Source organism: Phyllostomus hastatus, unplaced genomic scaffold (genome assembly GCF_019186645.2).
Source record: "Phyllostomus hastatus isolate PE091 unplaced genomic scaffold, TTU_PhHast_1.1 phas_contig_86, whole genome shotgun sequence".
Lineage (NCBI taxonomy): Eukaryota > Metazoa > Chordata > Mammalia > Chiroptera > Phyllostomidae > Phyllostomus > Phyllostomus hastatus.
This window is the reverse complement of record NW_025333977.1, coordinates 6,657,743-6,946,100: the sequence shown is the minus strand read 5'-3', so window position 1 is coordinate 6,946,100 and position 288,358 is coordinate 6,657,743. Positions and strand designations below refer to the sequence as shown.

Here is a 288,358-nt window from a genome sequence, read left to right as displayed (position 1 = left end):
TGAGTTTTGTATATTTTCAACAATACATATTACATACATCACAACTTTCTTCAAATATAAATCTTACTTTTGTGTATAATGCTTCCACTCTGCTGGTTAACAGGTGGTAAAAACATTGTTATGGATTTTACAGATAAAGTTCATTTAGTTCTTTCATGGAAGGATATAGTAACCTGTTTACACGAATCTATTTCAAAAATGGTTTAACTGCATTACGGAACAATATGACTGAGTATTCAGCTGCTGGCAGACCTTAAAGTTTCTACTTCTCAAACCATTAATAGTAAATTAACAGAAACATGGTGTAATAATATATGTAATGCTGATTGAAAAGCAACTTTTAGAAAGTCCTCTAATTAGTTAGAAACTTTGCTATGGCTTCAGTATAATTTCTGTCACAGTGTGATTAGCAGTGACTACTAGATGACACACAGTTTGTCATTTGAAATCATGGTAAATCTTTTTCAGAACAGAAATAGCAGTTGGAAAAATGAAACCTTTCCTACCCCCCCACTCTTCTTATTTTAAAAGAGTTGGCATTATGAAGTGCAAGAGCTTTAGACTTCAGGTGGGGATTAAAGAGAAAAGCTATAGAGAAAATGAACTGAAAGAGTTAGGTCACAGGGATGAAATTATAGCGTAGGGGATATAGTCAATAATATTGCAATAACTATGCATGGGGCCAGGTGGGCACCTGAAATATCGGGGGACCACTGTGTCTAACCACTGTGCTGTACACCTGAAACTGATAGAGAATAATGCTGGATGTCAACTGTAATTGAGAAATGAAACAATTTGTAAAAAATGTTAGAAGTTATGCTGAATGGAAGAATTTCAGTAAGATTGGAGTTTGGATGGTTGTAAGTTATTTAAGTGAGTACTTTTAAAACTGAAAGTATGGTCCCAACTTTGTGTATGCCTAGTAATATTATTATTGCAGATATTTTAAAAAATAGAAGAAATATATACTTAAGGTAAAAAAACAGATACGAATAAAAATCCACATGGTAAATTTTTGTTTTACTGACTGTGCCGGCAGTGATGTGAGTTATAACCTTGCAAATGGAATTCCATCTGCTTGATACAGGAAGGGTGACAATCTGCCTCCTCCCACAGGAGTGGAGAAACTCTTACCTATAAAAGTTTTATTTTTCATTTAATGGTCTTTTGTGATTTTCAAACTATGTTATATTGAAGTTCATTATAATAGCATTTGAAAAATGTTGGTGTCTCTCTGTATTATGATGTCACATTTATTATTAAAGATTATGTATTGATATATAAAAGCTAAACTTTAGTGAGACTTTTATGAGTGTATAATCTCTTTAGTGACAATAACATGAGATAAGGAATTACTTTGGGGACAGGAACCCTTATAAACCATCACAATGCAGCCTTGTGACACTTACTGCACTTACTGTGACTTTAGTCTCTGTGGATAATGAAGTAGCTATTATTAATGTCACTACATTGGAAAACTTTTGAGACAGATGAAACATTAGTGACTTTGATCTAGAATATAAGGTTATCACTCATGTAAAGGTTTTTAAAGTAAAAATGCAGTGAAAATTTGAGAGTAATGCCAACTAATCAATTTTAAAAATGACATCCATAAGATGAATAAAAAACTTAGGAGAAGGTGAAATTGGTTATATTTTCAATTAGTTTCAAGTTGTAGTTTTACCTTAATAAATGCATCACTTGCCGTCTTCTTGAGTGATTATCTGTAATCATCATTCATCACTTGCATCAGTAATATATGGCAAAGGATGAAGCCTTTTTGTACTTCTAGTGATTGTATTAAATTGATGTAAACTTTCAGTAAGATTCTATTTGTCTCCTCTAAATTATTTACCTTAAACCAGTAAACAATTTCCATTTGTTTCATCTTTTACTATATGAGTTCTAATGATTATTCAAGCAACATTATTTACCTGAATTTAAAAGTATAATATTCATATTAAGATTTCAACTCATTTCTTTCAAAATATAATTTTTTAGGGAAGAAAAAATGGCTAAGGATGAAAAAATGTTTTTTTCTCTTCTTGAGGATATATTTCCCTTGGTTTACCTCCTAAAGTCAGACACCCCCAAATATGGTTATTAGTGGTTTGTTATATTTGTTTGATTATTCAATTCACTCACATAATATTACTATATCATATATTATATTATTTGCATATTAGATAAAATTATATTATCTTGATACAATTTATTAAAGTGATGACATTTATTTTTATAGTATCAGGAGTTAAATTTCATAGCATTTAGTTTGTAATAGAAGACAATTTTTTTCTTATGACAAAATTTTAATTTTGTATCACTTAGATATGGAATTAATCTCATGTGTGAACTTAAATATTGAAAAGAATACTTTGATTATTTCAGTTCTTGAGACAAATGAATCTAACAGATTACTGCTGAATGAATTGCTGAGCTATTGACCAGTATAATGGCTGGTAGAATTGATTATATAGGAAATAGCCACTGTCTCCAGATGATTGTCTGATGAGAAAGCTCTCATTTTCAAGTCAGCCTTTATAGAATCATTTCTAGAAAGAAATCTTAACTGTCTATTAGTACAATGAAATATAATTGCTAAATAACTTCTGACTTAGACACAAGTCACTAGCCACATGAGCAAAACTTAATAATATTGAAGATTTTAAGCAGTAATCATTTTAATATTGGAGCAATCTTCAAGAATTTCTAAAATTTTTATGACTTGCTTGTCTGAGGAATGTTATATAGCCTTTATGTAAGTTTCTTTTTAAGATAAAGAAGGAATGTGTATGAGATAATATGTACATATGGAGACACTGTTATATTTATTCTTTAGTAGATAAGATGGAAATACATAAATGTGCTTTTAAAAAGTTAAAAAATTTTCATTTGACTAATTGTTTCAAGTACTTGAGGAAGAAAAGAAGATGCCTAACTTGTGGTAGGATGTACTTTTTGAAATACTATTCATAATTTCCTGTGAAATTTCCTTCTTTTTTTTGTTTCTTCTACACCCATTATTAGAGTTTCTATGTTTATTGCCTAAGGAAAGAAAAGAATGTAGAGAAAAATTAATCTACTCCTGGCCAAGGCAAGGATATGAACATCTCCATGATGATTCACAGGAGGAATTACTATTAAAAGTCTAGATGAAAAATACTGTTGATTGCAGGGGGGGAGAAGAGGAGGAGAGAGACTTGAGCCTTACAGAAAGAATAGAGAGTTTAAGCATCTGCAGGGACCAAGGACTGGGGACAAGATGTGATGGAGGATGTCTGTGCCTGGGCCACCTCTGATATGTAGAGGTATGATGCTGATGGAATGTTCCTGAACCAGTTCCTTAAACTTAGATGGAACCCCAAGGAGAAGTGGGCACCAGATTGGTTGAATTTGAAACATTAAGAAGTCTTTCTTGCCTATATGAGTTTGTGAACTGATATTCATAGTGGCTTCCAATTCAAATGACAACTTCTACTGTCATAGATTGAATGTTTGAGTTGTTCCAAAATTCCTATGTTGAAACCTGATCCCCAGTGCAATAGTATTTGAAGGTGGGGCATTGGGGGTGATAATTTGGTGATGAGGGCAGAGCTTTTATGAATGGGATTGCTGCCCTTATTAAGGAGACCCTGAAGAACTCCCTTATCCTTCTCATCACATACTCATAAAGACACACCAAAAAGATGGCTGTTTATCAACTAGGAATCTGGCTTTCATCAGAGGCCAGACTTGACAGCGCCTTGCTCTTGGACTTCCCGGCCCCTAGTACTATGAGAAATGCATTTCTGCTATTTCTAAGTGACCCAGTCTGTGGAATTTATTATGGTGTCTTAAACAGACTAAGACATTTACCATCTATCTACTCAAAGAAGGCAGGGAATTCATTCTCTGGTTGTAACCACATAGTTCCCAGCCACAGGATTGGAAACATGCTCTTCTCTCTATGCTCACGTTTTCTGGGTTCACATCACTTCCAAGAAGATGGGCTGAAAGTTATAGTATGTTATGCCTTGCCAAGCTCTGAAAACCCACGATATTCATGTCTGTGGTTTTAGGCAGAGAATATTGCAGTACAGAAATTCTAGAAAAAGAATAAATTAGAAGGATTGCTCCACAAGTTTCAAAACAAATTCCAAGAAATCCCTCTTCTTATGTTTACCATACAAGCCACTAGGATCATAACCCAAACTATAAAGTCAAGCACATTTGTCTTGGTCTTTCGTCTGACCAATTATTACATGTGGAAACTTGGGCAAGGTAATTAACTTCCTTGGATCTCAGTTTCATTATTATTATTATTTTTAAAGATTTTATTTATTTTTTAGAGAGAGGGGAAGGGAGGAGAAAGAGAGGGAGAGAAATATTGATATGAAAAACATCAATTGCTCTCCTCTCATAGGAGCCCCGATGGGGTCTGACCCGCAACCAAGGTGTATGCCCTGACTGGGAATTGAACCGATGACCTTTCACTTTGTGGGACAACACCCAGTCAACTGAACCACACAAGTCAGGGCTCACTTTCATTATTATTTAAAAAACATTTCATTATTATTCTATTGCAGTTGTCCCCATTTTCCCCCTTTGCCCTCCTCCACCCAGCCCACCCACTGCTTCCTCAGTCAGTCACCACTCTGTTGTCCATGCCCATTGTTCATTCATTTGTGTTCCTTGACTAGTCCTTTCTGCTTCTTTCCACCCTTATTCCCCTCTCCCTTTCCCTCTGTCACTTTCAGTCTGCTCCGTGTTTCCATGCCTCTGGTTCTATTTTGCTCATTTGATTGTCTGGTTCATTAGGTCCCTCTTATAGGTGAGATCATATGGTATTTGTCTTTCACTGCCTGGCTTATTTCACTTAGCATAATATTCTCCAGTTTCATCCATGCTGTCATGAAAGGTAGGAGTTCCTTCTTTCTTTCTGCTGCATAGTATTCCATTGTGTAAATGTGCCATAGTTTTTTGACCCACTCATGTACTGATGGGCACTTAGTCTGTTTCCAGCACTTGACTATTATAAATAATGCTGCTATGAACATAGGGGAAGAAAAGTTCTTTTGAATTGGTGTTTTGGGATTCTTAGGGTATATTCCCAGCAGTGAAATTTCTGGATCAAAAGGCAGTTCCATTTTTAGTTTTTTGAGGAAATGCCATACTGTTTTCCATAGTGGCTTCACCAGTCTTCATTCTCACTAACGGTGCAGTAGGGTTCCCTTTTCTCTGCATCCTCTTCAGCACTTAACTGATTTGTAAATGATCACCATCTGACTGGTGTGAGGTGAAATCTCATTGTGGTTTTAATTTGCATCTCTCTGATGGTTAGTGATGTTGAGCATCTTTTCATATGTCTATGGGTAATCTTTATGTCCTCCTTGGAAAAGTGTCTATTTAGGTCCTTTGCCCATTTTTTAGTTGGATTGTTTGTCTTATTTGTATTGAATTGTATGAGTTCTTTATATATTTTGGTGATCAAACCCTTGTCTGAAGTATCATTGGCAAATATATTATCCCATATGGTTGGTTACCTTTCATTTTGATGATGGTTTCTTTAGCTGTGCGGAAGGTTTTTAATTTAATGTAATCCCATTTGTTTATTTTTTCCTTTATTTCCCTTGCTCTAGGAGACATATTGTTGAAAATATTGCTGTGTGGAATATCTAAAATTTTACTGCCCATGTTTTCCTCTGGGACTTTTATGGTGTCATGACTCATAATTAAGTCTTTTATCCATTTTGAGTTTATTCTGGTGTGTGGTGAAAGTTAGTGGTCTAGTTTCATTTTTTGTATGTGCCAGTCCTTTTTTCCCAACACCATGTATTACAGAGGCTATTTTTATTCCATTTTATGCTCCTTCTCCCTTTGTCAAATACAAATCGATCATAGGGACATGAGTTTATTTCTGGGCTCTGTATTCTCATCCATTGATCTATGTGTCTGTTCTTATTCCAGTTTTTAATAAAAACCAGCCTGTTTTGATTACTGTGGCCTTGTAGTATAGTTTGATATGAGGTATTGTGATCCCTCCTGCTTTGTTCTTCTTTCTCAAGATTACTGAGGTATTCTGGGTCTTTCTGTTTCATGTAAGTTTTTGAAATATTTGTTCTAGATCTGTAAAATATGCCATTGGTACGTTAATAGGGATTGTGTTGAATTTATAGATTGATTTGGGTAGTATGGACATTTTAAGAATGTTAATTCTTCCTACCCATGGGTAGGAAGCATATATACTGAACACAGTATATGCTTCCATTTATTTTATCTTTCTTAATTTCTTTCTTCACTGTTGTGTAGTTTTCTGACTATAGATCTTTTACCTCTATGGTTAAGTTCATCCCTAGGTACTTAATTTTTCTTGTTGCTGCAGTAAATGGGATTTTCCCCCTAGTTTCTGTTACTGATATTTCATTAGTTAGTATTCTGTATATTTCAAATACAGAAATGCCCTTGATTTCTGAATATGGACTTTGTATCCCTCTATTTTGCCAAATTCAGGTATTAGGTCGAGTAGTTTTTTGTTGGGGACTATAGAGTTTTCTATGTATACTGTGTATCTATGTATCTATGTATCTATGTATTTCTATGTATACTATGTATCATGTGGTCTGTGAATAATGACAGTTTTACTTCCTCCTTTCCAATTTGGATGCTTTTTATTTCTTTTTCTTGTCTGATAACTGTGGCTAGAACTTCTAGTACTGTGTTGAGTGATGAAGGCGGACACCCTTGTCTTGTTTTTGATCTTAGTGGGTAAGCTTTTAGTTTTTGCCCATTGTGTATGATGTTGGCTGTAGGTTTCTTGAATATGGCCTTTATTATGTTGAGGTATGTTTTCTCTATTCCCACTTTGCTGAGTGTTTTTATCATAAATGGGTGTTGGAGTTTATCAAATTTTTTTTAAGATGAGGACTATTGTTTGTAGGTAAGAACAAATGGAAAAATGGTACAAGGTACTTAATCAACAGCAGCTGTGATGATGATGATGATGATGATGAGTGCTACTGACCACGCCCTCCCACATTGGTCACTCTCACCCTCTGCCTGCTGACAGGCCCTCTTTTGTTTTGTGCCCATGATCATCTGTACACGATCCCTGTGTCTGCCTTCATTTCAATCATCTATGTTCATCTTCCCCCTTTTCCCCACTCTCACCACGAATGCACTTTGCCACATGTTATGCAAAAGGTGGAGAGAGTTAAAAGTTCTCCCAGTGCAGTGTGTAAGTAGGAGCATGGACTCTGGAGTCAGACTATTGGGTTTCTAATCCTGCCCTTGCCATTTTCCTGTTGTCTCTCTCTCTCTGGATAAGTGGTTTAGGCTTTCTGTGCCTAGAATTCCTCAGTTGTATAATGGAAGTAATATGTACCTTGCAGAGTGGTTGTGAGTATTAAATGAATTTATATGTACATAGCTTCTAGAATATTAAATCTATTAAATAATAAGTATTCAGTAGTCTTATTATGATTGAAATAGTTTGAAGACTTTTGAATTATTAATAACCTTTCTGTTGTTAGCTAGAATTTATTATATTTCTGCTTATTTTTTTTAACAGTCAATATTCTTTTTTGTTACTTTATTAAAATACTGGATTTATTTAACATGTATATTTTTGTCTCCCTACCATTTCCATTTGTCTGACCACCACCACTACTATGTCCTATTATAACACTCTGTACATACTTAAAACCAAGCAAAGGGTAGAGTTCCATCTTTAAAAACTAAACAGGCATTTTGGACAACACATTATTGGCAATGGAACCTGGGCAACATTTATCAGACACTGTAGGGAAAGTTCTCACTCTGCATTATAAAAAGGACAGCCAGATATCAACTGTTACAGAAGTGAAATAAGACAGAAAATTTTAACAAACTGTTTAAACTATTTTCTTAAAGAGACTTCCTCCAGTGCCAGAGATCTTGAATAGCTTCCTGCTCAGTCATCTGGAAGCAGTTGTTCACAAAATTGTTGAATTTGACTTCTACTTTGGGAAGTGAACCACCTTTTTCTATACTTGCTTGCATTTCGGCTTTAAGGTCTTCTGTAGAACGAGGTCCTTTTGTTGTATGAGGAGTTTTTTTTTCCTGTTTTTTGAAGGATTGTTGACCTTTTGATCTTGGTGTTGACGGTTTTGAGTTTTTTCAATTCTGGTATGATGTTTGTGCATTTTTGGCTGGAGTATCTCATGTAGATTTCTTTACTGGAGTTTTTCTTCAGCTTCTTCATCCTCAAAATCATCATCATCATCTTCATCTTTATTATCATCATTGCTCTCATCATCATCTTCATCAGCAGCACATTTTACTTTTTTTCTGTGAAACTTGCTACCACTTCCCAGGGCAGAACTCTTCCCAGACATACTTAGGAGTTTCACATCCTCCTCCTCTTCATCTCCTGACTCTGCATCTTCCTCTGCAGCTACTAAGCACTGTCCAGTAATATGTACAGGCCCTGAACTACACTTCAACCATAAGACCACAGGTGGAATTATTTCAAAGGCACCAGTGACAGCCATTGGCTGTACAGACATTTTCAAAGTTGCCAGTGTTACTTTAATTGGACTGCCTTCATAATTCATTGCCTCTGCTTCAACAATGTACAATTCATCCTCTTTACCAGCTCCTAAACTGTTTGTAAACATAATTGGCGCTCATTTCCATCATTATCCACCTTAAAGTGATAATCTTTATCAGCTTTGAGTTCACATCTGAAAAGATAGTTCTGGGGCCTCAGAAGGCTCATATCCATGTGCATCGAACTTTCTATGGGGTGGTAGCACACACTTAGGTGGGAAAGAAGGCAGACAGAGATAAACAACGTCTGTTTTGCAGAACAGACATGCAGGGCAGAATTGCACTAGGGGTATTCTTTTCTGATAATGAATTTCTCAAAGATGAGAGTATCTTATTCATACCAAAAAATCATCATGCTTTTTCACTCTCCTTCACCATACATTACTTGCTCCATGCTACTTTGCTGCATTTATTATGTCCTTTCTATGTGTCAGGAACCTTGTGAATATTGTGGCATTTTATTCTCAAAGAGCCTAGAGAGATAGATAATATTTCCCATAACTGAAGAATCATCAGCTCAAAAATGTCAGGTAACTTGCCTGTGGTCACATAGCTACTACTATGGATCAAACTTAGAAACATCAACCAAAACATCTTTTCTCATCAAACTGTTAAGCAAATGTACATATATCTCATGCAATTCAGAAAACTTACTTCTCCACACCATTTCTTTGATAGTTACTTGGGGATGTGCTCAAATAAAGTGAGGGAGTAAACTATGAAAGGATACATAAGACCCAAAACTTTAATTCAGATCCAACTCTGAAGAGCAATGGCATGAAATGCCCAGATGATGTCAGTGAAGCAAGATTAGAATAAGTTTTACCTGATTAGAACAGGAGAATGGGGGGCTCCAGAAGATAGCCAAATAAAAATATGTTTTGCCTAGTCCTGGTATTTGGTAGAATGTGGATAAACCTAAGGATATGAGAAAGGCAGAGTATAAAAGAAACAGTAACCACAATTAGAAATTCTAGGAAGAGTTAAAAAAATTTAGTTGTACAGGAAAGGGCTCTAATAATAAAATCCTATGTAAATTTAAGTGAAAAATATTTATGTAGTCTGAATAATGTAAAGGCTGTTTTTTCATGTGTAAGATATTGAATAAACTATAGATAAAATGTGGAAAGACACATTAATTATCAACCTTAAAAGTCTAGAAAGGAAAGGCAGACTTAATAAGAGTTGAAGGTGGAAGGCAAACAGAAGTGAAGGAATGGACAGAAGTGTTAATATCATCATAAAAATAGAGTGATAATAGCTTATGTGTGGTTGGTAGAGTACATACGAGAGGAACATAAATATAATAAAGAAACTAAAAGCAGAAATATAACTGTACCAGAAGATTCACATAGGGCATGGAAGGGAGCAGATGGTGGGTGTTTGGCTTGTAAAAGAGCTAAAACATCTTACTGTATAGTAGGAATTGAATATACAATGCTTAATGTTGATAAATAAATATTATTTAGTATATTATTTAAAAGTACAAGGATACCTGGAAAACTGATCATAGAAACAGTTTGAATGTGTTGATTCTCTGGAGGAATGGAGTTGGTTGGGTAGGAGAGGATATAAATCACATAACGTTTTAATCTTGTGCATGTATTGCGTTGATAAGCACAAAAAAGTAAAATGAAACAAACTGAAAAGAGTCAGCCAGGACTTTATTAAGATTTTGCCAAAGCTTGCTGAGTATGTGTACATATGAATTATCTGTGGCAGTACCTAGACACTGCATTTGAGAAACTCCGTCTGTCTTGGGAATTCCATTTTACATAGAGATAGTGTTTTTAAGGTTTTTTACTAACTTTAGGCAAGTTTGTAAGTGTTTAAGATCTAGGTTTATTGAGTAGTGAATTCAGGCACTGGACCAGAGGTGGAGTTATGCATATAGTGTGGGTTTAAAACAATACAGTTTTTATTCTAGTTTTAACAGTGCTTGTTTTTCTTAATTAGAACCTCTATGATGTGTTAGTCTTCCATTTATGTTTCTATTTTTCTATTCCTATCCTTTAGTCATTTTAAGATTTTTAAAGTACTAAATATGTAGTGATTTTTTTAATATCCAAGGAGCTGGAAGGTAGATATTTGAATATTTTATTGTGAAAAAGAGATGTCTGACCTGCATTTCAAAACATCATAACAATTGAAAATATGTCAATACTGAAAAACAGAAACATCTGTGAAGCCAGTAGCTACATTTTCAACACATCTATTCCCATTTACCACAATTTTTTTTAGGCTGATGCCTGTACTTGTGAGTATATAAGAAAGTTTCTCATCCATGGTAAGGAGCATTAATGAAATTACTGTGTAGCACTTTGAAAAATGAAAGAAATCCACATTTGGTTTCCATTACGAAATCTATATTTGCTTGGTTATGGTCCAAATTGGTTTTGAAAAGTATATATTGAACTGAGGCAGACAAAGTGGTCCAAAACTTAATAAATATAAAAAAAGGAAAATTAAAAGAGAAAATTTACAATTAAAGATGACTAACTGTTGATTACTCAGGTCTAAGAATTGATACTAACGAATGTTACATAATTTAGTGGACCTTGGCAGGTTAAAAAGATGTTTGAGTATAAGCTCAACATCACGGGAGACAGCTGCTTTGCAACATGTATTTTATATCTGCCCTCATTTCCCTCATCTACTCCTTTTGGGTAGAATTTCACTTTTAGGGAGATTTTTCTGTACAACTTCTGGGTTTTCATCCTTGTCACTCACACAAATAAGGCCCAACACTTCCTTTTACCATTTAAGAATTCTGCCTTATGTGCCTTTACTTAAATATTTTCTATACCTGTCTGCACAGTCAGTTACTACTGAGGACTGCACACTGTGCATTTGTAAATTTTGGCTGGATTTTAACTGTACAAGGAGACTAAATATACTTGTTCATTACATCAATATCATGAGACAGGATTTGAGGAGGAAATAGGCAACATCTATTCCATCCATCATCTGTATGAAAAAAAGTATAAATGAAAGCCTATTTTTATTCTGGTTTATTTAAAATATATTCTTTTGCTCAGTTTTGAAAAAGTGTTAAAGCAATTAATGATAACTTTAACTTTTAAAAAAATCACTGAAAAAAAACCTCACTGAAAACAGTGAGAGGTAGATTGTGAAACTCTAAAGAAATACCTATTGCTCTTTAGAATTGTCTAGCTCATTTATTGATTTCATAGTTTTTAGACAAGTAGGACCAGCCATAAAAATGAACATGAGAGAAGAGCCAGGGTCTAAAAGAATTACCAGGAAGAGACACATAATGTTTTAATTTAAAGGATAGAACTTAATGTTAATATCAATGCCCACTGCCATCAGCTACATCACTTTAACATTTGAGGAGGCTAATGAACATTTTGCTGATAGAAATGCTTTCTGGATTTCTCTGCTGAGTAGCAAGATGGAACGATGTAGTGCAGGCAGGAGCAACTGTGGTAAATGGGATACTATAAAACTTAAAATATGAATTGGAACTGAAAGTAGCAATATTAATTTCTTTGGCATGACTTTCTGCTTTCTCATCCTAAAGTTTTATTTTGGCATGAAGATAGCAATAACATAGTGCCTTCCACTGAGATCAAAACTTAAGATAGATTATTTTGTCTGTAAAAATTATATTATAAAGGACTAAGCATAGAATAGATAAAACAGTATTTTAATTTAATGTGAGAGTGTACATTTTGGAGTCAGAGAACCTAGATTGGAGATGCGGTTTTATTTGTAGCCTCTTCTTTTATAAAATAGAAATAATAGTATTTATTTTAACAAATGGTTGTAAGAATTAAGTAAATTATGAGAAAGTGAAATATTTTTAAGCTATAATCTTTTATACAAAAATCGTGTATTAAACATGATATTTTGTTAATGTAAAAATGGTTTTAAAATATAAATATCCTAGACTCTCACTGGAGGCGCTATGAAATTATAGGCCGCGCTGTTAAAACAATCTGAATTGGACTCCTTATTTGAGCACAAGTTGTCTCAAGGAACCAATCAGTTTATTTAATGTCTTTTTTGGTTATCTGTTGTTGTGCAAAACACTGCACAGGAACCAAGTGGCTTAAAACAACAGCCATTTTATTATATCTTGTGATTTTGTGGCTCAGGAATTCGAGTGGGCACAGCTGGTGCTTCTTCAGCTCCATGTGGTGTTGGCTGTCCCTTGGTGGTGTGCAGGTGGCGGATGGGTGACTATGGGGGTGCACAACGTGACTTGTCACGTATGTCTGGCACCATATCGGAGATGGCTGAAAGGCCGGGCTCTGGCAAGGCTGTGGAACACCATGCTAATGCCTGTGGCTGACAGCTCCAGCATGTCAGTCTCAGGAGAGCTGAAGTCCTTATAGGGAAGCTGGCTTTTCCCAGAGTGAGCATTGCAGAGGGCCCATGCAAAAGCCTCAAGGCTTTGTGTGGCTTAGCCTTAGAAGTTCCAAAACATCTGGTCTGTCGTGTTCTTTTCACCCAGGGAGACACAAAGTCCAGCAAAAATTCAACAAGTAGGAGATGAGACATCATGTCTTAATCTATTGCAATACCTCAGAGCCTTGGCTTTCTCTTTCTGTAAAACCCAGCCCCAAAGAATTGTTGTGAAGGTCCAATGAGTTAATGCCTTTCTAGTACCTCTCATAGACCCCTATGAATGAAAATTTTCCTTTCTTCTTTTTCCTGCATCTGGAGGTCATATTTGCCCACGTCACTAGGATACCTGGGAAACCCTGAAGTAAGCACAGCTGCTCCCCGAGCATTCAAAACAGCAGTCAAGTGAGTTTTGTATTTCAACCACAGAAAATACTGAAGGCTCAGACACCTTGAACTTAGTGTAGGCCAATTCTCAGGGTTGCTTGTTTTTCCAGCCTACAGCAAATTAGGAAGAAAAAATTAGAAGAGAGCTAAATGGCTAAAAAGAGACACAATGGAAGAGCCTGGAAGGCAAGGGGCCAAAATGTGTAGAGCACAGGGCTTTAGAACTCAAGTATTCTGGGACATTCTGATGGAATAAGAGAAAGCTATAAACATCTCTCAGTAACTATGGTTTCATACCCTGAGACACTAATTACTGTTCCTAATGACTCAAGTAACACAAGTTTAAGATTTGTTTTGTGTCTTCTGTAGGTGTAAGACAATGTGTAATACATTTTAGAAAGATTTCTAACCATGCTGATTAACATTAAATGTGTAAAGTCATCCATTTTAAGATTTCTTACTCATGGAGTTTTTCTTTCTCTATGGTGCTTTATATTATAACTGATGTGATTCAGTATATTGTCAGGACATGATATGGGAAACATCTGTTAGTTTGTGACTACCTAGTGCTGAGCCCTCTTTTTGTTTTTTTGGAGTATTTTACTTTGAGTTCTGGTGAGACTCAGAGACTACCTCCCAATAAGAAGTTGGAAAGGGTAGATATTCCCTCTCTCAGCTCTCTTGGCAACTAGGGGTCAACCCATGACCTAGGTTTAATTAGTCACAGCCTCTTCATATGAGGGATCACGATTTAGTGATATAAAGAATCAGGGCCTTGGAAAATCCAAGGGGGAGACCAGTGGTCACAGCTGCATGGCAGTGTGAAGCAGCAGCCCCTAGCACTCTTGGCCAGCTGGAGCAGGGCAGCTGTGGTGTGCTCACCAGACTTGTTCTGTTGCAGGATTTTACTCTAATTCTAACTGACGCCTGCCCTCATTATTTGTGCCTTTTTCCAAGCCAGGTTCTGCAGTGTTCCTGGCAATTCTGTGACCTACTCAACATCATTTGACTCTATATCTTTCCTTAAATCAGAGTTGGAGTCTGTTTCTTGAATTAAGGATACTGATCATTATGGAACTTAATTATCCAGAGTTTTTGCAGGTCACAGACCCACAGGGAAATGCTAGCTGTGGTTCTCTATTCTGGCTCTACATTAGAATCCTCTAGAATGTTTGGAAAATAACAGTGCCTCATGCCAACCCAGACCAATCACATTGATTATCCAGGGGTAGGGTCCAGGTATTGATACTTACAAAAAAAAAGATCTTTAGGTGATTCTAATCTGAGAATTAATACAGAAAGAGAAATTCAATGACTGGTGGGGATGTTGAAGTGGATTCATTATGCATAACCTGTTCACCCATCCCCAAATTATGTCCACTAAGGAGTTCCAGATTATACTTCTTTACCAAGGCTTTGGGTGACTGGCATTCTTGAAAATCACTCTTGAAGCTGCTCTCTCTAAACTGGGTAGCATTTGCCAACTAGCAATACCTAATTACCAGGATCAAAGGAGGGCTCTGTGACTGTAATAGCTTGCAGGTCCTGCCCAATGATCACAATATTGGTCCAATTGGGATTTTTGGTATTGCCAGATTAACCATGTGTTTTAGGACTAAAGTGGATGTGAAGTCTACATAGTTCTCATTTGATTTGTATAAATGGAAAATTTCCAAGAATGGCAAATGGAAGTCTGACTTAGTTCATCTTTTTTTTTTCTAAATTGAATTTATTGGAGTGATATTGGTTCACAAAACCATACAGGTTTTAAGTGTACAACTCAATAAAACTTCGTCTGCACACTGCATTGCTCACCCGTCCCCCCACACAAAGTCTCCTTCTGTTCCCCTTTCCATTCCCCCTTTGCCCACCCCACCTTCTTCCCATCCGCCTTTCCTTCTGGCTATCACCACACTGTTAGCTGTGTCTATGTGTTTCATATATATTGGCAGAATCTACTCTTTTATTTCCTGCCCTAGAGAGTAAGAACTATTATGATAAAAAGGACTAAGTGGAAACCTCCGAAGTTCCCTCTCCCTAATAAATAGTACACGGAAGGGAAATACGAATATCAGTGACATTTTTGGTCTTGAAAGAAACAGGGTAATGGGTTTTTCACATTTCCTTTTAATCTGCCAGCTTTCCTATTACTTACAGAGGTTGGCTATGAGCTTTGAGTATGCTAGTGCATTGCTGGAAGCTAAATTGGACGGTTGCTCCTATAGCAGCTGCAGTTTCCAGATGTGATCTCTTAAACGGGAGAAAGGCAATAGAGCAGCTAGCTCCTGGTATGCACCTCTAGGTCTGGCTAAACTTTTTTACTCTACCCCAAAAGCAGAGACTATCAGATGAATTCTGTTTTCACCTTGAAAAGACACAGGCCTGTCAAAGAGGAAGGGCAAATATCAAAAAAATAAAGGACTTGTGAACTTGGTATGAACAGTACTAGGACATAGCAGGCCCTCCAGGCACATACTGTGCAATGTGTCTGTTTTGCCACAATGCCACCTTTCCCTCAACTTGTGTCTTACACCTCAGGAAGAGTTGTTAGGGAAGCTGGGTCTAGCATGATTGGAAGTGCACTGTTGCAGCGTGATGACTGACTTCAGGGTTTGCTTTGATGGGAAATGGAACAGAGGGAATCTCCCCATTGGCCCATGTGGTCTGGACAGAGAAATGGCCTGAACTGAGCAGCTACATTGCTTTCTGGACCATGGCTAATAGTTTGTAGATGTCACTGTTGCAGCTCCTGCTCCACCAAGGAATGGCCCTGACCCTGAGAAACTGGGCAAGCATCAGCGACTCCTATCAGAACCAGCAGAAACACCGCCTGCACCTCCTGTTCCCAGATATCAGCGGTAAAACTGTGGATGGAGCAATGAAACTACATGATGAAGGACATAGGGGACAGCAACCAAAGCAGATCTGAGAAACCAAACCAGATCTGAGCAACCAAAGCAGATCTGAGAAACTGCTTATCACCAGAAACCCCTTCATTCCCCTTTATGAACTGACCAGGACACCTGAGATGCTAACATGGGCTTTGAGAGGAGAATTCCCATCTTCCAGGTTCCTGGCACCTGAGTAAAACCATTTTCCTGTATCAGCACCTGCCACTTGAGTACTGGCTTTTGAAGCAGCAGGCAGCCAGACCTACGTTTGGTTACAGTATTTTCCAGATGCTTATCAATAGTTCTCCATAATGGGCCTTCTGATGAGCTTTCATAAGAGAATCAAACAGTTTTATATCCAGACACATATTCATTATACATTATACTTCTTTTATAATTTTACCTTTAATTTCCTTAATTTCACCAGCAAACTATTAGCCATGGCCCAGAAAGCAATGTAGCTGCTCAGCTCATGCCATTTCTCTGTCCAGACCACATGGGCCAATGGGGAGATTTCTTCTTTTCCATTTCCCTTCAAAGCAAACCCTGAAGTCTGTCATCACGCTGCAACAGCGCACTTCAATCACGCTAGACCCAGCTTCCCTAACAACTCTTCCTGAGGTGTAAGACACAAGTTGAGGGAAAGATGGCATTGTGGCAAAACAGACACATTGCACAGTATGTGCCTGGAGGGCCTGCTATGGCCGAGTACTGTTCATATCAAGTACTAGGAAACTTTTAATACATGAATATTTTATGAGTTTGTTAGTGCAGCCTATTCTGTAATTACCACCTGATTAGTACATTGTGTGTACTTCAGTCACTTAAATATTAGTATATTGTGTTCATTTTACAAACTTCAGGTTGAAGGTTGATTTTATTAGATGCTTCTACTGTATAGAATAGATTGTTATTCTGCACTGGGATTTGCTTGTCTTGCTTTTCACTCATTTGACAATCTGTATACATACTGATTTCCTTTTATACCAACCTAAGGTTTGCACACAATCTTGTTCCTGACCAAGAAATTCACTCAGATTCATTGATTTTAGCTTATACTCCATGATCTAGTAGCTGTTGGCCTCTTGCAATAGTACAATGGTTAAACAATTATCATGGCTACTATGAGGTCACAGTTTCATGCTTAGGATATTGCCTCTAGGATGCATTACATACTCTTACTCAGCAATTAATATAGGGTGTTTGTCACTCACTAATTGATACAATTGGGAATGACATAGTCTTGATGACAACTGATTGTGTGCCTAAAACACTATGCTGTACCGTGTTGAGGGGTTTGTCTCAAGGGAGAAATGTTTCCATCAAGGCACACAGTGAATTCTATGTTGAATCAGATGATAGGACTTTACTAGCCATTTTGGACTCTCCAAGCTGTTAAATTATCAATCAAAAACAAGGACTATGATGCTGGCTCCAATGACTGATCTTGACAGCCAAGGGTAATAATATAGGTGATATACATTAAAGGATGGGAAGTATATGAATAGAACCCACCTGATATCTTGGCTGCCACAATGTACTACATTGTAAAATGATTTCCTTTTATTTTGGCAGGACCCGTTACAAATTAGAAGTTGGTCACTCCACTGGGAAAAATCTAACCAGCTAGCCGTTGGGAAATAAATCATGAGAAGGAAGAAAGAGGAAGGGAGTCATAAGAGCAAAAGCAGATTTATGAAAAAACTAGGTACAAGATTGTAGTTCCTTCCTACTTTTTCTTCTTCTTTTGGTATGTGTGTGTGTGTGTGTGTGTGTGTGTGTGTGTGTGTATGTATGTATGTATGCGTATGTACATGTTTATCTCTTCTTATTTCTTTTTTCTTTTTTCACTTTTCTTTTTTTTCACTTTTCTTTATGAGGTAGTTTGTTGGTGGTTAAATTTATAGTTTAGTACTCATATCGCAGAACATTGAAATAGGATCATGGCAAACCTATAGTTGTAAGGGATTCATGGCTTATAGCAGAATGTTGATTAAAATTAAAATTTGCCTCATCCCTCCTTAATACAAAGGCATAGGTGTTTTCAGCATATAGGTAATACTTATTGCATTAATTATGTAACAGAATATTTAAACCTTTAAAATTTGAGAAAGGTTGTATGTGAATATTGCATAGTTAAAAAGATGAATTTTATTAATTATTTGGTTTTCTTGTCCCTGAAAATCATCTCAACCTCCTTTTCCTATATTTGGGAATTGCCTGCCTCATCACTCATGAAGGAAGGCCGAGATCATATCTTTCCTGTACAGAATCTGGAGAGCAGATACTTAGTGCCCTCGTCTTTCCTCCGGCTAGAATGGTAACATGTGACATAGGCTTGGGCTGTTGGATGCAGTCACCATGAGACTGCATGGGTAATTAATGACTCAAGCAAACAAAGGCAATAGAGACTCCATTTTGGTAGTAATGAGCTGTAGCAGCAGCAACAGCAAAATCAAGTTTCCAGGAGCAGCTCTGGCAGTTGTCCAGGAATGGCATCAAGTGTCCAAGTTTGGCACTCCGTTTACGCGGGACTCACTTTTTGGCATGACTTCAGCTAAGGTCCTGGCTGCTGTTTCACGTTTTTCATTCCTGTCTTTTCTCACACATGTTTTCCCCCCACCTTTCTAAAGTTCAGGGCATTTTTTTAGATGTTTTGGGCTGCAACATATGCTTTAAATAATTTTTAAATATACAGGGTCCAGCAGAGGTAATGCCTGCTTGAGTGTGGTTGGTAGGGTATGTGAATGTCTCACACGAGATGGAGAGCAATTTGAATATTTCAGCTAAAATGTCACACAGTGTGCTTGAGTCTGATATTGTTATATTACAGAATTACATGCTTATGATTTTGTAATAAAAGATTTGGTATAGATGGTCAGCTCAAAAAAAGGGGGGCTTTTTTTGTGCTGGACCCTGTATTTGAGTCAGCAAGAGTTTTTTTGTATTTATTTATTTATTTAGTTAGTTAGTTATTTGTTATTTATTTATTTATCTCTTGCATGCAACCACAATTTTGACTGGTGGAGAAGGGAGGAAAGGCAGGAAGCAGGAGGTGAATGAGCACTTGTTTTCTCTAGGTGACCCAAGGTGGCGTACCTAGAGAGAGCTCTAAACACTAGCCATGAAAGGCTAGAGGAACCAGGACACATTTCATACACAAGGTAGTTTCCTCACTTGATCAGGAAGTCGAGTTAATGCACTCTCTTCAGGTATTGCATGAAAGGATGGATGGAGACCATAGGTAACTGCAAAGTCAGAAAAGAAAAACAAATGTAAGGTGCTTTGCTGACAGGTTTTGGGCTGACAGTACGGTGCCGAGGATGAGCACAGATATATGTGATGGGCTCTAGGGATGTTATGCATACTTATTTGAACATTTTGAATAAAGCAAGTGACTCTAAATGTGTGTTAGTAGTAGCTTTGCTATTATTTCAATTCTCCCAGGCTTTACTAGCCACAGGTAAGTTTACAACAGTACTAATAATCCAGTTCCACTGACTTTTGCTTCCATTTTCTCATGTAAGTTCTCTCATGTATTTCCAGGACTCTCTGGAGGTGTCTGCCATTGTGGCCAAGTGAAGATGGACACGAACTCTTTGTCACACTTCCCATTGAGAGGTTATTCTGTTCCCTCCCCCTTGATTCCAAGTTGGCTCTGTGACTTGTTTTCAGCAGCAGAATGCTGCAGAAGTGGTGTTGTGGAGTGGCTGAGGCGGGCTTAAAGAGATCTGCAATTTCTGCCTTCACCTCTTGGCGTGCTCCCTTTCGGGGCCCAGCTGTCATGCGTGGAAGAAGCCATGTGGAGAGAGTGGGGCCCAGCTATCCCGCTCACTTCAGCCAGCAGCCAGGGCTGAGCTCTGCCAGGCAACACCACTAAAGCCTGAGGACACAAAAGCTATAAAATAAGTTGTAATTTTTGTACCATGTTTTAAAATGGATGTGAGGGAAACAGTGTTATTTGTTCACCAGTATTTGGAATAACTTAAAACTCCTCATTTCATAGGTATAAAGCATGAGTCACAGTGCAGGGGTCATGGAACACATTCAAGTAATGGAAACTCCAGGTGCTCAAGATTCTCCCTCACTTTCAATGACCAAGGATTATGGTTTTTATAGTTTTTCTCTATTGATATAAACTCACTGCGTGGCTTCTTCCTTTCATAGGATTTGTATTTCTGCAGAAGCCTACTCAGTAGCGCTGTGAATAGAGTTCTCTTTTTCTGCCTGACAAGTTTTCTGGACACATTCATGAAAGAAAGGTCTGCATCCATTTAGATTCAAGCTAGGACAGAGCCATGCTAGGTGGGTATTTAAGTATAGTGCAAATTAGAATTACAGACCAATATTGAACTTTCACTCCCCTGCACTCTCCATGTGTGAGAAATATATCAAGTGAGTGAATTGATACATAAGTCACAACTGAGCTCCTATAGTGTCTTTATAGTAACTCATATAATATTTCCATTTGTGGAATGGGACTTGCACATCTCAGACTGGCCCCATATAACACCATGAATTCATTTCTCATGTGTCAATGGGTAAGCGAGGGGTCATCTGTTTGAGGCTGGGTTTGGCTGAGGCAGCTGCTTCATGAATCTCTCTTCCTCCTTGTTAAACTGACAGCCTAGCTCAGAAATCTCCTCATGGCGATGGAAGAAGCACCAGCTGTCTGGCTGGCAGGGCCTTGCTCTCTGGTGTTTGGCATGAGGCAGCACTTACTTCACTCGGGATGTAGCAGTTGAGCCTGGTCCCGGGATGTGCGTGTCTCTGAGAAGCACAGCTCACTTCCATGATGGTGCCTTCTTGTGCCTTTGGGCATTTTGGCATTCTCCAGTGTCTCTGCCCACTGCAGGAGTCAAATGGCAGGCCCCAGATGGGACTCAGGGTGGGCAAGGATGGGGAGGCTGCCACCATTGCAGTCAGGACACTGGTACAAGTCATTGCTACCTCCAGGCCTACCAGGGTCCTCAGCACATGAGCAAATCAGCTCAACAATCCTCAGCTGTCAGAATATGTGCATGCTGATGGCTGAAAGGGACTCTGGAAGCCTAGCAGGCAGAAAAGTCCTATTTCTTCATTGCATGTTTCTTCTGCTGCCCCAACAGAAGACTGATCCTACTGTGAGAACACCCCTCCTGTAAGTCTCTCAAATACAGGCTGTTTCATCTTTAATAGCCCATGAGTCTTAGAATTAGGAGACGAAGGCTGTGCCTTTTTAAAAAATCACTCCACTCTAACTGTTCTTGAAAGATAATCAATGACAAGCTAGTTGAATTCAGTGGACAATTTCAGTGGTATTGGACCTTTTGTACCACTTTCTTAGAAATGTTCTTTTCCTTCGGGTTCCTTAACATTCCTATTACCTTTCTAATTTTTCCTTTTAGGACTGTTTTGTATATCTTCTGGCCATTTGTTAAATTTTGGTGTTATTTAGGAGTGCCTGCAAAGTACTGTCTTTTTATGTCATTTATAAAACTTTCTTGAGTGGCTTCAATGGCCAACTCCGTCCATGCCTTAAATGAAGCAAAGTCTCCTCCTGAGATCTGACCCATATGGTAACTTCATGAAGCCTTTCCAAATTTAAGTTAGAGTCAACAAGTTCTTTAAGTGTATTTCTTGTTTTTTTTTCTCCCCTCATCTCAATTAGAAATACCCAAATCCAACAGAGTTGGCTAAATCAAAAGCTGGCTTCCACACTTCTGCCCCCACTCAATCTCAAATCCTGTTGAACTTTTCTTCTACGTATTTCTGTGAGCTCTCTACTTATCTTTACATTACCACCATTGTAGTTCTGGTCAATACTGTCTAATTTCTAGATTAAGTCAAAGATTGGGCTCTTTTCCTTTTTTAAAAATCTATTAGAACTGAAAGAGAGATGCATCTGTTAGACTAAGTGTTCCCTATCCAAGGCCAGGCTTTCATGAAAAGGTAGTTGGGGAGTGGTGTCTGAGAGCAACACCAGGTGCTGGGTCACTGGCGGGGGAGAGACCTGATCCAGGGCGCTGTCTGGGTACCACCACCCTACTGAAGTGGGGGCTTATCACAGAAAAAAGTGCAGTTGAATCAAAAGGTAGAAGCTGAAGAATTTAGGGCTCAGGAAATTTTGTTTACGACACCCCTGAATGAGTGACAGCAAAGGATCATCCTTCTACTCATGTTAGGGAATCACTGTGGCCCAGGTGCCTGAGCAAGGAAATGAACAGAAAGTGGAGCACAGGGAAAACCAGGACAGTACCTCCACTGGGCTCACATTTCTGTAGCAGCCAGAGCGTCAGCATGTAGCAACACTAACACCAATTTCCTGACAGGGTCAGACAGCAGGACACTAGAAAGCCAAAAGGAGTGAATACCTGGTCAGGCTATAAATGAAACCTATCATATGCTATAAATGAAGCAATGATCAACAGCAAAGCAATGGTGGTGTAGGTGCTGCTCTCTGGGCCATAACAGTAGAAGCGTAGAGGCTGAGCTTCCCAGCTTGTGGCAAAAGTTCGCTGATGGGTTTTTGAGCCCCTCAGCCCTTGGGTGGGCTGCTCAGGGTTTGTGCAGCTGGAGCTCTTGGGACTGTTGCATTGGATCGTATATCCTAACGTTTATAGCAGCATTATTTTCCTTAGTGCAATGATGAGATAAATATTGGGAAGTTCTATGATCTAAGGAATCTCTAATCGTTGGGTAGATGAAGTGACATTTCTGTTCCCTCTGTATTACGTATTGACTGATGCCTCATGTAAAACAAAGGCTCATAGCTCGAAGGTTCCTCCTGCTACCTCAGTTGTTAGCTTCATGTATACGATATAGTCAGTTGTGTCTATTTCCAGTCCTGCTTGTATTTTACACCTTCACACAAAAATGAATGAATGAAATTGCCCCACCCAGAAAGAGGTTAAATTTTGTATCTTCATGTAGCTTGTATTTTAGTGGGGAGACAAACAATAAACACATGAGTTATTGTGGCTTTAATTAAATATCCAATAAAACAATGAACTATGAAATGTAAAAGGAAGAGTACTGTTATGAAATGAAATTTAATTTGGAAAACCTGATGAAGGAGAATTGTTTAAAAATTGTAGTTGAATTAGCTTTAAGCAAGAATCCTTACAAAGTTATGGGAAATTCTAATTCTAATTGTATATTTGGCTTGCTGCATAGAAATCTTTGTTTTCACTCTACATTAAAGAAAGTGAAACTGTGATGTATGACATGCATTATGGTGGTTTATAATAGTACATAAAATATAAGGGACCTCATTGGAGTGCTGTTAACCAGATCTCAAGTTTGCATTAAAAACTTGGGGGACTATGTGTGCACTTACATGTTTTCAATTAAAATACAATGTTTGAAACACATGTATGTTTTATTTTAATGATTTTGCAATCACTAAAAATTACTTAAGATTTTTTATTAATTGACAAACTTTATTAATTGCTTGGATAAGAGGCCTTTTATCCCAGTCCATTCAATCAATATTTATTGAGCATCAACTCTTTCAAAGCTCTATTTAGAGTACTGTGGGGATACAAAAAGGGACAAGAATCTCATTCTTAATGAGCTACTAGTTTGAATGAGATGAATGCAAATCATTCAAAGTAGAGAGTAATAAAAGAGACAATGGCTTTCAATGACCTGCCGCTCTTTAAAAACACTAATAAACATTGTCAAATATTTCTCAAAAACCATATTTTTAAAGATTTTATCTAAAAGTTATGAAAATCTGTATATTGTCTGAATTTGACTTGTCCACCGTTATTGCAAATCAATCTATCAGTAAAAATATAAATAATAGGCAGTACTAGAATGATTCTAAGATGTTAACAAATAAAACTTAATTGGGTCTTATATTTCATCTAATTAACTTGACACTTAGTCTATATGGAACTGACAATTCTTTTCTAAGTAATTAACCCAGGAAGAAATGACGCCGCTTCTAGTAACACTGAAATGAGATATTTGGGGTGGCCCATTTCCCTTGTGGTAGACCTGGAGCTAGGATCCAAGCCTCCTGATTCCGAATTTGAAAGACTTTTTCTCAAATAATTAATATTACTATAGATAATGACTAAATATACCAGGACCTGCTAAAATTAACTGCTGTGATTGGCAGTGAAATACAGAAGTTCCAAAGTCCTGAAACTGTGCTTGCAGAATTTTTTCCTTAGTGATGAGGAGAAAGTATTTTCTAGTAGCTGTTGAGTAGTCCTACAACCACTGGAGAAAGGAAAATACGTGTTTGTAGGCCTTTGGGAATAAGAATTGTTTTACATTGTGCTATTGTATTATTAAAAGTATGAATTATAGAGCTATTTCCAGGATGAGGTTATTTTCTCACTTGTCTCAGAGCCAGACTTACTGTGTTTGGGGTAGAAAATGGAGTGACAGTATTAATATTGGCTGGGTCAATTTGTCTCCTATGGCTATTTGTCCTCTACATTCTCTTTACTTCCAATCAAACTCGTGGATCTCTGAATTGAAACTATCGAGGGAGCCGATTCTATTGCTTTTCCTTCTCCCGCTTCAGGTTAGATTTGTCCCTTTCCTCACAATAGGTCAAACTGACTCATGTGAAACACTTACTGGAAACCCAAATGAACCTGTTTGTTTGTACCATCTTGTTAACAAATATGTACATGTGTTTGTGTGTGTGTATGTGTCTTTGTGATTCTGTATGTCTATCCATCCATCTGTACCCACATGTATATTTTTAAAATGTTTTACTACCCTGTCCATAGCTAATTACATTTCCTTTTTACTTTGGTCTGATCAATTTTGGAAAAGGTCTCTGTGAATAACCTCATAATATAATAGCCTTCGTTCTTAACTATCCTTCTATTTTAGTCCTATTAACATGTAGAAAAACTATATTTCTGTATGCAAATTGCATTTATTTTCCATATGTCATCACACTCCAATACGATCTTCATCAGGAGAAACACAGTGACTATCTCATTTTTTTTGAGCCTGAGGAATTAGACATGATAAACAACCAGTTGTCTTTCAGATATCTTTGATTATAAGGTAAGGGTTGCATTTATGAAACATTAAAACTTTTCCAAGTTTCCCAAATTATCTTATTTTTTATCCTAATTCACTGGCCATTCTCTTTTTTTTGTGGCAAAAAGATGGCTTACTAGTATGGATGTCTACCCCTGGGGTTCCAATTCCCCATCTCCCTCTGTCCTGCCATGGAAGAAGTCCAACTGTGTCCTCAGCAAGGTCAAAGCAAAGGAGAGTCTAGAATTTCTGCTTCATATTAAAGTTTAGTTCTGGAGCCCATGAGGTCTGCCACAGGTTTCAGTAGCTGTGAGATCCACATGGTCACATGCTCCCAGATGAGACAGGACATGCAAATGCACGGGGCAAGTGCAGGTTCCTGAGAGAGAGGGGGGAAGAGAGAGAGAGCGAGCTTCTTTGTTCTCCTGGGATTACATTAGTTTGGGTTTTTAATGGTCTACATGCTTTTTCAAAACGTCTAATTGACTCCCCAAGTTTTCATGGGCTTTTGATAAGTTTCCACCCCTTAGGTAGACTGACAGGCCTTTTTGGGTAAACACCTTCCTCTGCGTCCCCCAACAATCCACTACCAGAGGGGAGAAGGGAGGAGTGTTAATCCCCTTGGTGGAGAAATGCTATAATCCCCTGGGGTGTGAAGCTGTAGCTTCCTGGTTGATGTGGACCCTGGCCTTCGGGGTCCATGTGTTGTGGTTGCAACAAACAAATTCACACGGACTACAGAAGTCCCATGGAGAAAAAGGGATGGCATTACCACTCTCTAAAAGAGAGAGAGAGAGGGCCCTGACCCCTGCCTGGACAAGATTTTATTGCTTTTCTGGGTATATTACATGAAGGATGGTCCTCATTTACTATGCACAGGCTCGCTGTAGGTGATCACGTTTTACAGATACCAGAGGAAAGAATGTTGCTATTTACTTTAAGGAGAAGAATGTTTCAGATCAAGGGGAAAAGTGGTTGAACTGGTTACACTCCATATTTGGGAAGTTATTTTAGAGATATGCAATAAATATTTGCTGCCTTAATCCAGGGGGAGGGATTTTTAGCAAAAGCAAGTCTCATAGCAGCCCAGGTACAGTGCAGGCCTGATTCCCCATGGGAAAACCTATCCATAGGCTTGGGTCCTGTGTGTTGACTCACCCCCCACTGGCCTTTCCCAGTAGGGCTGGGCTACATTCCCCATACCACGTGGAACAGTTCCCTATACCTGGTAAAGAAAACAGGCTCATGCTCCCCAGTTTGTTAAGCTCGATGTCTAATTCTCTTTGCTTTCTTTCTTTTTTCATTTATTATTATTATTATTCAGGTACTGTTTTCTCCATCTTACCACCACCACTCCTTTTCCCCTAACCCATCCCCACTCCCATCCCTCATCATATCTCCCTTTGGCTTTGTCCATGTGTCCTTTACACAGCTTCCTTGATGACCCTTCCCCTTTTTCCCCCTGTTGTCCCCTCCCTGTCTGGTTATTGCCAGTTTGTTCTTAATTTCAATGTCTATGGTTATATTTTGCTTGCTTTGTTTTGTTGGTTAGGTTTCACTTATTGGTAAGATCATATGGTATTTGTCTTTCACCACCTGGCATAATTTCATGCTTATTTCATTAGCATAATGCTCTTCAGATGCATCATTGTGTTACGAAGGGTAGGAACTCCTTCTTTCTTTCTGCTGTGTAGTATTCCATTGTGCAAATGTACCACACTTTTTTGATCCATTCATTTACTGATGGGCGCTTAGGCTGCTTCCAGCACTTGGCTATTGTAAATTGTGCTGGGTATATTACATGAAGGATGGTCCTCATTTACTCTGCACAGGCTCACTGTAGGTGATCACGTTTTACAGATACCAGAGGAAAGAATGTTGCTATTTACTTTAAGGAGAAGAATGTTTCAGATCAAGGGGAAAAGTGGTTGAACTGGTTACACTCCATATTTGGGAAGTTATTTTAGAGAAATGCAATAAATATTTGCTGCCTTAATCCAGGGGGAGGGATTTTTAGCAAAAGCAAGTCTCATAGCAGCCCAGGTACAGTACAGGCCTGATTGAACATTGAGGTGCATAGGTTCTTCTGATTTGGTGTTTCAGGATTCTTAAGGTATATTCCCTATACCCTAAATGGAATTGCTGGGTCAAAAGGCACTTCCGTTTTCAGTTTTCTGAGAATATTCCATACTGTTTTCCAGAGTGGCTGCACCAGTCTGCATTCCCACCAACAGTGTATCAGGGTTCCCTTTACTCCACAACCTCGCCAGCACTTGTTTGTTGATTTGGTTATGATGGACATTCTGAACTGTGTGAAGTGGTATCTCATTGTGGTTTTAATTTGTATCTCTCTGATGGCTAGTGATGCTGAGCATCCTTTCATATGTCTCTGGGCCCTCTGTATGTCCTCCTTGGAGAAGTGTCTGTTCAGGTCCTTTGCCCATTTTTTTAAATTGGCTTGTTTGTCTTCATGGAGTGGAGTCATGTGAGTTCTTTATCTATTTTGGAGATCAAACCTTTGTCCAAGGTATCATTTGCAAATATATTTTCCAATATAGTTGGTTCCCTTTTCATTTTGCTGATGTTTTTTTAGCCATGCAGTAGCTTTTTATTTTGATGAAGTCCCATTTGTTTGTTTTTTTCCTTTTGTCCCTTGATCTAGGGGCCATATCAATGAAAATACTGCTGCGTGGAATATCTGAGATTTTCCAGCTTATATTTTCCTTTAGGAATTTGATGGTATAATAATGACTTATATTTAAGTATTTTATCAATTTTGAGTTTATTTTTATGTATGGTATAAGTTGGTAGTTGAGTTTCATTCTTTTTGTGTGTGTTTAGCTGTCCAGATCTCCCAACACCATTTGTTGAAGAGGCTATTTTTAGTCCATTTTATGCTCATGCCCCCTTTGTTGAATATTAATTGAACATAGTGACATGGGTTTGTTTCTGGGTGCTGTATTCTGTTCCATTGGTCTATGTGTCTATTCTTATGCCAGTACCAGACTGTTTCGATTGCTGTGGCCTTGTAATATTGATATCAGGTATTGTGATCCCTCCTACTTCGTTCTTCTTTCTCAGAATTGCTGTGGCTATATTTGGGGTAATTTATGGTTCCATATAAATTTTTGAAATATTTGTCCTATTTCTGTGAAACATGTCATTGGAATTTTAATAGGGGTTGCATTGAATCTATAAATTGCTTTGCGTGTATAGATATTTTGATGATGTTAATTCTTCCAGTCCATGAACACAGTAAATGCTTCTATTTGTTTGTGTCTTCCTTAATTTCTTCCATGTTGTGTAGTTTCTGAGTATAGGTCTTTTACCTCCTTGGTTAGGTTTATTCCTAGGAACTTTATTTTTCTTATTGCTATATATCAAATGGGATTTTTCCCCTGGTTTCTGTTTCTGATATTTTGTTGTTTGTGTACAGAAATGCCTTTGATTTCTAAATATTGACTTTGTACCCTGCTGGTCTGTCAAATTCACTTATTAGGTTGAGTGGTTTTTTGGTGGAGTCTATAGAAGTTTCTATGGACACTATCATGTCATCTACAAACAATGACAATTTTTTCTTTCTAATTTGGATGCCTTTTATTCTTATTTGCTTTCTTTATTAATAATTAGTTAAATACCAATGGTAACCCCCCCCCCCCAAAGACCTTAAACCTTAAGATCATACAAAGGTAAATGGGTGGAAGTCTAATTTTCTGTATCTGCTTCTTGCTGTCAAAGGAGGTAGTCCTGCCTATCCCCAGACTCAGAATTTCTTCCGATCTTCTAAAGGAAGAGAGGAGCAAAAAGGGAAAGAAAGTGTTCATGCAGGGAAAAGGGATTTTGCTAAGTCAGGTCAGTTGGCTCTCCCTGGGAGGTGGTATACCCAATGTCTAGAGGATGATGTTGTCTAAGGGATGGCACTGTTGGAGAAGTTGGCATCTTTGCTGTATTCAAGGGGTGACAAATTTGACAAGAAGGTTAAACAGCATAGTTAAAAAATGAGGAGAATTATAGCAAGTCAAAGTCTGGTGATAGGTAGGAACTAGGTGAAAGAGGAAGGGACTAACTTGATGTGTCCCAGATTAAGTTACTGGAGTGGCTTCCCCGAGTAAGGTGTATCACACCTGTATGAAGTCCTTCTATTTACCATGCTTAACCCAAATTAGGCTGAGGGGAATATTTTAAGATTTTCTCTCCTGAAGAACTGTGGGCCTTTTCTGTCTGAACCATTAGGGTAGAAAAAGAAAAGCAGTTTCAAGCAAAGCCGATTGGCAGCTCCATATTTCATAGACTCAACCATCTGTCTTTGCTGATTGTTCCTTCTCTCAAAGGCTTTTAAAGTTCCCAGGTCCATGTCCACGACTCATCCTGTACATCCTGCTGGTGATCTCATTTATCTCCATGGTTTTGAATGTCATCTTTAAGATTTTTTTAATTGAATTTATTGGGGTGACATTGGTTCCTATCCCTACTCTATCTAGAATTCTAGACTGATATAACCAACTGGTTACTCAACATTTCTACCTAATATCGAAGAGGCATCTCAAACTTGACTTGGCTCAAGCTCTTATCTCACTTTCCTGTTCCCCCAACCCTGCTCCTCACTCATCTTTCTCATTTCAGTAAATACCGTGCTGCATGTCTCTTCTAAGTGACTTAAGTTAAAAACTCAAGTTATTTTTGATCCTTCTCTTTTCCTCATCATCATTATCTGATCATTTGGACACAATTTCCTTGCTGGTGATCTTGTTTTGGCACTTGCAACCCTACCATCCTTTCTCTGTGTTGATTCAGAGTGATCATGTCACACTTGTTTTCAAATCTCTTAGTTAAAATTCACTCCTTATCCTGATTTATCAAGCTTACTTAGATCCTGCCTATTCTTTATTCCTTTGATTAATTTCATGCTGCTTTCTTTATTGCACACCATACTTTAACCACAGTAGACTTAATATTTAAACCAATTTCTGCTGTACAGCCATCATACAAGAGTGGTGTTCTTCTTGATATTTATGCCTGTTTCTGATATTCAGATCTAAGCATAAATATCACTTTTCAAAGTATCACTCCCAAACTAAATAAAGTAGAGCACCCTTTAGCATTGTCTAATTTAAATAATTGCATAGTGCAAGTCAATAGTTAATACTTTTTCTCATTGACTGTTTCTTTCACCCATGCTTCAAAGTTTATATATCTCATGGGTGTAGATATTTGTCATCAGTGTCAGGGGCTTAGTAAATATTCTATCTATCTATCTATTTATCTATCTATCATCTATCTATATTATCAATAAATAAATGAAAGGTGTGTTGATCCAGGTGAATTACAACCTTTAAGGAACATCTATCATTTTACATTTTCTAAAAATGGTAACTTTCTTTTAGTCTCCATTTGTGAAGAATTTAATTTTATGATTCATAAAATAACTGTAAAGTTATGAATGTCTAAAGTATTTCAATTTAAGTAATCCAATTTTGTCATTTTATTGATTTGTTTTGTTAGAAAAATACACACAAAGTAATACATCTAAGATAAAATACATTTAAAATTACCACTGGACCCAGGTTCCTTTAAAAATCTTTTAATATTTTACACTTTTTTATAGTTACTGGACAGAGTCCACATATTGCATTATATTTTTGTAAAATATGGTTTTTTACTGAAGAAGCATAATTAATTTGAGTAGTTTAAATAGAAAGTTAGCATATTGTTTTTCATTTTCTGGAATAATTCCTCTGTGAGCTTGAGTGGCTAATTAAAAGACTGTGCCAAAGTTTAGCAACTGAATAACTATCAAAAACACCCACCAACACATTTCTGCTCTTTTTTTGTGTGTGTGTATTTTAACAGGCTCTTTCAATGACAAAGAAATCTGTATTAATGTGTATGTAGAAGTAACATTAACGAAGAATAGAATAACATTGAAAATAGCCTTACCTAAGAATAAGGGTGGTTTACAAAAGAGATTATAGATGCAGATTAGAAATATAACACTCTTAAAGCTAATGGCTGGATACTTACAAAATACATTCATCAAATGAATGTACATTTCCGGTCGTCTCTAACAGTGATGCTTCCATTAGAAGCGTATTCATTTACCAAGTTTAAGGTGTCACTAATCACTTTATATTTATCATTTGATATAAAGCAACCTATTCTCTCCCCATAGTCATGTTCATTTAATTGTAAATTTATGCATATACAAGTTTAATCAATTGTGTTTGGATGATTTTGGTTTCTGTATGAGATTACTGACACAAGCAATTGGCTTTTCATGTGGAAGTTTTAGGGCTCAACCACTATGATATCTGACTAAGCAACAGAGTGAGAGCCCAAACACTTTCATGCACAGACTGTGTATATGGGTATAATCACAGGCAGAGCGGACTTACACAAAAGGTGAGCTGAAGATCTCCATCAGGATCTTTTGCATGTGTTCTTCCCCTCCAGGTGCCCATCCTCACTGGACACTCTGGTTCAAGGTCTAAAGTGAGAGTCCAATATTATGTATGGTCTTGATACCTGGTGAAATTGGGAGGACTCATTTGGCTTACCTCCAAGTTCCCACCTTACTCTGCTCTTATTGAATGAGGTCCTCTAGCCAAGCAGATCTCCTCATTAAGGAAACCGGGCAAAGTTCCTGCTTATCCATGAGTAGTAGGTTTCAGTTCCCTACCAGCCTGTGAAATCATTCAAACAAGCCAATCACATCCTTCCACAGGAACTGGGGGCACCATGCTCTCTTGATACTGCAGAGCCTACCTCCCACAACCCCTCTTCTTTACTCTGTCCCTGGGTGCTGTCCTGTGTGGCCCTCCATGGCATGCAGTGTCTTCCTCCCTCTGTGCTGTGACTAGTAAACTGCTTTCCACCTCAACTGTCCAGTGTCAGGAGGCATGTGTTTAACCATACCCATTGCCCTAAGGCAGGGGGTGAATTGGAGGTGTTCAGAACAGATGATGCTCCCTTGACCCACACCCTAGTTGTTCTCTTTGACCCTTCCCAAATGTGTTGCTGTCCAGCGTCCTTGGACATCTTGCTATGTCACTGCTAACCTAGCACTGTACTTGGAGATAGGCCCTTCTTGTATCTGTCCCTGAGGATCACACAATGGCATGTGGCTGGTAACACAGACTCATCTGGTTTCATATGCACCAATGTACTTTAACTGACTTTCTCTAAGTGCAATGATCACAGATTAAAAACAAAACCAAACAAATCCCAAGGCATTAAATAAGTTGGGCAGGGCTAGAAAGTGGTAGAGATACGGTTAGAGCTTATATATCTGTCTAAATCCAGATCTGGGATCTTGAAAAGCACCCGCCCTGCAGTTCATGTTCATGTACATGCATGTGTGAATGTTCACACTAGTCAAGCGTGGCACACTGACGTGCAGCCCCACCGCTTTCTGGTGTGCAGTCTTGCACCAACTACCTGGTCTCTCTTGTGTTCTTTTTAGAGGTTTGTTATAAGGATTTAATATATTTAATAAGCAAATCTGTTTTACATTTTATTGTATTTTGTTCGCATCAGTTGCTATATATTCCACAGCAATAATTTTCATGAAAACAGTTTCCTTAATGATACAAAGAGGAAACATTGGGGGTTTATTTTAATAAAATTATATCTTATAAAAGATTTTAAGAAAAATAACTATTATCTTAAGAATATTTGATCTCTTATTAACACTCACCAAAAACCTGACAAAGGATGGATTCCCGCCCCCCACCACACACTTTGCATCATTACTTGATGGACTTGCTCTGGTTTATCGCTCTGTTATTCCAACACCAAGCTGACATTTTCTATGACAAGCCTTATTAATTTCCAGAATTATTCATTCTGGCAGCATACGTTAAGAATGCATCGTGTTAGAAAGGGGCATGGGGTGGGATGGAGGAAAACGGAAGTGGATTGCATATTTTAACAGATTAAAGTGGAAAACATTATGCAACAGCACCAGAGGAAACCTCATGAATTTGAATAATAAATGGGAAAGGTTCTTGAGATCTTCAGAATATTAGCTTCTCTGTAATAGGGCTTGAGACTTGGAAGGGACCCTAACAGGTCATTTGGCATTGCCTTCTCTTCAACAGAGCCTCAACTAAAGCAGTTCAGACAGAAGTAAAAATACATTTAAAATTCTCTGTAGGAGGACATTCATCAAACTGTTCTTATGGGACACTTATCCTTGGGGATGTCATGTGCGGAAGTCAAGTTTCTGATGCTACCGAAATAGTGTGGTGTTCCTGGAATGTGGCTGATGAATGCCTGTTAGATACAAAGCAAAAAAAGGTCTGGTAATAAATGCAACTCTGGTATTTTCTGTGTGTGTGTTGTATGTGTGTGTGTACACATGCCTGATCCTAATAGAGCCTGTATCTCTAAGACAGAGATCTTCTTATTTTATTTAAATTTTTTCTATTTATTGACCCTCCCCAACACACACACGAGTTGTTCTACTTATGCACTAATTGTTGTTTCTTGTGTGCCCTCACCAGAGATCCCTTAACTCAGGTGGATTAGCAGACCAGAATGACGCTCCAACTGACAGAGAACCCAGTCAGGGTGACAGAGATCTTCTTAAACAAACATATTTTGGAAATCCAAGGATTTTCTTTCTACACATAGATTTTCATGGCGGCAAAGATATGACATAGACCGCAAATTACTGTTTGTGTCTTAACCAGTTCCCCTCCCCTGTGGCTTTTTGTAAAAAATGTAATCATGTCTACAATGGTTAGTAAATAATACCGATAGTTATTTAAATTCTTTTGACTTCGGTTTCCTCATTTGTAAAGTGGTGATAATAACAGTATCTCTTTTTATCAGAGGGTTATTTTAATGATTAAATTAGATAATTGTCATAAAATACTTATTACTGATACCATACCTGGCACCTAAGAAGTGCTCAATAAACATTAGTTACTGTTTTTATTATTATTCTGAGTGTTCGAAGTCTGGATGGCCCAGAAGACTGGTAAGGTGAATCCCATCTTTTCTCTATCTTTGTGTGGAAGCAGAGCAGCCCTTAGCTAGTGGAATGGGTGTTACAACAGCCGGAGATGTTTCTGTACATACTTTAAGCAGGGTATACCGTGTATACACTTGAGAAAGTCAGCCCAGGAGCTGAGGGCTGACAAGCCTGGTTCTTGGGGACTTACACACTGCCTTCAAGTCAAAATGAAATCATTCATTTGTTCAACATTCAGCAGAGTGTAGCATGAGAAGCCCTAATGAATTGGCCATAGTAACAGGCATTAACTGATCTGTTTGAAATAAATCTATTCTGCAATATAACTGCAGGGAGCACAAGATCAAGTTGTAAAAGGATATATGATATTTTTTCAAATATTTCAGCTTGGCAAGTGCTTTTTCCATTCTTTGAGACAGACAGATATAGTTTGGTTCCCAAAGGAGAGTGTTATTTATTCATTTATTTACACACTTACTGAATCTTCTCAAAACTCAAACACTTTGAAGGTTTTTTTTTTTTTTTTTGGTCTACCATGTCTATACTCCTTAATTTTCTTTTTTTTTTTTTAAGATTTTATTTATTTATTTTTAGAGAGGGAAGGGAGGGAGATAGAGAGAGAGAGATAGAGAAACATCAATGTGCGGTTGCTGGGGGTTATGGCCTGCAACCCAGGCATGTACCCTGGCTGGGAATCGAACCTGGGACACTTTGGTTCCCAGCCCGTGCTCAATCCACTGAGCTACACCAGCCAGGGCTTAATTTTCTTAACAAATATGTTTTAGTTAACCCAGGCTGCCATAACAAAATACCAGAGACGGAATGGTTTACACAACAGAAATTTACTTTCTCACAGTTCTGGATGCTGATGTTCGATCAGAGTGCCAGCATGGTCAAGTTCTGGTGGGGGCTCGTTTCCCGGCCGGTACGCTTCCATTTTTTTGCTGTGTCCTCCCATGATGGGGCAAGCTGTCTGCGACCTTTTTTATAAGGGTGCTAATCTCATCAGACCAGGGTCTTGCCCTCCTGTCTTAAATACTTTCCAAAGGCCCCATCTCCAAATATGATAACACGCTGGAGGCAAGGACCTTAATATATGAATTTTTGCTAAACACAGACAGACATTCAGCTTGTACCAGTATCTTTTTTATTTTTAATTCTCACCCAAGGAACTGCTTACTGATTTTCGAGAAAAAGAAAGGGAAGGAAAGAGAAAGGGAGTGAATATCAATGTGAGAAACATCAACTGGTTGCGTCTCATACGTGCCCCAATCGGGACCAAACCCACAACCCAGGCATGTGCCTTGTCTGGGAATGAAACCCATGACCTTTCAGTTACTGGACGACATTCCAACCAACTAAGCCACACCAGCCAGGGCCTACCAATATCTTCATATAATGAGATAGAAACATGTGTTTCATAAATAGGCAATACCACAAGCAATTGGAAACAGTCCAGTATAAATCTATTCGTGTACTTTTGTTATATATTACAGTTTATAACCCTTTTTATTGTGACAATAAATTAGAATGTTGAAAGTGCTACTATATTGGCTTTGGGTAAACAGTTTAAGTTTTCCACAAGGAAAATTTACCATCAGTAACAATTTGCCAGTGACTTCCATCCTTTAATTTGAATATCTAATATTCAATCTTCCTTTCATCTTCATTTCTAAAATTATATTAGATGCTGCTTCCTTAATAATAGTGAAAGTTAAAGCACCACAGGTCCCACGCCATTACTGAACATGCCTCCTAACAGTCTCTTGTTATTTTTTGTGTAGATGACAGCAAGCAAGCAAGCGTGTTGTACCTGGTGTTTCTGGTCTTTCTCCAGCCTAGTACCAACACAGCAGCTAAATCTCCCTCCCTCCTTCCCTTCCTTTTTCTCTTTTTTCATTTCCTTTTTCCTTCTTTATTTTATTCTTTCATCATTGAAAAAAATAACTTTTTGTTTTTCTTAAAAGTGACATGTAATGTTATTTTATTAATGTTCCTAATGGTTTTTCTCACCATCCCTGAAAATAGAGTACACAACCTGTCTCACTGATCTTGTGGTCATCGCTTTGGCCAATGAAATGTAAGGGAAAGGGATCTACGCCAGGCCTCTTCTGAACATTTAAGGGCCATTCTGTGGTTTTCTGAGTATTTTTTTCTTTGTCATGTGGAGCATATATTGTAGGTAGCTGATTTTTTTTTTCAGTTTATGTTCTGGAATTTGGAAAAGAACCGTAGTAAACCCAGCCTAACTAAATTAGAAATAAAGGTTTATTGTTGTTATGTACTGATAATTTGGGATTCTTTGTAACCTCAGCATCACCTAGAGAAACTGACTAACACATACCCAAGTGATCTATGAATTTGCTTTGTTTATGTAGGGGGCAAATGATACAGACAATGGAAACAAGATATAAAAGCCTTTTGCCTGCACTCCCTTCTTATTCCCTCCATGGGCATCTACTGCCAGCTGCTTGAAGTCCATTATTTCTGGCCTCCTTTCCATGCCTGTGTGCACAGTGACACATAATTATACAACTTGAATAGTCCACTTCTGTTTCATCTAGGATGCTTTTGCTATATGTAACAAAAAAAATCTTTTGAGACTTTACATAAAATTAATGTCCACGTGGATAAAAGAACTAAACATTAAAAATTATGAAGTAAGTAGAAATTCACATACACATGTATACAATTCACCACATGTCTTTTTCATTTCTGCATTTTTCTGTATCAGTTTTTATTCTGGACATTCTTTACAGGCAGTTTGTATAGCAACCAATGTCCCTTGGGGTTGAAAATAGGTAAGTTTTCTGTCTAGGAAAATAAAGGCAATATCTCTTCCAGTACAAATATTGGGCAAGTTTGCTTGCAGCCTTCCTTATAAGATGGGAGATTTACAAGATCGGAAATGCTCAGGGATGCTCCACTGTATGTGTAGCATTCATCTAGGCACTGAGCCAATGAGAACCCACGAGAACATGAAGCCTGTTGCCTCCGATGCTGTGAGTAATAAAGTCCTCTGTCTCTGATCCAGGAGTCTCATGTCTTCTGCCAGCAATAATGAAACTGTGTCAGAATACATTACTTTTCCGGTAGGTTAAAGTCTCAGACTCTTCACAGCTCTGGAATATATCTATATCTACTACTATATTATCAATATCAATGACCTATGCATCAATCAATCAACTTATGTGTACCTAGAAATACAACTGAGCAATTGGCTTTGGCAGTGGAGATAAGCTTTCTAAGTCAGATACACATTTCATATGGAGAAAGAGGCCATGTAATGCTCTCATGCACCTTTTTATATACACATGCCCATGTTTGTCTACATGAATTCTTCAGTGGTTCTCCAGCACCTTCATGATGATGATAAGGTTTTTTTGTTGTTGTTGTTTTGTAGTAACATACATAAGCATGTGTTTCTTTTCCTGATCTTGGTGCTTTTTAGCACTTGGTTGACCTATTCTTCCACTGTTGGCTTATGGATCTCTCAACTGCTGTTGATAAATAGTGGTGACTTCACTCTATAGTTCATCCAGGGAAGGGCGGAGGTGGCTTGGTGGAGCTGACACCACTTCTGTAGTAGTACCTCTAAGTCTGTCATCACTTCCTCGGGCCACCTTGCCTTATTCTTTTCCTTCAGACTGAACACACTGGATGACCCTATAGGTAATACAGAGCCTGCAACCAATGGCCACAAAGCTCTCAGAATGTTAGTACGTCAGCTGAGGAGCAAAGATAGACACAGTATAGACTTGGTAGTCTTCTGTATTATGAAAGTGAAAATTTTTTAGACTGAAGTCTAAGACTCTTTTACCAATTTTTCCTTCTTCAGCCATTCATTTAAATCCATCATGCTGGGGCTCTCATTTCCTCCCTCAGGTACTTCACTTCTCTCACAAGAGGAAGAGATTACATCTTAAGTCTTGCAAATTTGGGTGACACTTTAAGATTCAGCCAAATGCTAATGGATCTTTCCCTTGATCAAGCCCTAAAGGGTGTAGGATGGTGTCTTAGTCCTTTCATGCTGTTATAACAAAAATAGTTAAGCCTGGGTGGCTAATAACAGAAATTTATTCCTTGCAGTTCCGGAGGCTGGGGAGTCCATGGTGCCTGGTCATGGCCTTCTTCCTCATTCACAGGTGGCTGGCTATCTGTTTGCTGTGTCCTCACCTGTCAGAAGGAGGCAAGGGAGCCCTCTGGGGTCTCTCATAACAGCACTGATCCCATTTGTGAGGTTTTGCCCTCATGAACTAATCACCTCCCAATAAACCACCTCTTAATAACATAACACTGAGTGAGGGAGGAGATAGTCAGGAAGGAGGAAACTCTGGGGATGCCCCAGGGCTAAGATAAAGGACAACAATACCATACAGGACCGAGACCCTTTCTGGAAAAGCGCTGAATCATGGTGAATAATGAATGCACCTGCTCAGAGGATGCTACATGACCCCTGCTTCATTATAATAGCATTATAATAAATTAACATTGTGTGACCCCCTTCCCTGGTGGCCAATCAAGGAAAATCATGGGAGACCACATGCACAGTAGCTGTAAAGTAATATAACTACTTGTACATGCACAATAAAACTCTGCCAAAACTAGCCAGGAAATATCCTCCCTAGAAGAACAAAATCCCTCCAGCCCCTGAGGTCAGTCTCTGATCGGAGTTGGCCCACTCCTGCATTCTGTGGAGTGTACCATTGCTTAATAAACCTGCTCTCTCTCTGCTATAATCTCTCTGTGTGTTTGGTTCAATTCTTTGTCCGTGATCACCAAGAACCTGGTTATCTGTGCCCACCTGTGACATGAAGGTTAAGATTTCAACACATAAATTCAGGGGAGACACGAACATTCAGACTATAGGAAATGGGAAGTGGCATTAACACCAGTTCTATGTGCCTCTAGAGAGTGATAGTCTTTATTGGGTTACCTAAGATGCACACATAGCACATCAAGGTGAAAGTTCACAAGGGAAAAAAATTAAGAAAAATTTGTTTTTTCTTACTAGCCTGGCTTTGATGTTTTCCTGTTTGGAACAATAGATTTTACCATTATTCAGATTAAGAAGAATTTTGCTTTTCCTTGACCCATACAAGCCATGCTTGCATTATCAGAAACCATACTTACTGTAAGTAAATGTCCCTTTCGCTCTGTCTTTTTTTTTCTATTGAGGTGTGATGGTGCCAGTTCTCATTAGAGTCTTTTATTCTTATATAAGATAAAAGTTCCACTTCATCCTATTGCACTTAGGTTCTTATTTAATCAAGTTTACAATTTGTCCTTTGACAACCCTGTTAATTTAATTTTCTGCCATTTTTATACAGGCCCTCTCAAGTTCCAGCTATTTGGAACTCCTAAAAGTTCCTTACTGTAAGCTCTTGATCTTCTTCATTTTCTTGAAGATCCACTCAAATAAAATCTTGGAAGACATTTAAAAATAAACAGATGAAAACAGAGTTGCTTTTGTGGAAACAAGGAGTGACCCCAGCACTTTATGTAGCTATTTTCTTCCATACCCAATTCATAGGCTGTCACGTTCCTACTGAACTTTGTCTGTGTATCTCCCACTCCTTCATACAGCCAGAGCCTTGGCTCACATCAACGTTTTCATTATTGTGGGCCTTTTCTAACCTGCATCTTCTCTGCAATGTCACAGCGGTCCAATGGTGATCTACCATAGTACATCATGCTGTTCTATGAGAGCGGGTTATCTTTCACTAATGCATCATCAGATACTGCTTGCATGCAGAAATTACTTATTTTGTTTTCCTTGGGCCTAGTATAGTACTTGAGACATGGTAGGCATAAATAAATATTGAATGAATTAGTGGATAATAAGAGTTTTTAAAATACCACTTTATGCCTTAAAACATATGTCCTTTGTGTGTTAGCTTTACTCTACAAATACAATCAACTCTTGATTCTCCAACATCATGGAAGAAGAGGAATACAGTGCATAGCATTAAGGTACTTTGATTTGGAATTAGGATTCACTCCTATTCTTAGTGAGTAATTATCTTTGATTTTTCTGGACAGTTGCAATATTTTGTCCAAAGTACTTGGCAACTCAGAAAGAACTTGTACACTGTCTAGGTGTGCTGTTTGTATCCTCTTTAAAACAAGTCATCTCTGAGTATTTTGCCTGGACTCTGACAATTTTCCCAGAGAAATAATCATTTGTTACAAGTTATATTTTCACTTAGTAGTGTATCCTGTGTTTGTGTGCAATTGTGTGTGTTTGTGCTCAATTACAGTCTGGGGCAGAAAGTATGTATGGTTTAAGCTGTGTAGACTATTTACAGAGCAAATTTACAGAGAAATAGATATGCTCAATAAAGAATTTGCATGTATACCCATACATGTTTCTATATATGAATATGCATATATAATATATATGTATACAGGGTAGGGCAAAAGTAGGTCAATTGTTGTTTGGAAAACAATATAATTATTAAATAATAACACAAGAATAAACTCTTGTACACTCACAATTGTAAATCTACTTTCATCTCACCTGTATTTAATGTACATAATGTATAAGTAATTTTTGTTATGAGGCACTGCTGTTGATTAAATCGGTACTCCCGATTCATTTGTTGAGGCCCTAGCCCTCAATGCAATGGTATTTGGAGGTGGAGCCTTTGGGAGCGGGTTAGGTTTAGATGAGGTCCTGATGGTGCAGCCCTCATGATCACTTTCATGTTTTTATAAGAAGAGACATCAGAGAGCAGTCTCTCTCTATGTCTCTCTGTCTCTCTGTCTCTCTCTCTCTCTCTGCTATGTGAAGAGGCAGCAAGAAGACAGCCATGTGCAAGTCAGGAAAAAAGCCTTCACCACAACCAGACCATGCTTGCACTCTGATCTTGAGCTTCCCAGTTTCCAGAGCTATGAGAAGTAAATGTTGTTTCAGCCACCCAGGTATTTTCGTATGATAGCCGGGCTAAGACAGGCACATTGTCTACTCAGTCTCCGTGTGATAACCCAACCAGTTGTGCCTAATTTGAACTCCAAATGCCACTTACTATGATATTTGAAACAAAAATTATTTTCTGCTAATCTCATTTCACATTTGCATCACACTAAACGATCAGCTTTTATAACCTAGCAATGGCTTGTGCTTGATATCTGTAGTACTAAGGATGAATGAGAGTTGTCTTGGGTATCCCGACCAGCACCCAGTCCTCTCATATCCACTTAAGAGGAGATAAATGGGCTGTCCGTACACGGCGTGAAACCAGCCCTCTCTTCACTATTTCTCTTCGTCAAAGAAGAATTTATGTTGTCTCGCCACCTCTGATTCTCAGTTCTTTCTCTCACTGCATTGTTTATCTATTCACATTGCTTCTGTGATTGCTGTTTTCTCTCCACCCAAATTTGTCTTTGTTATTTCCATCCTACAAAGAAATCAGCTAAAAATGACCGTCATTATTGGTATGTTTAAATTGAGAGGTTCAGGGTAACGGATGAGGATTACAACACAGCCAATGACATCTACCTGGATATGGTAAATACCTCATGTTGCTTCATGTCTTTCTGCTTAGTGCACTTTCAACAGGGGCCCTTCTCTAACAATCCACCCCAATTGTCGAGGTCTTTCTTTCTAACTTCTGCCAAGGTACCTCTCTCAAACCCCACATTTTTTATTCTTCAGAATAAGTTTACTTTCGATCTTTATGTTATATTAGACCCTGAGATTAACTTTGTAAATTGAAGACGATCCATTAATAACCTTCCAAAATAAAGTTGTCTTCCACCTCTGAAATAAATGCTGCTTTTACCTGGAGTGTAAGCACAATGTATTAAAACAATGACAGTGATAGATAGGTTCCTGAAACCACAGATAGTACCAAACCCTATATATACTGCACCATTTTTTTCTTATAAAAACATACCTTTTCTTTTTTATATGAAAAATGGAGGCATTTATTGAAGAAAATACAAGATACAAGAAACATTGTACATAGGACCATGATGCCTCAGCTCTCATTAAAGTAGGCGCCTTGGGACCTCACATAGTTCTCCCAGTCATCATCAGCTGCCCCGTCATATTTTCCTGAATCTCACTGAAGTTCTGAAATCTCTTCCCTTTCACAGGTGATTTAGCTTTGAGAAAAGCCAGCAGTCAGGGCTCATGCCTGCATTGCGGGCCAGGTGTCTGCTGGGAGGCACACAAGAGGCAACCACACATCGATGTTCCTCTCTTTCTCAATCCCTTCCTCTCTCTCTAAAAATAAATAAAATGAAATCATACCTTTTCACTTGAAGCACTTTATGGCTGCTGTTTGGGATATTCAAATTGCCAGCATCACTACTCAAGTGCTCTGGGGCCTTTATTAAGTAAAATTAGGGTTATTTGAACACAAGCCCTGTGATACCATGACAGTCCACCTAGTAAAAACCAAGATGGTTACTAAGTGACTAAGTGGCAGGTAGTATATACAGCATGGATATGCTGGAAAAAAGGATGATGCAGGCCCAGGATGAGAGACAGTAGGATGGCATGAGATTTCATCGTGCTATTCAGAATAGCACACAATTTAAAACTATGAATGGTTTATTTCTGGAATGTTCCATTTAATATTTTTGGACCATGGTTAACTCTAGATAACTCAAACCTTGGAAAGTGAAACTGTGGATAAGGGAGGACTGACTCTCTTTATAGATAGGCGTGTGTGTGTATTTCTTTCTTGCATATGTGGAGGTTCTGGCCTTTCTAGGAGAAATGTTCATTCAGGTAATAACCATTTCTTTATAATTTTCTGACTTGTGTGTATGCACGTCTATTTATTATTCACACATATAAAGATATGTATGTTAATGTTTATCCACAGTAAGAACGTTTTTCAAGCTGAATAAAATATCAAAAACTCAATGTGTACCAGGGAATTTAATAGAAAAACTCTAAGAAATAATAATTTTGCTTGAAGAATTACACACAAATTAAAAGATATATTGTCATGCTCAATTTTGCCTTTCCTATGAAAAAGCATTTTTATACAAATGCATTACTAAGATAGATGATTTTCCTGTGTGTCCAATTTATATCTGAATTATCTGTTTTAATTTACACAATAGTTCCAGAATTATAACTAATTGAAGCAAGTGGCCCTATTCTATTTTATACTGCAAAATAATCATTTATTCAATTTATTCCATGTATATATGTTTGGAAATTGATCATGTATAAATCCAAATTAAAGAAATAATTTGACACATCTTTAACTTAAAATATGGAAACCTAAAAAGCTTTAAATAAATTTTAATTAATGTAATATTTAGCTAATTATCTTTTTTTAAATTTTACTATATTTTATTATTTATTTATTTGGTTGTTTATTTATTAATATGTTATTTATTTATTTTTAGAGAGGGAAGGGAGGGAGAAAGAGAGAGAGAGAGAGAAACATCAATGTGCAGTTGCTGGGGGTTGTGGCCTGCAACCCAGGCATGTACCCTGACTGGGAATCGAACCTGCGACACTTTGGTTCCCAACTCATTCTCAATCCACTGAGCTACGCCAGCCAGACCTTATTTTTTATTTTTCTTTAATTACAGTTGTCCCACATTTTCCCCCATTGTTCTCTCCTGTCCTGCACTCCCTCTCTGCTCCCATAGTCTGTTATTATCTTTATAGTAATTATTTTCCTGGAGTAAAATTGAATCAGTGATAGAATTACCCATCCATCCTTTCCTCTCTCCTGCCCAAGTTTTTTAGTTTAAATAACTATCAGTTAAAACATGACAACTTTTTCTGTTATTATATTTATAGTCCTATTGATGGAGATTCATTTTATTTACAGAATCACATTGATTTTGCAAGTTCCTAAAAGGCTGTTGGAAAGAACGGTAATGGAATGGATGGATGTGTTGTCTTGTAGATCAATCAGTGAGAATTTCATGGATTGTAAAGTGAGGACAAATGTACCGAGGTCAGCATTTTTGTTCCTGCTGCTCTTTCTGGAACGGCAGCCAACGACTTATTAGTACTAGTTACAGACTTTCTGGAATAGAAAGCGAACAGGAGCACAATGCAGCTGAGTTTTCTTGGCAGGGAGTTGCCCTCTCTTAACTGCTTTAATTCTGGTGATTGCATTAGGTGCAGTTCATCTCTGATGAAATGCTCTCAGCCAAGACCTAGGAATATATCAAACAGGAGCTGATACCTCATTTTTTTAAGCAGGGCTCTCAATTGCAGATATAGGCATGGATAGGTTTAAGTGTAGTTGCAGTGGAAATGAGAAAGCTAACATATAGCTTTGGTAATATTTTACTGTATTTCCTTTAATGTTATTTCATGGAAAATAATAATGCTACAACATGTCTGTGTCTGTGTGTGTGTGTGTGTTGTTACAACAAGGCTGGTGTGTGTATGTGTTGTTTATACCAGAAAAAACTATAAAAGTCACTTGACAGTTATCTCTATACAGTCATGAGCCATGCAATGATGTTTTGGTCAATGCCAGACTGTATATACAATGGTGGTTCTGTCTATGATTATAATGGAGCTGAAAGATTCTATCATCTAGTGAAGCTGTAGCCATTGTAATATAGTGTAATGCATTACTCAGGTTTGTGGTGACCCTGTTGTAAACAAACCTATTGTGCTGTTTGTATAAAAGTACATTACAAACCACTGTGTATAGCACATAAAACTTGATGATAACAATAAACAACTATGTTACTCATTTATGTTTTTCCATACTATACTCTTTATTATTATAGTGTACTCTTGCTACTTATAAAAAGCTTTGCTGCAAAACAGTGCGTTGCAGTCTCACACATCTCCTTCTAGCTGCATCTCTTGTGCTTGACTCAATCTCATGTAATCCTGTAAATTTAGTGTAGCTGAAGTGCACAGTGTTTATAAAGTCTGCAATAGTGTACAGTAATATCCTGGCCCTTTACATTCACTGTTCACTCACTGACTGCTCACTCACTGCTCACTCACTGACTCATCTACAGCAACTTCTAGTCCTGCAAGATCCATTCATGGTTTAAGTGCCCTATATAGGTGTTCCACTTTTTATCTTCCATACCATATTTTTTCTGTGCCCCTTCTATGTTTAAATATGTTTAGAGAGACAAACATTTACCATTGTGTTACAATTGCCTGCAGTATTCAGTACAGCAACATGCTGTGTAGGCTTATAAAATAGGAGCAATAGGCTGTACCAGATAGTCTGTGTGTGTGGTAGGCAATAACATCAAGCCTCTTGATGATGTTCACACAATTACAGAATTGCCAGATGATGCATTTTTCAGAATATATTTCTGTTAAGTGGTGCATGACTGTATAAACATAGTTGCATCTGGTGTTCAGTAGTGTAGGTAGGAATTTCTATAGTCTTTTGAAAATACAAGCATAATAAGACTGTGATGTAGGGAGGGGATATAAAGAGGGTCAAAACAATGGCTGGCCGAGTAAGGTGAAGGGCCATTGAAGAACCTATAGCAGAGTAAATTGACTTTATGGCCAAGAAGAAAAAGAAATTGAGAAAACAAATGGCAACCATCAATGAAAGTGATATAGTTCCCTTCCTTTGGGGGTGATGTTATGGAGTTATGTGGTATAAAATTTATTATTGGAATTTGAGACATGAAAGTTCATAGCCCAAATAATCTGGGAGCATAGCCAGAGCCAATGGAAAGGCAATATAATAGTTAATGGCTCATCCTAGGCAGAGCTGACCATGACCTCCTGGCTGCATCCAAGATTTACTATGTGCAATGGAATTCTGGGGAACTTGGGAGGCTAAATTCTGGTACCCTGAGGATATGTAGGCCGACACAATGGCAGTGATTTCTATAGCTAAAAACATCCAAGAAATTTCAATGTGTGTTTGAGTCTATAAGTTTAATATTTGTTTCATGTATTATATAGTATTTTCTCTTAATTATATTTATTAATTACTTTTTAAAGAATCTGATATATGAATGTCTGGAATTGATAAGAAAAAAAGATGGGGGCAGGACTGGGAAATTGTACCAATATTTAATGACTGTAAGAACTTGAGAAGAACTAAGGAGACATCACGTGGATCGTGGTGCTACAAAGGGCTCCGTTATCGAAATTGGATTGTTTGTCCCAACCTCTTGTGTGCTTCTTATCTCTTTTCACAGTTCCTTCCTCTGCCACTTAAACTCACAGAAATGAAATGTTAGTGAATGTCTCCTTTTCCCATGACTTCCCAGACTAATTTAATACAAATAGCTAGACTTCTAGGAAGAGAGCATCTTTTTTGGAGCACATTGTCTCAGAACACTCTTCTAGGATCTGAGGGTAAATGCAGAGATGAATAAGGAAATGAAAAATCTGAAGATGTGGATAATTAGCTTCTTGGCTTTTGGACAATTTAATTAACCTCCTTACACTTCAATCACTTCCTTACAAAATTGGATTAGTTGGTAATCCCTTAAGTTTAAAGGGCTTATAATATTCAGAGTGGACAGTGGTAAACCCAGGATTGCTGGTAAACCCTTTCTATATGCTTAGAATTTTAAATGTGGCAAACATATTTGACTTGTGAATATTTCCTTTTCCCTAGAGCTCATTACATTACAATGTGGTCACAGTACAATTAGGGGAGATCACCCTTGAAAAATGGTAGAAAGGAAAAAATAGTAACGTGATATCAGGGAAAAAAAACTCATACATTTATAGATCAATAGGAGAAATACAGAGTGGTGAAGAAAGGGTGAGAATGAAGAAGCATTTCAAAAAACTACATGGACTCTTACTAGCCTCCATGGAACCTTTGGCTGTAGCTATCCAGGTGTTAGTGATCTACTTTGAATTGACCTGGGCTTTACTTAAATCGTGATTTCTCCAACCTTACATGTCAATCAGATAATATAATGAGGATGACAGATGAGGGTTTTAAGGAGGTGCCTCCAAAGAACTTGGAGATAACAGAAGCATATTCGCTCTTTGAGAGTAAAACAAAACAAAACAAAACAAAAAATTGAAATAGAAGTCATAGTCTGCAGATTTATTAGAAAAATGTAGTTAAAAACAAATAAATTGTACAGAGGAAGTTCTTTTAGAGAGGAAATGTTAGACTTTCACCTCCAAAACTGTCCAGGAGGAAAGGTGTGATTCAGCTCTTGGGGAATTCAGCTCCTTTATGAGCAAAGTGTATTCTGGGCAGAAATATTTATGGGCAAAATGTGCTGTGGGCAGAAATATTCCTTTAGAACTCATCATGCCTTAAGTCCAGTATGCCTCATGTCAATCCTTAGGTGTTGCCTTAATTATGTGACATCAAACCAGCCTACTGACCCAATTATTGGCCATAAATATAGGAGCAAATGTGGACATTAGAAGTGGTACCCTCCAGTATGAATTAATAAGTTGGTATTCTTAATTATACTTCTTTTTTTGTGGGAATTTACTTAATTTTTATCACTTATTTCTGGTTACAGCATCAAGTGCCAGTTTCTAGCCTTGAGAAACTTAAGATCATGGGTCATATTCCCAGTGAGGTCTTTTTGCATCTACTTCTTTTGGAATTCCCTTATTTTTCAACTTTCCACCACCCATTTTCTATTCAAAGAACTTCCAAGTCTGGAATGCCCTGGTGTTCAAGTGCTCTTTTCTTATTGCAGTGTGTGCAGATCTTCGAGAAGAACCATTGGGAGCTATATGATATTTTGTGACAAATATATGCAGACAATAGTTGGCTGAATGCCTGGGTCACTATGTGGTAAGCAAAGCTGTCTGATGGACAAGGATCTGCTTTGCATTTGATGGTTGCAGAATGCTTAAGTGCTTCATATATTTCTATGTTAGGGTTGTTTAAAGATAGAAATTCCTGAGGTTTTAGATACACAGCATAAATACACTTCAGAACAGGAGAAGCACAACTGAGTTGAAGTCAAGTCCACTAAAACCAGAAGATTCAGTGACTCAGACAGCCCAGTTAATTGGTCCATTTTCCCATTCCATATTTGTGTTCTCTTTCAGTGGTTAGAACTGATTGACGTCTAGTAAACCCCAGGGAAAAACTCTTTATAAATGAATTGATAGTTACATAAGTACAACATTCGTCAAAGCACTAAGTGCTAGGAGCACATTCTCCAGGTTAAGCACTTCCAAGTCACTCCATACGTATTGAGAAATCAGGGGGGAGGAACACATAGCCATGCACATATTTAGCTGAAATGCTTGTGTCCATTGATCCCTTTTCACTTTTCTCCAGTCTCCAATATCTACATGTCTAACGTCTTCAACATTGTAAGAAGTAGAAAAGTCTCCTGATTTTAATTTGTATGGCTAGTAATGATTTTTTATACAGAGAGATGGATTCCCTTATCTATTTCTGTCAATGGGTACTACTGCAAATAAATTATTATTTTTTAATTTATGGTTAAGGCCATGAATTCTGGAGCAAGATATCCTGAGTTTGAATTCTTGTTTTTCCAAATATTAGCTGTGTGACTTTCAGCAAGATATTAAACTCCATGTGCCTCAGTTTCTTTATGCATAAAATGGGAATAAAAATAGCTTCTACTCTGTAGTGTTGTGTTGAGATAAAATGGTATATCAATTATTTGGTGTGATATTCAGAACATGATAAATGTTCTTTGAAGATTGGCCATTATTAATCAATGTTATTTATTTGGGTGTTCAGACAATTTACAGAAATGTTTCCAAATAATAATCTTAATTTATTTCTCCCTCCTTATGGATATTAATAGACTAGCCTTTTATAAAATTATATATTCAACATTTATTTAACATAATTGACTATTTCTTCCTCCCTCTTTTTATATTGGGGTCTCATAGTTTCATTAACTTTTCTAACAAAACCTAAATGATTATATTGAAATTTTAACATAACCAAGATTTTTAGGACTTTTAGAATTGGTCTAGTCATTTGCTAGCTACCCAGATTTATCTGAAAGATGCTTGTAGTTAGTTGGAATACTTGAGTCTGGTCAATCACATTATCTCTGAATGAACAATAGTTCCTGAGGCTAAGTATATGTTTTTACATTACCTTTTCCTTTAAATTCCCACAATCACTCATAGTAAACATGAGTCACCCCATAGTTATTTGTTATCTGAGAAGATAGTTCTTCATGTTTGAGAATTATTATATTGCACCATGTCACTTATAGAAATATTTTCTGTTTACCTCTTAGCTTAAGGAACTGAAATGCTTTGGAGAATATTGTATTAATGTAAAACAATAGAGGAATTTAGTTCTACGATTAAGAAAATCAGTGCAGCTTGCTCCAGTTATCACTCCTCATTTTACACATACAACTCCCCTCAGGACCACGTTTACATGGAGACTGGCCCACTTCGAACCTGTGTTCCTGCCACTTGCAATGATTTCTCGTCGGCATCATACAAAGCAATTTCAGTAAGTGCTTAACTGAAAGTGATTTACAATCACAGACAGTTCACAGGGATCCCACTTACATTTTCCATAATGCTTTCTCATAACTATTTCTCTAGAAAATGCATTGTAGATATCTGCATTAGTGTTAGTCAAAGTGTTTTAATCTTTTCACCTCTTCCTTTTCTCGAGGTTAGCAAGAAAATGTAACTTTTTTCTCCAGTGTATGAACATGTTTTCTATTTTTATTTTTTGCGCTATTATTGAATTCAGGGTGGGCAGGACAAACAAGTTTAGGAACAGATAAATTCTGAAACACAGAGGAGTTCTCTAACAGAAAAGACAAAACACCTAACCGAAAGCAGATTATATTCAGAATCACATTAACAAAGTGAAAGTTCAAAACACCATGGTTAGTAAGAAAAATTGTAACTTCAAACCTTTGAAGATAAATTACTTGTATATCAGTTATGATTAATTTCATTTAAATCCAGTTATTCTTTGCAGTAACAAGAACTTAGAAAAGTGATCATTATCTTGTTGAAAAGCTACTTCTATTTACTATGGATACATTTTGTGCATTAAAGGACCATATTTAAGTGAGTGAAGCAGAACACTTCTAAAATACTGTTCATTAGAAAGCAGCAGACAGTATAGCTCGCCTCGAACCTATATGTGAAAAAGATTGAACAACCACCAAAAGCTGTTTTCTCTTAAAGCTTGTTTCTACAGCACACAATGGAGGGGAACTGTTTTAATGCAGAAATAAGTTATTCATTTATGTTGATGTGTTCAAAAAAGAGAGCCTGGGTGCCACCAATACCATTGTTTTATATCAAGTTTTATATCATTTATATCATTGTGTTTCTAAGGCTTTATAAAGGATCTCAGAAACTTCCAGTCTGGAGCCTGAGAGTCTGGTTTGAGTGTGTTTATTTATTGAAGAAACCAGATGATGAGTAATTTTCCTTTACTTTGAGGTGATTCTGTTGACAATTTAGAAAGAGTTGTACACACACGCACACGTAGGCTCTCTCGCGCCTCGGACTCAGAACTCAGAGCTGCGTCTGTGTGAGTCACAGTGACCGTGTACATCACGAAAGTTTTTAAAAATGGGGGATAAAATTTCACTAGTGTACTTTACCATCATTTGTTTACATCTCTGATCTCTTTTACACCAAGAAAAGCAATTAATCTGAGTCTCTTAGTATTAACTTCTATTAAATATTTTAAAGAAGACTGTTTTGGAATCCACCGTTTTTACTGACTCCATCGAAATTATTTCCAGCTTGTTGGCTTTTCTAGCATTTCTGAATAATGTTATTTTGATCAAACTTGAAATGTCTACCTTCTTCCTCTCTGATTGCTAGTGCTTGGGGATCTTGGAAGAGGGAGAAAAGTGACTCATTATTTGTTCTCATTCTTTTCTGATCCTTCTAGCTTTACCTCCTTGGCCTTATGTACTCTACTTGGCAAAGGGAAAGGAGCCTCATGTTCTGACCACTGGAAACAGTTTTGATATGTTTTAAATATGTTACAATCCTCTGGGGCTATCTCGTTAGACAGGATTTTACAACATTTATTTGAATTCTTATGCCTGTATTTGAGTTTAAAAGTCACTTGGAAGAGTCCACTTTGTTAATGTTTTGGTTTGCTTACAGGGTACAGAGAAGAGGCATGATCTGTACTGTAGACACAGCAAGCTATTCTCTGAAAGACCCTCAGTGGTCTTAAAAGTAGCTAGGGAAAGCACCCCTCCCCATTCCAAATGCTGGTTGCTCTCAGGCTGTTCTTCCCTATTTCAATTGCATTCCCAATTCTGTTAAATAACTGCCTAACAATGGGCTGAGTCTGCTAAATAAAAAGACAAGATTCTAAAGCAGTAGTTTTTCTATGGTTGACCGACAGACATAATCTTAGCTATTTTATTATTATAGTAGGGAGTTCTAGGGCTTTTTGATCTTTGCATGTAAATCATGGAAGATACTATTGATTGCCTTGTCTCCAGGATTGGCACCTTTCTCTCTGCGAAGGGCCAGGTAGTGAATATGTTAGGTTTTGTAGGCCACGCAACCTGTCACATCTACTCAACTGTGCTGTTGTCATGGGAAAGGAGCCATGATCTGTATACAAATAAATCATTGTGGCTCTAGTTTGGTAACATGTGATCTAGTGAATAGCTTCTCCATTCTTTCTTGCCGAAACCCTGGCTTTTTAGTATAAGTTGGTGGCACATACTCACAGAAACAGGCTCCTCTCTTGGCTTTGGTGATGAATTGAGATTGATTTCAACCAGCGAGGATCTGCTTTGTGCTCTGATTGGTTTAGAGGTAGGCATCATTTCCCACTTCTCTGATAACTATTTTGCAGGCAAAGACCGTGCAAGAAAAGCAGATTCCTTAGATATCTACAGTATGAAGATATGACTATTTCACATCTAATGTCACATAATGATAACCATAGTGGTGATTTGGGATAACTTCAAGTGACTAATCATTACATCCTCAAATTTGTGCACATGCTGGTACCATGTTTTTGGTAGAGATATTTTAAAAATGAAGAATGGGTATTTTTAATTTGTTTCAGAAGCAACCAAACTCACAGCAAAGGTAAAGTTTAAGTTTCCAGAAACCTAATTAAAACTTTTATGAAAAGCATATGTATCTTAAAAAGCTATCTTTTTAAAGATATTGAAAAATAATAATTTTTTCAAGATGTTGAGGCAATGTAACATTACCACTTAATGCAATTTTTATGTGTATAGTAGAATATTTTATGAGATTTAAGAGAATTGATAGGAAAAATTTAATTAAAAAGTTAGGGATTTTTGCAGAAAATTTATAGATTTTATAGAGATCTATTACAGAAGTTTATATACTTATGTACATACACACAATATTCCTTAACTGGAAATTGAATACAGTGCATCTCATAGAGTTATTTATGAGGTGAGAAGCCACATAAGCCAGCATCCAAATATTCATACTTGTGTGAATTATTTTCTTCTCCATGATTCCTTCCTTTTCCAGGAAGTATTACAATAAATTTATGCTGTACGTATTTCATTACATCTTAAAACTCCATACAATTGAACAGTTTAGTTGCTGACATTGAAAAGCTTTCTCTGAACCACTCCCTCCCCCCAAATATCTTTGTTTTTCTACTTAGTGTCAACATTCAAATGGAAATTTATTTTAAATACATCTTAGGTTTAAATCTTAATTCAAAATTTGGGCTTTCTAAGAAAAAATATTTAGATGGAACCCCCTTTCCCACTTGTTAATCATGTGATAAGGGCACCAATTTATTTTAAAAGCAGATTTTTTTTTTTTGGCCTGGAGTGATACTTTTGCTGTTAATCACAGGGCTTTCTGTTTTCTAATTAGAGAACTTATTTTTTCCTTGCTGAACCTTCAGTTTGAATTTGTTTCCTTGTCCTGTTTAATTTCTTCCTGATTTATAAAGTAAAGCATAACCATGAGAGTCAGATTTAGGATTCGGCCTTAATGACATTTGAAGGGAAAAGCAAGTGAAGGAAAGCAGTGCTCTTCAGACAAATTGTTCTCTCGCCTCTTTCTTTGCTATTCCATCCAGCAGTAATGCAGTCACGGCCAGTCTCCGGAAAAGGGGTCTCACACTGAATGGACCATCCTCATCTGTATACTCATATGATATTTTTGAGAAGATAGTTTTCTAAGATACATATGTTTTTCATGAGGTTTTTAATTAGGTTTCTGGAGACCTAATTATGCATGTATACTCCTGACACCAAAAGACTGTCTGGAGATACATGCATGACTGCTTTGTGGCACTGGTGTTCCAGCCAATAGATGTTATAGGGTCCTCAAACCATATCTGTCAAACATCTATAGAAATTTGAAGTGATATTGAAGAAAAAGAATCTCATAGGTTTGTCCACATGAAGATTCTCCTTTTGCTTATGGACAACATGTAAGATCTAGTCTTTCAACCATCCTGAGCGATTTTAATCCTGTGAATGTAAATAGACATAGGGAGTCTCAAACTTCTAGGTGACAATTTACATCTTGATGAGAATATTGAATCAGTTACATATATTCAAACATTGAAGGTTCCTTGAGAGGAATTTCACCTGCTTTGTAAAAGTTAATACCACCAGTGTCCTAAGTGGCTCTCCATTAAGTTAAGTTGCTCTTTGTTGGAAAGCTGGCTGTCTGGGATGAGATGTGTATGTGAATGTGTACGTATAACTTATCAGTCTCATACTGTAGTGAACATTTTGATGAAGTTGATAGAGTTTATAGAATGGTTTGCAATACATGCATCATCCATTCCACAGATAACAACATGGAAGCACAAAACCAAAACCTGGCTTTTAGTTGCAACTCTGCAACTTAATAGTGGTTTTGCCTCTGAAGGGTAAAAGCATTGTCTGTAAAATAGACATCCTTTCATATGTCTCTGGGCCCTCTGTATGTCCTCCTTGGAGAAGTGTCTGTTCAGGTCCTCTGCCCATTTTTTAATTGTATTGTTTGTCTTTCTGTTGTATGAGTTGTATGAGTTCTTTATGTATATAGCAGATGAAACCTTTGCCCTAGGAGACATATTAGTAAAAATGTTGCTGAGAGGGATATCTGAAATTTTACTGCCTGTGTTTTTCTCTAGGACTTTTATTATGTAAGAACTTATAATTAAGTCTTTTATCCATTTTGAGTTTATTCTGGTGTGTGGTGCAAATTGGTGCTCTAGTTTCATTTTTTTTTGCATGTATCAGTCCAGTTTTCCCAGCACCATTTATTGAAGAGTCTATTTTTATGCCATTTTGTGCTCCTTCCCCATTTGTCAAATATTAGTTGACCATAGAGGCATGGGTTTATTTCTGGGCTCTCCATTCTGCTCCATTGATCTATGTGTCTGTTCTTATGCTGGTATCAGACTGTTTTGATTACTGTGGCCTTGTAGTATAGTTTCATATCAGGTATCGTGATCCCTACTACTTTGTACATTTTTCTCAAGGTTATTGAGGTATTCTGGGTCTTTTTGTTTCATATGAATTCTTGAAATATTTGTTCTAGATCCATAAAATATGCCACTGGTATTTTAATAGGGATTACATTGAATCTATAGGTTGCTTTGGGTGGTATGAACATTTTTAAGATGTTAATTCTTCCAATTCATGAACAAAGTAAGAGCTTCCATTTACTTTTATTTTCCTTAATTTCTTTCTTCACTATTCTGTAGTTTCTCGAGTACAAATCTTTTACCTCTTTGGTTAAGTTTATTCCTAAGTACTTTATTTTTCTCATTGCTATAGTAAATGGGAATTTTTTTCTTAGTTTCTGTTACTGATATTTCATTGCTGGTGTACAGAAATGCCTTTGATTTCTGGATATTGACTTTGTATCCCATTGTTTTGCCAAATTCATTTATTAGGTTGAGTAGTTTTTTTGGTGGGGACTATAGGGTTTTCTGTGTATACTATCATGTGATCTACAAGCAACAACAGTTTACGCTCTCCATTCCAATTTGAATGCCTTGCATTTCTTTTTTTTTTTTGTCTGATAGCTGTGGCTAGAACTTCCAGTACTATGTTGAATGAGAGTGGCGAAAGCAGACACCCTTGTCTTGTTCCTGATCTTAAGGGGAAAGCTTTTATTTTTTGCCCATTGTGTATGATGTTGGCTATAGGTTTCTCATAAATGGCCTTTATTAGGTTGAGGTATGCACCCTCTATTCCCACTTTGCTGAATGTTTTCATCATAAATGGGTGCTGGGTTTTATTAAATGCTTTTCCAGCATCTATTGATATGATCATGTGATTTTTGTCTTTCATTTTGTTTATGTAGTATATTGATATGTGAATTTTGTACCATCCTTGCAACCCTGGGATGAATCTCACTTGATCATGGTGTATGATCTTTTTAATATATTGCTGGATACTTACTGCCAATATTTTGTTGAGGATTTTAGCATCTATGTTCATCAGAGATATTGGCCTATAGTTTTCTCTTTGTTGTGTCTTTACCTGGTTTGGAATTAAGATAATAGTAGCCTTGTAAGAAGAATTTGGGAGTCTTCCTTGTTACTGAATTTTTTGGAATAATTCGAGAAGGATAGGAGTTAGTTCTTCCTGAAATGTTTGGTAAAATTTACCTGTGTAGCCATCTGGTCCAGGGCTTTTGTGTGCTAGAAGTTTTTTGATTTTTGCTTCAACTTCACTAGTTGTTACTGGTTTATTCAGGCTTTCTGCTTCTTCTTGATTTAGTTTGGAAGATTGTATATTTCTAGAAATTTGTCCATTTCACCCAGGTGGCCAATTTCTTGGCATATAGTTGTTCATAGTAATTTCTTACAATCTGTCATATTTCTGTAGCATCAGTTGTTACTTCTCTTTTGTTTCTGATTGTATTTATGTTGGTCCTCTCTATTTTTTTCTTGATGAATCTCGTTAAAGGTGTGTCAATTTTGTTTATCTTTTCAAAGAACCAGCTCCTGGATTCATTGATCTTTTAGATATTGTTTTGTTTTTGTTTCTCTAGTTCTTACAAATGTAAGGTTCGGTTGTTTATTTGAGATTTTTCTATCTTCTTTAGGTAGGCCTGCATTGCTATGAACTTCCCTCTCAGGACTGCTTTTGCTGTGTCCCATAGGTTTTGGATTGTTTTGTGTTTATTTTCTTTTATTTGCAGATAGTTTTTGATTTCTTTCTTGGTCTCATCATTAACCCATTCATTATTTAATAACTTGTTACTCAGTCTTCATGTATTTGAATATGTTTGAATTTTTCCTTGAGGTTTGTTTCTAGCTTCAAGATACTGTGATTTGAGAAGATGCTTGATATAATTTCAATTTTCTTCAAGTTGTCAGGGTTTGTTTTATGTACTACCATGTGGTCAATCTTTGAAAATAATCCATATGCATTTGATAAGAATGTATATTTTGCTTCTTTGGAGTAAAAGGTTCTGTATATATCATTTAAGTCTATTTGATCTAGAGTGTCATTCAATGCCTCAATTTTGTTGTTGATTCCTTGTTTGGAAGATCTATCTGTTGTTGACAGTGGGGTGTCATCCCCTGTGATGACTGTGTTGCTGTCAATATCTTTTGTGAAGTTTACTAAGATTTTTTAATATATTCAGGTGCACCTGTGTTGGGTACATGTATGTTTACAAGGGCTATATCCACGAATCTATTTCTGAGCTCATTTAGAATGTTGGCAGATTTCTGTTCTAAATGACTACAGGACTGAGGAACCTCTTTCCTTGTTGGCTGTTGGCTGGGAGTCATTCTCAGCTTCTGATAGCTTCTGAAGCAAGCTTCTGAAGCAAGGTACCTTGCTTCATGGCTACCTTCCTCTATTTTCAATCCACAATAGTGGGATGAGTCATTCTCATGCTTTAAATCTACTTTTATGTCATCTATTTCCCTCTTCTGCTATCTATCTATGACTGTCTTTTTGGCTTGCATTGTCTGCTTTAGAGACTCATGTGATTATATTAGATCTACTTGTGCAAATCCAAGATAATTTCATATTTTAAAGTTAGCTGATTGTTAACTTTAATTTTATCTATAGTCCTTTCATAGCAGTAGTTAGATTAGTGTTTAACTGAATGATGAAGGAATGGGAAACTTGGGGGAGAATTTTTAGAATTCTGCCCACCATATCTTTCACATGTGAATTAATTAACAAATGCTCACTATATGCCTTCAATGCTTAATACTCTGTTTTGAATATGGGGAAAAAGTCAAGTCCATATAAGAAATGGTGTGATGGTGATATGCAGAGACTACATTTGGGAGGGACGTGATAAGCAGACTTGGATGATAATGGTGGGCAGGCCCACGGGCATCACCATATATAGGGCAACCTAAAGGACAACCTTGAATTAATGCTAGGGAAGGAGGGAATTGAAAGGGGCATAGAGAATAGACTGGTGTATTTATTGTCTGGTGTGTGTTGATGCTAGAAGGCACTATTTATAATACCCTGTTCCCAACCAGAATATGGAATCAAATTAGGGATAAAATAAAAGCCAAGTGGAGCAGATAAAAAATATCACTGATAATTGATAAACCTGATATAAGAGAACATGCTAATAAGTCAGACTTACCCTGTCCCAGTCCCCAAGTTTGCCAAGTGTCCAGTCTTCCCTTGGGAGAACCTGTCCTTGTATTCCCAATGGCATGGAGAAACCCGGAATTCATGTGCCTTGTGAATATATTGACTGCCCTCAATTTTTTACATATTCCCCTCTAGGTGGGAATGACGGACAGGATGGAGCAAGAGACTAGAGGTGTTATTTCAGTGAAACATGAGCCAAAACAGAAGAGTTCCTTCCCCATTCATTCTGCAAACTTTTGTCCTTAACTGGAGATAAATAGTATGTACTCTCAACATATCCTCCAGGAATAATTTTAATTTAAATACAGTACAATAAAATGCAAGGGAAGAACTTTGAGGTTTTTGAGGAACCTTGTGGTATAAATACAAAACCACTAAGTTTAGCTAAATCATGTTAACCATGGAACACTCCAGTCAGTCAGTAAGTTATTAAGCGGTCCTCTGCCGTTGGCTCCCACTCAGGTTATCAGCGGTGGAAAGAGAGCCATGGAAACAATGATCTTGACTACAATTGTTCTTTCAAATTGAGCCTTTAGGCTTCAGTGTTTCAGTCTTAGAGGAGGCTTCTACTGATTCAATTCTAGTTCTTTTGAACCTAGCTTAAATTGTTAAGCAACGCCAGATGAAGGCCACTTTTATTAAATAGCTTTAAAGTCTCAGGGGTCATCAACCCACTAAAAGGAAATCCTGGAACCAAGTAATTTAAAGGCAATATGAACATGGAGTACTTTTAAATGCATGTCAGAGGCCAAGTGCCACTGCTGCTGGACTGTCGATGGTGCTGGGTGCAGCTGGGAGAAGAATGCTCTGATGGAATACGGCCCAACACATTTCTTTGATGGCAGACTCTAGGGGGAAACCAAAGTTACTCACTCCACCTAGGCCCTTTGGTGAAAAGTTTGTATGAGTAAAAAGACTTTAAAAAGCAAATTATTTTCAGTTAATTTATCTTTGAAAGAAAAATAAATTGCTGCAATTAAAAATTAGCAATGACTACAAAGTCAGGGGTTTACAATTTTTGTGACATTTTATTATTTTATTTTTCAAAAATAAAAATTACAATCCATATAACTCATAAAGCCAAATTTGTAGGGATGTGATTTTAAAGTCTACTTTCCAAGTCAATGTAGCATCAATGGAGTTTAATACTACCCATGAACTTGTTATTCTTGTTAATTTAGTATAGGCAGAATATTAAAATGTTTGCTTGTGGTTCGCTTACTTGTTCTAGCAGTTATTGCTGTGAAACAAGGCAGTCCCAATCTAGGGGTATAAAACAGAGCTCATGGCTTCTGTGGGTCAGGAATTTCTAAAGGCCACATTGGGGTTGACCTATTTCTGCTTCACAATTTCTGGGTCCTCACCTAGAAGACTCAGCAGTTGGGAAGGGGGATGTAACTTGGTGGCTGAGGCTTAGTCATCTGATGGCTCGTTCACTCATGTGTATCTTCTGGGAGGGCAGGATTCAAAGTCTAGGATGGCTGTCAGGAGTGCCTATCCTTGGCATCACTGGATGGCTTGACTTCTTCATAGCATGGTAGCTTAGCTGTAAGTTCAAAGTTCTACGTGCAAGTGTTTCAGTGACCAAGGTAGAAGCTGCCTTAAAAACCATATGGTGCCACTTCCATGACTGCTACCACCTCTATTGGCCACAAACTAGTCAAACACCTGCTCACATTCAAGGGGAGTGGATATAGGTGCCATGACTCAGTTGGAGGAGGGCCAAGGTCATATTGTAGAAGCAAGTGTGTGTGAGATGAAAGATGTGTTGAGGCTGTTTTTGAAAGTGCAATCTGTTGCAATGTTTATGGTGCACATTTATTATCCATTTGAGGATATCTTTCTAGCTACAGTCTGTCTTGCTTACCTATTATTATACATTTGGGAACTATTTAGAAAACATATATACTTGTGGTCAAAAAGAAAGTAAATTACATATTTTAATAATAGTGATGAGAAGAAAAAATGTTAAATTGAACAATGCAATGATATCTTTATTTTTCAGTTTACTAGTAACATTGTAGATATATTCTATTAAAAATCCATTTGTACATATCTCTACTAAGACTTTATTTCTCTTTATTCAGGCAAGTGTGTCAGCCAAACAACAGATGGCCTGCCCATAATGCATTTGGGCAGGTGTTCTCATTTGGGCCATAACATGAACAAAATATGTGAATAAAAAACTATCTCATTAACTGCAGTAATTATTGGATAAAGTCCAATGTGTACACAAGTCTTTTACAGCTGTGTGTTATATTGGCTAGACCTAGTCCTGGAGTTTGGGTCTGTAGTAACACTATTTTGCTAAGTTTTAGATTGGATCATTTCATTCTCTTCAATTCGATATTATCAAATGGCCATAATCCATATACTTTTCAGTAGATAAAAATTAGGTATGAGTTTAACACAATTACTTTATTAAATCTGACTTTCTGGTCAGATTTAATAAAGCTTATATTTTTAAAGCTTATATTGCCAAAAATATATGCCATTATTGTATCATGGAATAGATTAGAAAACTTAAAATAAATATGTTACAGAAAAGAAGTGGGAAAAAGTCAATAATACATTGGAAAACTAGTAGAAATATTAAGATGATTTTACAGTGTGTTTTATTTGAGGATTCATTTCAATCACATAACATTCCAAGAAGTTTAAAAAAAAACTCACATGTTTGTGATTTGTAGAATCTAGAGATACTGTAACTAAGCTGTTTTTAGTGGTGGGAGTGAAAATGGAAGACGATCTCTCCTTTTCATGACTGAAGACACATTCAGGGTCTGACAGGCAGTAGGTTTTATGTAGATCATTTTCTTTCTTTCAATCTTGAATACTTTTCAATCACTCTTACTGTCTGTATCCGCCTCCACTGTTTCATGAGGTGGCCCCATATAGCATTTGCCTGGAACTTTAAAAGGGGCAACAGAAGGTGCTGCATATAAAAAAGTCCTCATTGCTGTTGCTTTGCTAGGTATGCGACTGAAGTACAGATAATTCAAAAGACTTAATTAGAAGACAGATGCTCTCGTGTTACTTCGCACCTGCATCTTCCATTTACTTTTCCTATTCACCTACATACTCAGGCAACACTGCTGAGAAAAATGACATTTCAAAAAAGCGAGCATCACAATATATATTTACTCTTTAACTTTATTAGTGCATTGTGCATCTAAGCAAATGGCATGTAGCATATTTCACAAGTCGATTCATTTTTTACAAACATTTTGGCAGTGTGTTCTGGCTTTTGTTTTCGGTGCTATTTCTTAAATGTGATTCTATTAACTAGAGAGCTTATATATTTTAGTTCAAAGCAGTGGTTCTCAACTGCAGGCAGTTTTGATCCCCAGGGGACATTTGGCAATATTCAAGACATGTCTGCTTGTCACAGTGGGGTGGGGGGAGGGTGCCAGTGACATCTAGTGGGTAAAGGTCACAGAGGCTGCTGCACGTATATGCCAGTTAAGTCTCTGCCAAACATTTGTGTTTACACATGCTCTCATGGTTTTCTTGCTGTGTGCTAGGGTTTCTCACCATGGCACTATTGACATTTTGTGCTGGATAATTCTTTTTCGGGAGGGAGTTGCGCTTTCCTGTCCTGTGTGGGACTGGCCTATAAGGTTGGGAATGGTGAGGATGTAGTATGGGGACTATTTTGTTTTCTTCCACCACCATTTGATGTCTGCTATTTTGAGATCATTGTTTTTTAAAAGAAGCCTTATCAGACATTGCAACTCTTGGTTTTGTGGGACAACTTAAAATATTATTAGAGTGAATTGTCCATACCAAAGACTTGATTGTTAACTATGACATGGTTGGTTTTCTTTTAAAACACAGTATGTCAATCATATTTCAATAAAACTGAAAAAAAAATGAAAAAAAACAAGAGACTTTAAAAATCAGATGACTTTTGAAAACCTCTTATATTTGGGCATTGTGTTCAGTATTGGGATAAGCACAGTAACACCCCTCCACAAGGTGTGCATGTCCTCACTCTCAGGCCTGTGAATATGTTACTTTAAAGGGTAAAAGGGGCTTTGTGTGTGCAATTGTGTTAAGGACCTTGAGGTGGGAGTTATCCAGGTGGGCCCAGTCTAATTACATGAAACCTTAAAAATGGGGCATCTTTCTCAGCTACGGTCAGACTGCCAGCCAGATGGTGGTGTGAGAAGGACATGACATTCCTGGCTAGTTCTCAAGAAAGAGGAAGGGGCCCATAAGTATCCAAAGAGTAAGAATAGCTTCTAGAAGCTGGAAAAGGTAAGAAAATGGATTCTTCCCTGGAGTTTCTAGGAAGGAATATGTCCCTACTGACACCCTGCTTTTAGTCCATTGAAACTCTTATAAGACTTTATTTCTATAGAGCTGAAAGACAACAAAATGTGTTTACTGAAGGCATTAAGTTTGTGGGGAACTCTTACAGTAGCATTAGGAAATGAATACTTTGTTTGTACATCATTTAGTTATTCAAGAACCCTAGGAGAAAGGAGTTAATATTTTCTCTAAGTCACAGATGGGGAGGCGAACACCTTGACAGATCCACACAGGGCCACCTGGCTGGGAGACTGGGGAACAAGTTCTCAAAAGCAGGTGCATCTCACTTTACAACTAATGCTCTTAGAACTTACCTCTAAATTATTTTGTAGATGGAAGTATGTTATTTATTTTTAAAAGTATGACATATACTATCCCATCTTTACTCCCAGTTCTCTTTATAAAGTGTGATATCTACCCTGTGATTAGCTTGAACAAAGAATCCCTTTTTGGAATTTGCATAGGTCATTTTCCTCTTGCAAATGCAAAAGTATATGTTCATGAATTTATATAGGTTATTTTCTAAATTTGAATAAATAATACTTAAAACGATATGCTTTCCAATTAATTGTAGTCATGCCCACGATGCTTTACAGCTTTTCCAAAAGTCCTCTGTTTTCTACTTGTTGCTCAATTCTCCTTGCTTCCCTCACAGACCCTACCGCTTCCACTCTGTGTTTTAGCCACATGGCCCTCCTTTGACTTCCTTAAATGGGTCATGTGCTCTCTCACTAATGTTTGCTTTTCCTTTTTAGTTGTTTTCTTTATTCTTTCACATGCGGTTGGTGCTAAAATATATTTTCAACTCCTTCACCTGACTAGGTGATACTCATTCTTCAAGTCCCAGCTTTCTGCCATTGAATTCCTTGGGGAAGTCCCTCACTGGACTCCCCCAAGCCCCAAAGATTCAGTGTGCTTTTCTGCACTCTCACTGAATCCTTCATCAGAAGTTATTTGCCTACTCTAATTTGCCTTTGCCTTGTCTGCAACTGGTTCTAGACCGAACGTTCCTGTACACCAGTGAATATTTCTTTAAAAAATCAGTTACTGAAGTGTAACCTACACCTGAAATGTGTACGAATCCCAAGTGCACAGCTAGTTGAACTTTCACGAAATGACACACACTTAACCATCACGCAGATGAAGATATTGTCAGCGCCTCAGAAGCACATCACTTTTCTTCTCCCAACTTCTCTGAGTTTACTATCCCCTCCCATCACTCCAGTCTCCCCTCGTGACAATCATCACCCTGACTTCTAACGAATGCCACAAATCAGTTTTGCTCGCTCTATTAGTTTGCTAGGGCTACTGTTACAAAATACTACAAACTGGGTGGCTTAAACAAAGATTCTGGAGACTAGAAGTCTAAGATCAAGCTGCCTGCAGTGTTACTTCCCCTGAAGACTGTGAGGGGGAACCTGCCCATGGCTCTGTCCTAGATTCTGGGGGTTTGATGGCAATATTTGGCATTCTTGGGCTTGCAGAAACTTCACTGGGATCTCTGCCTTCATCTTCACATGGTGTCCTCCCAGCGTGTATGTCTCTGTGTCCAAATTTTCCCTTTTGTAAGAGTGCTAATTGTATGAGATTAGGGGTGTGCACTATTCCAGTAGGACCTCATCTTAATTAATTAGATCTGCAAGGACCCTATTTACAAATAAGATTACATTCTGAGGTACTGGAGGTTAGGACTTTGAGGTATGAATGGGGAGAGGCATGATTCTACCCATAACACCTTGTTTTTGAACTTTAAGTAAATAAAATCTTATACTATGTATTCCTTATCTTTATTGACTCAAAATTATTTTCATGTGATTTGCCCATATTGTCACGTGTATCAGTTATTCATTTTCACTGCTGTACTGTGTTCCATTGAATGCCTGTACCAAGTGTATTTATCCATTCTACTGCTGAAGGATACTGAGATGTTTAGCATTTTGGGCCATTAAAAATTAGTGCAGCTATGGGTACTTTTATGTATGACTTTTGTGCATACATGTAACTAAATATTTATTGAATACATGAGTTATTATAAAGCAACCCAAAGTACTTTACTCTGACTTTAATAGCATTACTAAATGAACAAATGTCAAAGTTTGGGGGAAGAAGTCAAGTAGTTTCTCTGAACATGTTTTTTAAAAATATTAGTTCTCAAGGATCTTAATGGGTGTCACTTTTTAAAAGAGTTTCATAGCTTGAAAATATTAAATTGAACAAAGGGAAGTATTTTGCTTTTTGTTCTTAGTTATGCTGTAGGATTTTTTTCCAGAGATTTAACATTCTAATGTGAATTCTGTTTTTACTAGAGAGTGGATGTGAAAGGTACCATTTTTCAAATTTGTTTGACAAGGAAACCTTTTTGTTGTTTTGAGTGGGATATAGCGAGGGATCAAAATTCCATTAGGCTCTATACTTTCTTACTAAATAGGCACTGGATTATTTGTATAGTAAAATATTATGATCTCTGTTGGTAAATTACAGAAATCTAAGAGTCTCAGGAGGATGAAAATATGGTTTGCACCATAGTCCCTTTACTAACTTAAACCCTCATGCTGAGTTTTTGTTTGCTTGTTTGGGGAATAGCTTAAACTCCTTCAAGTGTTGTTTATACTTCAACGATAAAGTATATTTCATGCAGTTCTTCTCCATAAACATGGGTTCGCTGTAAGAAAAGTGCTGTCTCTCTAAAAGAGAAGCCTCAAAACTCAGCAAGATTGGTGATTAATTAATTAGTCAGGGCTAAGCACGTGCTGTCATTTTACCGATCTGGGTGTAATTAATGCTTTAAAAGGAGGAGCAACTTCATTTCAATTCCATTTTCAACTTTATTCTCAGCAGCACAATGGATTAAATGCTTGCAATAGGAGTTGGTTCTGTTGTACATCTTAAAAGAATTAAATTTTAATTACCAAATGCATTAAACCTGTATATTAATTAAGTGGCTTTGGGTTGCAGTGGTTCAGGCATCAGCACTCTCCCTGATGTCTCGTTTTGCTGACTTCAGTCTGAAGGAAGCTCGTCCCAGACAGAGGCAGCAGGACCGGGGCTGCCAAGCGGTGCGGGGGGCCAAACAAAAGGGCTTGGACCCCAATTAAGTTAAAAGTCTCTGAGCTGCTTCCGCATTCCAGATGGCAAGTAAATTCAAATCTATGGGAGAGATTTAATTAAGATACTTTGATTTCAAGCATGAAGCCAGGAATTCAATCTAAAGCAAGCACAAAAATACAGTGGCACTTAAAAATTACTGTAATATAAATAGGAATCTAGACTTCTGACAAAAATCTGGGATCTGATACCCGATAATACTCTTCATTCTCCACTTTTTGTTATCTAGGCAACATAGATGTCTGCTTGTTTTGGCTGGTACAGTCACTGCAGGTTTTGATTTTGGTGGGTGAAAGCAAAGGTTTTAGAATTAGGCACGTCTGGTTTCAAATATTGGACTTGGAAATAACTAAGTCAATGATAACTTCTCCCTGAGCCTCCAGTTCCTAAAGTGTTGGGTCAGAGTGACATGTACATCATAAGGCTGTTGTGAGGACCGAAGGAGAAATATTCTAACGATTCCATGTGTATAGCATTAGTTCCGGTCTTTTCATAGCTCCAAACTTGTCTATCCAACTTCTTAATTGCCATCTCTACTTGGATTTGTAATGGGCATCTCAAACTTTGTCTAAAAAATAGCTCTTGATTATTTCAAAGACAGAAATCTTTGTCCTTCAGTTCTCCCCATCTTAGTGATGATTTCACCATCCATCCAGCTACTGAGGCCAAGAATCCAGGACTTACCATGGCTCCTTTTTTGGATCATCTCACACAAGCAGTTCTTTTAATCCTACCTCTGATAGGTACTTTGGAAATGTGCACTTATTTCCAGTTCTATTGCCATTACATCAGTCCTATGTTTCGCAAGTTTAGTACTATTGATGTTTTGGGCCAGATAAGTCTACATTGTGGAGGATTGTCCTGTGCATTATAATATGTTTAGCCTCATTCCTGGCCTGTACCCACTGGACGCCAGCAGCACTTTCCAAATCGTGAAGCCACAATGTCTCCAGACATTGACAATTGTCCTTTGGGGGGAAAGTCAACCCCTGTTAAGAACTAATGTACTTGTAGAAGTTGTTATTATTATTACTATCTCTTGGCCCAGAACATGAACCATCACAATGCCCATTTAAGGTATTTTATATTTTATTTTAGTTTAGTCCATCTATTTAGGTCTTTGTTATGTAATGATACAATTCACAATTTCAAATAAAGACAATTCTGCTTCTTTTCACTCTTTAAAAATTGTTATCTTCTTTTTATTATTTATTCTGGTGTCTTTTGCTGCATTAAAAAGTAACTTAAAATTTAATTGTTTAAACCAGCCATGACACTTATTTTGCTCACATATCTGCAATTTGGGCAGTACTTGGCAAGGACACCTCATCTCTTCTCTACTTTTAGCAACAGAAGTGGTAGAAGTCTGGACAATAGGCTTCTTTGCAACACGGAGGCTGGCTTCCAAGAGTGAGTGTCCTAAGAGGGAGAGAACTAGGTGAAAGCCAAACTGCCTTATAAGGACCTAACTCATAATTCATAGAGTGTCACTTCTATAGTTTTCATCAAGGGTGTTACAAAAATCACCCTGGCTGGTGAGTCTCAGTTGGTTGAGTGCCCTCACACAAGGCCAAAATTCTCCGGTTCAGTTCCCAGTCAGGGCATGTGCTTGGGTTTCAGGCCTGGTCCCCGGTTGGTGGTGTGCGAGACGCAACTCCATCAGTGTTTCTCTCCCACATCGGTGTTTCCCAGCCGTTCTCTCTCCCTTCCCCCTCTCTAAAAATAAAGTGAAGAAAATCTTCATTTATTTTTTTTAAAAAAGAGTGTCACAAAAATCTACCAAATTTCAAGGACAAGGAAAATAATTTCTACCTCTTGATGAAAGAATGAGAAGTTCTAGAAGAGTGTATAGATTAAAATTAGTATTATTTTTGGGAGAACATGACCTGCCACACTACTTCAAGATGACTAGTAAATTGAAAGTTAAGTTGGAAGGTTTTGTTTTGTTAACTTCAATGAGAATATGTATTGGTTTTCTATTCAGTATTATAAGTTATCACAATTTTAGGGCTTGAACAACAAAAATTTTCCTTATGGTATCTGCACATTAGGAACTGGACTTAGCTGGAATCTCTACTCAGAATTTCATAAGGCTAAAATTAACTTATTAGCCAGGCTGCTTAATTTTGGAATTTTCTATCTTATGTTTTAAGTGGCTTCATTTCTTTCTGCTCTAATCTTTATTATTTCCTCACTGTTGCTTAGTTTTGGTTTGGTTGGTTGTGTCTTTTGGTTGATTGGTTGGGTTTTTCACTTCTAGAATTTCTATTTGATTCTTTTTATTTTATTAATATTCTGTATTTCATGAGGCATTCTCATCCTTTCCTTTGGTTTTAAGACATGGTTTCCTTTGGTTTTAAGACATGGTTTCCTTTTTAGGTCTTTCAACACATTTATCATAGATGCTTTAAAATCTTCATGTAGTAGCTCCAATGTCTGGGTTTCCTCAGGAGACAGTGTCTGTGGATTGATTTTTTTCCCAGTCTATCCAACTGTTTCTTTCCATGTCTTGAAATTTCTAGTTTAGAAATTGGACATTTAATTTTATTGAAGATTAAAAAAATTCAATTATAGTTGACAAAAATTTTATATTAGTTTCAGGTATACAACATTGTGATTAAACATTTATATAAATTATGAAGTGATCACTCTGATAAGTCTGATACCCATCTGATACCATACATAGTTATTTTAATATTATTGACTATATTCCCTGTGTTGTCCTTTACATCCGTGTGCCTGTTTTTATAACTGTCAATTTGTATTTCTTCATCCCTTCTTTTTTTACCCATCCCCTAGGAAATTGGACATTTTAAATAATGTGACATCTAAAGATTAGACCTCCTTCTCTAAGTTCTTTCTTTTGTTTGCTGTTGATGCTTCTGGTTTGTATTCTTTGCCATGTGTAGCCTCTGACCACTGCTCAGTTACTGATCAGCTTATTATGGACAGAGTTTTTCTTAAATATCTTGAAAGTGTAAGTTTCTGGCCCTTCCCTAAGAGACTCTATGAATACTAGGACACACTTTAAATTGCTCCATCAGTTTATAACTTACATTAGTCTTTACTTCTTGCTTATGCAGATCCTTGAGGTAAGCTACAGATGAGAGATTAGGGGTTTCTCAGGCATGACCATATTTTCACGATCTTCCAGACTCCCAGGAATATTTCTGAGTTTTTAAAATCTCCTTACAGGCTTCATCCCACAGCTTTGTCTTTTAAGTTCTCCCCACCCCACATTAAGCCTCTTTATGTTTTGATTCTTATTTCTGATTTAAGCAGGTGTGGTGTTAGACAATTGTAACTGATTTTTTTTTCCTCACCAAAAGTACCTAGAAGAAAGGCTGTACTACTAGAGTTCTAAATCTATACTTCCTGTGAGTGTAAATTTCCAGGGAATAGGCAGATAGGCCAAATAATGACAATTCTCTGTGAATGGGGCTCTTTGGTTCAAAACAGTTCTGAACCCTCTTTTGCCCCATCCAGTGGTTGCTAGGTTACCAGTTTTCATAGCTATCTTAGTTATAATACTGTTGATTTTCAAGGTTACTACAGAGCTGGGGAGAAGGTGATTGGATAATGTAAGTTAAAACACAAGAACAACTGTTCTTACCAAGATTCAGCTGTTTCTGGAATAAACTCTAATAAGATTGGTGCACGTGTTTGGTTATTTCCAGAGTTCTGTAAGTTGATTTTGAGAATTTTTGTTAGTTCTCTTATTGTTCTATAGAGGTATATATTTCCAGAAGTCCCATCTTCTGCTGTATTAGTTTTTTCTGCTATATAACAATGACAAATACCATAGCTTAAAACATTTACTGTGTCATCATTTTGGAGGTCTGAAGTTTGAGCATGGCTCAACAGGGTCCTCTGTTCAGTCTCTCGAGGCTGAAATCAAAATACCATCTCAGACTGGAGAGCACAGCATTCTCTCCAAGCTCATTCAGATTGTCTACAGAGTTCAGTACCTTGTAGTTGTAAGACTGAGGTTCTCAAATCCTGGAGGCCACCCCTCTCCATAGGCAGTTCATGACGTGACAGCTTGCTCCTTCAACACCAGCAGTTGAGTATTTTTTGGAGTTGGTACAGCTCTAAACTCTAGATCTACTGTTAAAGGGCTGAAGGGGGAGAAATGGGGCAACTGTAATAGCATAATCAATAAAATATATATATTTTTTAAAAAGACTGTATCTGCTATGCAGTCCCACCCAAGATAATTTCCTCTTTGACTGACATTCACATTTGGACAACAGAATCTTTTTTTTTAAATGCAACATTTAGATATGGTGATTGTATTTGAAAATTATATGTATGTAACACACAAAGGACTTATTTCTTGCAATTCATATTTTTATACTAGGTTAAGTGCTATTCCAAGAATTGGATTCAATATCTCCTAGTTTTCCTTGAATCTCAATGCTGAAGTTATAATTAAGTGAAATTTTTATGGCATCAATAATTCTAAAATATTTTAAGCTCCACATTGGGTTATGAAACACAGTTGCTCTTAGCCATTAACTTTCATACTTAAGGCCAAGCTTATAAGCTTTTCTTACTTTGTCATTTTTCTGAAGATGGAGTTTTGCTGACAGAGCTTTTGAAGCTAAGTAATGGATGAATGTATGATTGTGCAGAAAATGTTCAAAATGATAAAAATGGCATATTCTGATTAGAAAGAACTGGACCAATCAGGTTCCACTTAAGTCAATGATGGAAAAATACATTGTCATTCTCATCTGGCAGAGTTAGCTTGTCAGTCCTGGGTGGGGACATGGTAATGCTTCACCTTCTACCACGGATGTAGTCTGTAGTATTGCACTTTGCTTCCTTTTCTTTTTTCAAATTAAACTATATTTAAAGTACTAAGAGAGATGCCTAGACATAGAGGCATTTTGGCAAAATTCCTGTGGTTTAGCGTGCAGACTCTGAAGTCGGACTGCCTGTGCTCAAATTCTAGATTTTCTGCTTTCAACTGTGAGACTTTGGGCAAGACTTGAAGTTCCCTTCAGTTTCTTTATCTGTAAAATGCACATAAGATTAGTTGCTATTCCATAAGTTTGTAGGGAAGATTAAGTTGTTGTATCTGTGAAATGCTTAAACCAAAGTGAATATGGTATGGAATACTTATCTTTTATTAAAATAATTACTTCCTAATTGAATTTTCTGCCTGTGTATATTGAGGTTTCCTAAATTACAGCACAGATGCAATTCAAAAGTAGTAAGGACTTCCCATTTACAATGCTATCTATATATAGTCTTCTAGTGTTTTTTTTTCCTTTTGCATCTCTTTATTCAGTTAGCAAATATTTTCAAAAATATTACTATTACCATGTACTATGCAAGACACTGGGGTAATATTATTGAACAAGAAAGATCTGATCCTTGCCCCCATAGAACCTATAATCAGATCATGGATACAGACAAAAAGCAATTGAAAAGTGACATATTACAACAAATTCTGTGAAATAGATACAGAAATTCCAGAAAATAGAAATATTGTAACTAATCTTGTGAAATAGAGTGCTGAGAGAATATGAAAGAAGCCACTTCATTTTGCTGAGTCATCAGGAAAGGCCTCTTTGAGGAGGTGACATTGAAACTAACCTTGAATGTTGAGAAAGAACCAGAGAGAGGCTGGCAGAGCGTTCTGGACATGTGAAAGATTGTTAAGGTATGGAAGACTGGCTTGTAGAGAAATTATAGGAGATGTCATAGTGGTAGTGGGGGAAGCACTCTTCATGGTAGAAGGGGAAGTCAGTTTGGATATGTTAATTTTGTTACTTTTTTTAGGCATCTATGCAGAGATGTCTAGTCGGTAGTTGCATGCATAAATTTGGAGCTCAGAAGAGCCTGAGCACAGAGAAAATTGGGAAATAACAGTATATGGGTTATAGTTAAATCATATGAATGAATGAGATCCCCTTTCCCAAGAACAAATATAATAGAATGGATCATTGCCTCCTCTGTGGTGGCAAAAATAATTCCCTCTAAGTAGCTTAAGTTTTTGTGTGAGTTTTTAAGGGCTCTTTATCTGATGCCGTCTATTATCATTGAGATCAAGCAAACTCGGTATTATTTCCAAAGATTAGTAACCATTTTAGATGTGCACTTGAAACAAATGAGTTTTTAAAGTAAGGCTAAACAGATTAAAGTTTATCAATACAAAAATCATTTATTGAAATGGAGGAATGTTTTGATAAAAGTTGTGACAGAGAAAAATTACTTTTGGGGCAGCATGAAGGTGGGAAAGAAGAGAGATTAAAGAAAATAGGAGTGTTGCCTATTTTCCTGTTTAATTAGGAGGGAGGTCAAGATGTGATGTGACCTACAAGACAGGCAACATGAGGAAGGCAAAATGAGGGAAATAGATGCATCATTCACTGCAGAAAGGAAACAAAAATACCTTAGGTCGTGAAAGGGGTAAGAGATTAGAAGGAATCAATTATTTCCAGAGTTTGGCTATAAGATGTATAGTAACTCACAAACACAGTAGAGAAAATAGGTTTGGAGAGTGGGGAAGTTGGGTTCCACTTGAGTCAAATAAGATTTGTGTTCATTAGAGGTTCTGGAAAGTATTAATAGAAGGGCATTAATTACCCAACAGGAGCCCAGAGGCAATCTTACCACGTAAACAGCTGTGAATAAACCATAGAGCAGCATTGATTTAATTTGTGAAACAAGTGTCTTTTGAATCACAATCCCTGAATTGTTTTCCTGTTTATTCCTCTCCAAGTTCATTTCACATTGAGCAGTTTGCAGAATTTTGCCATTCTTTATAGTGTTTATTGTGATTCTCAGATTCATCTTTCTAGTTTGTTGCTGGAACAATTTATTTCTTGAAATTTCATTTTAATCTGTCACATATTTCATATTATCATAGAAAAGCTATAACTGTAACAACTATGCATTCTCCTGGCATGCTGAAACTCTCTAGCACATCAGGTCAACACCTGTACCCTACACTAGATTGTAAGCCCCTGAAGTAGACACTATTTTTTGGTCTCCACTGAGCATTAATACAGTGTTTGGGGCACAGTACCAAACTTATTTTAAATTACTGGGGAAAAGTAAAATTTTATTTATTAGTAAATGTGAAAATATGTTATATTAAAATATGTGCATGGTAATATTCCATGGTACTGATGATAAAAGGGTATTGTAAAGTTTAAAGAAAGCCAAAAAGAAATAAAATTAAGAGCAGAGTTAGAGTTGGGGGAAGATTCAATACCTACTGAATAGAAAAAAATTAGATGTTAGTAACAAAATACTATCTAAATTAGATTAAGACAAAAAGTTTTAAATGAAGAGTACGCCACAATATCTGATTTATTCCAAGAGTCTAAAGTGTGACAAAAAAGATACACTTAACAACATTTGCATGAGAAGAAATTTCTACAGCTTTCATTCTGTGCTAAATGCCACACTAAGGGAGATATTATATATATATATATATATATATATATATATATACACACACACACACACACACACACACACACACACACACACATATACATATATATACATATACATATATATTATATATACATATATATTATATATATACACACACTTTACACATATATAACTTTATATATGTGTAAAGCATATATGTATATATAAAATTGTAAATCTTCCTAACAAGCTTGAAAAGCCAGTAATATTAAACCTACTTTTCTATTTAATAAACTGAGGTTGAAAGGGTGTAAACTGTTTAAAATTCTGAAACAGTGGAACAGTTGAAGAGCTGAGATTTAAATCTCAGCCCTTCTCATGCTACAGTCTAGCTCCGGATATTGTGCAGACATTTATCATTTGCTTCTTCTGTTTTTGCTGTATGTATTTCAGCATAATTCTTGACATAAAGTCTTACAAAATTATATTTTGACCTTATCTCAATGAAACCCATGAAGGTGCGGCACATTGGAAACTGAGTGTTAATCTATTTTACAAAGGGAATTATTTTTTGACTCAAAGCTCGCATGCTCAGACACTTCATAGATACCTCGTAATGCCAGAAAATGTGCCAGCATTTATAAATGAAAAGATACCAGTATAGTCAATAGATAATAACTAATTACTAAAATTTTGCTGATTTCAAAATGTATTTAAAATTATACTAATTATCTATTATAGCATTAGTAAATTGTTTACAATACATTTTCAATAAAAGTGAATTGAGTTTATTCAGTTGGTTTAGGGTGCCATGTCATCATTAAGTTATTTATAATATACTCTCAGGAAAAGCTAATTGAGTTTAATTGGTTTAGAATGTCACTCGATAAACAGATCTGCTAATCTTTGAAAAAAGCCATGTGCTTGGGTCTTAATGAAAATATTTATTTTCAATAAGAGCTCTGAAGTGATGTATTGCAACACTTTCATTCCCTATCTAGTTCCCATAACAGCGATAAACCTTGAGAAAACAACTGGGGTTAGCTCTCAGTCCTCGGGCTCGCAGTTGGTAATAACATATTTAGAGATCATTTAGCCAATTCTTTAACTGTAAAGACATATTTTTATAATATAATTTTATAATTCAAATTATATGTTGTCTTATACATTTCATAACTATATACTGCATAAAAGTTCCTTTTTTTTCACAAGGCTATTAAATAACCTGAACTCTACTGCATTCTTATACTATCATCTGTGCGTTTTACTAACACAAGAAGGTGATAGTGGAAAGCCACTACAGGTTGTATTTTATGGTGTGCAGTAGTTTGCTTTATACTTATTCTTTTTCCCTTTTCATTTCCCCAAATTTATGAGCCTTAATTTCAGATTATCACCAATTCATATCACACTGATTACTGTAGTTTCAAAGAATATGTTAGGAATTACCATGATTATATTATTTTTGTTACTACTGAGCCTCAGCTTTAAGATACATAGTGTTGACGGGAGAGACCTGGTTCTTCTTGCTGACGCATATAAAGAATTACATATCAGCAAATCTCGTAGTATGTAATCAGTTTATTAGTGGTCTTCTTCCATGGAAGAGAATAAGACTGGGTAGAGTAGGGGGTGAAAGGGGAAGTTTCAGAGCAAAGCAAGGTGAGAAAAGCAAGAGTGGCTGAAGACCAGGGTGGCAAGCGCCTGGGCAGCCTGAGGCCAGGTGGCCAGAGGCCCTGTGGCCTGAGAGCCAAGAGCTCCCTGAGCCCCAGAGAGAGAGCATCCTGAGCCCCTGAGAGAGAGAGCAAGTCCTTTGTTCTCAGGACTTACATAGTTGGTGGGATAGGAGGGAAAAAGTTACGTATTGATTAATGGGTAAATGTGGTGCCAGCTTTCCTGGGAGGATGTGACTACCCAAACTTAGGTATGTGTGAAGGTCTGTTAGCCTGAATCCTTATCTTCCTCCAGACTCTATTTGGTCATCTTGTTGTAAAACAAATACGTGACAGGAGGCAGTTAATTAAAATTGGAGGCAATATCCAAAGTTATTTATGGGCTTTTTCTGTAAGCATCAGGGACTTCCTCCTAAAACAGATAGTGACCAGAGGTAGGCAATTAACCAAAGTTGTTTTATGGGCTCTTTGGGCACTGTGGACCCTCTCCCACATTCAGGCCTTGGGATGAAAGCACAGTTTCAAAGCTTTCTTTCCCAGATAGTGGAAATGTTACATAGAATTTCAAGGGCTTTTCTTTTTTCTTGCTAATATTGTGTTTCTTGTGATATTGGAACACCTGGCAATATTATGAGACCAAGCTTAGAACTGCTGAGTTAGCATGTGAGACATGTCTCTTTCCTCCTCCCTGCCTCGGTTTACTATTTATTCTGCCTAATTGGTAAAAGGCATTTGTTGGCAACCAGGGTGTTAAATGCTGGCCAGTGACAGTATTGCAGTCTCAAGAGTTCTTCCTGTGCTGTCTCCTGCTTCAGTAGCACATTAGTTTACTTTGGAATTATACCAGACTTTGGGGATAAAGTAATGTCTTCATTCTTGCTAGTCTTCCAAAACCTTGTTCTTTTTTTTTTTAAAGAATACTGTTCAAAAGAAAGGTAAAAACAATATAAATGAACAAACAAAACAAAAACAGAGTCATAGAAATAGAGAATGTTTTGATGGTTGCCAGACGGGAAAGGGGTGGTGGCTGAGTGAAAAGGGGGAGGGATTTAGAAGTGCAAATTGGTAGTTACAGAATAGTCGTGGGGTTATAAGGTCAGCATAGGGGATATAGTCAATAATATTATAATAACTAAGTGTGTGCCATGGGTACTCGAAATATCAGGGGGACCACTTTGTAAAGTATATGATTGTCTAACCACTATGTTGCACACCTAAAACTATATAATATATATAAAAAAGAAAAAGGCTGACCACCACTGAACACACAGATTCCATCCTTAGATACTGCTTGTAAACAATTGAAACCTCAACAAATTCAAGATCTTGAGTTGAAAACGGCCACTTGTTGGGTTTCAAGGTGGTGCAGGAGCACCCAGGGGCTTGGCTAACATCTCAGCCAGGTGTATATGCTTTGCTCTCCATGTGTTCTACTTGCCATTTGACCCATTTTTGTCCCATTGCTGCTTCTTATAGGGGACCTATCTGAGTGGCATGGTGAATGGAGCCCAGCCCCTGACATGGAAAACCAGTGGGGAGTAAGTTGGCACACAGGACCCAAGCCCATGGATAGTTTTTCCCATGGGGAATCAGGCCTGCATTGTACCTAGGCTGCTTTGAGACTTGCTTTTTGCTAAAACTCCTTTATGCTGAATTGAGGCAGCATATGTTTACTGCATATCTTTAAAGTAACTTCCTAAAATCTATGCTAAACCTCCTAAGGATGAAGTGTAACCAGTCAACCACTTTTTCCTTTGCATTTGCAAATATCCTTTTTCTTTGTAGTAATTAGCAACTTTCTCTCCTTTGTTATCTATAAAAGGTAACCACCTAAAGCAAATCTGTGAATAGTAAATGAGGACCATCCTTAATGTAATGTGCCCAGAAAAGCAATAAAAGCTTGTCCTGGTGGGGGTCTGGACCCTCTCTCACTCAGAGAGTGGCCGTGCCGTCCCTTTTCTCCACAGGACTTCCGCAGTCCGTGTGAATTTGCTGGTCACACCCACAACACATGGGCCCCGTGGTCCAGGGTCTGCATCAGCTTCAGTCCTAACTCTTTGATTCTTCCTCTGTTCATTGATTTGTCTTTATTACTTTGGTTTCCAGAATCCCACCTTGAAATCATGTTGGCCTTTATCCTCACCATTTTGAAATGATTCAATTGTGCTTCTTGGTTTATAGGTTTGGATTTATAAGGGCCAACACAGGCCAGTTTTATGTCCTTTGTTTCAGAATTTCTCAGTAGCCTACTCCAAACCCATATACACTTATCTGTGGCTCTTGTTCCTACCCATGTACAGTTGGCCAATTTTACCCTTAAATTTAGCCTAAGAACTGCATTTTGGGATTAATAAATCAAGAGGCCTTCACTTTAACTTGACTGACTTGTTTCTGTTACTATGTAGGGATCAATTATGTGTGATAATAGCATTTCTTTCCCCTCTACTCTCCTTTTCCTTCTCCTTCTATAGAGACTTATGAAATTACTAAAAGCAGATTCTTTATGGTAGCAATATCAGAAGATATTTTAATATATGTGTAGCAAATATGTCAAAATCTGAAAATATTTCCATTTATTTTCTGAAATGTCTGTCTCAACAATAATTTTAAAATTATTTTCTTAGTATATAACCTTCTTGTATATGGATATCATGCTAACATTATTTAATGTTACATGAAACGCAATGATTCTTATTAAATGAAACTAAATTTAAGCATATGAAGTCACTGTACAGTAGTGGTTAAGAGTATGGGTTGTGAGCTAAACTGCCTAATATTCCGACTTAAGTATTTCCCCTGCCCTATATTCCACAATTGTAAAAAAAAGTGAATAATAACAGTACCTGGTTTGCAGTGTTGGTTTAGGATTAAATTAGATGATATATTTAAAGCACCTATACCTAGGTTATAGTTAGCATTTTCATGAGTGATAACTTCTATTATTATCAGCAATATGTGAAGATACAGCTCTACTTTGTGAGATGCATCTTTCCTGCTACAATTTTTTAAAAAATACACAGTTCAAGATAGAAGTAACCTTGTATTCTCTTCTGAAAGTGCTTTAATATATAATTATTAATTTATCTACATGATATTGTGAAGACTCCTGCAGTGGTGCTAAGACATTGTGCATCACTCAAAACCCCAGAGGTTACTCAGTTGGTGCTCTGTAATGGATGCACAATTAGACCTCATTATTATCATTGTGAAGGGGTGCTGTTAAGTCTGTTGATACTGAATGGTTTGTACCAACTGAAACTGATGATTAACAGAATACATATCATTACATTATTGAACTCAGAAAGTAATTGAATGTTCTCTCAAAGTATCTCAGGGGTGCTGAAAATCTACCAAAGATATAGCATTGTACATTCTGGTTTACATGACAAATTCACCTAAAATACTAGGGAAAATTTTAAAGGCATGATCAAGCAAGGTGTTTTATATCAAATACACCTATCATCAGGTTTATTGCAGGGAGGCTGCTTATGACTTTGGCCCAAGGAATTAGCTACAATGGGTTTATCTGCTCTGATATTTATTAAACTTATAAATTGGTGCAATTAATCAAAACTTTCTTAGGTCCAACTTCTTCATGTATTAAATGGATTAATAACACTTACCTCTCATATGATTATTATGAATATTAATTAATGAATACAAAATGCTTAGCCTAGTGCCAGGTACATAGTAATGATAAATATAATTAATAACAATCAATTTTTACTAATAGTATCACTAGTCAATATTACTAATATTATTTAAGGTATTTTTCATTTTATTTCTGTTTATTTTAAGGTAGGATAAAGGGATGTAAATAGAGATATCAAGGGAGGGTTTACATATAGAATTTAGACTAGAGCAAATGAATCATGAATTCATTGTATATGTTTATACCATATCACTTTTTAAAATAATATCATTGAATTATAATTTATATACCATAAATGTTACCCATTTAAAGTGTACAATTTAATGGTTTTTAGTATATTCATAGAATTGTGCAATCACCATTACACTGTAATCTTAGGATATTTCATCGCATCAAAAAAATCTCTATACCTATTAACCGTCAACCATTCCCATCTTCCCCCAGCCCTAGGCAACTACTAATCTATATTCTGTCTTTATAGATTTGCTTATTCTCGACAGTCCATCTAAGTAGAATCATACAATATATGTTTTTTTTGTGACTGGCTTCTTTCACTTAGGTTTATATTTTTAAGATTCATCCATGTTGTAGCGTAGATCAATGCTTCATTCATTTTTAATGGGGAGTAATATGCATTGAATGAATTTATCACATTCTGTTCATTCATTCACCCACTGGTAGGCATGTTGGTTGTTTCCCCTTTTGACTATTATTAATTACACTGCTACCAACATTTATAAGTACACTTTAGTGTAGAAGTGTGTTTTCAATTTTCTTGGGTACATATCCTAGCAGTAGAATTGCTGTGTTGTACATTAGCTGCATTTTACTTTTAGGAAGGGCCTAGAATGTTTTCCAAAGCAGCTGTACCATTTTACTTCCCCATTACTAGCACACAAGTACGAATTTTAATTCACATGCACATTGCTGAGAACACTACTTTTTATTTAATTTTTAATCTTTATTGTATTATTTGTTCCATTACCATTTATCCCCCTCCCTCAAGCACTCACCACACTGTTGTCCGTGTCCATGAGTCCTTTTTCCTTTTCACTCAATCCCTCCACCCCCTAACCTCCTCCCCACTCTCTGTCATTCTGCTCTCTCTATGAGTCTGTCCCCATTTTCCTTGTTAGTTCATGGAAACATTACTTAGAACACTAATTTTTAAATTCATAATGAATAAAGGAACTGACATTCAGGTAATTTAAGGATATCACCATGGCTATGTCAAAAGGGTAAGATGAAGACACACATCAGGATTTAAGTCCAGGTCGAGCTGGCTTCAAGGCCTTAGCTCTTTCTCTGTGGCCATAACAAGTCCTCAAGGGACACTCCGAGTGGATGAGTTTCATTAAGTAGCTGTTGATTCTAAAGTTTCTGTTTCAAATACATCTTGCTTTACATGATTTATGTCTTATATCTTAATAGAGCCTAACAAGAAATACACTTAAGGAAAGACATAAGAAATTCAATTTTAATATCTCTTGTATCTAAATGGAAAAAGAAAATCACACACTTTCAAACAATTACAATTTTATGTAAATCGTCTCCAAAGAAAGGCAATTGTACTGATCTTTGTGAGTGCTGCCTTATTCCTTTTGTATTAATACAAGGCAACAATCCCTTGTCACCTATTGTCATTTCATTCTGTGGACTGAGTCAAGACAAAGTTTTCTGGGTGCTGCCTCTGCCTTCCACCCACTCTCTCCACATTTGTGCTATAAAATTAGTTTTAGTTGAAGGTCTTTGGGGTACAAGAGGAGAGCTTTCTGCTACTGCATTTCTGAAGTCGCAACACCTGTATCTCACATGGTCTTCAGGGCAGGAAAAAAAGATGAACTGTCATCCTGATGAAACACAAAAACTTTTTTCCAAAGGTTTTTGAAGAGAGAACAACCACTAAAAACTTCCAATTTTAAAGGTTTTTAAATACATTTTTAAAAAGGTGGAGTAGATACCATCTAGGGTTTCCGGCCCCAAGAATGAACTTCATTCTTGCCCACTGCTGTCTGTAAAGGTTTTTAGGACTCTCCTTAAAATACCTATTTATTTTATATTTGTTTATATTATCCTAGTTAACTTAGGATTTTAACATCGGATCCAAGGGATTCCAGACATAATTTGGGATAAATTGTACTAATTAAGAATTGTGGTGTAACCATCTTCCGGGGAGTGGGGAGAGAAAAAAAGAGAAGGGTATTAAGATTCTAGTCCTTGAGAAGCCCACCCTAACATCTGCCTCTGATGGTCATGAGACATCCCTGGTTCTTCCTAATAACTTTATCCCTGTGTTTTTTCCTAAGCTAGCTTGAGCTCCGTTATTTACAATAAAAGAACACTAATGGACACATAAAGAAGGAAGCAAAGCTTTTTCTCTTTATCCTGCATTTGTAGATAGGCCTACGCCTATTTGTACACATCAATGGTCATAATTCTATAAACTTTAATGTAACATAAAAAAATCCTTTAGAAAGGTTGCACCTTTGGTTTATATTATGCAAACAGGACAAGTGACTACAGAATAGGCCAGAGACCCCATGTTCAACATTAGGGATTTAAAAACAGAAACAAGAACAAAACACATTTTATTTAGACGTTGTTGTAATTTGTGTCATCTGCGTTTTCTTTTCGAAAGCCTGATTAATTTTTTTTTGTCCAGAAAAACATGTTCCCCATGACTTATAAAAGAGTTATTAAAAGTATCCTGGACTGCATTTCCCACATCATGTGACAATCCTACTTCCATTAACACCCAGTCCAAATGCTTCCCCCTCTTTTAAAGCCTGGCACTTTTTATTGGATTTGATCTTTTACTCTGATGACACTCTAGCATTTTAGGTTATCTCTCATGGCACGTATCACATTATTTTTGTGTTATAATTGTTGTGATATTATAGTTTACTCTTATCTTTCTTCTTCTCCCAATCCACTCAGACCTCCTACAGAAATCCTTCTCTTAGCTCACAATCTTGTCTCAAATTTTCAGTGAGAAAATAGAAGCTGACACAAGTTCCCTTTTGCTCCCACCACAAAAGGACCCTCTGTGCTCTTTACCTTTCCTTCCATCACCTGAAGTGAAGTGGTCGCTGTTCTGTTGTGAATCTCATTCCCCCATGACCTATTAAGGGATCTGGTTGTGAAGTCATCCCTGCTGTCCTTACCTCATTGGGTTCTTGTCTGTTTGTTTCATTTCCACCAGCCTAAAACATCCTTTGCTATCTGCTCTCGTAAATAAAGACACCTCCTTGACTTGTCTCATTTTTTCCACTTCCTTAGCATACAGGCTCACATCAGTGGAGAGACCCCAACACTACGCTGAGATTGCTCTCATCAGGGTTGCCCGTGCTTCTAAATCCAATGAACACCTTTTCTCTTTCTTGATGTTTAGCAGCATTGTTAAAACTGACCATTGTCTCCTTTTTGAAACACATTTTTATCTTCGATTTCACATTAATATCTTAACCTATCATTCTCATTAGCCATTGCATCTAAGTCTACTTTGTTCCTTGTTCTCATTTCATCCTTAAAATATTATAACACCAGGGTTTTAATCCTTAGACTTCTTTGTTATTTCTTTCATTCTCATGCTTATAAATATAAATATATAATCAGCTCTCACATACACTCTAATGCCTGGCTTGCAAATCCATTTGCCTCTTTGATATCTCTCCATGGTTGTTTAGTAGGCTTTTCAAACTTAACAAGACCAAACTAAAATGTTGTGTTTCCTCTTACATGATCACAAATGGCTAAATTGTTAATCTGACTCAAACAAAATACGCATTGAACTCAAAACCGATCTTTATTGATGATTAAGAATGAATAGAAGAAAGAAGCAGTACTAGATGCACATTGATATCTGGAAGGCCTCACACAATCATAAGCAGCTTTCTAAGTACTCTTTTCTGAGCCAAATATATTCTGGTTTTGGAGCAACTGATGAGCACTCTCTGCATAATTAACACACCATTTAAGGGGGTCATTGGTTTATGGATACTCAGCTTTTATACTGGCTGGTGTGACTAACCTTTATCCTCAGTGCAGCTGCCTCCCATAAGTCCAGAAATTCAGGTTTATAAAAGGGTTTCTAAGATAATTTAAAGCCTTGTGTCTTAACTGGGGTTTCACAGAAACTTAGGATTCTACAGAGAAGTGAAATTGAAATAATTGCCTTTTGATTTGAGCATGCCATATGATGTCTGTGCTCACAGTGATGGACACGAACAAGTTTATCCGTGATCTTTGAGTCCCATATGTCAGTACACAGTAGGACCATTTGCAGTTAATTCAGACTATTCTGAGTCTTTGACACAAGTCAGGGAGGCTATGTATAACTGGTAAGTGCTGACTTGTATGGAGAGGGTAAACTGATGACGTCAGCTTGTCACTCACACATTGCTTTGCCCAACCCACCCTTAGGCAGTGTAGACTGACTGACAAGAGTGAACTTTTGCATGTGATAGAAAATTGGGAACACTTTTTATTCTAAAGAAGGATTCATGGGTTTGCTGTGCCCTTCACCACTTGGTTGTTGTTAGAAACATTGCAAAACGGGGATTATACAAGTTAGAAATTGTGTTGTGAAATGTTTATATATTTGTCAATTTTTCATTACTTATTTATTATGCTTTTCTGTCTTGTACTTAATAGCTTCTGTATTTTACAAACATGTTTAGTGGTCCAGTGTGGTGACTTTTAAAAATAAGGTGTGAAGAGATCAATTCTAAGCCTAGGCATACATTGAATCCTATGAATCATTTCGCTGTGCTAGTGCAACAAGAGACACAACAAGTTCTTCATGATAAAAGCTGCTATCAATTTTTTTTATTGTTTGGTAATCCAAATTATCCTATTCCATTGTGCTTTGTGGCAAAAATTGACAAATGTAGCAATGGCTTCTGTGAAATTGAAGAGACACCTCACTACAAGTAAAAGTGCTGATTATTTTAAATGGTTATTAGAATCTCAACGTTTTCATTTTAAATAGTCTCAGTAAAAAGGCTCAGGAAGCATGATATTTGGCAGCAGAAGTAAAACTTATTTCTTATAAAAGGAAAAGTCATGTTATCAGTGAGAACTTACTAACTTGCTTGGTTTTCTGAGAAGGGAATTTGATAGTCAGACCTACTGATTAAGCTTTTCTTCCTTGCCTTAGAAAGCTGCTGCTTAGCTTCTCCTTCACTCTCCTGCTACCATTATGTAGAGCAAATTGAACCAACCTGGTGAATTAAAGATAGGCTATCTTATCTCCATCTCTACTACCCTGTGCAAACCATGAATATCTCTTGCTATGATTATCCAAATAGCCACCTAAGTGTCCCTGCTTTCACCACTGCCCTCTGCCTGTTCATTCTTCTTACTAAAGAAGCTGAAAAATTGTCAAAATCTCGAATTAGATGATTCTTTTTGTCTCCCTACTCTCTTCCTCATATTAAGATTATTCAGTGGTTTTCCATGATATTTAAAATAAAGTAGATTTCTTATCCCTGAACCCTGTATGGTCAGCCTCCTATCCACACTGATGACTTCATCTCATGTGATCCCCATGACTTTTAGTCCCCAGGCTCCCGCCACCTTGGCCTTCCTCCTGTTCTGTAGGAGAGCCAAGATCAGCCCCAGCATAGCATCTTTGTACTACCTGTTTTGTTTGTCCTGGCAATAGCTCCTTCCTCCTTTTCTTATGGCTGGTTTCTCCTTGCTGTTCAAGTCATATCTCAGTATCTCAAGTCACCTTTCAGAAAGTCTGTCCTTGATTCCCAACTTAAAGTAACCTCAAGTCATTCTTTATCATATCCATTTTAATTCTCTTCATGGCACTGATTTTTAGATTATTTATTGTATTGCGGATTATAAAATTATATCTACCATCTATAATTATATAATACAGTATTTACTGTATGATTCTGATTTACATATAATTTATTTATTTACTTTGGGTTTCTTCCTAGTGAAGGCAAACTTAATGTAAATTAGGGATATAATCTATCGTGTGTGTTGTTCACCACTGTGGCCCCACCTAATAGTAGTACCTGGCACAAACAAAGTACTTAAAGAATAAAGAAGGAAACTTTATCAATGACCGCCCACACACACATGCAGATCTGCTGCGACTGGAATGTCATCTTTCCTCCGGCTAGGTTCCGAGGAGAGGGTCAGAAGCATGTGTGACCTTTCTCAGCATGGTAAATATTGTGTGATGTATGCACATCCTGTGCATGTCCTTGTCACCTCAGTTTCTTTGTGTAATATGAGGTTGTTGGACTAGAACATTGTTCAAGGCCCTGTTCAGCTGTCCAATTATGCTTTCAATAATGCATTAAGGTAGGCTGTATTTTAGGCTGCCAGTAGCTTAATTACTACATATCTATATCAATCTCAACTTTAAACTTGAAGATGGAAAATTAACAGTAACAGCAAAGACAGCATGCCTGTTATCAATACTAATCCTTGGTGCCTGAGATTTTCTAATCAGCTCAAATTATATTCCCTTATAACAAGGTTTATTACAAACTGTACCCAAATGACTCTTGCTATGGCTATATAATTTTCCATGTGAAACTTTTATTAAGATGAAATAAAGAGAGAATACCACTTTAATCTTAGGATACTTTCTTTTTTTATTGATGTGAAAGACTTTTGTGAAATGTATTTTCTATCTTCTACCAGAAATGTTTATTTCCATTTCCTACACGCATTGTTATGTTACAATTAGCTGTTAAGTGCTGACTGGGGTGTGTGACTGACAGAAACACATTATTTGGGGGGAGGAAAAAGGCATTTACTAAATCAATATCAATCCATTTGGGAACGTGGAGTTGTTTAGGGAAATATAAGTATCTTCATTCAGTTTTTGGACATTTACTGAAAACACAGTGTGAAAGTAAAAGTGAAAAAGCAATGTTCTTCTAAACATCTGCACATGAAATATTGTGTCATGTAAAAACATGATTTTATGTTTATCACAAATCGTTTCCTCCAATTCAATAATTTTTTCATTTTTGTGTGACTATATAAGTTTCAGGAGGGTTTCCTTAAAGAGAATTTATAGAATTTTCTAGAATCTTAAAGATATTCCTTTAATATGCTAAATATATACTATTAAGTATTCCTTTATTTACATCAAAACATATATTAAATCTTACATTAACCAGAATATCTTTGCATTTTTGTATCTTAATATTAGTCTTTATATTTCCTCAGAACAAAAAACAATACTCCTTTGTACAATAACAGCTGGTTTATGAAGCTAGTCAGCAAAACAAATAAATCTCCCACCATATCGGCAACAGAAAGACAAATGAAAGGTTAATTTCTACACAACACTATAAAAGTAATTTCCATAATTTCTTCTAAAGATCTGTGTCATTGTTTTTTCTTTATGTTAGAAACCTAGTTTGCTTTTATCCTTTCAATTATCATAGACACTCATGTGGCTAAAAGATATGCCTATAATCAAAAGCTTAATTCTGTATTGCCAAATGTCTACCAAATTGTTCCCTTGGGAACTCCAGTACTGCTTCAATCTCAGCATATGCCTAAAGAGAAGTAAACATTCTCAGTCCCCAAAGCAGCTTCCATCGTCAGTGCCCCCAATTCCTGCTAGTGATATTACTCTCCTCCTCATCTTCATGAATAATTTTAGGAAGTATAAACACTTAACAATGTGTTAAGACCCACCCTAAACTCTGGGAATACAAAGAGCACGTTCCCCGCTATGGCAATGTTCATAAGCTACTGGATGTTCACACTAGTATTAGTCCGCGGCATCTCAGAGTGGTCAGAGGCGAAGAGGGCTAAGTGCCAGTATTATGGAGCACATAGAAAGAACACCTGGATTGCGTTTAGGTATTCTGAAGGACATCTAACGACATCTGAAGGTTAAGTGGAGCTGCAGGGGATTAGTAGGAGTAGTGAGATGAAGGAAGAAGTGAAGGTGTTGGGGTAGTATTTCAGCTTGTGTAATCTTGTGCTTGTGGCCCACTAATAAGATGCTAGCAACACAGGACTGTGACACATTTGAATGTTCACTCATCAGTGTCTTGGGAAAAATGAATATTCAAATGTTAATTCCCTTTGCAAGTGAAAGTCCATTGGCTGAGGGATTGAAATCCGAATTTGAGTTCTCTTACTTTGTGAGGGAAAAGTCCAGAGGCTTGTCCACTGTCTTTCCCTGTGGGGTGTCAACCACAGACATTCCCAGTGCAGGGAGAGTGCTGGGCTTCCTCAGCAGCTGCAGGGGGATCTCTGCTCACCCGGAGTGGGTTCCGTTACAGAGGGGCTTCCGCATTTGCAGAGCCAGCTTTCTGACATACCTGGCTTTTTAAAGAGACCAAAGACTTCATGCCACAAAAGATTATCATAGCACTTGCCTCAATCACACTAACTTTAGAAAACAAGCACATTTCCATTTTCTTGAGCATTAGGCTTCCAGATCATTTTGCTCGAGGCCAATTTACGCTGCCAGAACCTGGTAGCTTTTGCTAAAGATGATAACAAAAACTCGGTGGTATCTGAGGATACCTTTTCAGTGTTCTTTCTGGTGGGATGACAATGATCTGTAATATACTTGAATATAAATGGGAACTCTCCTGGGAGAAGCCCATTTTGGGACTGTGGGTTGAATTTTAGCCCATTAGGCACACTCCCTCCTCTCTCAGAGAAGAGCATTTGAAAAAATGTCTTCTTGGAAAGTTTAAAATGTTCAGTGTTGGAAACCACCATCACAGGTCTCGTTTGGGGTTCTTTGTTTCCAATTCAGCGTATTTTAAAAATCTCTAATTTAAATGTTTTGTTTAAACCCCTTGTTTCTGGTAGTCGGTACTGAACTGAGTGTGGGTTGTATCTAACAATAAAGCTTCGGGCAGCCCTCACGAGCAGACATTCAGCCCTGTGACACGCCGGCTGTCTCTATTACCCGTTTCTGAGGAATCACTTAATGCTGACAAAGCTGTAACCTCGGGGAGTCCACTTCTTTACGTACACTAAAACTCTTCAGAAATAAAGTGAGACCATGTGGTAGAGTGATCTTCGAGCTTATGGACAAGCAATAGGAATCAGAATTCAGACCTCCAAAGTTTATTCCTTGGCCCTAAAGATTGATAGTTCAAGACAACACAAAGGAATGATTTAACTGGGGAACTGTAATTATACTGCCCATTTAAACCTGACACTATTGAGTTCCTACAACCACTGTCTCTTTCTCCTGTAATCTCTGCCTCAGCCATGCTTGCTGAGCACAGCTAGATCTCTGTGTTGTTGACGTTGCAGTAGCCTGCACCTGGGGCTGCCTCTGCTCACCAAAAGTCCATGCCCTTGCCAAAGAGTCTTGGGGAAAATACACAATTTTGCAGCACACTCGGTGCAATATAGAATGTCACAGTGGGATCCTGGGGAAGCCAATGAGATGGTGATGGAGGCAAAAAAGCACCTGGGCAAACAACTGTAAAATGTGAGAAAGATAAAGCAATTATAAAAGCAGAAAGGGGAGCTTTTTATACTTCACTTATTCACATGAGTATATAATTTGCAAATGCAAGAAAATAAATATTTCATGAAAGTTCAAACTTACCTAAGCATTTTGGGTCACCATTAAGAAAAGAGACACACAGTCGAGTTGACAATCACAGGACATTTAGTTAATAAAAAGCCATTATTATGAGTGGACTTTATTATTTATTTGAAAGTAGCAAGCTGCAAGTTCTATATAGGTCAGCAAATCACATAAACAATTGTAAAGTTATCTACAGGTCAGCAAATCACATAGACAATTGAAATGTTATCTACAGGTCAGCAAATAACATAGACATTTGAAAGCATGTAGGTTCTTTTAGCATCTGCAGTTCTGCTCAATTCGATTTTTCAGTTAGAGGCTATGCAGCACATTATACAAAGAACCCCCATACTCCCTAGGTAGAGATAATAGTTTATGGAGGCTTTACATTCTGTTAATCTTGGGGTAAAGGGAAATCAACACAAAGATCATATAGCTCATTCCACAAAAGATCATGTGAATGTTGCAACCAGGTTAAAATAGGCCGCATTTTAACAAATTATTCATACTATTTCCTCCTTTATATTTCAAGTGCTAACCTATAAATTGTGAAGTAATGTAATTATAAAATAAACATCTTTAAAAATAGCAGAAGCCTACATCATACTTATACAAATAAAAAATAATATAACTTCATAGAAAACCATAATAAATTTAGTTCATATGATTTGGCAGTGTTCCTTGGCATAGTTTATCCCCATACAAATCAAAATGAAGTCTCCAAACTAAAAAGACAGGTTTTTCTCAAAGTTTTGCACTTTCAAAAGTTTGGTGGTATTTTTGGTAGTGTTATAGTAAGGTAAAAAACATATTTTTGAGAGAAATATGTTTGTTTCTCTGTGTTTACATTCAGTGAATTCAAGGAGCGCTCTGTATATTAATGTAATGAATTCTACACAAACATGGAAACCTTAAACAAACAAAAAAAGACAGTATGAACATGATCGAAAGGAAAAGGCACATTCTGTAGCACTGGGCAGCTCTGCCCTAATGGATACCCAAGGAAGACAGAGGAAATGAAAACTTAAACACATACGAGAGTATTGATGCTGTCATTTAACAGAGGTAATTTTTCTTGGACATAAACTATTATAAAATTAATAGGAAGTGGTATTTTTCAAAATGAAATTTTAAGTCTCTGTCATATACCATTGTAAAGAGATGGAGAGAGATCCTACAGGCAAAGGAATTAAAATAAATTGGTTGAGTAATTTCCTGTTGGACAGAAAATCTAAAATGCTAATAAGTTTATATTCAGAGATTTAGCTCTCAAAGAAGGGACTTGATTTACTGGCTGGCTTTTGGATGTCATTGTTAGAGAGCTCCAGAAAACACAGGGAAGGGGACAATAGAACTCTTGCCATACACCTGCCGTCACACGTCAGGTGGGACATCCTAGGTAACTCTCAAGGGCTGCATTGTTTCATTCAAAGTTGGGGTAGGCTAAAAAGAAACGGAACTTTATTATTATTTTTATTTATGAATAGACTAATTGTTAGGACAGTTGTAGATTTGCAGAAAATGAGGAAGAGAGAGTTTATTTCCCACATGTCCCTTCTCCCCAGTGACCCCTATTTATCAACTTGATTAATGTGGAACAACTGTTATCATTGATAAACAAATATCAATACATTATTGTTAACTAAATTCCATTGTTTACATTAAGGTTCAGTCTGTATTGTGAAGTTCTGTGGTTTTGGCAAGTGTGCAATGTCACATATTCACCGTTACAGTATCATACACAATAGTTTCATTGCCTTAAAAATCCCCTGTACCTCACCTTTTCATCCATCTCTTCCTACTCTGAATCTTGATGATTATTGATTTTTTACTGTCAACATGATTTTGCTTTTTTCTATGCTTTCTTAAATTTGAAACTATATAGTATGCAGCCTCTTCCAATTGGCTTCTTTCACTTAGCAATATCCTTTTAAGTGTCCCTTCAAGTCTTTTTGTGGCTCGAAAGCTCATTTGTTTTTATTGCTGGATAATATTCCACTGCATGGAATATGGTACCAGAATTCGATGATCTGTTCACCTTTTGAAGGATATCTTGGTTGCTTCCAGTTTTGGTCAGTTATGAACAAAACTTCCAAAGTCATTCATGTGTGTGTTTTTATGTGGACATAAGTCTTCAACTCATTTGGGTAAGGATGTAGAAGTGGGGTTACTGGATCTTATGGTAAGAAACTTTTTTAAGACATAGCCAAACTCTCTTGCAAAGTGGTTTTACCATTTTTCATCCCCACCAGCAATGTGTGAGAGTCCCTGCTGTTCTACATCCTTGCCAACATTCTGTCTTGCCAGTATTTTTGGATTTCACTGTTAGAAAGTTTGGCTTAGTGTTGATTATTTAGGGTATTTAAAAGATATTGTTTTAATCTACATAGTCATAATACTGTTAAGACAATAAAGTTTATTGACTTAACAAATGATAAATGGTAGATGCAATTATCTAATGATTTATACTGACAAAGTATGTAAAATCAGAAATATAAATGAATTTAATAATCGAATTGAACTTTCAAATAAGCTGTTTACCTGAAGATAAGAACTTAAAGTAGAATATTTCTATCGGTTCCTTTTGTTTCTTTCGCAAGGAAAATACATTTGTCAGTGGGGGTCAGATATTTTTCTCTCTTTATCTTATTAGAAATATACCAAATTTCAGAGAGAGAGAGAGAGAGAGAGAGAGAGAGAGCAAGCATGAATATAGGAAGTAATTATAAACAAAGATAACTAATTTTCTCTTTGCATATCTTCATCTCATTTCTTCCATATCTTGGACATTTTATACATTTAGCAAGATTTTAAGAATTCTTAGAATAGAAAAAGAATGAGTTCAACTTTTATTCTAACTACTTCATTAGCACATGCAGTGGCTTATATGTGTATCCCTAAAAGATATGTTGAAATCCTAAATGCCAGCACCTATGAATGCGATCTTATTTGAAAAGAAGGTCTTTGTAGAGTTAATTAAGAAGGATCTCAGAGTAGTTCCTAAATCCAATGACTGGTGTTCTTATAGGAGAGGAGAGGACACACACAGAAGGCCATGTGAAAACAGATGCGAAGATTGAAGTGATGCAGCTACAAGCCAAGGAATGCCAAGGATAGCTGGGAGCCACCAGAAATTAGGAAGAAGGAAGGGAAGAACTCTTCCTTGGAGCTTTCAGAGGGGGCATGGTCCCATCTACAATTTGACATGAAACTCTTAGTTTCCAGAACTGTGAGTTAATAACATTTCTATTGTTTTAAGTCACCTAGTATGTGGCAATTTATTTTGGCAGCCCTAGTAAACAAATACAGAATATTTTAGACATCTGAATAATATTTGATTAATATCTCATTCTCAGTAACACAATGATATAAAGAACCAAGCTAACAGTTTAATGAAGCTGAATTTAGAAATTAACTGTAAATAAGGTCACTGATCTTTTTATTATTGACAATCTTTTATTTCACTATTGTAAGCATGTTAATGCCTAAACATTGTGATGCTTAGTTTTTTTAATAAATAAAATCTATATTATTAATTTTTTATTTTATAATTTTTTATTGTTGTTCAAGCACAGTTGTCTCCATTTTTCCCCCACTATACCCTCTCCCACCCTCAAACTTACCCCCTTTGGCTTTGTTCATGTGTCCTTTATACATGTGTGTTCCTTGATGGCCCTTCCCCTATTTTTCCCCATTCCCTCTCCCTCCACCAGAGTGATGGTCAGTTTTAATAAATAAAGAATTATTAAGATGTCTATATACATTTTTATTTTAATAAACACTTATGGTACAAAATAATTTTCTTGCTTTGAAAAAGGTCATCAAAATTTGGCCTAATGACATTTGAACCTACTTCCCAGATGTATAATTTGCTTATGATATTGATGTTAATTTAATTAGGAAAGACTTCTAGTCTGAAGGTCCGAAGACAAGCTGACTTAGTGAACTTCCTTAGCTAAGGAAATAAACAACCAAGCATTTCATAGACACTGATTTTGCAAACCGTTTTCTTTCCTTGACTAAACTAGGACAGGAACCATTTCTAATTCAACAGTGAACAACTGACATAATGCACTGTTTGACTTAATCCATATTCTAAAAGCTCTGTTCTTTAAAGGAAGAGAACCATTTGAATTTTAGAGACTGTGTCCTAAAAAGATTTGAATTGTATATTGTGACTCCTCTTTTATATACCAGAGAAAGGCAGAAGCACATTTGGATGAAGCTTATATTTGTGAACAATTTTTATTAAAGATCAAAAAGCTGCTATGAGAATTTATTTTGACTGTTAAAAACTTACTTTTTAAATTCTAATAATTTCTAAAAAAATGGAAGTTTAGTTAGATTTTGAACTAGTTTGTTTAATACGTTTTAAGTTAAAAGAATTCACTGATAATACTATATTTGAAAAATGGAAAGTATGCAACCACAGAGTCAGTCCCTAATTGAATGCTTCATGTTCCTTAGTAATTTTACATAAATCTTTTTACTTTTAACAGATGGACTGATGCTAAGAGAAAAGTCAGTTGGCTTTCAATATAGTGAGATCAGATTTTCATCTTTGTCCATCTTAGTTCTTAAGCATATGATACACTGTATAATTTAACACAGGCAGTAAATATTCTGCATGTGTCTACATCTACCAAAGTTAGCTTATCATTCAATGTCAGAGATTAGCTTGAATAATTTAAAAGGAAAGTTCATTTTCAAAATCATTGTTAGAGAATGTAATTTGGTATATATCAAAAATAAAATCTTATATTATACAGATTAATTCAATTACTAAATAAAACTATTTAAAATTCAGTGGATTTTGGATTTATAAATCAAATAAATTTTAAAACTATCAAAGTTATTCACTTATTTAGTGATCTTGGGTTTACAAGCATCCTGGCTCTGATTTGTATTTTGTGATCATGTGCAAAATAGCGGAGATAGAAGAAAAGTTAAGAGTCATTTGAGTATTTATGGCTTTCTGTTTTTAAAACATGTTTATTTATTACATTTTATTTTTATTTTAAAATTATAATTCATGTAAAATACTATATTAGTTTCAGTATCTAGGGGATTTTGACATATGAGGGGAAAAGTCAGCTAAGAGGGCTGATTAATATACCTTTTCACAATCAAAGTTTGAATGAAGTTTTGCTATTGCAAAACTCTCTTGCCAGAAACTATTACGGAATCATTATGGATATGTGACTCTAAATAATACCATGTTCCTATAAGCTTGTTTTCAAATGAGCACTGCAGTTATCTGGGGAATAGGTAAATGAACAGTAGTAATGATGCTCATACTTCCAATCTCAACTGATTACCAAAAATGTATAAGTAACAATGTGTGCATATATAAAAATTAAGTATGCAGTTTATTTAAAAATTTTCAACATTCTTCCTTATAAGTTACATTTAAGTTGCTATGAAAAACATCACTATGGGTTTATAATTTCAAGTTTTATTTCCAGCTACACACTTTATTTCTTTGTTATAAGTGAAATTATAAAGAACTTTTAATTATATGAATTTTAATTAAATTCTCAAATTTTCCATTTAAGGGCCTTTTTAAATTACTTCCTCTCATCTAACACATATTTTGGAAGGGTATGATCACCAAATAAACAGTATTTAGAAAATAATGCATAACTAACTTTATAGTAATTGTAAGTATACACTACTCTGCTCAGCATGAGATATTCAATTTAACCAGTAAGTAGATATAATTTCAGTGGTCTTACTTATCATATTGTAACCCTTTCCTCTTTGTTTCAGGTAGAATAACCCCCTTGAGTATTTTCTGCAGTGTAGGTTTTCTGGTGATAAATGCCCTCAGCTTCTCTTTGTAAAGTCTTCATTTTTCCTGCATATTGAAAGGATAACTTCGTTGGAAATATTATTCTTGGCTAGTAATTTCCCTCTTTCAGTAGTTTGAATATTTGGTTCCACTCTCTTTTGGCTGGTAGAGTTTCTGCTGAGAAGTCCAATGATAACCTGATGGACCTTCCTTTGCAGGTCACTTCCTTTTTGTCTTTGTATTGAGAATTTTTCTTTGTCATTAATTTTTGACAGTTTTAATACAATGTGTCTTAGAGAGGGTCTCTTTGGATTAAGGAAACTAAGGTGTTCCCTTTGCTTCTTGGATTTGAATATCTAGTTTTTCTGTAATTTGGGAAGTTCTCACCCGCTATTTGTTTGAATTAATTTTAGTTCAAAGGAAAGCAGTCTAGTATTTGTGACAAATTAAGTAGCTTGATTCACAGCTAAGGTACAAGTGATTGATCTTTATGAAATATTAACTTGTGGATTCCATTGTTATCTTCACAGATTTCCTCATGGAAAAATACCATCTTTAAGACAACTGATATAAATCTTAGAATATATGCCAAAATAACCCTGATATAAATCTTAGAATATACGCCAAAATAGCCTGTCATACTGTCCCCTGTTATTTAGCATCTCATTTTTACTCAAAACCTGCTATAATATTTGGGAAATAGATTCAACAAAAATATTTCAATTAAAGTAGCAAATTAATAAACTCTACTATTACACATTTTAAAACTCTTAAAGGCAATAAATTGAAGTCAGTGACTGAAAAATGTTTAAAAAATATATCAGCTGATTGAAAAAATGTTAAAACCCTGCATGTTTTTTTGTGTATTCTATTAATTTTTAAAACTTTAGGATAAAATCTCAAGGCATCCCCATGGTTTACCAATTAAGACTCTGTATACTTTAAAAAACACTGTAACTATTTAAATGGTAAATAAACTCATAGAGACTGGCATCTTACCAGAAACTATTAAGGGATCATTATGGATATGTGCCTCTAAATCATACCATATTCCTATAAGCTTGTTTTCAAATGAGCACTGCAGTTATCTGGGGAATAGGTAAATGAACAGTAGTAATGATACTCATACTTCCACAAACATATTGCGACTACATTAAATGTCATATTCTGTCATTTTATGAGAGTTCATGTGTTTTTAATACAGACTTAGGGCATTTATTTTCCCATTGCAGTTTCTTATTTCTATCTGAGACAATGTATCCAAAAAAACACTTGACACCCCTTAGTGAATTTCAAAACACAGAACATTAGAATTTGGATTGCTTTATGTAATAACACAGATAACATTTTCTTTTCATGATTATATATGTCTGTATATATATATTTTTTTCCCACCTTCACTGACACAAACAAAGCAACTATTGGAAACTACTGTTCCTGTGAACATAATGAGACTCTAACTTCTAGATACTAAACAGCCTGGTTACTTCTGTTTACATCTTCACAAAAAACCCTGAGTAAGGTCTCCTTTGAAAAAAATCACATTGCTTAGTTGGAAGCAAGACTTAAATTTTCTACAGAGGGTTTAGTTTACTTAATAGGTGTCACTTTTTAAACATATACTTTCAAAAGAATAATTTCTTCAGGCTGCAGATGATAGGACTAAATACAGTCGATGCAGAGTTGATAAGTATGCATAATTCTGAACCTTCCAGAAGCCCTGTGAGCATATGGGGAGAGGGACGGAATGAAGAACAGGGAGCAAGTCTGCTGTCCTAAGAGTTCCTTTGTTGTCTCAATACCTCAGGTGGTGATAATAGAAACACCTCAGTTTTTGGAATGGTAACAGTATATGTCCCAGGACAACAGCTTTTCCACCTTACTGAAAGTTAAGTTTTCATCAATATAATCTTTATATGCTAAAAAATGTGATAAAATGTTTATATGCTAATCTGTAGTTCCAGCCCTTCTTTTGAACTTCAGAATTTGTAAAATGAATGACTACATACAGATATTCAGAAATATCTCCAATCAAACAAATTCAAAGTTTAGCTCCTGATTTTCTCTCCCCAAATAACCACTTTCCACTTTCCTACATCTCAGTAAATAATGCTTCATTTGTTCAGGTTAAAATCTTGACTTGTCTTTCTCACATCTATGGTGGATCCATTCAGTCCATCCAGTCCCTTAGCTGTATCTTAAAACCATATCTAGAAATCAATTACTTCTTGACACATCTGTAGTTACCACCTTGATTTAAGCTACTGTCATTTCTTACTTGGGCTATTGCAGGCTCCTAACCTTGAACTCCTAAATCAGACACCTCTGCTCTGCCCTTAATCCCTAGCAGTCTCACCTCAACACAGTGGTCAGAATGGCAGAGTAACCCAAGGTTTCCCCATATCATTCCGAATGAAAGTTAAAGTCTTTAAAATAGCCTTCAAAGTCTACACTCCCTAGACCTTATTACTTCTCTGATCTGCTTCGTATTATTCTTCTACTATTGCATTCTGTTTCAGCTATGTGGCTCTTTTGCCTGCCTCAAAACAATGAGGGTCACTTCTGCCTCAAAGACTTCCACTCCCCATCCCATTCTTAGCCCTGCCTGATGTGCTCTTTCCACATGGCTTGCTCTCTTGCATTGTGAACATGAACTCACACACACACACACACTTTCTACCTTTATTTTTGCTTTATTTTCTTCCATAACACTTCTCGTTCACTACCATGTGAGGTATTTTAGTCATGTAGTTTGTTCATTTTCTATATCCCCTACTGTAAGCTCTAGGAGGCAGGGATTTTGGTCTGTTTTGTGTTGATCTATACTCCAGTGCCTAGGACACTGAACAGCATAAGGTAATACTCAATAACTGTTTTTTTGAATGAATGAATGAGTGACTTAACCTATAGTAAAGTAAGTTAAAAGGAATCAATAGCCAAGCAATGAGTCTGAAGGGGAAAAGCTAGCATTAGGATCTAAACAGGTCAGGGAGTGTTGTGGTGGCATGACACATGTTCTTGATGGTGAATGAACCTATTATTACATGCTAGAAGTTCATGCCTGAGACCTGCTTTCAAGGTGAATAAACACTAGTAAGGGTCACTGTCTTTTAGTGGCCAACTCTGCTGGCCATGACACTCTCGTATTAAATTTCCCTTTTTTTTTCGGGGGGAGAGAGGGTTTACATCTCTTTGCTTTATTTGAGCTGATTTTTGCTTTGGGGTTTAGTAATTCATTTTTGCTTCTATATCAGTTGATTCTTGTTCTGAGGTTCAGTGATTGATTTCTGCTTCTACTTCAGTTGATTTTTGCTCTGGGTCTCAGTAACAAATCATAAGAGCAAAAGTCTTCAATTCTGGGGTCTTCATATCTGGTTGTCTTGCTCTTTACGTATTAGGGGGTCTTTATCAATATACACTTGACTATGACCGGTGTCTCATAGCTATAGGAAGATCTTTGGCTTAATTCCACTTCAGACTTCTGATTTTCTGACAACATTCTAGAAACAGAATTAATTACCTATGCTTTTGAAAGATTGCCAAAGTTTATTCTTCGAAGAAGCTTTAGAAATGTGCAGGCTGGTACAGTAGCCACTGATTAGGTATCTGTTCGTATTTTGATTTAGCTTCTTTAAAACTGACTAAAATTTAAAAATCAGTGGCAATAGCCACATTTCAGGTCTGCAGTTGTCACATGTGGTTAGTGACTCCTGTATTGGACAGCACTGGTCTGGAACATTTCAGTTGTCACACGGTGTTATTGAACATGCCTCTCTTGACATGTTTTTCTGGTTGAAACTTATTTGTCCATCATAAGTTCATTCATTTGAAAATACATATTCTCTGAAAAATATTTAAGAACCTCTTTGTTAAGTGTGCCACTGGAATTTAAGGAACGTTGAAATCGTGTACAAAAGAAACCATATCAGGCAGCAAGTGTTCCATTTGAGGCACACGCGTGTGCTACAGGAACATACATAAAACACTCATTAATTTGCCACAGGTACGGAGTTGGTCATGCAACACACATTTTGAATCTGTCCTTTTGCTAGTGCCATACCTGTCAGAAAAGGAATAGTTGATAAACACTGGTGTCATGTAAGTTACATTTATTGTTGAAAAGGGTCAATAAATATCAGTCTGAATGTTAGCACGGCTTTGCCACTGCCCCAACAATATTGTGGTTAATAGTGATTTTAATGTCTGAAACCACCATAATTGACCTCAGAAATCAATACATCAATAAAAAACTTTGGTTCCAGATATAAGCATTGACCTATATTTCACATTTCGAAAATGTTATTTTTGATCATGACAACACAGTCACAGTTGAAAACTAAATACAGAAAAGAAAATTCTTATTTTTGAAGTCTGTAAATTTAGACTTAAAGCAGTATAAACATGCATGTACAATTTTGTTATATACCATTTAAATGTAATGAGCCTTTGCTTGATTTCACTGGAAATACCAAAGTGTTATATTAAAAAAACTCATAAATAATGCCACAGCTAAATGATAGTGTTCTAAATACATTTACAATGTATGCAAACTATAGTTGTGATTTTTCAAAATGTCCTGAGGTAAATAGTTTAGAATTTAATAAGACATATGACCAGGAAACAAATTTATAAAAAACTTTCTGTAAGTAGTCTCTTGAATTGAGAATAATTTTCTCCAGTCTCTCTGTTATTTCTAGCTTTATACATACATTATATGCTGCAATTCCTATGACAATAATACATTTTAAAAATTTTGTCTCAGTACAGGAGTTGCTAATGATGCTGCCACGAGACGTGTAAATGCTGCGCTTGTTTTAGCTGACACACAAACAGAGATGGGTGCGAGAGGCCTAAGACCATCATGTTATTGGGAGGAAGTGTTGGTATTACTTAAAGAGCAATCACATATATTGATTGCATTCAGCATTCAGGACACACTAATAGAGGTGCAATGGTTTATTTGTTTTCTAACGTGTCAGATGTCAAGCAAATTATCTGGGTCTAATCTCTGATATATGAAAAAACTTCAATTCCAGTGTTACTGGAATTGTGAGTAATGATCTGATCGAACGTACATCTTCTGAGACACTCTTACAATTTAGCCAGACTTGGTACTTTAGATTGCTCTTTGGATATTTTCAACCTTTCATGTCTGTAAAGCTTGTACCTGTATAGACCACTTAATGTTTATGAAATGGCTGTTGGCAAGATCGATACGACTATAATTTCAGAGAAGCTGGAAAACAATCTATTCTGATCTGGAATCCAAACAAAATATCCCAGAGTGATTGATCATTTTGCCTGACTTAGTATTTACCAACCAAGCAACAGAATGTTATTAATGCCCAGTTCACCCTTCTGTCTGTGTTGGAACACAAAGAACACTTCTCTGTTACTGCAACCAAGAGGGTTTACGTAATTTAACAAGGTACCCGTCATTTGGTGGGCCCAACTAGAGGAAGAGGAGATTAGTAGAAAGATAGAAGAAATGAAAATGCTGGGTAGGCTTGGGTGTGAAGGGAGCCCAGCTGAGATTAAGTATACATTTGAATAGGAGTGGGACAAATGTGACCAGATTCAAAGAACTCAAGGCATCTACTCTAATTGTAGGAATGTATCTTAAAAGCCACCTAGCATAGACCATGGAGATTTCAATTTGCATTGTGTCAGTTCAGGGATTTTTAGTTATAACATCAAGGTACTGGAATAGAAATGGTGCAGTTGGTCTTCACCAGCATGATTTCAGGTACGATCAGAACTGCAAGCATTTGTTCCACGTAAAGAGAAACGTCTAACAGTTGGCCCAAGCAGAGCAGAGGAATACATACAGTAGCATGGTCTTGAGATATTTTGAATCCCTTCATTTAGCCATGCTCAAATTTAGTTCAATTCCCTGACTTCTAAATTACATTGGGCTACTATAGTCTCTTTTGCTTTAAGCTACTTTGAATTATGAGCATAAGTGTGTGTGTGTGTGTGTGTGTGTAATGTAGAATATAAATGTTTTAACGTATTCAATTTTCCAGGCCCCAAGTCATCCATGATTCAGAAGTCAATTTAATTCTTGACTTTGCCACTCGGTTTAGATTTCTTCCAGAAGTCAAATACACAAGGATTTCACGGTTTTGGAGTCTTGGAGCCTTTACTATGATCAATAACTGGTTTGCCAGGAATCCTCTGGATCAAGACTAAAACAAAGTTCAGTAAGGTGCCCTGGGAATCATCTGAAAGAAAAAACTTCTGAAGCAGCATGGGTCTCACTCATAATAACTATTTTTACTCTATGTATACCCTCAAGCATCACATGAAGTCTCAACTAAATTGGTCTTTCTGCACTGGGAGGACGGAGCAATATTTTCTCTGGGTGAAGTTATTATTAAGTGTTATTTAACTTTGGAAATGGAGTCAAATAATGCATTTTGAATATAATTAGGGAAGATAAAACTTCTAAGAACACCTTAACTACAGGTGTTTTTAGTGGTGTGAAGAGAGACCCACTGCCAGTACAATTTTATATTAGTGATATAAAGCTAATATTTTATTTGAAAGGGAATTAAATAGAAAAATGTTTAAAAAATAAAGTCAATAATTATAAGGTATATGACTACATAAGTAGGAGAAAATGCTTGGAAATTGCAGAGTGGTAACCAGTAAAAGTCATGTAAGATTATAACCAAAGCTCTTGGTTAGAATAGCTCAATCAGTACTTTTTCTAAACTATTCTGTCTCTACCATCTATAAAGTGCTGCCTTGGCACTTTAGAAAATCATAGGAGATTTTTTTCTTGCATTACAAAATTAAATTAAAGTACACTAAAATATTTTTAAGAAGGTCATGTTCACACTGGAATATCACAGTATTCCCTACCAGAAATGAAATTTGTATAAGGACTTGGAGTTGTCCCAGAGAAATGGTCAATGAAATTTGAGACTCACAATTGGAGGACCAGAGTGATAAGATCAATTCTCCAGGACAGGGAACAGTAACAGGGACATGTCTGACTTCTAAAAAGTAAGCTTGTGTTAGGCAGCTAGGGCTCACCAAGTACCCATGCATGCCACTGTGTTTCTCAGCTTCCTCTGCGGTTAGGACTTCCAGTCTGAGCAATTCTCAGTAGGTGTCCTTCTTCCATTCCTCTATCCATTATCCCACCATAGCCAGATGGGATGACTAGAAGATCCATAAAATCTACTTTACCCACTTAAGATTCTTTAATCATAAAACAAATGTTTGTTGTCTAAAATATTGAAATATAATATACATACTTACGTGTGTATATTATTATTAACATAATAATATAACAAGGCTGGAAAGAATATATATCTGTAAGCCAAGTTAGAATAATTCCTCTGTGGCGAGGACCACAAAAATAAAAGAAGCCCAGTGTTAGAGATTGACTACGAGAACCCCAGCTGCTAGAGAAAAACGTGCCTCAATTTTGGAGGCTGTCCGTTGTAATCCTCTAGATCTTCTTATGTTTTCTGTCATTTATGATTAAACAAATAAGCAAATTCATACATTACAAGTACCTGTATAAAGTTGATTTTAAAACAGTAAAACTTTTGTATTTATTTAGAGAGAGAGACAGAGACAGAGAGAAAGATATAAAAATAGCTTATGGTTACCATCTCTAAAGGAAAGTTCAGCTCTTTTATATTAAAAGATTCTAAAAAATTCTTAGATTAGCTTGTCTTATTTATCTGCATCTTCCTGTCAAACAGATTTTGAGGAGAATAATTGACTTAAATAGTAGAGAATTTTCTAATTGTGTCCTGTCAAAATAAATAATTTCCATATAAAAATCAGATTCTTAACATGAAAATTGTCAAGATTTGCTGAGTCTGATATTTACATTTTTAAAGCCTGGTTTAAAATTGTGCACCCGTATTTACTGTAAGTCATGGGTATTTAGCTTTTGTCCTGTCAATGTAATACTCATAGGAAGAGGGAAAAGCACAATAAGTTAACTAGTAAATAAAAGCACCTAGTGGCAAGTGAATCTGATTTGGATGAGGGAATACAGGTTCCAGGCTGGACTCCTCTAGTGACCAGCTATTGCTGGGGTGGGAGGACAGGGACATGTTTCTCTCCACATCTTATGTGTCTCATGTTAAGCACAAATGATGGTATCTATTGTAACACATGGAATGGTGAATAGATCAAATATGAAATTGTATAAGAACATTTTCTGAATTTTAACACCCATGAAATGTTGTTACCGACTTGCTTATGGGATAGATTAACTGGAAAATTTACAAGCCTCCCCATCATGCTTTGCTGGGTAGCTATATCCGTAAAGCAGAAGATAGTGAATAGTAATATCTGAATGAAACTATTGCTTTGTGATAAAAGTAGATGATAGTTTTCCAAGCTCCAACTTTTTTAGAACATGAAGACTTTTGCATTGTCACTGTGATGGGTATCGCTAATATATAACCACTCAGAATAACAAGCTGGCTATGGTTGGACCACACAAATTTTTCACTTTTGTGTCTTTTCATTCCAAGGAAACAAGCTTTGGTATTCTTTATGGTAGTAACATTTTTCACAATTTTAAAGAACTATTCTCATTAATTTGATCGACTTTCCTCAAGGTGTCTTGTACCTAATATCAACATTTCATGATAATAACAACTTCATTTGATGGCTTTCTAATGGAAAATAGTTGGATTTTTCAAGGAGCTGAGGTCATCATGTAAATGTGGGTGGTGCAGCACAAGACAGCACTGCGACAGTTTCACGTTTATGAATCTGTGGAGTCATTAGGGCGTGTCCCCATACCCAAAACCACCCTATGTGGATTGCTTTCCATACATGCTTTCTTTTCTTTAATGCACATCTATAGTAACAAGATGGTGAATGAATAAACCAACAGATGGTTTTATCTCAATGGTTGCATCATGGATGCATCGTTAGTTTCATGTTTGTGCTACACGAGGAATGCTGGTTTTACTGTGGGCATCTGGCTGGCAGCTCCCTGGGGGGTTGTCACAAACATAATCCAAGAATCCCAGCTGTGTTTGCAGTTCCCTAGTGTCTACTCTGGCGTGGAAATGTTCTTAGGAGCTAATCGAATTCCCTTGTTACTTTTCTGAACAGCTAGGACTCTTAAATCCTAAATCTCAAATATCCACCCTGACTTATCTCTTTTGTTCAAATTGGTTGATTTGCAAAGATTTTTTTCTGTAGCTTTGTCAGAGAAATTTGTAAAACAGAAGATGCTTTATTTCAGCTAAATATATTGATATAATGAGATAAAACATATATAGGGTAATCAAATAATGAAGCCACTACTAGATGCAGTTAAAGAGATTTTGTTTTGTGTTTTAGCTTACCAAATACAGTAGAGACTAAAGCACATTTTTTAGCAACACCTTCCTAATTTACCATACAAAGACAAATCCTTTCAGATTAAATGTCTATAACATATACTTGGGGAAATAGTAAGGTTGACCTTGTAAAGATTCTATATAAATCTTCAGGGGAAATCAGGTCATATATAACTTTTGCTTTTTCTTGAGGATAGATTGATAATTTGAAATTTATTATTATGGAATTGTATGTTAGAAAGCTTTTTTATTATAGTTTGCATAACAAGCAACCCTGATACTTCAATAGCTTACATCAAAAAGCATTTATTCTGTACCTATAGGTCTGCATGATGGCTGAGTATCTCTGCTATGGGCTTTAGGTGCATTTAGGTGTGTTCAATATATCTGTCACTCTGAGATGCAAGCTGAATGAACACTAGGTTATTTCTTCTCGTGCCAAAAGGGAATAGGTAAGAGGCCAAACCAAAACACACAAGCACATTTAAAGCCTCTTTCAGGACAGGTTGTATGCCATATCCCATGATATTCTTTTGGTCAAGGCAAACCACACAATCGAGGCAGACATCATCAGGGTGGAAACGTATACTTCCTCACTGGTGAGGTGGGGAGAATGGATATGGGTATTTGTGGTATAATTATGCAACCTACTCATAATTTGTTCTTTGGATAGCAAACATTAACTTTTCTTTCTTATACCCACCCACAAAATATATTTACCCAACGTCAGTGAAGATTCCTTCCTCCCCTCAAAGTTTTATGCTTTTGTGGCCTCAAGAGTTGAAGTTAAAAATCTTGTAATAATCTCTACATCATCTGCCTCTCCTCCCCAACCAACATTCAATGGTGGAAAAAGACAGAATAATTTCCAAAAACATGTGATTTTGTGGTTACCCGCATCTGGCCCCAAAGCCACTGTCATACATTTTATATTTTCCTTTAGGCACTCCCCACTCCTGGTATCTAGTTTTGCATTAGTTTGCTTTTACTGTACCAGTGTTCCAAAACAGCAGACGGAAACTTGCCAGTAATTTACAGCAATGCACTATTAATCCCTGCAAATGGTCCTGTGGATTGGTTATGGGGTCTCTTCCCTAGATAATGTGGGGATCGGGTTGGGTCATTTCTGTTATCCTGTGACCTAGGCTGAGGGAGTAATGTTTACCTGGGTAACTTTCTTTTGTGGAGACATCAAAAATACAAAAGAACAAGACAAAGCACCCATGTGCATTTTACGCTTTTCCTCGGATGCTACCTATGTCATGTTCTCTCACATTCTGTTGACCACAGTAAGTCTTGCGGCCAAAATCAAAATCAGCAAAGCAGGGGATTTTACTTTTCCCATAGAAGGTTTGAGAGGAGAGTAAATATTTGTGAGCAAAATACAATCGACCTCAAATGATTAAGTGGTTGTAGCCAAATAAAATGTAGTTGTGGAATTCAGGGGTGGAGGGAAGTGTTTGAAGTTCCCCAAAGAGGAAACTATTACCATTAAAATATCCTCCTTTGTTTCCTTGGATGATTTTCTCAAAGCCATTTAGGGTCCTCACAGTTCTAATCGTACACAATTTTTGCTTTACTAGAAAATTCCTCGTAGAGAAAAGCTCTGTGAAGAAGTGAAACAATACAGTATAAATCACTGATATGGTAGGCCAGAGATAGTTGTTCTTTTGTTATATTGAAAAGATTATTTTCAAGAGGCAATCAGGCAATTCAGGATTACAAAATTAACATTGTTAGTTCCTTGTTGTGAAATTGTGACCTTTTAAATTAAATAGCTTTACATTTATGTGATTACTAGAAAATGGAAGGGGAAATAACAAGTAAACAGAATTTCAAGTATTTAGGCCCATTATTACTTGGATTTTACTAGCTGTAATGCTCATTGATGTCATATAATGTGGTTTTATAATTTATTATAAAATGTCTAAAACCGAAGTGGGTGAAATACTCATGAATGCAAAGAAATTAACATAACAGAAAGTTTGTCTCTAGTATTATTTTAAAAATAAAAAGCCTGTTTAACAAAGATTGTCTAGAGTAAAAAGTGGGTTAATAAGCCTCTTAATAACAGCATTATGCATTGAAATGCCAATCAAGAAGGTAAAATATGTGACTATGAGTCATTGAGTTATAATAATTTTGGCATAATTTTGGTCAATAATGACCAAAATTATGTTTATGATAATAACTCCTAAAAGATGGCTATAAAAGCACATGAATACAAATTTATAGAAATACAAAGGCTTTTTTACTTTATGATTTTTCTTTCACTTACCCTTAGAGGTTCCTCATTTATTCTTGCACAGGTGTTTCAGCCTTTATAATGACTTGGATTCAACTCAACAAGCATTTATATAGCCCCATCCGTGGGCAAGACACCATGAGGATATGAAGACAAAAATGGCCTTTTAATTGGTAATATTATAATTCACTGGGGAGAATACGTATGTTGTTCTTTGTGGCTGAGAACAACTTGATCCAGCTTTTAAATGAAAAAACAACAACAACTAATCATTGTTACAATAAAGTAGGAGTACTTCTAGTAAAGATTTTGACAAGGTAACTGGCAGCTCTTCCTCCTGCCAGCCCACTAAAGCACTCAGAACCTTGGGTTCCAACATTTCACCATGAAATGACACTACTTAGTGCCCTGGGGTAGCCTATATATTTTATAACCTATTCAGCAAAAATTGTTTCCATGGCTGCCGGCCACTGGGCATGTGCAAATTCTAAGACTTGGCACAGTCATGCTTTCTTCCATTTGATGTAATTTAAGCATTTTCTCTGGCTATAGCTTCTAGCGAATGCCAAGCCTTTCCGAAAAAGGTACTAGAAAAAGCTTTGAACTGGCCATTTGAATATATAGGTTGTAGCTCTAGGGACATGACCATGTAGCTCTGTCTTTAGTTTTTAATCGATTAGAGTGGGGGAAGGGTTGTCAGGAACATGTATAAAGGACACATGGACAAAGCCAAAGGGGGTTAGGGTGGGAGGGGGTGGGGATGGCTGGGGTGGGGGGGAGCTGTGGGGGGAAATGGAGACAATGGTTCTTGAACAACAATAAAAAAATCAATAAAAAATGAGGATTTTAAAGAAGTCTTTTCAAGGTCACTTTTTGTTTTATTTCATCCTCTATGTATTTCTTCCCTTCTTAAGTCTCCACTGCAATGTCAAGGAGAGGTTGTCCATCTTCAGAATCACAGAAGCTTGCCTACACCTACTTGCTTTGTGAGTTTTGGTTTTTCTGTTTATAACTGAGGGACAGCGATGCCTTCATCTCAGAATAACTCAGAATAACTCAGAAGAGTGAACTAGCTACTCAGTGCGGCGACTCAGTCACTGCTTGGTACGGAGCAGTTGTCTTCCCTTTCAGTTCCCTGAGTGTCACAATTCCCTGCTCCTTTCCATCTGCACTCACATTTACCCACGTGCTCCTTGGGAGGTCCTGATTAGGCGTTCAGAAGATATGAAAGACATGAGACCTGCAGGACTCCAAGGGAGACTTCTGCTGAATAATGGTGATGGTGGCCTTGGTGACCCTGTGATGTTGTGACAGGAGAGAACTTGAAGTTTTATACAAGAAGATGGTGGGGAAGTCTAGCTAGACTGTGACATAGCTAGAATAACTCTGTCTTAGCTTAGTGGACACACCCTGGGGTTGGTCCGTCTGGAAATTTAGCTCTCAGAGAAAGGCACTTTTGTGGTTTAATGTTCACCAAACTCCAAACTTTCCTCCCCATTTGTTTACTAGCAGTCCTATTATTTACCTATTTTTTCTTGTAAATGACCTAAATTATTCACTATTTTAGTCAACCTTAATCTAGCCATATTGTAAGATCATGGTTTTGATGTGTTAATTTTACTGATTTCTTAAACATATCAAAGTATATGTGTGTGTGTGTGTGTATATATATATATATATATATATATATACACACACACTTTGTACATGTATATATATATATAAACATTTAAAAAATCTGTATTTCAGCTCTAACCATCTCAATAATATTTGAGAAATACTGGTTTAGGTTTGGTTAGAATTGGTGAACTGTTGTGTGATAGGGGTGGGATTAGGTATGTGGAGTGGGAAAACAAATACGTCTGGGGAAACAGTGGTTCGTGGAGGCTCCAGTTTTCCCAAATCTGTTGCACAGGAAGGCATTTTCTTGGGAGGTGGTTTGATGTTGTGTTAGCAGCACAGATTCTAAGACTTGACTGCTAGCATTGAAATGACAGCTGTCATCTTTTACCCACGTGTTACCTTGGGCAACTTACTTAGCATCCTCATGCCTCAGTTTCCTTCCCTTTAAAACTGGGGATGACCGAAAAATTTGAAAGCATTAATTTATAAAGATACAAGTGCCTCTATGTTCATGGCAGCACTACTCACAGTGGCCAAGATATGGAAACAACTGAGCTGTCCTTCGGTGGGTGATTGGGTAAAAAAGATGTAGCACATGCACACAATGGAACACCGCTCAGCCGCAGGAAAAGATGAAATGCTGCCATTTGTGACAACATGGATGGACCTTGAGAATATCAAACTACGTGAAATAAATCAGACAGAAAAAGTCAGGAACCATATGATTTCACTCATATATGGGGTATAAAACAGAAAGCAAAAAATGAAACATAAAGACAAACAAACAAACCCTTACACACACACATAACAATATAGTGGTTACCAGAGGGGCAGGAAAGTGAGGGGGGGTAGTAAAGGGTAAAGGGGCCAAATACATGGTGATGGAAGAAGACTTGACTTTGCACTACAATATACATATTATGTGTTACAGGATTGTATACACTTGAAACCTATATAATTTTATTAACCAATGTCACCCTAATAAATTCAATTAAATGCATTCAACTGAAAATAAAATCAATATTAACCATTTAAAACACTAAGACAGTAAATATAGAGATAAAAGTGTGATAAGACTTTTGTGAGGATGAAATGAGTTAACATAATCTTTCAAAACAGTGCCAGCACATTGTAACTATAAGCTGACATTATTATTATTATTATCATTATCATTATTATTATCATTATCATTATCATTCTCTTCCTTCTCCTAAGGAAGTGAGGATCAAATCCATCTCAGAGTCTCCAATAAGACTATCCAGTGTGAAGACCTGAGTTTGGCTTTGATAGCCCAGCTAATATTTTACTAAAACATCAAGTCAAAATTTTGAATCTTTTTTTAAATAGGATAATTTGGCCTTAGTTCATAATGGTTAGACTACTTCTGGTAAGACTTTATGCATTCCATTTTCTGCTCCTCTGAAGTGCCAATGAAAAGATTTCATATTCAAAACTGTATAATTTATTACTCTACACTGTGACTTAAAATCTATCAAGGTTTAAAAACTTAAGTCAATAAAATACTGTCTATATCCCAACCACAATTTTCAAAAGACAGATCATGCAGAATGCATGCTATCTTAATTCTTCAGCAATATATTGAAAAATGATATTCCAAATTGTGTTATTCACACAATGAATCAATAGAGATGAGCTTTTTAAAATGCTGGAATAAAGACAGAAATTTGCCATGCCCACAGCCCTTGGTTAATTGTGTGCATTAATGTAAGTGCAAGAAAGCAAGTCACACCTTAGTTTTTAAAGGCAATAAATGACATACTTTGTGAGAAAACAAGTATGTGTCCTCCTCGTTCAAGTGCTCTCCCTTTACTCCGTGTTGCTGTCAGGGTTGCCCTGTGGGTGGGAAGTGGGTGTCTGCCAGATGCAACAGGGACTGTTTCCCACAGAGGGTTGCTTGCTCAGGTAATCATGGTTTGGAAGGATGTCAGGTGACTTCCTTTGGTGGATAGGAAAGGAAGCAAGATTATAAAATATTTTCTTTTCCCTGGCTTGTTGTGAAACCTCAAGCTGGCATGGCTGGTGGTTAAGCAGAAAAAAAGAAACACCTGTTTCTGGTATTGCCTCCTGGCCTCTTATTCCCTCTTGCAACTTTTGTATGTACAATTTGAGTGTATACTAAGGTCTCTTTTGATGGGTAACTCATGAAGTAAGTGGCTGTTTGTAACTGTTTATGCAACATCTAGTATAAAGATAATACAACTAAAAGAAGTGACTGGGAGCAGTACATCCTTTCATCTTTCATCCCCCCAAACGTTCCCACATGTCTGAGGATGTATGGATACAAAGGAAGTTATCAACCTGTGTCGCATGACTTCCACTCCCAAGGCTCTTTTGTTAAGTAAAATAGACAATATTGGCATTGGGTTGAAAAAAATAGGATACCGGCCATAGTTCTGATTCTGAATGAATTCACCTTCTGGCTGACAAGGTAAAACATACGCATATAAGCAGTAATTTGTGAGAATTGAGAGTGTGAAAACTTCTACAACAGGTGGCAAACACAAGGCCCATGGGCCGAATCCAGCCCTCCACCTTGTTTTATCCAGCCGGCACCTTGTTTTTATCCAGAGCAGAGTCGAGCTCTCACTTAACTGTTAAGGCACAGTTACACTTATACAGTCCCAAAGTTACATTCGGCCATTTGAAGGCAACCTCGAGGTTGATGTGGCCCCTGGTGAAAATGAGTTTGACACCCTTGTTCTACAAGGTAGATTTTATTCAAAGACCATATGAGCAAGTTCTATCCATTTGATCCATTTGGGGAAGACATGAGATAGAGGTTTGAGATGGCTTTTTTTTTTTTTTAGGAAAGAAGAGCCAGTATGTAGGACAGGTCTAGCAATACAGACCAGAATGGAAAGATGAAGGAAATGGCAGGAGCACACACAGAGTTCAGAAAGCATGAGGAAAGGTTGTTGCTCACCTGGCTGGTTGTGCTGGCTGATTGTTTATGAGCATCAGAAGTATATGTCAATCTAGAGAGATATAGACCGTGAGATTTTGGAGGGCTTTGAAAGCAAGACAAAAGAATTCAAAATTTATTCTATCAGCCATAAAGAATAAATTAAAAGCTTTTGAGCAGTAGAATATGTAAAAACCTGTGCATTCTTTTATAATAGGAGCTTTTGGTGGTGGCAGTATGCAAAAATTTTCCTGCTAATTTTTGTATTACATTTTCTACAAGTACTAATAGTGGGAGCAAATTAAGAAATTAAAATAATGAATCTATGAGAAATCTGTATTTCAGGCAAAAAAAATTGCTGCTGGTATATAGGGTAATTTTGATGTATGGCTGAGGGAAGCTAAAATCTAAATCCCATGTAAGTCTTTGGATTGACTTGAGGCATGTCTGTCTTGAAGTTATTCCTGATATTTTCTATGAACTTCAAGAGTTATTTTATGTCATCAGACAAATGAGAAGTAGTAGTCAGATCAAAAATTTGAAAAATCTGTCATACATGCAACCGACTGAATGTATTCTACTTATAATAAATTAGTTTTCCAAAACAGGTTTCCTAGCAAAACTTATTGAAAAGAGAGTTCTGTTGCTATGACAACCTTGAACAACAATTGGAAATTAAAACATTAAAGGTGGGACAGAAAAAACAGATAGTTCATATTCAGCTAGATGGTATTCCTTTTCAATTTTTATAAATCTAGAGAGGAATTTGAATTCTCATCATGTTAAAAAATGAATGATTTTTTTTCCTCTAAAATCAACAATGGTGTTACATTTGCATCCTTTGTCGGTTATTAAGTAAAATAAATGACTTCTCCTCCACTCTTTTCTGAATCTCAAAGCCTTTATCATCTATTTGAGCTTTGATTGCTTTTGGTAGATTCTGAACATTTTAGCCTGTAGCTCAGGATATTATAGCTATTTATTGATAGAAGTTATGGTTTTCAAAGTGTGTTTTATGAATCTTAATAGTTCCACAGAATATCTCTATGGTTTCTTTGGATGGAGGTATGGTCATTATGGTGACTTGACTTAGGTATTTTCTATTTCTTTTAAGATTCACCTCAATGCTACACTAGGAATTACAATTGTGGAACCCAGCAAAAGAGCAGAGTTTCATAACTCAAAAGGTTTGGAGCAATTTGATAAAAAATTACAAAAATACTTTAAATCCTAATAATTTGTAATATGAATTTCAGATAACCATTTGAATAACAAATGACTCATTTTTATTTTTATAAGATATCCTCAATAAAAATGTGCTCATTTTAGAATTCATAAATGTAAAATTTTATTCTGTAATTGTAATTTGTGGGCTTTAAAAGAATGGAAAGATGAACATTTTGGATATTTAAGATCAAGGGATGCATTGTTTCCTGTCTCTTCTTTTCATTACATTGTCTTTATCTCAGATGTTACATAAATGGTTACAACAACCACTTACTTTCATTAAAGTCTACATTTATTGAATCTTTAATGCTAGGCATTCAAATACAGGATATTTTATAACATGGTATCTGCCTTAAAGCAGATTGATGTTTGCACATGAAGAGACCTAATTTACCCAACTAACAACTGAAGAAAAAAATACAGTGTGATATTAAAAAAATAAATTAAAAGAAGAAGTATTTTTTTCTGCCAGTTGAAAAATGAACTTCAGCCCTGGCTGGTGTGGCTCAATGGACTGAGTGCCCTCCTATGAATCAAAGGGTTGCCAGTTTGATTCCCATTCAGGGCACATGCCTGGGTTGAAGGCCAGGTCCCCAGTTGGGGGGTATGTGAGAGGCAACCACACATTGATGTTTCTTTCCTTTCTTTCTACCTTCCTTCCCCTCTCTCTGAAAACAAATAAATTAAAAAATAAAACAACAACAACAAAAACCAAGTAGAAAACAAATAAACTTCACGTAGGAGGTGATAGCCACACAGAATATGTCAAGGTATGAATGGGTGTTGTTCTGGGCAGATAAAGACTTTGTCAGAGAGACAGGAAGAACGTGTTCTCATCATATTCATGGAAGATGTTGCTTATGGTGGGATACATCCATGTGGAGGTAGAAAAACAAAATTTAGACTCTCTAACATTATCTTCTAGGAATGTACATCTGAATTTTGGATTCCTGTTCTCTCACTCTCACACATAGAAAAAAATGCCTACAGCTAAAGTGAGGGCGATGCTGCAGCTTTGGCACACTAGGAGTGGGGTGTTTAACTGAAGATTCTACAATGCAAGCTTCACGGATTACACTGGAAAACCTCCTTCTTTGCAAACCTGATACCCTTCAGCAGAGGCAAGTAAGATTTTGGAGGGTTGTTTGGAATTGTCACAGGAGTAAGGAAGTATAAAAAAGATGAGATTGTCCTTCCCGTGCTGGATGTAGTTATGGGAGGTGCCTCTCCCCCTCCACTCCCATTCTTGTGCACAGAAAAGGACAGAGAGAATTTCCAAAAGTTAGCTGCAGGTGAAGGTAAAAAGCTGAATTCAGAGATTCCTTCATTCTTTCTTTTATTTACTTGATATATATTTATCAGGTACCTAGTGATGGGGAATAAAACCAACTCAGAATTCATAATCTAGTGGAGAGAGACAAACATTGAACAAGTAAATAAGCAGACACTTTTAACCAAATAGGTGCAATATGTGCTCAGTAACTGTTTGTTGAGTGAATAACAAGCAGAAGCAGTCACAGACAAAATTGGGGAGGGATAAGCAGGAGTCAGTTTGGATTATGTGGTCAGGGAAGGTCTTTCTGTAGATCTAGGCAGATACAGAAGGCCAGTCAGCGTCTTTACTTCTTTTATGATCATCATAAAGAGCTTCTTAGCACCCTGAACTATTATCTTGGTTTTGGGAAAGAAAATGTAGAGTCTGGGAGAGGATCCCAAGGTCCTAGTGGCCTCCAGCATGTTAGAATAAGCCATGTGGAATACTGTATTTAGGGAGGGGTTGATGTAGATGGGTGGGGGATTGATGAGGGGATTAAAATATTGAGGCCCTTCTCTGACTTCCATTTTATTCTAAAAGTATTTTTTTTCAAATCATTAGAGTTACATCCTAATGAGCCCCAGAGGAGATGAACCTGAATCCACAATGATTATTCCAATCTTGTATTAAGAACTTTATAACTTTTTTGGTAATAGTTGTAATATTTAACTTCATAAATATTAAAATATCTAAACCATTATTCTTGATTTTTCAGTCTCAGATTAAATGACTCCTATCCATTAGAAGAGAGAAGGCACTTAGCTAATATATTCATGGTGATTTCTTGCCCCTCAAATATCTTGAAAGCTCTTGAAAATTAAGTCTGTTTATGAATCCTTGTGTCTACTCTTTGGAGAGAAATATTATGGCACCAACGCCTTATGTAACATGGCTAACTTATTTATTTTTTGATATAAATGATTTGAATATAGAAATGAATGTACTTACTTTTTAAAATATCTACAAGTTACCTGTCAGTGTGTTCCTCACCATTCCCAAGAGTTCCACTTTGCTAGACTGTGATATACACATGCAGTTGCCACATGAGCCCTTCATGCTCAGAAAGTGCCTGAACAGATAGTGAAGTGACAATTATTTTTCAGAAGGATATTTAATTGATTTTTGGGGTCCTGATAATTTTCCCCCCCAAATTCCCTCTAACTTTATATATCATGTCACATACCCTAGTTTATTGCTATTATGGCTGCTTTGGCATTATTGTTTTCTTGTCACTTCATATATTTGAAGAAACAGTAAATATTTGCAAAAACTATAAAAGCTTGTTTTATGTTTTGAAAGCCTTTAGCTATTCCTCTTCATGGTACAATTTTCTTTTTAATCAAATGGAGCACTTTTATAGAAAAAAGTCTTGGTTCATCAAATATTCATTTTTAGTTTTATGGTCTCTTAATTGAAATTTCTTTCACTCACTTTGTCACTTAGTTTTATTTTGCTTTGTTTGGATTTTCCATTTCTGTGGCATCTGCAACACGTCCATGCGTTATGCAAAGAACTATAGAAAAATTTTGATGACTCCTGTTTTCAGAATAATTTAGAAATCAGATAATATACTATACCCATTCATGATAGGCTAACATCTTTTTTTAATGGAAAGAATGAGAGAAAGAAAGGGAAGGAGGAAGGGAAGGAAGAAGAGAGGAAGAGAAGGTTGGAGGAAGACAGGAAGAAAAAAAACAGTATTAGAGTGTTCTAACTTCAGAAAAATAGAATTGCAAGGTTAAACAGAACTTTAAAACAGTCTAGCCTAGTGATTGCTACTTCTTTGAGTATGAAGCCTTATTTTTAGTAAAAATATGTTTCCAGAATATCACATAATAACAATTATTTTTTTCAGTAAATATTGATAAAATATGTGGGAAAACATTTTATTAATTTAGTGATGTTTTAAAATGAAACTTGCATGTATATACATTGGGAAAATTATTGCAAATATGCAGATAATGTATGATTTATTCTCACTTGGGATAGTTCTTAATATATGTAAAGATTAAGAGTGAAAAATTCATGAAATTATGAAGTTTTTCAGGGGCAGATTGTCATCCATTTGGGAAGCACGGAACTTCTCCAACTCATTCTTCTTCTATTCTAAATGTGAAAACTGAAATTGTAGAAAATAGCCCAAGATCATATTAGCTAAAAATTAGGCTTATGTTTCTGCTAGCCAAGTAATTTTTTTCATATTACAGTGCTCAACAAGCTGTTTGAAACACGTATTTCAGGCCAGACTCTTGAAACAAGTATAACTTTAACTTAGGGTTTTTTTTTCTCTCAATTTTATTTTGTTGGATTAATGTATATTAAAACAGATTTAGTAATTAAGCCAATATTAGAATAAAAAGCACTGGCTTATGTTAAATTTATAACAATAGCACTTGATTACATTGCTTTAAATTAATAAGGAAACACTAAAAGGAAATTTTAATTTACTGAGTTGATATTTAGTCAGACATTCATATAAATTCATATGATTCTTCAGATCTCAGATATGTCTGTGATAATTGAGTTTCTTAAGTATTTTTAATTCATCACCTGGCTGGTCAGAGCATGTAACAGACTCAATATTTCCTAAATTTCAGTTTTAAATGAGAGTGAAGTATGTTTTCTTGTAGTGTATTTAATTCTTCCTTAAATCTCTAAGAGCATCCTGAGGCCCGTCACTCCCTTGGATAGCATTGTAATGGCTACTTCTGGGATTATGAAGGAGAGCAGAGCTGGCCTTTGAGTACGGTAGGTCATGTGTTTTATAGTGCGGACATGTTTTTACAAGAAGTAGTAAATCTTGGAGGAAGTTGGCCGACTGCTCATGCTTGTATTTGAGCCAGGTACATGCCCACACACGTGCCAAGGTTTCGTTTCTAAAGAATTGGGAGGAAAACCCTGGAATTGAATGCTATCTTCCTGAGATTGACAACTAATCATTATTCAGAAAACAAACAAACACAAAACAGTTTCTTGCCTACTGCCAAAGTGGTTATATAGTAATGGTTTTAGTTTTTCACTTTTAAATTATTTTAGTATTACCTGGCAATATTATTGATAATGCCTAAGAGAATCATTAACTAACATTAAATAAAGTGTAATAGAATAAATAAATTAGTTAATACTGGATTCCATAAACACTTCAAATATATTAACATAAAGTTGTAATAACTGAAGCCACTGTAACAAACTCTCTTTGTAGAGCATCGTCATGCACTGAAGGTTTGTGTGCCACCCCTCCCCACCATTCACCCTATCCCCAATGTGATGTAATTAGGGAGGTAAGTAGGTCCCAATGAGGTGGGGCCTTTGGGAGGTCATGAGATCATGAGAGTGGAGCCCTCAGGAATGGGGCTTTTGCCCCCATAAAAGGGATCCCAGAGAGCTTACTCACCCTCTTCCCATTATTTGAGAATATAGCCGGAAGTCCGCAGCCTGAAACCCAGAAAAGTACCCTCACTAGAAATGAGCCATGCTGGTACCTTGATCTCAGATTTCCAGCCTCAAGAACTGTCAGAAATGAATTTCTGTTGTTTACAGGGCACCCAATTTATAGCACTTTGTCATAGCAGCCCAGACTGACTAAGACAACCATATTTGCTACTCCTTGCTCTGGAACACATGGATGAATCCTGCTGTGACGGAGGCTGCCTTGCTCTGGAACACATGGATGAATCCTGCTGTGACGGAGGCTGAAGCTGCTGTCTAGAGCTGCACAAGTGAGAAGCCACTGACTGCAAATCAATGCCTGGAATTCAGACTGTCTGTCCAGGAGACTTATTACTGGGCATGTGAAACAGATGCTCACTGGGAATTGCAGACATTTAAAGGCAACGGGGAGAGGGAAGGAATAATTTGTATATTTGTGAAACAGATTCCGTAGTGTACTATTAAGTGTCCTGATGTCACTTTTCAAAACTTTGGATCCCAAATGTTGCTGAATTGGTGTTTCAAAGCCTCCGGAGACTCAGTAATTGATCTGTGCCAGGGGTTTCCTTGGGATCACTATTTTTGAGATCACCCTTTTGTTTGGGGGCTTGAAGGGATGTGCTGTGCATTGTTGAATCGATATTGAACTCATTACCCTAATCAGTGTGAGGTTCTTATTTGAGTTTTTTAAAATCGAGCACAGAATCTTGTGATGGACCTCTGTCCTGATTGCCAGTCACCAATCACGTGGTCTGGTCACACTTGGTTTCAGGGCCTCTTAAGGTCCAAGTCTGTGCACAGGTAAACATTCCTCACCTAACCCTAGGGTTTCTCTTGAGGGGCCCCTTGTCTCCTTGCTGATCTGCAAGCAGTTCTTCAACTTCTCATTTTGTTCCCTTAATGTGGGACTGAAATGTGTTTGCTATGAGAGAGCCATTTGTCTCTGATGATACCTTATACATTATCCACAGAGAAAAACAATGAAAGTATTTCGTTACAAAAAAGTGGATATTTGTTGTTTTCACCTGATGTCTAATAACTTTATATTTTAAATGCAATTTTGCTGAAAATTTTTGTTGTATATCTTCAACTACCCTATATGAAAAAAATTATTTGAGAGATACTTCCCCATCATGCTCTCCAAAAGGAATCTCTAGTACCACTCTTATTGTGTATTTGAGATTACCCAAAATGTGCTCTCCGAATTTAGTGATGATCCATCCAGATGTTTGCTAGTGATGGAGAAACAAAGAAAATAGCTAGTCTTGTCATCTAGTCCCCTTAAAATAATCATATCTAAAAAGAACCTTTAATACTTTGTTTTTCTGGTAAGTCAAACTGCTGAGCAGCCCTCGTAAACCAGTATGGACACCTTGAACTAATTAAATCCTAACCTAAAGAAACTATATGCTTGGATGTCTGTACAACCCTATTGAAGATTCAGTTGTTATAATTTGGATTTTTGAAGTACAAAACCCATGGGGGTCCCCCTGGACAATAATAAGTTCAAGGACTTGCTGGCTTTTTCGATGTCAGAGACACTTGGGGCATCTGGAGTCTGTTGATATGTAGGAGGTTGTATCCAGTGCTCATGCCATAATCCACTGATAGTCCTTCCCAAACAGGCACCTTCTCATGATAGCTCTGGGCTACACTAATATCTAGGAGTGGGGTGCCATGAAAGGAGAAAGAAATTCTTGTTCAGAATCCCAGGTGCGCAGACATTTGGAGAATTCACTCAGGTCACCAGCCAACGAGGATCATCACCTTCAACCTGGACAACTGCTAGAAAATTCCTGCAAAACTACGCCATTCCTCTGTGCTAACCATGACACACAGTCACTATTACATTTCTTTCCCCACACTGGGCAGTGAGTCCCTGGAGCAATTCTGTGATCACAACCACCCAGTCTCTTTGAAAGGGTTCACGAGGCTGAGCAGTCCTCCACTGCCTTGTGGATTTATCAGGTATCCATTCAGAATCCCAGCAATGCTTGTTTCTTTTGGACACTTAGCTAGTGGTAAAATTTAAAAAATCCATACCCTCTGCAAGACTTATTACTTTCCCATGGCCTGATATTAAATTAGACTTTTCATGGTTATACAAGGAAAAATAAACTGGTAGACATCCTTATAATTATTTTAGGATTTTTTTTTGAGTAGGGCATTTTTTGAGTGGGTTTAATATTATTTAAAGTCTTTCCAAGTGCTAAAACTTCTTATCCTGCAAGACTAGTTTTTACCATAGCAGGATTAACCTATTTCAGGACAACAGTCCAACAAATGTTTATAGTGTGCTTCTGCCTTGTGAAAAATAAAGACGAGGGTGTTACAGGAAAGTTTACTGTCTATTAAAAACAAAGGATATTAATTAACAAACCCTTGGACATGCACAACGACATGGGCAAAAACACCATTTCTACTGAACTTCCTTACGAGCATCCTCAAACTTCCTATCATGGGCTGTAGATGGGCTAGCCCATGGGCTAACTTCTTCCCAATGCTTCAGGAAACCCTAGCATCCTTAAACGGACTTTTAATAGAGAGAGACTCGGTAAGGGTATAGAAAAATGTCTTTGTAGGTTTTAGATTGAGTCTTGCTTCTCACGTAAACCTTAAGTCACTGATAGATGATTGCAGAGAAATGCATACATTTACGTCCATGAAATTCCCAAGTACTCAGAATATTTATTTTGCCTTGATGGTTTTCTCCGGAGCTGCGCATACTAAGATGGAAACCAGTTGGGAAAATCGTGCTTCAAATATTCTTTGAAATTACTCCTGTGGCAATTTTAGTCAAACAAACTTGCTGGGAAGTCATCTATTTGTAGAACCGACGTGGGGAAAAACCTGCCACATTATATAATTCACTAAGCAGGTTTTGGCTCCCTTTCCGCCAATTCATCTTCAATAGTGCATCGTGCCCTGCATCTAGCAGTACTCATGATCAAGCAATTTAGCACACACACAAAAAGAAAGGCTCCACAACTTGGCATCCCCGTGGACATTAATCTTTGAGACAACCAAATTGGTCCAACTTTTGCCCGAATGTAATAGCAAAACTGTCGCATTTTACCCAAATGAACTTCGGGCCTGTTAGCGAATGAAAAGAGGGACGGGGAGGAGTGGAGTGGAGGAGGTGGAGCTGCTGAGTGGACGGTTTTCAAAGTGGCTCCAGTTTTTAGGGGAGGGGCCGGGATAGTCCGCAGGGCAGGAGAAACGAAGTAGTTAAAAATTGCTACTAGCGAGGGGCCGGAGCGTCGGGATGTGGGTATATAAGCCGGAGGCTCCAGCGCAGAGCTGCTGCGGCTGTCCTGAGATCCGAGATCTAGCCTCGCGGACTCAGCCCCTCACTCACTAAAGGCCGGGAGAGGATCAAAGCGGGCTGGTGGGGTCTAATCGGAGCTTCGGCTGCAAACCTGAGACCCACAGAAGACCCCCTAACTTCTGTTCCTCCTCCCTGAACGCGCACCGCCGGGGTCGTGCGCTCTAGCGGAGCAAACCCTCGCGCGACGCCAGCGCGCCCCGCTCCAAGTCCGGCCAAAGGCGATGCGTGCAGGGGACCGGGTGGCTTGGCTCCGGCAGCTGGAGTAGGGCCGGCAGGGAGGCAGGGAGGCTCGGGGGTTAGAGCCTTGGCTGTGTAGCGGGCAAAGGCCGTCTTTGCTCCGGGCCACACCTGCTGCTGTTGCTGCCGCCGCCGCCGCCTTGCCGCGATGAGCCGCGTGGTCTCGCTGCTGTTGGGAGCCGCTCTGCTTTGCTGTCACGGAGCCTTTTGCCGACGGGTGGTCAGCGGTGAGTCCGGGGGCTGCCTGCTCGCCGAGTGGACAAGCAGGGAGGTGAACCGTGGGGCGCGCAGGCGAGGGCGATGCGGGGCAGCCCGTCTTGGGGTGGAGGTTGTCCCCGGGGTTGGGAACCTGTGATGGGTAGGGAGCCGGGAGGCGTGGGAAACGGATTGTGCTCTATGTTCACCTCCCCCGAAATACACACAAAAAGTTTAAAAATGTGGGAAGCGCCTGGTTCAGTAGCTGCGAAACGAGCTCTGCTTCATCATGAGCTGCACAGTGTTTTCGAGGAGTAATTTATTTCCACTTTCTCTGTATGAGAGTTGGCCACAGGACAGGGCTGGGCACCTGCGGCAGGGGTGGGGTACCGCGGGCACAGAGGGAGTCCGGGGAGGAAGAGCCGCCGCCGGGAATGCCACCCCCTATTGGCCACTTCAGCCCACACGCCGTGCTCACTGGGAGCGTTTCTGAGACCAGATTTGTTGGCTGTGCGTCGCTCCCCGACCCCAGGGCACACAGCCTTTGTTCTCGGGAGGTCTGACAAAGAATAGGGGACTGGTCACAGTGCGCAGACGCCTTTCCTTGGCCACCTCATTCCAAGTTGGGGACTTAACAGAAAATGAGGTTGGGCTGAGGTTGTGGATGGTGGCTACTAGGTGTATAGGTTCGTGCACACAGTAGGTGTCCAGTTAGGTCGTTGGAGTCAGCACAAGGTAAATGGTTCAGAAATGGCAAGCTTCCGAGCATTCGCTCTGATTTTTCTTATTCTTTGACTTTCACTCCCCTATTGTTGAGCAATTTATAGTTGATTCTCCCTTTCTTACTTTTTAGCAAGGTCTCTTAAAACACATGAGGATTCTCAACAGCCCAGGATGCATTAATCGGGCCTTTTTGAAAACAGCATAGGTAGCTAGCTCCTTTTATTGAAACCTCTGCGATGCTAACTAAGGTGTTGCAATGAATATTTGTTAAAAGTATATGGGTATGTATTTTAAGTGTGGGAAGATTTTTAAGGTAAAACCCACAAATTTCCTTTCACATTCTGTGCATCTTATAACAGGTGTCACCAGAGGTAGAGGGGACAGATGACAGCAACTTAATCAGCTGTGAAGCCAGACCTTTAGGAACTGGCATATTAAGCTTAATGATTACCGATTTTCCCCTCAGCAATGTGTGATGTTCTACATGTTCAGAATATAAGTCTTAAATGTCTAGTTATCATGCATTCTCTACTAATTTTTTGGCACTGTGGAACCATTGGAATTAAATACATTGTGAAATGTCATTTGGAAATGCATACTGCTTACTTTTTTTTTAAAAAAGGAAAATTAGGCTGTTAGTATTTCTAAAATGAAAACTTAACAGTACCAAATAAGGATGTTTCAGAAGCCATACCATCAGTTCCATTTCCCCTTTGTTTAACTTTGAAGCAAAACTTTACAATATATTTGACTCATCTGCATGTGTGAATTACATACCTGACTGCCTTTGTGTTTATCAGAATTACTCTTGCAAATGAACGGAGAGTGGAGACCAGGCTTTGAGCATAAGGTGATTTTTAAACACCTAAAACATTTACTTGAATTAAATAATATCCTTTTGGTATATTCTTGTTTGTGTGCCTTAACTTTGCAAGGGAATAAAAAAGATATATGGTGTAAAAATAGAAATTAAAAATTGTTGGTGAAAGTTTATTCTGTGTTTTGTTATTGCATAAATTGTTGCAAACCTTTTGCTGTGTTTTTTCTACTATTTATAGGCATCTTTTGGGTGACATCTGGAACATTTCTAGTTAACTGAACATGATAGATTTGATTTAGCATAAATGATGATGTTTACTTGATATTAAACAATTATGATTTTATGAATAATTTAATTGTATGTGGTCATAAAAGTTCACATTGACATTTAGCATTATAAACTGACTTGCGATTTTATTCTTTGAAGACTTTCTTTAGAAAATATATATTTCAGCCATAATGACATGAGCACAGAATAGTTTAAAGTGAGGCATTTTGGAAGTAGTAAGTCTAATGTCTGCCTGGTCATCAACTTTTGAGGGGTGCATCGACTTGTTCATGCCACTAGGGACCATTTACCAAAAATCTCAAGTGTGTGTTGACTGCAACAAGTTCTTTGGGACCAGTATTAGAAATATACTTACAATATATGGGATACATTTTCTATTTATTAAACATCAATACAACTATTTATATTTTCTACATGGTGTACCAAAATCATCACCCTAGAAAAATGACAGGTACTCATAAAATGATCCTTCATAGAAATTCTTATGCTAGTATTTCAAAATATTCAGTTATATTTTCTAGTACTTTATAATTCATCATCCTTTTAAACGTTGAGAGCATTATTTATAAATGAAGTGAAAGTATTTAAAAGGAAGTAACATTTTAAACAACTTTATCATCATAATCTTCCCCATAAGAGTTAATAGCATCTAGCAGTTGTAGAGAAATATTTTTATAAGTTATTGGTGTGCTTATCTTGATGCATAAATATGCACTACAACTATATAACCATGAGAATAACAATCAGGGAGTATTTTGTGAATTTATGATGCTAAGTTGGGAACTGCTTTTAGGGTCTTAGACCTGAACTGATTTATTGCTGAACACAGATGTGTAGGGAATACCTATGGGGGCTGCAGGCATTTAATTTTGTAAAGCGACTGGTAGGTAATGAAATCTTCAGGACAAAGGTAAGAGGTTTTTAGTTACAGGGATATGGATATGTATCAGAAAGAAGAGTTCAAAATTCAGGTTACCAGATGGGAAGATGTGTTTGAGGAGCTTGTGGATATTTTCAAACATTTGAAAAGTTTTGTAGTAATGTGTTTCTTTTGTTTGTTTTTTACTCTCTCTTTTTTCAGTGCTCACAGCCGTGATCCTCAACCTGTTTGTGCTGCAAAATGCCATTGAGTGTGTTTCATGGTGTCTCCAAATGTCTGCAGAACATTTTAATATGAATTAACTTGAACTTACAGTTGGCCCACATTTTGTTTAGGGAACTGGATGTTTTAGGGAGCTCTCATTTTCTCATAGAGATGCCACAGAATATTGCAAAATCATGGTGGTGTTCAGTAGCCTATAGATTAATATAATAGCAAAGGAGATACAGAAACTGTTATCCCAGGCTCTAGTAGAATTCCATGACATCATCAAAAGCATAAAGTGATGACGGTGCAGTTTTCCTAGATGCAATTACTTTAAGTATCTCTTGGGCAAGAAGGGAACAAATTAATCTTATTACTAGCCACTTAGTAAACGACACATTTATCATAGCCATTAATGCCTAATTGCTGTTTTTCAGCATTTTGGTTTTGTTTTTATAACTCTTTTTCCTGAAAGTGGCAATATCTATTCCATTAACATGATAAAGAGGGCAGTATTATTTAATAAAGGCGTGCAAGCAGCAATGCAGCTAATGTTCTCGCTAATGATTTTTACTCTTTGCAACTGTCTTCTGTGTAGCTACTACACATGTGGGTGGCCAGGGTACACACTTCCCAGGGAGACTGCTTCTTTCACTCTTTTAACATACCACTGATGATACAACATGACCTGTGAACTTGATTAAAGTTATCCTCCTTGTAATTAGGGGAAAAATTCAGTTTGGCCTGTGTTCATTTTATTTGGAAAACAAAAAGGCTCAATAAAATAATCATTAAAGACATGTATGGTCTGGAAATATGAGATCGATATTCCAATATTAATCCTATGACTAAATGTTCAGTCATAGAAAATCCACAATCAGCTTAGAAACAATCTCTCAAGGGCCAACCCCTTGCCTATATTAGCCACCCAGTGATCATTAATGGATCAATACTAATAATTACAATATAAAAACATGAATAATGTATATATTCATCAATCCTTTATTTTGAAATCTTCTCAGTCAGTAAAAAATGTTACATTTGAGGTATGTATGGGGGCTGTACAGAAATCGGGGTACATGCATGAACTATACAGCCTGGCTGCCTGCTCCTAAACCCTGATTTTATTATTTATGAGCTGTGTGAATTTCAGAAAGTTACTTAACTTTCCTTTGCTCCCCTTTGTTTTAGAAATGGGATGAGAACGCCTACAGCATAGGGTGGTTGGGGGGTTAAAAAGGTGTGACACAGCTGTGCAGGCTGTGCGATGCTTGGGAGTGAAGGCTAAGGAGCTGTACAGGGGACCCGGCTTGGCCGGCCCTGTGCTTGGAGTGAGGTCCCCTATGGGGAAACACGTTTCTTTTTTTCTAGGTAATAAGTCTGTATCACCAGGAGACACCTTTTCCTAATTTACCCCAAGGCATGGATGGTGCTGGCAGTGAGGCCCCTGCATACTAAACTATCGATAAATGGCAGGCTATCATTATTTCTTTAAAGTGCATAACCACTTTTGGTAAGAAAACAGAGGCCAGGAAAGTTTAAGTCATGTCCCCATAGTTCAAGTGTAGTTCTGGAATACAAAGCCAGTCCTGGTTGATAGAATGCTTGAAATCTTGTCACACAGTTCCTTGGTTTACCATTTACTATTTAGATCTTGATTTTAAATATTGGGATTTTAAAAAGACACGTCTCATCTCCTTGTCAGGAAGCACATGGTATTCCCTAGCTGGAGAGGGAGGGCTCACAGCTGCCACCACCATTCATAAAATGACCCAAGATTACAGTTTTGGTTTTGCTTACCAATGTTGGAAAATGGATTTCAGCACAATCTTAATAGTCATTGCATTCTAAAAACCCCTGTCACAAAAATGAAGTTTAGTATGACAAAACTTTTTTTATGAAGGAAAATTCTGAAGAAGTTGGTGTGATATGGAACACGGAAAACAGAAACAGGATCAGCAGTATTTGCTTACTTTCTACCTTGAAAGTGTGGGCGTTGCCATCAAAGGTCATGCTACCCTGGGTATTATAGTGCCGGCATACTTACCAGGGTGATTTTTAGGGAAGTAAAAACAGAACTATGGTAAACAAATTATGTTGTGGGTTTCTGATAAAATAAAGTCTAGTCAATCAGGTTTGGACTTATTATGCAGATCTGCTTTTGTTGAACTTTTTCTTTGCAACCTAAGGTACGTCACAATGGAGCATTAGGAATTCATAAAGTATCTTCTGTATTTTATTGAATAATGTGATATAAATTCAATAATTTAATACTTATAATATATGATTATAATATATGATTATAGTGGGAGGTATAAGAAAAATGATATTTACTAACAAACTGAGGACACTCCTGTCAGAAGGTTAATACATATAAACAAAATAAAACAAATCTTAGATCCTTTCTATTTAGGAAGAAAAAAGTAAACTACAATGCATTTATGAGTTTCACTCCACTTTTACATTATTGCCAAAAGCACTTATAGTTCTGCCAATATTTAGCTCTAAAGGAATTTTAATGACTAAGAAAAAAGACAAATATATGTATTCATGGAAATAGTAGCACAATCTTAGCTCTGATATTGATAGGGATGCGTATTTTAATAGGCAATACTGAGAAATATCTCTAAATAAAAGTTAATGGGTGTGAGAAGCCAATAGAGGTGCAGAATTTTAGGTGGAATATCTTTTCTTTCTCCTGTAAATAAGCCAACAATCAAAGAATGTTTGTCACAGCAGATGTTAGGCAACATTTAGTAAATTATTGTTGGACAATATCAAGGCAGCCTCTGAGTAGTAAAAACTGTTATCCAATTTTCTGAATATGTTAAGGGGAGTAGAACGATAGATGGAAGTGGATGTAATAGATGGAAGATTAGGATTCCTGTATTTCAATACAGTGATGGAAGATTTCATCTGGATATAATATTTAAAAGAGAAAAGGAAATGTTCTCTGTGATCTCACAGAATGGGAAGGGTGGTGATCATAACAGTTCTTTAAGAATATTAGCCTTTGTAGAGGTGGGAAAAGTCACTTCCCAAAGATCCGTGTTAATGAGACTTCTCTGGGAATCAAGGCAGCATCTGTCTCCCAGCTGTTGGAGTTCCACTGCAATCACAGCCCAATGACGGCAGTAGTTTGGTAGCATCTTTTTTGCTGGTTGTGCCGCAACTTGGACTAAATTTGCCCAATACGGTGGAAATCAGTAATGAAGTACAATTGGGTGTAAAGAAGTTCACAGTGCCAGCTTTAACTGACCATGATATACATCTCATTTAATTAAAAAACTGCAATGTTTCCACAATTTCCTGAAAACTGCCTGGCTAGATCAGAACTGGTAGTGACTTCAGGTCAAAATCTGAGTCAATACACTTTGGAGTTAACGTCTATCTGTAGTTGGGAACTGGCCAGTGCCCGGATCCTCTGAGATTTGCCCTGCGGTGCAGCCACCACTATCTCCACCCCATCACCCAGATCCCTGGACCAATCCATCATCCACAGCCACGGCGACTGTCAAGGCTGGCTATCATCCAAGGCCTGTGCAGTATTTCTTATTAATTATGTTAATATAATCCTTGTCTGTGGATTTTCTCTTATTATCTCTCTACAGACTAACATTTATCTACTTTGCTAATACTTAAGAGTGGTATTAAGGGTTTTTTCATGACATTTAAAGCTCTCGTGCAATTAAAGATTTTTTATTTATTGATGATGTTTAGAGAGAGGGGTAGGGATGGAGAAAGAGAGGGGAAGAAACATTAATGCAAGAGATAAACATCAATGGATAAACATCTTGCACCCACAGCTGAGGACCTCACCTACAACCCGGGCATGTGCCCTGACCAGGAATCAAACTGGTGACCTTTTGCTTTGTGGGATGAGGCCTGACCCACTGATCCACACCAGTCAGGGCTAAAGCTCTCATGTATTTAATTAGAAGTGCTGTCTGAATTTTATAAATCAGTTTAGTTTCATCATTTTTGTATCCTCATCATACATAATAAACCTGTGTTGCATTTATTTTTTTTAATATATGAAAGATAAGGAGCAGAGACTGTTCGCATTAAAATCATACCTGTGCATCTTCTGAATGTGTGTTGGCTTTGTTATGTGAATAATTTTTACTTATTAAAGCTTTTCTATAATCTTTTTTTTTTTAAACTTGGCTTTTTGACATCTTGCAAAACAATCATGTTGGAAAAGTTTAATATTTTAAAAGTGCTGGAGTCAAATCCAAGTCTGTGATTTCTTAGAATGAAAAGCTAAACAAACTGCAGCCTCAAGAGAATGCAGTTAGATATTTTGAAACTTAGAGATATGTAAAGGATGTAGAAGACGAAAATGGAAACAGAGCTTGATTTTAAAATATAGGTATAAAAATCACTAGGCTTAATGGCATTATTAGAACATTACCAGGAAAACCACTTTTAATTAATGTAGTCAACATAAAACCTTATAATAAACTAAGAGAAATTTTAAATAATAGCTATATTAGAATTAACATTTGGGACTTCCCTAATCATCTCTCAAGGAATGTTTCAGACTTATTTTGTCCATTTGAAGTCTCTTTAATTCCAATGCCCTTTGGGCATTCATACTAGCCTGTTATTTTTCATTAACAATTAGTTGGGCAGTCTGCTAATTTGTTCATATCATTCAGTGTGTTGCTCCTGGGTCCAGATCGCAGTTAATGAGACAGAGGACAACTGGCTGTCTTACTTGAATTGCTGGAGCTGCCATTTCATTAGTTGGCTGTTCTCAGCTTGTGCCAAGTTACTGAACACCCATCACTCAAACACTGTGGTGAGGTTAATGGCCTTGTGCTGATTTCTGCTCCCTTCTGCCTCTGAGTGTCATCACTGGTCATTAATTGCTGATTCTGGGGGAGAATGGATGTGATACCAACACTGGCTCACTGTGATACACTGTAATTAAGAGTGCAAAGCTCGAATGCTTTATTTTTTAGCCAGCATTAAAGTACAATTATACTCCCACCCTTCCACCACTGACAACTTTTCTTGGTTGGCTACAAAATTAAATACATAGGGAACAAAGCCTTCAATCTCAACAAGAACAATATTCACGCAGACAACCCATAAGAAAACAGTAAAGCTGTGCCTTAATTTCTCAACATAAAGTAATTTAACTTAATTTTACATAAAACAGTCAAATATTCTGTCTTCTAAGTCTAAACCTAAGCTGAAGTCAAAGACTAAGAGAGTAGAGTAGGTCATGGGCAGCAGGTTGGAAATGAGGAACAGTGACTGAGATGGATTTGTGGCAGTTTTTAAAGTTGACGAGCAAAGATCAGAGATGAGCTAAAGAAGATCATGAAAAATAAAACCAAACAGCATGACCACTGGGAAGAGTCTCTATAATCTTGGCCTACATGTCTGGTGGTAAAAGGAGGAGGGTGTAAGCAATAGAAATTCCATTGCTGGTAGAGTTAGCTAAATCTTATACACTATGGCTTCATTATAATGTGATATGATGATGTGTATTTGTAGTTATGTCACAAAGTCACCAGGGAAATTCATTCTGCTTGATATATAGGTATACGTGAAATTCAATTTTGAGAAAAAAATTTTAATAAAACTTTTTTTTTGTTGCCTATGTGTTTAAGTCTTCATCTTTTTTTCCCATTAGGCCAAAAGGTGTGTTTTGCTGACTACAAGCACCCGTGCTACAAAATGGCCTATTTCCATGAACTGTCCAGCCGCGTGAGCTTCCAGGAGGCACGACTGGCGTGTGAGAGTGAGGGGGGAGTCCTGCTCAGCCTTGAAAACGAAGCAGAACAGAAGTTAATAGAAAGCATGTTGCAAAACCTGACAAAACCAGGCACAGGTATTTCTGATGGTGATTTCTGGATAGGCCTTTGGAGAAATGGAGACGGGCAAGCATCCGGTACCTGCCCAGATCTCTACCGGTGGTCTGACGGAAGCAGCTCCCAGTACCGGTGAGTCGGGGCCTGGGGGAGATTTCTGTTACCTGTATAGAATGTCAGAACAGAGCAGCGAAGATCACTTAGAGGTGTTCTTGCTGCTCAACAGAGTGGGACAAAGGTAGGTTCACAGTTGTGAGTATGCAAAACAGGTTTTATTTTTGTATTATTCATTAATTATTGTATTATTTTTCATATGAACAACTGCAAACCTACTTTTGTCCCACCTGCCTTGTATTTGCAGAAACTGGTATACTGATGAACCTTCCTGTGGAAGTGAAAAGTGCGTCGTGATGTATCATCAACCCACCGCCAATCCTGGCCTTGGAGGCCCCTACCTTTACCAGTGGAATGACGACAGGTGCAACATGAAGCACAATTACATCTGCAAGTATGAACCAGGTAGGATGTGTTGTGAGTTGGTATAGCAGATCTTGAGCGTATTTGCTTATAGTCAGTTTTATCTTTAAGCTTTGCTACATTTGGCATTTTTTTTTGCTCTGAAACATGAAAGTACTTGGCAACTTGTCATATCACTGAGTGTAGTGAAGCATGGGGTGTACTGTAGAGCACACTGCCCAAGGACTTAAATAGGACTAGTGTAACTAGGAACTATAGACACTGGAGTAACTGGAAACAAACTACAGTCACTAGACACAGAGTGAGGGAGTAACCAGAAACATCTGGAGGGGTGCCTTTAAGAGAAAACCATTTGTAATATTAAAGCCAAGTTGTGTTTTGTACATAGATTTAATGAAAAATAAACATCTATTTTGAAATATTTTAAATATTTAGTACAGTATGTATGAAGGAGGTATGTCACCAAAGCACCTGTAGATTTACATATCTGAGCAAGTTTTTTAACTGATTATCTGGGGAATTTAAGGGATTGAAGAAACCTTCTCCTGAAACATTACCTCGTTATTTCAGGGCATCATACTTGGCATGTTCTGCTCAGTAAATGTTAAACTGGTCATAGCTTGTTGAACCATCCATACTGAAAAAAAGAGGGGCATGTGCCCTTTTCTTGCTGTGATCCTCACTCTTTGAGGTGTGCTTCCTTAACCAGCTTTCACTTGAAGTCTCCAGTTCACTGCCATAGGCCACAAATAAGAAGACCGCATTGCCCTGAGCTACAACCCGTGTGGTTTCCTGTGGAAACAGTACATTTGAATTACTTTGAGTAAGACAACTCAACTGAATTGCTATTTAACCAAAAGAGAGGTTAATCAAAACTGTGTAAACTCATTTTTAAAAACAGTTTAAGAAAGTCAAATTAGATACTTAGGTTTTGAGAGTATTTTTTGGCTGTTTGGCTCCTCAGTGTTCAGAAGTATCATTTTCTCTCTTCTGTCTGCTTGGCCTCATGCGTTTATGGAAGTTGGTTACAGTTAAGTTCTGCTACTTCCATTATTCTCTTGAAATTACATTATTTCATTTTCTCACAAGACTGTAAAGCACAAGGGATTATTTGGATTATAGATTAGATTTAGTCTCTTCTCATGTTTATCCTGCTCTTGAGTATATTAGCCAACTTTCTGTCCCTGGTGAGTTTATTCTTTACCAATGCCTAGGCTGCTAAATCCATCATTACCCTCCTAGAAGATTTTCACAAAGCCAAATCTGTTATGCTTTTATGTTCTTTGTCTTTATTTTTTTGTAGAAAAATAGAAAGTTGAAATTCTCTGATACTTTACACTTGATCTTAGCCAAAAGGCCAAAAAGTGCTTCTCTGATAGTTTAAATTTGTGACTGTGTGTACTAAAGCTATTAAATGAAACAGAGTATATTAAAAAATCTTCTTAATACAACATTGTCTTCTTCTCTGAGCTTTTAGATGAACAATTTGACCTTAAGTACATTTTTTTTTGTCTTATGTTATTCAGGACACTATAACCCTAGAATCTTCTTGGCTTGTTTCACATTAGATAATCTAGGTTTATATTGCTCTTGGAAGAGCATTGTAGTCATAAAATTATTATTTTTCTTTATCTTCTGTATTCTACCTAAACCTTCAAATATCTATACTTTGTGAGCAATATTCTTTTATAATTTATTGCTTTGGAAGCACATGCACAATTTTATAGCTGGTTTTATTAATGTACATATAATTTTTATTCTTTATGTTAAACATTTTCATCTAACTTTTATACTCAGTTAAACTTCCTCAATCTTAGTGTCTCATCTATGAAAGATGTAGGTTTCATTACATTCCTTGCTTATAAGAGTCAGTACTTTTTGGGTGGTTAGTGGTTAGCTTTTTAGTGCTGAGGGGGGTTGGAGGATTAAGCAGCAAAAATATTTAAAATTTATAAATTATAACACTAATTATTTTGAACTTTATTCTCCAACTATACCAGAACTACCTTGTGATTTGAACTTAGTCTCTTCTTTCTGCTCCGACATGCCATCTAAGTATGACTAATGGTATCCAAAGTGGTAAAAAATTAACCTAGCTAAGCAGAAACTGAATAATTTACTTCTGAGTTTTCTCATTCTTTCTGCCACTGTTTTTTTGTTATTTACTGTCCTGTGAGTTGCATATCTATTCATTAGGTCTAGCAATATTACCCAAATGCATATTTATGGACATATGTCTGAATCTAATTTTTGTATTTATTAAAATTGCATTATATATTCTTATTCTAAGGTGTTAAAATAGCATGTATGGGATTATGTCCATAAAGCATTGTTACTTAATCAGCAGCTGCATTAACTTAAAATTTATTAAAATTACTTTAAAAATAATCAGTTCTGTGTTGATAAATTACATAATATCTGTATTCATTGTTCAGCAAGTACCTGTTGAGCACAGGCAGACAGTGCAGAAGAGTGAGTGGAAGGCAGGACTGTATCTAAAACCTAGAGGAGGCTTGTTGAAGTGTCAGGGTGACATATGCATAAAGAACAGTAAGTATTATTAGAGGATGGCATGTGATTAAGCTTCCAAAGAATACAGACTATGTGGTCAAATTAGAGTAGTAAACATTACACTAACATGACTCACTACTCTGAAACTAAGATAAGATACTGCATGAATGCTTTCCTTTCCATCACTTGACAAAAATAAATAGGACATTATTTTTTGGATTAAATGAAAACAAATTTATAGGGTATTTTCTTGCTAATTTAATTGATATTCCATGACTTATTACTTTAAAAAGAAGAATCTAGGAAAAAATTGGTGGCAGAGCAATACCAAATGATGGTAAGATATTTCAATATACTTTAAGGGCATGGCAATTGAAGAGATCTCATCTTATAAACCCAGGGAAAGAAACATCTCACAAGCCTTAATTTATTATTATTTTAAAAGAGGTAGACACTATTGGAAAGTAAATATAAGGATGGCATTATTTGTATAGGGCAGATATGTACATAGAACATTATTAATATTTGAATCATCAGCACCAAGTGCAATCCATGTACAATCTTCTGCTGATTATTATTGTGAGGAGACACCTAAACATGGCACTGATATTAGCACCCACATCATCTTTACTTGCCATTGAATTGCAGTCAGTGGCTCGTGTGCTGTGGTCACGGATTCTTGCTTATCTTTGCCTAGCGTCCTGCCGGCTTTGTCATCACTGCCTGTAGCGGGCTGTGTTAGTATTGGCACACTGTCAACTGCTGCTGCGATTGTGTGTTGCAAGGATTCATTAGGCGGATGCTTGATTTAAAGATCATTTAATGTAAATTTAAATTCAAAATATAATTCTTAGCTGTAAATTGTTCAGAAGTCGAAACTCTGGTGTTTGTATGGTTTTATTGTAAACTTTTATTTTTATCTTTATTTGTATTTCTCTTGTTTATCATTACATATGATGTCTGCACTTATTATCTACAGAGATTAGTCCAACAGCTCCTGGAGAAAAGACGTATTTTACAAACCAACCAGGAGACGCCCATCAAAATGTGGTTGTTACTGAAGCAGGTAATTTGTTCCCGGGTTTCTAACCCCTCTGTCAGGGACAGAAACTGTATGTTTAAACTCTACTTCCTGCTGGCCCCAACTTTTCCTGTTGCTTGTTGAAGTGGTGTGCTACATACTGGCCAACCAATGGAAATTTACTTTTGAGCTAGGTTAGAACAAATGGTGCTCAACTAGTTTTTCAGTACAAGAACTTACTTGTTTTCTTCTAATTGGGTGTATCTAGTACTAAACTAAGTAATCCCAATTAGAATCAGGATCTACAAAGAACTTCCCCAATTACGTGTAGGAGTTGTGATGGAAGGTGGTATAGGCAGCAGCCTGTGAACAGTGGTGTGCTGGTCACTGTTTAAGGGTTGGCTGGGGTGTGAAATAAAAACTCTGATTTGTTGACTTTGGAATTTTCTGTGATGTGAACACTCCCTGGCTGATTTCAAGCCACCAGAGTAACATCATTGAATAACAGGGTGAGAAAAATGCATACAATGAGCTCTATACCCAGCTGCCTTTAACATACCACTGTCTGCAAAAGAAACAATGAAATCCCAATGCAAATTGCATGCTAGTCAGAGATAGTTTTAGCAGGGCCCTATGCCAATTTGACAGAAATATTGATTTATCCTAGTTGCTTTGTGAAGTTAGAGCTAAAGTCCCAAAGTCTCAAAATATTTTCACAGGCAATACAAAATCCATGAAAGAGTAGGGAATACTGTCTCCTTTTTTCATATATATATATATATATATATATATATATATATATATACACACACACACACACACACATATATACATATGCATATATAATCATGATGGTATTTTGAAAGAGCAAGAAAACATTTTGTGAATTAAAAATTCTCAATGTTACCTGTTATTTGCTGGAGGCTCAAGAGTTGTTGAACTCGGAGCAAATTATACTCAACATCACTGAACCTTAGTTGATATAACCTTGTGTTAACAGAGGAAGTGATATGCAGTTAAAGGCATAGTTTGCTCCAAGTTAGGTCTACTGTGGCCAGAATTATTTAAATTAATAATCATGACAGTTTTTGACTTGGTAGCTAAATGGATAGTTTTTAAATTGTTTAAAACTTAGTACTCTTTATTTTTCAGATGCCTGATTATAAACCATTCAGAACATCTAAACCTAATTAAAGATATCAGTAAATAATTACATTAGGAATAATTTCCCTTATGACAGTGAAAAAAATGTTTAATAAAGTCATCATATGCTGCCTGAGACTCCAGTTTTTATTTTATCAAGAATACCAGTATTATTAAGTGGTATGGGACAGGATTAAAAAGACAATTCATTTTAGAATTTAATTAAGACCAAGTCTTCATGTCTCTGAAGTCTTGAATCTCTGGGTTATGACTGTATCATCAGTTACTATTTGCATATTTTGGTTTAATCTCAGGGAATCTTGCATATAATCATGATAGTGAGCTTATTGGTTAGGATAATTACATGTCCAATAAATCAACAGTTATTTTAATAATGATTATGATTCTCTAAACATCAATGCTTGCTACTCTAGGAACTAAGAAGGATCAGTGAAGTGAGATAACTATGATTATTAATTCCTGATGAAAACAAGGCCCTACCTGAATAGCAGATTTAATAATACTTTTGGAAAGATGGCATTGAACAGGAGTATGGCCACCAGTGCAGTATGATTTTGTTTTTGATTTTTAACAAACATGGATATAGTATGTCTTAGACTATTTAGTAATTAGGGAAGGACCTTATTTAGAATCTAGTTATTTATAATAATTTTACTTTACCCCAGATTTTTGGAAAACTTTTATATAACTTTGGTGTTAAAATTCTGCCTCAACTGCCTTTTTAAACTGACTGTTTTACTTTTGTAGGCATAATTCCCAACTTAATTTATGTCGTTATACCAACAATCCCACTGCTCTTACTGATACTGGTTGCTTTTGGTACTTGCTGTTTCCAGATGCTGCATAAAAGGTAAATAATTCCTATATATTGAGACTCCTTGAAAAGTTTTAAAATTAGCATAAAATTATGTTTTTAATTTGCCTTAAGAGAGTTCTCATTTTTGTATCTGTTAGTACCAATCCAGTATATACAATCTAATAAAATGTACCTTTTCAAAGGATTCCTGCAATATCTCATTTAATCCTCACAAGCCGTATGAAGTGGGTACTCTTCCGTTTCCGTTTTTCAGTTGAGAAGTTGGTGGGTAGACACGATTTGCCTTGGGTCTCATGGCTAGTGCATGTGATGGATCTGAAATCTGAATACTTATAAACTTACAGTGTAGGCAATGATACTATCCCTTGCTTATTAAGTGAAAACATTAATGTTAAACCTTTCAATACTGATTTCAAATTGAATACAAGACTCAATTTTTATACATGTACTGTGTAGTGACTTTTCAAAATTTCAAGTCATTACCTTCTGTTTTATTTCAAAAGCATCTTTTAAGTATAGGAAATAAAGCACAGTGGTAAAAATATGTCCCTTTTTAGTAGGCAGCTTGAAATAAAATGGTATGTCCTAACAGCCAGATTTTTGGGAGTACTCTCTTACAAGGGGAAATCCAAAGAGCCCCAGAAGTAATTTGTAAAAAAATGTGTATTTATTTGTACATGTTTGAACTTCAGTGACCTTCACAGTACTCTTCATTTGATGCAAAAACACCTATTGGGACGATTTTTGCACTGCCCAAAACAGCTTTTGAACTCGGTTTTGATGCCCTTTAGTGCTTCTGACATTTTCTTTTTTGTTTCACCTCTTCCACATTGGCAAGACATTTCCCTTTGAGGACTTTTTTTCATCTGGGGGAACGAAATAATGTTGCTCGGGGTTAGGTCAGATGAATAGGGAAGCTGGGGCATGGAGTAGTGTGGCCCACAGAGTAGTGTGGGCCAGTGTACTCGTAAATCACTCATCATGAAAGGGGCAAATGCATTGAAAGAGTCTTCAAAAACATTCATTGAAGCCAAATGCAGCCTCTTGCAACAGTGCCAGCTGGTGTAGTGATGCAGATGGCTTCCTAGAACACTCACCTAGCAGGGAGAGCCTGTACTGCAAGGGGCCCACCCTCTAGAATGCAATTCTGTTTTTTTGGGTCCCCCTCATATATGTTTATCCATATACTTGAGTTAGGGGTAAAATTTTTCCATGTGTATCAATTTGTCAATGCAATTAAAGTATTAACATAGGAAATACAAATATCTACGAAAAGAGAAAAGGAAAAGATGTTGGATTTAAATAAGAACATGCTTGCAATAATAGACTAGACCAGTGATTTCAAATGGTGTGCCACAAGAATTTTTATAACATGCAATTCCTGACTATTTACTCAGGAGTGCTGACCTCTTTTCCCTTAGATTGTCAATTGAAAAAGTGACAATAGCCAACACAGCCGTAGCCACCCAGTGTGAAAGAATCAAAGTTATATGTATGTTTTTTATTGGATGGGCAAAAAATAGATTTTTTGGTATCCCACAGAATTTCAGCAATTCATTTATATGTGCCACGAGATGAAAAAGGTTGAAAGCCTCTGGTCTAGATATCTTTGTCAGAGTGTTTTCAATAAAAAATTGATCGAGAGAATTTTTCTTTCAGGGAAGAACTTTTAAATAAGCCATTTTTCTTTTTTCATATTAATTCATCTTCTTCTTTTCTTCAAATAAACTGTAATGAATCCACTGTGTAACAAAATCACCAGAAACAAGTTAAATAAATGTAAACTCCAAAGTTCACATAAATTTTAAAAAAGATCCAACCTGTGATTTAGAGGCTGCTTAAGTAAGGCTTTTTGAATAATAATAATAAATAATACCTGGCAACTTCAAACTACATTTTATGTCCTCTTGGCTTTTCAATGTATATGTAAAACACAGTTAAAATAGTTTTTCAGTATTTTGTATGAAATTAATATAATAGTAAGTATCTAGTTTCTTCCCTTAATGTTTCTTCCCTTAAGATGATTTATCATTTTGGAAAGCAATGGTGTAAAGAGAGAATTTTTCTTTTTTAAGAACATTGCATTTATTGGGACCACACTGATAAACAAAATTATACAACTTTCAAGTGTACAATTCTACAACACATCCTCTGTACACTGCACTGTGTGTTCACTACTCCAAGTCAGACCTCCGTCCATCACCGTTTATTCACTTACACCCTCCTCCACTGTCCCCACACCCCACCTGCCTGCAGTCACCAAACTGCCGCTTGTGTCCATGAGTTCCCTCTCTCTCTTTCTCTCTCTTTTTCCCTCAATCTAGAGGGAGGATTTGATATCAACCTCCCATAACCCAGTGGAACTTTTAAAGAAGAGCTGTGAATAATGAGTCAGCTTGAAAAAAAATAACTTGAAAAGTATTATGCAGTCTTTTTCATTTCTGAGATACAAATTACTAAAGTGTTAGTAACTGAGTTTTTTCTTTTTTTTTAAGATTTTATTCATTTTATTTTTAGAGAGGGAAGGGAGGGTGATAGAGATAGAGAGAGAGAGAAACATCAATGTGCGGTTGCTGGGGGTCATGGCCTGCAACCCAGGCATGTGCCCTGACTGGGAATCGAACCTGTGACACTTTGGTTCACAGCCAGAGCTCAATCCACTGAGCTACGCCAGCCAGGGTGTAACTGAGTTTTTTCTAAAGTTTGTTTTTCTTCTTCCAAATAGTGTGTTACAGTAGAGATTCCATTTATTCAAAAGTCTTCCAGATTTCTCCATCTTGAAGATCTGTGGAGTTTTCACTGTTTGAAATCCTCAGAATAGGAATATAAACAAAATAGAGTACCTCTAGATGCCGGGATTAGCTGTAGTGCTTAACTCAATCGTTCTCAGATCCTCCCCTTTTCCTTTTTTCCAGGAAAGCAAGGAGAAACTTCATCAAAGTCTCGACTGCATTATCATCTGAGTGACTTGCAGAAAGTTTCAATTCCAATCTCGTACACATGGTGGTTTCTACCATTCCATGATGTGTTCAAAACAATAACTGTTATTTCCTCAACTGGTAGTAACTCAAATGCAATACTAGTGCTACACAAAAAGTACATTAATAACTTAACCATCTTTTTCACCACTAAAACATTCTATGTTTTTCATACACTTTGCTTGATTTATTTTCCATTTATGTGAGATGACTTCATAGGTAAAGATGTGCTGATCTTGCTTATTTGGATGCAAATCTCCAAAACATATAACTGGAACATATTATTTCATTAGTAGCAAATTCTAAAGCTTATTTGTTGGAAGATTGTTTTTTTCTTTGAAGGAGTTCTGCAAGGTCAGGCAGACGGAGAGTGAGTGGAGTGGGTAGAAGGCGTGCCTGTGGGGATTGGAAAGGGTGCTGTTGGAACAAGCACCTGTGGGCGGGAGGAAGTGCAGAATGCAATACGCAGGCACTGGAGGTGGTTAGCGATGCAGGGAGGGTTCACTCACAGGAATCTAGACCAAAAGGAAGCTAGACCTTAACCAGTAGTCTGGCAGAAGGTGACGGTACACTCAGGAACATGCCCCTTTTAAAACAGGAGCCTGAGAAATGGCCGTTTTATGGAGCTTTGGAAGACAGCACAGCCCGAGGCACAGGCTGAAAGTGTGGGCCTGGACTCCACATCTGATGAGAGTGAAGCTCAACCTCAGACCCAGGGAAGCTCAGATACCCATAAGTTAGCAACACCCGAACCTATGTTGTTTTCAGAGACTGAAACAATATTAAACTTTCCGTGATTAAGTGACTTAATCGTAGGACCTAAAAACTGATGGGAATAGGGAAATAGGAAGGTCCTTATTTATACTTAGGAGAAAAACGCTATCTTGATATTTGGCGTTAAATACAGCACATGTATATGGAAGAATATTTGAAAAGCAACACTTCAAAAATCATAGGCCAAAAAGAATGATTTACTGGTGATTACAATAAAAAATGTTGGCGTTGTGTCAGAAACATTTGTGTGTGTATCTGAATTCTAAACTATAAGGGATCCAACAGAGAACCATCTATTTTATGTTTTCATAATTTTATATGCACTGTTTACCATCTTCACCTACTGGAATAATCTGGAATTTTTTGTAAGGATGAAAAAATAGGCTGGTGAGAGAAGAAGTACCTTCTTAAAATAAGGCTCTCAAATACCTCCAGTTGGACCAAGATATGACCAGTTTGATAAGAAGTCTCATACATTGAACTTACTTCTTCTTATGTTTTTCAGTAAAGGAAGAACAAAAACTAGCCCAAACCAGTCTACACTGTGGATTTCAAAAAGCACGAGAAAAGAAAGTGGCATGGAAGTATAAAAGTTTATTGACTTGTTTCCAGAAAAGGAAACAGAGTTTTGTAATTCTGGATCTGTATAAAGAATGGCATCAGAACCTTAGCTTGGAATGGCTTGAAATCTCAGAGGATCTGCAAGATGAACTGTAAGCTCCCCCTTGAGGCAAATATTAAAATGAGTTTTCTATGTTCATTTCATTTACAAATTATGCTATGCTGATAATGGAGTGAGACACGCTTATTTTGCTCAATGATGCACCCAAACTTCAAGTACACGGAATGGACCATGCAGACAAACTTGCTATCCACACCTCGGAAGTATGTGTGTTGGAAGCAGTTGTTTTCATTTCTTTCACCTTTCATAGGTTGTAATCTAGTTAATGTAATGTAAATTGTATTGAAATTTACAGTGTGCAAAAAAATTTTACCTTTACGTGTTTGATAACAATGAACTGTTCTGATATTTATTTTTATGGTCTTTCATGTTTCAATACATGCTGTGTTGATTAAAGGAATTTATCACTGTGGTCAAATGAATTCACACACACATAAATACATTACCATAGGAAAAAGTTTCCTGTCTAGAAATGGATCACCTTTCACTTCTCTGCTTTGGATCAGACAATGTGTAGGAAATCGCTTCAGAAATAAGAAACTATTTCAGTAACTATGGTATGAATCCACTCAAATATTTTACTTAGAGGCAAGAACTGTCTAATTTCAATTGTGTGAGACACGTGCCTTACAATTATTTTTAGTTTAAAATTCAACAGATTTTGTAATGACTTTGTTAATCACTGTATAAACAATATACTCAATCTAGAACAAAAGAGGTGGCATACACAGTATAATCATATGTCTTCTTTACCTGTTGCCTATGTAACCACAAGTACCTTTCTGAAGTTTCTGGAATCAGTTTGGTCTCTCCCTCGACCACAATACAAAGGAGTTGTTAGGGGTTTGGGGCTGAAACTGGAAGCAGATAGCTGCGTTCTTTGTCCAAGGTTTTTTTTTTTTTTTTATTCTAGCTCTGTTTAACCTCTATCAGCATATAAAAGGGTTTTACTGTTGGGGCCAGGTGAGTGGTCCTGTTGGTGGGGAGGTAAGCACAGCACACTAACCTTTTAGCAAGGAGAGAAGCTAAAAGTTAGGGTGAAAAATGGCTGGAGGGTATCACTGACCATGCATCCATCACTGAGGGTGTGGCTGGGAGAGAAACCTGGGCTCCTCCGTCGTATCTCCCGGTTTCTTCAATGCCCGCGGCGCCTTCTTCTCAAGACAGAGTGGGAACTGTCTGGTCCTCACATGTCTCTGTGCTCCTTTTAACCAAATAAAAAGTTCTTATTTCTGAAGAACGACCGTGTGTGTTGTCTAAGTCTCTCAAGTGAATAACATACTGACACGTTTCTATCAATACATGAAGATGACGAGAAATTACTGTTTAAGGGTGCTAAGAATAAAAGTTGTGGTTATAGAGTGTGTTAAACCTCATCTTTTTCCTGTCAGTCCTTTTCAGTTGGATGATAAAGAGCTTTCATTTAGGCAATTCACAGCTGGAGTTGGTTGGCAAAACTCAAAGGGAAAATAGAAATTAGTGGACACTGGCCCACTAATTCATCTTCAGCTGCTTAGAGATGGAGGGAATGGGCAGCTGCATTCTAAGCTTAGATTGGGCCACACTGAGCACTCCTCTTTCCTTGGCTGCCCAACTTTCTGGGCAGAACGGGAGACCAGCTGCTGGAAGCTACCTCTTCCCACCAAGCTCCCACCATGCGTGTCTCCCTGTAGTCAGGACTCGGCGGAAGGAGACTAGGCTTCCCCCATGTCCCTGCCTCCCATGCCTAAAACAGCTGCACCAGAGAGGCAAAGCTATGGGGAAGGGCCTTGGTTTTGCCTTTTATCTCGATCCAGGCCTGGATAACTCTTCTGGTATTACTTACTAAACTTGTGCGTTAGTAGGAGTGGGACAATGGACTTCCCTGTTATTAGAAGATGGCCGTGAGACTGTCCTGAATGTTTCTTAAAATTTTAGCTGAACTTTGAAAAATAAAAAGGACTATATGGTTTCTGGATCAGCTGTGGGTGTTGTATTTTCAGAGCATTGTTCTTCATATGTGTTTTGAAATGCAGGTGAATTCTGGAATAATATTCAGGTAGTAAAATTAAACAGCACCCCCTTCCCCTGTTGTTCTGTCCTTCCTAATTGGAAAAGCCTAAAAGAGAATTGTGTATTCAGGGACTCCTGAGTCTTTGGTCCTAAAAATAAACTCAACAATTGCTTACTAAGAGTTTGTAGTCTTCAGGCATCTGTCCACGCCTTCTTTATATGAAATGTTTCTCCTTTTTTTTTCTGACTGGTACCCAGTGAAACAATCTTTCATGGCAGCAGATGATTATCTATGGTGCCTTTGCTGGTCTTCCAGGGCCATTCCCACCTGCATGGTGGCCCCCAGTGCGTCAACGGTACATACCTAATGATCATTCCTTTTAGGGGGAGCCCAAGTTTCGCTTCCATAAGGCCAATCTGTGCTAATTGACTCTGTCTTTCCACTACTTTGAACCTTCCTCTTTTTTCTATTTGGACCATGTAGACTCATGCAAGAATGTGTGTGTATGTGTGTACATATGTTGGTAAGTATGTATGAATTGTGTCTCCCCAAATAAGTCAATACATTTTGTGTGGTATGCTAAATTAAAGTTTCCATACCCTGGAAATGATCCAAAAGAGTAAAGCAGTGAAACAAATTCATTTATTCCACATTTTTGGCCTTCTAATGGTCTATTCAGCTGTGTTTAAGTTTTGCATATGTTAGAAACAACCATCCATTGTAACACACATAAATTGAAAAAGAAATTTTAATAGTTGCATTTCTTAAATGTGTATAATTGGTTTTGAAAATTAAAAAATACTAGCTTGAAATAGACAGCATCCAGGTGATACAGGATCCAATAAAAGAACTACAATATCAGTAAATTTACCTTTTATTTTGATATAAATTTACCTTTATATTTGTGTTTGCTGTTTAAGTAGCTTATTTGAGAGGAATGTGCAATCAGTTTAGTCCAGCTTCATGACATGAGCTTACAAAACATTTTTTTATGACCAGTGGAACCATTAAGGATATGTCCCAGCTGAACTGGAAATGCACTTGGATAGAAAAACGAGAAGAATACTGAGCTTCTGACAAGAGCAATTTAAACTGGAATTAGATAATTTTCATCAGTTCACTTCAAACAATAGCATACCTTGTGTAAAACAATTATATCACTTCTTTTTCTAATTTTTCTTAAGCTGTTTTAAGTGGATAATATATGATTTAAAATAGCATTCCTTTCAATAAGAGAGTGTGATAAAAATGATTAAGAACAAAGAAAATGATAGCTGTGAATAGCTGTTCACAATGTATTATTTTAGAGTTACTTAGTATTGTTAAGATTAATTCTGTTTTGTTTGTTTCTCTCCCCCTTGTATTTCAGTAGCTAGGTGAGAATAAAAGCTCTTAGAAACTCCTTTTCTTTACAAAACTCTCCATTTCCACACTCCTTAGAGTGGGCTGGGAAAACTGCCTGATTTTCATGTTTGGGTCAGGACACACTCTAATGGAGAAAGCTCTGTATCCACTCTGTGAACCTCTGGCCCCGGGCGTACACCCCTGGGCGGTTAGGCAGAGCACACTGGTATCCAAATGATGTCACACCAGCCAGGAGCCACCTGTTGTTTTCTTGACACATTAACGGTCCTCCTGAATCCCCCTAAATAGTAAAATACAAAAGAAAATTGTGTGTGTTCAATTGATGCAAATATATAAAATTGTTTTTAACAAATGAATTCAGAAATAAAAATGAGAAATATAATTTAATGGCAAGTCACCTTTATACATATATTCTCACCATCAGTGTAGGTCAAGAATGGTCCTACAGTAAGGACACAGAGAAACTAAGACAACGTAAAAATCATTTATAGGTATTGTTTTATAATGCATGTTTATATAGCAAGAGTTTTCTTAGTTTAATTATGGCATTTTAGTGTGCAGTAAGAAATTCTCTAAGTCACAACTTTGAGAATCATCCCAACTAAAATATTTATTAAAAGCTTACTTTTTAATTAAAAGAGATATGTTCAAAATATTTTGAAGGGATCTGTGGAAAAGGCAATTATTCTGTATTATGTGCATTAAAGAATTTAATACACATAAAGTTGATTTTTGTTGTCTTGGGTAGCAATGACTTTTCACCATTAGATAAACACAATGAGATTTGAAAAAAAACTTGCTGTTTCAACAATTAAGGTAAACTTGTTGAAAGAGGTAAATATGATATAATTTCTATCATAGGCATACATGTTTTCATCTGAGATTTCAATTGATGAAATGTTTTTAATTTTCAGAAATATTAATTATAGCAGATCCTAGTAAAGTTAATTACATAGATTTTCATAGATTTTATTTGCCCATAATTATTTCCATGTAGTCCAAATGACTATAGTGCAAACATATAGTACTGTTAATTAATGATAAAATTTACAAGTTTTTTCATGTTAATTATGTAAAGCATTTAAATTAATCTGCCTTTTTCTTTATTTATGAAAGAAGTTAAAGCCTTGTATCTTTTCCTTTAAATCACCAGTATGATAGATTATTTCAGCCCAGGCTTGATGTTAGAAATATCCTGAGAGACATTTTACCTGATTCTTTACGATCATAGGGTCTTATATTTAGGGGAAAGTTTTTGGTCTATAAAGGTGTCTTTTCTCTCTTGGGTGCAGAGGAGTGTAAACTGCGTTGGCAAACATAGGTTGCCTTTATTCTGTGTGTAACAAATGTATTTGAGCTGTTTGAAAGCAGGGACTGGACTTTTTATTTCTTCATCCTAAACTCTTAGTCCATCATACGGGTTCAGAAATATTTATGGAACACTGTCAATCCAAGGTAAGAATAAATATAGACTCAAAGTTATATGCAACTTAGAAATTATTAAAAATAAGCCTCAAGTGCTTTGATATATTTCTTAAAAAGGTCATGTGGTTTTCTTAAAAAATTAATTTTGTAAACAGACAGCAGAAACCAGATACTGATGACCGAAACAGGGATTTTAAATTACTCGGTTCATACTGGGTCAGCTGCAACTACTCACGAGATCTGCGAGCAGGCTCGGTGCCCAAGAGCTGGGTGGTCTGTGCGGTTGAGAGACCTAGACTGAATTCTGTCACTTCCCATCTTCTAATTACACCATTTCAATTCAGTTATATATCCTCTCCTGTTCTTAATTTTCTGATGCGTTTAATGAAGATAGTCCATTCTCCCGCTATCTCAGAGATGTTGTATTTAAAAAATATGAGTGGCTGTTCAGAACATAAATGACTAAAGTTGATGTTTCCACTGAGATGCTATATTTGTAAAGAAAAAAATCACTACCTCCTTTGACTATATGAGTGTAAAGGTTGACGACCATGTTTATTTAGGCTAGTTGTTCTCAGACTTTAATGTACATCAGCATCCTCTGTTGACACGTGAAAAACACATTGCTAAGACCCACCTTTGGAGTTTCTGATTCATCAGGTCTGTGGCAGGGCCTGAGAATCTGAACCTATGACACCTCCTCAAGTAATGCCGATCTGCCGGATTTAGAAAACCACTGCTACAGAACAAGGCTCAGAATGGTTGGCCAAACAGGTTCGCTGTTTGTGCCACACTCTAGGCTTTAGGTAGAGAGGACATTCTAGAGCCACTCATGGTGCCTTAAAATTCAGACAACTGCCTCAAAAAGGCAAGACTTAGGCAAGCCAGAAGATATTCAAGAATGAGTGAATGACTAATAAGTCCAAAATCTTTGACACTATAGGAGGAAAAAGATGCTTCAAAGAACTTAGTCAAGTGATATGTCAATAATAGCATTTATAGCCTTGGCTGGCGTAGCTCAGTGGATTGAGCATGGGCTGCGAACCAAAGTGTTACAGGTTCAATTCCCAGTCAGGGTACATGCCTGGGTTGCAGGCCATGACCCCCCAGCAACTGCACATTGATGTTTCTCTCTCTCTCCCACTCCCTTCCCTCTCTAAAAATAAATAAATAAAGTTAAAAAAACATTTTAAAAAAAACAATAGCATTTATAATGTTAAATAATGTATTCCTATTTAATCAGTCCTCTTGCATAACAATATTCAAGTTGAACAAAGAAAATCATGTGATTCTTTAGACTATTGAGTACTCAGTCAATAGTATGGTAACATTACATGATACAAGGCACTACCTTGTGTGGGAGTTTTCTTACTAATGAATACCATGCCTAGACTTTAGAAATCACCACCAAATATAAGATTTCAGAGATCTGGCATGTGTTACTGGTTTAATGTAACACTACATTAATAGCATCCACAGTCATATTTTCTACCTCGTGCCTGCGGTGTCTGCCACACAGCCCCCATTAACTGTAATTGAAGTTGCACAGCTGATTTCCCTCCTGGACAATAATTCTATAAATTTCTCTCTAAGTGGCAATATATCTTACCTTTAGCATATGTTTCATTTTAAAAGGAATGCATAAGATCCAGGAATAAATTTTAACATGAAGAAAACTATCCTATTTGTCTTGAATTTCCAAGTGTTCATCCAAGTTGAATAAATGTAGAACTAAGCTGAAAGTTTAGTTTACATGACTTGAGACATTGATTTAACTGGAGGATACATACACAGATTCATCTGCTCAAATGTCTGTTAAAAAGTCTTATATCAAGTCAAATTATTATGACATTATGTGTTTATATACATATACATACACATCTAACAAATTGTTCACACACTTTAATAAGTGAAACCATCTACTCACAGTATAAATGGCTACTTCCACATTTGTAAGTTATTTCTTTGTCAGTATTGCTATCAGGTTTAATTTAATCCAGTTGCTGTTAGTGTATCAATGTTTTATTAATTTTCTTTTTTTAATAGGTGATGATATCTCATTTTTAAATGGTATGTCTTTTTTAAAAGATTTTATTTATTTATTTTTTAGAGAAGGAAGGGAGCGAGAAAGAGAGAGAGAGAGAAACATCAATGTGCCGTTGCTGGGGGCTATGGTCTGCAACCCAGGCATGTGCCCTGATTGGGAATCGAACCTGTGATGCTTTGGTTCACAGTCCGCGCTCAATCCACTGAGCTACTCCAGCCAGGGCTAATGTTTTATTAATTTTCAAATACAGAAAACATGCCAGAAAATTTACTTGCAAACTCACATAGTAGAAAAGTTAATATTTCTGAGTGCTTACTGAGTGTCCTACATTGTGTGATCTAATTCTAACCTCTTCATGAAACCTGTAAGACTCGCCCAAAGTCTTTCCAATAAGGGGCAAATAAGAATAGTTTGAGCATGAAATCCATGCTCTTCCTGATTACCCCATGCTGCCCCTGAAAATTAATTATAATTCTGAAATCCAGCAGAATTTGCTTTTTATTTGTTGAGTGTATGTGAATTTCATGCAGCTAAGAGATGGCTATGTCACTTCTAGGTAATAAGATGTTTTGTCTTCTTCAAGGCTAGTTTGTGGGTAAGATTTTTCTCTGAAGGTCACACAAATCCATGGCCGTTGACACTGCAAATATATTTCAGCATTTTCATGCACTGAGTTCACATTATCCCATCCCTAACAGGAAATGTAAAAGATAACATGAAACTTCCAATAGAGGAGCTCCAGAGCCACGTTTATGCCAGGCTGAGTAAATTCTGTTTCTCTTCTTGCCAATAGAAGTTAGCTGTAAACTGGCTCTGACCAGTTTATCCACTGTGGTTTTCCTCCAGAAATTATTTCAGGTAACTAGACATCTGGACCATGCTCTAAATCAGGATTGATTATTAGAGGCTTCTAGGCCAAACTGGCCCTGAGACTTGTTTTTTTTTTTAAGTGTGCATATGGTTTTCAAGAATTGAAATTTGAAAATAAATGCTATTAGCCAAGGTGTGCACTCCAGCTCATCCCCAGGCCCACTACTGCATATGGTGCCTGGCTGTCTTCCACATTCCCATTTGATGCCTAGTTCCTAAAGACATCTGATGCATAACCCTTGCTGGTAAAAGTTAGTTTTGTTTCTAATGTTAGGGGCCACCTAGGAATACTACGTAAATAGTGCACAAATAAAAGCCAAATATTATAGTTTTATAAAAGAAAAAAATAAAAGACTGATGTTTTCATTATTTCAGAATCATTGTTAAACAATAAAATCATTATATAGCAATGCTTTCTGAAAATGTGGGATGAGCAGTTTTATATAATTACCTTACAAGAATCTATTCCTCCTTCCTCATAGCCTGCACACACCATATTTTCTGTGATGTTGTATTCCGGCATCTGTTGTTGGCATTTCTCATTTGATAGAAGAGGAACATCAGCATCTTGCAATACGTCTGCAGTAGGACCTGTTCAACATGGATAATACAAGCATCCAGTCAGCAGTGATCAACATGCATCAGTGAATGAGCCACCATCAGTCTTATTTATTTTAACAGTTCACTCTCATTATCTAGCACTGTGTGTATATATAATGGACCTAAATGCTAAACCTTGTACTTTAAAGCACATAATAAAGCTCATCTGTGGGCTTTACCAAATGAATGTAAAGCGCTTCTTTGGTTCTCAAGGGCTAGCTAGAATAGTGGGTTGGACTAGACAGTCTTTAGGCATGTTTAGTAATTTTAAACAGTTACAGTGTTGCTCATGGAGGGGTGGGGTGGGAAAGCCCACCAACACAAAGAGTTTCATTCATGGAAATTAGCAATGGCTCAGAAATCCAGAAGTGATTTCTATTTGGCACCTGAAGAGGTGTGCCCTTATGGTGGCATTCAGCTTCTCGCGATGCTGTGTGACTGAGCAGGTGCACACTGAACAGAAGATAAAGCTCAGATGAACTGTGCCCTCATTTAAGGGCATTCAGCTTGTCATCCACGTTCAGGTGAGGAGAAAGGAGGCATTTTGTAGCAGAGTGTACTTCCATGCTTTTTACAAAATGACTCATCTATTGGAAGCACGAACCTGTATTTACTGAAATACTAATCCCAGGAGGAAAGTGAAACAAGCAGGTGTCTAGTGGCCCAGAAAAGGTCCATGATAAGCACTTTCTAATAATTAGCAATTCTATTTGGCTCTTCAAGAGAGGCAGCAAGTTGAGGGTATGTTAGTACATCTGACAGGCAGTGTTCAAAGAAAAATGTATTGACCTCATTTCCTGCTAAAAAAGAAGATAAATATGTGTGTGTGCATTTTAGGTGCAAAACAACATTTGTATAACCCAGTGGTGTGTTGGTAAATGTTTAATAACTGGTGGTCAAGAAAAAAAGTCCCAATGTGTATTGCCTGCTGGCTTGCCTGGTATAATCACTCCAACCATGTCCAATTTCAAGGTACCAGCCTGACAATAAACATGGAGTTGGGAGATGTGTACAAATGGCTATTTCCAGCCAGTGCCCGTGACTCCAGCAGCACACCACTGGATGACTTTTCAAGTTTAACAATGAACTTTATGTTAAGAATAGAAGTTGTGGAGATTAAGATGAAGAAGAAATTCAGCATCTCACTGTCATCCATTCTATAAGGATTGAGGATGGGCTGGAAGACTTCTGTTTTATAATAAAAATCAAAGCTGATTTTGCTGCTTGCCAAGGGATAAAAATTGGTTGGGTGTGTGAAAAAACTTTTTGGTGAAGGAAAAATTTGAACAGTATTTTTATGTTTAACATTTATTTGTCAGTATGAACTGCCATGGGAATAATTGAGCATATTCACATCCACACCCAAAGTTAGTACATGTTTTTCAAGTTTACTAATTGTCTTAATTTATTCAACTAATATCACTTTATCTTTTTTGGTAAACTGTATGTTCATGGTTTTTCTAGAACAATTATTCAGTGTAAAATACTCAAAAAGGGGGTACTGAGATTTTATGCAATGAAGTAGCTAGAAACCCTAAGGCAGAATTTTTAAAATTCATTCTGATTGCCATCATCCAGCAACTATTTAAACCTGATCTGACTGCTTGTTTCTAAATGAAATTGACCTCAGATACACATGTTCTCTTGGCTCCCAGTCACTCCTAGAGACCTTCCTTAATCCGGTTAAATGCATATCTTTAGTACCAGTAAGTATCAGCTCTGGGAAAAAAATACCCATTTCCTATGGAATAAAGAGTCTTAAACTTATTCATTATTGGATAATTTGTTTGGAAGAGTCTACATTGTGGTCATAAATGTCTTCTGGTTTGAAGTCTGATAGGGACAATATCTATCTAGGAATCATTTTGACTCTTCTGATTTCAAATTTAATAAATCATGACATTTTTCAAGTGGCATAAATCAAAGAATATGCAGTCTTTGACTTCAATACATTTTATGGACAGTGGACATAAGGCATTTTCAGCAACCTAATGAAATTGCAGTGGAGAACTTTGTCAAAATCATCAGGCAGGGATTTGATGAGACTTGATGCTTTCTTTTACGAGAAGTAAGGATAGTTTGGCTGTGAGTGCTCTGCTTCTGGGACCTTCCCCTCCCCACAAGATTTAAATAAATCTTAGATACAGTTAGGGTTTGTAAATATCGTGCTATGATCTGTGGTCTGCTGTGACTCCAGGGGCCAGGTTCTCCCACCAGCCTCCAGTGCCTTTCCTTTTTGCTTAACTGTTAGCAAGTAGTCAAAACTCTGTCCTGGGTGGAGTAACTCCTATGAGGAATTTGGACACCAATGAGACTTGCAGTTGTTACATTTAGAGGGCATGTTACTGGATTGTTTTCATAAAAATCATGTTTGCTTCTTATTAGCATGTTTCTTTTCTGTGTTTGGAAAACATGCTATTAAATAATACTGGTGAGTCAGTGGTATATCCATCCATAGTATTCAATACAAGACTTGCACCATATCTGAGTCTTGCTGTCAGTAGGCAGAATCAGCATTTGAAGAGAGAAGGGGATTCTTTCTCACTTTATAGAATGTGACTGTGACACCTTCAGATGATAAAGACAGTTTTATGGATTTGGGAAATGTGATAGCTAATACTTTGGCTTTTGATGAGACTTTATCCATGAGATTTACAAAGGCAAATTTTGGAAACCTTTGGTTATATTCATTTTAATAGATATATCTTTCTCTTTATCAGTATTTATAATATAAATATTAGATTTTGAGTTTGGGGGATGCCTGATATCCCCTCCAATAAGGATTATAGTTTTATAATATGGTCTATAAAAATTGGAAAATAAGTTCTTAACTGTACAAATATGAAATATAGGAATATAAGTGTTTTTAAGAGATATTATATAAAATTGTTTTAGCATAAGAATTGCAAAAACTGTTGAAAATAGTCACAGGATAGTGCAATAAAATACTTTTTTCTAGTAAATATTTTCTTTTTATGGGGCTGATAATTTACCTTCATAAGCAACCCTTCCCCAGCCAGCAATAGAACAAATTCTTCCTGGAGGGAAAACTTGACTTTCTTCTGGTAAGCAAATAGGTTGTATATAATCTGAAAACAAAACAGAACAAAAGCTAGAATAGATGCACATGCACTTCCAAGTTCTAAAAATCAATCATTTTAAACATTTCATCTAAAACAAGTTGTACTTTTGTTTTATATGGCCTGGATATTATTTAGACATCAATCTTGGGGGAAAGAAGCATTTCAGAGCAGTACTTTTTGACAATCGATTAGGTACCACTGGTGGCCTTTTAGAATCCTCACATTGTCCCCTAATTACTCTTTCATAATGTCAACAACATCATAATTCTGGAATTAACCATTTATGTCAATTTTAAATAATTACAGTACTCAATAGAAAGTAGTGCCAATTCTGTGGAAGTCTTGGTGAGGCTGTTTTTTAGGATCACTTAAGAGAAATTTGGGTAAAAGTTTTAAAAAATATTTTCCCCACGTATCTCACATTAAAAAAGTTTTTAGGTGATTGTTTTACTGGGCACTTAAGAAAGCTTTAGCACCGGTCGTTAACTTTCAAAGCCCTTTGCAACAATTTACAAGCCACCTGACATTTATTAAAGCTCCCACTCCATGTACATCCCAGGGCAGACTCCAACAATGACTGAGGTACGGTGCTATAAAACCGACCACAGTAATCATCTGTGTTTGGTAAGTGCTGCAGCGGATGCGGAGGCCAAATTCCATAGAAGCCAGAAAATGGCGGCACTTCCCCTAACTGGGATTGGACAGGTCTTCAGAGTGAAAGTTAGAATTGGGAGCCCTTCTGGATAAAGTTTACTCTTCAGGTGACTTCTTGAATACTCGTATGATCCAGGTATTCAGCGGTAGTCCTCCATCTGCCCCTTTATTGATATCATTGAATATGCTTAAGAATTTTATTCTGCGGGTAACAATGCTTGCTCACTTTTTCTTGTTGCATAGGATCTTCTCTCATTTTGTCGTTCTCTGGTCTTTGAGCAGGTAAACCCACCTTTCTTTTACATGAGAGACAGGGGAGGCCCACCTTGTAACACAGTCTATTTTTTCCTGGGCTGCTCCTCTGAGCTTACACAGGACTCTGAGGGTTTTATTCTACTGGTCAACTTTCTAGAAAGTTGGATTTAATACCACTGGAGGGTAATTGAATATGTTTCTCTTTCATTCTCCAATTCCTTTAAGTTATAATAATTTTTACAACAAATTATTCAACTTTTAAGTACTGTTAATGAATGGGTGCCGATAATATTTCAAATCTAGGTTTGAATTCAGTTGGGCAGATCAGATGACTAAAAGTGACTTGTTTTACCTGTGTAATTCACTTTAAATTCAAGGTGCATCATGGCAATGTCATTGTTCTTTGTCCGTTTATTGTACTGTGGGTGTATGACAATTTGGTCTACCAAGCGGGTTACTACTTGAGGAGAAGTCAGATTCGATGTCATGTGCAGGCCTAGGATTGCTTTCCATTTAGATGGCTGTAAATTTCTCCTGAAGATGATAATAAAGAGGTATGAGAAACTCTCCATTTACCACAGTTACTTTCTAGAGATCTTCATTAAAGGTATTTCTGAATTATCTGTTCCCATCCTAAAATGTTCTTGATTTTCTCTAAAGAATCTTCTTTAAAATTATTCCTTTAATTTTTTTTTATCAGATCACAGAGAAAGCCTTAATTAGTGCTGATCTCTCTCTGCCACTTCTTTTAAATATTCTCTTGCTCTCCAGTTCTAGACTGTGGCTCTCAACTGTGGTTTCACATTATAGTCACAGAGAAGAACACTGATACCCACTCTCTCCCTCTTCTCTAGCTTTGATTTAATGAGACTGGGATTTTAACTTTAAACTAATAGTAAAATCACATCTCCAAGATTATGCTCATGTATGACCAGTCTGAGAACCACAGTTTCAGAGCACATTGCACTGTGGAAATGGCATCTTGGCCCAGGATTTCTTCAGACACACACAGCAGCTACTGCAGTAATGGAGGGAGGTTCAGGAGCATGCTCCCATTCGGGGTGCCACTGAATTCACACAGACTTGAGGTAAGCAGGAAAACCTATTATGATGCCTATAATCTAACATAAACTTGAGTAATTTCCATCTACAATGGACTTGAATAATTTTCCATATACAATGTTGGCCATCAATAAAGTGTTGGTAAAGAATAACATTTGTGTTATAGGGCAGACTGAATTAAATAGCATATTATAATTTTTACATGTGCAAGGACTTTTAAGTGTACTACTGGCTTGCAATATTTTCACTCCAAAAATTTACAAGTCAACATCTGGAATTAAGCCAATTAAGTCATATTCACAATGAAGTCAAAATTCAATAACTTCAATGATCATGGAGTGATTTAATTCTTAATAGTTGCAAATGCCTAGTTTAACGTGGCATTGGACTTGTTGGGGGGGGTAAGTTAATTACATGGACACAGAAAGATTTGTGGAATGACTTGAAAGTGAAATGCAAATGATACATGTTGGAGGGATATTTCCTTCCCAGAGTGCTACTTATACATGCAAGAGAAATACAAACATGCAAAGTAGACTATTTTGTATGTATCACAATAGTAGTTTTGGAAATCACTGAGAATGTATCAGATTAATGTTGCTGTAGATTGTATTTAATTAGACCAGTAGCTTAAAGCATGTATGTTTAATCTTCATAGTTTATAGTTCATGCATTGGTTTTCTACTCAAAACCTTAAAATAATGAGAGGAAATAGGGATTACTAAACACTGTGTTAGCTACAAGTTATCTCATATCATTTATAATATATTTATAGTTAGCAGATAAGATTTGGGAGATTAGATGCTGTTTCTGAACTGCATTATTTTATCATTAATTTAAATGTATAGTAAACAATCTACTTATGTTTCTCTGAATATGATTATCTCTGAAGATAAAATATGTAGAAAGCTTTAAGGAGATAATCTTATTTTTGATAGTTACATGTTCCCTATTATTAACTTCAAAATAAAATCCACATAATGTACTCATATTCCTTTTGAACAAATTTTATTATTTATTATTTTAATGTTATACCGCTAATATACTTGATATTATTTATAAGTATCAATATATTAGTTATATAAAAATTTAATTATAATGAAAAATATAAAATCTATGTATAAATACTGAATGCAAAGTAAGTGAGATGGTATTGTAATTATTAGATTAGTTTTCTTATATATATTGAATAAATATATATATTAAATGTTGAGTAAAAAACATACAATTCTTTAAAAGGAGTGATCACTAGTAAATTCAGGTAACTCTAACTATCTAAACTTACTAATGAGATCCAGCCATTTGCCTGGCTTCCTTGACCACAACCCCAGGGTCACCATTGGTCATTCTAACTTTCTCCCTGATTTTATGCTTGCTCCTCCCAGCAGTCTCATCTCCACACAAAAGCCTGATTAGATAACACCACTCTCTAGCCTTCCAAATGGTCTCACATCCCATTTACTATGGCCTACTGAGTCCTCACCAGGGCCTAGGACCTAGCTGCCTACATCTCTAATCTTGTTCAAGGTTGTCTGCCAATCACTTTCTGGTCAATAGCAACAGCAAGGCTTCTTGACATTTCTTGTTTTTCTGCCCTACCCTTACAGAAGCATTATTTTTTTGGCCTGGCTGGTGTGGCTCAGTGGATTGAGCCCTTGCTTGTGAACCAAAGGTTCACTGGTTCAATTCCAAGTCAAGGGCACATGTCAGAGTTACAGGCCAGGACCCCAGTAGGAGGCTCTCCAGAGGCAACCACACATTGATGTTTCTCCCTCTTTCTTTCTCCCTTCCCCTCTCTAAGAGTAAATAAATAAAATCTTTAATAAAGGGATAAGGACTTTGTGGGTCTGTAGAGGACTATTATCCCCAAAACTTAGAATCTTGTTTGGTACAGAATAAATGCTCAATAAATATCACTTGACTGAATGAATATATGAAAACAGAATGCAACCCAGAAGCCAGAAAGATTGAATGTGACCAGTTTAATCACACATTGCATCTAGGTAAAGAGAAGGAAGTTGTATGCTAAGCAATATCAGCACAAGAGATTGCACAAAAAACAAAATTATATTAAAAATTAAAATGTAATAAAAGAGACTGGAAAATTGGCAAAAGGACTTTCCATGGATCATTTAATCATTGGTACACATCTAGTCAATAGATGTGATCCAGACTGTAAATCTATATATAACTGCCCCCACAAAAAACTGAGGAGTAGTTGCTTCTGCAAGCAGAAAGGGAGATTGACTGGGAAGAAGTATAAGAGTGCTTCCCAGATGATGAAAATGTTTTATGTCAAAACTCATGAAATTGCACATTTGAGGTGATGCATTTGCTTTGTGTCAGTTGAAAAAAATGGAAAACAAATATTAAACTGGTTGGTTCATAGGTTTGCTTAACACAGTGGTAGGGTTAGCAATTCTCAAACTGCTTTTTGTGTTCTACTTGAACTGCTTGAGAAAATCCATAAACATTTTGTGCATGGTAGAAGCAAGGTGTCCTATTATTGAAGAAAACAGTTGCAATATGGAAGGATAAAATACTACATCCAGTGGTATTTTATTTTAGTTGGAGCTATCTTTGAGTTCATATTTACAGGTATACAGTTGTGCCCATTAAGAAAGTCTATGAGCAGGACATGAAAGCAGTACCAATGAGCACACAATATATATTTTTTAAAATACAGAAGGAACTACAAGCAGCTGAAAGGAATTGGGGTTTCATTTAGAAAGCTTGAGTTGAGGTGTAGGACAAGAAAAGCACAGATGGACATGGAACATCTTATTTTGCCAGAAAATAAAGAGTTTTCAAAGATTGGTGATATGTTATGATTGATAAGGGAGCAGCAAAAAGGGTTTTCCCAAATATAAGGACTTTCTACAAAATTCTTGCTCATATTAATATATATATATAAGACAAGAAAGCCAGAAAGGCTAAAAAAGACAGAAAGAAATGCTATTTCAGATTTTAAAATACCTAAGAGGCAAAGAAACTAAATGTGCATTATCCTGGATTGGTTCTTGGGTGGCAAAAATATGAACAAACCAAAAATATTGTAAAGGGCATATTTGGTAAAATTGACAAAAATGAATACAGACTGTAGATTAGATCATTGTTTTCTGGTTAATGTTAAATTGCCATGATTTTCTGTGATTATGTAAGACAATGTCCTTGTTCTGCTCTGGCTGATGTAACTCAGTGGACTGAGTGTGGGTTGTGAACCAAAGGGTCACGAGTTCAGTTCCCAGTCAGGCCACATGCCTGGGTTGTGGGCCAGGTCTCCATGGCGGGAGGGGGGGGGGCGCATGAGAGGCAACCACACACTGATGTTTCTCCCCTCTCTTTCTCCCCATCTTTCCCTCTCTCTAAAAATAAATAAAATATTTTTTAAAAAGTAAAGAAAATGTCCTTGTTCTTAGTAAAATTACATTAACATACAATGTTACTGTAATGTTACATTAACATACAATTACCATATACAATGGTAAAGGGGCACAATGTCTAAGCTACTATCAAATGGTTGGAAAAACATTCCCCAGATTGGAGAGAAAGAGTAAGAAAGATTTTACAGCATAAAATTTAAACAATTAGAGAATCTGGGTGAAGTTCTAAAAGAGTTCTTTGTACTATTATTTGCAATTTTGTGCATGTTTTGAAATTATATCCATACAAGATATTTGTAAAATAAATATGCTTAATGTCCCTTGGCAAGACTTAGACTCTTTCTTCATAGACCTTTTGATGAAGGAACAGCAGCACAATAAATTTTTTTGTTGCACATTCATATTCACAGCATGGAAAGTCATCCAGCATGTTAATTTTCCCTGACAATTGCCTTAGAAGGCAGATATCCTTTAAACACCCTACAGATGAGGATACTGAAATGCAGAGATACCAAGTCATATGAGACCAGTAGGATAGGTAGGAGCAAAACCCTGTCCTCTGGTTCAAAGTCAACATTTCCTTTAAACCACAGTAAAACTGGCCCATAGTTTCCAAATCTCTCTTTTAAAGTTGGAAAAGAAGACAAGTCAGTGATAGAGAAACAACAGGCACAGGGATATTTAGGGTCATCTAGCAGCACTGAGGCTGAATGGGAGTGTGGACAGTAAGAATGTAGAAAGAGGGGAGTTGTAGGTTAAAAGACCTGGAACAGATTTACACCGAGGACAAGTCATTTGTGTAGTGTGATTTCAGGAAGTTGCTTGATTTGGTTTCTTCCTTTTAAATATCAGGAAATTAAGCATTTCACTTCACAGTTAGGATTTTAAAAATATAAGTAGGCAGAATTGGCATACTGGTGAAATATTTTTTGATCAAGTATCTAAAATAATATCAGAAAATTTCTTGCTTGGTTAGAACTATGAAGTGAAACACAAGAAACTGAAACTCTTCGCAAGTGGAGAAAGAAGAAATAATGCCACTGAGTGGCTGAGGAGGGGGACAATGCAAGCGTGGTGAGACTAAATTGGAATTCATCTCGATTCTATTACAGCATACCTTTGTTTGCTTGTGTTCAGACTAAAATTGTATGAAAAGACATTTTATGTCCTATATGACTGAACACAAATTTATATTAGATAAAACTACTTTTTGTATATTTGTGGTTTGAAACAGATATAATATTGGTATCATCGACCCATAGTAAATACATCTGTAAGGCAGATAATTGAAAGATGTCACTAACATTGCTGCAAGCTTGGTTAACATTTAGAAAGCATATGTTCCACAAGAACATCAAACAAATTTACCAAATTCCAGGTTAATTACAGGAGATTGCTAACTTATTAAGACTTACTTTTGTGCAACAGAACACACTAAATGTTCAGCTAAAGATACCTCTTACCTGTAATACCATTAGGGTGTAAATTACCCATCTGCGACATGCCCAAGGCATAGCGTATACATAGGTAAAAGTTAAAGTCGTGTTTAGCAGGTGATGGGAAAACTGACTGCTATGTGTGCTTGTTATGCTCTGGTTGAAAACAGATTAAATTGTAAATTTATCAGGAGGCTGCAAAAGTCAAGAAGGTACACTTCAGATGTGGGAGAGGCTAGTTTAGTCACTGAGTTATAAGGCTCAGAGCATAGAATCAGAGAGCTTTAGATGTAGGTGGTCAGCACCACGGACAGTTCCTCTGAAGGCTCAGGTAATTTGGCCAACCTGTGATCTGGTGGAATGTCCTCATTTCCAAGTTCCTGGGATTATTAATTCACATTTACCTTCACTCTATACAATGAGTATTGAGGCATAGAGTCAGTCCTTCAATACTCATCCTCACGGGCACTCCCTACCTTCCAACTTTCAAAACCTCCTGGTGATAACTTGTTTCCATCGATAAAAGAACTTCCGATGTCTGTGTTGGTAGAGATTTCAGTCTTTTAATCTGATTAACTACAGCTGCATCTTCAATTCTGTGCACACATGATTCTTTCCTCAGAGATTCTGGATGCCTTTCATAAGACGCTCATTGCAACCTCAAAGGAAAAGCCATTTTCTGAAGTCTTCTGCTTAGTTAGGGGCAGGAAATTGCCCTAGGGCAGGGCTTGTGAATTTTCGATGAGGAAGCCAGCATTTTATCTGACCTAATTCAGAAGTCTTACAATGGGATTACCTAAAGAGGTTCCTTCTCTCATACAAGAAGGAGAGAATTAACAAGGTGTTGGGCCCAGGAATATTTATTTTCTCCTCTTTTTCTCTCTGTTCCCTCTATACACACTGTTTTCTCCTGTGGCATTGCTTTAGAAATGGCAGCTTCTAGAGGGAGAATAATTTCTAGAATTCAAAGTGTATTTTGCCATGTTATAAAAAAAGAATTAGATATAGTTGACACTAGTTCTAAGTTTTAGTTATGGGTAGCATCAAAATAGATCTGACTCGAGAACTAAGTAAACATTTTTATCCTAATTCATAATTAGGTCTTTAAGCACAAATATTTGGAGCACAGTTTATTTGTAACTTGAGAGCTTTTTGATACTAATAATTTTCTGACAACACATATTGACCTAATAGAATGATAGCCAGTACAATTTATACATTAAATACTAATTTTACACCTTTAAAGTTATTAGGTATTAGGTATGAAGGATACATAATACCTCATGCAAATATCTAACAAGGAATGATTTTTAATTGAAGTTTCTCTATTTCAGATATGATTTTAATGGGAAACTGATGGGAAAGCTTATAATGTCCTAAGAGCGGGAATATTCCCCTGATGAAGTGGATTTATTTGTGAGGCTACCTGGAAATGCACAGTGCGTGCTGTGGTCATCTCATTTCAGCAGGGACTCTGTGGTGCCACACTCACCCGTACACGCAGTGAGCCGCGGACACCAGCCAGTCGCTGCTGACGAGAGAAGCACCGCAGAGCAGCTGCCTGTTGTAATACAGAGCAGTGAGCCAGGGCCAGGCTCCTTCTTCGGCGTCATTTCCTCCAACAATCCTTGGGCTGACTTCTGGAGCCACCATTTTCCCCCCACATGCTATTAAAATAATTGAAGAAAGAGCTGTTTTATTTTTGGTGAATTTTCTCTGATCACAACAATTGAGTGGATTGCTACAAAATAGCCTCAGGGGACAGACCAGCTCTATTCAGAATTTTTAACAGAAAGCTTGAACAAAAACATGACAAAATATTTACTTACGTTTATGGTTACATTGTAACAGAATTAGTGAATCCTGTAAACACTGTTTACTGTAATAGAAGAACAATTATATTTTAGAAATTATGCACCTAACAGTTTACAGCAACACATAATGTAGGGTATCTTACCTTTTTTGGTTATATGAACTTTTAAGTATCATATAAAAATGTAGGAAGGTTGAAATACAAAGCAGAAAATCCTCAGTTTAAAGTCAAGTAGAACTGAGTTTGTATCATTTACCTCTTACGTTTCATGATTTGGGTAAGTTGCTCATTGTCCCTCAGACTCCCTCTGTCATTCATAATATGGGGACTTTATTGTAATTTTCTGAGAACTAAAATTTTTTTCTGTGAAATTATTATTGTGCCTTACATACAATGGACACTCAATAAATGATAGCTGTTGATGCGGACTCAGGCTTGTGGGGTCTGCCACATTGTGCATGAGACACGAGACATTCACACGGACTAATGAGTCCTGTGGAGGAAAAGGGCGAGCATAGCTTTTCTCTCCAGGGGAGCAAAAGCAGCAGCCTGCGCCTTGACGGGCCTTTATTTCTTTTCTGGGCACATTACACGAAGGTCCTTATTTACTACGCACAGGTGGTTACCTTTTTCAGAAAACAAAGGAGCTAATCACATCACAGAAGAAGGATATTGGCAAATGAAAAGGGAAAAGTAGTTGAACCTGTTACACCCTTCCTTGGAAGGTTTAGCGTGGATTTTAGGAAGTTACAGTAAGCACTTGCTGTCTCAATTCAGGGTGAGGGAGTTTTACCAAAAGCAAGTCTCAAAGCGGCCTAGGCACATTGCAGGCCTGATTTCCCATGGGAGAACCTATCTGTGGGCGTGGGTCCTGTGCATCTCCGAGTGGGAGCTGCACCCACGCCACGCAGAATGATCTCCTACCAGCTGTTGTTCATTTGTTTGAGCCCACATTGGAGTTCATCATTCAATAACAGAATATGCCTCAATATTCCTATCAGACAACCAGTCAGTGCCTCACTGTGTGCCAGACTGTAAACACCATTCAGTGAATTCAGGGATAAATTAATCACGGGTCCTGTTTTCAAAGGTAAACATGTAAATAGGCATATATAAAATGAAGTTTAGTCATAAATACTTTAAAAACTTGCCATCTGTTTAATAGTTGGATATCAACTATACAAAGTCAGTAATTGTATTTTTAAAAAATTTAAACAAAAAAAATTGTTTGAAAATGTGTTATACTTACCAACCACTAGAGATCAGTCTAATACAAGGAATTAAAATGCTTGCCTGCTATTCCCTGATGCAGCTACTGCACACACATTGATCACATGAACACGCATATAATTTTAATTATTTCTATTTATATATTTAACTGTATCTAGTGTGCACATTGTTTAGATGCTTAAAATTTTAGGGAAAACCCCTCCGAAGCATAAAATAAGACTCCAGATCCATATGAAATCATAGGTATGACCAGAGCCATTCAGTTTTCCGGAAAACACGTGATAAAATGAATTTCAAACCACAGGTGTTATATGGTCTGATTTACCTATCCTTTAGAACAGAAGATGATTCTAATGGAAATACAAAGAAATATGCTTACATTTTATTAATAAGCAATGTGTACATATGCATATCTACCTAGGTTTAAATATACGAGTACGTATTCAGAATTCTGCAAGGAAGAAGCCTCAATTAACTCCTCTTCTATTACCTACACATAGTTGAGAAGGAAGTAATTTCTGGGATATGTGAAGTTTTATCCCAACTCTTTCTATATCTATAGTACTCATCACTGCAAATCCATATTCAAAATGGTTCATCACTTTTAGATATTAGAAAATGCTTAATACTTTGTGGTATGTATAAAAGTGATGAATTTTTACTTTTAGTAAACACAGAAAACTTTTTGGTTAACTTAAGAGGTAACCAGAAATGTAAGCTAAACCTTGCAATTCAATCTCCACGTATGTTGGTTAGTCAAAAGCTTCGTACATATGGTAATCACACACAGGGGTGTCTAGGTACAGAGGAGAAAACTGCTTAACTGCAGGCAGAATGAGCAGTGAATCCACTGTTTGTGCAGGTGCATTTAGAGAGACTGCAGAGAAGCGGAGTTGCTGTCCTGACCTTCGGCAGTGGAGTCAGCCCTGTCTGGTTCTCCCGACAGGAAGAAAGACAATGCCACGATCCTGTGTTTTTCTCCCAGCCCCGTGGGAGCGATGCTGTGATATAAATAGGTGGATTTATATCTGTTACATTGACAAAATGAACTCATTTCTCTCCTAGTATATGCTCAACAACATAGCCTTTTTGTTGTTGAAAAGCCTTCACTTTTTTTCTCTCTCCTTTCCAGCACTGCTATTTCAAGTGAGCTATTGCTTTAGGAACTGGGAAGACAGCACAGTGCAGTGAAAAAGTAGAGGGCTTTGGAGTCAGAGTGCCTTGGGTTAGAATCTGTGTGGTTCCTGCAGGCTTCATGAACTTTCTCGAGTCTGTCACCGACACCAGACTTCTGTTTCCTCATCTTCCTAGTAGAGCAATACCACCTGTGCCATAGAGCTTTTCTGTGGACCAGGAGTAACTTCAGTACCATTCCTACCACAGCGTCTGTCACATGATAGGAATTCAGCAAAGTGTTTGATAAGCACTTTGAATCCTGTATCTAGCTTCCTGCTACTGGAGTGGTCTGAAGGATAAGAAAAAATAGAAACATAGTACTGCAGCTTCATGAATCATATACTTCCCGTTACATTGAGTCAGATTCCTGGGAGCTCGCTGAGTGGCCTTTCTCAGTGGTGGCGAATAGTCTGAGCCTTGCATATGACTCACAATAGGGGAAAAATGAGGATACGGTTCAGTAGGTTTTCATAATTGGAAGAATAATCTCTTTGATATTCTCTTCCTTTCCTTATTTTTTTTATCATAGCCGACATCGCAAGGGTGTTTTAAAAAACACCAGTTTTCACGGGGAAACAATGTAAGAAATATATACATAAATAAATTAACTACCTAACTAAATAAATGCATATATGTCTGATTTTCACTAATTCAGTATAACATGGCTGATCAAGGATGGGATTAAGGGACTTTCTAAAAGTTATGAAACATTAAAGTATCTATGTATGTAAATATCTCCTTCAAATAACACTAACGCACATACTGTAGGGACTTTGATTGTGGAAACAATGTTGCTTTTTAAAACATGAGTAAAAGCTATAAGAGTGAACCTAATTTTAAAGGGCAAAAAAGAATCCGTAGGCACAACTAGAAGTCTATTTGCTGAGGCAGAGAAAAGATGACCATGACTTTCTCCTCTTTTAACGATAGCTAATCTGTGCTGCTCTCATTAATCTGATTCACATTGGGCTGATTTATCCTAGCTCTCACCATTTTTTTTCAATGGGATCTACTTGTTTATGAATCTGAGGGTAAGGATTAAAAGGATATAGAATTAGAACTTACCTGATCGATATCAGTGTGCTAAACAATTACATATACAATATCTCATTTGCTTGTTTTACCATTTATATGGAGATTAGGCAATGTTATCAGAAAGCATCAATCAGAGACTTCTTGAGATTACTCGGAGAATAAAAATGTTAAATAACTTTCAAGGTTATGTGATTAGTATGTGATGGAATTAAAATATGACTGGCTTCAAAATCTATCTCTTTGCAGTCCATGAGCAAGTTGGCCAAGAACAGATCTCAGAACCCACCTTGGTGTTAGTATTAAGCTGCCATTAGGTGCTTTGTTCAGTTTTACAAATGGTCCACTTGTAGAAGCGAAGACAGGCGTTGATGAGTTTTGAGTCCTAGGGAAAAACACACATATAGATTAAACTAAAAACACAAAGGAAAAAGCTGAACTAAACTTTGGTTACTCGATGCTGTGGACATTGAAAGAAATTATAGAATTCCATACAAAGAAATGAACACATCAGTATAAATCTTCAAGTGCTTTGCTATCTAAAAGGTGGTACACATTAGTAGAATTACCTATAATGAGGTAGATATAACTTTAATTTTTGCTTAATACCTCAAGTTCTTATTACTTAACAAGTTAAAATCAGTGCATATATAACTTGGGTGTCTGATTTTTTTCATTTGACTTATTTCTATTGTCCAATAGTTTCTATGATGAGTTTTAATGACAACTTCACAGAATTGCTGCAATTATTAATTTTGTTCGAGTGTAATTAATCTTTTAAAAAATGCATGTTGCCCACAAACAATCTAGAAAAATGAATGCTTCTGTGTTTACTATTCCAAATGTCAACTTGTTCTTCATATTTCTTTCAATTCATAGCCTAACAAGCCCTCATTTAAAGCTGGAAGTTTTGTGTGGCTCTGAAAAATAAAGTATGCAGTCTGGACCTCCAAGTGTCAACTGGTGAGCCAGAATGCGATGGAGAAAGGGATGCCTCCATGTGACAAAAGCCATTAAACCCCTAGCCTTTCTAAATGTCCCTGAAAATCTGTTACATGGTCCTCTCACTGGAGAGTTTTGATTGGAGATTTCTCTCAATTATCCTGACCGTCTTCCTGAGGCTCAGCTGGAGACTCTCAGCTTCTCAACCCCTAATCTTGTGTACTGCCTTTTATTTATTTCAGATTTTAATTTTCATACAAAAGTATGCCTCTAGGCTGGAAACATCTTGATTCCTGCTATTTTCTACCGGTTAGCAGGGAGATTATGCACTTCCTACCTTTTTGGCTAGCATGATGGACCCACCATGGCCTCTTCAAAAAAAATGTTCACTGTCTTCCCCAGACTAAGCCAACACCCACCCTTTTCTACCTGTATAGGAAATTGCCAAGGGACACTCATAGATGTTATGCTCAATAAGAAGAAGAAACCTTGGGAGAGGGTGTCTTCTCTCCTTTGGGTGAGAATGTGAGGCAATGCCTTAAAGAAACTTAAGGAGTATTTGTCCTGGAAATATGGAGTTTAAAATAAATGTTTAGTACTGCAATTGATGTTTAAGACTGATTTAATAATAGTAATGTGAGTTGTGGGTAAGAGGCATGAGATCTGAGCCAGAATATGGGGTTAAAATGTTGGTTTTACCAGTAACACAATTGGACAAATTCTCAATCAGTAAGTTCTTTTGTTACCTTATTTTTACAATGAAGATACAATGATCATTTTAACCTTATAGGATTATTGTGAGAATTAAATAACACAGTACATGCAAAGCCCTTAGAATAATAAGTAAATGTTTTAGATATTGTTATATTGTTGTTTGATTCTAGCCTTTCTTTAGTTTCATTTTAGTTATATAAAATTTCTCACTCTTTTTAACTTTTTTAATGTTGTCTTAATCATAATTTATTTTGGTTGCTCGGGATTTTTAATATTGTTATTTTTACCTTTTGTGCTTAAGTAGATAAAAGTAACCCAAACACACAAATTAATAAATATTCTCTTAATAAAACCTGAAATGAATTTACCTAAGGGAAGATGAATGTTGCTTATGTTGTTGTTAAAGATTAACATTCTCCTCCCATGTGGTCAGAAGAGTCACTGTATTTGAGAATTTGTGTAAAAAGCACTTGCTCCAGTTCAGAAAATGAAACAGACATAAAGATGTCAAAGGACAGTGGAGAGTGTAGAAGGTCCAGAATGTTCTAGGTCAGCAAGGACTTCACCACTACAGAAGCTGCATATTTAAAGACTCACACTTTTAGGGAAAGCAGAATGTGGAGAAAAACAGACCTTGGAAGACTTTGAATTGTACCATCAGTGCAGCTTCTGGTAGAATTCATTGCACCAATCTTGGCTTTTAACATCAAAGAATGCTCATCCAATTTGAAGACCAAGTTGGGATTGGTTTATTAGGGCACATCTTTGCTGCGAAGGTAAAGTTGATGGGTCCTAGTTACCCTTCAATGTCCCCTTTAGACATCTGTCTTTTATAGCTTTTGCTCATGTTCCCAGTATACTTTTGCTGAATACCTACATATGTTGGACATTTTTCTAGGTAGCTTTCTGTCTCTGACTCTCCATGATTGAAGCCTTCCAAAGTATGTTCTCCAGACAATCAGCAGTAGGCTCACTAGAAAATGTATTAGAGTTCCTGGCTGGTGTAGCTCAGTGGATTGAGCGTGGGCTGCGAACCAAAGTGTTGCAGGTTCGATTCCCAGTCAGAGTACATGCCTGGGTTGCAGGTCATGACCTCCAGCAACTGCACATTGATGTTTCTCTCTCTCTCTCTCTATCTCCCTCCCTTCCCTCTCTAAAAATAAATAAATAAAATCTTAAAAAAAAAGAAAATGTATTAGAAATGCTAATTGCCCATACCCACCAGATCAGAAATCTGGGGTGGTGTCCAGTGACCCATTCTTTTAACAAACTCTCCAGGTGGTTCTGATGCTTGTTAGGGAACCACTGCCATACCTAATTATAATATCTAGTTCTTCCCTTATTAGGGGTCCATTTTTGGCTTCCAAATTGACTTCTAGTGACCTAATAAACAATTTGCTTTAAGGCACTGATAAAGTTGATTCAGGTATCAGGACCCACAAAATGAAGGTTGTCTTGGTGGCCTGGCCTTAGTCACAAATCTAAACCTAAGTCAGCCCACCCTTACAGGAAGTCTTACTGTCAAGGAAACCTAACATACACAAATCATAATCCTCCAACTCCACTTTAGCTCACTTACCTTACCCTAGAAAACAGGGTCTGCTAGCCTCATAAGGAAGTCTTAAACCTCCTAGGCAATCATGCTCTGATTTCAAGTGGACTCAATGCTCTGTCAAACTTGCTCTTGCCCTAAATCCTCTGGGAGTGGTGCTCCATTGTTTCCTAGGTACTGTACTCCCCCAACACATGAACTCTTTCACCTTGAATAACAGACAGGACGTCAAACATATTGCTAAATCGTTTCAGTCTTGTCATTTGACAGCACTCATAACTATATCAGGTCCTTGAATTCAATCATTTTGTTTGACATCAATTCATTATAGCATTGATGAGATGTCAAGGACTTAAATTTTGTTTACATCCATTAGTCTATGGTTAAATTGGTTTCATTATACTTCAGATTTTACTTAAAGTTTCAGGATCTATTGACAATGTTAAGTGAGCACATACTATACATGGAGGGACATATTGAGGGTGACTCATTAAAAATATACCGCAGAGATGTGGATTTAAGATGTTTCCTTTATCTCTAGTTGTTTTTATTCTATCCTGTGACTATCTCTTTTAAGACAGACCCTGAGGGAGATGCATCAGTTTCCCCCCAAATTTAAAACAATATATGGACAAAATTACATTGAAAAAAGTATTGAGAACTATTTATAAATCATTTTTTATCTAGTATCTATTTATTATATACCTACCTTTGGCATTGCCCTAATGGGATTGGCAGGTATATTTGTAACATAAGATTCTTCTAGATAAAGGAAGACTAGAGACAAAGTTTTAAGAATAAAAAACATAGTAAATAAAGAATGTATTTAATGAATAAAGAATTTAGTAAATGCTAATTACTCTACTGTGGTATGTTTAAATACTGTTCCATAGTGATGTGTTTACTATATGGATGTGAAAAAGAGATATTATATGTGCATATAAAAAAGCACATATTATCTTATATTCTGAGATGGTCTTCTCTATATTTAGCCTCAAATTTTACAAGAGAAAATAGATTTCAGTTAATTGTATAGGTGTGTTGTCTTGGTTTATTTAGAATAATTAGATAAAACCTCCTTTTGGGAAAAAAACTTTTAATTACATAAATAATTAAATTTTTGTAGGAAATATTGATGTCAGAAACCCAGGAGTGGTACATATAGACTATCAGTTCATACAACCCTTTCCTGGCATCAGTGTTGGTTATTAGAATCTGGGATTTAATTTGAATTGGTCTACCTGCATTTGAATCTGGCCACTATGAACTCATCCTTTTTCAGTGCTGGGTGTAATTTATTCCAGTTGGTAGTCACAGTAAACAGAATACAAATGGGAGAAAGAGTTTGCAACAAACTATTTCTTATTTTAAGAAATGATGGAGATAATAAAAATATATTTAACATGTTCTTGGCAAAATAAAAGGTTAATAATTTTATGTTGTCACTATTTTTTAAAAAGAACATCTCTGAACTGAAAAGTTAAAATTTTAAGAGAGACTATCTTACATTAAGTTCTGTGAATATAAAACATGCTACTGGGTTCCTGCCTCAGTTCCTTTTTCTTGCAAGAAAATGAGTTGTGAATTTTTAGAGAGGCGCTTTGTCAAGATTACAACCAGATGTGGTGCATTTGAAATCCTGGACATAGGTTCCAGCCCTGCGGGTTTAGATAATTCTATCCCACGTTTGCACAGCTGTTGGAAATCGGAACTTCCGGTACTACATAGGAAAGCCCAGAGAGCACTGCTTTTTGACATGCAAATGTTTCTTGACTCCCTATTTCTAAATCTTTATTACCATTTCCATGGGTTGTGCACCCTCAAAAGGCTCCCCTGGCTTCAGAGTAACTTTATTCTATGTGAGGAAAAAAAGCACAGAGATGCAACTCACTATCATTACTTTTGAGGTTGTATGCTGAGTATAAAAATATACTCAGAGATGCAATCCAGGGACAGAAAGAAGGGTGTCCCAGGGCGTCTTTCACAGTATTAAATCTTCTGCCTTTCTTCTCGGGCCCTATTTAGGTTTCTCTCTTTTGTCTCGCTCCTCAGACTGTTAGCTGTGATAAGAATTTCTCCCTAAAGCAGGAGCTTAGGTAGGGATGTTTGAAGCTTTTGGCACACTAAAGCTAAAAAGAATAACCAATGCTGTAAATGCCGCAGCCAGGCACTGCAGCTCATTTCACACTCCCAGAAGGTTTAAGTAATGAATTGAGCCAGGTGGGATTAATCTGAAAAGAATTTTTTTTTTGAAGAAGAAGAATGGATGATCCTTTTCAGATTGGAGGGAAAGAAGAGGATTTATTCGGCAGAGCAGAAGGTAAGGGAGAGCATTCTAATAAGCTGGGGATCCGTGAACTAAAAAGATTCAAGGGAAAGGATGGCAAAGCCTCTCACTAGGAGAGTCAGGACATGTGTCCTGTTCTTTAAACACCAGGCTGACCCGGGCACAGGTCAACTACAACTACAACTGTGTATTCATTTGCATGTTCATAGCAAGGCATCTAGCAGTCACTCAGCACTGTGATTGCTTTTAGCCAACAGGCAAGCTTAATTAATGTTAGGTTTTCTGATCTCAACTCTTAAAATTCTGTGGTACACGGAAGGAAAGAAATGCCAACAGAAAAAATTGTATTCCTTTAATCAGTCTACTCCTTTGTGCAAGTTACTGTATGCAGAATGAGTGAAATTGATGGGCCAGTCTGTCCCTGCTCTCTGTTATCTTACAGATGTAATGGCATTAGGAAGAAGACAGGCTCTTGGCATATCCTACCAAAAATATGGCCAAAAGAAGTGATACTTAGGGGAGATTGTCAGAGACAGGATCCACGGACAACGTCTTGGACAACTAGATCTTAATCCCTTGTATATCCTTGATTCATTTTGTTGGGGTCCAAGACAGGCTTCCCCAAGATATGCCACAAGGACATAATGATGATTTTGAACTAAGCATTACCTGAGAAGCAGCAAGAGCAAGAAGAGCTCTCTGACTCTGCTCTGTCCCCCTAAAAGCTGGAAATAAGTCTTCATGACGGTGTTATCATTGGTGTTCACTTGGGTATTGAAAGGGGGCAAAGGGGATTAAACACGGAGCTGAGTAAACTGGGAAGCGGGAACCTGTTTGCTTCACTGGGAAGTTACAGCTTTTTACCTTCGAGGGGATGATAATATTGCTCTGCCAAGGGGATTAACACTCATGCTTTCCCATCTGGTACCGGATTGTTGGGGGGACTTTGGGGGAGGTGCTGCATCATCGAGGCCTACCAGTCTAACAAGGGGACAGACCTATTAAAACCCATGAAAATTTGGGAAGTTGATTGGTCATTTGGAGAAAGCACCTGGTCTATTTCAAACCCAAGTTCCTCGTTATAACCCCAAGGGAACAAAGGAACTCTCTCTTATTTGTGACCCACACTCGCACGATGCACGCACCTGTTTTTGCCATGGCCACCTGGTCTGCAGTGGAAGGACACACTCAGCTGGAGGGATGCTGGGTTGGACTGTGCTTTACTGTGGAGCAGAAACTCTGGGCAGTGGCCTTTATCCTGACCCCAATGAAGCCAAGATTGGAATTTCTCCATAGTAAGACAGAAGGAGATGGGGCATTGGGAAGAGAGTAGGCAAACCCCCTTAACTGTACATCATCAATAAACCATACCCCAGAGCCCCATCCTCCCGTGTGGGTTTTAGGAAATTCTTTTCTTTAGACACAGTAAGCACTGTACTTCCCCTGATCACAACAGATGGCCTCCCACTTCTGAAGGACTGAGAGACAACCTTATCATGAGTCATACAATCCAGAGTAAAAAAGCCTGTATAGACAAACCTGTAACATCGTTGCTAATTACCTTTGCTAATTTACCACTCGAGGCCAAGCTTTGTTTAGATTCCTCATTAGGAAATACTCAAAACTACTTAGATTCATTTCTGATCAGTGAAAGGGTCAGGCCAGTTTCCCATCCTGCCAGACGGCTCATGACCCACTCAGGCCAGTTTTCCAACCCGCTGGACTGCTCATGTATGTTATCCCCACTTAACTGATAGTCTGTGGCTTAGTCGAAACCCTCTCCCACCATGCACAGTAGACATCTGACGCCAGCTCTAATGGCCAGTGGTCAGCCTGATGTTCCTGTCCCTGGGAACAGCCTGGCCCTTTACCTAACCCATTGTCCTCTCTCACATCCTGAAACCCCAAGACAACTGCGCAGAAGAACGAGAGACTAACCTCTCCCCTATCCCCCCATAAATCCCACACTTTTTATTTAAAAAACCCCATTCTTGCCCCCCGCCCCCCCCCCCCCAGGGCTGCTGAGTCAGTCCAGACTCAGCCCACCTGTAAGCCCAACATCAAGTAAGGGCTCTTGGAGCAGATCATCCAGCTCCTCCTGCCTCTATTTCTCATGCATTTCTAACAATGAGCGCTAACTTTCTCTGTCTTGCCAATTTCTCACGAATTTATTGTTTGTCTAAAAGATAAAGTGCCTAGTTTTGCCACTGCTTTGAGCCTCTTTTTATAATGTGAGCATAACACTGTGATTCTCCTGTACACATCTATTAAATTATTTTTTCTGCTTTTAATACAGTCTTGTGTCACTTTTATTATTTTATAACTGATCTAGCCAGAAGAAGTAAAAAAAAGATAGAGTGGGGGAATTCTCTTGTGCTATTTAGCGATTTGTAACATTATTATCTCAGTTGCCATTGGGGTTTGTTGCTGAATAGGATGCATATGACTCACACCTCACATTTACTATGAAGTGTTCTCAGTACATGTGTTTTTTTCAATGCAGTGTTGTTACTTTATAAGGATATATATGGGCAACACTTCCTTTAGAATTTAGTGTCAGGAGAAATCTATCTTCCCTATAGAACTGGTAGCATTAACTTATCACAGAATTCAAGTTAACAGATTTTTAATATTTTCCTTTTTGGCATGTGTTTCCAGAAATATTGTACAAAAATATTAGTAATTATTCTGACTCTGAATGTCTTATAGATCTGCTTCTTTTTTCTTTAGACCTTATTTTCATCTAATACTCTGTTCATCTTATTGCATATATTCTTAGTTATAAATAATTTCCCTTTCTTTTGAAAAGATAAGGTTATTTTTAAAAAGAAGAGAGAATGGAATGAAATAAGATAGAAGAGATGAAAGAAAATAAGGAAATGAGGGAGGGAAAACAGGTAAAGAAAAAAATAAGGGAAAGAGAAAGAAGAAAGAAATTGAAGGAAAGGAGAAAAGTATATTATTTTATTAGATTTTATGAATTTTATTCAAAATTGCTCATTGTCTCATAGAATATATAGAGCTTGAACTGTTGAAAATATTTTTTGAAGGTAAATAGAATGAACAAGAGGGAATGAACAAGAGCATTTTATGGAGGGAAATTTTCCACTGTCCTCACATGTTTCGACTGTAGAATACAGAGGCTTCCCTCTCCCCACATGACAGGATCTGAGGGAATGGTCAAAGGTACTGGCTTGGGGACAGCCATCTCCTGTTGTTTTTTTGACATCGACTTTGGAATTTGAGTAAATAAAAAGGTTTGGAGTAATAAAAAACTCTGTAACAGACGTTTGAAGACTAAATGGCTACATGTTGTAGTAAATTTATTGGTAGATAACTCATAATTATATCAAAATATAAAAGAGATTTTTCTTACTCATTATGTGAATAATTATATTTTCAGTAGTTCCTTGCCACATAAATCCTTCTGGGGTTGCAAAATATGCATTAGAGTGTAAGTCAGGTTAAAGACAATGAGTATTCTCCCTGAAATGTATTGATACAAGTAAGCGACATTTCATATGAGTCCCTTAATTCTTAATAGTATATTTTCAAATATTTAATGGGAGAAATCAGGTATGAATTTTTCCAAGTAAACCATTGTACCAGTCTCTGGTTGGCGAAAACCTAGTTGTGGATTTTTTTTTTACCCTCTAAATGATGTTTTTTTTTTTATAGTGGACTTTTAAAACTCTGTACTTTTATTTTGGTCTATTGGGGAAAAGAAGTTTTCCAGAGAATTAAAATAGACTGATGTCACAATGGAAAATTAAGGAGTCCCCTGGATTAAGCCAGAGATGGTCCTCAACCTGGCTGCAGTAGAAAAAAAGGTGTTTAATGTTTTGTTCTTACTAACAAGTGAGAGCAAGCTGCCACATTTTAGAGATATTGTGGACAAGTTCTATGTTTTCTCTCAAAACCAATGCCCAGAGCTTCATGGGTGCCTCTGCTCTTTCAGAGTCCCCTGGGGCTTGGTGCAGACTGGAGGTCTCTGGGCCGCACACAAGCCAACGGCTGCAGCTGGGGTCTGTGGAGCCCCTGGTTGTCTGGGCTAATATGTAGCGGTTTCTAGTTGCATGAGAAATAATCATGTCTTTATTTTTACTACCCTCTAATGGAAAGCTAGCCTTACCTTCTGATACAACTGTGGGTGACTAAAAACAACACTATTAGCAGCACCTATAATTTTGTCACCAAAACAAATTACGGATATCTACATTTCACATAGCAGCTGCGGCATATATCTAAAAATATCATGTATGCTTACCTCTAATCTTACAGTAATCATTAGAACCACCAGTATATCTTATTTAATCCCCTAATAAACAACTCTATATTACCATACCATATTGATAATATTTCGATCATTATTTTTCAATGACGTTAATTTCCTTTGTAATTATGTATACTTCATTTGCTACACTTAAAAATATAAGCCTAAGAAGGGGTGATAAGCTTCACCAGACTGCTAAAAGTGTTCATGACACGCAAAAGAAGGTTAAGAACAAGCACGCCTACCCCAGAGTATGATTCCCAAAACTTTGGTTCCATCAGAATCACTTGAAGGGTTTATCCATACACAAGTTGCTGGCCCTACTCTAGACCTTCTGATGAGTAGTAGGTGTGAGGTGGAGTTCCAGAATTTGCATTTCTTTACATGCATCTCACGTGTTACAGGTGCTGTTTGGTCCTAAAATCACATGTTGAGGACCACTGACCTAGGCCACCCTGAATCCAAATGTCTGAGACCAAGACTAGGGGATTTTAATGTGTAACCAGGTTTGGGACCTGCCGATCCAGCTCTTGGATTACAAGTTAGTGGCATATTACCTTTCACCCCCTTGCCTAAGCACGGTGCTTTTCCCAATCCTGTTAGAAAATAAAACTGAAAAAAATTAATCTTAGAAAGTTATAAAATTACTGTGCTTTGCTCTAAAGTGTTTTCTTCTTATTTATTTTAATTAATGCACTGTTAATTATAAAATAGGAAAAAATATCAAAGTTATAATTTGTACTTCAGGTGAATGATGAGCTTTTACTTGGTCAATTAAATTAAGTAAAAGAAAAACTTCCCCACCATTTTGCCCTCAGCCTCCCTCATCCCCCATCTCACACTAGGAACATAGCTAAGAATTAAAAAAAAATCCTTTAGTGTTGTACTTGCAAATTAAAAACAACAAAAAATATTATTCAATTATTTCTGTGTAAAGTTAGAAAATTAAAAATCCCTTAAATTTGAAGATAGTGGTTATATTTTTCTACTAATTCTTACATTATCTTTGTTTTTGTTTTGTGTTAAGGTCTTTTCCACGTAGTAGAAAAATTGGGGACAATGACAAGAACAGAAACACTAATTTGTCTACCAACTTCTTAAACTAATAGGAAACCAGGTTCTATTTTCAGTTTTCAGGAGCTAGTGCTAAATTGTGGACACAAATTTGCTTTGTGCCTGCATAAGAAGTTAGATCATTATACTCTCGTTATGTGCAAGGCTTATTAAGTTTGGTTTTTACTCCTAACCTCCCAACATTTTCAAAACACTTCCGAAATGGGAGAAGGAAGTAATTCCATTTCTCACATTGAATTTGAGAAAGAGGTTCCCTTGACGTTTCTGATATTTGAACTAAAGGTGCCTAGCACAAGACTTTTATGGGATTTAAAAATGACCAACAACTCATATGCTGCATAATAAAGATATGTATAACTAATCTACTTTAATACACTAGTATTTCCTAAATCATGTAAAGCTGTACAGACCTGATGACTTCTAGTTTTTAACAGCTTAGCAAGGCAAGTCAACTGTGTAGTTTTTTCACTGGTTAAGTAACAGGGTCGTGTGCTTCACTAAGAACTATCACTTTAAAAATCACTAAGTTCCTTTAACATTTATTCTTGCATCAGTACAAAGTGTTTTCTTTCATGCTCATCAAAGACATGAAAATGTTGTTCAAGGTACTTTTTACTTATGCGTGCTATAAATGGCAGGGAATGAAAACGCTCATTTAAAAATGGGACGGCTGATGGAATCTGCCTCATGCGATTTACTAGGATCTTTGGGGAATTGCATTTTGTAGCCTATCTGCATAAATAATCTTGAAAGACCACAGTGCCTTTTTAATAAACTGACTCCTAAATTACTTTCCAGTATACCAAACACATCATTTTAACCTTGCCGAGTTTCCTTTCCATTACCATGTGCCAGTCCAGACAAATTCTCATTAAGGCTATAACTTTCTTTCAATTACTAAGGCCCTATGGAGACTATTTAATAAGTGCAGGCCCAAAGATTAAAGTCTTTGCAGAGATTACCTGACTCATTTCTGAAGAAAACAAGTGCCTGACCTTCATCAGAAATATTGCATCTAAGGCAGTGGGATGTGCTGATTGCTTTACAGCCACTAAAAAATCTAGTTCTTTGTCCCTGTCTCCAGATGGAGGGACTGTGATTCATAGGAAATGAGGTCAGTGAACTAGAGAGTAAAATCTGGCTGGGGGAAAACATGTAAATAGATAGTACACAGTTGTTGGAATTGGCTGTCATCCACTCAGCTCAGGCCATTTTCTAGAAAGCCTTTCCTGACATGCAGAAATTGAGTAGGTTCTCCTGTAGCATATTAGATTTATCATATTATATTGTAATTATCTATTTATATGTCTAGCTCCACCACATTTGAAGCAGAAATAATGTCTTATTCACCCATAGAACAGACATAGTATCATTGTTAATGCTTAGATTTCTGATCTGAAAATAATCAAAATAATATATTTATATTAGCAACTGTTAAAAAGTAATAAAATATATGTTTCCTTTCTATTACATCCTCTCATTCAATTGTAGGAATCAGTGTCATGCTATCACCCAAAATATTTCCTTTGAATTCACTAAAACAACCCCCCCAAACAGATCTTTTTGATGTTTGTAAATGATGCAGTTTAAAGCCAGGAAACAACTTAGTTCTAACATTCACAAATGGCAGTAGAAAAGAACACTTATGTTTATAATCATACAGTGATGCTCAGAAAGGGGGTGAACTGGACTGCAGGCCCCTGTGCAGTGAAAGCCCAGTATCTGTACATATCACCCAGAGCATCTGGTCCATCAACTGTGGAAGCAAGGTCAAGCTACCAATCTCTTTAGCCTGCTCTTTACTGAGTTCCTGAGTCTATAAAACAGCTCCTCAGCATTGCTGGTGACTCTAGCAGTGGAAATGAATGACTTCCTAGGGCCTCACCTCCGTGAACTCACCATTGAACTATAATCAGCACTAAAGTAGGAACCTGGAATCAATGCCACTTACCTCGGGACTGTACTTGAAGTGAGAATAAAAGGAAACAAGTGTCCGTTTCAGTCTTCAGTTGACTCTTTATCAAAGAAACATTATTCCTCTGCAACTCACCCATCTCCAAGACCTTGTACTTCTCAAAGCCGTACCCCTGCCCCAACCCTCTCAACCCCTGTGTTGAAAGATTTTTGTTAAGTCACAGCACCAGTAAACAAAATACGGAAGTCCATAAGGGAAACGGTCAAGGCAAACTTCACTGGTTTTGTCAAAGGAACTCACAGGTTACCGCTTTCTACATTTTATTTAAAAAACAAAATAAGTGTCGCAGGTTCGATTCCCAGTCAGGGTACATGCCTGGGTTGCAGGCCATGACCCCCAGCAACCGCACACTGATGTTTCTCTCTCTCTCTCTCTCTCTCTCTCCTTCCCTTCCCTCTCTAAAAAAATAAATAAATAAAATATTTAAAACAATAAAATAAAAAACAAAATAAAAAAAAAACCCCTCCATTTCCACTTATGTCCTAAAGAAGGAACTTTGGTAATAGAGACTGTTTGTTAAAGAGTGAAGCAATTGAGATAACATTGGTTTTAAGAATTAAGTATAGAAGTCACAATTTGATGTCACAAAATAGGGAATAAGCATGCTAACGTACAGTGGTAATATAAGGATTGTTAGTCTACGTGAGTATTCGCAATTTTAGATTTCAATGTTTTCTGATTTTTTAAGACTTAAGAGGTTGTAATAGATTCAAATGTCTCATTAGTAGGATACTGAAATGCGTACAGAAGGATAACTTTTTTCATTAAAATATTTTTAGAAATGTGAAAAAAGAAAGGTTTTTGTTAGAATACAATGTATAACATATAAAAAGGGTAATATATACAAAGAGTGGGAAGTTTGGAACTTTATTTCTCTCTCTCTCTTTTCTTTTTATTTTGGCTAAAACAACAGGAATTTATTTCTCACAGTTCTGGGAAGTGCCAGGTCAAGGCACTGGCTGATTTGGTTCCCTGGTGAGGTCCTGATTCCTGGTTAGAAGATGGCTGCCTTCTCACTGTGCCTCACAAGGTGAAGGGAGAAGGAGGGGCTCTCCGGTCTCTCTCATCTTCCAGGGGCACTGATCCCACCATGCGGCCCCTGCCCCCTGGCCTCATTAAACCTAGTGACTTCCTTAAAGTCCCACCTCCTAGTGCCATCACAGTGGGGTTGGAGCTTCAACATACAAATTTTGAGGGGACACAAAAATTCAGTCCAAACAGCATGTCTGTTAGGTGCAGTTTGGAGTCTCAGGTTGCCTGTTTCAGGTTATTTCCACAATTTATTAGCTCCTTGAGGAGCACGCTGTTGATGACAATAATCATGCACTGACATACCTGATGACAACAACTACCTACTGCAGGACCAAACAAAGTTTATACGCAAGGAGCCTCAGGCTTTCCCTTTCCTCTGCCCAACCCGCCCCCCCCCCCCAATTTTCTGTTTTGCCCTCTGTGGGTCCCAGTTGCTCTGGCAAGGAAAATTGAAGAAAGCCTAGAAATCCCAGATTAATTTACTTCTGAGTAGACAGAGTGCCCTCCTGGGTGAAAAGGATAGAAGACGACAAAAGGCAGAAAGGAGAGCAAGGGGAGCCAGGCACTTGCAGGCTCTGGGTTCGGTGAGAGCTGAGGGGAAACTGAGGCAGTGTGGCTGAGCTGTGGGAGGGGGTAGACATGGAAAAAAGAAGACACTAGAAAGTGTTATTTTGCCTTTAGATGCCAATGCCCTTTGAGATGCTTGTTAGGGACTGCGGCTGCAATGGATTAGTTTTCTCTGAATGCAGAAGCACCTGGAGATGGGCCACAGGGCTCCCCAGAGTTAGGCAGGTTATGCTGTCATTGCAGAACCACCTGCCCTGGGGCCAGGGGCTTTCTTCACCCATCACATTTCTGGTTCTCATGGTAACATAACAAGATCAGGCTAGGGATGCCATTTTACTGATGAGGAAACTGAGTCTTAGAGAATTTAGGAACATTGAGTGGAGAGAGAGAGAAGGAAAGGGAAAAGTCTGAATCTGGCCCTGACTTAAACCTTTAACCCTTGACCATTAACTCCAGAGCTATATCTTATAATGGGGCAACTACGGCTATTTTTTAGTATATTTTATTGGTTATACTGTTACAGTTATTCTACTTTTTCACCCTTTGCCCCCCTCTGCATGGTATCCTTCTTCCCTCCAGCAATCCCCCCTTAGTTCATGGTCATGGGTCATACATATAAATTCTTTGGCCTCTCCATTTCCTTTACTATTCTTAATATCCCCTGCTCTATTTTGCACCTACAAATTATGCTTTTTACTCCCTGTACTTTTTCCCCCATACTTCCCCTTTCCCCTCCCTGCTGATAACCCTCCAAATGATCTCTATATGTACAATTCTGTTCCTATTCTGGTTGTTTGTTTAGTTTTTTTAATATTCATTTGTTGATAGCTGTGAGTTTGTTGCCTTTTTTAATGTTCATAGCTTTGCTCTTCTTTTTCTTAAATAAGCCCCTTTAACATTTCATGTAATAATGGCTTGGTAATGATGAACTCCTTTAGCTTTACCTTACCTGGGAAGCACTTTATCTGTCCTTCTGCTTTAAATGATAACTTTGCTGGATAGAGTAATCTAGATTGTAGGTCCCTGCTTTTCAACACTTTGAATACTTCTTGCCAGTCCCCTCTTGCCTGAAAAGTTTCTTTTCAGAAATCAGCTGATAGTCTTGTGTGTACTCTTTTGTAGGTAGTTCTCTGCTTTTCTCTTGCTGCTTTTGAGATTCTCTGTTTATCTTTAACCTTTGGCATTTTAATTATGATGCAGCTTAGTGTGGTCCTCTTCGGGTCCAACTTGTTGGGACCCTCTGTGCTTCCTCAATTTCTATGTCTATTTCTTTAATCAAATTAGGGAAGTTTTCTTTCATTAATTTTTAAAATAAGTTTTCAATTTTTTGCTCTTCCTCTTCTCCTTCTAGAATCCCTATGATTCGGATGTTGGCACATTTGGAGATGTTGCAGAATCTTCTTATACTATCTTTGTTTTTTTTTGAATTCTTGTTTATTTTTTCTATTTTGGTTGAATGTTTATGTCTTCCTTTTTTTCCAAATTATTGATGTGAATCCCAGCTTCCTCCCCTTCACTGTTGGGTCCCTGTAGACTTTTCTTTATTTCACTTGGCGTAACCTTCATTTCTTCCTTTATGTTGTCATACTCAGTAAGTTCTTTGAGCATCCTGGTCACCATTGTGTTAAAATCTATAACTGATAGGTTAATTATCTCTGTTTCATTTAGTTCTTTGCCATTTCTTTTTTTTTTCCTGTTCTTGCATTTGGGCCATATTTCTTTGTCTCCTCAATTTGGTAGCCTCACTGTGTTTGTTTCTGTGTATTAGATAGAGCTGCTTTAGGCTTCCTGTAAAAAACACCTGCAAGTTGTGTGGGGTGGAGTCTTAGGTAATCACCAGGGTAGAGCAACCCGCTTCACCACGTGGTAGCTCTATGTGGAAGGAGGTCTTGGAGAGGCGACTGTGCCACTAGTTGGCTACTGAGGGTTTGTCTCGCACTTGCCCCATTTCCAGTCACTTCACCCCCTCCTTATATGCATCTGGTGCCCTTCTAGCTGTTGCCCTGGTACTGGATCCCAGAGTGGGTGGGTCTGTGTATATTTTAAGACCATGCAGGCCTTTTAAGCAAAGTTTTCTCAAAATCTGAATTTCTTCTGTTGCTCTAACCCCCACTGTTTTTTTCAGTGAAACGAGACTGGGATTTATCTTCCTGGTGCTGGAACCCTGGGCTGTGCGGTCTGGCCTGCAGCTGGGATCTCTTGCTTCCAAGGTGTCCCTCCCAATTTTTATCTACCACGTGTGAATGCGGGGCTGCCCATGCCCGTTCTGCCACTACCACCACTCTCTGCACCATGTCTCCTTGTCTCTCTGCCCCTTCTACCCATCTGGATGAATGTGGCTTCTTTAAATCCTTGGTTGTCTGACTTCCATGCAGTTCAATTTTCTGACAGATCTGGGTGTTACATTTTGAGATTTAGTTATAATTCCTTTTTGTGGTTGTGCAAGGAGGCAAAGTATGTCTACCTATGCCTTCATTTTGACAGGAAGTAGAAATTAACTACTGATTATGATACTTGAATGAGGCTTGGAGCTGGGGAGTTCCCATTCCAAATGAATAGCATTGCAGAAGGTAAAAAGGAGTTGAAAACTTTCAAACCACTGGCAAGAAGTTATGGAGCATTTTTGACACTCTGACTGGAACCTCAGCATATTGTCCTGTTGTAAACTATCTATATATTGCAGCTAGGTATTTGTCAGTAATATACAATATAACTCTCCCAGTCTGCTAGAAATTAAACACCTATCATGGGATATATTAAGATCTAACAATTACACGGATGGTATTTCTAGTGAAAAACATATTTTGGGTTAAAAAGCAAAATTTAAAACTAAATTTTTCTTGAAAAACCATTATTTTTTCCACTGATTTATGTATTTCCCAGGATCTTCTATACTTATGTAGATCATATTGGTGTGGGAACTCAAGAGTTGGACAATTTTAGTTTTAGGTAAGAGTTAATAAGCTTTTAGGTAATAGTTAACACATGTACAAAGCTATTGTTTCAGAAATTGAAGGTTGACCCACCCTGACTCCAGGAGACTACAAGCCGTTTAACCTTTGTGCTTTAGAAGAGGCCATAAAGTAATCGTGATGGTATCTGAGTCATTGTGTTCCAGCAAGAGACATCTCGCCACCCAGGACACAGATAAAGAAAACTGCCCAGGACACAGGACACAGGACCCAAATAGAAAGTTACTAGTTAATGGATAAAAGGATGCTAGAGAAATTGCCAGACTGCAGCTCTTATCTGATTAACCTCTTTCCTGAGTTCTAAATCTCTTACCTACATTTTTTCTTCCTCATAAAAAGGCTGGCTTGAAAGGAAATGTAAGACAGTGTGTTAAGGTACATAATTCATTGTCTTCTTGGATCGCTGGCCATCTGAGTAACGCACTATAAAAATTCAACCCCTGTCTTTGTGATTGGTTCTGGTGAAGGCAGAACACACACTGGCTTTTCCGGTTTCAATACGATCAGTTCTAGATATGCCAACAAATGGTCCCAAACTTAAAGTCATCTTAAAAGATGAAAATTCACACACCTTCTTTGTCTTTCTGCTGTTTTGTTGCTTATGGGTTTTGAATGTAAATTTAATACAAATTTGACTTGGATTCTTGACCTTGGTTAAATTGCAATTAATAGATGTAAATTTTTAAAAATATATTTTCTGTTGTCACACAATAAAGATGGCTACTTTATAATAGAATGTAAAGTGAATGAATAAATAAATACATTTTGAAAGACTATATATGAATTATTAATCAGTTAGAAGAATCCCTTATTTTGACATAAGGGTAAGTTTAGATTCAGAGGTACAATAATGGACAGAATAGACATGGTTTTTACATTTATAGACTTCATAGTTTACTTTGACAAGCCAAAGTAAAAATAATATAGTTCTATAAATGATAAAATAACCATCTGTGACTCACAATTTAACTAAAGTGTCAGAATTGTGCATTAGAGTTGACTGTGCAACTCAAAAGAAAAAAATTGTTACTACTCATTACCTTCCATTTTCCACTGGAGACTGAAGGAAAGGTAAAAAAATGATCATGGTGAATTTCTCTATTTGATGTAACATATCATGACATTAGATTGGGAAGTATAGTACATTTTTTTTTGGTGAGTCATTAATATGGAATTACCACTTCCATCATCCTTCTTGGGAAAGTCTTAACTTTGCAGAACTTTTGTCACAATTATTTTGCTGCTACAAATTTTCCAAAAATAAACCTGTATTGTAATTGTAAACCTGTATTGTCTCATGTTACAAATACATAGAAAAAGTATGTTCTCTGCATGCTTGTGATTAGTTATGCATATTATGATATAGCATAAAATGAAATATTTAATTTAAGAAAATAATCTATAGAATATATGTAATGACATGAGAAATGCTCATATATAAGTATGCTATGAAACAGAGCATAATGAACTATTTTGTATGATTTTATAATCTTTCCATATACCTATACTTATATCATGTTTACTAAAAAGCTATTAATATTGATTATATTTTAAGAATATATAATCAAGATTGTTTCTTCCTTTTGCTCATGTGTATTTTCTAAATTCATAACTTCCATGAATTCCAACTATCTTAATAAACCTAGTTTGATGCCAATGAGAAGATCTTAAAAGAGAACAGAATAGAATTACTTACCCTAGTCCCAGTAGCTGACAAACATCATTGGAAATTGGGTTGGTCCAGTTCTCGGCACAAGCTCCATGCCACACACTTTGGATTCTGAACTGCACCAAACCACTGTTTTTCAGCGTCCCATTGAAAAGACGCACTAAAGAGATTAGACACAAGGTCATTTTGACTTGAGACAATAAAAGTAAATGATGGACTCTTAACTACAATGTGCGATGTTCTTAACATTTAGAGTTTAGAGATTGATTGTAACTTTTCATAAGAGTATGTTGGAAGGCCCATATGGAAAGCATAAATTTTGTGAAATTGATTTTTCTCTTTCTATAAAATTGGAAATGGTATCCCTCCCCTCTCTAAAAATAAATAAATAAAATCTTTAAAAAAAAAGGAATAAAAAGCCCTGGCTTGCGTAGCTCAGTGGATTGAGCGTGGGCTGGGAACCAAAGTGTCCCAGGTTCGATTCCCAGCCAGAGTACATTCCTGGGTTGCAGGCCATAACCCCCAGCAACCGCGCATTGATGTTTCTCTCTCTCTCTCTCTCTCTCTCTCTCTCCCCCTCCCTCCCTCCCCCCCTCTCTAAAAATAAATAAATAAAATCTTTAAAAAAATTGGAAAAGGTAGAGATATGTAAGTTCATCATATATAATATGGAAAATAAACAGAAAGTAAGACTATTTGGGAAGAGCATATCTTATAAGCCTGGTCTCGAAAAGAAGGAAAACATACACAGGCATAACTTTAGGCAATTTTTTCCTACTTCTTTCTCCAGAAACCATTTTCTTTGCATATGTTCTTTTGCAGTTTGGTATCCATCATCTTTCTCACCATCTTACAATCATTTTGGATAGAGTTAGGGCCATTAGTGGCTAGGTAGCGCCTAGGCCAAGCTAAGCTAGTTTATCAAATGGGAAAAACATCTCTAATCATAGTTTTACCCACAAACACCATACTTTAATTCTGTAAGTGAATGCTGTTGTTCACTATTTTTTCCTATTATGAGAAGAGTAAGAGCTTTGACTTTAGGATTGGATAAACTTTTGTTGAAACACACCTCTAGCCCTTAGTGTGAGATCTTTGGCAGCCACCTAACTTTTCCAAGCCTCAGTTTTCTCATGGCTAAAACTGAGCTATTTCTTGTTATGTTAAGATTGTTTTACAGGACTTAGTTACAGTGCCTGGCATAGAATTAGTAGTATTAGATGTTAGCTTAGAAACAAAAGTAAGGCCTAATAAAAATAGCCATTACTCATGATATTTTTTATCCTCATCTAGGACAATTTTTTCATTGCTTAGAGAGAGAGAGAGAGAGAGAGAGTGAGAGAGAGAGATATCAATGTGAGCAAGAAACCGATGGTTGTCTTCTCATATGTGCCCCACATGGGGATTGAACTTGTAACTTGGGTGTGTGCCCTGACTAGGAATCAAACTCAAAACCTGTCAGTTTACAGACTGAGCCACACTGTCCAGGGCCAATACTCATGATATCATAGAGGCCTGGAATGGGACCGGACTCACTTAAAGACTCAAGACAGAAAGAGTAGGAGATAATGAAGAAACAAGAATGCAAAGAACCAAGTATAAGAAAATCAGTTATAAACAAAGATGAGGGTACCTCTACATGTAGGCAAAACTCTCAGTATGATAATTAATAAGAGTGGTGTCCAAGTGCCTGGTGCGGGCTATCATCTTTCTGTGGTATTTTATACTTTCTACCTAAATATGGGCTGTCCTAGACTTAAAGTTATTAAGTGTAGTAAATTTAAACAAAAGATAGATAATTGAGGCCTGCCTTTTAACTTTTCTGTTAACTAGAATGGGGATAGAGATGCTGAAATCCCTAGAAGATGTTTATGCCCCAAAGCATCAAAACATGTCCTAAGAAACACATTTATAAGCTTATTTTAACATTTGCAGAATCCAAATTTTAAAGCAGTAAAAATATATTCCTAAAGGTAAAACATACCACAGTGTGCTTCATCTGAGCCGTCCGTACAGTGTGGAAGGCTGTCACAGAGATTGCCCAGGGGGATGCACTCTCCACTCTTACACTGGAAGCTGTCTTCCTTGCAGGGCTCTATGGGGAAGGAGTAGTTATTTTATAGGATAAAGAAATGACAAATAGATGGTTGTGGAGAATCTATCCCATGTCCATTCCTTAAAAAATCAACAAGCTCTTTAAAAGCAGCACATGGTCGCACTAGCTTTGCTATTAAATAAGGCGGCACACTTAGTTGCTCAGAATGCCTGGGAAATAGCAATGTCAGACCCAGAGATATGACTTGAGAAGAGCATGGATAAAACCTTAAGCATCTGTTTTGTAGAAGAACATGGGTCATGACACACCCCTCTCTCACAATCTTTGCTAGTGTTTCTTTAATACACTCCTCCACCCTAAAATGAACATACAAGCAGCAACCAATGGAGTGTTACACAAGTGTAGAAAGAGCTTTTGGTTTCACCAACAAAAAGCATACCTCCAAATCTTTATTAAATAGAAGTGTGGAGGTTGCCTTTTGGTGGGACCAAAGTTGGACCAGGCTGAAAACAGTGAACTCATTTAAGGTGTAGCCAGGTGAGAAAAAGTAGTCACAAAGAAATGGAAACTTTACAATAATGAATTTGAAAGGAATTTGGGGATCGGGGTCCAAACTACTAAAGCAGGGTTCGGGTCACGGAACGTGCTTGGCACATGAAGAAATAGAAGGAAAATGAAGAGGCTGGACAAGGAAGGAACTAAGAAGATCTGGAGGCAGGTGGTGGTTTCCAGAGTTTGAGTTGTGTAAAGAGAGACCTACTGGAACTATTCCTTGTTTGAATTTGAAGGGAGTAGGCGCTGCTGTTTTCTGGAATTGTTTGTTTGTTCTTAAGGGGGCAACCCTCATCTGATAGAGAGAGAGGGTGTGCTTCCCTCAAGATATTTTCTAAGTATGCCTCAGAAAGGAGAGCTATGTGGGATTCGGGCCCCTGAGAAGGGAGATGGTGGTCAGGTGTGGAGCGGCCTGATGCCCCCTTCCCCATGTAGCACGTGGGCAACCATAATGAAGAAGCAAAAGTACTTGATAAAAATAAGGAATAGGTAAACTTTGATTTTGAAAGCTATTAGCAAAAGCGAACCATAAACTATTATATTGTTTTCAAGGAGACAATTCAGGTTAAAATGGTTTCAGAATTAAATTGTACTAATCTCCACAGACTTTCTCAATGTATGACAACCAAATGCGACAGGACTTGAGAGGAATCATTCTTGTTTTAGAATCTAGATGGTAGCCCAAACCTGGGAGCAGTGGGAATGCTATGACATTCTGAAGAGAGTTACTATAGCCATATTATACTTACAAAAATGTAAAACGGATCCTGCAACTATCAATATCCATTACCCATTTTCAGTTGTTAAAAAAACAGTTACAGTATTTTTTTTCCTAAAAAATAGACTATGTAGCATTCTTGAAGAGGAGTGCTTTCAAGTGGGAGGGGGGAAATGATGCCATCTAGCACAAGGGGTGCGCTAGGCAGCTCCCGACTGAAAGTTTATTGCGTGGCAGAATCACAAGGACTGGGGTTTCCAAGGGACTAGCGCAGGGGCTTTCCAGACTTTTTTCTAGCTGTTGACTGTAGTAAGCAATAAATATTAAACCATACTCTAGGACACACAAACATGTTGTGTGTGTGTTCGTGTGTGTGTGACTAAATATAATACCATCATCCAGGTGGTAACGATGGTATTCCAATACCATCTGTTCCAATCTGTCCTGGGAGGGGGCACCCTCCCACTGTCCCCATCTAATTCCATTCTGTACCAAGGAATGCTGCACAAAAACAAATAAGTTGATTTCATGCCCACTCTTGAAAAATACCAGACTGAACTGAAGTACAGTGAAAAAACTCATGGGAGATGGTGACTTTAGTTTCCTAAAGTTTGTGGGCAGATAGCTGTGTAAATAAAGATGATATTCACTTCCCATGTAATGAATTCAGGAGTCAGAAGGTTGGTTGGAACTATTCCTGACGGTGGTTAAGGCTAGGAAAGAGGGTGGTGGTGGAAACAACCTGCATTTATCTATGAGTTGGGCAGTTGCATGAGTTTCCATTTGGCCAATGGACACCAGAAATTACAATTGAGTGACAGTATCCTGACAGACAAGCAGGTTCTAGCACAAAGATGTGGCAGGATGGGGTCTGGGGTGGGGATTAGGAGCTGTGTCAGGTTCTAAGGAATCATCTAGGAAGAGTATTACCCATGCCTGCAGTGAGGACGACCTGGGGAACAGTGTGTGGGGGGTGGGGGGAGAGGAACGCTCCCCAAAACCCACAACTCTGTCCTACAAAGGAGCCAGCATTTGGCTGGGAGCCACAGTTAACCAAAAGAAAATTACAGTGATTATAGATTTTTGTTTCCTGTCTGCTGCTCCCCCAATACTGGAGATATGTATAGGAAAATTGAAGGAAAAGAAAGTGAAAAATGAGTCAAAGACAATATATCTATTTTGCTCTATCTTAAGTTATTGGGCTAAGATGTGCCTGAGTTGAGTGATTTAAAAAAAAACAACCTTTGAATTACATGATATTAAAGTTTGATGCTATATTTAACACTGCATTTTAATATCTAAAAATGAGATTTAACTACCCAGTTAAGAAAATTTAATACCTCTGAAATAACTGACAAAGTGAAGAGATCTTCCTGACATATTCAGGGGCAAAAAGGGAAATTTGAAATAAAGTAGATGGAGAAAAATAAAAGTTTTTTTGGTTTATACTCTCATTGAGTTCATTCTGTAAATTGAATATGCAATATACTAGCTTCAATACTTATAAAGCCCAGGGCTTGATAAAATGCTAGTCACAAAGTAGAAAATCCTTAGATATTTGTTAAATGTTCAGTGAATTGATTCATGTTAAATGAATGACATGCCTCCAAAGTTGATACATGCTGGGGGAAGGGGACTACAAGGGGACTAAATGGTAATGGAAAAAACACAATAAAAATTAAACAAAAAATCGGTATAAGCCTTAGTGATAGAGTTGACACAATATAAAGCAATCTTTGAAAGTATGATTTAAAGAAATACATTTTAAGTTAGGCAATTTACGGGCTAATGATCACTCCACTGATTTGAAAAAAATAGGCATTGATTCTATTATCTTTATGAAAATAAAATTCATTATTTGAATTCAAATTATGGTTTTAAACCATGGGTTTAGTAATCTTGTGACCTTGGTTTGATCTACAATTTAGCCATTTCCTTTTACCTATTTTTTGACCTTGGACAAATTAATTAGCTTTTCTGAGAATCAGTTTCCTTGACTCTCAAATGGGTACAACTATTATTTATGTCTTAGGTATACCATGAGAGTAAGTTGAAAAATTAAAATGTACTGCATAAGAAATGAAGTAGCCAAGGAACCTACACACATGACCCATGGACATGAACAATGGTATGGAGATTCATTGAGGGAATGCGCAGTGCTGGGTGGTAGGGGGCAAAGGGGGAAAATTGGGACAACTGTAATAGCATAATCAATAAAGTATAATTACAAATTAAAATGTAGTTAGTATAGGCATATGAATACATTGAATGCTCAGTAAGTAGTATTCTTAACAGCAAAAATAGTAACATTTAAAAATTCTGCTTTTCACTGATAATTTTAAGTTCACCTTTCTTCTTCCATGGACCAGCTCTGTTCTGTTCTTCTCCAGGTAACCGTATGAACAACAAGAAATCATACTTAATCCATTCCTCTGGGTATCTTACAACAATAATTAGAGCTATTCGTATAGTTTATTTTCAACTTTGAAAAATTTTATATTTCTTCAATCCAATTCTTAGTTATCTTAATGAAAAAATATTTTAAGGAAGACATGGCCTGTTCATTATTTCTAGAAATCCTTGCCCCATGAGAGAAGTAGGCTACATATATCAAATGTAATACTATTAAGGGAGTTCTTGAAAATGTAATTATCAATTTGTTTCACAAATACATATTTTAACCAGATTAGTGAGATGATAAATGGGCAAAGAAAACTAAGTATTCTACAGGCAAACATCAATATTTTAACTAACTTTGTATTTTATCTTTCTCGTATTAATTTTCCTGTAGAAAACAGAAGGCTTGAAACTAGGTATACACATATTTGTATTTATATATTCTATTTAAAATCTATACTTTAACATGTATTATATTTATTTAAAAAGTTGGCAGCCTAATTAAATATCTTTCATTAAATATCTTTATATACTAATAGAATATTAGTCACCACTAGTTATTTTTAAAATACATCATTACTTTGTTTTCATAGTTTATTGAAATCATTATGTAAAAATGAGTTCTCAATGCCAATAATTTAATCATAAATAAATTTATTGATAATTTTACTCTTTTACTAGTGTAGTCAAGTTGTATTTAAATGGAAAAGCACAAACTTTTTGAATGGAAATTTCAATATCTGAATTAAAATATGAATGAAAACATATATAAAGATTTGAAAATTATAATTCATTTTTGTGCTCTCATGAAAGCTGTTAAGGTTATATTCTAGGAATTTAGAAAAATTAACTTATTTCTGTTAGAGGAATGCATTGAATAAAAAAATGCTGAATGGGATAAAATGGTCTGTTGTTGCTGAACTGACTAGAAATTATAACTTCTGAGAAGATGTATCTGAAACTTCTGAAACTCTTTCAAAATTTTCTTTACATGCATGAACTGTAACTTCTGAAACTCTTTCAAAATTTTCTTTACATGCATGAACTGTATTCTCCTTCTTTGCAACAACATATAGCAGTTCAGCTTCATCAAAAAGTCTTTAATCCTAAAGTTTTAGTCTCTGCAGCCTCTGAAATCTTATTTCTGATGGTCTTATGTTCATAGTGAGAAAGAGAAAAAGAAATATTGCAAAGAACTGAACTTCCCCATCTACCTTTTTATGAAGTCTCCAATAGCCTGGCCTCATTTAGTCAACATATGCTTGGTTTTAAATGGAACCGAATTGATCTCTAAGGCACATGCTACACAATCTAGGGAGAGCTCTACACCTCTGAATGTAATCAACTGCCACTTCCACAGTTGCCTGGTAAGCACCACTGAATTCCAAATGAAGACTCTCAATATCAGCAAAGAGCAATAAGGACACATTTATAGGAGATCAATCTTAATAAATCTGCATTTCATACATTCTAGTTGAATGTGCCTGGCAATGTTAAAAATAGGATTAAAAAAAAGGAGAAACCAAAATGTGCTATATAATTCTTTTACATTTCAATTAAAGGCTTTGGAAGTTGTTCCCAAAACATCTCAGAAGATAAATGAAGCACGTAAATGCTGAACAGTTATGATATCCCTTTTATACCTCTTCTGAACTGACCATCAAAGCAGAGCACCAATATAAACAGATACGTGTGCCCAGCCTCTCTTTCCATTACCAGCTTGATTATCTGCCTCTGCCAATTCCCTGTTTCTGTAATTGCTTTTCTGCATTTTGGTGTTAAACATCTCTCTGGGAGAAGGCTGTGCTGATCATGACTCAGTCACTCAATTTTCTGCTCCCCAGCAGCATCTGTCCTGTGTCCAGGAGGACAAAGTGACAGTCATGGAAGATTCCACTCTAACCTCAATCAGGGTATTTTCTCTAAATGATGTACGTCCTAAATAACATCATCATAGCAGTTGAAATCTAGTGAAAGGGTGAACAAGTATAAACAACCTCAACACTGGAAATCTGGAATCTGTTTTGTGTTGGAAGTAATAGATTATGCTCCTCTGGCTTTTTTCTTGAACAGAAATGGCTTATAATATTTTTTTCAAAATCTTTGGTGGTGTTGTATTTATCTTATTATAAGATTCTGGTTAAAAACCCATAGCTGTAATATTTTTAATGCAAGAGATCTGTTGCTGTCCCCCTTTTCACAACCTATTATTTTTCCACTTCTTCCCTCCTTCTTCATTTATAATTTAAAATATGGGTTTAAAAATTTACCATTTCTCTAAAATTTTGTTTCAAGATGTTTTCTCTTTTGCAGGTGGTAGAATGCCCAATAATCACTTACTTGGCTTTGTGAATGAATTTACCCACTTAGTAGTTAGAGCTACTAGCTTTTATAGTTCAGTTGGTTTTAATGTTCATCTCTACTTTTTAAAAAATATAATACTTTTTAAAAAAGTTCTTTCCAGGAAACTATCCTTGGAAAAAAGTTGGGAGACTCTTGCCTCCAGTAGAACAGGTATTAGGTATTTGCTTGCTCTATTTTGAGGTACTTTGGAGAATGGAGCACATACTTGTATTGCATTCAGATATGAATGATATTGATGCCTACACATTTTTATTATAGCAGTTTCTCCTCCAAAACAGAAATATCATTCTGCTGTGTTCAAATAGTCATCATGAAATGAGCAATATGTAAAGCTTGTCTGATTTTTAAAACTTTCAAAGATGATATTTTTCTGTGTAGGAATTTGGCCCAAATTTTCCTCTTGAAATTTAAAATTTCAACAGGGAAGTTATAATACTGATTTGTGCTAAATAATGTTTTACAGCCAACAATACATCTTCCCTGGTAGTTTTGATTGTTTTTTTCCCTTTGAAAATGCCTATTATTTTGAAATTGTGGCCTTGTGTTTTTCCTGCACACCAGTACATACTCTCATAATTGTTAAGCTTTTCTGTTCAGGGCAAGGACGGATAAGATATGGGTCATTTCCATGTTTGCTACAAAGCTGAAAGTATACAACTTTCTGTGACACAATTAAAGGTCTCAGCCAGTGGTGAGTGGAGGAGCAGGTAATTGCACAGGATAGATCTGGGATTGGATAATAGGCCGGATGAGGATCAGAGCTCCACCCTTCCTCTTTTCTAGACATTTTAAGTAAAAAACTGACCACAATCTCCCCTGGAAGGGAAAGATAGGTGGAGGAAGTATCCTGTATTCTGTCTTTCTGACATATTTGCATCTGGAGAGAAGCACAGGTGTGGGCAGTAGCATAAGAAAAATTGTAGTCGAGGAGGAGCAGCAAGTGAGAAAAAGTTCTCTGTAGATTGTTGAATGCAGATAGTTATACCATGGATTAATAAATAGATATAGACATATCCATGATGAGAAGGCAGGAAACAATTTTGCTTCTTCTCCTGCTACTTATGTTATGGATATAATAACAAATAAGGTAAGAAGGTTGTTCGTACCAGCAAAAATCAGCATCAGATTCCTTCATCCTTCATAGAATTGGCTTTACTCTGCTTGTCTCTAAGAAGTTAATGATGTTAATATTTTAATTGGATGTTGTTGGCATTCAAACAGCTCACTTGACTGTCTCCCTGCTGTTCTCTAAAAATGCTCTTGGCAAAGGGAATGTGACAGACAGTCCTCCTTCTGCACAGTGCCAAAACCCCATTTTAATGTTTAAAATGGCTCTCTTCGGTGAATAAAATTCACAACCCTCTCTACACCAGAGAAGTGCAAACAGATCTGTTGAAAAGTGATATAGATTCCTCTTTGAACAAATTCAGGTAATGGTTAAATAGATGTAAAGGGAGGAAGGCAATCTTGGTTAAGATGAGGAAAAATGAGTGTTTTTAGATTGTAGACATTGACACGTCCTATATGGTTTTATCGATTTGCTCCAGGAGTTACAATGCAGTGTGTAATGCCAAGTGCACTTACCTGGAATCCCCAAGCGATAGCCAGTAGTGAAGTTGGCTTTAAAACCCTGTTTTGTCAACTGATTATCAGTGATGAAAAGCACAGTCATTCTGTTGGTGGTTGAGAACACATCCTTTACTGGACCAGGCCCTGTGTACACAGCTGCTCCAAAGGAAAACAAGAAAATCAGCGAGATGATCGATTCTTAGGATCTAGAAGAAAATATACCCTGTTTCTCCATTCCATGCAATGTGCATATTGTATGGAATGTAAATTCTTTTACACTTTGGGCAGTACTGCTTGGAAGCCAACTTTTCTATTGATCTTTTCCGATATTGCTTGAGGTTTCTGTGGCTCTGTAATTTAATGATGAATTAGTCATAACATTATCTGGGTGATTAGCACCACTACTATTCAAGCTCGTGTTATTACAGAAAAAATGATTATTTGGCTGCTTCTAAAGACCATTATAAAACAGTGGAGATTATAATCTCTCTTAGTAGTTTTGTCCAAATTTACTAGACATTTTTTTGTGAGTTGAATCGGTAACCTAATCTGAAGGATAGCTTAATTAGAAATAGATTACATAAACTTAAATGGTGTTTTCAAAATTTTTTTTGCACTAACTCCTTGGTTTTGGGGCTTGCATAAACAATGAAATACTTTTTACTAACAATGAAAGTTTAAGCTAATTACAATACATTCATATTATTAAGAAATTTATATTTTGAAATCTGAAAGCAATTCTGTTTCAAAAATTTTTGTCTACAAATTAGAAAACTGATTTTGTGACCCTTTTAGAATTCTTATTTACTTTTCAATGACTTATGTAAATATAACAGGTGGAATGATTATAAATGATTTTTCTAAGATCATGAGATCACTGAAGTTTTTATTGGAAGGACAATGTAACCAAAAAATGGGAAAACTACCCAAAATGTTTTTATAATTGTACATAAGAAAGTTAAATTTGAAGTTCCTCAGTTCTCTCTAGCACTAACCTCCCAGCCCTGCTGAATCTTCCATTGTATATTTGTACTGTGTGTAGCCCTCAGAATCCTCTCACAGGAGGCTCATAGTCTAGGACTTCCTGGGATTTTGCTGAAGAGACCCATGTTACAGGTAATAGATTAGTATGGCTGTGGAACCCCCTCTGCCACTCTGCCCCTTCATTGCCGAGGAAAGTGCTCTCTGCAGTCCTCACCCGTTGGTCGCAGTGTTCCTATCATTGCTGTCTGACTGTATCAGGTCAGATTGTATAGGAAATGGCTAATACAAGTCCTGAGTCCAGTTAGACAAAACGCCTTTCCTTATACAGTGTGGTGTTCATGCATTCCAGTTGATGCTTTATGTATTTTCATACTTTAATCTATGTCTTAAAAGTTGGTAGTTAGATAAGATATTAGCTATTATACTTGACAAAGATTTTTACTATGTTAACACTCGTTTTATCAGTTTGATATGAAATAATATTTGTTTTGATAGCTACATTTGGACACCTGATGCACACATAACACATAGAAAACTGCACAGCAGTTGTCCTTAGCTCTTAGTCTCTGAGGTGTAGTGCTTATTGTAGGGAGTTAGTCCCGGCTAGTAGGAACTGCTGGCTCAAAAATGTTAATCCTGGTTTGCTAAGAATGCTCAAGAAGAACATTATCCTATCATCCTTGCAACATCTTCCCCCAAATTAAAAGCTCTACATAAAATATGACATGCTACTCTACTGTTTCTTAGTTATAAAAGAGTACATTTATTGAGAAATGCTCTCTCCATCAGTCCAGAGTCTGGAGCTATACAACCTTCACAATATTGAAACTGCAGACTTACCTAAGAGCGAAGAATCATCTCCTTCACCATCTCTGATTTCAACCACATCTGCAATATTTTCTAAGTCAAACTCTTGAAAATGAAGTTGTATATTCTTTCCTTTTTGTGCATTTAAATTCCAAACACCTTAAAAGTAAAAACAACAATATTTATTTTAGAACACATTTGTTTGTATTTTTAAAATTTCACTGTCTTGAGAATTTCAAATTACTTTCAAAGATTTTTTTCCACCTTATGAAAACCAATACTCCACACTCTGATTTTTTCATGTGTGCATGAGAAAATATATTGGTCTAGTCATAAATATTTATAGTAAAGTTTCTATAAAATTTGAAATGATTTAATATTTTAATCAAAGCTTACTAATATTATTTTGTTCCTATGATATTAATTTTATAAATATCAAATATATTAGTATGCTACTTTTATTTTTCATGATTTAATTGAAAGGAAAACGAGGTGATTAAATGCAATTTCTAAGGCAAGAAAACTTTACTATGTCTTTAAGTAATTTTGCCATTATTTAAATATGTTGTTTACTGGTAGTTCATCTTGAAAACAAAACAAAATAAAACAAAACAAAACAAAACAATTAACAGCCTTAGTATCAGTAAACACTTCTTCTTTTTTTATTAGTTCTTTAAACAATTTATTCATTGAAATTTATTGAATTCTGTTCTAGGCTCTTTCCTTGTTGTTGTGTATGTGCTCTCATTCACTTGCAGGTAAGAGCATTTCATCGACATTGTGACTTTCAACTCTTATTTTCTACACTTTTTTGGAGAAATAGAAAAATTTATCTGATTATTTTGTATGTAGATATATGTATCTCAAACTCAACATGCAGTACCTAGAATACAGAATTACCTTCTTCCTAAACTCATTTCTTATTCCTCCTATCTCAGTATAGGGCACTACTCACAGCTGTCTGCACCAGAAACCTCTTCATCTTCCTTCACCTCCTCTCTCCTACCACAGCCAGTCCCTCACCCAGGCCAGCCAACAGTACCTCCTATACCCCTCGATCTCACTTACTTCTGAGTCTCCATTGCCACTATGTGAATTTAAGTCACTGTTATTTTTCATTTCCTAATTGGTGATGCTGATGGCCCTCTTTCCTTGCCATCAATCTCTGATCCTTAAAGGTAGATGGATTCATCTAAAATGCAAGCTTGATCTTATCACTATTTTCATGTAAACCCTTTGAAGTCTCCCCAGTGCTCTCAAAATAAAATCCAAACTGCTTGACATGCTGTGAAATTCCTTCACACCTCAAATAGGTAACACCTATTTGTTACCACTCTTTAATTTTTCTTGGAGAGTCAGGAAAAGAAATTATATCTCCTAACCCCTGAACTTCCTGTGTGTTATATACTTCTCATGTCTTTCTACAGTTCTGCCTTTGTCCTTATTATGACAGTACCATGGACATTTTGTAATGCTTGACAACTCATCTGAAACTGGACTATGTTTGTTTCTCATTCACTTACTTCAATGCCTAACAAATAAAGTGTTCAATATATGCTTGTTGGATTAATCAAAGCATTTGATACATTTCTCCAAATTGTTCTTTCAGTGTTCTGCTGGTTTTCAGATTTTTTAAAATCATTACTTTGTACAAGGGATATGCTTAAAAAATGTCTTCAGTGTGCAGTAGAGATGATGATATCTGGTTGTCCAAACAAGTCAAATTAGATTAATGGCTGTTTATTTTTTTGAATCAGATATCTCCCTAAAATAATGACTCTCTTATTCTGTGAAACTGACACTTATCTCTGGATCATTTGAAGCAAGAAAAGTTGACAGTTCCTAACAACACACTTTTTCACTGTCATTGGGGCACTTCTTTCACTGGTAGAAGTCTTTGTTTAGCTCCATGGTGCTAACCAGGTGTGGCCATGGGAAAAACACACCTATTTCCAGACCGAAGTAGAATCTCTGTGGGATGGGCTGGGTATCTGTACCTTTAACACAGTCTCTACTCAGCTCTAATGAACTCCTCTATTTGGGAATAATGATCTAGAGATAGGCTTTGTGCATGTTTAGCTAACTCCCCTTCTCACTAGACTTAGATTTTTTTAGTGATTCTTTTTATTATTTCATCTTTTATACTGAGAACCTAATTGCATTATTTTAGCTACTCTATTGATTCTAGTTTATATTTATAAAAGGTGCAGGTATCACAACTGGCTCTGTGCTGTTTATACTCTTCACTGGCTTTATTCTTTGGGATTGCAAAGTTGTTACATTCACTGTAGGCATTATGTGTATAATTAAGCAGAGTCACTGAGACAGTGGTTTCTGGAGTAAGCTTGGGTCTTTCACTTTCTTGTTTGATTCAGATTTTAAACTGAGAATTACAGTAATAGCACCTGCTTCCAAGAATTATTGTGAGAATGAACTGAAATAATTCATATTAAGCACTAATACTGTGCCTGGCCTGAAATAATTGCTTAAAATAGTAATTTTATTTTTGTTATTCTTGTTCTTGTCATTATGCTAAACAATCTCATAAATGGGGTAGATGTACCTATATATAACAAATTTGTAATCTACTTTGCTGTGTCAAGGGGAAACTTTGAAGTATGCAACTGTTTTTCATAGCTTGAAGAAATGACTCACAAAAAGCCTGATTAGGGTAGTTGTCTGGAAAATTCATAGAAGTAAATGTTGTGTTTGGCTCCCACAGTTCAAAGGGTCCTCCACAGTCCGCTGTAAAGGAAGACAATAAAAATCATTAGTAACATCATGTTTATTTCTGAGAGGTAATATTATTTGCTAAAAAATTATCCAGTTACATTTCTTGGCCTTGATAGATAAATTTTAGGGTTTGTAGATGCAACAATCTTGCAACTTAAGTAAAAGAACCTAATCAAAACAAATAAGCAAGCAAAATTAACCAGAAACATTGAAATTAAGAACAAACTGACAGTAACCACAAGGAGGTGGAGGGGATGTTGGAGAGATTAGGGGGAAGGATTGTCAAAGATCATGTACAAAGGACACATGGACAAAGCCAAAGAGGGGTAGGATTGAGGGTGGGAGGTGGGGATGGCTAGGGTGGGGGAGTGGTGGTGGGGAAAATGGAGACAACTGTGCTTGAACAAGAATTAAACATTAAAAAATAAATAAAATTTAAAAAGAGAAAATACAGGTAAATAGGTCTCAAAACCTAACATATTCCACTGTTCTCTGTGAACCTCCAAGAGGCCATAACATTTTACAGCATTTTCCAAAATAACTTGGGCAAGAAAACATTTCTGCTGAATACATTTTGTAAATAGGCTTCATGAGTAAAGTATCAATCCTCTGAAGTAAAAAAAAAGATAATAAGACAAGTCTTATATCTGCCATTCTCTTATAAGAAGGCCTACTAAATCACTAATCTTGCCATTTCTTGCTTTGTTCTCAAACTTTTTTTTTTTTTGGTAGAGGGGAAGCTTCATCGTCCTGTTTATTGAGGCATTCAACTGTCAGGAAAGAGAGAAAAACTGAAACTTCACTTGATTAATAGTCCTTGTAGAGTGACTTGTTACCCAACATTGTCCAGCGGTCAAGTTAGGACTAAACTTAATGCAAATGTGTTAGCAAAATCGAGCAGAGATCTTTCCGTTGAAAGTATGTTTTAAGTAGGTAGATTAAGTTTATGAAATTCTTAGCATACTTTATATTTTTATCTTCTTGCTTATTAAAAGAAAATTACAAAGTAATGTAAAAATTCACCCTGGCTGGCATTGCTCAGTGGATTGAGCGCAGGCTGCGAACCAAAGTGTCACAGGTTCGATTCCCAGTCAGGGTACATGCCTGGGTTGCAGGCCATGACCCCCAGCAACTGCACATTGATGTTTCTCTCTCTCTCTCTTTCTTCCTCCCTTCCCTCTCTAAAAATATAAATAAATAAAATCTTAAAAAAAAGTAATGTAAAAATTCATAAACTACTTTTGGTATCCCAGTTTCTGTTTTTATTATCATGCTACACTTAAGATAAAAAGATAACCTAATAAAGGTAACCTAATTTGAAGAATATAGAAAACTGAAATAATTGTATATTTTTCCTATTATTAAAGCAGACTCTCCACTGGAATTATTTACTCCCAGTAAGAAAATAATCATATTATAAGAGGGATAATTAAATATCTCTACAGCTATGGCAATACCACAGTAAGATCCTCTTCTTTGATCCCTAGTTTACATGTAACCTGACTTATGTCTGTAGATCCTGTGAAAGTCATGCGCATTTTCCATATTTGTATGTATCTGATGGAGCAGAGAGATAGTCACTGTGGCTTGAGAGCAGTATCATTGCCAACCTATCCTGTGGCAGAGTCTAGTCCACCTGATATGCCCTCCTGGGTCAGGCTTGTCTGGACCGAGATGAGCTTAGCAAGCATAATGAAACTTCTTATACAAATTTATCTTTTGCAAAGTGTTTCTATAAATATTTTCTCTGGGGAAAGAACATGGTGTATAAGAGGAAGATGTGTTAGAGTTGGTGCATTAAAATCGTCACTCTGAGTAAGTTCCTTGTCTGTTTGTGGCTTGGTTTTCTCATATATATAAGAGATATATAAGAGATTTTCATGGTTGTTGTAAAAATCAGACATCATTTATAAAATATGCCTACACATTGCCTGGCATATTCAGGGCTGATTTTCAATGCATGTTTGTTGATTAGGTCATTACTATTATCATTTCTATTTTAAATGGACAATTTAAGCATTGTCCGCATTCTGTTACTTGCTACGTACACATTCACTTCCTGTCAAAGTCAAAACTTCAACTCAGTTAATCACAAGCTCTTCCCCACAGAATGTTACTATCTCCTATTGAGTTGATTAAACTCTGAAGCATTTTGACCATCTGGTCCGAGCCACAGGCAAAGTTTAGACTGATTCTCAATAAGTGGTACTTGATGAGTATATGACATATTCCTGACGGGTATGGACAGAAGGAGGGGAGAAGGGATCATTAATGAAAGTACTAACAAATCATATCAATCATGGGTAGATGGGGAAGGAGGAAAGCACTGTATGCAGGGTGCTGAAGGAGATACTTGAGCCATAGAAAGTGATAATGAGAACGAGGGCAGGTTGTCCCCTGGAAAGGGTGAGAGAGAGGTGAAGGGAATCGTATGTTCCCACAACAGCTGTTCCTCTCCTGTTTTTGTGACTAATAGTCTTGCCAGGATTTCTGCAGAAGTATCTACTGCAACCCCTTAACTCATATTCATTTAATTTGAATAATTCTAAGTGCTATGAATTCTTCCTTCAATTCTCCGTGGAACTCACAGGGAAGGAAAAGTTTAATGGTGGGGACAAAAATAACACTGAATATTGAGGGCTGGGCAAAAGCAGCTCTTCCTCGTTCACAAGTTCAGCCATGGCTCATGAGGTCAGGGAAATATTGTGTTTTTGTTTGGTCTCTTGTTGATTTTTTTTCTTTTTTTAAATTTGATCTTTATTATATTTTCCTCATTACCATTTAGTCCCTTTAAGTTGTTGTTGTTGATTTTTAATAATCATTCTAATTTTCTCTTCAAGGAATAGGAAAATTTCAAAATCAGCTACTCCTACTTGCTGACATTTTAGAGAATGTATTGGAATTTTACATAATGAAACACTTAACAGTACTTTATATGTAGATGAGTAGGCAGTGTTAGTGTAATTGGCTAATTACTAACATAAGGAAGGAGGCAAAGGGAATCCAATAGTAAGCTTAACAGACTAGGGAATTCTTTTCTCTTGATGCTTCATTTTCACCAGCAACAGTAAAACTTTAATAAAGACACAACGAGAACCCGAATGTTGTCAAGGCTAACTATTAAGTGTGTCAAAATAGGCAGTTTACATACCATCTCTCCAATAAAAAGGAATCTTGGAAAATTCATTCCTTTAAAATACTTAAGAGGTACTTTTTGAAATGCATTTCAAATATACCTTTATATCAAATAAGTAACTAGTGAAATATACCTCTGATCCTTGACTTGATGAAAAATATCAGTTACTCTGCATACAAATGACTGTAAGGAATTGACAGAAGCAACTGTCAGCCACTCTGCCTCTGCTGACACTATTTATTGTAATGGTGGTGTTGCTGCTGTGGAAACGTAGCATGTGCTTCTTAATGGAGGAACCAGAGACTCGTGAAATGTAATTCTGGATACCACAGTCATGCTGTGTTATTAGATTAGACCATTTCCACCCAGAGAAAGAGAGTTAAATTGCCTGTCTGGTACAGGGAACTCTATTCATTTACAGTTGTTAAACTCTTTCATTTTTCTTTTTTCTTGGAGCTGTTCTCTCAAAGATTTGTGCTCTGATTAATTTGTTACCATGCCCACGGGGCTCTGACATCTATGAGCTGTGTGTCGATGTGGACGCAGTCACTATGAGATGAAAAGGAGGAGAGCCCAGCTTCATCTGTGATGAGAGGGTTCAAATGAAAGATTTTTGATAAAACAAACATCAATATTACAGCGATGCAGAGCCATATAGCAGTATTACAGAAAACATTTGAGAAGCTTCACTTGTAATATAAAAATCTCTCACCAAAATCCATGCTCAGTTTATGAAAATTTGTATTTCTACTAACAAGCTGTAGTGCCCAACCACGATGATAATATTTTTATCACATTTATGCCAATAAAGCCCAAATGCTCATTCTTTTGTGCTTTAAATTGTATTTGTAGTTGATAGCCATGTAGTCAATGATAGCTCTAATAAATAGGCTATTAGTTTTAAAGGTAAAGAGACAGAGAAATAAAATAGCCAAAAATACATTGATACAGAAGTAAATGAGTAAACTTAATGCCATTGGCTAAGGGTTTGAATACCAAGTCACACTAATAATCTAAAAGGGAAGCAGTTCTGCTGGAATATGGCCATCAATTACAAGAGAGGTAGGTAGGTACTGATTCATTTCTACATGAAGAACTGAAGTTAAATTATTTAGCTCTAGGTATAATGTGATGCTTATAAAACTTTACAAATTAAGTTTTACTTTACCTTTAGAAATGGAAAATGGCCTAATAATGGCCAAATAGAACAAAACCTAAGAAATAGAATAGCTAAAACTATTGTTTGTCCTGTTTCTTTTTTCTTAATTATTTTGAACAGAATAGCCACAGGAACAAATCAGGGAACTAAAATGCAGATTTAATTTTGTAGATACTGATACTACAGTATCTACAAAATTAAGTAGGTGTCTTGTCCTGAATCATCCTTGTTGTGCTGTAATTGGCATGATATTTGTAGGAAAAAAATTTACTTTTCAAAGAGTTCTCAGTGCAGCCCCTGCATTATTTGTGCTGCTGTCATGGGACACTGATCTTAGCAGGACCGAACTTATAAAATAGAAGAATTCCTGAAGTTAGGGAAACAATTCACACTTCCCCAAACTAGGCACAACGGGGACCCCTAGAAACAAGGGAGGACACTGATCTTTTCTAGGGATTATTATTATTTTTTTCATTAAAATGCACAAGAAGAGCTAAAGAAAGGCTATGAGCCAGTCAGCCAAGGTTTCCTTTTATTTCTCCTTAAACAAATCAGTGATCTGCAACCAGGAAAGCTCTGCTCATATAAGAATTTCACTGAACCCAATGCAAATGGCATTAGAATGAAATTGTTCAGAATGCATTTGATGGTAATTAACATTTTATGCTGCGCTAAATATTGCCCTGAAGTGAACCATTTAGAAACTGGAACAAATAGATTCTGGGAAAAAATTTGAAGTTTATATATTAAAATCAGATGGGTTACTCTACCATTATAATTCCCCTATTGTGAAAATTTGCAGAAATAGCTTACTTCCTTGACATTTAGGTATTATCTTTCTCTCTTTTGGACTGGAATAGATAAGAGGACTATATGGATTATATAGAAACATTTTTAAGTGGGAAATAATATACAACATTTTATTTATATGTATGATATTATATACAAAATGATCTCAAATTTTTATTTTAAATAATGAAATTATGCTCTTCTTCAAATATCAAACCTTTGTTACTTCCACCTAGAAAATTTTCTTCTAGATCACTTATTGTTGAATAGAACCTACTGCCAGAAGGATTGCAAGGAAAATCTATTGTTTTAAATTATTCCAATATCAAAATAGCAAGATATTACTAATACTTGGTATCCAGAGGAATTGTTTATCAAACCAGCAGTGATTTTTATCATTATAATTTGTTTTTTTTTCACATGGAAATATTTTAAATAATAGAGAAGTAAAGTGTGGAGCACCTACACAATATAAATAAAGTGAGACAATAATTTTTAAACAGTGCTACAAAGCCCAAATTATTGTGGTTGTATTATTTTCTAGAATCCTGTCCCCATCATAATTTCCAAGCTTTGGTTCTTTTTTTTTTAGACAATTTTCTTTTTTTAAAGATTTTATTTATTTATTTTTAAAGAGGGAAGGGAGGGAGAAAGAGAGAGAGAGAAACATTAATGTGCGGTTGCTGGGGGCTGTGGCCTGCAACGTAGGCATGTGCCCTGACTGGGAATCGAACCTGCGACACTTTGGTTCGCAGCCCGCGTTCAGTCCACTGAATTACGCCAGCCAAGGCTTCAAGCTTTGGTTCTTGTATCAAATTTTTGCTTGACAAAAATGTTTGTGTTATCAAGAGAAATAAATAGACAAAATTGACAGAGAGAGACAGACAGAGATAATTAGTTCATATCTAGTAACACCTAATATTTATTCATAATCCATTTATATAATAGTAAGAATGAGTCAGACACTCATGAACCAAAGTGAATTAGAACCAGAGTTTAGTGTAAAGAGTCTCACTTCTTGCCACAAGTTTTTGGTCAATATTATTAAATGAGAATGCATGGTATTTTCCTGCTTCTGTTTCAGTTTTATGAGTTTCATTCTGTTTCTTAATCTTAATTATTTTTAAAACCTTCTTCAGTTCATACTCCCTTTTCCAAAATCCCCCATTACTTGTTTTTCTCATTTATTACTTTTAGGGGCACAGAATTATATATTGCTTTTAATATTTATTTATATGAATTATATTTATTTATTTTGTCCAAGCATCAATGGCTATCGCTACAGCTTACATCTTATGTGGTACTTTGTATATGGTAGATATTTATATAATTTTAATGAATGTTTAAAATATTGAAAACTTTATGTATAACCCCTCCAAGCATCTAAACATGTTAGTACCCAAGACAGTAATGACAAGTTAGCCTTTTGGTGGGACGTAAGGGCACTTTCCATATGGCCTCATGAGACCAGTAAGTATGACAATGTTAATACTAAGTGCATTTTACCAGCAGCTCATTCATTACATGTTCTCAAACATCAGTCATTTATCTTTAGAGCTTTTGAGTTGTTACCACCACTTGTCTGAAAAGTCTGTTTTTAACTTCAAGATTAGAAAGCAGGGAAATATATAGTTTTGGAAGCAAAACAAAACATGTGGATAGTTTCACCAGATTGATTTGCTGATGTGAACATGGGAAGGAAACGGGAACTGGGGAAAAGTGCTGGTTGTTACAGCTCAGCTCCATGGGAGAAGAAAAACGTTCACAAGATTCGACAGAAGCAACGCTGTGGAGCCAGGTCAGCTTCCAAACACCATACTCCAAAGACAAAAGAGAAGTTTTTACATTAAAACTGCACTACAGTGAAAACATCCTAATAAAGGGACAATGGGTGTTTAATTTCATTTATCATTAATTTCTTTTGTCAAATCCTGTAGTCTGAAAGTGATATGAAGTCATTATCTCTTTTGACATGGATAAGATTACTGGTGATGTCCCTTTGCTTCTGAGATGTTGTGTTTCCAATTTGACTTAGAGCAAAGGTAGACACAGGCTTTATTTTCACTCTTTGAGGTAAAAGCCCCATCTGACACCAGGAACTGCAACACATCAGTGGTTCCATGAAGGGAGCACATTGGAAGACTTACAGTCACCGTTTCAGGACAAGCATCTTTTGTGTGACCTAGGTCTGTCTATTCAAAGTCCTGGCCCAATCATTACTATTGAATTATTCTGGAAAGGGGCTTGGTGGGTTTCAGGCTTAACCAAACTTCCTTTGTGACCTTAACATAATTCCTTAAGAAGGCTTTGAAAATCATAAAGCTTCTTCCCAAAAGACTATAGGTCATGCCACATGTCACATGGAAAATGCAGTGTTAACTTTGTATTCCAGTGAAAGCCAAATAAAAATTAGAAACCTTCATCATTCTCAAAAATAAAAAGGTACTAAATTATCATAAATATGTGTAACAATATAGTGAGTAACTTTGATTATAAGTTGATATATACAACATTTAATATTTTGCTGGCTTCCATTTTACTTATATTTTAAAGTCTTAGATTTTCAGTGAAAAAAATAATGGTTGAAGTAAAAAAATAAGCCAAAGAAAGAGACAGTTGAAAATATTAATGTCTTAGTCAGGGAAAAGACACATTAAGGTTACTTACTAGGAAGTTCTGGTGGAGGTGTTGGGACCAAAGTTGGTTCTGGATGAAGACTCGCATTGCAAATCCCATGTGTTAGGTCAATGTCATCCAATGCTATATCACTCAGGATCTTGTTTTTAAAAGCATTAAAGGAAACCTGTAATTCAGAGAGGCATATGAAATGATTCCACTCAAATGTCCTCTGACTTGATTCTTCTTGTGGCTCAGTATTCTCTGGAGAACCAATACTGCCATCTTCAAATACCCGAGAACAAGTTACTACCGCCCAGGGCAACAGAGCTGGATCATGCTTCTCAAGCTTCTGCTGAGCCCACCTCCCTTATTATGTGTTCATACCAGCCTAAATTTTTAACAGTATCTTCCTTCTGAGTTAGGCTTATTGCCCAGTCTGTCCCTGTCCATGCCTCTTTGTCACATGGGGCTATCATGTTCTATCGTGCTGGGTCTTGCAGAGACAAGGTCTGGTAGGGAAGAGCAAACTTCTCCCAGATTCTTCCCCCAATATTAGACATCCAAGTACTTGTTTGCCTTCTCAGAGGATATGGGCCCTAAGAAAATATGCTTGGATTAGATCATTTAAAATGGAGAAAGTATGTCAGGGGCACAATGTGATCATTCAGGGCCAGCTGGTACTGGTTTTAGTTCACCCAGAAAGCTGGTGTGAGGTACTGTGTGAGGGTAATGCCCAGAAGACACAGACCCAAACTTGGGAGAGAGATTCAGTGGTCATATAAAGCATATTTTTAGTCAGACTTTCCTAAATCTTCTCCTGTGTAAGAAAGAAAAGACAAAAATTGAATACTTATCTGTTTTATGCTAATTGCTATGTTAGTCCCGTTATACATTATTGCATTTTTCCAACACTATAGAGTCATCTCTTCACTCATTTCTTGTTCCTTTCTTTAACCTACTTCATGTCAGACACTATTCGAAATAAGGATTATTTTTTCCCTTTCATTATGGGCAAGCTGAATTGCAAGGGAACGAACATGATTTGTTTAAGATTTCACAACAAAGTGGCAAAACCAAGGTGAAAACGTTTGTAGAATTTCATGCTCTCACTCAGCTTGATGAGCTAACTTTGAAAAAATTGCTCCAGTTTTATTACTTAAAAACATGTTCAGTGAGTTGAGCCAGACGTAGCCGCTGCAGCACTGACGTCCCTGCTTCTGCCACCCCTGTGCTCCCTTGAGGCTCCATTTCCTTTCCCCTCCTTAAGTGATCAGAACACAGCCCAAGGAGGAAAAAAAAAGACTGCAGAATTGAAGGACAGAATTTGAAAAAAGAAAAAAGGAAAAAGACAAGAAAGAAAGATGGGAGAAATAGAGATGAGGGTCGTTGATTATCGCTCCCCTTATACAAAATCACGGGACAAAACTGAAGCTTTCTGATGACAACGTGCATCCAAAAATACATCTTCTGAAAGTTAGACTCTCTTGTCTGAAGTTACCCAATTAAAACATTGTTAACTTGGTCAAACTATTAGCCTTTATAACCCTACATTTTAATTGTAAACACCCTTAGGAAGAGAACCTATTAAGCTGTTATCTGAAAAATTAATTCAGCCTAATGTGAAATAAATGATTGGAGATATCTCAACGATACAGCTCATAGAATTTGCTTTTAAAGGGAATGAAGATTAAGTCTGAGTGGGGCAGGGTGGCTGGATAATGGTAGGTGTGGATGTTCTAACAGGAAAGGATATTCCCTAGAAAAGTGCAGGGCTGATCCTGCCGGTATTTGTAAGAAGTTGAAAGTCCTAGTAAGGCAGGGGCATACGAGGACACAGTCAGCTTGTGCTAGAAAATTGCTGAAAAAAGCTGAAATATTCTACTAGGTTTCCACAGACTTTATGGCTCGTTATAAGTAATGCTATCTGAGGTAAATTACTCCTCAATAAGTGGTTTTTAATAAGTCAATAAATAAATAAAAATTAGAAGCACTCAAAGATTAAAGAAAGAAGGTAGATTATGAAAGTAGAGAAAGTGATTTAGCTGTATTTGGAAAATAAAATATTTCAGCATATTAATGAAAATTATAATTGTACCACCATTTTTCAAATACAAGTAAATGATTATAAGACACAAAATATTTTGCCAACCTGAAATTCCACTGTTTCATTTATTGTTACTTGTCCATAATTCCAGTTTTTTCCGTAATTTCCTTCCTTTTGGAAAATTATCTTCTCCATGTTTTGCTCACTGCTGATATTAACGCTTAATTTGTAGACATTTTCCCCATACATGTAATACCTAGTTTGGAAAGAAGCAAAAGTGATTGGATTCCTAAAACACTAGATAAAGGCATTTTAGGATTCTTCTAAATCCTTTACTGTCTTTTTAAATATCCCCTTTCTCTTGGGTGAGGGTGTTGTTGGAGAAGGGGTGGGGAGTCTCCCAACATTTTACTTCTTTATCAGTTGGAAAAATAATGGCTAATTCATTAAAACTTGCGAAAACATCTAGTGAAGTTGAAGCCTTGCAACACGAGACAGGCAGTGTTACTTATGAAATAATATGCTATTTAACACATGTCTACACCATACCAGAAGCTAAGGCACACTGGTTCCAGAGTGGGCTTCAAAGGGAGGCTTAGGAGCTTTACTCTTTCTTGTCTACCTCCTGGTCCAGTTGGGGTGGAAATGTAATACCCTGTAAAAAACGCCAAAAAGTGTTACTTCAGTTAAATATTAGCATTTTCATTATGTGAGATATAAGCAGAAAAGAATAAATTTAAGGTGGGAATATAAGAAAATACATTTAGGTAGAGTGAAAAGGGCATTAGACTGAAACTCAGGAGGCACTGTCTCTGGTGTAATGACTTTTTACTTAGGTTAAGAGCGCTTCTCAACTCTGGACCTCCCAACTTATAAAGCAAGAGCCTTGAACTGGAGCTAAGAATATATCAAACTTGGACTTTGTGCCTCCAGGTGATTGTTTCCTCATATTATCTCATCCAAATACCTTTTCCCCATTTATTAGATGTTTTAATTATTTCACTCTTTAGAGACAATCAGTCCATGAGGCTAATTAGTATACAGCTGGAATAACCTCTGATGCATGTAAGTATTTAAATATAGATTCAAAGACAAAGTTATGAATTTCAAAGTCCGTCAGTTGTTTTATTCCATTGACTACACTGCATTTCTCTAAATAAGAAATTACCTAATTTTATGATGGTTTCATCTTCCATATTCCTTTGAATGATAACTAATCAGATCACAAAGAAGCAGGTAGCAGGGTAATCCACATAAAAGCTTTCTAAATGCTCAAGCTAGTGAATAAAGTATTCTCTGATCTGAAATTCATTATTCCAACAAAAGATTTGAATCATTTGAAGTGTGGAAAGAGTCACTGGGATGAAAATACCTTGAACATTTTCTTAGAGGATTTCAAACTTTTTTTAAATTCTTAGTTTGCAGCTCAAACATTATGACAGAAAATTGAATCATCATAACAAAATATAAAGAATATAAAATATTAGATAATTCTAATTTTATTGGTGTTTGTTTGAAATCAAGTACATTTTCTCTTGTGCTTTCCAACAGAATTTTTATAGCCAGTACTACCTAAAAAAATGAAACATTTATTTATAACACAGAGTAAGGAGAAGACATAAAGAAAAATGCTGGTTGATCTACCAATAATCAGAGCATATTTAGATTAGTGAAGCAAAAATTGTTCAGAGTAAATAAGTATTTTATAAAGGTGAAATCCTGGTCAACTATCTTAATAAATCTATTCACTTTCTTTGAATTTAGATACAAAATATAAACTAGAAAGAAATATGTGTTCAACATATTATTAACACATTACTAATATTTTATATAATGCTATAATATTTCATGAGTACTTATTTTAGCTATATGGTTAGTGCTTAATTGTTCAACTTATTAACAAAAACAGCATAGATACAGAGGAGATATTCAAGAACTCACACTATAAATGCCCAATTGCAAATCCCTTTTGAGTTGACCTTACTTTTTGTTGCTGAGAAGATAGCTGAGGAGGAAATAAAATACCACTGAATACCAAAATTAAGTACTGAAATGGCTAGCCAATTTAAAAATATTTCTAATTAGCTGAAATTATATAATAAACACACATTGTGTTTTTACTTATGTTTGGTCATGTTCATAGTCAATTTGTTATTATTTGACATATTTTACTGTATTTTTTCCATTACCATTTAGCCCCCTTAAACCCTCCTCCGAATCACCACACTATTGTCCATGTCCATGAGTCCTTTCTCCTTTTTGCTCAATCCCTCCACACCCTAACCTCCCTCCCCTACTAGCTGTCATCTGTTCTCCATCTATGAGTCTGTTTCTGTTTTGTTTATTAGTTCAATTTGTTCATTAGATTCCACATATGAGTGAAATTGTATGGTATTTGCCTTTCTCTGACTGGCTTATTTCACTTAGTATAATGTTCTCCAGGTCCATCCACACTGTCGCAAAGGGCAAAAATTTCTTCTTTTTTTATGGCCAAGTAGTATTACGTTGTGTAAATGTCCTGTAGTTGTTTTATCCATTCATCTACTGATGGACACTTGGGCTGCTTCCATATCTTGGCAATTGTAAATAATGCTGCAATGAACATTGGATTATTTATGTTCTTTTGAATTAGTGTTTTGGGTTCCTTCAGATATATTCTCAGAAGTGTGATCACTGAGTCAAAAGGCAGATCCATGTTTAATTTTTTGAGGTATCTTCACACTGCTTCCCATGGTGACTGCACCAGTCTGCATTCCCACCAACAGTGCAAAATGTTCCCCTTTCTCCACATCCTCACCAGCACTCACTGTTTGTTGATTTATTGATGATAGCCATTCTGACAGGTATAGTTTTTATTTGCATTTCTCTGATGATTAGTGATGTTGAGCATCTTTTCATATGTCTGTTGGACATCTGTAGGTCTTTGGAGAACTGGCTATTCATGTCCTTTGCCCAATTTTTATTTGGGTTGTTTGTTTCTTTGGTGTTGAGTTTTGCACTTTCTTTATAAATTTTGAATCTATTGTTTACTTATTAAATGGTAGTATATTAGAAGCTTTTAGAGTGATTAAGGTATCATGATGTTATGAGTTTTATTTAGTACCTTATGGATTTTGCATAAATAAATTTCAAAATGTAGAATATAATGAAAGTCATATAAGGTAGCATATTTTGGAATATAGTAAAATAATATATTGAATTAATATTTCTGTGACACCAGCTAAATTCTTTAGTTAAAAAAATTAGAAAATGAAAGAAATTCTTTATAAATTATGTATTTTAAAAATAGAGAATTGTAGTTTACATAAAAATTTACATAGTCCAATTACCAATTGTCCTTAAATTTCTTCTACAACATTTTGCCTGTAGAGGTCACTTGACCTCTGCTTAACACAGGTCAAATGCAGCAGGAATCACTGCATTCCAAGGCAGTCTGATAATCAACATAATTAGAAAACTCTGTTCTTTTTAAATGGCAAAACATTGTGCAACTATTGTTTCTTATTTTGCCTCCAAAACCCATTAAAGATAAGATGAATTTATGTCAGCTCTACAAATATTTAAAGGCCACTATGATGCTTCTCCTAAGTCCATCCCTTTTGTCTTCAATCATTTTAATATGACACAATATCATTTTGCTTCTCCATTTGATCAGATCTCTGTTAGCTGTACTTCCATTTGGTTCTACTCAGAGTAGGGGACCAGAAGTCCACATAGTATTTCTATTGGAGTATCTCACCAGGTGCAGGAGTAGGAACATCATAACACTCAGGTGTATGACTAAGTCAGACTGTCATGGCTGCTGTGATTTCCAAATCTTTGCCCCAGTTCTCTAACTCTCCCTGAGAAGTTTTTATCAGCGATTCCATTGCGTATAATGCTCCTTCTGTGCAATCTAATTGGTTTCTTATTCAACATCTTTTACCGTCTCTTTATGTTTTATTAAACCAAGTACAAACTTACTCCGATGTTTGAGTCTTTCTGTATTATGACTTCAATATAATTTTCTAGTCATAGTTCTAATAATTCATCTATTTACATGAAGTGCTTCTACAAAATTAGATTATTTTAATTTCTGAAGACCCACAAATTTTATAACTTTTTCTGTTTTCTTGTCCTTCCACTTTCTCTTCCAATTGTACTTCTCAAATCCTACTAATTTTTTAAAGTCGTTTAAATCATATTACCATCTCCTTCAGAAAGCCTCTCTTAGTCCTCTTAATTAGATGTGACCAGTTCCTTTGAATTCTCAGTTGCAAATGTACTTCTCTGATGGCACTTAAAAGTTGTGTATATTTATATCCAAATGTGACTTTTTAAACTTATTAAAACTTAAGGAAAAAGAAAGATACTTGGTAAATTTTTGAATTCTGTAGATGTACTAGGTGAATGTTGCTTCATGTTACACTACTTAGATACATGTTACACTGATTTGACTTGCTTTTTTATCTTTAAATTTACTGAAGTACTACACACAAAAATGATTGCCCTGACTGGTGTGGTTCAGTGGGTTGGGTGTCATCCCTCAAACAGAAAGGTCACTGGTTTGATTCCAGGTCAGGCACTGCCTGGGTGGTCTGCCAGGTCCCTTATTAGGGGTGTGCAAGAGATAACCAATAGATTTTTATCTTGTAAATCAATATTTCTCTCCCTCCCTTCCTTTCTCCCTGCCTCTCTCTCTAAAATAGTAAATAAATAAACAAATGAACAAACAAAATCTTTAAAAATAATAATTAGATATTTTTCATTGCCACATGAAAATTTCTCTCCTTATATGTCAATTCCTTTTAAAATCCTTCAACTTTCTTGAATATCTTGAGAGCTCTTGGAGATAACCTCAGAGTCAGTTTGAAATCCAGAAAATTGAATATATTTTGTTAAACACACGATGAGCCTTTTTCTTTAGCCGCTAAGTTTTTCTTACAACTTCCTTTTCTCTTTTCTGCTTATTTCTCTATAAAGCGATGCTAACCTCCCCCCATTTAGGATCCCAACTAAAGAGAAAAAGTGCTGGATATGTTCTGATGGTGCTGTAGAGACAGCAGTAACTGGAGAGAGTAGAACTTTCTGGAAGCTTGGAGACCACACTTAAGAAGAAAATAGATTGGTATCATTCACTTTGTAAGTTGTGATTTATATATATATAAAATTTATATATATATATATATAAGTTTTAGATTGGAGAATGATACAAATTTAGATTCTATCAATATTAGAAAGTAATATTATTTTCTAAAATTCAACATCTCAGCAAACATAAGCAAATAAAGGCAATTACTTTGAAAACACTAGAGTTATACTAATTTTATAAAAAGTTTATGTGCTAAATGAAATGTAGATATCTAAATAACCTAATATATTTTTGAAAGTAGAACAAAATAACTCTTTTCCCCCAGCACACTACTGAGAAGAGTACCACAATCAGTTTATGTCTGTTGAATACTTGTGACATGAAAAGAAAATCATTATAATACCAAAACTTACATCGCACATTTTATGTGCCAGGCATTTCTCTATTTTAAAAATATAATCTGTTTAATGTTCATAACATGCCTCCAGAGTCATGTACTGTTATCATCAACCTCACTGTCCAGATGAGGGAGCCGTGGTGCAGATAGAAAACAGATAACATGTTGAAATGGCAGAGCTGAGATTTAAACCTAGCTGACTTCAGGGTCCCTAGTTTAATGATCTTTACTACTACACTCTGTTAACCACCAAGCATTTGAAACAACTATGATTTCACTGAGAAAGGGCAACTAAGAAGCTCTTTCTTTGGTCTGTCTAGCCCTTGGTCTGTGTAGGGACCTCTACACTTCTAAAGTTTTCACATTACTAATCTCATTTTCCCTGAAAGTTCTGAACAAACGGGCCATTTCTGAATGCTGGAGATGCTGCCAGAATCTCCCCCATTTCACTTTGCTTCTAAGAGCTACGATGGACTGTGTAGAAATTTGGGAGCTGATGCTGCAGCAGGAGAGAGAGCTTTAGAAGAACTCAAAAAGTTAAAGGGCTTAGATGTTCTTCCCTAAAGCAATGTTAATTCAAAGTTTGTCTATTTCATTCAGACTTTCCTGTCATTTAAAGTGAAGGCAAAGAACAAAAACCCCTGCATGGAGAGGAACGCACAGCAGGAGAGATTTAATTCTCTTCCATTTCAGAGGTAGGATGTCATGACATAAAAAAAAAGGCAGGTTGGAAGACAAGTGCCCCTGGCAGGGAATGACTGGTAGATCATAAAATCTCTGGTATGAGAGATGGAGAAGACCTATTAAGCCCTATCAACCATTCTCATTATTCTGCTGCCTCTGGTGGGCTCTGAACTGCTCTGGCTGGTCTCACTTTAAATAACTCCTGCTACATGACTACCGGAGACTTCATTTCTGACCCAACTGTTTAAAACCTCTACCTGACATTCAACCTGCTTCCTTTGGTCAGTTTCATCTTATTTCTTTAGTTATTAAATCTGTTGGCAAGCTGAAACCATTTCTCTCTTTTAATGCACTTCTATTCTTCATATATCAGTGAAATTATTTCATCTTTTATTCTGATGACATAAAAGTAGAAAAATGATAATTTGAACATCAAAGATTTCAAGTACATAAAAGGTATCTGTCATTGTGAATAGCTATGAATGCTTTCTGCACTTTCCGCTAACTACTCTTGTTCAAGTGCACTAGACACTATATTTTATTACAGTAAAGAAAAAAAGTGGTCAAATTATTTGACTGTTTTAGGTCAATCTTCTCTAGACGGTCAGGGTGATTATCATTTTGGAGTCACCCTTCATTTTGTAGATTACAAATTTATCCATGGAGGATCAGGTCCTGAGAAATAACTTATTCAAAAAAGATGAATTAAGATTGTGAATGTCATAATTTTTAATACTAAATATATTTGGTTTAATGAGACTGGCCATCTATGCAGACTACATTTTTTTTGTTGTTGTCATAGGTCCACACTGGTAGCTCATTTAGCGGGATCCTATTAACTTTCAGACTTTATATAGAATCCGATATTCTTCTCACCATATCTGCTCCCACTAGTCTGACAACCCCGTGCTCTCAATAGCCTTCCCCTAGTCTCTATGACAATATTCTTGCCCTGCCACAAACTGTTCTACCAGTCAATGAATCTTATCACTCCTATGCTCATGAACCTTCCATCCCTCCTCATTTCACTGAGAAAAAAAGGCTGATGCCAGAGAAGACTCATAATTACCTGGACTGTACTGGCTCTATTTATGTTACTCTAGCCATGCTGGCTGGCCTCCTGGCTCTTCTTCAAACAGGTCAGGTGTGGTCCCTTTAGAACCTTTGCCCCACTTTGTTCTCTCTCTTTGCAATCATCTATCAATATATTTCAAATTCCTTACAGTTTTGATTCAAATGTCACACTTTCAATGAGCTCTAATCTGATCACTCTATTCTAATTTGCAGTAGCACTCCCACACCTGCCTCCCCTGTTGCCCTTACCATATTTTCTGGAGCACTTCTTTACCTTTAACATACCCCCCCAAATGTAATCACTGGTCATGCAAATGGCTTGTTTTGTGTTTTTCTTTGCTAGCTAGAATGTGTTTTATGATGGCACAAAATCTGATTTATTTTGTTCACTGATATATTTCAACTGCCTGAATAGGACCTGGTACTCAAAAAACTTCTTGAATAAGTGAGTGGAAGAAAAACTTGAATGGGGCTTCTAATGATGAGTATGGAAATAGATTAAAAGTAATCTATTAAGAAATTTTTTGATCAAGTTGAAGTATTGTGAGGTACCATATTGTATTATTCTAGGTATGCCATTGTTTAAAGAATATGGATTAGTCAGATATATTTCTATCTTGAAAAAAATTAACTCTTTAATGTTTTCCTACTAGATGCAATTAACATTTGACATTAAATCAGCCATTTACTTTTCAAGTTATAAAAAGGAACATAGTGATCTCTATACAATAGGTGGCTATTAATAATAAATTACAAAGCACACATGCCTAGATTTTTTTATGTTGTAAGCAATTTCATTCCACCAATAACTACCAATTCAGAAATAACTTATTGAGCCAAAGTTGTATGTTCATTCATATTCTTGAAAATTATTTTACATATGTATTAATTAGATTTAGGCACTGGAAATATATTAAGCATTCAGAGTTTTAAAAAGACAATATTCTTGTTCCTGAAATGAACACTATGATGAAAAGAAATGAGTACGAAAGCAAAATAATGCCGTGTAATAAGAAAAAATGAAAAAAAGATGCTTATATTACTTAATGGAAAGGAGGATTTTAACATGTAGGTTCTGGACAGACTTCTTAGAAGTGGTGATATATGTATGATCTCCATCCTCAATGCCTCGAATCATGTGTGGTTGCAGGAAGATTTTCATATGTGCTTTTTGAATTGAATATACTCTGGTCAGTAATGTACTAAGAAAATTATCTAAATGCACATATTTTTATTCTATCCTTTCTGTAATTGTCTTTACTTTGTAAGGTCTACATTACCTCTCAATATGTAACTTTTATTCACTGATTATACTTGGTGTTATGAATGCAAGCTTCCAAGGTTTTCATTGGTGGTCTTTCTACCATGACTTCCTTATCACATGGTAATTCCCCATGATTTCTGGTCTAATCAGTCAAATATGGTCTCCAGTGTTAATATTTCCACTGAAAATCAAAATCTTATATCCAATTCACATAAAAAATGTACTTACATACCACAACACTTCTTTTGGGACTGTTTTAGAATGACCCCTTCCCTAGTTTTTCTGCTATGGACTGAATGGTTGTGTTCCACCATATTTATGTGTTGAAACCCTAATCTCCAGTATGATGATATTGGGGATGGGCCTTTGAGAGCTAACTGGGTCTTGAGGTTGGAGCCCTCATGACGGGATTAGTGACCTTATTGGAAGAGACAATTGTTTGGGTCAATCAATCTGTGGCATTCCATTATGACAACATGAAAGGACTAAAATAGCTTCTCAGAAGTAAACCAGTCTTCACTTCAAGATGTCATGACTTTGTTTACTGAAAATTCTAAGGAATTCTGAAAAGCTATTAGAGCTAATAACAAGTTCAGCAAGTCTACAGGGTACACGGTAAACATAAAAAATGAATTATATTTCTATACACTAACAATGAATAATAAGAAAAATAAATTAAGGCAAAGTAGAGCAAAGTTCAGAGAAGTTAATTAGCTCACACAAGTCCACTTAACTAACAATAGGTGCCGAATAAATCTAGGGTGACAACCCAAGTTTCATTGCCTCTAACGGCCTCTATGTACTTCCCAACATCTTGTGCACATATGAGGTAAAGAACACGTATTTTGAAATACTCACTTTCACTTGCTTATATATTTGATAATTATTTTCATTTAAATGCATTTATTTGCCCATGATTAGAAAAGAAAATATGAAAAGACTGGTTTTGTGTTTTAAATGGATGAACTGGTTTGTGAATTAAATATGAATTATACCTGAAACATTGCCAAAAGTGTGGTCAAAATCTGGTCCAGTAAAAGGAGGAAAACTGTTTCCCTGAATCCTTTCCCAATCGTTATCATCATTTAGATCCTGGATCCAAAAGCAAAAGCCATCTTCAAAATCACAGTTAATTTTCTCATAATCTGTGAATTTAAAAAAAACAATTTAGATTTAGTCCACACGTCACTAGTTGTAGTAGATTTCACTGAAAATAATCTACCCCTATAGAGTTTATAATTTAATGGCACACACAAAATCTTTGTTTTTAATTTTTAACTCTGCTTCATTCCATTTAGTTAAAACAAGCAAGCAAACCAGATTTCTGTTGTCAACTGTGTTAGAATAATACCCCATTAAAACTTGAACAAAAACAAGCTCTTGGCCTTTCATTTTTACATCTTACCTCCATTGGCTTACCTACATAAATTTTGTCCTAGTCACAGAATTAGTTTATGCTAATTTTAAAAATTTACTTTGACTAAGGCCTTATTATATGAAATGTTAAAGGCATTTATCCAAGAAAAAGAAGAAGATCAAAACTATGAACAGTAAAATAAGAAGAAACTCATAATTATCAACAACTAAATCTAGAAAACAAAAACAAACTAAGCAAACAACCAGAACTGGAACAGAATCATAGATACGGAGAACATTTGGAGGGTTGTCAGTTGGGAGGGGAAAGGGGGAGAATGGGGTAAAATTATAGGGATTTAGAAGCATAACTGGGTAGGTACAAAATAGACAGGGGAAGGTTAAGAACAGTACAGGCAATGGAGAAACCAAGAACTTACATGCATGTCCCATGGACATGAAGTAAGGGGGAGGATCACTGGAGGGAAAGGAGGGTAGTAAGGAGGGCAGAAGGAGGCAAAGAAGGAAAATTTGAGGCAGCTATAATAGAATAATCAATAAAATATACTTAAAACTTTACTTTGGATTCTTGTGGTGTATAAAATTTAATTGTTATATTGATTTATGTTTTCTTCTCAAGTTGGTTATTTGATTCTTTTGAAAAACACAAATTATTTTCTAATCTCTAGTTTATTTCCAAGTAGTAAGAAAGGAGAAGTATATGTAAAAGATACTCATTAAAGAATTAAAGCAGATTACAAACTTGTTCTAAAAGTTTAGGTTATGCTACTTTTAAAATTTTGTTACTATATTAAAAATCTGAAGATTCAAAGGCTAAAGAATAAACAATACTTACTATTAAGTTCCCTGCTGTTAAATACAGTGTATGTTGCATGAAAACCAATAAAATCACTTTCATCTGATTCTATAAGAAACGTGACAGTAACTTGGTTGGAAAAAATTCTAATTGTGCCAGGATTGGTTTCCAAGAGAGAAGCTACAAAAGAAAATGAATATACATATCTATCTGTTCATCCATTTATTGGTCAATCCATCCATCCATCCATCAATCCATTCACCAATCCATCCATACATTCAGCTATTGTTCTATGTATTGATGTATCTATCTAAGACCACCAGGTAACTGAAAACATTAATCATATGCTTAATTTATTTTAATTGAAATGACTCTTCTAAGCACTAGAAAATCAAATTATTATATATATCTATGGCTTGAAAAAACTGTATTTTTATTTTTAATTATTAGCTACATACACCATGTACACATAGATATGTGCATTCTTTACTGGGAAAGTTTCTCTGAGAAAACATACAAGTTAAGCTGTTAGAAAACTAAAAGTTAGTTTGGCACTATCAGGTATTTATCATGCTATGCTAACAGGAACTGAACTTAGTCACAATAACAGAAACAAGAGTATTTCTTTGGCTCTCTATCCACATAAATATAGGATCTCAAGACAAGACTTTGTGACTTAAGGATTTTTCTACTTTGTATTGGTTTTTAATATTGATTATCTTATTTGTATTTCACATTGGTTTTATCATTTTTCTGTCTTGATTCCAGTGTACTTAAGGAATATTTTTTTCAGACTTTTGATTCTCAAGGGTTAAAATAGTGCTTAGGATATGAAAAGCACTCATGTAATGATTTGCAAAAATTATTGTTACTTTAAATTTGCTTTTATACAAATTTATGGTTTAGCACATATCTTCTCAAAAGGGATTTTATTGCCTCTCAGGGAGTAAAAATTGGTTCTAAGGGGGAAAAACTTAATTTTTAAACATATGAAGCCAAAACATACATATAGTATGTAACATATATACAGAATATCTAAAATATTAAAATTTAATGGGAAAACAATTAGGTAAAAAGGGTCTAAAGACACTCCTTAACAGGAGTGATACTCATAAAAGGGGTAAGACACATTGGTTTAGCATTTTAGCTTGATAATCTGAACTGGGCATCAGATTTAAGTTTCGGAAAAGTACCACACATGTAGGTTGGAGACAAAGCCCCACGGTTATTTATTGAGTTCTAAAGAAAGATCTTCTTATGAACTATTGAAAATTCTGTGCTTATCACATAGAAGTTAACAAGAAAAAGTGATACATGAATGATTATTTCAACAAAATCTAAAAGAAAGAATATTATAAACAAGTGTCGATTCACATCTTACTCTTTTCCTCAAAAAGCATTGAATATCATTCTTCCAGTATTTTCTCACAAAGAACCACACTGGTTACTCAGACTCCTCCCCCCAGCATATATAACTGTATAACCCAGATAATCCTCATGTTGAAAATGTGCATATATGTGTCTAGTTGTTTAAAGGAATGTGAATCTTTGAGAAACTTTGCTTCAAAACCATCTACCTCTCTCTTGCTTCCTTTCCCATAGCCATGTAATTGTTTCTGACAATGGCTACTGGTTGGATCAGAATGTATCACTGATTCAGCTGCACCTTTAATGGTTGTACTTTGCGGGAACTCGTGTTTTCTAACGGTATTGCACTAGTTCAGATAGTCCAGGGGTTTATGTCTTAGGCCTGTTGCCATGTTTCAGAGATACCCACGAACTCCTGGAAATGTGTAGAATGTTTGTGCCTGTAGAGACTTTGTAAACGTTCACCAGATTGTTCAAATCTCTGACTGGAAGGAGTCTCAGAACTGCGGATCCAGTGGAAGGCATGCATCTGGTGCATCCAGGAAGATGGCAGAGGGTGGTGGCTAGGAGGGGGCGCTCCAGAGTCAGCCTGCCATTTAGTTCTGACTCCATATCTCACTAGACTTCTCTGTGTGTCTGTTTCTTGTATTATAATATAATAACATTGCCCTTAAAGATTTGTGATAAAAAGTAAATAAGTAACTTCTATATGTTACAGTAACTGGCACATAGTAAATGCTTAATGAATGCTGCCATTTCTCCTTCTCCCCAACTGGGCTGTAAACCTTGAAAATGCAGAAATTATACCTAATGTTTTTTATGCCTTTGCTGTTCTCCAAGAGTGCAAGAAACTTTTAAGCAATATTTGGGATCCAGAATTAATATACGAATAACTAGAGGAATAGAAGAGTCAGGGTAGGAGTTGAAAGAAAAACATTCCTAATAATTTTTGAAGGCCCATATTCTCTATAACAGATACAACACAGTTTTAGAAAATAATTCTTAAAAAAAAATCCATTGACTTCTACTAAAAATACCCCAAGACTTCTATGGGTATTAATTTACATACATTTGCCAAGCAGTCACATGTAAATGTGAATTAACTCATCCGTTTTCTAACAGCAAAGGCTCTGGCCAGGGGGTTTTGTGAAAGGGGAACACATGGAAGCAGGATCAGGATGCAAGGAAATTGTATAAAAGGCCGTGGACAGGGAAGACATACTCTCTACAGATGATTCCAAAGATCTACCTCAAAACTGTGTATTCTTTCCAATTTATAGAAGAAAATGTTATGTCATTATGATCTCCATGTGTTATAAATATTTCATTTAGTGCTCATTATTAATATGGTTTGGTGCTGAGTGCTGGTGGCATGAAGAAAGAACCAGGCTCCTGACTGGAAACGTCCAGACTGGTGAATTACAGAAAAAGAACTTGGGAACTAACCTACATGGGAGAAATGCCATGGGGGCAATGAGGAGCTCCGAGAGGAAGTAACCTGTGGTTTATCCGGGCACTATGACTGGGGAGTCTTCAAGAGTCTCCGGGAAGGTCAATGTTTTAAGCCAGTTCTTATTTAACTTTTCCATATAGATAATCCTATCAACAGAAGTGAGTGATGGGTACTTCCAAGTGAACACAAAAATGTTCCAACAAAAGCACAAAGCTTATCAAAATGCTTGACTTTGAAAAATATTTGTGTATATTACTTAATTTCATAGCCACAATATGATTATTTTCGTTGAAGGGTAAGTTGACAATTAGAAAAGTCCCCTATGTTTATTATACATTTAGCTATATGTATATACACTTATGTGTGCTTCACTATTAAAAGCATGACCTTGAATTGTTAAGCAACAATATTAGGGATATATTGTCAGTAGTCATTTGGGAATGGAACAACAGCTAAGCACTTGGGATATAAAGAAGAGTGTAATTATGACATATTCAGAAACACATTTTCTTGGCTTGGCAATTTGAAATCAATTTTAGTGTCTCACCCAAGCTATTTTAATTCTCTTTCTTTGAGGATGCACAAAAATATCTATGTATTTTTCTGAGCAAAAAATTAAGCACACTTATACTCTCCTACCATTTCCATTCCCAGTACTGGTAATTATTACCATCATTGAATCGAACATTGCACTTTCCTTACTGCAGGTTAAAAAAAAAAAAAAAACACCTGTCAACCTATTCTGATTTACTTCAGTTCCCACAATTATTTGGAAAAGACCCCGTTGCACTCTAAACATCTTCTTTTATGTAATCCCCGTTGCTCTCTGATACTTTTTATGAGTTAGAGAACTTCTACCTCATGATTATACACTAAAATGACTGAGTAATGCCTTTAATAGTGTTCAGTAATGTTTATACTGACTTACCCCTAATCAAATATGTAAGAACTATTTTATGGTACTGGATATTTATATTTTATTGTAATTCTTCTAGATAATGTTACTTTTTCCTTTTAATTAAAATATTTATGTATTTTCAATGTGATGACAATAACTGTATTTGAGATATACATTCTGAGCTGAATTTAATAAAAGTAAATCTTGTATGCATCTCTCACACAAAGAAACTTGCTAAAATATTTAGAAAAAATATAGGATTGTAAATCAAGAATGTAGGTTTTGAAATTATTCTAAAAATACCTTTAGAGTCATAAAAATTTTTGATATACATTAAGTATATACTATAATATCATGATATATAAACCTGTTAGTTTAAACTTAAATCAACAAAGTTTTTATAATGTATCAGGCATTGTGCTAGATGCTGGGATATTATTGCTTTTCTTGAGCAAAGGTATAATTTTATTGAATGTCAGTTCTAAAATTTTCCAAGTTAAAATTAAATCATTTAGCTTTCAGAAATTTTAAATAGATTTATACTTCAAAGGACCTTAAAATTAGACTACCTATTTGTTATAATTAAAAAACAGTTTCACATATTTTTAAATGTGGGCATTTAGTTTCTTTATTGCATTTTTTGTATTTATTTGTGCAGTATTCACACTGTTATCCTTAATGGTTCTAAGATTTATTTATGATTTACTGATAATATAACTATATAAAGTAATTAAAAATAGCATTGAGGCAAATCCAAGTATTTGAAGACTAAAGGAACATGAGTTCCTTACACTTTTTGCCTTTGGGCAGTTAATCTCAGGGAATTTAGTTCTTCTTATGTGTAGAGATTACAATGGCACCTACATATATGGCTTTAGAAAACATTTATTGAGTTAAAGTGCTGAGAACAGTATTTTTTATGATGTCAGTGACTAATGTATGCTAAAATTTATTATTATCACATTCGTCCTTGGAGAAATTTATGTGAACTGGCTTGTTTGTCCATCTATATAAATTTTATGTTGACATAAATGTAAGGAATTGGATTTATCAACTACAGAAATAAGTAGATTATGAAAGGGCTTGGCTCAGTTATTAACCAAATGTGACTTACCACGAGTTCATCTGTTTTGTGTGCACTCATTATTGTATTTGGACTCAGGGCTTTTAAAGCACAATGAAGAAATGCATTGTGTTTGACATCAGAGATTTTGGGTCTGATTCCTGCCTCCAACATTAACTAGGTCTGTGGACTTGAGGTCAGTTAACTTCTTGCACCTCAGTTTCCTCTCTTGTGAGGTATACTTTGCACATTTATTGAAATATTAAATAAGAATATCCATCAACAGTATTCAGTATCTGACTGTCACACAGCAATGCCCAATAAATTGTACATTTATAGCAAATACTTAAATATTGCTTAAGTCAGTAAGTCAATCAAACACAGTCATTAAATAGAATCCAACTTTCATTTCTCATAAGCACAATTTGAAGGCTAAAATGTTAAAATAAATGCAGTTGTAACATAAACTTTAATAACAGGTGCCATTTGCAACCTCGTCTTAGTTCTATATTTGACTATTCCTCCAAAGTGTGAGGAAAACTAGTCATTCCCTTGACTCCACTTCCATATTCTCTTCCTCAAACTTATTTTGCTTTCTCATGGAACTTCACTGCTCTACTTGTTGGCTACCATTTTGGGTCAGATGGAATAAACTGGGGTGGGTACACATAAATTAGTGCATTCCCTGCCCTCCTCTCAGTTCCATCCAAGTTCATGTACATAATGACAAATGGTTATGTGATAACAACACCACCCACACCTACTGTTTACTGAGCCTACCTCCTTTCTAGTCATTGTCTCACCCACTTTATTAGCAGTAGCCCTGCAAGAGACTGAGCAACAGAGTCATACTGAAAAGAAGAAAAAGGGTTCTATGAGTTTATAACCAGTGCAATGTCAGAGAAAAATAGTATAGTAGTTTTTAGTACTTGTCTGAGTTTTGCTTAATGGGAAGAGTAACACTCAAACAAAGCGTAGTAACCAAAGATATGATTATAAATTTTTTTGAAAAGTTCCACATGATTTTAAATAATATCAATTAGAAGAGAACCATGTGAAATAGTAACTATTTTATTGCTAAGAAAATTTACTACATCAAGCACTAAATTATTTTTTATGAGGACTAGTTTTACTTATTCCTTTTAGAAACTTGAAGTTTGAGTTTATATTTAGTTCAAAATAAAGAGAAAACACATCAGTCTGCAAAACTGCTCACATATTTTCATTCTGATAATGAATTGTATAATTATTTTAACTTACCTCTTAAAATTTTGTTTGAACCTACACCTTCATAAATATTTAATGTATCTGTATAATATATGTTAAAGGAATCGAAGTTCAGTTTAATGGAAAGTCCTTGGTTTACACTAAAGTAAAAACAAAAAGAAAATAGGTTACTACACTTAACAATTGTCACAACTCTTAATACATTCTAGATCTCGAATGTAATTTTCTAATTGTACTTAACAAAACTCATAACATGAGATCAATACTCAACACATTTTTAAGTATTTGGTATGGTATTGATGACTATCACAAGGTTGGATGGCAGATTTCTTGACTTTTTTCAATTCACAAGACTGAAACTCTTCACCCATTGGACAGTGACTCCCCATTTCCGACCCCCCAGTCCCTGGAAATCACCATTCTCCTTTCTCCCTCTCTGAGTTTAAATACTTCAGATGTGTTACATCTGATTAAATCTCCTCGCTAGTAATCAGTCTGTTCACATTTTGTATTTCTTCACAATTCAGTATTGCTAAATTGTATGTTTTTAGGATTTTATTCATTTCTTCTAGGTTATCCAATTTGTTGGCATATAATTATTCATAGTAGTCTCTTCTGCTTGTTTTAGTTTCTGTAGCATCGCTAGTAATTTCTCTCTTTCATTTCTGATTGTTTGGCTATTTACCATTTTTTAAATTTTTAAGTTTTTACAGTTTATTTATTTTTTAAAAAGTTTTATTCATTTTTATGTTTAGAGGGAAGGGAAAGGAGAAATAGAGAAACATCAATGTGTGATTGCCTCTCACACACCCTCTACTGGGGACCTCACCCACAACCCCGGCATGTGCCCTGACTGGGAACCGAACCAGTGACCCTTTGTTGTGAAGGATGGTGCTCAATCCCCTGAGCTATACCAGCCAGGGCTATTTGTTCTTTTTTCTTAATCTAGCTAAATGTTTGTCAGTTTTGTTAACATTCAGAAAACAACTCTGTTTTCTTGTTTAAAATAGTTTTCTTATTCCTTTTAAAACTTATTTCTGCTTTAATACTAATCATATCTTCTTTCTTCTAACTTTGGGCTCAGTTTCATGTTTTTCTCATTTCTTGAAGGGTAAAGTTAGGCATTTATTGTTATAAACATTACATTTAGTACTGCTTTGTATTTACCCCATAATTTTCAGTATATTGTGCTTTATTTTTATTTGTCTAAGGATATTTTCTAATTTCCTTTTTAATTTGTTTCTAAGACTCATTGATTATTCATGAGCCGTTAGAGGCTTGCAGTTTTCTTCTGCAGGAGTTCCTAATTTCTTGCTCCCTCTGGTGACCATATGTGGCACTTCAAGTTCTCTGGTTCTGTGGTGGCAAGCCACCCCATTCTCGCTTGTACTCTGCAGCCACCAGCCATTCATCAGCCCGACTCTTGGGGAAAAAAATAACAGTACCCGGGAAAGCCCTCGGAACAGCTGCAATGTTGGAAGCAGGTTGCACCTCTCTCCGTCCATCCTGAGGGAGAAATTTTGAATTGTGCACCATCTCCCAATTATGTCAAGACATACTGACCACAGCGAGGAGCCCCTGTTCCTCTTTACTCTCAGCCCCCCTCAGGCATGGGAACTATGCTGGTTCCATCAGTGCTCCACGTGAGGCCAAGAAATGAGCCCCTTGGGCAGCCCATGGAAAGGCTACAATGTTGAACGCATGCTCCACTCCTCTTTCCTTCCAAGTGAGAGGTAGGGAGCCAAGACCAGATGCTCTCCTGGTGTGGATCTGTGCTGGCTTGCGGGAGGAGCTCGCAAAGTAAAATGAATCTGGTCATGTTGCCCATTTATTTCAGTGTTGTTGTTCTTGGCTTTCTGCTCACTGGGGGTACTGCAATCCCTTCCTTAGATTCTAAATTTCTCATGAATGTATTATCATTGGTAAATGGGTGTTTCTGTGGGGGAACAAATGCTAGGGATTCCTATTCTGCCATCTTATATTTCAATGTATTTCTAGAGATATTTGAAACTAATTTTCATATGACTTTAGGCTAAAACGTTATGCTTAAATTATATGGGGGAGGACCTCACAAAAAACAAGATTTATTTATAAAAATTGTTTATGTATTCTTACATGTTTAAACTTCAGTCATCTTCAAAGTAGAGTCATCCCTTGCTATATCACGGTTCACTTGCTGTGGCTTCCCTGTATCGCAGGTTTTAAAAAACCCGCTCTAGGGCACAGGAGCCTGTTGATGGGCCCGTGGAAGTCGGGTTTCGCTATTTTTGGTAAAAAAAATGCTGAACCTTCAGCGTGGTGTAGTCAGGTGTGCTAGTAATCACCCATCATGAAATGGGCAAACGTGTTCAAAGAGTCTTCAAAACAAACTCACTGAAGCCGAACACAGCCTCTCACACCACCAGCTCGTACACTGATACAGATGGGCCCACCCTTCAGAATATAATTCTGTTGTTTTAGGGCATCTTCCCTCATACTTTATTTGCAGCATAACAAAATTGAAAGAATATGTACATGATTTAAATATGCAAATTAATAAAGTCAATTTTTTAAAATTTGCATAACTTAATTAAAAATTTTTGAAGACCAAAATGTCACTTACAAAATGGCTCAGTATGGGATATATCATTATTTCCTCATTTGAAAAAGTTTTAAAACAAGTTACTTATAATTTACATTGTAGTCACTTACTATATTTCAGGATTTTTAAAACTCTTACTGAGTATTTACTTTTAAAACAAACAACAATGAATAAGGACTTTTTTAAAGTACATGGGTTTTGATTGGTTGGTACCCCCTTAGGTGGAAACCCCATGTTATCCATTTCCTTTGTAGTTGATAGTTATATACTTAATTGTCTTGCCTACCAGAAATTGTGACTTAAATATTTGATCAACTTATTCATTCATACTGTCTAGTACTTTGTAAGCTCTAGCACAACTTTTTGATAGAAGTAATAAATTAATCTAGGTAGCTGACACTGTAAGAGAATAGAATGAAAAGTGTGACAGGTTCACTAGAAAGTTTTAATTTGATATTTAAATATAGGATTTGGGTTTTAGATATTAAGTTTGGTGGAAAGGTCTTTAAGACAGCTTCTGTCACAACTCCACACATCCCTGAAGTAGCAGGAGAAGAATGTGAACAATCTGAGTGTTTTGGAGGTAGAGCAATACTCCCCTGAAGTCCTTGGAAGGGAAGTGGGCCGCAAGGTGAAGCAGAGCAGGGTGATCATGTCTGAACTGGCTGAGGACTGAAAGGGCTGCTAACAGGAAAAGACTGAGTTTTCAAAGCCACGTAGGAGACTGACAGGTGGCCTGGCCTCTGAGGCTGGCTGTGGAGGATGCCGGATGAACAAGGCCTCCTGCCCAAGCGTGTGGCAAGCTTGTTTTTTTTAGTAAATTATCAGTAATCCCTTGGCTCAATTAGGAAATTGTGTACATTCATCACAAATGTAGGTAATTTTGAAATTCTAAAGGTCATTGTTGGAAAATGTCCATTTGTAGCAAGACCTCAGTTTTGGCGAACACTGAATTAGAATCCCGATCAGGGGCTGGGATTTAGTCTTCAGGGAAGGAGATTGAGGATCTTGTAATGACAATGACTATCAGGGCAGGATCAAAAGACATCTGAACAGAAACACAGGTTTTTGAACCTGACCAGTATTTGCTACGAGAGAGGTAAGCTGAGAACTGTCATCAACATCTGGACCTCAATCCAGAGATCAGGTTCCGCAGTTGTGGAGTGGATTCTGGGACGTGTACGTTTAAGTAGTCCAGCAGAATCCTGAGGGGCTCTCAGGTTTCAGGGCCACTGGAGGAAGACAGGTAGATGTAAGAGATGCCACACTCACGGGTCACTCTCAGGTATATTAAGGAATCATAGGAGGCTGGCAGGGGTAAAAGGAGATCAGTGTCAGAGGCAGCAGATCTTCCCAGCCCAGACTGAGCAAAGGAGAGCAAGGCAGACGGTGGTGCTGCCATTTACGTAGATTCTACCTGTGTTAGGTCAGTGCAGGGGTAGGGGAGTGAGCCCGCTGGTGAGCACTTTAGGGAATCCAGCATCAACACTGAAGAAGACAGAAGAAGAAGAAATGAAGAAGGCTTCAGGGATGATTTCTGTTCTTTTAATTAAAGTTTTGGTGTTTCCAGAACTTTATATATACATAAATCTTCAAGTAATGTGGTTTCAAAATGTGAAGCTAAGGGATGCAAGAGCAGCTCCCTAGGAACCTTTGTGCTCAAGAGTCCTTTGCTCTTTCAAAATAGGTGATTGAAGGTAGAGAGAGAAATGAAAACATATTTTTTTTATTTTCTTCTGATTCAGAAAAGCACAACTCACTTGCAAGAACAACACAGGAATTAATAAAAGTAAGATTAATTAGAGAATATAAAATCTGATGTTTCTATAATATTAGACATTATAGTTCCTTTCTGTTTTTTTTGAAAGGAATGGGAACTTGTCTAAATTACTTTATGCATTTTGCATTCCTGTTTCAATAGCTAATCATTTTATAGGCCAGTTTTACTGAGCACTTCTTATTTGGCTAAGCACTTCATATTGATTATTCATAATAACGACTTTGGCTTCTGTAGTTAGAAATGCTGAATTCCATACATGTAGAAATTTTTGGTCAAAGAGAATTATTTAGTCATTTGCTTGAGATTTCATGTCTTTAATTTGAAAAAACCAAATTTGAACCCACACAGTCTGTCTCCAGGGCTCACATTCTCAATATTTGATACTCTGCTAAATGTGGTGTTAGCATAATTCCAGGGCTGGCCTGGCCTAGCTGAAAATATAGTTTATTTGCCTTTTAAACATTTATCCATCATTTAATTGGTCATCTTCTAAGCCTGTAGGAAAAGTTATTGCCCTTACTCCAACTTTGATCACCATTAGGAAAAAAAAAACTGTCTGGTACTATGCTTCACTAATATAACAATCCATTTTGGAAAGAAAAAAATAAGCATATGATTTATATAATTAATTAAATAATAATTTAATCATGAAGTGCAGTATTTGTTTAGGTTAATATTTTATATTCTTTGGGTTTTAAAATTATCTACTCACTAATGGTGGATTTTTTTAAAATAGTTTTTTTAAAAATTAAGTAATGAAAAGGAAGTAAAAAGAACAGAACCATACAAATCTTTAATTAGCATAGTAGCATTATAGCAAATGATATTACTGTTATAACAAAAGTACTGTTTTCTGCTTATAAGCCCTGTAAATTTGAACTAGATTTATTAACTGGATATAACAATTAAATTATTTTTATTTGGCATTAATAAAAGTTGAAAGGTTGCATGAATACATCATTTAGGATTCATGTTTTTCCCATTTTCAGAAGTAATTTAAGATTTTTCTAAGGTTTTCTGCGGACATTTAGAGTAAGAAATAGATATTTTTCATTTTACTTATGAACAATGCTAATAATAATTTCTAAATGGTTCTTTTTAAATTTGATAAGAGTGTAATATTGGAATCAATGTCCCTTGAACTGGTTAATTTTTCACTTGGCAAGAATTACTTAGAATTGCCCCTTTATTTTTTTTGATATGTGGAACAAGATTGTATTTAGGAATGAAAAAGTCATAATTTCATAAAATAAGTTTTCAGGTTTGAATTAGTGAGTTGAGTGCTAAAAGGTGCGCAGCAACACACAAGTCACTCCCGCCATGCTGGGCCTCGCCGTAGACTCACGGCGCAGAGACGGCTGCAGGTTTACTGCTTACCAAAGACCCCTGGTGCGCTGTTTTAAATACAAAATCGTATCTTTGGTGCACAAGCAGCATGTTGTGTAGAACATGAAAACAGAGGAAATTATGCTCCTACTTGTATTACAGGGCTTTCATGGAGCTTAGCTCCAAAATAGAAATTATGTAACGAAACAGGATGTTGCTCTTATTTTGATTATTGCCAAATAAATGTGTTTAAAACAATCTTTCCTTCATGCTCCATCTCATCTCTGGGATATGTCTACATAGGAAAACAACCTTGTGAATCTTATGGGGCCATTTCCTACCATTTGTTTGACAAGAACCGGAAGCTCTGCCGTTTAATCTTCCTTCACCAGCTGTTAGACTGATTCTCCCAATTTTCAAGTGAATCATCACAATGATCAAAACTATTTTACAGGAGGTCAGATTGGGAAACCATAATCTCGTCCAGCTGTTGAAAAGAACTAACCGGAATGCCATTTTTCGAAGTAAATTCCATAGAACACATGCACTGAATGCTCTGTGGGGAAAAATGTTCAGGGACTTCATAGGAAACATATATTGGTGGATATTTACATCACATAATAACTTATTTAAAGTGATGAGAAGTTATGTACACTTTTTAAAAATTGTGATGTGTTTATTTCAGTATTTCTCATATTTGAGTAAAAATTATTTCCCCTTAGAATATCTGGAGGAAAACCTGGTAACATTCTTCTGTGAAAAATGCTTTGGTGAACATTAAGGTAGATCAGCCATCAGCAGTCTGATTACTTTGATCACCATAATGATTAGATTGGTCAGCTGAATTAAGAACTTGGAGGTTAAATATATAGCAGCTGATCTAAGTGTAATTCAAGATACAGTGAAAAGGATGTGTATAGAGGGTGGTCCCAGCTCTTATTCTGCCATAACTAAGTCACACCACAGGAGATTTTCAGAGAGATGCTGACATAATGAGAAAGGAACTATTCTGGCATCAGGATGTGTGTGATGTGACATATCATTTCTTGCGACACACAGAAATACACATATGCTGTTTAATTTGGCAGCACCTGATTTGTGCCAACCACAGGAAAAAAGAAAACTTGCTATAGAGTTGAATGAGATGGTTTTAAGTTTTAGAAAGTATCGTTCATAGGACAGAAGACCTTTTTAAAAGGTTAAGAGCAAGAGAGAAACTTCTTGGACAGGTTATCAGTTGGGAAGGCTTTGCTTCATAGCTAATGAAAATGTCAATTGTCAAAAAAATGGATACATCACTAGGGGTGAAAAGACTAATTACATCCGAGAATGACTTTATGACTTAATAACAAGGATTAGAAGATGGCATATTACCGTATAATCCACTGGCAAACAACACTTGATTTAGAAAGCTTTGGATAAGAGGTAGCCTCGAAGGACCCCACAGATCCAGTCAACAAAAATCTTCCATCACAAGCTGTGGCTGTAAAAAATGGCAATTAATGGTAGGCAAAAACAATCTTGGAGGCATTTCTCAAATGAAATGGGATTTAATTTGGTTAATGAACACTTTACAGAACACTCACCACTGAACATGAACTAGGCTATTTTACAAAACTGAAATGATCTGACGGAAGTAGATCTCATGCTTAAAATCATTGGTTATCATCAAGCACTTTTACATACCCCATTATAGAGTCCTTTAGACAAACATTTTATTTCTAAGTACTAATGCCTTAGTATAGTCTTTCGTATTTGGAAGGAAGTAAATATACCTGAATTGTGAACTTCCAATTTAGAAAAATGCCTACTAATATCTTGTCATATTTTCCCCATTAAATTGGAGCTAAAATGAATCTCAAATATATGCAGTAAGCTCTGTGTCCTCCTGAAATAATCAGAATATGGCAGTCATGTGGTCTGTATAACAAAGTGGCCTAGACAGAATTCAATCTATTTTACTTCATTGTTCTTGCCCCTTTTGTATGGACTTGCTATGTAGCTCAATATTTTCATTCAATATTCCTGAATGTCTTGTTTCCATGATTCCTCATTTTCCTCTTTTACAATAATTCTTGTAACACATTTCATGTACATTTCACTACTTCTTTGCAGTGTCCTGTATTACTAGACATCTTTAATTTATATCTGGATCATTTCAACTTGACTAAAATCATCTTGAAAGCTTGCACCAGGACCCACATCCTATAGCATTTTATTTTGTACTTGCTATGTATAGCATGTGCCAAAAAATTTGATTTTTACAATCTTTAGTTTTTCTTAGATTATTTTCTATATACTTAGTTACATAGTTCTGTTGATATAATAGTATAAAATAATGATTCCTAGCTGTGTTCTTTTTCTCCTGGCATGTTCTTAATTCTTGATACACCAGAGGCATTGATGGAGGGTAGGGAAATCAAAGAAATTTATCAAAATTAAATTTCTGCTCCTGGAAGCTGAGCACTTGAATAAGTTAATTCTAAATTGAGGATGGAAAATCCCATTGTGATATTATACAGCAACTCTGTTAGGTTATAAAGTACAAGCTATTATATGGCATCAAATATTTTATATGGGTGAAAAAAGAAATAATAGAACAGCACACAAAAACCTTGGTAAAAATCTAATAATTTTAGTTAGCTTTTAACAATTTTTGGTATAATTTTTATAAAGGATAAAAATGACTTTGGTAAACAAAGTTTTGGATTCAAAGACTTTTTAACAACAATGACCTAGGAATGGGTTGCACTGGCTTATGACTTGATGGCCTGGTTCCCTATGGAAGACAACAACAAAAAAGAAAAACTGAGAACAGAAAAGATAATAACCCAAGATGCAAGGATTAAACCCTGAACAATATGTTACAAACCTCAGGAAAGAGATAAAATTGTGACTCGTTGAGAGCAATAATCTCCTTTTGTATAATCTTGGAACAAACAAAAGTGGCTAAGTCGAATTTATATGATTTCAAGATAAAAAGTAGAATGTGTGACCTTCTAATGCAGAGCTTAATACTTTTCTAGACGCAAAAGAAAATCTCTTTCACTTTCCACTCTGCCCACCGCAAATCATGCCAGATAATTCGGACAATTAATCACTTATCTTCCATGATCATAAAAGTAAGAATACTTTATGTGATATTTTATTTCCCTCTGTCTATCAGTAGGTTGCAGAGGACATAGAGGAGGACCTGGGCCAGAGGGGATGGTGAAGGAGCTGGCATCCTCGAGGCTTACATAAAACCTCAGCCCTCTGCCCCCTTTCCTGGACTGTATGTAAATTATAAATAAACTGCTATTGTCTGAGATTGCTAAGATGGTTTATCACTGTATTTAGCCTGTCCTAAAGAATATGATTTATTTGACTGTTCACTGTTGTAAAAAATTGCTGAGTTTTAGTGGGAAGGGAGAACCTACGGGTCAAGTTCTGCTCTAAAGGGCCTTTAGTAAATGCCTGCATGCAAGTAAAGATGAAGAATATTCCTGAAGGCATTTAAAATAAAATGGCAATAAAATTTAAGTACTTATAATAGCAAAGTTCATAATATCACAGTATTATTATTTCAAGACAGAGGTTTGTGTTAGAGACTTTATATACTTTCTCAGTTAATTTCAGGATATTTCTGGAGAATGGAATTTTACATAAGGCAATGAAGCAGGATAACCTTTTGGAGAAACAGACATAAACCAGCTGTGGCTGAGTAGGGTTACTAGGTGTTCAGGGTTATAGCTTTTTAGACCACCAAGTGCTTTCCAATGCGGTATTAGAAAGAAAATTCGGAATGGGAGATAAATGAACCTCTCAAAAAATATCAGCCATTCTACTACACTACCTGAAATGCTGTCTGTAATGGGATGGGGTTTATACAGGGATGCTCTTAGGACTCCCTGATATCTCCCTCTGCTGGCTGAATATTCACTAATTGTGTGTTTGCACAGGGCATTGGATTCTCCAGGATGCTCAAACCAAACTTGGGTGGATGTGATCTATGTCCATGCATGTAATTCTATTGTGCACAACATAGCAGTATACAAACAATCTATGGAGACTTTTGCCAACTTCCAAATAGACCAGAACATTGGCCTAAAAGCTGTGAGTCAGCATCTTTCCTTCTCACAGGTCAGCTAGAAAGTGAACGTTCCTGCTGATGCAATCCTAATCGGAAGAGAAAAACAATTTAAAGAATTCTTGGTTCAGCCACAGTCAGCTATAAGTAGTGCAAACCTAAATAACTAAAGACTGAAAGAGGAAGCTGTGTGAGGAAGTCAACATTAACGTGACTATTAATAACATAGACTAGAATTAGAGAGAGAAACAACATAGAGAGAGCATTGCTCAATTTTGCATGGAAGGAATTCTCTTGGATTGATTTTTCTGTGAATGTAGATTGATGGACAAGGGCATTCATGTAGAAGAGCTCCTCGAATTGGGGCTGAAGTCATTGGCTTTGGACTCATCATTCAATGATTAAATGATAAATGAAACAACTTATATGCCTGAATTCTAGCTGGATTAATGTAGAGTAATTGATTGATGTGTGCACTTTCTTATTCAAATGTTTGTTCTATTTATTTTTCAAAATACATACACTGCTACTTTAAATATATAAATAATAAAGAGAATTGAGAAAAATATGAAATGGAAATCCAGGGGATTAATAAAGTTAGTGACATGGATGGCAAGTTGACATTAAAGTTCAATCAACACAAAATCTCCAATATATGAAAAAGTAGCAATGCACTTCAATTGTCCTTAACACAAACTTAGAGAATTAATTCAGTTTTAATACTGAGGCTCATGTCATGAATTTACAGTGGCTCTGAAAAATAATCCATGGCTTTCTAATTTACTTTATGACAAGTTGTCACGCAAGATCCATCTATGGTAATTTTTAGATGTGCACCAATATTAATTTATCATAAAAATTATTAACTCCATGCCAGTGAAGACCAAATTATAGGTGTAGTTCATTCTTTGATTATTCAATTTATTTTTATATCCCCCACTTAAAATTATTGATCATCATTATACAGACTTAAAGCTATGTGTCTCTCTGACATACATTATTATTTTTGAAATATAAATCAACATCACCAAAATCATGTATCACCTCATGATGGCACACTTGTATCACATTCTCCCTGAAAAGGTTTTGGAAACTTCTTGAAAACCATAGCAAAAAGCATGTTTCTTTCTTCTTCTTTGAATAACTTAGTTACATAAAATAGATTTTAAAATATTCTGTAGCCTGCACTTTCTTCCAATATGCTCTGAGTGCACTTCAAAGTATGTAGTTAAACTTTGAAGGTTTGAATTTTATCCAAGAACATTTGTATTAGGATTTCTTAGAAGAAGCCTCTTTAGTTGTTGCCTCTTTTTTTTTTTTTTTGGAGTTGGTGTTGGGGAACACACCAACTCCCTGTCTTTTAAAGTATGCATTAAGCGGATAGGTAATTTTAAAAACTTTGGTTGTCATTGGAACATTCATCTTCAATTAATATCAAGCCAGAAGAGCAAAGTGAAACAAATACTGGAAAAGCAAATTATAGCAAATAGTAACTATGGCCTTTGGACGTGCAGGAACTGATTGTGCTCAGGGTCACTGATAACACGGTTCATGAATCATACCAAAACACTACTCAATTCATGCTGGCAATTTAATTTTTCAAGAACCAATTCTAAGTTGGAATTGTTCAGATAGGTCTTTACATTGCTTATCAATCTATTTCTCTGTACGTTTCAAATACTTATGCCATAATCATTCATATATATGCTACTCAGCTATAAAATGAGGAAATAAGTCAGAGTAAATATGTTTAAATCACTTAGAGCCATGTTTGGCATTTAGCAAATACTACTTAAGTGCTAATTAATAATAATAATAATAATAATGCATTAACAAATGTCAAAATTTATGAATAAAACACAGATGTTTTATTTATGAGACTTTAAGATCTTATTCTAAATTGGCTTCCATTATTTACAGAACTACAACTCAAGTACACTTTTTGTCTACTTGTTTCCATGCCAAAAAGCAAATAAAAGCAACAATCAAAATTAAAGTATGGCAATTACTGTGTTGGGGTGGTTAAAATGGAAAACAAAGATTGATATTATGATAGTGAAAAAACATGGAAAAAATCATTCAAATTCATAGTAACTATTTGGGAATAGTTTAATAACTGATCAAAAAAGATGCCATTCTCCTCCTCCATTTAGGATGGGCACCGTCAACAACATCATCCTTTCTGTTATCAACACATGAAATTCTTTTTAATTAATTAATTTCAATTTTGTATAATAAAGTTTAGAAAAATATCAATATAGTTTTTTAAAGATTTTATATTATGTTATAATCACAGCTTATTGTGATATCTTATTCTCCATCAGTTTCTGGTATCTGAGGTGTGTGTATGTTTGTGCACACAGTCAGGATGGACATATACAAACATGGTCTACGTATACATACTCAAGGCCCACATACATACTTGGTCTAGGCCATGTATACTGTGGATAAGACAAGAGATTTTATGGAAAGTAACCTCTCAGGGTGATCTGATCATAAATTCATAACTGCGCAGGTCATGATGGGTAGTCACTCCCCAGGCATATAACTTCTTTAGGAAAAGGCTAATTTTTGCCTTGAGCAAGCCCCTCCATTGTTTCTGGGCATCTAGGTTAACATACCTTTGAACTGCCCCTTTCAGATTCCTCGTTCTAATATGTGGCCAACCTCTCAATCCCTCCTTCTACACAATTGTACTGTTCTGTAATCGCATGCCCGCCTCCACACAGCAATCCTGATGTTCCCTCCTTAATTTCAAACGCATAAAAGACACTGCAAACCGTTATTCTCCAGAGCATTTGGGATCTTGCTCCCAGGCATATGTTCTCAGTTTGGCTAAAGTAAACTCTTATAAAAGTTCTCCCCAGGTTTGGACATTTCTGACATTGACAGTATATATACATGGTCTATGTAAAGTAAGGGGGGAGGGAGAGAGCAGGGAGGGAACATTACTTACCGCAAGTTTTGTTGTCTTCATCAGAACCATCTGGGCAGTTTAATTCTCCATCACAGAATAAATCAGTTGAGATACATTTCATAGCATCAGCACAAGGCCTTGAACCAGGCTGACACTCCACTGAGACATTTCCTTTAGAAGAAAAGATTGAATTTTTACTGCATACCAGATTTAATTTCTTACCATATGTATAATGTTTAGATATTTATGTATTTTTGTCATTTAGGTTTTTACTTATAGACATATATTTTAATTTCTACTATCAATATTTGTTTCATTCAATAGACTCACCATCTGTAAAAATTCAGAATTTTATATCTTGAAAAAAGTTTATTCATAGATGTTAAATATAAACATTTACTTGTTTGATTTTAATCTTGATAAATCAATTCTGCAGTTTTAACATCTGGCTCCTAATGTTTACCCCTCCTAGGATTGTTATATATGTCATATGGGACAATTTATTGGAGTATTTTTCACATCCTCTGCATTACTATAATCATTTTGTTTACTTATAAACATATATGAAAATTTTGTGGCTGAAGTCAGGGTTTGTATTCTGAAGAGAAAATTTGTCAATGAAAGCCATTTTGTGGTAAAGTAAAACACTTAAAATTCCCAGCACGTTGCTACATTGAGTAGTGACAAAACCCAATGAACATTCCCTTAATATTTGTTTGTTGCTTGGGGCAGAGGCTCTGAAGTGTTCTATGCTACAATCTGGTGCAGGGGGTCTGATCGATGTGCTCCTCTCAGCCACTCCTGTCCTGCCCCTGCTCCTCTTCCACATACCCACATATAGAGGTGCAGCAAGAGACGCATTTTACTTCAAGAAACTAAGTTGGAAAACTTAGATGCAGTTCTAAAAATGACATCGTCATATCCTCACCAGATAAAGACATATGTTTTTATGTTTCAGAGCAATGTGAGAATTTGAATGGTTTTTGTCTTGATCAGAATGACAAGGATGGTTTTAAGTTTTTGAAAAATCCTTAAGCTCAATAGCATTTTTTTTTGTTATTGTTCATCTTAAAGCCAGCACTGCAGTGCCATCTGCTGGGTTTTAAAAATACATTTTATTTTGAAATTTCTTCTAATGCCCCATGAAATTAACTGAGAAAATAAAAGTGCTTATGTCAATGAATCTACTAAGGTAATACTGAATTTGGAACATTTATGGATAGGGTTGCTGAGTATATATACAACTAAATTGGACTTTTGCAATAAGCTCCAGTTAGAAAGGATATACATATTGAGAAGTTCATGGATCACCTAACATCTAAAAATTGAATAGGATAAAGATCAGAGCTCTTCCCAAATGACAGAATACCCCCATTTAAGACAACAAAAAAAGAATGATAAAAGTGATATTGAGTAAACCCAAATGCATACTATAACCATTGATATCTGTGAGAGAATCACCGAAAGAGTCCCTCGTCACTGAGTCTGTGAAAGGCAGTGTCAATAGTACTCCATAAATGCTTGCTAAGTAAATAAACAACAGAAAAGCTTTACTCTGGATACTCTATGTCTCATTTTAACAGTAGTTAGTAGAATTCTAAGTATTCAGCATTTAAAAGAACAGGTTTTGGGGTACAGCTAGGAAGATATAAACTTTGTCTGCTCTGATGCTTCTCATGGGAACCTCACTTCCTGATGCTGTGTATCTCTGTTCATTGCCTATTACATTCTCTAGACCCAGCCTCAAAACCACAGGGCAAGGAACACCACTTGGGATCCTTTGATGTCATTAACGATCATTCACTCACTCCACAAGAATTTATTGCATGTTTATTTGTGTCACAAATTTTTAAGGGGATGGAGTCAAAAGGAAGAGTAAGACAGAGACTCTAGGCTCATGGGACTTGGAGTTCAGTGACAGGCTGAGTCATTAACTAATTAGTTTTTAAAGAGATATTTTAAAAAGTGCAGTGAGAATAAGGACTAGGCAATTTGTTTCTTTTTGAGGCAGAGATTGTAAAGATCTCTACAAAAACTGGGTTTTGAAGGATTTCTCAAAACATACCAGGAAGAGAGGTGTATAGAATGCATACATGGTGTGACAAGAACACATAAATGTGTGGTACACAGATGAATCTAACTTTTCTGGATGGTAGGATGTTTGTGAAAGTCGTGCAAGGCAGGGAATGTGGTGCCAAATCCTACAGAACTTACTTTGTTTTGTAAAATGTTAGAAAAAAAATTGCTATAGGCAATGGCATTGAAAATTTTTAGGTATATGTGTGATATGACCAGTCCATGTCTCATTAACACAATTCTGGAACCAAATGGAGAATGACATAGAGAGAGGAGACAAGAGAAGCCATTAGTTGGTAAAGGCGGAAGCTGATGAGGGTTGGAACTCTCACACTAGCAGAGGAAATGGGGCGTGGACTGTTACTATTTTACAGGTAAAATCAGTGGGCTTTCGTGGCCATATGTGCTCCTGAACAAAGGCAGGCAGAGAAGGAGTGCTAAGAATGATGCTCACACTTTCAGAGTTAAATTACTAATGGTCATTAGTCACAACAGTGAATAAAAGAGGAACAGATGGTGGAATTAGAAAATAACTCCAGTTTGAAGTATTTTGATTTGAAAGTGGAAATATTAGGAACTCTAGTTTATTTTGTGCTATATTTCTCAGAACTCAGCTTTATAAACACTTTTCAGCTACCTTGGTCAATGAAGAAAGGAAAGTTCTTCATACTGAAACCAATAAGGAAAATATAAATATAATTGTTATATAAGGGGAGTGCATTTTAGGGTACATTTTATAAGATTGTATTCTTTACCTCTTCTTACATTACACACATATGGCAATAAATTCCAACAAAACCATTGATTAAAAATTAATGGTTATAGAAATTAGCCAGATGCCAGTATTCTAAAAATGACCTTCCATTCTTAAAACTAGAGTTTTTCGACTTGTGGACTACTTTATTTGCCAGTTCATCCCTTAATTTTTGCTTTGTTTTTTCTTTTTTTTGTAAGTCTGCATTGTACTTCTCAATAGAGAATTTTAGGAAAGAAGTAAAATAATTGTATTTTAAGAAAACATTAATTGGTCTGTTTACTAGAAGTTGATCAAATTGCCTGAATATTAGTTACTGCCATTTTGAGTGAATAAAAGACATGCATATATTTTTATATCTATATGGTATTTATTTTGGGGGCATTCTTTTTCTGTGATATTATGAAAACCCACTAATAAATTGGTATTAGTAGAGTTTTGCAAATGAAAGGTTTTAATTATCCATTTATGTTTGTATCATGAAAGATTCAGTAACAACTCAATGTGATGACTGCGGCATGCTCCGAAGTCACAGCGATTTCTAGTGATTTGGGATGAAGAACCTCCTGTGCCTTCCAGGGTAGCCCGTGTTCGGCAGGTGGAGTCTGAAAAGACTGACATCCATCCTTTTCTTCCAAACCCATTATAATAAATGTTACATGCAAGGCAATAATTTGAAAATCGTATTTTGGAAATCTTAGACTTTAATTTTCCTAGTCATTTAAGTGGGGGTAATAATGCTTAGCAGCCAAAGCTGTTTGAGACAAATTAAGCCCAAGAGCTATGTAGCTTACTTAGTAGTGCAAGTAGAATCTGAATCCAAGAATGTCTGCCTCCACAGACCAGGTTCATTTTACCACACTGTACTGGAAAAGTACATATCACTGTACAGAAATTCTCATCTACTTTGATAGAACAAATTTAATCTCTTTAGAAAGACTACGGATGGTCAATCCAAATGAAATTATAGAGGAAAGGTACTTTAACAGTTCTGATATCATGTGCACAGAAATGTCTTGAGTGCTTAGCAGTATATACATGTTCTCTTAAATGCAGAGGAAAAAATAACACTTAAAGTCATAACGCATTTGGGGTCAGGGAAAGGCCCTGTGTTACAGTCCTGAGGCAATTCAATTGAGGAGCACAATTCTACACGATCTTAGCTTTTCTTTACCCAAATTTATGCTTTTCATTAAATCAGACCATTATTTTTCTTCAGTTCCCCGACTCTTCCATGTAGGGGGATGATAGTGAGATTGTATTTTGTGTGAGACTGAGGAAGCCCATGGTAGCCAAACTTTGTAGTTCTGCAGTTATTGCCTACACAGTAAGTAACAAAAGACTGGAACAAGCCGTATGCTACAAACCCTTCAAGCATTTGAACAAATGCCCAAAACAACCCCTCTAGGTGCTCTCTAGCAGCCAAGAAATCAGTGCAATGCAACTGTGGTTCTCATCTCTCTCCTCTAGTGTTCCAAATGGGTTAGTAAAACTTTATGATAATTGGCAATGAAGGCAGTTGAACAATAGAATGTAATCCTTATGGACTTTGTACCCACTATCATATAAAAATTTTCTTTGGCAGAACTTATAATAGTATTAATTCCAGGTATATGATGCATGCATTTGCTGATTTTTCTCAAACTCTGTCTTTCAGGCATGTAAAAATGAGAATAAACTTAACATCCTTGAACAGCATATTCATAATAAATTATGGCTTGGAAACTGTGGTTCTCAAGTTTAATTGCCTTGTTCCCTGCTATAAATCTATAATATCTTGCCGGATGAGAGGAATAAATAGGACAGATGATTTGAAACTCATAGATTCAGTAAAAGAAGGAATATGATATTTGCCACCTACTTACCTTATTATAATTCTTTGAGGATTGATTAAGGTAATTCAATAGTCTCCAATAACAGGAAACTTCAGAAAAGGAGTTGTCTAATAAATCATCGGATTAAAATGAGCACTACTGAGTACAATCATCTTGTTTTTTAACTTTAATTTAGTTTTAGAGAATTCTTAAAAAAACCCCACAATGTATCCAACTGCATTTTTTTCCTAAGTCAGAATGGGGAAGGGATAAGGGATATAATATTGGTTGTGTTTTTACCAGGCATAAATTGGGACAATACTGCGGTTGTGTCTGTATTTCCCCTTTTAATACTTATGACCACTCTCTAAGGTATAGATCTTAATTATCTTTCGGACAATAAATACAAAGTTAAAAATGACTAGGTAGCTTGCCAAACACTGCATAGAGAGTAACTGGTGAAATTAGTTAGTGGTGGGTTCACCATGCCTTTTCAACGATTGAGAATTGCGTGTTACTCTGTGGTTTTCATTCTGCGTATCAACTGCTTAAAATGTGAAAGCTAAGAATAAATGTATGCTGACCTAATTCCTATAGTTTCTTCATAAGAAAAGAGATTTCTGCCCCCTTCTCAGGAGAGGAAAGCATGGGAGGCATATCGCCCTATGTTCTCTGTCCCCCATTCATTGTTTGCTTTGGCTGGAGGCTGTTGGGTATGTGGTTCAGCCACCTTTTACATTTTTGATGGGTATGTTTTCAGATTAGTGAAGGGGGAAAACTGAAGTCCAAGGATTTCTTGCTTTGACATTGATTTTTTTTCTCCTTAAGTTGCCCCACACATTTTTCTCAGGACATTCTATACACCTACGGGACCCTCAGTGGGTCAGATGACTCACTCAGTGGACCAATGCACTCACGGAGAAATAGAAAATGGGGCACTAATTTGGATACTTGTTGCTGACTTTCAAAGTTTTGAAAAGAAATTAATCAAAATATATTCAGATTATTCTTTCAGCTTACTTTTAGACTAAACAAATTAGCTATTATCAATCCTAATATCATTTTTTGAAAGTGTGTTGGAAGGTGATTTTAGATGCTACAGTCTTCCACGTTGGAGAAGGGACTAAGGATTGAAGAGCAGTTTTAATTTTCCATATGTTGTGCAGCTATATGAATAATAACTAAATGCAACAGCAGGCAGGCTTATCCTACCATGAAAGATCTCTAGGGGTTTGGAGGTATGATGGTTCATTTCATGAAGTATTTTAATGATCCATGCATTTGTTTTTCAAACATCACATGAAGTCTTTTATACAAGAATTATTCAGTCTTACCCAGAAGGGTATTTACATAGAAATGTCCTCTCCTTTTATGTATATAACAATTGATACAAATTTGAATAACACAAAAATGGCAGTGTCATTTTAAGAGCTGAAGATCTAGGCAACATTGCCTGAATGGAGTGTACCTGGAGAGATTAGGAACATATGTAGGCTATTCAAGGCGCTTCATTTAGGACCAGACAGGCACACTTTAGTTAACCAGCAGGTAGATAAAAGAATAGTAATTACTAGGAATCAGGATAATTACTAGAAATCCAGATAAATTGTCACATCAAAGTTACATACCAGGAGTTGGCACAAGGTAGGCATTTAATGAAAAATTGTTGAGTGAATAAATCCAAGGTTACTTTGGTAGTGGTTTGGCACCCAGTACTGGTGTCAGGAGGTATGAAAATACATTCAAAAATCTCGTTTTAAATAAAGTCAGAAAGCCCTGCAGGGGGAGCTCTCACATACACACAACCACTCACTGTTATCTTGCAGATTTTAGCAGAAGAAACATTTTCTCCTTGCCTAGCTAGCAACAGGTCCAGCCAACTATAAAACACCACGACTCAACCACTACGAAGTCACTACATTTCAAATTCCTGTATCTTTCAATGGCATCTTGTTTTTCACAGACCCTCTGAACTCCCCCTTTTTGTCTAAAAAGTAACGTTCTTTCAGTTTTTCCTTAGCATGCATGTCCCTATTTGCAATTCCTCTAGCAATTCCAGAGTCAACCCATTTTGTGTAAAATAATTAGCTGTTTTATTTTTAAAGTGAACAGAGAAGAGTGCAATCATGTCCAACTTGCATGCAGAGAGAATAATCAAAGACAAAATCCATCACATCTGATGAACCTACGTTTTGATCGCTCTGATAGCATTCTTAGCCACAGATAATAAGCACAGTTGCAATAGAGGACTGGAGTGAGGCCAGATAATCCAGGCATTAGCTCAAAAGGTGCTGCTATCTTCTGATGAAATCTTACACTAAAACCGCAAACCTTTAAGCTCTAATTTTCTTATCTACAAAGTAGGGGTAATATTAACTGCTGTTTTGTGAGAGAATTCACAGGAGCCCGAAATGAAACATTAGTGAAAACTTTTTTAAAATGAAAGAAATAATATGATTAAAACTGACCTGGGGTTGCCAGAGGACTGTTGGTTGTTAACTTGCCTGTAAGAATAAATGACATTGAAACAACTATTACATTTAAATGTATTATTAGAAATTTATTGTATATTCTTCCCATTTAACATTTAACTTGATATTTTTTAAGTTACTGTGACTTATTAGTATCTGTTAAGTGAAGAACATATCATTTGTATCTGGATCTAAAAATAAATATTTTGCTTTCATTCTTCTTTAGAATTGTAGAGGGGAAGTTTTCAAACTTTTAAGCCATCTTGTGTTTTTTAAGGACAGAATGTGATGTTTTTTAATCATCAAAAATAACTAAACGTAGGGTTCATTTTGTAGTAGTGGCTGTAGACTTAAATGTTCTGGGTTAATCTGATGTTATTTGAAAAAGGAACTTGGAATATACTTAGACCATAGGCTTTGGAGAACAGAAGAATTAATTTTAATTCCTGAGTTTGACACTTAATAGCTGTGTGACTCTTTTAAGAAGAAAAAATATTACCCCTCTATATGATTATTTTGAGAGTTAAATAAAGTAATGTTTGTCAAACATAGTACCTGGCCCACGTAGATACTTTTTTTAAAACTAGAGATTTCAGCTTTATAAAAAACAGTCATAATTATAGGGAATCCCAAAAGTAATATCTTTATGGTTTTATAGCAAGTTTCCTCTAAAAATCATTGGTATATAATTTTGATATTTGGGATAACTTCTGAAAAAATCAGAAAAATGGTATTATTCATGATTATGAGAAACGGATTTTCAGAGCAGTAAACACTCATGCTCAGTGATTCTGGCAGTTGGCAGAGTCAGGGTTAATGTTCATATTAATGATTCCATTCAAATCATTTTTCTATAAAAGAATAATTTTACTTTTTAGATAACATGGTTAATTCTAAAGTTACTGGTAATTTCCCAAAACAAACTCTTTGGGTGGTGCTGTGATCTTGGTAAAACAAAGTGAAGTTACAAATGTAAGGAGCAGTAGTGTCCAACTGCAGTGAGAAAGATGAGGTAAAGAAAATGCTTGAAAAGAGCAAAGTTTACCAGAAGCCTTAGATTCTCCTTTGCAAAGAGTGCAATACATTTTGAACCTTTCTTTCCCTCATTCCTAGTGACCTCATAAATGCTGGGCTTTCACCTCTAAGGCTGTATGATCAGAGTCTTATTTTGGGGTCACACAAACACACTTTTCATTTAAAAATCATTTATATACACATTTGACATTTGGGATGACCTGCAATATTCAGAAAATTGCATTATTTATGATTTATGAGAAACAGAATTTCAGAGGGGGTAAAGAGACATGATCAGTGACTCACACACACCCTCATCCATACATGTATACACATATCTACAGAGCTTAAGCTATGACACTGGAAATGCATATCCTTGGCAGCTACAAGTAGGCATTACGAGCTCTGCAATATTATGAACTACATCATTCCTTACCAAGTGCATGTTTCTTATTTTAATATAAAAAGTAAATGTCTCAGAAAGAGCTACTGAAAAAAATGAATCCCTCCTTAATGTCATGGAGTTTGATGATCACCACCTTAGTTTTTAAATGCCACAGTACTGACCTGAAGTTGTTGCAGGGCTCACCGTAGGGAGATTCTCCAAAGATGCTACAATAAAGTAAAGTAAATTTGAAGCTTGGATGTATAATATGCATATATTATAAAAAATGAATACAGTTGGAATACTCATTCAAAGGGCATCTGATCCTTTAGAGTTCCTGTTTCATCTCATGCTAAAGGTTTGATAATTATTTGATTGTGATCCATTTGATAAATTTCTAAAATCTGTATATTCTTTCTATTACATTTGCTTAAGAAAAAGTTTGTTTTATCTTAATCCTTTAATAAAATATGCACTTATTAATCATAGAATAATTTACATTTAAGATAGGTAATGTGCCATTTACACATCAGACTTCTCAGACCTAGGACCCATGATGCTGCATTGGAACACATGGAAGACATCAAAATATTCTTGCACATAATATCTGCTAGAAATGATGTACTGTCTGAGTATAAAGTGCTTTTCACATGAAAAAATCTGGCTATTTTCTTCACCTGTTAGTTGTGTATTAGTTTTAAAAATATATGTATTTTTTTCACATGACAAAACTATGACAACTATGTACGATATAAAGAAAACCAAAGTATTATTTATAACAACCCTCATCCAGCCCTTGCTGATGTGGCTCAGTGGGTTGAGTGTAGGTCTGCAAACTGAAAGTTTGACAGTTCAATTCCCAGTTAGAGTACATGCCTTGGTTTTGGGCATGGTCCCCAGTTGGGGGTGTACTAGAGGCAACTGATCAATGGATCTCTCATGCACTGCTGTTTCTCTCCACCTCTTTCTCCCTTCCTCCCCCTCTCTCAAAAAACAAATAAATAAATACAGTCTAGGAAAAAAATAAGTAAATAAAAACTCTTATCCAGTGTACTTGTTTTTATTCAAAACTATATTTACTGTAAGTGCATTAATAGGTGGGTTCTCTTCTAACCAGATTGTTTATTACAGTATTTATTCATTTTGCATTGTCTTGTTTCTACAAGATCTATAGCAAAGTTTCATCAATGATATATGGTAGATTGTTGACAAGGAAGATAACAAGGTTTATGCCATATTTTCACAAAGAAGTCATTTTCATAAAGTAATGAATTTAAAAATTCACATGCTAGAAGTGAATATTAAATTTAAATACCTAAAATGAAATTTGGTATCATGTTTATAAAAACATTTTAACATAGTTCAATAAAATAAATGTAACTTCAAGAGCATATTCTTAAGTTGATGTTGTGATATAGTTGATTGCATTCATGGTAATTATTCTAAGTTAATGAAAATGATGTAGTTTTATTGAATAAATAAATATTTTTTAAAACCACAAACTTTCTTCCCTCAAAGAGCCCAATTGTGTGGAGTCATGAAAGTAAGTTTTATCACATCTGTCAATTAATTGGCCATAACAGACCCGCAGAAACTGGTGCACATTCAAAGAAAAATAGCAAGAAATCAATTTTCTAAAAGAAAATTTTCTAGAAGAAAATTGACTGTTGAAAAAAATCAGTCAATATTGTTCAAACTCTAATGTAATGGTTAAGAACATAGACATTAGGGTCTGATTGCCTGGGTCAGAAACCTTGATACAACCCTCAATAACTCTGTGATTTAAGGCAAGTTACCAAAATTATCTGTATTTGGTTTTCTCTGAAAAATGGGGGCGGCAAAGACATCATGTAATAGGATTGATATGAGGAGTAACTGTGTTGACAGGTAACACATCTGTTCTAGCTAACAATAGTTCGCAGTAATTTTTAGTGAGACTGAATTAGATAATGATCTGAAACAGTCTGTGCTCCGGAAGCTGAGTTGAGGGTACCAAACCATCAGTAGAGGAGGCTCCAAGAGAAAACATTAACTGTCTTCTCATTGAATAGGTATCCCAGGATATAGCAGGAGACTTAATAGGAAACGGTGTTTGATGAACCAATGTTGTAAAGGAAAGCAGGGTTCATGATTTCACATTTGCTATTGCAAAATTGAAACAAAACAAAGCGAAATGAAAACTTCTGCATGTTTTTATATATCTGATTCAGAGGCAAACCTATATTGACTGATTCATTCTACAGTAAAACCATATTTTAATGGACATTAGATTATTTGGAGTTTGCCTTTATTCCACATGATGTGGATATTTGTATGCTGATTAACTTTCTAACATCCCCAAATATCTAAATTCAAAAACATAACTGGAATTAAGGTTGACACATAAGGGATAATGGACAATTATTATTGTTTTAACCAAAATAAGTGCACAGCACAGTGTTTGTTGAACTGAATGGGGGATACCTAGAATAAAAAATTTAGGATAAGCATCAATAGACATAGAGGCTGCTGTTACTTTGATTCCCTATCCTTCTTCACCTTTGTCTTATTATCTTAAAATTATTTGTCATTTTGAAAATAAAGTTTTCTTAATATATAAATAACTAATCAGGATGAATCAAACAATTGACCCTTTTCCTTTCTCTTTTTCTTTTAAGTTCTCAACTAGAATTCGGATTTGTCACTTGACTTTTTAATCTAATAATGTATGTGACTAATAATGAGCATGACTTTCTGACGGAGGGTTTCTGGAAAGTTAGGCTGTGCTGGACTCATGCCAAGAATGTGGTAAGACCCACACTCATTTATACATGTCAATGTTTTTAAAACCTTTTTGGTATTTGATATTTTCTGAGGAGTTATAAAAGTTTTTATAATATAAGAGTTATTTTTCATAACTTTTCCTCACTGATATATTTCTTCAAATATGGTTTCAGTGTATTTCATGTTTCTCAGGTAAATGTGTTATCTCAAGCAAGAAGACATGTTTCTGAAGCTAGTGGTGATCCCATTGCTTCCTACTATATCGCTAGAATTTTAATTTCATAGCTTAATGATTCAAAGAAATCAAATAATGTTCACAGATACCTGTGACATCAATGCTGTTCAAATCAATATGGAAATTGACCAGTTGACTGGATTTATTTGCTTCAATGCCTTGAATCAGTTCTTCTTTTACATTTTCATTTGACACCCACTGGGCAAAGAACAGGTCAAATATGACTATGACGCTGCCATTTCTGTAAAGCAAAAGATGACATAAGAAGAAAAAGTCAGACTTCTTCCAGTGATTTGGGCTCAATGCATGTAAGATGCCTTTGGAATTCTCTACAGGTATCACTTTGTTAATTCCCATTACATCTGTGCCAGGTAGATAATATCAAGGGTTATCTTTATTTTACAGGTGGAAGAAAAGGAATTAAAAGACTAAATGTATTTTTCAAGAGCACCAAGACAGATCCAGAATAGGAATCTGAGTTTTCTGAGTTCCATGTTAACAGACAAATTTCTAGGCCAGGCTGTTTCCCAGAGTTACTTGTGTCAATTTAAAGCAAATCAAGTGGTTTCATGGCATTTACTTTCATTTTACTGTTTGAAGGAATTGAGAGTGTGGTTTTGTAATTTCTCACACATGATTTCTAAGTAGAGAGAAGCCTCAGGTAGTTTACTGATTTCAGAGAAAAATTTTCTGAATAGTGTATGAAAACCTGATAGCAAGCTTATGGCAACTAATTTATATTTACATTTTTTCCCTATTCTTAATAAAAGCATCTAAAAAAATCAAGGGATGGAAAGAAGATAAGCATACCTGGATTACTGGGGATTTACATGATATCCATTCTATTGTCAAAGGTCAGGCTAATCTTGCCAACATCATCTCACACTGTGACATCGCAGTTCAATTAGATAGCCCGAGTCATCTTCCTTTTTATTTTATTTCCTGCTCTAGCATGCATGTAAAATGCTGTAGCATGCATTTAAAAAGTTTTATTTGCTGGTTATTTGTTTCAAGTTTAAAGAAATATAAAAATAAATACATTTTTGTCCCAGTAGAGATTCATGAGTGATTTTTCCTCTCATGCTATGCTTTCAGGATATAACCACTGGAGAGACAAACTTGAGGTCTGATCTTCACTCTGTAGCCTTTGGTAAACTGGGGGTACTCAGGCTATACTTAGATCCTTAAGAGCTAGATAAGGGAGAACTAAATTTTGCATGGTGTGTTAGCTAGTTCCAAAATCTAGGCGGTTACACTGACATCCTTATGATGTCTGTAAGTTAATGATCTTTTTGAAGGGTTTTGCCAACTCTAGAAGAGCTCTTTGTCTATTTGCCCGTATGTCTATCTTGATAGAACTTAGAATACAGGGTATTGCATTTTTTCTCCCACGACTATGTATAAGATCAAAATGTTTCTGAAAGATCATAATAGACCAACATGTCCGCTTGGTAGTATGTTCCTTCTTAAGGTCTGTGTTGCTATTCTGGTTTACAGCTTAGCAGCGGTGATTCCTTTCTATGTGGTTGAGTTTCCATTTTTTGAAGTAAATAGGATACTCTGATACAATAATTAGACATTTCACCTCTATTAAAAATTTTTTAAAATTGTAATGTTTGTTTCCAATTATTTGATTAAATCACAATAACCAAATCTTGCAAGTGTCAAGGCTCCTTAGTAACCATTTAGTTCAGGGTTCCCAGAACTCATCCATATATGGAATCACGTGCTGTCCTTGAAAAGCATACATTTTGCCACAGACATTGTTTTTATCTACCTTTCCACACTTGTTAATTCCATGCTGGCCAATCGTTAATTTTGTTTGAGAAGAACTCTCCATTTTCTCACAAATGGTGATGGTTTCTCCAACCCTTTCTTACTCAATAATAGTTTTGTTCATGGGCATATGAGCAGACCCTGGTGAATGGAATGTGAGGGAGCAATGATGGGAACTTCTTGGAAACCTTTTTCATATCTTATAAAATAATGGTTTAGAGTGTACTACTGGTCTTAGTTGTTAAACATTAGTATGTCTGGTATATGATGGCTTGAACTTCCACATCCATCTTGGTCCCATGGAACAAACTATGGTTGACAAACTAAACGCAGCAAATGAAAAAGGAAAGCACCTACATTATTGACCACGTCACTGTTATTGTATGACTGAGTTAGCCTCTGGCGAAACCTTCAAGTTTCTTGTGATGTCAGATCATCAACACTTATTGCTTAAGACACTTTTAGTTGTGTGTTTTGTTCATTGCAATTTAATCCTAACTGACATACAACTCTCAGGCTTCATCACATATTTATTTAAACAGAAGCTCTGGAAAAGGGAGATTACTGTATTTGTATTTTTGTGCCTGATGTTGGCCAAATTGTCATTCTAGCCATAAGGAGATTGAGGCTCAGAGTAATGCAGATAACTTTGCCTAGAATGTTACAGCAAATCAGTATCAGAGATGGAATGAAATCCAGGGGTAGATGTCTCCCAGATGTGATTTTACATAGTAGTTCTCATTCCCCACTGTCAACACCATCTCCATCAATACCGTCATCACTCTCAACACCATCTCTGTCAATACCGTTATAAACTGTTTGTTAGGGAAAGACAATACACCACATTTACCTGGACGCACATTTATAATTATCTCCCATTTTTGCCAGAACTTCACAATCAAATAGATTGGGATAATACCTAGTTTTATTTTGGAGAGAGAAGTGAGGGATAGATATTTTGTAACCTCCATACTTTCAAGGAGTAGAATCTTCCCTCCTCTCTCTTCTTCCCTTTCCCTAGCCCCTTCCCTCCTCTCCTTTTCCTCCTTCTTCTGTGTCTCTCACCACCCTCCCCTCTCAAATAGTTAAACGGACAGGATTAAATATGGTTAAATTTCTACCTTTGACTAAATCTGAGTTTTCTCCTTATGTAGTTTCCACTGTTGAATTTGACTAAGCAATTGCTTTTAGTTTTCTAAGGAAGTAAAAGAAGTAAAATAATTTTTGGTAGAGAAAGTACAAATCTGGAATTTTCTCTCACTGAGTTGAAAGTAAATGGATTAGTTCATCCTCAGGCATAAAACATCTTTGTATGAAAGATGTATTTTCTTACTTCTGAATTATACATTGCATTTAATAATTTATGCTTTGCAAGGACAGGAGTTACAGGTCCTGTATTCACATATAGTTGCATTCTTTAAATTTTATTTTATTATTCATTGTAAGCATTGAAATAAAAGAGATATATACTAGAAACCAGAAAAACCATAATAAACATTTGTGTTCCACCTAATAAGAGTGCTAAAGCTGTTATTTTAGTAGTTTAGTATTGATCTCTATATCACTGCTCTGAGATTGATTTTATTTATTAAGGTAAATAGCCATTTTCATTTCAAAGTATTTGTTCCAGTAGAATATCTGAGGTTTTTAAAAATCAGATAAATCCTATCATTGTACAGAGAGCCTGTGTGCAATAAATCAAAACGCCTCTTATCTCTTATTCCCCTTAATGACATCGATAACCTCGAGGGTTGCTGAATAAACGGAAGTCTTTTCTTTACTAACTTGGTGACTCATCTGTGCTCAAAGGGCAGGGTAGGCTGCATATCACCACAGAAGGTGAACAGCGCTTTATGAAAAGAATCTGCTGCTAAAAGCTCTCCCTGTCAAAGCACTTTCCAGACAGCAGAATAACAGAGAGTGATCCCAGAGGGGAGCAACTGTTTGTTTGATCTGCAGAGTGGCCACACACACACACACACACACACACACACACACACTTTAACAAGGGGCCGGGGTTGACCTAAAGTAACAAAATATGGGTTAACCACTAACTGTTCCCTAGTGCTATAATTCAACAATATACATATGCATGTAGTATGTGTTTGATTAAAATTGGTAAAAAAGAAAATAGGTATTTTAGACACCTATTTTCAGTATTTTTAGATACATTTTTCACAGTTAGTGTGGATATTGTTAGTTGAGACTTCAGTTATTTATTTCTTGATTTTACCAATTAGAGTTTAAAATTAAAAAAATATTAAGCTAATTAGGAGTCTGCCACCTTTCTTTTGAGTGGAATATGCCATTTTATCTGTGCTTATTTAAAGGAAACTTAAATGTTTGCTTGTTGCTCTCTTTCTTGCTTCTGAATTTCCTTTTCCAGTCTCCCAAAGCACCAACCTGCAATTTATCTTACAGATATTTGTACAAAATTCCTTTGCATCTTTCAAAAACTCACTTCTGATTTAAAAGTAGTTCAGATACAACTAGGAGAAGTATTTCTACCCCAATGAAGTAATTACTTGAGAATAATTATAAAATATGTATCAAGGCTTAGGGAATATATTGGTCTCCTAGGTAGCTATAAAGAGGGAGAAAAAATTCCTCAGCTGAAATAATTTACAGTTCCAAATATAGTGATTTTTAACATCCAGAGAATAAAAGATCATTTATTAAATATTAAAGAAGATGCTGGAATTTTGATAAACCACCAGGCCAATGTATAAAGTCTACATTCAGTAAATATTCTTTATATAGTAAAAATGAAGTTATCTAGCATATTATAATACATAAACATGAAAAGTCCCATTAGGAAACCTATCCCAATAAACTCTGCAATGAATATTGTGCTTTGTAGAGATTTCAATGGGCAGAACCCAGTGAAGGAGAGACTGGCACCTGAAATAACCCTCCTCAAAGAACATGAACACCTTAGAGATACAATTCTGAACTGATGCTTTCATGCAGAGCTCCATACTCAATCCTTATAAAACTGAAAAAGAGAAATCAGTTCCACTCACTTCAAAGCAGACAAATAGCTTAAAGTTAAATGACATCTTGCATGCATGGTTTTTACCTTCACAGAATAAATATTTTAAAAATAGCACTTTGAGAAAAATGTTAACCTTTTCCATACATCTCCTTCTAGTCCTGATATTTGGGCCAATAAAAGAGGCTAGTAGCAGAGGTACAAAGGCCCAGAAAACAGGAGTAGATGCCTCTGTATTGCAGGTAGGTAGGAAGACGGTAGGTGAGGCTATATAGGGCTGACTGGGTACTGGGCTAAAATGTCCTGAAAATGCAATGAAATAAAGAATAAATAGTGTAGATAGATAAGTGAGAAAGAAGAAGAGAAAAAGAATGAATGAATGACAGCGAGAGAGAGAGAGAAAAGAGAGAGAGAAAAAAGAGAGAGAGGAAGCGCTGAGGGGGGATTTTTAAGCTCGAGTGTTTTTTCATTTGTTTGTTATTTTAACCAGAAAGGGCTTCTATTTTCTTCTCTCCTTAGGTAGTCTCCACCCATGCTTCTCTGACTGTGTCCTACATCTTCCACCACACCTTTTATGACCCGCCTTTTCAACCTGAGGAGGCTCTTTAATGCATTTTAACACTGCTGTGCTTCCAGAGAACTTGTTTAGAGCTTTTTAAAATTAAAATTCTATCCTTATGGCTTGGCTAGAGCCAAAGTAAGAGCATACTTTTTCATATCTATAGGACATGGGTTAAAGGGAAACATGTAAGACCTAACATAGTACTCAATATATCAAAGCCAGGTACTAAATAAATAGCTCGTTCATTTGTGAGGACTTTATAGAACACACTCTCTGAGCCAGACATTAACTAGCTTCTGAAAATACAGATATCAAATAATACATTCTTTGACCTGAGGGAGCTCATGGTCTAATAAGAACACAGGCGAACTGACAATTGCATTAGAGTACGAGGATTGTTACTTTATATGTAGGTACAAGGTACTAACACTGATTGACTGCCGAATTGTATCCTCTTACAGGTGACAGGGACTGGTTCCTAATGGCATGTAGGGATAGATCTTACTGACAGATGCAATATATAATGAGGAAGAAATGGAGGTCTAGGCAGTGAAGGAGCAGGATGCTTTTACAGCCATGCAGGTGACATGGTTTAGCTGGTGTCAAAGCTTATGGGGAGCCAGGTGGGCAGGAGAAGTAGAAGGAAAGGCAGGAGTGAGTTTCAGAGGCAAAACCCAAGAAGAGTACCTACATTTAGGATAACAATACTAGAAACAGTCTTCATGTATTTGAAAGACTGAGGAATGAAGATAGAGATACATTTATTCTATAAAAAATTAATAACTACAATAAACTAGGGTCAATGGGTAAGAGCCAAAGAAGTAAAGACTTGGTTGAGAATAAAATAATTTTCTAGCAACTGAAGTTATAGAGAAAATAAAACACAGTATTAAAAATGATGTTCACAGTGACAACAAATATGGATTCCTAATTTTTATCAAATATCTTCACATGAGGGAATCTGTTTTAATCAGTACAAACCTCTTTCTTTTGTTGGATGAGAATGAACTTCCTTCTGAGGCTATGGGTATGACAGGCCAAAGCAGACAAGCAAAGGCTAAACTACATCACTTAAAATCCTTTTTCTCCTTGTATACTTATGCTACAAATTGCATAGGGGTGGGCAAGAGTGGGTTTAGAGTTGCATTGTGACATTCTTTTGTAATGTGATTATTTTTTTTTAAAGATTTTATTTATTTATTTTTAGAGGGGGAAGGGAGGGATAAAGGGACGTAGAAGAACATCAACGTGTGGTTGCTTCTGGAGTGCCCCTACTGGGAACCTGGCCTGCAACCCAGGCATGAGCCCTGACTGGGAATTGAACCAGTGACCTTTTGGTTTGCAGTCCAGTGCTCAATCCACTGAACCACACCAGCTAGGGCCATAATATGATTATTATAATAATCATAACTAGCATGTCTTTTTCCTATATGAACAACTATAAACCTACTTTTGCCTACCCCTATATATACAACTGCCTAGTAACAACAGCTAGTACATGATCAATGATGTACATGTATTAAATGATAAATGGATAAAAGTAAAATGAATGTCTATTTACATTTTATAGGTAGTGACTTTGCATTGTCATGAAAATACAATGAGGCCACTGCTCTCTGGTCTGGAAGCCTTATATTTTGACTTCATTTGAAATAGTAGGCTTGGAGCTTTCTCCTTGTCCATCCTCCCTGACTGTGATAACTGTCTTTCATTGCAAGGTGCCAGCATCCCCCAAACTAACACTTATTTACCTCCACAGTGAAGCAATATGTGAGACGGACCTTTGTAACTAGGTCTTTTGCCATCAACCTTGCTTATTTAAGTGTTTAAGTGGTGTAAGTCAGGCTCTCCAGCCTTATCTTGACTTTCATTGTTTTCATTTCACATCTTCTTCTTTCCCAGCCTATTAACTCCCATTTTATTTCTGTAGAAAAGATAAGGTTCTTCTATTTTTTAAAAAAGGAATTCCCTTTATTTCACTTAGTGTAGCCTTCATTTCTTCCCTTATGCTTTTGCTGTACTCAATGAGTTCTCCGTGCTTCCTGATCACCAGTGTTTTGAACTCTGTATCTGATTGGTCAGCTATATCTGTTTTGTTTGTTTCTTTTTCTGGGATTTTGTTCTGTTCTTTCATTTGGGCCATATTTATTTGTCTCCTCAATTTGGCAGCCTCCCTGTGTTTGTTTCTGTGTATTAGGTAGGGTTGCTTTAACTCCCTGTCTTAGCATACCTGTTAAGTTGCATAGGAAAAATCTACAAATAACCAACAGTGAAGAGAAGGAAGCCAGGGTTCAAATCAAAGATTTGGAACATAAGGAAGAAATAAACAGTCAACCAGAACAGAAAGAAGAAAAAAGAATTTAAAAAAAAAAGGAGAGAATAAGAAGACTCTGGGACATCTCCAAAAGTGCTAACTTCCAAATCACATGGATGCCAAAAGGAGAAGAACAATAAATTAAAAACTTATTTTAAACAGTAATGAAAGAAAATTTTGGTAATTTGGTGAAGGAAATAGACATATAAGTCTAGGAAGTACACAGTCCCAAACAAGTTGGTCCCAGAGAGGACCACATGAAGATATATTGTAATTAAAGTGCCAAAGGTTAAAGATAAGGAGAGAATCTTTTAAAAATTTTATTATTGTTTAATTACAGTTTTCCCCACTTCCCTCATTCCTCTCCTCTGTTCTGAGATAAAGAGAGAATCTTAAAAGCAGCAAAAAAGAAAAAAAGAGAGTTAACTACAAAGGAATTCCCATAAGACTATCAGCTGATTTCTCAAAAGAAACTTTACAGGCAAGAAGGGACTGGTAAGAAGTATTCAAAGTCATGAAAAGCAAGGTCCTACAACCAAGATTACTCTCTCCAGCAAAGGTATCATTTAGAATTGAAGGGCAGATAAAGTGCTTCCAGACAAGGTAAAGCTAAAGTAGTTCATATCACCAAGCCCTTATATAAAATGTTAAAGGAACTTATTTAAGAAAAAGAAGATCAAAACAATGAACATTAAAATGACAACAAACTCACAGCTATCACCTGCATCTAAAAAACAAAAACAAAAATAAGCTAAGCAAACAACTAGAACAGGAACAGAATCATAGTATGGAGATCGTTTGGAGGGTTATATGAAGGGAGAGGGAAGGGGGAAAATGGGGGAAAAGGTACAGGGATTAAGAAGCATGAATGGTAGGTACAATATAGACAGGGGAATGTTAAGAATAGTATAGCAATTGGAGAAGCCAAAGAACTTGTCTGCATGACCGATGGACATGAACTAAGGAGGGTGGATGGCTGGAGGGAAGGGAGCTACTGGGAGGAGGGGGCAAAGGGAGAAATAGCATAACCAGCAAAAGATACTTTTAAAAAGGAATTCCCTCTTTTTGACTTTTGACCTATTGACTTTTATAGATTCTAGTTGGCATGGCAATTTTCTGCTGATACATATCCTTGTTCCTCAGGCCTGTCGGTAGTTTGCAGTGGAGAAAACTCCTGATACAAATATCCATAGTGGAATTATATCATGATCCTATTGATCTAAGATTCATTCATTTATTGAGCACCCACTCTTTTCTCCATATAGTCTTCTGCCCTCTGGGTGAAAAAAGAACAAGTCCCTTCTCTTTTATGACTTAAAATGTAAATGAAGTATAACAACCAAGTTACTTCCACATGTTCATAGCAAATCAGGCACTCTATTTGTATCTCCATATTTTGGATTTGGCCCCCTCCATGTGTCTTTGCAAGATTTTACCCTCAGGAGAAATATATTGACATAAGATCAATTATTCAGAGTTATTATTATTATTTGCTGCTAAGATGAAAGCTTATCAATGCTGAAAATTTTAAATATTCTTTTTTCTCCTAAAAGTGGTAACAGTATTTTGCAAACGTTAGCAAGCAGATCACAATTTTGTGAGTCTGTGCTTCCTTCCTCCAGTAGAATAATTTTGAGCTGTACTCACTCAAATTGTAAAACTCTTGAGTTTTTGTACTCATTTTTCAGATTACTTGATTGAAAGATCTCATCTATCTAAGAAACAAAATGGTTAAATGAAAGCATATTAAATTTAAGATTTACACTTTTGCTTAAAAATTTAAATAGTAATCTTTAAGTTTGCTTAGAACAGGATTAGGGGCACTTTCCTTCTCTGTCATAATGAGACTCATACACTTAAGCATTCTAGGCGTATTACATTCTTTTACTAATTTTTTCAAGGTAAGGAAACAGAATCTATGTATCTTTTCACAAGTAGTTAGTAAAACTATGTTATGAAATTTTAAGCCAGCTGAAGAGAAACAATCTCCTACCATTTGCTGAAGGTCAAAAGCAAGAACTTTGAAATCCACTGAGAGTTTGTCTTGCAAATTAGGATTATATGTAGCTCCTGATGTTATTTTCAGTGTCCCTCTGGCTTCATAATTTTTTCCAAGTACTGCATGTAAATAAAATAAAAGAAACACTTAAAATATGAATTATAAGGGAGACTATGCTCATTCTGATAAAGACATGAAGTTCTTGCTTCATGTGCTTGTCTGAGGTTTTTTTTTTTCTTTGCAGTTCTAATGTTTCATAATCAGTTGGTTTTTCCCCTTATGTCATTGCTTTAGGATTAAAAATTAAACTACTTCTCCAGCATATTAAATTTTTTTCTGTTCTTACAAGTCTAACCCAGATTCCATGCTTCCAAGCTTTTTTTTTACTGTTGAGATTCTTTTTGGAAAATACAGGGATGATCAACTGGCACCAATTATGGAAACTGATTCAGGGAAACATGGTGAGAACTGGACCATTAAAAGCGATGTATTGCTTTCAGTTGCCTCTTGAATACCTCACACCCAGGGGCACTGCTGGTTTTCTGCATGTGACTGCTTTGAAGATTACAGTGTGTGTGTCACTTTGAAACATAGCTTGAAGCTACTCCTTTTACTCTAATAATTATAAAATTGGCATGTCTGACCTTTTACCATTAGATGGTGAATGTTGTTGTTAGGGAAGTTATTGAGAATGTTGCAGAAAATATATTATCTCAATATTAAAAAATGTAAGGAAAAAGCTAAAAAATTGAATATAAATTTGTTGGTACTAAAATGTACCATTAAGTCCTGCATAATGTCTTTATCAGAATATTTTCTTTGATATGTATTTATATTTAAAATGAATTGCTTAAACTAAAGCTTACACAATGATGAAATCATGGTAACTGTAATGACCATGATATGTAATTCTCACATTGACCTGGAATGACGAGAAGTTATTTCTTCTTTTCCCTGATGAGAAAACTGGAGCTCAAATTTACTAAGTATATTTCCCAAGCTAATGGAGGCCGTAAGCTACCAATAAGGAATTTGGGCATAGAATTCACTGACTTTAGAAACCAGCATTTGTCATATATTAATGACAAACTTCTGGAGCAGAAGAAACATTAGAAATAATAATTCAAACAAAAAAAATGCATTTAGTTGGAATAGTTATCATGGCAAATTTGATGTAACATGTTATTTATAATACTTTATTTTTTAAATACCCCAAATTACATTTAAATTTGCGTGATTAAATGTGAAAGACAAGGAAAACCTGAGACAAGACAAAGAAAATTTGTCATGAGTTGGAGACTAAGGAAGTGTGATAACTAATCTCATATAGGACTCTGGATTGGATCCTCAACAGAAAAAGGACATGAATAGAAAAACTAGTGGAATTTTAAAAAAGTGCGTGATTCAGTTAATAACATTGTGTCAGTGTTAACTCTTTGGCCATAACAGTTGTGCTATGAATGTACAAGATATTATAAGGATTCAAATTTAAACAGCTTCCTTAAATTTCTGCCTCTGATTCATTACCTGTGAAAGGAGAGCAACTCACAGATTTGTTTTAACAAAAGAATACCTTTGAAGATCATTGGAAAGTTTTTGGTACATATAAGTTTGCTGTAAATAATAATTCACCTCTTATTTTTTCTGCTTATCATAATTCACTACTCAGGCAGCTTCAGATATTTATAATTCTCCATTTACATCCATATTTTCTTATATTATTGCAATTAAAATGGTTAGTTTATCAAAGGAATGAAGATATCATTCCATAGAAATAAATAATATTTTTCAACTTGATTTATTGACTTGTCAACAATGTTTTCATATGTTTATAATTTAAAGTCTATCGAAATTAACTCACAGGCTATAAAACCTACTTTGTTGTATGTTGAAACTGAGAAACAAATTGAACAATTTTTATTTTAAAAATTTTGTTTCATGTTAGAATTCTGAATTAAGTTTCAAATAAATCATAGATCAACCAATTTTTCTCATATTCTACAAAGTAAACTACAACAAAGCATCTGAAGGAACGTAAATAGCTTGTCATGAGAGCACAGCCGTGGACACGGTGTCCGGGCAGGAAGACTGAGATTGAGGTGGGTGCACCCACCTGAGAGAGCCTTCCCCGGGACTTACCTTTCTCTGATCCCTCGATTGCCAGCCAGGACACTGCAATTAACCCAGCACAGAGAACCGCCAAAATGGCAAAGAGAGCGACAAACATCACTTCATAGGTGCTGAGAGAAGGTTGCTTTGAAGGTACACTTCTTTTTGACACCATTTTTGGCTTTTGAAGATATGCTCATCTAAACACTGTGAGAGAATATAAGAACTCGCACCAACTGGAGAGAAAAATCTCTTAAGTTTTTAAAAAAGATTTGGAAAACAACACATGAGTCTACACTAGTCGTACTAGTCAGTGTAGATGTGTTGTGTGTGCCCAAAGGGCAGCATTGCGTCTCAACATGTTAAGTAGATTTAAAAGGGCAGTTAATCTTTAAGAAAGATGTAAATGAGCAAAGAGATACCTAGAGTTGTAAATGTTAATCATCTGAACAGGCCATTTGTCAGGATGAATGAAATTAAATGCATGTTGTAAGCAGAAATGACACTTTATCATTTTGCAAACCATTAGGAGAAATATAAAATTCATACTGGACAAATTAGTCACTAGGCACATGCATTTGATGTGTGTGGAGAGTTTGTAACAGATCAGCATCTGTGTCGTGACTCAAGTTATATTCAGGCATTTGTCCTGTTCAGCGTGTGTATGTATATGTGTGTGTGTGATATTGAAACAATCACAATTGTTTTCCGTTCATCTTTTTCTTTTTTTAACTGTAATTTTCCCACTACCACTTATCTTCCTTAATCTTCATTATATTACTCAAGTGAAGTTATGCAATGTAAAGCAGCATTGATTTAACTTCAAGGAAAACCCACTTATGCAGGGTGTCAAGTGGCTACTCTCTATGGTTTTGTGCAGCCATCAATGAACGGGAGTGGCTGCCGTGAGAGGAATAAAGCATTTATTTCTATTTTAAGAAAGTATTCTGGGAAGGGAAGGCAGTGCTCGCTTGCTCTCGGCTTTATAAACATGCCAATTGTAACAAGAGAACAGGTTATGATAACCACGTTCATAACTGTAATTCTATGCTTTCTGGGAAAATCTAGACTGTTTTCTGACAATTGAAGTACAGCTTATCATCGAAACTGCCATGCTACAAATAACAATGAGTCTAAGAATTCAAAAATAAATACAGGGAGGGTAAAAGCAGGTTTATAGTTGTTCATATGGCAAATAAGAAAATAATTGATAAATAAGAACACAAGAATAACCTCTGTGTTTCGTGTATTCACAGATAAACACCTATTGTTGTCCCACCCTGTAAATGAAATTAACCCTCATCTGAAGTAAGCCCATTTGCCTTTTGCTCTGATAAGCAAAACTGGCCACAGGTAATAAAGTCCCAGATCAGAGGCCCTTATAGACTAAAATGTGGCATATTACAATTGGCTAAAATAAGCAATAGGTACTTTTCTAATTTTTTTCTTTAACCTTGAATAAAGAGAATGGAGTGTTGCACTCTAAAATCCTCAGTCATAAAAAGCAAAATATAAATTTGAAAATGTATGTCATGGGATATAGTTGTACTTTTCGTTTAGCTGAATTAATACTAATTGCATTATTAGGCACTTCAAAGTATACATAAAATGAGAGCTACCATGGATGGAGTTGGGAGGCATTTATTTCACTTCTCTTCTGGCAGGTGATTGTAGTTAATAGGCCAGACCATTAGATAGAATTGTACCCTGGATGGTGCCCCTTGAATTTGAGGAGCCAAAACACGGGGGCCCAATTATTGTCTTTTTCATTATAGTTGATGCAGTTCAATTAGTTTTTGGGAAATCAAGAACTTTATTATACTTCTTTTGAATATTTATAAGGGAAGGAGAAGATAGCAAAATGAGTTTACACGCTCTGTTCTCAGCACAGGGTAATACTATATTAAATATAAGATTGAAAAACAAACATTATAGAGTTAAGTTTGGAAATAAAATGGGCATTCATATAAAGCTTCCACAAATTATTTGTTTTGAGTAATTGTAGTTAATATGTCCGAATAAATGAGAGGAAGAATAGCTTTCTTTTAAAAACTACAATTTATGCAAGACAGACTGAAATCAAGCAAACTGGTTAATGTGAGAAAGAACGAATCACGTCTTAAAATTTTAAAAAGTGACCCAAATAAAATGGAACTTGCCCTGTCAGATAACAAAAACCATTGCGAGGTTACAATAAAGAGGGAGTGATCAGGGCCCAGGAGGAGGAAGCTATCTCAGTGGAACAGAACAGAGAGCCGGCAGACCAGTTGCTTTACATACGGAAGCCTCATCTATCAATACGACAGTGTTACTAATAACAGGTGAGGAAAGGATGATGGCTCAGTATATGAGGTGGGTTAGTTAGTTAGTTATCCATTTCATGATATTAGGTCCTTATCTCACATCATAAAGATAAATACATTTCAGGTGGGTTAAATTACATAAAACGTACAGAAAATATGTAAAGAAAATATAGAAATACATCTTTTTGATGATGGGGTTCTAAAGGAGTTTTTTAAAAACAACTGAAAAATAAAAGAACCAACCAGGAAAGAGGATATTAAAAATTTCTACTAATTAACACATAAAAGACAAAGAGTAGGCAATTAAGAAAACACAAAACCAAACAAAGAAACAAAATGTCTGTAGGTGTTTGACTTTAGTAAGTGTTCAAATTTGGTAGTAATTATGGAATTACAATGAAAACTAAAATGAAATATTGTTGCCTTCAAACATACTAGCAAAATTCAACAAAATATGGAATACTTATTAAGAATGCTTTTGGAGATTCTACAGATGGTTTTTCCTCTCTGAAAATGTGTCCAAATGCCCCAACGTATCAAGTCAATTAACACAAAGCTTACTCCTGTGCTAGATGGTTCAAAGATGACAGATCTTTATGAAGTACACATTTGTTTGTCTCTATGGCATATTTTTTTCTTTGGTTTCATGTATAATTTTACATACTCTTCTAATCTCCAATTGGTAAACCTGTTTCTATTTTGTGTGTTGCAAGGAGACAGTAATCTTCCTTTGTAAAAATCTGAGGACTATCTGATAAACATCTTATTGGGTTAAAAAAAGGAGGGTAAGCCTTTTTAAATTTATTTTCCTCCTGATAAAGCAAACAGCCTCATGCTCCCCAGTTTATTAAGCTCAATGTCTAATTTCCTTTGCTCTTTTTCTTATTAATTAATAGTTAACTACCTATAGTAACATATTGATTATTTGTATAATGCTTATGATTTAGATTGTAATTTCTTCTCTTAATTATAATGATTTTATTTTAGTTTAATTCTGTTTTATCATCTTACTATTTATTGAGTTCTTATTGTCCTTAACTTTCTTATTGCCATATTTTATAATAAATAGTAATGTAGAAACATTTCCCTTGGTTAAATTTGCTCCTAGAATCCATTTTGGGGGCAATATTTTATTTACTATTATTTTTCTTCTCCCCTTTCTTTGTGGCTTCCATGCTATTTCTTTTTCTCTGGTTCATGCTCCACTTAGTGAAGCTGATTTGCTTTCCCATGGTTTTCACATAAAGCCAGTGAACTCTCCTTGCATTTGTATAAGCTACAGTTTGAGGAATGCATAATAATGCTTACTTTTTTTTTGTAAAACTGTGGGGTTGGGAGAAGGTGGTAAGGAAGGAGGAAAAACTCATGTGAGGCTATCATCCAGCCTTTGTATGATAGTTCATATTCATTTCTTTCCTTTGTAACTATGTCAAACATCCTGTACAAAGGATCGCTGGTACTAATGTAGATTCACTCTGTTCATAAATGTGTGTGGGATGCTACCGAGCTCTCTACTCTTCCCTAAAAGTTGTAAGTAGCCTCAAGAAAACCAACCACAAGGCCCTATGGTTTCCTCTCATTTCCACTGAGATCTCCTAGCAGGCACTGGTCACTAGGGGGTGCTAGATCTGAGATACTTGCTCAGTGTGCAAGCATTTCAACTTGCTTTTCTACAAATTGCAAGGTATTAAAAATTAGAAGTTATTTTGAGCTGTTCTAAGCATACTGATGGGGAGGAGAAAACTTATAGGTGAATAACAGAAAAGAAGAACCATGTTGAGTCTCTTATTATTCTTGTTATTAGACAAAGTTTGTGCCATGAACTTTGTTTTTCTTGTTTTGTTGTTTTCTTTTTTCTACCAGTGAATTTTTGACTAGCTTATAACTAATTCATAAGTCATTTAATTAGATTCTAGGAAACGATGTTTTAAGCTTCAGCTTCAATTTGAACTTTCCCCTAAAATCCACCCAATATAATTTCTGACCTACAGACTGCATCAATTTTTATTTAACTAAAACTTTACTCGAAAATTAATTTAGATGTCATATTAAAGGTTCCTGGCTTTGAAAATGCCTGAGTAAACAATATACTTAGTTCATTTATGTAAAAATAGTTTCAGCTGTTTCAAAAGTTCAGAAATAGCTGAAGTGAAACCAATGAATCACTGAGGTAGTAATTAGTAGAAGTTTATTGTGCATATACCAGAAAGACAGTTTGCAAACTGGGAGTGCTCAAACCAAAGCATGGAAAGACTCAAGAGTCTATCGTCATAAAGCAGCATGTACAATAAGGAAGCAGTGACTCCTCTCCACAGTGACTGGTTATTATATTACAGTTTTCACTGGTCACTTCATAGTGACCTTCGGAAACAGTGCAAGTTTTGCTCATGATTTCTGGAGGCATAAGCAAGAGATGACCTCAGTCAAGTTAGTCTTGCAGAATAAGCTAAATTAAGTTTTGTTTGTATGAGGAAACTGTTTTGTCTGCACAGGGAATTTCCAAGGCTGGTCCCTGTGTTTGATTTCAACAGCTGGATATTCTTTTACAGAAGGATGCATGAAAACAAAATAAAGAGATCAAAAATTCTTTGAGTTAATTGTTTCACAGTCCCATCACACAAGAATTGGATTCCTTTGCAACGTTTAGGTTCAGAGTAAAGAAAGCCCTATACAGTGCTACGTAATGAAATCATCTGTTTAAAATTAACTGCAGACCTGCACTCCTTGAATTGCCAAAAAAAAATGTATCTGCCATGCAAAGAAGGTGGTATGCTGGTGTGGGAAAGGCACCACACAAGCAGACTGTAGACCCTCACCTGCACACCCTTCCTAGGCAACCATGGGAATTTCGCTAAAACCCTTTTTGAGTTTCAGTTTTCTCATCTGGAGATCAAAGTTATTGATCTTCAAATCACTTTCATCTCTAAAGTTTCATAACTGTATGATTTCCATGGCCCCTTCCAAAGGAAAGTAAATGACTTATGTCTCTTCACATTAAAAAAGCCTTTCTTCCCAGGATTTCTTTCAGATATTCACCTAAACAATCACCTATGTGAGACAAGGTCTTTTCAAATGTTTTCCTAGGATCTTTTCCTTCATGTCTGCCGCTGACCTTTCATTCTCATTGCAGCTTCTTTTTATCCTTCTTTGGTCTGACCACAGTAAAGCCATATTTACTTTCCCATTGCTAATGCAAATGCTGCTTCCTAGCTCTTCATCCTTTGTTCCTGCTCCACAGCTGGCTTCTTACCTGGCCCTGTGAAAGTCGCTCTCACCCAGCCTCTCTCCCTAATCTACTTTTGTCTGGAAAGTGGATTATGAAACTTTTGAATAAAAGGTATTATTCCAGAACATGCTGAACTACATAGCACTTAACCGTTTCGAAGGAGAGAACTCTATTGATGACAGTATTATAAAATAGACCTGTGTTTCAGAAAAGAAAAATGAACTAGGCTGGGAAGATTGGTTTTTCCCAGTGTGGGGGGGTACCACACTTTTTATAGCATTTTAGTTGGTTAGGTGGGAGCTTTGAAAAAAATATCAGCATGTTCTTCCCTATCAGCTGCCAGTTTAGGTCATTTTCAAAGAAACCCCCTATGTATACAGAATTCTAACCAATTCACAACCCCATGATTTTATATTGTTGTGCCAGCCACATCTGTAGCTCAGGCAGGATTTATCTTCTCACCATGTTACTTTTTAACTTTAATCATCTTAGTGCCCGAGGGTCAAAAGATTTACTTGATATTGAAAGAGAGGCTGCCTACTTGTCAAACTTTCCCAGTACCCCTTTATCTAATTGCCCTGCTATTATCACCCAAGTATTGTATCGAGCTTTACTTTTTCCATAGAATAAGTTTTCCACATCAACATGCTTAGTTTCCACTGTCTTATCATTAAAAGAGTTCCAGAAAGCTCATATTTTCCTTCCTGACCGGAAGCATAAAGATAAGATCCAATTAAAAGTTCCCATAGTTAAGGAAACTAAAGTTTCCTGGCTTGGTCCGGGCCTGGACATTTCCAATTAAAAATTTGCCCTTCATCCTTATGCCCATGTCTCTTTAGATACCACCCAAGTAAGTCCACTGGATAATATATATTTTTACTAGGTAAGTGTATAGGTTTTTTATTTGACTATTGTCTGCTTCTTTATTATTAAGAGTGTCAGTTCCTACATGAAAGTGGCCAGTACGTGGTGTGCTTTTTATTAAATAATATTGCATCATTGTAACCAAAAGCAGGTCCAGCTGCCTGCCACTACAGGAGCCAATGCTCAAGAGGCAGGTGCTGATGCAAAGGAAAGTGGTTTACTTGGAGATGCTGGCCATCTGGACTAAGGGAGACTTACATCTCAAAGCCCATCTCCTAGAAGATGGGGACTCATGTCACAAAGCCCATCTCCAACTCTCTGTGGAGGCAGGGTTTTTTTTTATAAAAAGGGAGAGGGGAGCAGAACAAAGAGATTGAGGGAGGGGGAGGCAAAGTTCTCTACATGCAGATGAGCAGAGTCCAGTCCAATAAGGCAAGCGACGGTCTGTGTACATCGTCCTGCCTCATGTCATCTCCCTGAGTGTTGGCTCTGGGCCACCAGCAACAACCCCTGGTTCACAGGTTTTTTAAAAAATATTATTATTGTTTAATTTTTAGTGGCTGTATGATTAGGATCAGGGATGATGGAATGTGGAGAAACAGATATGTGCAACCTCTGGATCTGTCTGTAAGGAAGCTTTGCCAGAGTTTTTGGCCTTTTTTCTGAAGGCTATAAAATGAGGAAAAGCTACTTAGTAGCTGTGAGTCGTGAATGGTAGAGCCCAGCCACATGCCCCGGCATTTCACATCTGTACTATTACGCGAGAGTAAGAAAAACGTCTGTTTTTATTTCATCAGCCTATCTCTTCTTGACCTTGCTTTGCCAGTAGTTGCCCTTTATCCATGGTTTCTCCTTCTCAGGTGTCAGTACACCATAGACACACCATGGTCCAAAAATTGTACATGAAAAATTCCAGAAATAAACAGTTCCCAAGTTTTAAATCGCATGCTGTTGCTATCTCTTGGATTTCTGCTTCATCCTGCCCAGGACATGCATCATCCCTCTGTGCAGAAAAGCCCTGCCGTGTGCCTGCTCTTCGGTCCCTCCATAGCATCTCAGTTGTCAGATCAGCCATCACCGAACAGCGGTGCTTGTGCTCATGCCCCCCTTATTTTACTGAAGAATGGCCCCAGAGACATCCACAGAACTTCCTTGACAGTAGATCATTATAACTGTTCTATTTTATTTTTATGTGTTTTTGTTAATCTCTTACTGTGCTTAATTTATAAATTAAACTTTACCTTAGATCTGTATTTATAGGAAAAAACATACTGAATATAGGGTCCCGTTCTATATGTGATTCAAGGCATCCGCTGGGGGGTCTTGGAACATATCCACTGTGGATAAAGGTGAGGGGGTTGCCATACAGAAAAAATGCACTTATGAGTTGTGCTGAAGAATTGAAACCTAATTAATGATGCAAGTTAAAAGTTTTAAAAATAATTTCTTTAGAAAGTGTTACTTAATTCATTTGAAAGTAATAATTATTCAAGTACAACCTTTTAATGACACTTTTTCTTTTTCATACATAATTATTCCAGTGTAAGAATGTATTAGTTCTAAACTTAATAGACTTCTACTAGAATGTTAAGAGATCCATGTAGGTTCTTCTCTTAGTTTCTTTTAAAATTTCAGTAGCTCTTACAATTTTAAAGTACTCATACCACATTTTAATCTTTACTTTTCCAGAATATGCTAGATTAAAATTCAGATCATTTTAAATATCATTTGGGCAATAGGAATGCATGTCCTTATCAACACAAGACATTTGTCAGGAGAGCCCAGTGGGGGCGCTCCCTGGGTTGCAATGGCCTCTCGAGGACATGGGCTCCCTCTGACTTATCCGTGTCATTAACAGAGTGGAGATGACATTGTTTAATTTGTGTAGTTCTAATACTGAGCCAGAAAGTGAAATCCTTTGATAAATTCACAAATTATTTGCAGCATACTCAAAAGCATTTTAAAAATTAGTCTTCTTCTTGTTTGATTTTGACTTTAAAATAGCCACATGGCTTTGACTTTAGCTCTTGTTTTCGAACATGATAAACTCATTTATTCAAGAATATACACATCAAGTCCTGTCAAGACTTTAGAAGTATTTATTTTCCATGATCTTTTTTTTTGTCCTCGTAGATTAGAAGACATTAGTTCTGAAGATAAAGCCTATCTACTCATACCAGAATGATTTGAAATAAACAATGCTAATTAACTCTACACAGATAATGTTAAAATGTTACATTTTGATTAATTATAAGTTTAATGTTTGTGTGTGAGGCAGCAACTTTAACTGAGTGAATATAAAGGAAACTGGAATGGAAAAATGTCATCCTGTTTATAACATTTCAGCCAGGTTTTACATAAAAGGCCTCAAAAAGTAACAGTATTAAGATTTTGGACATGTAAGCCTGATCATCATTTATTTGACTTATTTGCTTTTAAATTATTTTTCACCTGTTTTCACCAAAAAACATGTTATTAAAAATTCAATAAAAAAGTCTCTACCTTGTGAAAGTAAGAAGAAAACAATAAACCATTTTAGCAGTTTGGATAATCCTACCATTGTGTCCCTTATGTGAAAAGTTTAGCTAGAGCAAATAATTAGGTGCAATGGCAGCCAGACTGAGATCTCTAGAGATAAAGAATGAACATAAGCCCTGGCTGGTGTAGCTCAGTGGATTAAGCGCGGGCTGTGAACCAAAGTGTTGCAGGTTCGATTCCCAGCCAGGGTACATGCCTGGGTTGCAGGCCGTGACCCCCAGCAACTGCACATTGATGTTTCTCTCTCTCTATCTCCCTCTCTAAAAATAAATAAATAAATAAATAAATAAAATCTTTTTAAAAAAAGAATAAACATAGATTTTGTGGAGAGATCTCAAAACAGTTATGTAAATAAAACATTCGATTAAAGTATGCAATTAAAATATCTAATGCATTTTTTTTTCAGTAGCAGGAGACTACAAAAAGAAAGCTATTTTTTTTGAAACATTTTAAGATTCCTACTACATAAACTGCTGTCTATGCTGAACAAAGTTTGATATGTTCACAGTTTAATTAAATTCAAGCTCAATAACCCAAGATAAAAATAGAACCTAAATCCCTTAGACATCTGTATCCTCTAAATATTTCTGCTCTAAAAAAATAAAATTAACTCGTAAATGAAATGATCCGAATGGATTGTCAGGAACTAATCTTGCTTAGTGTGAATTGATCCATAATAAGAAAATAATTACAGGAATGTTGTCATTTAGAACTGCAACCCCCACACCTATAAACATATGTGTGCACACATTACATGTACAGACACATACTCAGAATCACATACACATTCATACAAAATAAACCAACACACGCCGAGAACATAATCCCCTGGAATGTTATATCTGTTTTCAAGGAACTTGTGAGAAAACATTTGAGAAGCCTACCCTCCCTTTGTAGAGTTGTTGGGAGAAGCTGAGCTCGTCTAGCAATTTAAGAATAACAGCTGGTATCCTGGTCTCTTGCTTCAGCTAGAAAGTGACTAAATACATTTGTTGCTCATTTGTTCTCTGGGTCATGGACAATAAACACACAAGAAATGATACATTTTCTCCTCTCACTCAAACACACCCTCTCCCCTTTTTCACTTTACCCATTAATTTCTTTAACACTTGAGACTAGCAGGCAGACAATATCCAAAACAGAGGGCCTACGGGCCAGACTTCTGGGGTTTGTCATAAGGGAGTTAAGCACATTTTTTTCTTTGGAAAGGGTCCTACATCTCTTATTTTCATCTACTGTAGCAGTGGCCAGCTGGAATGAAAATGTCTTTCTGCTGTCAGTGCTGCTGTAGAATCCTAATGATTTCATAGTCACGTATGCAGAAATGACCGTGATCACATCTTTGTGACAGTGGAATTATCCACTTTATACAACAGCTGGATGGGATAGGACCTTAAAGTTTACAACCTTCCCATGCTTGGGATTTGCTGTTCATGCGGCCTCTTGCTGAAATGGGGAAAATGGCACCCCTCCAGCCATCTGTCACCCCCACTCTCCTGCCCATTCATCTCTTTGACGTGATCTAAGTATGATTTTGCTCTTACTCTACTAACTGTACAGTGGTGTGGCTGCAACTTTACAGCTATATTATTAGTTCACAGGAGAGAACACTCTCATTTAAGCATTTCAAAATAACCTTGACTAATCTCTGATAGGAAGTTTGTTGTTGTTATTATTTATATTATGTTAATATATTAATATTATAATATTAATAAAAATATTGTTATTTACACTACTCCTCTGGGTAAGTATCTCTCCTTGCTCCACTGGCACGAAGCTTGGCCACGACACTTGCAGTGTCCCTCCCTGCAGGTGCAAAAGATATACGGTCATGGGATGTGATTTTCTGGACTAATGAAATGTGAATAAAAAAGAGTCATCACTTTCCTCTTCTACAATGAGGAAAGCGATCTCCCAGATAGGGTTGGTAGGTCAGCCTGGGCACAAAGTGGAGACAAGATGAAGTGGAGTCAGAGGAGAGCCACAGCAGGCACTCGGCGTGGGCAGGGAGTGGATGTCTGCTGCTGTGTGCTGCTGGGGCCAGGGAGTCGTTTTCTGACGGGGTACAGCCTGCCCTGTCTTGACTGATACAGTTCCACTGGATAGACTTTTGTCTCTGTAAATGGGGAGCTGGCTCTTCTTTCCGCAACACCTGACTAGAAGTCAAAAGTCTGAAATATCTTCTTGACTTTGCTAATGATGTTACCTTAAACCACTTACTGAATTCTTCAGGTGTTAGTCCCTGCATTTATACAATGAATGGTTTGGGGAGATAGTGTTAGCCAGCGGTAGCATCACTAAGTCTATGATTAGAGTAACCCTGAACAGCATTGCTCAAGTCACCACTTGCCTTATTTCAGGCCGCCACAGCAGAATATCATAGGCTGGGAGGGCTGTCAACAACAAAAGTTTGTTTCTCACAGTTCTGGAGTCTAGGGTGTTAGAATAATCAAGGTGTGGTAAGGGCCACAGGCGGTCAAGTCTTCATTGTATTCTCACGTGGCAGAGGAGGCAAGAGCTCTCTCTGGAGTTTGTTTTACAAGAGCACTAATCCTGTTTAGGAGGGCTTAACCACCAAACGTTCCAGCTTTTAGCACCATCATGTTGGGGGTTTGGCTTTCAACATACTCCTTTGGGAAGGCCCTAAGCACTCAGTTCTTAACACCCTTATCTAGATTTGCTGTCATTTCTTTCTTATTTGAAAAAAAAAATTAAGTAGCTGGGAGGCTACCTAATTTCAACTTTGTAGTTGAATAGAATACAAATTCAACTGAATTTGCTGCTTCTATATGGTCAAAAAAGTCTTCAACATTTGAAAGGTATAACAAAAATTCATAGGTTGTGATAGGGGTCAGATCAACCCCAGCAGTACCTTGCATATAGTAAGTCTTGTATATTACCTAAAACAATTAGCAATTTTACTTAGCCTTGTGGTGATTCTCAATGGCATCATTAGTCAAGATGAGGAAGAGCTGACAAGCACACTTGATCTTGCTGCTGTATGAAATAAGCTTTTGATCTTTGGCTGCCTGTTAAGTACAAAGAGCATGGCCAGGTTGCGGCAGTGAGGATGGTGCTGCCAGTGACATTCACCATGTGGAGGCCACCTGGGCCTTAGGCTCATTAGAGACATCACTGCAGTGAGTCTCAGCAATATATAATCAAATGGTTTCCTGGTACATGGACTTTCTCCCTCTCACCCCCAAAAAGTGTCTAGGGAGACTCCAGGTGACTTATCTATAAATTAAAGTTCTACAAGCACAGAGTTTTCAAAGAGTAAGCTTGGGAAGAAATTTAGAAATTCTCCTTTGTTATTTGAAATATCAGACTTGGGACCACTATACCCTTAAACACTACAGCACTGGTATTGGGATACATGACATACTAATAAATACTAATATTTGGAATATTTCTACTAATATTAATAATAATACATACTACTGTAACAGGGTACAGCCAAGAGGGGGGGCCCAAATAGGGATTTGGAATGGGGCCCAGAACTCAAGCTGTCCAAGAAATATTAGGATGTCCTCACCACCCTCCCCCCTACAGGTGTGGGTTGGGGGAAGGGACAAATGGAGCAGGGACCTTGAGAGCTGTTTTGCATAGCAACAGCTTTGCAGCTAACCTCTGGTGTGGTCATTTAACACATCTATAACCTTTAACTGGTTGCATAGATATGTTAAATAGCTGTGGCCATGCTCTGAGCCAGGGGAATGAAAGTAACTTCCCCACCAAGACATAACTGGGAGGCAGGTCCCCCAAGTTACAGCACCTGCATGGGAGCTTAGAGATTGGCTCCATGACATGGGGCCATGCCTGCCTAGACTCATGATGGCAGCTCAGTAAAGCTGGAAGGATATGAGAGTGCTGGCAAGTGTAGCCAATTGTGGGAGGAGTCGGACATAGGGCTGCAGAGGAAGATTGGTGCGGGGATTTAAACCGAGACGCAGCAGCCATTGGAGAGAGAACCACTTGATTTTGGCAGAGTGGGGGCTCCTGTGGCCCTGGGAGGGAGAACAATGCAGCTTTGTCAGAGTGGGGACCCCTGCAGCTTTAGGAGGGGGAACCACCACTTGGCTTTAGCAGAGATCCCGGCGACACAGCTGATGGTGCCGGGAACCGAGGAAGGCCTACCAGCGTAATGGATTACTGGGAAGAACTGGGGGCTTCCTGAGCCATGGACTTCTTTTGCTTTTCCTGAGATATGGTACCCCAGACTGGGAAAAGGGGGAAGGAAGGACTGTGTGTGTTTATGGGTGTTTTAAGGGACTTTGGGATTTTGATGAAGGCATTAGGTCATTATTTTAAGTTTGTATAGCATTAAATAAACACTTCCTTTCCTTTTCATGAATCTCTGGCATTGAGAGACGTCTTTCCTATAGGGCGGCAGATATAACGAACCTGGGGGGTTCCTTTTGGTAATAGTGTATCGCCTTTGCCCCCCCCCTGTTGCTCTGTAACACAACCACTGGGAAATAGCCCCAATATAAGATGAATGTGAAATGAGATGACATTGCACATATGCAGTGCATTAGATGAGTTTCAAATAGACTCTTGGTCTTTGCCTGGAAGGATCGAGAATTTGGTGTTTCAGACCTTGGTCACAGTTTTCGGTGCTCAGTGTTCAGTCACAGATTCCTATCCTGATTGCAGAGGGGAGGCTGTGTGCTGGCAGGGTGGAAACAGTGGATTTTGAGTCCTACTTCCTTAGTTCAAATCTTGGCCTTTTGTTCCTCACTACAAAAACAGTGGATAGATTTTACTTAATTTCCCTGCAGGTCAGTTTCTTTATCAATATAGTGGGGATAATAATTGCCTAGATGTTAAGGAAAGCCTCAAAAAATTCTCCTTTGAGACCAGATATTCTTATCCTTGGTCAGAGAACAATTTTTCCTTTCTTAGGGTTCACTAATGAAATTATACTCAGTGATCTTCATTTAGGCATACCAGAGGTCATTATGTTTTTTGTAAGGTCACTACACGGTTTCATTAAAGAAAAATAGATACCCATGCAATAGCCATACTTTTGTTTGGGGATTTTACTCCCAGTCTATTGAATTTATTTATCCTTAATCTCCTTATGTTGTGGTTTCTTTGTTTAAGGTCTGAGTAGGATTTCCTGATATAAAATTTTGCCCAGGAAGATAATGGATTAAGTCTCATGGAGACTGCCAGTACATTTCATCATCTGTTTTAAGTTCACCCTTCACTGCTCGAAGAAAAATTATTGTTGACATATCCCTTCAGTTAAGCCCACTGAAAATTACAATGCTAGCTTTGGGCAAATACTTCTCAGACTATTGGTGTTTGCACCTTTAGGCGGCAGGCTGAAAACAATGTATTATCCTTCAATAGAGAGCAAAGGGAAGGCAAAACCCTCTATGTCTTGATACTTTGTGATGTGATTTTTAAACATCACAGTATGTTCTAACTCATATAGGAAGCATGCAATCTGGTGGCAGATCCCAAGACATCATTTCATGAAATTATTCTGAAAATAGAGTAAAATGAGGTAAATATATAAAAAGATAATTTCTTACATGCATTGACCATATGCTATGCTGTGGGTAATTCTAGGAATTTTATATGCATTTGCTCATTAAATTCTCACAATAACTCTATGGGTTAGGTGGCATGATGATCCCCATTTTACAGATATAGAAACTGAGGCACAAAAAATTTAATTAACTAGCCTAACGTGTCCACACGAATAAGCACCAGGAAATAAATTGAAGTAGTCTGAATTTAAACTCAAAACTTAATGGTTTAGCTAAACTCTAACTTCATTTTCCAAGCACCCTCTTCTGTATGGTTTTTGGTTTGGCTGGTCACAAGAGAAATTTGTGAGATCTGGCAGGTGGTTGTAAAATGGTAGTTAGTGAGTTAGGAGGTTGATGCCGGGATTCCGGGCATCACCGTAGGTCTCCTGTGGCTGCTGGTCTACTGGTTCATCTCATTGGCATGGGGCTGCCTCTAGTAGAGAGTTTCCTCAGGTTTTTTATGTTGTGGTCCAGGCTCGCATGCAGTGCCAAGGCTACATCTAGGGTAGAAACAGGAAGAGAAGCAGAATGAAACCTATGCATTCCAGTTATCCTTGTGAGTTTAGGTTTGTCCTTACAGGTTTATATTAGTTTTTTATTTATGTCATTTCAGGTACAGTTTTTATGTACAATTTCCTGCCCTGCTGATCCACTTCATGTCCACTTCCAGATACAGAAGCAACAGTATTCTACAGACTTGACCAACTCTTGTCCATGAGTCCTTGTTAATGACTGTCTTTGGCCTTCTAACCATGTTTTTCCTCCTCTTTCCTTCTGTGAGTTCTCTCATAATTGTGAAGAGTTTCATCCCTAACGTAAATTCCTTATTTCACACAGCTCAGTGGTCTACTTCCCTATAGAACTCTTACTGATACATGTCTCTATAAAACTAAGATATCGATTCTCTATAACCAAAAATCTTCCCTGATATTAATAGATTATACCTCAATGTGTTTAATATAATGTCAATGATATTATGATGAGATAGATGTTTGATATCATTCTTATCTTCATCTTTTTTCTCCTAGAATAATTCGCTGAAGTATTATCAGAAAGCAAAACAAAAAAGAGAGATTCAAAAGTCGTTTAGTCAAATAAGAAATGGATTTAGCTTGGCATCAAAGGTTTGCCTAATGTTTTAATTTAATGGGAATTCCTTCACAAGTTCTGAAATATAAAGCATTTTATAGGTTTAAAGTGTTATCTGGGGTCTTATAGTTACGCTTTAGGCTTCAATTTACCTAAGTAATAATTTCCGAACATCACAACCTCTGCTAACTTGAGATAAGATTCTGTTTTCTAGCTTCCTCGTACTCCTCGACATCCCTTCAAAACCTGAGCATCTTGCTTAAATGGTAAACTCTGGTGCCCAAACTTCTCCCAATTGTCTAGTAAAGCTCTAAGCCCAGCCAAATACTGTGGAGAAACTATGCAAAAATTTCTCTGTGCAACACTCTTGTTTTGACATCTCAGTGAGTCTATTTACATGTAGTAATTTCCCAGTGCCAGTTAAAGTCAGAAAAATGATTCATTGTGGCATTCTTGCAGAATATGACAGATGAGCTCATTAGTCTTTTGTTTCATAAAGCCCATGATGTTATTCTGCTTAAAGTAAGAAGCAAAAGTAAGCAAGTCTCTGATAGGCTTATTTCAGAGTCACAGCTAAATAATGCCAACTCCACAGATTAACGTAAGGAACTGCAAAAAAACCCTCAAACACTTACCCAACCCCCCAAAGAAACCAAAAAACAAGGCTTGGGGAGAGAGGCCTGTGCAAATGAACCCATTATGCTTTGTGAAAAGTTATAAACTATAAGCTGATGGTGAGAAAAGAGCTGGGGAATCAACAGTTACACAAAAGGAGTAGAGAGAAAAGCAAGAATGTGTGTGAAGTTACATGCTGTTTAAGTTTTCTTGATATAAATGTAGCAGTATAAAGAATGAAGAAATTAAACAAATGAACTTTAACAGAATGTAAAAAAGTACAATGCCAGATATTTTAAGAGAAAAGAAACCCCTATACAATACAATACAGTACAGAATAATAAGCCAAAATTAAAGGAAGCCATCTTTGGAATGTCAACACTAAAATCTATTCAAAGGAAAGTCTAGTAGAGTAGCCTAGCCCAGCAAAAAAATTTATTTTTATTGAAATTTTCATTCACATTGAGGGGCCAACTATATTTTGTAACAATCAGCAGATCTGCCCGGTTAGAAAGACTGTACAGTCAAATCTGAATTTTAAACTGTGGCTGCTTATCTGTGGTGTTCCCTTTGAATGATACTTAAAGAAAGACTATAGAGATTGTAATATTTCCTATATTTTTTAAAAATATTGTACAAATCAAGAGATTAGTACATAAAAAGTCCCATAATGTAAATATCCACTGAGCAAAAGGCTTCTGTCAGTAAGCAAAAGCATCTTTATTGCAGAAGCAAAGTCTTCTCCAGTGTCTCCTGGGTAGTGTCTGTTTCTGTCTTTGTCCTTCACAAGCTGTTTTTGCCTTATTTCACATTCAGGAAAATGTTTAAAAATACTTTCCAAACATACTTGTAGACATTTCTTTTGTATATTTTGATGATTCAGTTGCATGAGTATTCTGAGCTTTAAGTAAGATTGGTGTCAAAAGCCTTTAATAACCTGAATAAAACATAACAAGAATACATTATGCAGTGGGGAAAAAGAAAGACAATGACATTTATTTTTGGCTCTGTACCAGGCTGTATGCTATGAATGGAACAAATGTTAACAAAACATTGTTTTTATTCATATACTTATTCCCTCCTAAATATTTACACAAAAGCTTTTGTTACTCTCGAGATCTTCTTTTCCCATAATGATGTTTTTTTTCCCTTTCCAACTTGAAGGACATACAATTGCTTTATTTGGTAAACTCTTATTTAGCAACTCTATATGCACACATAGATATAAATGCATGCACATACAGCTATGTGACAGACACCTTAAGTAGTTACACTTTGTAAATATTACCTTGTGTAATCCACACGTGCATAGGCATTCTGTGAGTCAGGACTTAATATCATTTCCTTGTTATGGATACAAGGAATAGAGAAGATAACTTGTTTATTGTTACTGAGCAAGTAAGTGGCAGATTCAGAACTCAAACTCAGGACGATGACCTGGGTACAGAGTGGCTCTCTTATGCCATGTTGTGATATGTAGAGCAAGTGGCTCCATGAGGAGCTGAATTCACTGACTTCCATTTTCTAATTTAAAAAATTGGTATTTCTCAGTTTTATCAAAACCTCCTTTCTTTCTTTTTTATTGTTGTTCAAGTACAGTTTTCTGCCTTTTACCCCACCCCTCTCCACCACCCCAGCTCTCCCCACCTCCTTCTCCTGTTTCTAACCCCTTGTTATTGTCCATGTGTCCTTTATAATTAATTGTTCCTGTAAACCCTTCAGCCTTTCTCCCCACTATCCCCTCCCTTCTCCCCTCTGGTCACTGTCAGCCTGTTCTCAATTTCAATGTCTTTGGTTACATTTTGCTTGCTTGTTCGTTTTGTTGATTAGATTCCTGATAAAGGTGAGATCATATGGTATTTTTCTTTCACAGCCTGGCTTATTTCACTTAGCATAATGCTCTCCAGTTCCATCCATGCTGTCACAAAGGGTAGGAGCTCCTTTTTTCTTTTTGCTATTTAGAATTCCACTCTGTAAATGTACCATCATTTTTTGACCCATTCATTCACTGATAGGCACTTAGGTTGCTTCCAGCACTTGACTATTGTAAATTGTGCTGCTATGAATATTGGGGTACATAGGTTCTTTTGGATTGGTGTTTCAGCGTTCTTAGGATATAATCCTTGCAGTGGAATTAAATTAAAACCACAATGAGATACCACTTCACACTGGTCAGAATGGCCATCATAAACAAAGCAACACACAACAAGTGTTGGAGAGGTTGTGGAGAAAAGGGGACCCTAGTGCACTGTTGATGTGATTGCAGACTGGTACAACTGCTGTGGAAAACAGTATGGAATTTCCTCGGAAAACTAAAAATGGAACTGCCTTTTGACCCAGCAAAATCTTCCTGATACATTGGCAATCTCAGTAAAATTTTTTCATTATTAAAGTCCATTGAATGCAGCTTATATTATTTCCTGGCTAATTAATGATTTCTGTTATTATAAAATTGTATATTTTCATTGATAAAATTTGAAAAATAAAGAAGTAGAAAATGTATTGCCAAATTGCTTACCAATAAATAGTATGATGATATTTCCATTTTCCTAGCTTATCCATGCCATAATATTAGTTCTTTTTACAAAGGAATTAAAAAGAACATTTTAAAAATTAATGTTATGAGACAAAGTATTTGTTAAAAAAGAAGAGAAATTCTTCTCTCCTCATTTCCACTATTTACCATGCCATGCCTGGGTTAGAGTAATTAATTCAGTCCCTTTGGAGTTTGTGTTTAGAATTAAATATGATGTTCTTAGAACTCTTTCATTGTAACTTAGTTTTGTTTGATTGGTTAGTCAAGGAAGCGATTGGCTCTAAGCAACAACTTAACAACACATGGCGGCTGCCCTCTTAGAATGATTTCAACTCTTGCCCACTGCTTGTTCATTCATATCTGTCTGTGGCAGTTGGTTGCATAACCAAAATTCTGCCCCTCCATTCTTTGCTAACAGAACCCTGATATTGACCAGGTTGGAATGTGTACAGCTCTAACCTTTTAAGGCAGTCATGACACACCGATTCTCCACTTTTCCCATCTCACTTCTTCTTATATTTAGGAGAATGAAGTCAGTATGCTGAAGAGAAGGAAAGAACATCCTTACCTATACAAGGTCTGTCCAGAAAATATCCAGCCATGCACCAGGAGAAACAGAGACATTGAAGAAGATACCAGATGCAAGAAACATTGTACACAGGACAGTGACACATCAGTCCCCATCAAAGTAGGCACATCGAGACCTCACACAATTCCCCCAATCGCCATCAGCTGCCCTGTTGTATTTTCCTGAATTCCATCGATGGCCTGAAATCTCTTTCCTTTAAAAGGTGATTTTAGTTTTGGAAAAGCCAGAAGTCACAGGGCACCAAATCTGGGCTGTAGGGAACTAAGTCACCTGGGAGATTTGATGTTTTGCCAAAAAACTCTGCACAAGACATGATGTGTGAGTGGGCGTGTTGTCTTGATAAAGCTGCCAATCACCATTTGCTCATACCTGCAGTCTTCTGAATCATCTGAATAGTTTCTGTGCAGGAATGTTCAAGCTTAATGCAAAATTTGATGCGGATTTGTTGCTGTACTCGTCAGTCATTTTGAATGTGATGGCCACACAGCTCACTCAACAGTGTCTACTGCCCCACTGGCTGGTACAATGAAGTTATCATTATTCACACATGTGCATTCCAGTCCAATCTCATTGGCTTCCAGGTTATGCAAACTGTTCTCATTACTTTAACAATGGTTGGCCTTTTTTTGGGACAGACCTCTTCTCTGAATTTTTCAATTTGGTGTTTATGTGACTCATCTGAAACAATGTTTAATTGTCTCAAAATTTCTCTTTCACTTAAACTAATTGAAAATAATAATGAAATATTCCTCAGAAAAGAAAGATTTACTCTCTGATCTATAACCTTTTCTCTGGTCAAATGCCTCTTTTGACACTAACTTAAGAAACACGTACATGATCAAAATGAAATGTGGAAAAAAGTGCAGAATATACTCTGTGCCAATTCAGGGTGGGTCCTGTGTTATCAAAATTCTTATTGAAAAATCTGTAAAAAATGAGTCACTGTTAAATGGTGCTATGCAGCCACTCTGGAGCATGGTGCTCAAAAGCACAAGGAAGCCATGTGAGTAGCAAGGTATAAAGACTGAAGGGATTCCAGAGCTCATGGCTTTATTGCACTAAGGTGGTGCCCAGCTAGCCAACCTTTTCTCTCATTGACACACTGATGTTGCAAATGGAGCCTGATTTAGGAAAGTTGCATCCTGTGTCTGGGAGCCACACAGTCTCTGCTAGCCACTGCCACTGAATACAGTGTGGACTGCCTTATATCCTTTCTTAAAGGTAAATCAACTTCGCATTGGTTTACATTTTTTGAGTCTCTTGAATCTTGTCAGTATGAATCTAAGACCACTGTTACTGGTCAAATGAGAATGGGCATTTCATTCTTTTTATCCATTTAAAATATTTTCTCTCATATCTTATAGTGGGACATTTGCATTGATTCTTCTGCACTAACAATGTCTTGTTTTGCTTTTGTATGGCTGGCATGCCCCTGTTCAGGTCCCACTTCGGTGAACCCAGTCTCTATGTCTACTTTTACTAAGTTGAGATCACTTGTGTTGCCCTTGCAGCTTCGTCTAGTTTTCTTACTAAAATCATCAAACACACTTCATTGAACACTTTGATATCTCTCACATGCATTGAGAATTTTAAAGATTTTATTAAGATTATTTCTTGATTTAGATATAGTTTTAGTTCACTGAAGCATAAACCTAAGCCATTAAAAATACGCATGTGTGCCTGTGTATTTTTAGCTCAGGAACCACTGTGTTATGTTTATCATCCCAGATGGATGTGCCTCAGCATCCATCAAGTTTACAGCAGTACTGTCCGTTTGTGTGAAAGCTGCACTTCTTAGTAAGTTTTAACTTAGTAAGTTAAAAAAGGGGCAATAAAATATGGGGTCACAAGTTAAACCATTTGTTAGATGTGTATCCACGCTGATTAATACCATTGCATGCCACGATTAGTGACTTTTTGTTGTTTGAAGAAGTTTCCATTTTATTTCGATATTGATAGTTTAAATAGCTTCTTTCAGAAGAGGCATGGGTCTCTGTTCAAGATATTTAATTCCAGATAGAACAGAGAAATTCTTTCTTCCTTTGGGTAATTTTATTTCTTTTGTTCATGGGTCTGTTACAGTTTGGGTAACGGGGAAGATGCTGGTGAAGACCTAGAAGGAAAATTCAATTTTAGGTGGATTGATTCATTCTTCCTCTCTGTTGTGGTTACTGAATCACATCTGGGCACTTTCTGGCTTGTCCAAATGATGTATCTTTATTAGGAGCTATCTCTGGCAGTGACCTCACTTTGCTTAGGCCATACACATCAAACCAAAGATGGTCGTACTTTTCACAATCTTCTGCTCTATGTGACGGTAAGATTACACAAATTATTGGACTGTCAGAATCAGCCTCACACACATTTGTGATCTTACCTAGTTTCAAGCCCTACTAATAATTTCATGGGTATAAGTCATCATGAGGCAGAAACAAAGCAGGGAGACACCACCAATGTGGCTCTACACTCCCCTTCATGGTGCATCGGGGTGCACTTTTCTTTGTATCAGTAGACGAAAACTCTAATACTATATGCAGCTGCATCACTCACATAAGAGAGACTTCTTTTGGTCTTGAAACATCTCCATTTTGTTTTCATAAATTATGTAGCTTATGTTACATTTTGTAGCCATGTTGCTCCATGTGTCCAAGGATACCAGGTTTGTTGACCATGCACAGTCCTACAATAGATCAGTCCACCTAAAAGCAGTTGATAGATTGTGACTCTCCAGTTGACAGACCATTAGTTCATTTGTTATTAACACGTTTAACCATAAAATTATCCAGTGGACTTTCTTTCTCTGCCGAGGAGACTCCCAGTAAAGAGAGGCAAAGGAGTATATACCTGTTGCATCCGTTTATAGAATAAAAATTTGTGCTCCACCCAGGCTGCAAATGCCCTGACAGCTGGCCTGGACTAGGATTTTAGTGCTTTAGCTGGCACTGTGGGATTATGATGGGGATCCTGTGCACTTCCTTTCCAGACAGACTTTTCTCTGCACGTGCTGAATATCAGCCGGGCTGACGTGCTCCTCATCAGTACGGTCTCATACTGACGTCACCGTTTGCACATTTCTCTCTGGCTCTCTCCTTTGATTACTTCCTTTTCAAGAAAAGGTTTCAGAATTTTCCTCCTGCTTCTTCATTTTCCTTGTCTATTATTTAAGAAAAGTAGTTAAACATTTTGACTTAAGCCACCGTATTAAAAGGCAAATAAAATTTTGTTTTTAGTTACTGTATACCTTTTCCTTTCTCTTCTTTAATAAATATTTTTCCAAAATATACTTTTGTTCACCCTATAAGGCAACCTAAAGCATTGTTGAATAATTTGAATATGTAACTTAATTAAAGTTAATTCCTTACATACAACATATTTTGATGTAATTTTTGCATTTTTGCACCTTTGCACCAGAAAGTATAGGGTATTTATGCTATTAATAATATCTACTGCACACTTATGCAATGTTTCTAGAACATACTTTCTGAACATTTGTTATCTCTTGCCATTTCTACAGGATTGAATTTCTACAGCATGAAGGTCACTTATATTTCCACTATTTAAAATATGTTTATGGCTTCTCTCTGCTTTTAGAAAAAAATAGTATAAATTTATTTGAAATGTAATTCAAGGAATTTTAATAAAGGGTCTTAAAATTTCACTTCAGTTTTTGTTTTTACTACTTATATAAAAATAATGTGCAGTTTTCTAAATACATTTTGCTTTTTCATGACATCACTCATTAATATATAATATCCTTTTACTCTAGAGTTATCTTTCTCTTCCATTTATCTTTCTGGGGCCCTGCTACTTATGCTTTAAGACACAGTTCAGAAATTTTCTCCTCTGATAAGACTTCTCTGTACCCTTCAGTAATTTTACTATCTAGTTATGTATCATTTAGTAACCTCATAAAATGATGTAAATTTAGATTTTAGTTTTGTATCACATTATGGGTTGAATTGTGTTACCCTTCAACATATATAATGTTCTAACCACCAGTGCTCACATAATGACCCTACTTGGACATGGGGTCATTGGAGATGTCGTTAGTAAAATTAAAGAGAGATTATATTATAGAAGGGTGGGCTCTTAATTCAATATGACTCGTGCTTTTATGAGAAAAATGGCCAAATACAGACACCAAGATGCAGGGACGATGTGACAGGAAAGCAGAGAAAGAGACTGAAGATCTCCTGTCACAAGCCAAGGAGCACCGGGACTACCACAGACTGAAGGGGACAGGAGGGATCACCCCCTGGAGGCCTTGGAGAAAGTACAGCCAGGCTGACCTTCGATCTCAGACATCTAGCCTGTAACAGGGGGAGAATAAATTTCTGCCGTTTATAGCCACCTAACTTCTGGTATTTTGTTATGGCAGCCCTAACAAATTGGTACCTGTCGTGTGATCTCAGGTATAACGGGAAATAGTCAAAGTCTTATTTATAGTTTTATACTCATCAGAAAAAAATTGGAAGTAATTGTTTATGACTGTTAACTATTTTAATCAAATAAGCCACACAACAATTTGTGTTTACCTTTCTCAGAAGGTTGTTCTCATTCTGGCAAGAGATTGGACAAGTAAAACTTAAAATAACCTGGTAAAAAAAATCCCAGTTTTGGTTTACTCTTTAAATGTTAATGTTAAATAGCAGTGAGTGTCCTTCCTACTAGGCATCGCTTCAATGTGACAATGAGGTCATTGCCAGACCTTAGCACTGCTGAGAATATTGTCCTGGTAAGTTGTAATGCAGTCCAATACCCCGAGAGAGAGAGGAGAGGACTGATGTACCTTAACCAATACAAGAAGAGATTTCTGGAATAGCAAGATGGAGCCAATTTGAGGCTATCCACAGTCTGTACACTCTTGTATTGAAAATAATGAAGCAGGAGAAGTCCTAATTAATGTTCTGTAATTTTTCCTTCATTTATCTTGAAAATAGCAAAGTGTAGACCTATTAAAAAAAGAGTAGTTACTTCAGATTTTGATATGGGCCAGATATATTCAGATGTCTATCCTCATCACTGGTGCTAACTTTATCCATTTTCATAAACCCTTATGATTAACAATATGTTCTGGAGTTTTGCAGAGATTTTGTAATTAAGGTTTGTCTCATTTTGAAAACTTGAAAAACCTATTTCCATCATCTCATTCTACTTTCTTAAGTTAAAAGCCTAAAATTACCATTATTAAAGGAAAGGCAAACTAGTTGCTAATTGTACTCCAGATCACTCCTTATATGAGCAAATGGTAAAATAGAAGACAAACAAAAGTTCGTGGTTAAGCAATAATCAAATATCGCTTCCTATTTGTATGTTGCTTTCTGCTTTCTTTCTTGAGGATGTTCATTTCACTGCATTTTATAAATAACTGTCAGCACTATTAACTATACCTGGTTCTGAGTCTCAGTGGGGACATTAACAAAAAAAACCCCCAAACGTCTAATAACAAATAACATTTTGATTATATGCAAAGCATGTGGGCATGCACGTATATATTTATTTTCTTACTGTGGAAATTTGGGTGGCGTCAGAACAAAAAGTGATACACGGCGAGCATTTGTCTAGAAAATAAACCTAAAGCAGAAAACCTTTGTTTCTGGCATTGTTGCAGATCGTGGTTTTGCAGCCATGATTTATTGGAAGTTGAAATTTCACTATAAGGAGAACACTGAACTAGATTTAATTAATGGCTTCAAATTACCGTAAAAGAATCCTTTCAGGTGGAATGTTGTAGAACATCCATTCTTTCTTTCTTAAAGTCATGAAGCCCTTTAATCCATGTGGTTTTCTTTGAAATCTTTTAATTAATCTGTGCTCTGTATTATTTTGTATAAATCTTCTTTCCTGTGGCTAAACACCATTGAAAACAATCCGCTCTAAAACTCAATTCTCCCTTTATATCCAGTTCCAGATAAAATCTCTTATATGATCCTTAGGAATTACTGCTGGCCTTTGGAGGTTTACTCATATTCATTTCCGTATTTACTTTTACAAATTTACCCATGGCAAATGACCTTTTTTTGTTATAATGCTTTGCATTTAAATAGTTCATTACATTAAATTTTTTGATTAACTTTGTTAATACCTCCATGTTAAAGGAAGCAATTATTTCTATGATCATATTATTGATGGAGAAACTGTAGTTCAGTGAGCTTTAAAGATGCACTCTGAGATAACCAGTGAAGGGACAGTTTAGTTGATTATAACAAGGCAGAACCACCCAGCCACCATTATCCTTTCCTGATGTAGTCTTTTATAAGAAGGAATAATGAAGTTCTGGAAGAATTTCAGATGAAAATATTGAATGAGCTTTTATCTTAATATAAAATGTTTATGTATTAGAGTCATCAAAGTATAGAATATATATCCCAGAACTTTTAGAGTTACCGCATTATGTTTTTAATTCAAATAGAATTTATCATCTTTATATAGAGAAATAGGATTCTGAAAGGAGGGGAGCTATTTCTAGACATTGAAACATAAATGCATTATGATCAAAGTGGCAGTAACAAAAAGGCAGGTTAAGGAGAGATACATATTAACTGGATTTATGGATGGATGAGAGCACACTAGATTTACAGTTAGAAAATTATAGCATGGGCAGAAACAGGGAATCACCCTTAAGTCTCCTGATAAAGTGTAAAATATTCTGAGTAGATTGCCGTGCAACCTAGTTCTGAGAGGTTTATCCAAGTCACTGGAGAACAGAGATTAGAGGTTTGAGATCATGACTTACAGGGTGCAGAATGTCTTCACCGAAGATGGTTTGGAAGGGGCAGGGGTGGTTTTGAGGTCCTGTAACTAGAGAGCATCATGCAGTTACTGGATTCCCAGGCAAAGTGCTCCGTTAGACAAAATTTATTCATTTAAAATGCAAATTGTGCATTTTAAAACCCCAAATAATGCTTTGTTAAATTCTTGTCATGATCTATTGATGTAAATGCTAGCTAGATTTTTTTCATTGAGTTATTTTTCTTAAATTCTTTAAGGATCTAATTAGAAAGGAAATCAAGGTAATACAGTGATTGCTAATAATGTAGCTTTGTTTCTGCTTAAAACTTGCTTATTTCACTGTTATGAAATAATAAATGCACTACCTAAAAGCAATAGCTAAGATGAGCTATTTGAACAATTGAACATTCAGAAAATTCTTGCATGAAAGTAGGTTCATAAAATTTGTCACTATTAAGACACAATAATTTTATTAAATGCTCTCTTCTGATGAGCATAGTCCTTAATTTAATACACTGTTTTATTCACTTTACCCTCCTCTTCCTGCATTCTTACTTCACTGTAATTATTTTTTTGTTGTTAAAATTCCTGTCTTTCCAGTGACACAGCTTAAATTTCACTATCAATTAACTCTTCTTTCTTAGTTGAGTCTTATTTGACCAATTTCATAAACAGACTTTAATCACACATATTCTCTGCTATTTCCATTAGTTATGGCTCTTACCTCAACATGATATATATCCTACTTTGCCCCTCACCAGCCTTTGAAATGGATGCACTTGATGTGTTTGCCAGCAGATTATTTACCATAATAATAAAACATTCTGGTACCACATGAGTATGTGAACTGAACAAATGCTTGCTGTGCTTTTTTTCTCCTTACATGCATTTTCATTCACTCTTGCAAATTTTACTCCAAATGACAATTAAATTATAAAATACTTATTTGTATTTTAAATAAATTATTCAAAGTAAGTAATGCTAGGTTTTCTTTAGTGACACAACTTCCCTAGATGTTTTTGGGAGAGAAACCTTGCCTCCATCACATAATGCCAATCTACAAAAGGTTGAAAAGCATGTTTTTTATTCAAGTGAGTTAGAGATAGTACATGGATCTCTCTGTCATTCAGGTAGTTGATCAAGAGTTCAAATTACAGGGTAGAGCAAAAGTAGGTTTGCACTTGTGAGCACACAAAACACTGAGTTTGTTCTTGTATTATTATTTATTAATTATTCTATTATTTTCCATATGAAAAACTATAAACATACTTTGTATTACTGCTTTTTTTCTATTCAAGTAGTCAACTGTAATTCCTCTCAAACTAAAATCAAACAGGTAGCAGGTTAACACAAAACTTCAAAAGACAATCATTGGGTTGAAGAGCTAGACTGAATGTTTGTGTCCTTCTGAAATGTCTATGTTGAAACCTTTCTCCCAGTATAATATTTGGAAGTGGGGCCTTTGGGAAGTCACTAGGGCATGAGGGTTGAGCCCTCATAAATAGGATGAATGTCTTTATAAAGTGACCCCTGCAAGCTCCCTCATTACTTTTGCCATGTGGGGACACAGGGAGAAGGCAGTAATCTATGAACCAGGAAGAAGCTCTCACCAGACCAAACCTACAGGTCTTGATCTTGGAGTTTCCAGCTTCCAGAACTATGAGAAATAAATTTCTGCTATCACAAACCATCCAGACTATGGTATTTTGTTATAGTAGCTCAAACAATCGAAGACATACTTAAGCTTGTAGTCTAATAAAGGGACGTCTCCGTGCCCAAGTTTTGGTATGCCTACATTGGGCAGAGACTGTCATTCATCAATGCTACCTGGACACAACCAAAATCATCTTTCATGTTCAACCTCTTTATCTAGAGAAACAGTTCACCCATGCTTCTATTTAGAAGGCATACTAGCATTGTTTCACATTTCATGTGTTTGAGAAATAGCTGGATATTCTGTTAAAGTTCGAATTTTTGTTTTAACAAGGTAGATTTCCAGACCATTACCAGGGATGTTGATTTAGTTGGCTGAATGATCCAAGAAGCTGATTTTAAGTGTAGTTTCCAAACATGGTTCATAAGCATCTGGCTCTCTGAGCACCTTTGGTGAATATCAGCCTATGCATCAGAGGAATGGATTGTGACATTTTTGGTAACTGATTTTAGAGATCAATAAACTTTACTATAGAAAGATCACTAAGAATGCTGGGTCTGGAGCCAGATTTCTTCATTGCACAACCCAGCTGACTTAACACTCACAGGATCTGGGAACTTGGGTAACTTAAGCAAACTTTCAGCCACACTTCCACCATCTTCAAAGTGGAAATTATAGTAACACCTTCTTCGTAAGGCTGTGTGATGATTAAAGGAGGAAATAGATACCACACACTTAGATATGTGCCACATTTTGAAAAAAAAGTCAAAATTTTAAGCATGGAGTATGATCAAACTTGAATTTATTAGTGTCTGGTTTATCACAGCAACAGTGTCATTGCATGATGCATTTATATACTATAAAATATATTATTATACTGTGGTTCCGTTCTAATATTCAGAGGCTCTAAACCCATTATATTTGCATTTGTTTCACAATTTTTATTTTTAAATGTCAAAAACCATTGTTTTGATTAGCTATTTTGTAATGGTTTTGCTGTTAGCTCAGTAATCAAAAAAAATTTAACACATATTAACATAAATTAAATGCTTCTATCAATGATTTGAAAATAGCCTAGTATTTTGATATATTTCAGCGCATGTTTTATTCATTTTTTGAAACAAAACTAGATCTCAAAATATATCTGGTAACCATGCTCTTCATTATGGATTGGTTATATGAACTTAGTTTGTAAATGAGGAATGGATGTTCTACTAATAAAAATATACGAACATAATTTGCATTCTGACTAAAAGTTCATACCTGAAAGAAGCTGTTGATTTTTTTTGTTCCTTCACTGAGGAAAAGAAAGGGAGGATGTTAATATTTATCCAATGAATTATGACTTTCTTTCAGGAACCGTAGAAAATATAGTTTTATATGAAACAGAATTTTACATTAAATGCAGAATTTAATAGTTCAGCGAAACAAACTTCCACTTAATCTTGTTTAATGCATCAAGTAACACTGTGCGGTAGGGACTGTCAGTGTGTTCTAAAGATGGGAAGGAGCTCAGAGTTGGGGTCCCTCGTGAAAGCCACACATGCATGTGTCTTCTGACGTCAAGACCACTAAGTGTTCTACCAACATTCTCCTGTCCCCTTGGGTAAACAAGAATTAGCACTCAAGTTCAATTTTTGCCATTACAACACTTGTGGACTGTGTGACTTTGCTCAAATTAATGAACTTAAAAAATATTTTATTATCGTTGTTCAAATTAATGAACTTTTATGTTCCTCAGTTTCTTCCTCTACAGATGGGGATATTCACTGAACCTCCTTCTACAAGGGCTGGTGACTGTCAATGAATCAATTTATATGAATTATTCAGAGGAGTCCTTATCACATAACTAGCACCCTATACATACCACTTATTACTGTCATTTTATTTTTGAAACCAAACTTTCAAAATTATAAGTATCTTAGGGATGAAAAATTCTTGGCCTTTTCACTGCAATTATTGAATGTCTCTCAATTCATTTTACATAGGCCTCCATGTGAATGCCTTCCCTCCGAAGTGACCCAAATAAAAGCACACCAATCTTTCTTATCAAAACAAATCCATCGCAAATGGAAGAATAGAAAATTACAAAAAAAACCCATTTATATAAGATTCAGCTCAGTTTTTTTTACTCTTTGTTTCCATCACTTGCATTTTGCTACTCTTTTAATTTGTGCAAGCAATTGATTGAATGAAAATGCTAAGGAAATAAACAGCCACAGAGCACAGCTCATTCAATACAAATTTTTGTATTCTTTATATACAATGCACCTTGATTTTCAGGTTAATAAAAATAATCTTATCTGCATATTTTTATTGCTTGTATGGATTATCATTTCAAATTAGGCAGAATGTAAGTTGTATTAGTGCCCATGTTTCTCTAAAATATATTCCATCTGGGGTTGCATAATGGAAAGATCTATTTTCTTCTGAAACATTTTGGGCAGCTTGAAAGGATCAATGACTCCTCCCTGTGATTTAGTTTCACATGGCTATTTCCAACGAGTCCTTAAAACTTAGAATGTCAGTGCATTTTTGTCTGCTTAAGAATTTCAAATCTTCTTACTTCATCCTGTGATTATGCCATCCCCTGACAATGGTTTCGCTAAAAGATTTTCAAAACTGAGTCCTGGGAGTAGAGACAGGTTTCAACTTTGAATGCTATTTTCTGATCAACTGGAGCTCCTTAATCTTCTACTTCCTTTATTCGACTGTGCTCTTGTATATAGCTGTCAGCAAGGGAAGGAGTTCAATACCTTCGGGCCATGACCCACTTAAATGCTCCTTCTGCCAGGGAAAACTCCAAGGCAGCCTTAAATGTCAGTATTCTCCTGGCACCCTCTGGTGCCAGCCTCAGGAGTTCAATTGCTGTGTGTGTGTTATAAATTCCAGCCTTTTCAAATAAAATGCCGGAGTTATTACATCTGTTGGGTGAAACAGAGGTAAATACAGGCCTGGAATACAAAGATTCATTCCATGTATATATACACTGTAAACAAAAACAAAGCCAGGGAAGCATTCTAATATTTGGACTTTGATGCTAAATTCTATAGTTATGTGTGATAGTCATGAAAAATTGGCTGATTATTTTTATCTTACTCATTTGAACATAATCCATGATTCATCACTGGCACAAGATTACAATGCAGTGTTTTATCAAATGAAAGCGAGAGAATGGCCTAGTTTTTGTGTTTTTAACACTGCATGCTTCTTTTTCATTTCAGCTAGTGTAATTTTGTTAGGGATTTTATTATAATATAGTTCAGTTTCCTGTGAGTTTGGGCCTAGGTAAAAGGCATGGGAAGGGCAATATGAAATAATGTGCCTAACACTACTATGAGACTACCAATAGTTATCGAGTTATTTTAGCTGCAAGCCATTCACAAAAATATGTAATGAATAAAATATCCATTTTTATTTTAGTGAGTTGGTTATAGACTTCTCTGCCACCTCTTTTTTATTTGTCATTTTATTGTGCAAAAATGCAAATCGATACAATTTTAGAATATAAAGCTTCCCCAAAT

At 36.4% G+C, this 288,358-nt stretch overlaps 3 protein-coding genes across 3 annotated transcripts; 1 reads left to right on the top strand and 2 right to left on the bottom strand.

Annotated features, from left to right (window-relative positions):
* Positions 1-7,855: 7,855 nt before the first annotated feature.
* Positions 7,856-21,158, bottom strand: LOC123826933 (nucleophosmin-like). Its single transcript, XM_045851149.1, is given in 5 exon segments — positions 7,856-8,107; positions 8,194-8,620; positions 8,623-8,774; positions 13,286-13,434; positions 20,937-21,158. Coding segments are annotated over 5 exon segments (1,176 nt in total). The 3' UTR covers positions 7,856-7,881.
* Positions 21,159-118,519: 97,361 nt separating this feature from the next.
* Positions 118,520-139,326, top strand: CHODL (chondrolectin). Its single transcript, XM_045851636.1, has 6 exons — positions 118,520-118,999; positions 127,530-127,839; positions 128,069-128,226; positions 131,675-131,761; positions 133,628-133,730; positions 137,955-139,326. Exons 1-6 carry the CDS (start codon positions 118,921-118,923, stop codon positions 138,037-138,039), a joined length of 822 nt encoding a protein of 273 aa, XP_045707592.1. The 5' UTR covers positions 118,520-118,920; the 3' UTR covers positions 138,040-139,326.
* A 2,287-nt stretch (positions 139,327-141,613) lies between these two features.
* On the bottom strand, positions 141,614-257,320 carry TMPRSS15 (transmembrane serine protease 15). Its single transcript, XM_045851784.1, has 25 exons — positions 257,175-257,320; positions 255,031-255,160; positions 254,685-254,752; positions 245,483-245,634; positions 240,994-241,029; positions 233,921-234,052; positions 228,270-228,378; positions 221,242-221,348; positions 215,239-215,379; positions 214,025-214,174; positions 205,089-205,194; positions 204,645-204,795; positions 202,544-202,679; positions 194,715-194,804; positions 192,093-192,218; positions 190,284-190,424; positions 182,597-182,707; positions 180,640-180,772; positions 161,845-161,940; positions 158,134-158,183; positions 157,797-157,971; positions 150,776-150,957; positions 149,425-149,520; positions 146,283-146,422; positions 141,614-141,769 (listed from the first exon to the last, which is right to left on the bottom strand). The coding sequence occupies exons 1-25, from the start codon at positions 257,318-257,320 to the stop codon at positions 141,614-141,616; spliced, it is 3,060 nt and encodes a 1,019-aa protein (XP_045707740.1).
* Between the last annotated feature and the right edge of the window lie 31,038 nt (positions 257,321-288,358).

Coding starts and splice junctions, on each gene's coding strand:
- CHODL (XM_045851636.1), top strand. CDS start 118,921: ATGAGCCGCGTGGTCTCGCTGCTGTTGGGAGCCGCTCTGCTTTGCTGT. Junction 127,840..128,068: donor GGAAGCAGCTCCCAGTACCG/GTGAGTCGGGGC, acceptor TTGTATTTGCAG/AAACTGGTATACTGATGAAC. Junction 131,762..133,627: donor TGTGGTTGTTACTGAAGCAG/GTAATTTGTTCC, acceptor TTACTTTTGTAG/GCATAATTCCCAACTTAATT.
- TMPRSS15 (XM_045851784.1), bottom strand. CDS start 257,320: ATGGTGTCAAAAAGAAGTGTACCTTCAAAGCAACCTTCTCTCAGCACC. Junction 215,380..221,241: donor TTCAAACAAAATTTTAAGAG/GTAAGTTAAAAT, acceptor TTTCTTTTGTAG/CTTCTCTCTTGGAAACCAAT. Junction 150,958..157,796: donor GCGGCTCACTGCGTGTACGG/GTGAGTGTGGCA, acceptor TATCATCTTCAG/GAGAAATTTACAGCCATCTA.